Below are 288,358 nucleotides of genomic sequence, written 5' to 3' on the forward strand. Positions count from 1 at the left end.
CGGCATAGTGCCTGGATGCAGTAAGATGATAGTTCACAGATCGCTTCACACATGAGCATATCTAACTTAGACCTCTAATAGCTAGGTTAGAAATTGCTAGAACTTTCACCATGTTCTTGGGTTCAGCTGGATGGATCATGTGGTGGGAGAATGAAGGAAATCAGAAGTGAGTTTAAAAATGGTTACCTTTTAATTTTTAAACTCAATTTTAACTCAGTATGCATAAGTGGTAGCATGCTGTAATAACTAGAGCTCAGAAAATCTGCGGCTATGTCTGTGTATCCATAGGCCAGGTTTGTGGATTACGGATTGAAGGCAGGTACAAATTTGTCTCTGTGCAGGGCTCTAGTAGTAATTCACAGCAAGCAGGGTGCTCCTGGAAGCAGCTTTCAGGAAGAGAGTAAGGAGCAGCATGGCAGTGGGGGAAGGGTCAGAGCTGCTGCAGGGGGCTGCCCAGTGCAATACAGTATTTTACAGGGAATTTGGTGGAGTTGATGGGGATGAGGGGGAGGTTTGCTGGCACATCCTGGTTCCAAGCCCCCCATGAGGACAGGCTGCTTTTCTAGAAAGTCGTGCAAGTACTGGATAAAGCAGGAGGCCAAACAACGTTGTAAACGAGCTTTGCACAACTTCAAATGAGCATAGATAGGTAAGCAACTTTAATAAAACATTAACCCGGATAACATTAAGTGAGGAGTTACTGTATTAGCTTTTAGCAAACAGGACTCGATGTTTTGTCATGTAATTGGTTTCCAGTCACAGGAGGAGAAGAATAAGGTTATCGTATGTACAAAAATCTTTACCTATTGCTGAAATATAGCTGTTTGTTTTGCACCAGCACAGCAATTCAGGGCAGGAAGTGAAGAATCCTATTCTCAGTAGAACTACCATCTGTGGCTAATGTAACCAAAAATGAGATGATGGTATTTAAAATATTATTTAAATGAACTGTTGGATATGGAGTTGGATTTCAGTCTGAGTGCAGAATGGAATGCTAGTAAAGGAGTCAGTATTGCTGAAGACTTAACTTTCACTTCGGGAAGGGAATACAATTGACAGAACTGCTGCTGAATGTGTGTGTTATCTAATTTTAATATAAATCTCAGATACAGAGTTCGGCAGTAAATGAAAAGTCAGTTCTGTAATGTATTTTAACTATGTTCCTTCAAGTCTCACAGGTGTAGCTGAGTTAGTCTGTAGCTTCACAAAACAAAGCAAGCAGTCCTGTAGCACCTTAAAGACTAACAGTTATATTTACTAGGTAATGAACTTTCGTGGGTAAGACCCACTTCATCAGATCTTACCCACGGAAGCTTGTTACCTATTAAATAAAATAGTTAGTCTTTAAGGTGCTACAGGCCTGCTTGCTTTGTTTTGTGTTCTTTTAAGTGTGCTTTTTTTTTGCCCAGCCAACTTGCATTGTTTTTCTAAGCCAGTGGTTCCCAAACTATGTGCCGGAAGAACAATGGTGTTCCACAAGCTATTGCAAAGTGTTCCACAAGTGAAATTGATTGATATCAGTCTCTTCCCCATTCTCAGAGGGGAAAAATATATTGGGATGCAATTTGCTCAGTTTTACAGTTTTGCTCACCTCTGGCTTAGACCTACGATAAGCTGTGGCTCAGCCCCTTGGCCCCGGCTTGACACCTGCCCGGCTCCACGCAGTTGTGACTCAACATCCCGCCCTGCGCAGCTGCAGCTGAACTCCCTGGCCCTGGCTCAACACCCCTGAGCCCCAGCTCAAACATCCCAGCCCTTCACACCCATGGCTCAGCCTCCCCAGCTGTGACTCAGCACTCTCCAGCCTCAGCTCAAACCTCCCAATGCCCCTGGCCCTGGCTCAGCCCCCCCGCAGCACCAATTCAAACCTCTCAGCCCCACGTGTCTGCGGCTCAACCCTCACCCTCGGCTCCAGCTGAACACCTCCCAGCCCTGTGCACCCATGGCTCAACTCTGGCCCTGGCTCAATGCCTCTTGGCCTCATGTTGCTGTGGTTTAATCCCTGCCCCCAGCCCCACCTCAAACTTCCGAGCCCCGTACACACGTGGCTCAAACTCCTGGCCCTGGCTCAACACTCCCCATCCCCATGTGGTTGTAACTCAACACCCTCCAGCCCCAGCTCAAACCTACCAACCCTCCCCGACCCCAGCTCAACCCCCTGCAGTACGAGTTCAAGCCTTCCAACCCCACACGCCTGTGGCTCAACTGTCCCTGGCTTAACACCCCCAGCTCAAACCTCAGCCTTACGTGCCCGCAGCTCAGCCTCCTGGCCCTAACCCAACACTGTCCAGCCCCAGCTCAAACCTCCCAGCCCTGCACACATGCGGCTCAACTCCTTAGCTTTGGCTCAACACCCCAGCTCAGACCTTCCAGCTCTGTGTATCTGCAGTTCAGCCTCCCGGCCCTGGCCCAATATCCTCCCGGCCCCATGTGGCCATGGCCCAAGCCCTCCCAGCCCCACCTGACCCTGACTCAACTCCATCCCCTGCCCGCTCAACTCCATCCCCCTAACCCACCCCAGGCATAACCTCCCTGCCCCCTCCCATGGTTTGAACCCATGGTCAGGCCTAACTGCCCCCCCCTCCACCCCAGGGCTCACATTTGAAAAGGAGCTTCACATACTCCTGATGCTTCTTTGGCTGCAGAATGAGGGCAGTGGCTTGGGAAAGAAAAATGGTGGAATGCAGTTTGGCTGTGTTCCGTCGGGGAAAAAAGACCCCTCTCCCCTGACTTAATGCAGAATTTGCACAACTTGGGGGACTACTGCACTTAACAAAGTAAGCCCTACATTAAATGGAAATCTCAGAAGCACCTGATTCATCCATGCTAGTCTTTATCGAACAGACTGCTGATGTCATTTCCTGTAAATAAAGCCGTTAAATGTAAGCTGAAGCAGGTCATGGCAGGTTTTGCGAAAAGTCATAATTGCTGAGGTGTGTGTGAGACATGTTCACATTGAATAATTTAACAGTTTTCAACATATTAAGGCTGTTAGAATAGTTACATTAAATATTATTCACATTCAGTGGATCATTGGCTGAAAACTGGGTCACTGACGAGATCGTGGTGTTCCTATTGCTGAGTCCACAAACAACTTTCAACAAGAACATGCACATGGTGACATTAACATTGTAAGTATGGGAACAGGGTATAGAGCTGACAATTACCTATCCACAAGTATTGATGTGAGCAATAATCTGAGTGTAAGTGTTGAAAGTGAAATGCTAGTGCCCCGAGTCACCAGAAATGCTAGAGCTAGATGGTAGAAGGCGGTCTGTTAAAAGAAAGCATGACAAAAGCTTTCTCTCTGTTGGTTTTACGTGGACAGGCTCTGAGGATTGTCCTGATGCCTTTTGTGTTATATGCAAGAAAATCTTAAAAAAAACAGCTTGCTTGCATCAGCGAAAATAAAGAGACACCTTTGGAGTAAATGTGAAGATTTGGTTTGCAAAGAGGTGTCCTTCTTTGCTGCTAAGCACAACGAGCTGAAAAAAATGCAAGGATTTATGCACAAAAAAGATAAATTAAATGATAGGTTACTGGAAACATCATATCTAGTGAGCGGGCGAATAGTGATGACAGGTGAAGCTCACACCATTGCAGAAAGTCTTACAAAGCCCTGTATTTTGGATGTTGTGAGTGTAGGGTGTAGTGAAGCAGCTGCAAACAAAATCAGAAGTGTTCCTCTGTCACACAACATGGTGGAGTGCTGTATTGATAAGGCAAATGATATACAATCAGTGTTATGTTCTTGATTAAGAAGTTATGATTTCTTTTGGTTTTGGCTCAGTGAATCAACAGATGTAGCAGGGCTTGCAGTTCTCTTAGGCTGTATGTACACTACCACCTTCCTTTGAAGGAAGGATGGTAATTAGGGTGTTGGGAGTTTACTAATGAAGTGCTGCCGTGCATAGGCAGCACTTCATTAAGCAAATTTCCCCCCCGCGGCAACTCCGAAGTTTTAAACTTAGACGTCCCGGCACACATCTAGCCGCGGCGCACCTGCCGGTACTTCGAAGTTGCCCCGGCACTTCGAAGTACCGGCGGGTGCGCCGTGGCTAGACGCGTGCCGGAACTTCTGAGTTTAAAACTTCGGCATTGCTGGGGGCGGGAAATTTGCTTAATGAAGTGCTGCCTATGCACGGCAGCACTTCATTAGTAAACTCCCAACACCCTAATTAGCCAAGGAAAAGTGCTTATCAGGGTGTTGGAGATACAAAATGAATTAATGGTCTTTTTTGAGACCCACATATTTTGTTTGTTGTATCGACTGCATGACGCTATTCGGCTTCAATGACTTGCATATTTTGCATATATGTTTACTAAAAAGAATGAACTAAACTGAAGTCTTCAAGGCAAAGATGCTACTGTTTTCTCTTCTCGTGACAAAATTTCAGCTACAAAAAGAGAGCTTGAATTCTGTTGTTCATGTGTAGAAAAGGGTCAAATTATTTCTTTTCCCACTCTGGAAAACTTCCTCTCAGAATGTAATCTCAAGATTGATGATAAAGTGAAGGCAGATATAATGCTCAGCCTCTGAGGATATAAAATCACTTTTAATAAGTGTTTTTCTCCTGAAACTGACAAGTGTGACTGGATTTGCAATCCATTTAACAGCATCACACCTGACTTCAGTAGTAAAGACATGGAGTAGTATATTGATCTCACGTGTAAAGGGTATTTAAAGTTTGAATTTTCTAGTGACAAATGTGTCAAATTCTGGGTAAAAGTGCTGTGTAAGTTCCCAGATATCACTAAGCAAGCACTCCTGAAAATCTTCCTTTTCGCTACCACCTATCTTTGTGAAACCAAATTTTCAAGGTACATCGCCACAAAAACAAAACACAGAAATAAACTGTAGTTTATAGTTTTAAACAACTTTAATTTTTAAAAATGGCTCAACTGGATTTTCTCAGTGACATTTGCCAAGTAATGGAGAAGTACAAATTCAAAGTTGAGATACTAATAGAGAGAGGAGTATTACCGTTGCCCAAGATGGATAGATAGGGACAGAAATTTGGTATTATTTTGTTTCTCTTTAATTATCATTAGTGTAACTACATTCATGACATGTTTGTGTGCTCAGAACATTTGAATCATGATTTGCTAGTGAGCTACGAAATAGATTGCCGAGTGAATGAAAAGGCACAAGCCTGAATAAACAAAGGCAAAGCTTGAGGGTGCTAATTTAAGGGTTAGGGTTTCAAATTTAAGTAGAGGTAATTAATCAGAAGTCAGACTGTATCATACAGAAACTGTAGCAGTAAGAGTTATTGTATGTTAATTTTAAAGGTATATTTTTGTTGTGCAACATGGTTTACATCTGAAATACTGGCAGTGTTCCTCATAAAACAAGGTTTTCCTCTGTTTTTAAATGGTTGTTTGACATATCTCTTAAGTACTAACCCAAGTAAGCATTATAAAGGAAAATGGTAGGCTTGTGAAAATGAATGTCTGTTTATGCCTAAATATAAACTTAATGTTTAGCAGTTACACCCATAACAATTGGACTCAGAGGTCAGGACTGGCTCATAGCGTTTGAAGGCATATAGAACTGTACTATGCATCTGACCAAATTTGCTTTTTTTTTTTTTAAGGTGGCCAGCAGCCAAGTCTGAGTGAATACAGATGTTGTTCTAAGGGATTTGCTGTATGTTGCTGACAACACATGATCAGGATAATCGGGTGTTGTGGACTTTATGGAATGTGGCTGACAGTTTCAAGTAAACATAAACCAAACTTGACTGTAGAACATAAACTTTTGTGTAGCTAGATTGATGCTGAACATTTATTCTGTGAAGGTGAGAGAATGGAATTAGTCTTCTGTTATGTATAATACCATTTTCACATCAGTATCTATTCCAAAAACTTCATTTTATATCTTAGTTCTAGATCCATATCCTCTAAGCCCACATGCATCTTGTCATATTTTCACCCCATCTATATCCATTCCCATGGTCAGTTCCAGAAGTTTCCAGTCCTGTCTCGGGTCTTCACTTGTCATCTGTGTGACCCTTGTCCCACTCCCTTTATGTTAAGTCTTTATGCCCTGTGTGATGCTATGATATCCCCAAAAGCCAATCTTCATAGACGTCAGTCCCTGTGCAGTGCTTTCTCTCTAAGGGCTGTGAACAGTGTGTCACCAGCAGTTACAGGTTATCAGATGGCTCCTTCATAAGCCAGCACCCTTTTTCTTGAGATCAAAACATTACAGAGAAAATATACAAAAATCCTAATAAACAGATTTAAGCACATACTAAACATACCAGGAATCAGCTCTCAGTCTCATGAGATGCTAGTAGCCCAGTTTTTGTAACCATTCTTCAAAGGTCCTGACTATTTGCTGAACCCAAAAAGGCCCTGCGTCAATCCAAGCTCTTTCTCTTATGCCAAAAACCCTTTCTTTGTCTCCTAGTTTCTAGGTTGGAACAGTATATACAGGTTGAACCTATTTAATCTGGGGACCTGACCGGTTCCAAATGACAAAAATTTTCCAGGCTATGAGAGGTCAATATTGTCTAGCGCATTATGAACGCTTTCACTGTACTGGGTTCTTAGAAGACATTGAGAGTATATTATAGCTAAAAAACAGCACATGACACTGAGAGCCAAGACTGGCGGCTGGAAACAAGCTTTATGTGACCACGGGAGACTTGGCCACACCCATAAGTGGTCATGCAGCTAATTAAAATCATGACGGATTACAGATGCTGCCAGATGAAAGAGATGTGGATTAGAGGGGTTCAATATGTATAAGCCCCTGATGGGAGTGACATCTCACCAGAGTTTATTTCCTCCCCCCAAACAATTTTTATTTCTTGGAGGAGTTGTAACCCTCCCCCAAGTGAACAATCATACATGGACTATTTGTAGATTTAATACAATGACCCATCAAAGATCATGGCTCAGGTTGCAATATGTCTTACATATGTTTTAAGGTTATATATAGCTGTTAAATGTGAGTAATCTTCATGTCTCCTCAGAGTTCAATCTTTTTTTTAACAGAAACATTTTTTAATACTTAATAATGTCCCCTTGAAAAATTTTGTATATTTGAAAGTGCAATACTTTGAGTAAAGGCTATGTATAAATGTCATCACCTTACTTATCAAATGTGTTTTCGTGTGTATATTTAGTCACATATGCTTGCTTTAGTACCATATAAAGCATTTACACACTGCTTTTACAACTGCCAGCCATGGAGAACCAGTACAGTCCTGGGAGAATGAATTGTTTCGCACCCCTCCCCCATCTTTGATGTCATTGCACAAAGAAAAGGTTGCATTTGTCTGTAGAATGGCATTTTCTTCAAATTATGCTTGGTTATTCCACTGTAACCTCAATAAAGATGAGTTCCATCAGATATACCTGAAAGAAAACTTGTAGAAACTTTATTAGAGTCCAGAAAGGACATAGCCTAGCTTCCAGGTCCTGGGTTGAGTTTGCACGTCAGGCAATTAGAAAAATCTCACATTTAGAGGACTATCATTTATTTTAACTGAGCAATTTTGTGCAATATGTGAGGAATATTAATAATAGCTAGGATGGGGATAGCCTCAGTGTTTTGGAGAAAAACAAAACATGGAGATGACTAAATCTCCAAGCACCCTCATTATTTTGTATGTCGTATGTCCTCCATTCTGTTTCATTTGTTCTGTGTCTTCAGATGTAGGTTGAACAATGTCTTCCTCTGTGTTTACTTTGCCCCTTAAATTTTGGGCACCACTGCAACAGTACAAATTTAGCTGTCCTGGGGCATTGTATTTTAATACACTGTGGAATCTGAGAAACTATTCTGGTGCTATAGTTAAGGGCAACATTCACAATGAGACCTTGAAATCCATTTGTATATAATTTCAAATTAAATTAATTAAAACCAAAGAGAGGTAGAGGGTGTGTGTGTGTGTATAATCTTTTACAGTTAGATGGGGATTGGATGCTTGTAAGATGTGAAGGTGTTTTGCTGCTATTAAACTAATTGACTTTTAGAGCTAAATAATGTCTGCATAAATATGTTCTTTGGGGCTCTGCCACTACCTTGGGAGATGATCTCCTATGTGTAAGTTTCTTTCTTTCTGCATATAACATAGTCATCCACAGTTGTCCTTGAATGTTACAAATATTGACATTCCTCTAGCCCAGTGCTTTTCAACCTTTTCCATTTGTGGACCCTTGAAGTATTTCAGATGACAGTATAGATCCTTTTGGAAATCTTAGGCATAGCTTGCAGACCCCCATTCAAAACCATTGCTCTAGCTCAAGAAGGTAGCAAGGGAAAAAATTACAAGTTACTCTTTCACGTAAGGAGTATTTTCATACCTTTCATAGGAGTTTTGTTTTTGTTTTGTATATTTATTTGAAATCTGTTGCCAGTCCAATGACTAGGTTGTTAGCAGTTTACATTTGGATAATGGCCAAAGAGCATGTCACATACCAGTGGTATACTTCTACTAACCCTGAAACTTTAGTGGTGACTGAAGCATATCTCTTTACTGTGCAAATGCTTGTTGAGGAGGGAAGGAAGAAACTGGCCAGCAGAACGTACCTGTCTGTCAGTCAGACTTGGTGTAATCTACAAACCTGATTAATAATCTATATAATAGAGATTATCTAATATTAAAGTAGTTGTTCAGCATGAAGACTAATTCAGTGTATAAAAATATTGCACGAGGACTGTTCAGAAAGTCAAAATCCAGACAAAATTGCCATTTAATTCAGTGGCTGCTGTATGTGCTTAGTTACTCTGTAAATTTGAGCAGTTGTTTTGGTGCCTAACTTTAGAAATCTAAGAGTGAAAATTTTGGCCTTAGATCTTCAGCCTTTTCAGATTTTGCTTAACAAATGATGCATTTTGAATTCAAGATGTAATCTGAAATGGTTTCGAAAGTGCATTTTGTCAGATTACAGTCAAACTTCTCTGATTAGTAAGGCATACAAATGTGTGTAGCTGTTAATATTAGAAATAAGTGTCTTCATGTTCTCATTTTATGTACTTCGTGTGTGCATTAAAATTAACGAATTAAAGTTTCCATTCAACTGGTCAGATTTTGATAGTTTGTTTTTTTTTTTTTTTAAACAGGAATAGTGAATAACTTCTGTGATGGAGGACGGGAAGCCAGTGTGGGCTCCACACCCGACGGATGGGTTTCAAATGGGGAAGATTGTGGATATTGGCCCTGACAGCTTAACTATTGAACCATTAAATCAGAAAGGCAAGGTAAGGAATGGAATAAGAACAATGCTATCACATATAAATATGCATAGAGCACAACAGTAGGAGTCAGTTTCTAATCCCAGCTTTATCTCTGACTTGAGTAAACCACATACCATTTCCTTTGCCTCATCATCCTCAGTGCAAACAAAAAGGATCTTAATATTGAGTTCTGCCATACTGGCTCCCCCCAGCAAGAAACACACATTTTCTGATTGTTAGATTTCCTGTGTGTGTATAGAAAATAGCTGAGCGCTTATGTGTCTTTCGGTGCAGTGTTACTTTTCCCATATTGAGTCTGAGACTGCCTCAGGATCTATCTGCGATGACATCTCCATTTCTCCTCCCCACATTCTTGCTTATATAATGGTTAGAAATCTAGAATTAATTACAAATAGAAATTTTGATTGTATTGATTAATACCAGATTCTTTTCCATTTTCTCTATCTACACCGTTTCAATTGAATTAATTTTACAAGGGTAAAGATTTTTTGGACACTTTATAAACGTCTGAAAACATCATATATTACCTGAGAGAGAATTCTGAGGGATACTGAATGTGTAAGGTTTCAACTGTCAGATATGTTAAGATTAATGGGACATGAGTAGCACTTTCTTGTGTCCTTGTAGCTCAAGAAGACCAGAATGATAAAGATAGAATCAAAAACTTGTAAATTGAAAAAAAAAAAAAAAGCCCATGGAGATATGTTGAGACAAATACTGGTAATTGAAGCAACCTGAGGGAAACAGGTTTTCAGTAAGTTTCCCCTCATTACAACTTAATTTGTAAGAAAGGAGAATACTTCAATTTTTGTCATCAGTTTTGTCATGATAACAATTGCAAGGAGTTTAGTCACAGGTCAAGAGGTGACAAAGCAGATCTTCCTTTTCTGGGAGACATGGGTGTGTATCTTAAGAAGAAAGCTGAACAGGAAGCTGATCATCTTTGCTTGATGAAAAGTTAAGCAAAGTATAATGTCATCTTATGTCATTCTCTTTCATGATAAGATCCCCAAGTAGGGGCAATGGGCAATTTAGTCTACTTACACCTTAATGCCAGAACCAGAGCTTTTAGGCAAGAGTGTGCTCTGTATTGTGAAATTACTCTTAAAAAGTCTGCTTATGTCTTAGACAAATTGTATTTATGTAACCTTTCTTATGTTCTCTGAGAAGTTTTCATTGGTTTCTTGTTACTAGCTGGTATTGGCCTATTTTCCCCAGCTGACAGTGCAGGTCACTATGTCCTCAGTGCTGACCCTCATTCTCAGTGGCCGCACTGGGACACAATGCCCTAATGATCAGGTTATTGTTCCCAGCTTCTGTTACAGGTTTTCATGCCTTATCACCATCTTCCCCTCTTCTCAGCAGATGGAAGAAACAGCACTCTAGATGTGAAGGAACTGGAAGGCATTGAGAGGCCTCTTGGTCCATTGTTTTTCATTCTACCTAGCCCTTACCCAGCCTTCATTCTGTATGACCAGAAGTTTCCTCTCTCTGCACTGGTCAACATTTAACTTTATATCATTGCCAAACTGGGCATGTTTTCCACAGTGAGTCAGGGACTCAGAGATGGGTACAGAAGACCACTTGGGATGTTCCCCAGTGTACTATCATGCCACTGACACCCACCTTCTTGCTCTTTCGGGCTCTGCAGCACCCTGTCCTGCTGAGCCAGATGCTCAGGTTTCCCCCAGATGAGACACAGAGTTTGGGTTACTGCCCCACTGCAGAGCAATGCAGAAACTGATTAACCACAGCTCTGGGAGGATGCAGTTCTAGGGCAAAGCACCTGGGAAATCAACCCCCAAAAGGGATCAAAACCCCAAATAAATCCATCTCTCTGTATAAAAGATTCGCACAGGGAGGACTCGTTAGGTAAGCCCTGTTTATCAATGAAAGGAATATATACCCAGTCATTGCCCTCCCCAGCTAATAACTACTTAAACCAGGCTTGATTATAAACAAAACAGTTTTATTAAGCAAAACAGTAGCATTTAAGTGGTTAAAAGTAAAACAAGTCGATCAAAGTGAGGTATCAAAATAAATGAAATTGCATAGCTAGTTCTATTCCACTAAGAATCTAATTACATGCGAGTTCTTGACCTAAAAAGGTGTTTTTACATCCGTGAAAGCTTCAAGTCAGAAAAGATTTTATCTCCATTATCCTGTCAAGCTCTTTCTCCCTCTTGATGCCAAGCTCTCAGTTTGGGAGCAAAATTGCTGCTTATAGCATTGACCAAAGGTGCTCACTGGGCATTGTAAGGAGGGACCCTGTAGAACTGTGTGAGAATTTCAAATACAGCTTTGTCCCATTCCCAGCAACTTGATTGAACACAATATGAGTGAAGCAACCCAAAATCTACTACGGATTGGAACATTTCAGCCTGCTCCTTGTGCTATTTTTCACCTTAGGGAGAAGCCGAGCACAGCCCGATTTGAAATATGTAAATAAGTTCTGAATGGAGGCTTGTCTTAAAAACATTCCCATTTTATTATTCTCAGACAATTCCTCTGTTTTCATAGAATCATAGAAGAGTAGGACTGGAAGGGACCTCGAGAGGCCATCGAGTCCAGCCCCCTGCCCTCATGGCAGGACCAAGCACTTTCTAGACCATCCCTGAAAGCCATCTATCTAACCTCTTCTTAAATATCTCCAGTGATGGAGTTTCTACCACCTCCCTTGGCAATTCGTTCCAGTGTTTGATCACCCTGACAGTTAGGAACTTTTTCCTAATGTCCAACCTGAACCTCCCCTGCTGCAATTTAAGTCCATTGCCTCTTGTTCTATCCTCAGAGGCAAGGAAGAACAAGAGGCAATGGACTTAAATTGCAATGGACCTGTGCCTTATGACACCCTTTTAGATACCTGAAAACTGCTGTCATGTCCCCCCTCAATCTTCTCTTTTCCAAACTAAACAAGCCCAGTTCTTTCAGCCTTTCTTCATAGGTCATGTTCTCTAGACCTTTGATCATTCTCGTTGCTCTCCTCTGGACCCTCTCCAATTTCTCCACATTCTTCCTGAACTGCGGTGCCCAGAGCTGGACACAATACTCCAGCTGAGGCCTAACCAGTGCAGAGTAGAGTGGGAGAATGACTGCTCATGTCTTGTTCACAACACACCTGTTAATGCATCCTAGAATCATGTTTGCTTTTTTTGCAACAGCATCACACTGTTGACTCAAATTTAGCTTGCGGTCCACTATAACCCCTATATCCCTTTCTGCTGTACTCATTCCTAGGCAGTCCTTTCCCATTCTGTATGTGACACACTGATTGTTCCTTTCTAAGTGGAGCACTTTGCATTTGTCCTTATTAAACTTCATCCTGTTTACCTCAGCCCATTTCTCCACTTTATCCAGATCCTTTTGAATTATGACCCTATCCTCCAAAGAAGTTGCAACCCCTCCCAGCTTGGTATCATCTGCAAACTTAATAAGTGTACTTTCTGTGTCAATATCTAAATCGTTAATGAAGATATTGAACAGAACCGGTCCTAAAACAGACCCCTGCGGAACCCCACTAGTTATACTTTTCCAGCAGGATTGAAAACCATTAATAACTACTCTCTGGGTATGGTTATCCAGCCAGTTGTTCACCCACCTTACAGTAGCCCCATCTAAGTTGTATTTGCATAGTTTATTGATAAGTATATTATTGGAGACCGTGTCAAATGCTTTACTGAAGTCTAGGTATACCACATCCACTGCTTCTCCCTTATCCACAAGGCTCGTTATTCTATCAAAGAAAGTTATTAGATTGGTTTGACATGGTCTGTTTTTAACAAAACCATGCTGGCTGTTCCCTAGCACCTTACCACCTTCCAAATGCTTGCCGATGATTTCTTTAATTACCTGCTCCATTATCTTTCCTGGCACAGAAGTTAAGCTGAGTGGCCTGTAGTTTCCCGGGTTATTCTTGTTCCCCTTTTTATAAATGGGTACTATATTTGCCCTTTTCCAGTCTTCTGGAATCTCTCCCGTCTCCCACAATTTTCCAAAAATGATTGCTAAAGGCTCAGATACCTCTTCTATCAGCTCCTTGAGGATTCTAGGATGCATTTCATCAGGCCCTGGTGATTTGCGGACATCTAATTTCTCTAAGTAAATTTTAATTTGTTCTTTTCTTATTTCAACTTCTAAACCTACCCCTTTTTCACTAGCATTCTCTATGTCAGGCATTCCTTCAGATTTCTCAGTGAAGACCGAAACAAAGAAATCATTTAACATCTCTGCCATTTCCAAATTCCCTGTTACTGTTTCTCCCTCCTCACTGACCAATGGCCCTACCCTCTCCTTGGTCTTCCTCTTGTTACCAATATATTTTTAAAAAGCCTTCTTGTTTCCTTTTATGCTTGTAGCTAGTTTGAGCTCATTTTGTGCCTTAGCCTTTCTAATCTTGCTCCTGCATGTTCGTGTTGTTTGCCTATATTCGTCCTTTGTAATTTGTCCTAGTTTCCATTTTATACAATTCCTTTTTTATTTTGAGATCATGCAAGATCTCCTGGTTAAGCCAAGGCAGTCTTTTGCCATGTTTTCTATCTTTCCTACGCAGCGGGATAGCTTGCTTTTGGGCCCTTAATAACGTGCCTTGGAAAAACTGCTAACTCTCCTCAGCCGTTTTCCCCCTCAGTTTAGCTTCCCATGGGACCTTACCTACCAGCTGTCTGAGTTTACCAAAATCTGCCTTCCTGAAATCCATTATCTCTATTGTCCTGTTTTCCCTTCTACCTTTCCTTAGAATTGTGAACTCTATGATTTCATGATCACTTTCACCCAAGCATCCTTCCACTTTCAAATTCTCAATAATTTCCTCCCTATTTGTTAAAATTAAATCTAGAAGAGCTTCCCCCCGGTAGCTTTTTCAACCTTTTGGAATAAAAAGTTGTCTGCAATGCAATCCAAGAATTTATTGGACAGTCTGTCCCCTGCTGTATTAGTTTCCCAACATATACCTGGATAGTTGAAGTCTCCCATCACCACCAAATTCTGGGCCCTGGATGATTTTGTTAGCTGTTTAAAGAAAGCCTCATCCACCTCTTCCACCTGCCTAGGGGGCCTGTAGTAGACTCCTAGTAGGACCTTATCCTGGTTTTTTACTCCTCTGAGTCTAACCCAGAGACTTTCAACCCGTCTATCTCCTACATCCATCTCCACCTCTGTCCAAGTGTGTACATTTTTAATATACAAGGCAACACCTCCTCCCTTCTTTCCCTGTCTCTTTCCTAAGCAGGCTGTACCCTTCAATAGCAACATTCCAGTCATGAGTATTATCCCACCAAGTTCCGTGATGCCAACGATATCATAGTTGTATTCATTTATTAGTACTTCCAGTTCTTTTTGTTTATTTCCCATACTTCTTGCATGTGTATATAGGCATCTCAGACATTGATTTGGTCTTGCCTCCCAGTTTTACCCTGGCCCTCTTTTTACTCTCCCAGTGTAGCCCATACTCCCTCCCATTTCAAGTTCATCTCCCAGGTATCCATGCTCTCCACTTACTTGTAGGCTTTACTCCCCTGCCCCCGTCGAATCTAGTTTAAAGCCCTCCTCACTAGGTTAGCCAGCCTGTGTCCGAATATGATCTTCCCCCTCCTCGAAAGGTGAATGCCATCTCTGCCTAGCAGTCCTTCCCGGAAAAGAATCCCGTGGTCAAAGAAACCAAAGCCTTCCTGGCGACACCATCTACGCAACCAAGCATTCACCTCTAGGATTCACCTGTCTCTGCCTGGGCCCCTACCTCTGACAGGCAGGATTGAAGACAATACCACCTGTGCCCCAAACTCCCTGACCCGTGCCCCCAGAGCCCTGAAGTCACTCTTGACCTGCTCAGCATCACACCTCGCAGTATCATTAGTGCCCACATGGATGAGAAGCATGGGATAGTAGTCAGAGGGCCGGATAATCCTCGACAATGCCTGTGTAACGTCTCGGATACGGGCCCCCGGCAGGCAGCACACCTCCCGAGATGAAATGTCAGGACGACAGATGGGCGCCTCCGTCCCCCTCAGAAGTGAGTCTCCAACCACCACTACTCTACCTTTATTGTAGATGGATGACAGATGGTTTTTTTCCAAACTTCAGACGTTACCATAATATTTTACATCCACTCCCAAGGTCTCTCTCTTGTATCTTGGTAACAGTTATACTGGTTTTAGAAATGGGGGGAAAAAAATCCTTTATCTCTTCTTAGACATTTTTTTCTGATCTAGACTGTGACTGAAAAAGAAAACTAAGGCAAACATATTGATTTATGTGGTTCCTGGAGTATCTCAGATTTCAGGGAAAGTGCAAATACATGGGTCCAGGGATGCCAGTCATAGGCCTGAACTGACAATAACTACCATCAAGTAGAAGGTCTAATCTCAGAAGAATGTTAACAGAAGATGAAGGCAGCTACATTACAAAATATTTGGTGTCAAAGAGAGGCAAGCCCAATTCCTACTGAATACTGTTGGGAATTCTGATCTGTTACACAAGCATATGTCAGTGTTTTAGAGTTCATATGGTACCAGTATCTCCCAGCATGCATCTGATGAAGTGGGTGTTTGCCCACGAAAGCTTATGCTCCAATTTATGTGTTAGTTTGTAAGGTTCCACAGGGACTTTTCGTTGTTTTTGCAGTATTTCTCTGTGTCACTTCAGCACTGCTTCCTCATTAAGGGGCACATCCATACTCTCTGTTTCCTGTAGAAATGCTGTTTTTTTTGTTTTGTTTTATACATCTTCCCAATTCAGTTCAGGCTGTATGTAACGGAGATAGGACCGCATCCATTAGCTACCACACAATGATTCATTGAGGTTTCAGTACACTGCTCCTTCCGTATGTGTAGCAACAGCAGCTCTGAGACCACTGACATGCGAGAGTGAAGTCTCTGCTCTGCTGGTTCATTCCCTTCTGCTGATGATCTGGGTCCACGGGCCTTAAGAGTGGGGGCTTATTTGGGATATCATTGATAAGAGGGAATGAACCTATGACCTCAAGGGCTAAAGCCATGTGCTTCTGCCACATGAGCTAAAAGCCAGCTGGCTCTCAGCCGAGGCTGTAGAGTGCAGACTTCACTCTCCCATGTCTTTGGACTTAGTGCTTCTGGGATTACACGTGGATAGCAGACTAGTTCTGGGCCCGATGCTTGCTGTTTTGGAAAATGGACTTTATCCCTCTTGAGTCATGGAAACACCCCAGTCCCCATAGCCATGTGCTTTCCAGGCTTCTCTGCAGAGTCTATTCAGAGTCCGTCAGGAGGGGAAAACCACTCAATGTTGATTATCTTTAATGGGTCTGTTACAGCTTTCCAGATGTGGTTCCTCACAACATGTCCAGTACCTACTACAAGATGGATGCTGTAATCCACATGACTGTTACAATTTCACATAGTATTCATAAGTGGATACAGACATATTCCTCACACCATCACACTGCCCACAAATGGGGAGATGAAGGCCAAGGCTTATATGGCAAAGTCAAGGTTCGCAAAGTGACTGGTGCTGTCAGAAATATCATTCATTGTAGGTCAGTTTGGTCTTTTAAGGCTCACGCTCTTAGAAATACATCATTCATTGTTGGTTAGTGTTTTTTTTTTTTTTTTTTGCATATGAAAATAGTAAATAGTGTTCTACAGCCTCTGTCAGGGCTTGGGATGTGGGATGTTAATGACATCTAACAAACCTGATCAAGCTCCCTACTGCTTATATATGATCCTGCCTTTTCCACAGCTTCTGAGGATATTCTAAAAGATGGGATGAGGGAGCATCAGTGATACCTACTTAGACATTTCTGTGTAAGAGGCTATATCTCTGAGTCTTCGTTAACTTAGTGTTGGATCCCTGGATATTTCTATCTCATAGAGAAGATGAGCTGTTTCAAGACCAATAATCCATCAGCGATCATACTTGCTTAAATGAATATTTGAAGGAGAAATAAACATATACATCTTTCTGTACTGGCTGGTGCAAAGTCCATATTTAATTGCACATCACTGGTATGTCACTGTAACTTTGAGGTCTTGCTGGAAGACTTTGTTGTGGGTATATGATTGTCAAAGGGAAAACACTAATGCTCTATAGCCTAATGTTAAAGAAAAGTAAGTTTTGTACACATTCCAATGTTAAATGCTTGCCTCGCGCACTGCATTTATTCCAGCCCTACAAGATCATAGAGCGTAACCTTGGAACCTCATCCTGCTCCCCAGAGCACTACCCAGAATGAATCTCTGCAAGAGTGTTATTTCACACCCTGTCCATTAGAGTTGGACTCCAAATGGCTGCTATTGCCAATTGGCAAAGGATTTTTTAGTTTGAAATTGAGACCTATCTCTAATGGAAGTATTATACGTCTTATTCAGTCCTCATTCCATGAGTACGTTCAAGAAATGTTCATCTTTTGGTTAAACATCATAGTTGATTCCTTAGGAGCACTGAAAATCTCAGGGCAATGTCATCTTATCTTCAATATAGAGATCTGCTGATTCACTAGATGGCCAGCAAAATAATTCAACAAGTTCTGCATATTGGTTGTTCAGTCTTTGCCAGTGCCATTCCTCCCGCCTCCTTTTTTTTGGGGCGGGATAGGGGAGTAGGGCAGAAGTTTTATCCATGTCTTAGTACCCATGGTTTTGTAAAGGAGATACTTACATACAATTTACCTTAATTTGGTTTTCCACATTTAAAGGATGGTCCTGCTTTCCATTCTGGAGGCATGCTGCTGCAAAAGCCCCATAGTAACAGACTTTTGGAACTTATCATGAAGAAAAACAGAAAAATGTATTCATGCTTACCTGAAAACTTCTGTTCTTTTTGTAATGAGGTCCTCAGCTCTGTCCTGCCCCGGAAACAAACAAATCTCCAGGATATAGATGGAAATTAATAGTTAAGGATTGATGTGGGAGTTGGAGTTTTGATTAGGCAGCAAGAGAAATTGTTCTTTTCCTTCAATGGATGTTTATCATAATCTGTAGTTAAGAAAAGCAGATTTGGGTTTTTTTTTTGGCTTGGAAGTTCTCAATGTGGGTGGGAAATTTCAGGAGACAGCGCAGTTCTCTAGTCTCCATGACAGGACTGGTTTTGCCCCCAAGCTTCAAGCAGGCTGAAATACTTGTTTTAACTGGTCTGTGGACCACATTATTGAATAAAAATAATGAGAAGTCCTGTGGCACTTTTTAGACTAACAGTTCTTTTTTGGAACATAAGCTTTCGCAAGCAAAGACCCACTTCGCCAGATGCATATGACGAAGTGGGTCTTTGCTGACGAAAGCTTATGCTCCAAAAAATCTGTTAGTCTATAAGGTGCTACAGGACTTCTTGTTTTTGTGGATACAGACTAACACGGCTACTCCTCTGGTTATTGAACAAGGACATTTTAGGTGTGCTTCCTTCCCCATGCAACATTGTGGATCCTGCTGGAAACCAGAGGCTTTCCCTGCTACCCCAGCCCCATGCTCTGACTCCTGCATTCCCCACCGCCTGTCCTGACTCCTACACCCACTCACACCTCCATCCCCTTGCCCTGAGCCCCTCCGTAAGTACCTGAGCAATGTCAGGTAAATGTGTGTGTGCGCGCGTGCAATTGACATAATTTCTGTCACTACAGGATCTTGCTTTAAACATGTAAAAATACAATATCACGTGCAAATAGGGCTCTCAATTAATTGCAGTTAACTTAAAATCAAAAATTAATCACAATTATATTTTTAATTTAATTTTTAGCTTAAAATAGAATACTAATTGAAATTTATGAAATATAGTGGATGTTTTTCTACATTTGCAAATGTATTGATTTCAGTCACAACGCAGAATGTGCTGTGTACAGTGTTCACTTTATATTATTGTTTTCATTACAAATACGTGCACTGCAAAACTGATAAACAAAAAATTTTGTTCTGCAGTTCACCTTATATAGGTATCCCCAAAGTGTATGTTAAAAATGTACAATGTTTTTATTTTATAACCACAGTCAAAAACAAAATGATGTAAAACTCAGAAATGGTTGTTGAATCATGAAGGGGCATATGAATGTTTAGCGTATCTTGAAGGTAAATACCTTATGATGCTGGTTCAAAAGTACCATGTCAAATGCCTGTTCTCACTTTGAGGTGATACTGTAAACAAGTAGTTGTAGGTATTATCCTCTGTAAATGTAAACAAGCTTGTTTGTCTAACAGATATTTTGGAGCTTAAGCTTTCATGGGGTAAAGACCCGCTTGGTCAGATACTGCATCTGACAAAGCGGGTCTTTGCCCACAAAAGCTTATGCTCAGGAATCCCAAGCATTGGGTGCCAAGAGTGGCAGGTGAGCCAGTCTTCATCAGCACACAAGTCAGGAGCTGATCCCCCACCCCTCCTCTCCATGCAGCCAGGAGTTTGCTCAAAGCCATGTCACCCTATGGACTAACAAAAGACTGGCTAATGCTACCAACCACCATCTAAATGGTAAAGCTCTGCATCTTAATTTGTGTAAGTAGGACTATTAGTGACTTGAAAAAATATCACCAGTACTTGGAAAAATTTTAGTCAAATTTTGGTGCTCCTCTGAAAGGTTGGTGAGCCCCGCTGTAAAGTTTTATATTGTGTTTTAGAATGCAGTTATTTTTGTACATAATTCTACATTAATAAGTTAATATTTAATGATAAAGAGATGGCACTACATTACTTGCATTAAGTGAATTGAAAAATACTGTTTCCATTGTTTTTGTATTTTATATTGCAGTGGAAATCAATATATTTTAAAATGAAAAAAAAGTATTTCAATAAATGGTCTTCTGTTATTGTTTAGCAGCATGATTGTGAGTACTTTTATAGTCAATTGATAGCCTTGCTCCTAAATTCCCATTTTTAAAAAAATGGGATGAAAGGGTAAAGAGTTTCCTGGGGAAAAATATTTAATCATGTGACTAGGATAACTTGTTCATTTTTAAATACAATATATTAAATTACCCATCCATAGTAGCTGGAAACATGCAAACATGGGAATTTCATGTGATAAATATCATCTGGAAAACAATGCAGTGCTGGAATTAAGCCATATATTATTCATTCTTCTTAGACATAACTGAAACTGAGCTCATATTCTAAACAGGTGTGTAGATAAATACATGCTACTCAATGAAACTCCAGTTATCTTCAGATCACTTAATATTTTAAAAGTTTAAATTTAGATGAGATATTGTAATAAATTACTTAGCTTGGAGGGGACCTCAAGGAGAGCATCTGTCAATTTCCCTGAACTGTCATGATCCTTACAGCCCCCAAAGCGTTCCCAGTACTTCATTTCTGCTGACAATTTCAGCATGCATTCTGGCATAAGATGGAAGTGACAGCATTATCTAACTAATGAGGGATGATACACAGCATGGCTCCTTAATTTTTCATGAAAGCGTATCTACTCACATGCTTTGCCAGGCTTGAGTGTACTGGCTCTTAACGTAGAGCACTGGAGACACAGAGATACTGTTCACTCCCATATTGACTAATCTGGTGCAGCTGCTTTTAGAGCTGTAAAATATTGAAAAACAACGAGCTTGATTTTGAGAAGAGAGATTCAGTTGAGTAACTGGGTGCTATAACTCAGCCGCTTTCTGAAAACAAAGTCTGTCCTCATCACCATATGTTTACACTTAAATTACATTTCAATAGATACGAATAGCTAATGAAATTATAGAATTTTGGGGAGGTGTGTTTTTCCTTGTGTATACAGTCTTATTTTGCTTCATGTGGGATGAACAGCTCTATCTGTCTAGAGGAGGCAAAAAGGAAAAATCTTTAAGTACTGTGGAAAGCCAAAACGAAAAGCAGACAAGTAGCACTTTAAAGACTGGCAAAATAATTTATTAGGTGAGCTTTCGTGGGACAGACCCACTTCTTCAGACACTGGGTCTGTCCCACGAAAGCTCACCTAATAAATTATTTTGCCAGTCTTTAAAGTGCTACTTGACTGCTTTTTGCTTTGATAGTAAATAGACTAGCACGGCTTCCTCTCTTACTGTGGAAAGCCAGTGCAACTTTAATTAATGGGGACCTCTCTCCAATGTGCCAAACCTCTGAATAGCTGACTGCAGCATTCTCTGACATAGTAGAATCCTTAGGGCCATAGACAACTTATGCCTTCCAGTATTAGAGGTTGGGGGGTGGGCAGAGGAACCCCCCACATGCCTCCTCTGTCCAGCGAACACCCATCTTGTGCCCAGCCTTGGGTCACTGTGCTATCATCACTTCTTGTTATCTGCGAGGGTGGGGGGGTCGGGGGGAGCTCTATCCTTCTCCTGCTGTGCCTGTCCTCCAAGGCTAAGCCACTCTCCCTGGCAGCTGGGCTGGGTGGGAGGAGTGAGGTGAAACCTCTTATGGGGTTAAGGGTGGCTACTCTGGGTCGCTGATTCTGTGCAGCGCAGCAGCAGCCTGAGACAGCCTGGTTGCACAGCAGTGGGCCTCCCCCAGTCTGGGCCTGGCTTCTGGGGACAGGGGTCAAGTGAGCTGGAATCACACCAGGAGGGAGAGGGGGCTCCTGTTGACTCAACCTCTGTTCCTGGCAGTAGGGCTTACAGTGAGATGACCTGGCAACCCAGTCAGGCTCTCAGACAGCTGCGGCCCTGCACAGGGGAACAATCTAGAGCAGCCAGCATGAGAAATGGCTGGTCCTGCCCCTTCCACTTAGACCTGGCAGCCAAGGACAAATGCCATGCATGCTGGTGGGTAGGCACAGCCAGAGAAGGAGTGAGACCCTCTTCAACCCCCATCCCAGCAGAACAAATAGAAATCTGAAGGAAGCGGAGAACTGGCTCCCACTATGCATTACCTACGCTTAGGGCTCTCTGGAGGCAACGTGCTCCACTGGACACGTGTCTAGCTGGCTATGTACACTTCCTGAGGAGATCTGGCTAATGTATATTCTGACCATATCCACGACAATGTGTATAAGCCATCATTTACAATGCTCTACCACCATAGCAGCAAAAAAGGGAAGTCGGAATTAAAATATGGGAGTGTCAGGGCAAAAAGTGCATGATCCACAAAGAGCCTCCTATAACAGGGATGGAAATCATGGAAGCTTTTTTTATTGTTTTCCAACCAGCAATGGTTAGAGTGCTTTTACAGAGACTTTAATGCTTCAACTTAAGAAATCTGCCACTTGCAAATTAGTTGGAATGGAAGCTACATAGTGCTGTTGCAATTTTAGATTGTGTGGCTTATATTAAATTGTTGTACTGAAATAATCTTCTGTATCTCTCATAGATTGCCACACAAAAAATGTTTGTCATGAGGGTGTCTCACTGAGCAAAGTTTTCAATAGAACAACCTACTTAAAATGTTAAGATCATTACTTAAGATACAGAGAGATCTTGTTGCCTTTTTCTTGACATTATTGATCAGGGAGACTACTTGCACTGCTTTAATCCCCTTCACTTCATGGCATGTTTTTTTTGTGGCAGCATGTCTGCTATAACATGAGGTGATACTACACAGTTTCTGTTCACTCATGGAAAGTTACAATTCGCTGTGCAAATAACTTGTTTGCTGTGCACACTCAAATAAATGTCTGGACAAACCTGTGTAACTTTTGTGTTAAATGCAGTAGCCTATTTGTACACTGTGTACACTTTGATCTGTTCTTGCATGTTTCTCTTTCCTTTATAAAAGAATATGAATGAGAATTTCTAGAGTATTAAAGAGAAGTTTCCTTTTGTTACAGATTTGTTGTAGTGAGTGAACCCTGCCTAAGTGTTTCCTTGTGCAACTGAAGTACAGGGTTAAAGGAAGTTCTTGTAAAATTAAAAGTCATTGTTTGGGCATATACCAAGTTTTACTCTCTCTCTATATATATCATGTGCGCGCGCACACACACACAGCTAAATGTAGTCTATTTTTTATATTTATATTTATATTTATATTTATATATATATATATATGTATAATATAGATAGATAGATACACACACACACACAGACACACACAGACACAGCTAAATGTAGTATATTTTTAAAGGGGACTGTATTTAACTGGGATAGGAGTGCAATAGTAGGATTGCTAGGAATCAGGAGACCTGGCTCTTATTCCTAGAGTTGCCGTTGGCTTGCTGTATAACTCTGAGCAAGTCACATCCTTTGAGTCCATTTCCTTTTCAACAAAATGCTTATAACTGTGTTACTGTTTTCTATAATGCCGATTGCTGCTGTACCTACATATGTCAGGCTATTGCTTATCTTTAAAGCACTTAGGGACCTATGGATGAATAATGTAGTTGTAAAAGTACAATTGAGATGACCATGATTGTTTTAATGCAGCTATCTTTACCATTAGCATCCCTCCATTTGTCTAATTACAAGAATAGTAAACACTCTTGCTCGGGTTAGGGAGAGGTGTATTTTGGTACAATACCTAATATGATAAGGTCTAAATCCTTGATTAGGTTCCTTAGGAGCAACTGCAATAGAGTGTGGTAGCGATTAGGTGAACAAATTAAATTGTGCTGCAATAAAACAGTGGTAAATTTTCACTTTTTTCTTAATGCAGATAATTCACTTACATTTAAAATTTAGCAGATATCATCTTATAGCCGTTTTCCTGTCTGCAATTGAAAATCTGAAAATATGTTTTTTCTAAATCTGACAGAGTTTTTTGGCCTTTATCAACCAAGTGTTTCCTGCAGAAGACGACAGTAAAAAGGATGTGGAGGATAATTGTAAGTACTGCATTTTAAAGTATATATATAGTAGCAAGGATCCATTTGTTTTGTAACCAGATCTCTACTTTTCTCTCAGTTTGTTTGGTTGAAGTTGCATATAGTGTTTATAGCAATGACTTAGTTGACTTACCACCTTGTGCTCTTGGTGGAGCGTAGGTCATCTGCAAGTCTGGGACTTTTCAGTCTGGAAAAGAGGCGATTGAGGGGCGATATGATAGAGGTATATAAAATCATGAATGGTGTGGAGAAAGTGAATATAGAAAAATTATTTACCTTTTCCCATAATAGAAGAACTAGGGGACACCAAATGAAATTGATGGGTAGTAGGTTCAAAACTAATAAAAGGAAATTTTTCTTCACACAGCGCACAGTCAACCTGTGGAACTCCTTGCCCGAGGAGGCTGTGAAGGCCAGGACTCTATTAGGGTTTAAAAAAGAGCTTGATAAATTTTTGCAGGTTAGGTCCATAAATGGCTATTAGCCAGGGATAAAGTATGGTGCCCTAGCCTTCATAACAAGGGCAGGAGATGGATGGCAGGAGATAAATCACTTGATCATTGTCTTCTGTTCTCCTTCTCTGGGGCACCTGGCATTGGCCACCGTCGGCAGATGGGATGCTGGGCTTGATGGACCTTTGGTCTGACCCAGTATGGCCATTCTTATGTTCTTAAGTCTCCTCCATTTCACTCTGTCTCGCGACAAAGCTTCTAGCTGATCCCAGGAGTACCCTTCTTGTCTTTCAGTATCAGATCTTCTCCATGTTGTCAGAGGTCTTCCTCTTTTGTGTTTTCCTTGTGGGTTCCATTGGAGAGCTTGATGGACTATGCATGTGTTCTATGTCTCAATTAATTTTAAGAAGCAGCTGTTTACTATTCTCAAATGAGCATTCAAAAGGGGAATGTTTCAGTCCAGCATTTGACATGTGATACTTTTCTAAAACTGGAACAAAATGAATGTCAGTGTGATCTACATATGTTAAAGCCAGTATGCATCATAGTATAGTAGTGACCCAGTTCGTCAGTTTGATGGACAGTAGGGTGAATGTGCATTAGTGTAGGGCTTTATTCGATTTTTGATGTGTGGTGAAAAGCTACCTGTTCTGTCATGGCATTCTGAAGTTTGGGGGTAGTAATAGAAGAGGGAGGTTATAGACCCAAAATATGAAGAATATTGTATACTTCTGTGTTTTTATTCCTTTTTTAATCTGGTAACAATGTCTAGAATTTCATTGTTGACTCATGCAGTCAAATCTGTTTAGAGTGCCCTATTTCTCGAAAACAAATTGAAGAAGTAGCCTTTTTAAGTTTTGCTTCCTGGGGACTGTACTTGTTGGCCTGGATGTTTAAGATTACCTTTCCACATGGACTCTAAGTCAAGCTTCTGCTGCTCTTAATACAAAATACAGAAAGGGTGAGTTTTTCAAAAGCAGTACATGACTTAGGACAACAAGTCCTGTTTCAAGTAGCATCTTACTTCCTATGATTAAACAGATATGGTGCCATTCTGCACCTGGGAGAAATCAGACGAGGAAGAGATTTTTCCATCGGTTTAGAAAGCAGTGGACTATTTGTCTCTCCCTATCCAAATAAAATCTTGGAAGAGAAAAGAGCAAAGTGTTTGATTGGGTTGAACATATGGTTGAGAAATAAAAATCTCATATAAATACCTAATTGTCCAGTTCAGTAAAAAGCCCTCAGGCTGTTTTCTCAGGAGGAGAGAAATTGAGTTTGAGAAGTTGGCTGAGGTACAGTCTGAGGGATTTGTGGGCTAGAGGGAGCTTTTGCTCAGGACAAAGCCTAAGTATTTCCTTCATTCTCTCCTGATATCATCCAATGCATCCCTGCCAGTCCAAGTGTATCACATCAGTATCTCTCCATCTCCTTTTGAAGCAGCTCTAACTTTCCAGTCGCCAACAATGTTTGGATGTTCCATGTTCCAAGTGATAGTATGTGTGTTAGTTGTAATTTTCTTTTCGTAGCCAACTTATTCACCCAACCCTGAAAACTCAATTGGTGTCACGGATGTTGTTTATCCAGGTGACATCCAAGCTGACATCTTTTATCATTTGGTCATTCAAGTGTATGAACCCATGTCAGACAGTACAGAGGAAGAGATTGAGCTATTCTATAAAGATTTGACGAAGACACTGGAGGAGATGCTGAAGAGAGATGTGTTGATCATTGGAGGAGATTGGAACGTGAAGGTCGGAACAGGTAACAAAAGTTGGGAGAGAGTCACGGAAAAGTTTGGCTATGGAGAAAAAAAAGAACAAGACAAACTACTAGAGTTTGCTACACAATGGTGATCTGCATGCAATGGTGATCTGCAATATGAGATTCTGACAAAAGAACTGTAGGAAGTGGACATGGCAATTGAATGACAGGAGGTCCAAGAACATGATAGATATGATTTTGATAAGAAGGATAACATCAGTACAGTAGTGCCGAACTTTCCAACGAGCGGATGTAGACTCGGATCACAGTCTAGTGATTGCAAACATCAAGATGAAACTTGAAAGAAAGTGTAAGACACAGTTTAAGAAAAGAAGAGATGTGGCGAGGCTAGGTAAGGAAGAAATATGGAATGTGTACAGAGCAGCATTTGAAGAGATTAGGAATGTGGGCACAGAGAAGGACCTAGATAAGAGAGTCAAAGGAATAGCCACAGCGATAGAAGAGGCAATTGAGAAGACTGCTCCAAAAGAAGAGAAAATCAGTAAGAAGTGGATTTTGCAGGAGATGCTGAAACTGGTCCAAGAGAAGAGATCGTTGATGATCGGAAGGGATGTTTTCAAGAGAGCAGAACAGCAATATAGGGAGAAATGCAATGATACAAGGAAAGCAGCCAGAAAGGATAAGGTGAAATGGTTAGAGGAGCAGTGTGAAAATATAGAGAGGTATTGCAGCGAATGTAAGACCAGGGAGGTGTACAAAATGCTTAGGAATATTAGTAGGAAGAGGCAGCAGAAGCAGATGATGATAAAAGATGAGAATGAAGAGGTGCTCATGAGCAAAGAGAAGATTGAGCAGTGATGGATGAGATATTGCACCAATCTGTACAAAGCACAGTTGGGCCTGACGGAGTATCAAGAGCAAGACTGATATTTCTAAGGAGGAAATTGGAAGAGCAGTGAAATGACTAAAGAACAACAAAAGCCCTGGAAATGATAACATAAAGGGAGAAATGATTAAGTGTAGCAGAGAAAGTGTGATTCAGGAAATATACCGACTATGTAATATAGCATGCAAAGAAGGGAAGGCACTTAACGAATGGACAAGATCCATGCTAGTCACCATACACAAGAAAGGAAGTGCATTGAAGTGCAAGAGCTACAGAACGATTGCCCTAATGAATCATCTAGGCAAAGTGTTGATGATACTGATGGAGAGACTAAGATCACAGATAGAAGAACATCTAGCCGATGAACAAGGAGGGTTCAGGAAAGATAGAAGTACCATGTAGCAGATATTGGAGCTAAGATAGCAAAGAAAGCTTGATGAAAGAGCAAGAACATCTATGTTTGCTTCGTCCCATGATGAAAGATGCCCTCCCTCAGCAGATCACGTGTTCAAGGCCTATATGATGGAGTCTGACCGCGAAGTTAGTTTACTCTTGTAGCAGTTCCAAAAAGGGGAGTGCTGCTTCTTGCTTGAGCTGGACACATCAAAGGGGAGCCATGGGTGTGTTCTGCTGTTGCAAGCCAGTTTGGCACATTTAGGAGGGATGCATATTGACTGATTGCTTACTGCTGAAGAGCCTGACTGGCATTGGTAGACAGGGCTCTGTTCCTTTTGTAAGTTCTTGTTCCCCATTCTTAAAGTCTGTTGGAACTGTGGTGGCTAATGTGTGACTGGAGCATGAAGCAGAGGTTACCTGCAGCCTGCGTAGCCTCACGATCCCCAGGTGGTTTCTGTGATGTCCCTGTGTGAAGTAGCTGGGAAGGCTGACCTTCATCAATAAGCAAAAAAACAGAGGAAGCTCGAGTAACTATAAAGTTAAGGTTTGAAAGGGTCCTAATTACTAGTGGGTCTTATACCCTTAAATATTAAGTTTTTGGTTTCTGGCATCAGGATGAACAGGCACTGCAGGTCCCAGGGTAAGGTGGGGGGGGTGGCTCCACACCCTGGAAGAGGTGGGGCCAAGGGTCAAAGGGGCAGGGCTAGGGCAGTCAGCAGCACTGCCCTCCCCCACTGCATGGAATGGCAGATCAGTGCTGTCAACACTTCAAAGGGGCTGGGAGCGCCAATGACTGTGGCTGCCAAATTAGCAGTGGCTGGAGTTCTGGATCCCTTTGAAATGCCAGGCCTCAGGGTAATTGACCCTTTCCCAACCCCCCCCCCCCCCCCGCCTGTCTGCGGGCCTGGTTTCCGGTATTTGAAAAAAGGATAAATCTTTTGAGCCTCAGGAAGCTGAGGAAATTAAAACATGGGAAAAGAGCCCCTTCTAGCCCTAATGCAGAAATAGTGGTCGCCTTCTTCCATTTTTTGAGTCCTTATCTTTCAGGGTGTGCTGATCACGTGTGTGAGCAGTGCATCCTAGACTTGTTGGAGAGCTCATGAGACAGAAGTGTGATTGACCATCAAGAAGACATTGAAACTTGACTCTAAAGAAAGTAGTATCACATGTACACAGGAAGCTGAAATAATAGAGATTATTTTGTGTTGCTGATTGTTTAAAGTGTAGCAGTCTGGGGTGGTGGATGAAACAGAAGAGTGAGGATGTGTGTGTTCTGTGTTTGAAATGTGAACAGGAAACTAAAGAGACAAGTGTAGGAAGTTTCTATGTTAAGGAAGCTCTACATAAAAGATCTTCATGGAGGTGCTTTTAGGACAATGTTGTTAACATAGATGGAGCTGGTAGCGATCCCCCAGAATTAAGACTGTCTAACGCTTTCCATTATTAGCAATGTTTTCAGTTCTTGATGGTTTTGCCAAACATTTATGATTCAATCTGAGATTTTCTATGCTTTCTTTCTGCCTCAAGGTAGAATTTTTAATTTTTTCAGTAGAGTGGGTTTGCATTTTCAGCAGTGAGATTAAGGAAAAAAGTTGGTTTTGTTAATGTTATTTTTTTTCTAATAATTTTTTTGTGCACCTATAGAGTTTGGAGCAGAGATTTTAATTATCACCTAGGCGGTTGTCCTGGGATCAGTATAATGCCTTTTGTTGTTCCTATGAAAATATACCCTGACTTAATCTAGTCTGGAAAGTTTGAAAATTGCGCCTTGGATATGCTAAGAACTAGCAATTACAACTACCTGGCTTGTTAGATGACGTTTTTCTGTGTGCACAATGGCAAAGAACGATTTGAAAGAGAATAAGTTGATCATAAGAATTTTTGACAAGAAGTTTGTTGCTGGGTGTATTGGGAAATATGGAGCAAAACATAAATGTGGTTGTGGAAATAGCTGTTCAGGGAGGCTGGGCCTGGTATCACTGAAGAAAGAAGTCGGGGTTGACATGTCCATGCTCTAATGTTCTTTGCTAAATATTAGAAGAAGAAAATTTTATTTGAGCTGTGTTTTTTACTATTGTCATGTTAAAATTTTCAGGTAGACATTTTTCAGACAGAACTATGTTTCTTAAAGTTGCTAATGTCCCTTTGAAAGGTTTTGAAGAGACCAACCAGATTAAACTAGTTACAGACCAAAAAAGGAGGAGGGGAACAAAATTCTTCTTGATGTATTTCAGTTGCATGAATTTATACTAATATGGCTATTGGTCAAAATAACGGTGTGAGTTTTCAATTGCAGGTTCACTAATGTACTTAAATGAAGCTACACTCCTTCACAATATCAAAGTGCGGTATTGTAAAGATAGAATTTATGTAAGTATTACACATGGTATTAGAATGTACAATATGCTAACTAAATTATGCTGTTTATTATGTCATATTTTTGCCTGTTTGTTTCACAGCAGAAAATAAAGGTTTAAATGTCCAAGCATATTTAGTAGCATTTATGAATGTTAAAGGTTTCTATAAGGAAAGCCACCTCATTCAGATGGGTAAAAGTAGTTAATCTGATAAATTGGGTAATTTGGACTCTCTCTCTCTCTCTCTCTGTTATTTTGTAGTTCATTATTTCATTACATTGCAGCAAATTGCATCCCTTTAAGTCTGTGACTTTGCCACGAGGTCTGCTCTTACCAAAGATGGCTCTTTTTCTTCATTATTTTTGAACGAAGCAAACAGGCATCTCCTTTGACACTTTCTAGCTCATATGACCATCTTAATATTTTAGATTGCTATCAAATTGCCTAATTATACTTAATGCATTCTGGCTAAATTACATTTAGTCCTTGCCATCTGCGCTGGCAATGACAGTTGTGAAATAGAAGAGACACAAGAAGCTTGGGGGAAAAAAATTCAGTTATTGACATGTTATATAAAATTCTTTTTTTCACCTCTTAAAAAGGATAAATCAGCATTGAGCTGGAACAGCTAAAGCAACGTTTGCATTAAAATTCAGTTATAGTCAGATGGATTTATTTAAATGTAAGCTTTCCTATCTGAAACTGTATTCACTTAGTTTCATTTGCTGCTACTCTGAACGTTATACAGGTATGAATTATTTACTGATTTAAGAATACCAGTCATCTTCTTTAGAGACCATGCTAGTATTGTTGATGATTTGACTGCAGTTAAAAACAAAAAGCCCAAAACACACATCTCTAGCAGAAAGTATGAAGGTCAGAATGTGTTTCAGCTCAGGGATCTATCTTCACTATTTTAAATAAAGATACCTATGTTCTTAATCTCTATTTTTATAAAATTAGCTCAGTTTCCCTTGTAACTTCAAATACTGTAGTAAACAATTATTTTTGTACGCTGTTTTCAGAATCAATTCTATATAACTTAAGTACCTACTTGGAGGAGCGTTATATTAGTACTGGTGACTCTTGAACGACTTAACACATACACATTTCTTCAGAGAAACAGTGAGAACAAAAGTAGATAAAATAAGTGTTCTGTAAAGAGGTGTATTCCTCTCCCCACTTCAACACAGAAAGGACACGCTGGTTTAGTGACTCCTGTCCAACCCCCTTCTTTGGGTTTTCTAGTATTCTCAACTCAAAAAGAGCAAGTGAAAACAATTAGCTGGAATTACTTCATAGTCTGAAGTCTTTTTGTGCAAGAGTTTCTCTTACGTCATCCTCAGGCATCTAACTATGCCTTTATGTAACCTGGTTATCACCACTAGTTTCTGAGCACCTCAGATACATTCGAGAATTTATCCACACAACTTTTCTTTGCGATAGGGAATTTTGCTTTTAAAACGTCATTCTTCCCCACTCTGTCTCTGCTGTAACAGAATTTCTGAAGAATCACCCGATATCATGATGTGGGGAAATATGATCTGCTATCTTTGCAGTTTAACCTTTTATATTTTTCTTAAAATGTGATTTGAAATTTATCTCATCCCAAATGGTCTTCTAGCTTGATAGAAAATCTATTTTATGTACTTGGTTGTTGCATATTGCTGTTCTGTGTATCTATTGAATTTTGTTCCAGGAGGATATGTGTTTATGTTGGTGTACAATGCATCTAATATTAGTAAGATACATACAAGTAATACAGAGGCCGTCTAGATTAGCCTTCATGGGCTCAGTGATAAGTTACACACATTTGCATGGGTTAGGACTTGTTTTACAGAGGGATAAAATGTTGTCTAGAACACAGTTATACTGGGTATGAATTTGGTTTAGAAAGTGATTTGGAAATTTTTGTTTTCCTCTGAAATGTCTTTTAAAGGCCTTTAAAAAATACAGCAGCTCCAAGATCACCATTAGCCATCTAATTGCAATATGGTGTCAGCATTAATTGTATATAATCCTAATTCATTAGACTTCCCTCACAATATTTTATTATGTCCCCAGTCTAATTTAACTGTTTCATACTTTGAGGTAGGCTTCTGTGTTTTCAATAGCAATGCAGAGTAGCTTTTAACCAGTTAGTTGAATACTTGCTAGTGGTTTATTTAATATGGATTTTTTTTCTCCACAGACGTATGTAGCCAACATTCTTATTGCAGTAAACCCATATTTTGACATTCCTAAACTTTATTCTTTGGAGACTATTAAAAAGTACCAGGGTAAATCACTTGGGACATTACCACCACATGTCTATGCAATAGGTATGTATTCCACTCTTTGTCTTTCTCCTTTAAAATATACTTTTTTCACTTCTATTTTAAACTGTTTAATAAAAACAGTAAAATGATAAATCTTCTCACCTTTGACATATGGTTACTGTGTTTAATAACTTCTCTTTACCTCCAAACAAAAATTCTTGGACTGCAGATTATATTCAGTTTAATATACAATGCAATCTAAGCATCAATAAATGAGTCTAAAATATTTTAAAAGAGAAATACCGTCATTAAAACTGAGTGCTGGCCTCTGTTGTGATGGGATGCATATTTTGAAAATTTCTGTCCTTACCAGCAAGTCGTACTGAGGTTTGTTTCCTTTCTGCTTCAGCATATTGCCACTGAGGGTTGTTCCTTCTTTTACATTTTGCCTCTTGGGCATTCAAATATCTTCACATGGTTTAAAAAAACAGTTACTGTTCATATAAAAATTATATGTTTAGTATAAAAGTAATCTAGTCTGTAGAAGATTGTGGAAAAAGACATCAAATATGAGTCAACAGAATCAATGTGGTCTGCTGCTAACAGTCCATCACAGTATGAAAGCTAAACTTTTTTATTTTGATCAAACTACATTTAAACAATTTTCATTAAAGTCCTTTTTCAGGATCTCTTTCACAACAATGGAGTGTGTGTGTGGAGCGGGGGAGATGGAATACAAAACAAAACAATATGAAAACTAGTATGTCTGGATGTAATTTCTGGCAGTGTCATGTGAAGCTGAAATTTTTTTAATAAAACACCTTCCTATTTGTAACATCAGTCTTCAGCTATTTTGTAAATAAATTGACTCTAGATTTCAATTTGATTGATGTATTACCCTGCATTTTTTCACGCATGGAAAAATAAACTATGCCCCTGTGACTAGGGCATCTAGATGGGCCACAGTGAGAACACTACATTCAAGGCAGACTGCAGGAAATAGCACAAATGTTTCCCAAAATTGGTAGTTTATTCTGTCACCAGATTCACCAAACCAAACACACACAAACTTTTGCAATGTTACATCAGTTAACAAGGAGCCAAAAACAGTGCCCTGCTGCCATTCCATCTACTGGCTTCCATGGACAATCAAGTCTAATATAACGAGAGGATGTTGAAAGCCTGATTCACCATATGTGAGGTTCACCAATCCCAAAGGAACAGTTATCTGCAGGTCAATATAAATCTTTGATCTTACCCAAATATTGCATAGTCGGCCAATCCTTAATAACTAAATCTAACACTTATTAACAAAAGTAGGAAGAGTTATACATGGCTAAAAGAGACACAAATACGCTCATCATCTAACCTTGATTTCTATTACTACACATGAATGAACTAGTGATTGCTAGTCTGATATAGCTCTTGGAAATTTGCATATGAGTGAATTGGCTGCATACAAACGCCTGATATGGAGTTGCTGTGGGTGGTACATACATGGGCTTGTCTTCAGACACAGCCTCTTTGAATATACAAGATCATTAAAGGCTTAATTCTTTGAGGATGGGCCAGTGTGATGTAATGTAAGGAGGTAGCAGAAATGGACTTTCCTAGGATGTGATGCAGAAATTTAATAATAGAGAGGGGATTAAATTAGGTATCATGTACATCCTACCTTAATTCTGATTTCACAGCAGATTAGGCAGGTAACATAACTTTGTTTCCTTTTGCTGAAGCCGATAAAGCATTCCGTGATATGAAGGTTCTCAAGATGAGTCAGTCCATCATCGTTTCTGGAGAATCGGGAGCTGGCAAGACAGAAAATACAAAATTTGTTTTGAGGTTCGTATGTATGTCACCCAAAAATTATTCAAGGGGAGTCTTTATTCAGTAGGATAAAGTAGTTTATTATGTATAGAGATAAATCTTTGTCACATGCATGTTGTTAATATGTACTTAAGGCATGATCCAGCAAAACAGTTGAATACTTTCAAACCTCCGGTGACTTCAGAAATTTAGAGTTAAGATTAAATTTAAAAGGAATGCAAATGTGGTAAGACAGACTGCGACTGTGGCATGGATGTCACTGTGGTCATAGTAATCATGAGTTTCAATAAGGTCAGTAATGAGATCACCCTGCAGCAGTAGCATCTCTTGCATGGGATTTATCCTTGCCAGCTCTTTACTGTGGGCATCACAGATTGATGTACATATTTGCAGTGTCATATGAGTTCGACCTGTCCACCGTCCGTAGATGGAGATGGGGGAGGGGAGGGGCCATATGTCAGTGGTGCTGTGACCAGTTTGCAATGGGAACCATTGGTTTCCAATCTTTCTCCCACATTCCCGGCCTTGCTTTTCAACACCCCCACTAAATAACCAAGTTTTACTGTCTCTCCCAAATGGGACACTTTATAGGTGTCAGTCTTTTTTTTTTTTTTTTTTAAATTATTTTGTGGCCAAATATCATGCCAACAACTGCAGTTACCGATTAAATGATTTTGTGTGCATGCGCATGTGTGTGAAACTATTTTACACTGAAAGTGAAAAACACCTCATTTAGTGACCCTTTCTATGAATGTTTGATTCTGCACTTACGCATGAAATTTGCTAAAATTTTCAATGCAAAATTGTAGCCTGAGTGATAAAATGTGGAAACAATTTGTTTCCAAATCAGTGTCACACATCACTATAGTAACATACAATTATGTTTTAAGTATTTAATATTTGTGATCCCAATTAGATGAAGCAGAGTTTTATGCATACAACATTTTTTGTCTATTCTTTTCCTTAACGATCTCACTCTAGGGCAGAGTAACGGTTTGTATCCTAATTATGTATTTCTATACCTTACCATGCTTGTATGCCTTTTAAGTTTAATGTTAACTTAAGTTTACTGTTAACTGTGAATTTCGTGGTCTCTAATTCTTGGTCTAGGGTAAAAATAACTAACTTAAAATTACTGATGTGTGTGCTCAACTTCAGCTACAGCACAACAGGGTTTTATGGGGAATTTTTTTTGTTTTTGTTTTGGCAGAGGGTTTTTTTTAATTAAAATTTCATATAAGACCACTAAATAAGAAACTCTGAGACCATTGTGATATGGCTGATGATTTGAAGATGCACGGTCTCATATTTTATCTTATTGTAGCATTGATGATTATATTCACGTGTATTCCCTGCCTGCCTTTATTTGTGCTGTCTCAGCACAGCATGAGAATACTGCTCAATAAAGCCAACTTCAGCTCATTTGCATTGGTTTATCACTTTCTCTTTTCCTCCTGTCCTCCACATTCCCTTGTACAACCTATAAATTTGCTTTGGCTACTGTGTCCCACATTTCATGGCATGCAGATGCCCCAGTTTTCCTTTTCTTCTGGAGTCTAGAAAAGATGGCCAGTGCCCGAAATCACCTTCTCCTCTGCAGAATAGGGGGCTACTGTCTAGCCTGAAGACCTATTGGCTTGGCTCTTATAGGAAGCAGAGAGATGTGGCTGACATTTTGAAAGAGGGCATCTTAACTGCGGACTGCCTGTGACCTTGCTTTGATCGAGCCATTAAGAGATAGCAGCTGTACTGAAAGAGTTGTTTGTGGAGTTTTCTGAAACAGAATATTCTTTTGGTGAAAAATCAACCTTCTGATAAGAATAATAAGGAAATTATCATTACTCATTTAAAAACATTCTTCAAATCTAGCCAATGCATACAGAATTTGTGGGTTTTAATGTTGTGGAATGTTTTAGGGGGTGAGCATTACAGCTTGTTGCTGACGAGTATCAGAGGGCACCTCACCAAACATCCTTGGCCATCGGCTAACAGGGGGCAGCCAAGTTAGTCTGTATCTTTAAAAACAAGAAGTCGTCTTGTGGCACCGTATAGACTGACAGTTATTTTGGAGCATAAGCTTTCACAGGCAAAGACCTGCTTCACTCATGCATCTGACGAAACAGGTCTTTTCCCATGAAAGCTTATGCTCCAAAATGTCCATTAGTCTATAAGGTACCACAGGACTTCTTGTTGTTGCTGATTAGTAACAGATCGAAATAAGCTTTAACAGCAAAGGCAGAATTTCTCAAAGGATTCATTTTTAAATTTAATGTTAACTTCTAAATCTAATGGATTTACTTAATTTTTACCAAGTGTAAGTTGTGTTTATTGTAAGCAATTTTGGAGTTCACGCTGTACTTTTCATGTAAAACTAGTCATTTTAAATGCCTGCTTTAAGGGTAAAATTGAACTGTAGTCTAAAAATGGATCTGCAGTTTTCTTCTCCAGAATCCATGCACAGAATTTTGTGTGCAGGCTGCTTAGAAGTGTATCTTTGAATAATTCTGAATTCTTCATTTATGCATGAAAAGTGCTATGTGTAAACTAAACAAATATCTGCCCATGGCATGGTGATATATTGGTAAATGAGACTGAGGCAGTAAGAGAGAGTGAATGTTGTCATTTCTATTCTTCTATACAGGTATCTGACTGAATCTTATGGTACTGGTCAAGATATCGATGACAGAATAGTAGAAGGTATTGTATCTTATTAAACTGAACTGAAGTCAAATTGTTCAGATTTAAAGTTGTCAGTGACAAAATCTAGAATTGAAATGTTATCAAAACAACTTGGGCATAAAAGATCAATAGCCTGCTCCAATCCATCTAATTTGCAAAGATATTTGATTTGCCTCAGTTTTATTTAGGGTAGCTATGGAGCACATGGTGATTTTTCTTTGAGATGGGTTTTGGTCCTTAAAATGCATAAGCAAGCATGTGACATTGAATGCTTGAGGCCTTACTTAGAATGTGTGAGGGTTCTTCTGACAGCAATTAGGATAAAATGCACAAGCAATTTCTGAGAATAAGGATTCTCCAAGTAATCTTTCTTCCATGTTAATTTGTATTTGTCATAAAGCAACTCATCCTGAATACTATTTTCATGTCTTGCTTATTGGATTTAAATTTGTCATATTAATAAATTATTTAACTCCAGAAGAAACCCTTGTGATCATCTAGTCTGCATAATACAGGCCACAGGACTTGTCTGAAGTAGAGTTTCTTTTAGGAAAATATCAAATCTTGATTTAAAATTTTCTAGTGAAGGAGAATCTACAAGAAACCTTATTAAGTTTTTTTAATGGTTAATAATTCTCATTGTTAACAATATGCACCTCATTTCTTGCCTAAATTTGTTTAGCTTCAGCTTCTAAAGCTGTTAGCTCTTATTCAGAGAAGTAGAGCAGGCTGTCCTTTCTAACACAGATGCAGTATAATAAGCATGATGTTGCTTAGTTACAGCTGGGTATATAAACATCCAAGTCCACATTCTGTTGTGGGATCACAGAAAGTGACTGACAGTTGGACATAATGCCTGAAGCTGCATTCCATAATGTTAATTGGTACCTGTAGGTATTCTTTGAAAAGGCTGTGAAGTAATTGTGCTATGTGCAAAAGCATCTATTGCATGTTTGAATCAATTTTTAACAAATTTCAAACTCCTTCACAAGCATGCTCACAGCAGCTGTATTATAAGAACCTATAACTGGGCTGAAAGACCTTCTCTCACTTTTTTTTCATCAGTAATACATGTTTCTGAGACTGTAAATATTTTTAAGTTCTTCATTAAGTATTCATTATTAACATTGCAGCTTTGAAGCCCAGATTTTAAAATCTCATAAACTTGAAAGAAATCTTTGGTTTATAAGTAGACTCTTGCAAATTCATGTATATCCATCTGCTTTACATCTGCAGGTATCTGTATCTACAGATGTCAGTGTGGATCTCTGCAGCTTATTTTTGCAGATAAGGGTACAAATTCTGTATCCAGAACCCTGAAAATTTGTGGCTATCCGCTTTGTATCTGTGGATTTCCACATCCATGGATGTTAATGTGGATATCCATAGCTCATTTTTGTAGATGCAGCTGCAGATATAAATTTTTTATCTGTATTTATAAAAATTGTTGACAACAAAATTAAGACGTTTAACATTCGGGTTGTAACACTGAATAACTAACAAGAAAAAATTGAAGGCTGACACTATCGTCCTTTACTTGTCCCATCGGTGTCGGTTTCCTACCGTTCAGCACTGGATTTGTATATTATCGTTAGTAAGCTTTAAATCTGGCAAACAGTTCCTACTGAATTTCTTTAGTCTTATTGGAGTTAGATTTTAGGATGAAGCATGCACCTGCATTTTCTTTAAGTGGTCCAGCAAAGACATGCAGAATTCGAGCTCCCCTCCCATTGGTTTTTCTGAGTGGAGAGCCCTATCTTATCCTTTCTGACTGGGGAATTTCTAGGTTGCATTACATTCTGTCTTCAATGTGGTGTTCCCAACAGAGACTGACTGCTTGCTTTCACTTCAGATACTGATAACTTATCATTGTTGGCAATTGCTTTTATCACACAATTCTTTCTATGCAAGCCTATTTTATTAAGATAAAAGTGCTATAAAAACAATAGCAGAACCTTACCAAAATTCATTGCAGTCCTAACATGGCTTCTGGCAGGAGTAGTCCTTCAAATTTTCACACAGGTGGATTCTTAGTGATTATAAATTCATCACAGTTTTAGTTTAGTTCAGCACATAATCTTTGAGGGCCTAAATAGGACCAGTCCTTCCACACCTACCATAAGAAGTATGCCCTCTGTTGATCAGAAAGTCCCTGAGGCAGTTTAAAGTCATAATGCTTATCCAAAATTTTTTTCTTTGTTCTGTCCCTGGAGAACCCAGTTTGAAGCTGTATATACACACCTCTCTTAGTCTCTATAAAGGGCTGATAATTGAGGGATTACGTTAGCATCCCTTTCTTCCTAGAAAAGTACATACATGCATACAAAACCACAACAGTACCTACACAATTACATTTAAAAACTATATCTCAGAAATATCAATCCTAATTCAGTTAACTTTAACTGAATTTAGTAAACTTTATTTCAGATTCATAGATTTTGTGCAGCATATTTTCCATCTGTCTATATAGGTTGTCAGCAGTTATTTAAAAATAATTTTCTGTCATTTCTGATAGGCAAAATGCGTAAACAGTTTAGCCCAGTGTGCTGCTATTGCTTTGGCTAGATAGCAGAATTATGTTTTTCAGAAGCACCGGGCTGCACAGCTGGATACGTTTTTAAATTTGTTTATAAACTGTGCATGTTTAATATATATGCACAAAATTATTGCGGTGCATTCCGGATAAAGCTGCAATTGAAGACTCTTTGGAAGCTGTATCAACTGCAGGATGTAACTGCTTGCTTGGTTGAGTGCGAGTGATCGGAGACGTACTGCAAGACTTCTCCAAAGTCAGCACACTTCCACTATATGTCTGTGGGCGTACTGGCTGTCCATTTTGAACTAAAATGCTTGATGTGATTTGGGGTCCTTGTTACTGAAGAGATTACCTCTTTCAGTTTTCACTTTTCTAACCACTGAAGGTCCTTAAAATTTAAACGTTGTTAAGAACATGAGAAATGGCCATAATGGGTTAGCTAAAAAGTACATTTAGCCCAGTTATTTAGCCTAGTTTACTGCCTTCTGACAGTGGCTGATGCCAGGTGTCCCAGAACACTGTCTCTTGTTGGGACAGTGATTTGTGTTTTCTTGGAGGACAGATCTAGCTTCCCCAGTTATTAATGAAACCATGCATAGTGTTCATTCACTTCGTAAGTTGTTTGTCATGCTTTTGCCTGAGGAATAGGTGGGAAAATTGTTATTTTGGGGGCAATCCACTCGGAGCTCAAATTGTCCATCATATTTTATATTTTGTTTGCTGCTATTTACTTGGTTTTCATTTGGAAAATACTCTCTAAATTATTTTCATTGATAGCCAACACCTTTTTTAAAGTTCAAATTCAAGAGCTTTGCTACGGGTATAGAATATATAAAGTTTGTTTTCTGAGTTGCTTCCAGGGTACCTTCAACACAATTTATTTGAATGAATGAAATGAATAAGACTGTTTTCCTTGTTAATTTTGTTTCTAAGGAGTAAGAGTTTTTCAACTTTCAAATGCCATCTTCCGTAGTTACTTGAAATAATTAGTTGTGCTAACTGTAAACTGATGTGAACTCGAGTCGTCTATGAATCAGATTTTGAAATCTTTTATTTTTAAACAGCTAATCCACTCTTAGAAGCCTTTGGAAATGCAAAGACTGTTCGTAATAACAATAGCAGTCGTTTTGGAAAATTTGTAGAAATCCACTTCAATGAAAAGGTAGGAGGAGTACTTGGCTTGTAGTTTGTATTAAGTGGTGAGTTTTGTTTGATAGAAAGGATTTTTTTTTTTGGTGGGTGGCACCCTATCATCATGTGACTCTTATCTCTGTTTCATTCTAAGTCAGAGTGGATTCACACAGGGCAGTGTATCTCAAAATCTGGTGTGGTGGACTAGCACTGGGCCCTAAGATCTTCCTGGTGAAGGCAGCAAGTCCATCCTTTGTATTGGAAAGCTTGAGAAACACTGATAAAGGGCTAAGGATCTTCTTTCATGCCCCATTCTTCTTAGGAATGATGTACTTTTCCCTGTTAAAATGTTAACCTCCTTAACGTATTTTCAAATGGCTGCAGATATGGCATTTAACCATTACCTGGGAACAGACACACCAGGCCGGAAACAGGCTGAGCAGAAGCATCTGTTACACTGCTTAGCCGACTCGAACAGTATTATTTGTCAGTCTTTGGAAAAGAGAACTGAAGCCACTCTTTGCCATATTATTACTCGCAACTTGTTGGGCCAGGCGGGTGCAACATTATTTTAATCTACAAAAATGATACTCTCCTGCATTTGAAAATGTATGAACACATTTTAACCAAGTTTTGGCACACAATTCTTCTGATATCTCTGCAAAAGTAAATATTGTATATGCGTCTGAGGGTAGTGTTTAGTCTGTAGCTTCACAAATAACAAGCAGTCATGTAGCGCTTCAGGGACTTATATGAGCTTTTAGGGGTAAGACCCTTTTCTTCAGATAGTGGGAATAGGAAAAAAAATAGAATCCAGAGTTTATATAGCAAGGAGTGAGAGGGAAGAAAAGGAAAAATATATAGGGGTGTGTACATTTGTGGATGTACCCAGGTAATAAGGAATAATTTTTTTTTTTAACATCATTACAAAATTTGGATGCTCCTGTCTATAGCTGATATTTTGGAACCGACTGAAATCATACTCTTGCACGGGGGGATTTTTGTGCCAAAATGCTTGTAATTATACAGCTTAACAAATTATATTTTAATTGGTATTTTAAAAATAGTTTTAAATATATAATACAGGTTCAACCTCCGTGGTCTGGCACGCTTGGGACCAGAGTGGTCCCAGAGAAGGGATTCTGCTAGATGAGGGGTGGTCAGTGCTGCACCCCTTCTGGCCTTAGCCCCTGCTCCTGGGCTCCCACGTACCCGCTCCCAGCCGCAGCCACCCCTCCTCCTCCGCAGCTTCCCAGGGCCATGGCTTCCTATCTAGCCATGGCGATGAGCTGCCATCCTACCAGTCTGGGTCACTGCTCCTTGGCTGTTGCTGCTCCTGGCTCAGGCTCCCTGGCTTCTGCTAGCCCCCCATTGCAGCCAGACCAGCTGTGGCTGTCGTGCCGTGGGCTCCTGCTGGTGGTCTGGCTGGCCCCTCCTCTTCCCAGCCCCAGGACTCTGGTTCTGCTAGATCTGTGGTCCTACCAGACAAGAGAGAGTGCTGGATTTGGGCATTTTTAACCTGTAGTGTCTAAGGAAATGTTTTCATCTTTTGTTTCTCTTCCTTCTAGAATTTGGTGGTTGGTGGTTTTGTATCACATTATCTTTTGGAGAAATCTAGGATCTGTGTGCAAGGCAAAGAGGAGAGGAATTACCATATCTTTTACAGGCTTTGTGCAGGTGCTCCTGAAGATATTAGACAAAAGCTGTATTTAAGCTCTCCAGATAATTTTCGGGTGAGTTTGCTGTTGCTGTTTTAATATTTTTTAAAAACGATATCAATATGCAACTTTTCAAACATATCAACAAATCTTATTCATAACCTCTAGTGTTTACCTTTAAAAGACCAATTTGTGGTGTTGAGCTCTTACTATTATTGTGTACTCATTCATTTATGATAACCATTCATTAAAATCTACTTGATCTTGTTATAAGGCTATCTACCGTTTTTATGTTTAAAAGCTTTCTCATACTTTATTTCTTTATGCCAGTAATGTTGTGGACTTTCTGTGCTTTTACAAAAACGAGCTATTGCACATCTGGCTGCTAGTACCGATTTTTATGAGTGGCTCCAGCCTTTAACTATAACCTAATGGGATCAACTGTGGTTTCTATGGGTAACCTAACTTCAGTTGCTTTGAATATTATACTTCTTTTTCTCCCAAATCCAGGTATCGTAGGGTATTCTAGTTCCATCCATCTGCCCTCTGATCTCCCCTTTTTCACCCTGATATCCTTCCACCAAGCTAATTCTAGGTCCCACATTAGTGGCACCCTCCTCATTTCTGGTGACAGTGATCCTAACTGTGGCCCTTCCTTCACCCTCACCATCTCTACCTCCCACATCCATTCCTGTCACCATCTTTGTCCCTCTCATGCTACCCAACCTCCTTCCGATAATCGCTTCTTCCCTCCCTGCTGCCTTTTTGTCTCTTAATGGCCCACCCCGTTTCTACAAAGATTTCAGCTATCCATGACCTCTTCATATCTCACACCGTCTAGCTGCTGGCTTTCTCAGAGATTTGGATCCATTTATGTGATGCTGCCTCTACAGGTTCTGTGTCTGCCAGAAATGACTTCTCTGATGCTTCAGGTTTGGAGCAGACTGTGGTTGGGTGTTGGGTTTCTTGCCCTTCCCGTTGCTTCCACTCTCCACTCATTCTTCTCTTTTGAACGATACTGTGTTGGACTCTCCTCCCATCCATGGTGCGGTCATTTATTGACCGCCTTCTTCTCTAATTTTGACTCCTGGCTCTCTTTGCTTCTCCTTTTCTCCTGCACTCACTCACTGTAACCCCAGTTTCCGTGTTGCTGACCCATCCAACTCTTCAGCTGCACACTTCCTAACCCCCACCTTTTCTTTTGATCTGAAGCCTGGTTCAACTCTCCCATTCAGCCAAAGGTCTATTCATTTGACTTAGTCTTCACTAAGCACTGCCCTGTTTCTTATATCTCTGTTACTAAGTTCCATTATCGAACTATCACCTCTTCTCGCTTGCTTTCTTTCTCTTAATAGTCCTCTCAGTGACCTGCCACTGAGCCTTTGTGTGACCTCCAGTACACCGGTGTAGATGGCTTGTTGTCTCTTCCTAAGTGCTTTCTTCCCTGCCCTGTTGTTTGTCTTTCCTCAGAATGGTTGTTGATACTTTATAAGCTTCACTCCCCTCCACCCTTAACAAGTTTAGCCATTTCTCCCCCATTGTAAGGTTTGGCCAGCTCTCCCACACATATGCTGCTTCTGCCCTTGCATGCTGTGGAGTGTCTTGGGCAGGAATCCTGTGATCAGGCTGCCTTCTACTACAAATTAGTTCTTTCCTCCTTCAATTGTGCTATATTCTTAGTTAAACATTTTACTTCTCCAACTTGAATTCCACTCCTGCAGTCCCAGCTGCCTTTTTGCCATGTTTGACTCATTGCTCAAAACTTCTTTTCTTTGCCTTCATCCTCCTCTGCGCAGGGTCTTGCTGTTTTCTTCCATGGGTTAATTAGCAAAATATAACATATAAAATCACCTATCCTTCGTATGCCTTCTCTTTGCTTCTTCCAACTCTTTTATTAGTCTCCTGTGACTGCTTTTCTTCTCCACTTGACCCAGTGATCCCTCCCCTCATCCATCTCCTGATCTCTTTCACCCACTATCATCTACTCCTTTACTTTTCTTCTTAACATCTCACTTTCCTTTCCACATGTTTGCCTTACAGTATAAACATGCTATAGTCATACGCAAAACAAAAACACAAACAAAAAACACCTCCAACCCCATCATTTTGATCCTACTTGCCTCTATGACTACTGCCTCATCTCACTTATTAAATGTGTGTGGTAATATTGCTAAAGGGAGTTCCTTTCCTTTGATCCGACCATAGACTGTTGGCAGTCTGGCTTTTATCCCTTGTACTCAACTGAAACTTCCCTCACCAAAGTGTCTATTGATAGTTTTCCCACCTCCAGCTCAGAATCAGTACTGCACCCTCATCCTCAGTCTGTCAACTGCCTTTGACACCACTGGCCATCTTCTTTTTGAGCCTTGTTCTCCCTTTGCTTTCTGTGATTCTGTCATCTTCTGGTTCTCCTCCATCTTCCCAGAATGACACTTGAGAAGAATCCTCTTCATCCTCTCTCCAACTTTCAGAGTGGGTTGCACAAGGCTCTGTTCTGAGTTCCTTTCTGTTCCCTACCTACATCTGATCTTTGGGTAATTTGACCTGAAAACATAAATGAAGATACCACCTCTGTGTTGAAGACTCTTAGTTTACCTCTCTACCCCAGATCTTTCTCCTTCTATCCAAAGTAAAATTTTGGACTTTTTGACATCTCCTCAAGGATGCTTAGCCCTCAATTTAAGCTAAATATAACCAAAACATATTTGTTCTCCAGGACCTCCTTCCTTTCTTGTTATGGGCAACAGCATCATCCTGCTTGTCTGTCAGGCCCATAACTTTGATGTCATCTTCAATTTGGACTTTTCGCTCTCCCCACCTACAGGTTAAATATTGCCTATTCTTTCTGCATAACATCTCAAAGATACAGCCTTTCCAACGCATCCGTGCAGCTAAAGTATGTGTGCAGTCTTTCATTATCTTGTCTTATTTCCTGGGACATCTCCTTCTTTGATTTTGACCTGAGGCTCTCAAACCTCAAATTTTAATGTGTTTATTGGGACTGGCTTAGATTTGCTGGAGCTTGGGACCAAAGCCTTTGGGCTTCAACTTTGCATATACCCTTCCTGCACCAAGGGATCAGCCGGGCTCAGGCTTTGGTTCCCTCCCCTGGTGTCGGGTAGTAATTTTTTGTTATCTGCACTGGGCCTCAGTGTAATCAAGCTTGAGAACCCCTGATTTAGACAAATTCAATCTGCTCCAGTCAGCTCAGCATATTACTGTAAAGCCCAGCAGATTAACCATATCACCTCTCCACTGGCTCCCCGTTCTCCATCACATCAAACCTAAAGCAATCTTTTTCAGTTTTCAAGGCCCTTGGCAGATCATCCCAATCTACTTATTTGTTTCTCATAAATTTGCCTATATGTCTACTCTTACCTCCAGTCAGTCCAACCCTTACTCATTTGCTACATTTTCAAACATCTTGTTTTCAACCTATGCTGCCCTTCATGGTTAGGAGGAAGTCCCCCGGAATGTCTGCATACCTACCTTCATCTTTGTCATCTCCTTCTCCTCCCTCCCATCCTGCCATGATGTCTACAGACAACTTGACAAGGCTTAGGCTGCTAGTGTGCTCAGCTCAGAGCCTCTCATTCTGACCAATATTGCTGACACTCTCCTGTTGTCTTGTCTGTATTAATCATTTTTGTTTTGGTTTTAGTTTTTTAGTCTTAGATTTTAAGATGTCTGGGGCATGAGCTGTCTCTTTGTTCTGTGTTTGTACAATACCGTGACTAAACCTTCTAAGTGCTATGGTAACACTAATAATAGGGACTCTGTTCTCTCATATCTAAAGTTGACTCCTTCCTATATAATTTTCTTAGCTTATGGAATGAGATACTATTAATAAAGGGCTTGTCTACATTACCTGCCTACTTCAAAGGGAGGATGGTAAGTAGGTTGTTGGGAGTTTATTAATTAAGTGCTGCAGTACATATGCAGCACTTCATTAAGCAAATTCCCCCCCCCCCGCCCCGCAGCATCTTCAAAGTGTTAAACTTCGAAGTACTGGCGGGTGAGCTGCAGCTACACACCAGTCGGCACTTGGAAGTGCCTGGGGTACTTCAAAGTCCCTTTACTCCTCAAAAGTACCCCGGGCACTTGGAAGTACCAGTTGGTGAGTTTAACAATTCATTAAGCAAATTTCCCCCCCCCCCCACGGCGACTTCGAAGTGTTAAACTCACCCTCCGGTACTTCCAAGTGCCCGGATACTTTTGAGGAGTAAAGGGACTTGGAAGGACCCCAGGTACTTGGAAATACCGGCGGGTGAGCTGCAGCTAGACACCAGCTGGCACTTCGAAGTTTAACACTTCGAAGTTGCTCCAGGGGGGAATTTGCTTAAGAAAGTGCTGCATATGCACCACAGCACTTCCTTAATAAACTCCCAACACCTCCTACATACCATGCTCCCTTTGAAGTAGGGAGGTAGTGTAGACAAGCCCAAAGTGTTTTATCATAGTTTTCTATCATGATTACAGAGGTAGATGATGATTTGGCTATCCTCCAGATGTGTCCCATTTCCCATTCTTAGCTGCTTCCCTATTTTTCTATAAATATACTCCTATCTGCTAGGTCTGTCGGTAACAGTGGAAATTTCTGATGTCAGGTCCTTAAGTGTGTTAGTGCACAGAGGAGCATTTTTCTCTTTAAAATGTATTGTACTATTTGTTGATTGTAAATTTATATTTTGGATAAAACCTAAAAACAATGCGAATGTCACATAATATTATATTAATATTAGATCAGGTCTCTTGATCTCATCTAGTTTTCTTCTGCTTTCAGACATACTTCATGGCAACTTTCACTTGCTGTGAGAGCCAATTATAAGCCCTTTTTAAAAAGGGCAGATCTGTGCCAAAACAAGGATCCTAGCTCCTCAGTGAACTAGAGGACTCAAAACCTACTATAGTTTCTTTAAATGCTCTTTTTTTGGGATGTTACATGCTTTTTGGAGAGCTGAGCAAAATACTCATCAAAAAGTTTGTAGCTTCATTTTGCTGGACATGTTAATCAGTATTGAGGTATTTACAGAAAAGGTATGGCACATGGCCTGAAGTTTGTTTCCACCTATGTCACACTTTAATTCTTGGCTGTTGTATATTACCTTGCAAGCATTTATTGTATTATTCATTTCCGTATTTATGCCAGGTAAGTAAATATTATTATCCCAACTTCAGATACAGAGCTGAGGTAAAAGATTTAGCAAAGTGATGTTTCACCAACTCCTTATCAGAGCAGCACTCAGATATTTCATCTAATCACCCTGATATAGTCTCCAGTTTCCTTCCCAGAAAAAGCCGTACATACCAGTTCTAGCCCTCCTACTGCAGGCTCATCTGTCACATTTTGTGAAATTCCATGGCCGACAGGGACCACTGGTTGGCTTGGAGTGTGTGGGGGAAATGGACAAGAAGTCCTGTGGCACCTTACAGACTCTTGGATCTGTGAGAAACATCAACCATAAAACAGCATGAAGTGTAGTGGTAGCCAGTTTGGTCCCCAGATACTAGAGAGAGAGAATTTTCTCCTTGCTTCTTAAATTCTAGTTATAATATGCTTTCCCCCCTCTTTTGTTGTAGTATTTAAATCGTGGCTGCACTAGATACTTTGCTACCAAAGACACAGACAAGGAAATTTTGCAGAATCGCAAAAGTCCTGAGGTATGATCTATTTTCCACATTTTCAATTACTTGAACTTACTGACTTATGCTGATAATGTTAAAAATGTAGGTCTCACTTGTTTAGAATCAAATTAAATGTTCCTTTTTTGCATCTTAGTTTAGAAATTTCAGTTGAAACTGCCAAGGCTGGAATGTTTAAAGTTCTAGTTATTGAGTGCTGTTAATATTTTATCAGGTTCAGTACTAGGAGGACCTTTTAAACATCAAAAATGTATAGCCTAAAATGTAGTCCTTAATTTTTTAATCCTTTTTTAATGTTTATCATGCTGTACTTCCTAAATTTGTCTTCAGGGCTCAGTTCTTCAGTGGTGACAAAACAAATGCCTTGTACAGAATGTTATCTTAAATTATTTTTTTCTTTTCTGTCTATTCCATGCGGTGGTTTGACACCGCAGCAATCGATAAACTGGCTGTTGATTTTATCACATCTGCTGTAGATGCAATAAATTGATTGCTGAGCTCACTCCTGTCAATGCTGGTGCTTCACCAAAACAAGAAGAGTAGCCAGTGTTGACAGGAGAACAGGCCCCGTCGACGTTACTGCGCACAAGATGCTGCAGTGACTATGTCAACGTCAGCTATATTGTTTGTGTAGCTCAAATAGATCGATGGTACCAGTAAATGTAGACAAGGCCTCAGTTTACATTGACATTTGAATGTGCTGCAACTTTCTGGCTCAGGGGTATGAATAAGCACCCCCACCAAGGAAGAAAGTTACAGCTCTATAAAGCACTAGTGTAAACCAGGCTACAGTGCAGAGAGCTGTGCTCCTAGGACAGTTAGCTCTCCCCTCGTGGAGGATGTTTACCTATCATGCTGGGAGACCTCTCTCCCCAATGTTCCTGCCATGGACATATCACCATATTAAAGTTCTGCCGCAGCTGCACTTCAAAGTTTCAAAGGTAGACAAAGCCTTGGTGGTGATTTGCAGAGCATGGTTTGTTTACCACTTGCAAGTGTTTGATAGCCTTTTTTTCTTTGCTTTTGTTAATAGGTGATTATGGTCCTTTTATCCAGAGAATAATTTGGAAGTACTTTAGAATTAATTATATTCTTCTGAGTTAGATGCAGAAACAGATAAACAGAAAATGCAAGCAAAGCTTTATTCTGTCAAAAAAAAAAAAAGTTTAACCAGTTGAGATTGAATTTGCTTTTTTCATCATTTTAAAAACAGTCTCTGTTGGAGTTACGGACAGTTGTGTGTTTCATGGTAGTTAACGAGTCAGGAATGTGACTGTGAAAAGCTATGATCTCACAGTCGGATTAGGCCTTTTGAGTTGTGTCATAGCCACACACAAGTTCTTTAAGCTCAGTTATGATGTCATCACCAGGAAGAGTACATTCCCTTCACCCCACTCTCTTTTCTGAGCTGTTTTCTCTTATCCTCCTCCTAAGAACTATTTTTTCCAAGTGGAACAATGCATTTCAGAATAGAACATTAAATTTCACATCTCCTCCCACAAAAAAGAAACCTGATTATATTGTAAACTGTAATTTCAGTGTCTGGATCTGATGTTCTAATTATAGTTAAGTCCCTTCAGGTAGTTCAGTAAGACTATTCCTGAACTTCTCAGGTGGCTCAAAGTTGAATGCCTGAAAGTGCATCTCCTGCATGTATCAACAGCCTATTAATGAGCACCATGGGATGTTTGGTTGCTGTTTGGGAGCAGAATCATTCTGTCACCAATCTGTTTGGCATCCTCATGAGCATCTTACTTTCCAGATAATTAAGTCAATCAGAGCAAATATTTTAGGCAATAGTTCTGAATGCTGCTGAGCTATAGAAATCTGTCCTTTGGTGGAGGCTTTTTATACCAAAGTTCAATTTGACACAACTGTTAAATTATGAATTAAAATACACTAAAAGGAAGTGATATTAGAAAAATGGTACCACTAAGTATTTATTCCCTTGTTTTTGAAGAACTATATATTTTTGGGATTACATGGCAAACTGTTAAGTGAAGAGTAACAGAAAAAGGCAAGTTTTCATTATGCACTAGAACCTCAATTCTATGGAAGTCATTCCAGGGCTGGCCAACCAGTTCCCCACCTTGTCCCCACAACCAGCCAACCTCAGAGTCCCCACTCTAACCCAGAGCCTGGGTCTCATCGGAGCTGCTGCTGCCACAACCATGCGCTTCTCCTTCCCAGGGCTGTGGCATGTGCTCAGAGCAGCTGTGAGCAGCCTGGGCTTGTGGCTCTGAGCAAGAGCCACGTTCCATTGAGCAAAGAGCCGCATGCAGCTGGAGAGCCACAGATTGGCCACCACAAACTATTATTTTGTTCAGTTCTTTTAAGATAAGAAATGGCCTTTGCTCTGTCACTTATTAAAATTGTCCATGTTGTGTATATTTTACAGCTGAATAATGAATTAATACTTAAATTATTTTTTCTTTTCCTTATCAGGAAGATGAGGTGATCATTTTGCATACTTAGAAAATTTAGTTTAATTTTTGTGTGTTTAAAATCTGTTTGATGTGATTCTTTCAGATGCACGCAATATTTATTCTAAGATGACAATAGTAGTGTTTTCACTTATAGGTTGTGTGGACTCTTATTTCAATTAAATTAAGAATTCTTTTCAATGTAAAGCATTTTAAAATTTAATTGTAAAATTAATTGTGTACAAGTTTGATTTAACCTTTTGGCTGCATGTATTTGTTTACTGTCTGCTATCCTGGACTAATATAATTATGTAGCATTCTTGTGTATTAGAAACTACAGTAGAACCCCGAAATAAGTGCACTCAAGTTGCACGAATCTCAGGTTAACAAAACTCTGAGTGACAGGGAGCTGGTGCCTGGCTCTGGGCTGCCTGCCACTCGGGGGAGCTAGGAAACTGACCAGTGCAGCAGTGCTGGTCAGTTTCCCAGCTCCCCTGAATGACGGGCAGCCTGGAGCCTGGTGCCAGCTCCCTGCCATTCACAGGAGCAGGGAAACCGACCAGCACTGCTGTCAGGGGTGGCAGCCAAGAGTCAGGCTCCCTGTCGAGCAGGGAGGCTGCTGCCCCCGACAGGAACTGTGAAACCACTCCTGTCAAGGGTGGCAGCCTGACTCTTGCACCCCTGACAGGAGTAGGAAAACTGCTCCTGTAAGGGATGGCAAGACTCAAGCTGCCACTCCTGACAGGAGCAGTTTCCCTGCTCCTGTCAGGGGCAGCAACTACTCCTGTCGATGGTGGCAGCTGAGAATCAGATTGTGCCCCGACAGGAGATGGGAAACTGACTAGCACAACAGTGCTGATCAGTTTCCTGTCTCCTGTGAGCGGCAGGGAGCTGGAAGCCAGGCTCCAACTATTTTTAAGCATGTATACAAAGTAATATCTTTATATAGCTGTGGTTTTGCATGTTTTTGTGCTGCTTGTTCATAAGCTAAAGTATTCACTACAATTTACGTTCAATCATTTCATTAAATTGTCCGCTTTTCTTGCTCTCTGATAGTACCTAAAAGCAGGTTCACTGAAAGATCCTCTTCTTGATGACCATGGAGACTTCAATAGGATGTGCACAGCAATGAAAAAGATTGGCTTGGATGATGGAGAGAAACTTGATCTTTTCAGAGTAGTAGCTGGTGTTCTTCACCTAGGGAATATTGATTTTGAGGAAGCTGGGAGTACTTCAGGTTTGATGAAATTTTTAATTTTTATAGTTTTCTAAAAATGTGTGTTTCTTGAGTAGATGACTGACTGAGGTAAAAAGCGCACTATGTTCTGAATCAAAATCCTGTTCGATATCTTTTCCACAGCTAATCAATCAGTCCATTATCAATCGCATCTTCTTTCAAAGACCTGTTTTCTAAATTCACTAAAAATATAAAAATCACACTAACGCAGTCCTCCTAAAATAGTTCCTGGAGGGTTTTTGGTACAAGTCAGAAAAGGATTTCTGCACTGTTTAAAATTGTTTAACCCTGTGAATCAATTTTTAATTTTTAAAGATTTCTTAGATTGATTTTGTGTCCTGTAACCAGCTGGTCTTAGCTTGCAGACTCAGCTGTCTGTTACTTTGGTGCGGAGAAATACTTTCCTTTTAGTGATTTTTGGGGTGAAGGAAGGAAGTGGTGCATTAAAAGATATGAAATATTATCAACTTTATAATTCAAAAATTGGTAGGGAAGAAGGTAGCTGGGAGGTAAAAAGAGCAGGGAAAGGAAGTAAGGAACAATTGGGAAACTCATAAGCTCATTATGCTACTTCTGAGATTTTGTTAGGGTCTGTGTACCTGTTGGAATCCTTTTTGTTTCTTTAAATTTATTTATTAATGGTTGCTTTGTGTTTTGGATGAGATCTAAGAGAGTCCCAATCTTGACACACTTTGAGTTTGTCCAAGATACAAAAATTCTCTGTGTGGAACTGTGTATGTCTAAGATAGCAAGATAGGCTTTGTTTTGTTTTTTGTTTTTGTTTTGTTTTGTTTTTTAACTCACTCTTCTCTTTTCTACCTCCTCCTATCTGTGTAACCAGGTGCATATGTGTAGAAATGTGTTAGAATGAGCAAGTACAGAAAGGTTTAAAATTATTTTTGAAGTATAAGGAGTAATTTTAGAGTAAGTACCTTCTAATTCCAGGTGTGCCTTGTGTGTGGAAAATGTGAAAGATGAGAAGGCTGGGAAAGATGGGCAGTGATCTGGGGTAATAAGAAGCAGTTTGGTACTTCCCAGGGTTTGTTTAGGCATAGGTGGATGAGATGCATGATGGTGAGGGGCAAAGAAAGGACACAGCTGGGGAGGAAGAGAGAGTTACAGAGGCCAAAAGACATTGAAGTAGGGCTGTCAGGAATTGGGGAAGGTATAGAATATATCCGAGTGCAGAGGATGTAGGGGAATGCAGAGGGCCAGAGTCATTTGTTTAAACTTACAAATCACACTGCATTCTAGAATAAAATCTTTAAGGGCTCAAAGTTTTATATATGTGTAAAAACCCCACCCATTCTCCCCCTCCTATGTACATGCATAAAAGTGTGTAATAGATGTGCTGAAACTTGCAGAAAAGTAGCCCAGCTTTGATGGATAGGATACATTACACTGGAGTAAGACTCCACTCCTGAAGTGTGTTTATACCAGTCTAATTTAAAATTCTGTTGCTGCTTCAGAAAGCTGGGGAATTTCCAGACAAACACGTTTGATTTATAAAAGTTGTATTTGTAAGTGTCATCCAGTTTACTCCCAGGCATCACATTTATTCTCAAAATTATCGGGCTTTTAAAGAATTCACACGTTTTGATGCTGGCAATGAACAGTTTTGAATTGGCTACGTTCCTCAAACTTCGGTCTTGCACTTCAGAAATAACACGTAATTGCTAAATTATCAATAGTATAAAGGTGGGTATTGATGGGTCTGACAGTTGAGTTCATTTTTTTGAAAAAAATATGCAGTCACTTCTCATCTTAGCTGGCTTTTGTGTAACATATTTCTTAACTTGTTCACTAGGTGGATGTATTCTGAAGAACAAATCTAGTCAGTCTTTAGAATACTGTGCAGAATTGCTTGGTTTGGATCAGGATGATCTACGTGTCAGCTTAACCACTAGAGTCATGCTTACAACGGCAGGGGGCACCAAAGGAACAGTTATAAAGTAAGTTCAGACCACTCCGTTCTTCAGCAATAAATGCAAAGTAGGTCCATTTAAAAATAAATTGTAAAGGCGATTATAGATTCTTCTTAAAGTTATCTGTTCTACATTGTTCAGCACACATCTGCTTGTTGGGAAAGAGTTTCTAAAACATAGATTTTTTTTTTTTATGCTGGAGTTCTCAGTCTTTCTCATTGCTTTGATAAATGAGTCAACTTCCAGATACCAAAATACTTAAAACAGTAAATAAAATACCTACCACCATCCCAATTTTTATTCTCATCCCCACCTTCAGCTATAGGAATTAGATACTATCATGTAACAAAAATAGCAAGTATGGGCAAAAATCTATTTTTGTTAATGCAATTTAAGCAAGATCACTGAAATAAATAGAGAATTCAGCCTTTTGCTTATACATTTCACAAAAAGCAGAGATTTGGGCACATGCTTAACCACTTTTAAGTACAAACTGAATCAATTTTAGAAAAATAATGATTCCTTAAAAGATAAGATCAAACATTATATTCTAATTAAAAGTATGCTGCACCTTTCAAGATGTAAATGAAGATGGAAGTGAAAAATACTGTCTTGTAAGTAATGGGAATTGGGCTGATTACTTGCAGTGGTTATTATAATAGTTTGGTTTTAATTAAATGGTCTAAAATATGCCTGTTAAAAATCAGCACTTCCTTCTAAAATAAGTGTTTTTTCTTATATAGATTTTTATTAAATGTTTGTCATTTGAGATTTAAAATGTTGCTAATTACTGTTGGTGCCTTTTTCCTATTTGGTGGCACTAAATATTAGAATAATTTCAAAAGTAAAATGTGGTGTACATCTGTGCAAAATAGCAAATGATTTTGGAGCATGAACAGTAATTTGGTTTAACATTGGTGTGTCACACTATGGTATTGAATTTAAGTTAAGCACTGCAGCACATTAGTTAGTATTTATATTAGATCCTTTTAACAAGGTGAGAAGTTCATCTTAAATCATGTAACATCACTGGATTTCTCTGGTTGTACGCTACACTTCAGGGATGTAATGGAGTTACTAACATGAAAATAGGCAAGTCTGCTGTTTGAACTGCTGTAGAGATTTTTTTTTTAAGCAGGTAATACTGAGGCCTGCTTCCTGCAGAAAGGCTATTTAGAATGGTCCTTACTAATACTGATTCTGTATTTTGGGTCTCTGTTAACATGGATTCTGCACTCCACAATATGCGTGCTCTCTAGCCTGCATTTTTTCCCATTAATACATTATATGAAGTGGCTGTTTGTTTACGGCCTTTCCTCTCATGTCCAGTTAAAATAAACACTCAGAGTTTTGAGGCAGTGGTGTGAACACTTCAGGATGGCCACTGCCAGTAAAAATTAAAATGGGGCGTGGGGCGGAGGGAATCTGTGAAGGAGTGTTCTGAATCCCTTGGAGCAGACAGGACCAGCTTTCCTCAAAATGTGAATTGCCATTTTGATACAGGCCCAAGGCCCATCTATCCAATTGTTCTGTCTCCAACAGTGAGCAGTTCAGGAGCTTCAGGATGAGTGTATAAAACAATGCAAATATGGGATGATCCCTCTTTCTCCCTCTCCCAGCTTTGGCAGTCAGATGTTTAGGGTCACCCAGAGCAAGGGGATGAATTCTTGACTAATGGCCAATGATGATCTTCCATGAATTTATCTGGTTCCTTTTTTGAACCTTGTTATACTTTTGACCATCAGCACATCCATTGCACCATTTAATAGTATTCAATTTGAAAAAAATATTTCCTGTTTGTATTAAACCTGCTTCCTATTATTTACATCAGGTGACCCCTGAAGTTTAGTTACAAAGAGCAAATAACACTTTTTTTCTATTGGCTTTTTCCATACCAGTTCAGGATTTTATAAATCTCTCTCATAATTTCTTAGTCGCCTCTTTTCTACAATGAGCAGCCTTGATCTTTTTTAGCCTCTTCACATATGGAAGCTGTTCCAAATGTCACTACAATGGTTCTTCCCTGAAAAATGAGTGTTACAGTGGCTTTGCAGATAGTTTGCTCAATTTGCAGCTAAAATGATTTAAAAAAATTCTTTCAGACTTGCATATTCACCTTGGAATATGAGTCCAGCATGTTTTCATTAGCAGCTCCTGTTAACATTTGTGTCAGGGTTATTTCAAAGTGGATGCACTATTTTGCCAACAGACCTTTAACTGCTTAGTTTTCACAGTGTTTTACTTTGTGTAATAGCAGGAAGAAGTCTGCTGACTTGAAATCATTGCATTAAGCCTCATGCAGCAGCCTATTCTAAACTTGTTCAGCTGAGAAAACCATACACTAATAAACTTCTCTTTCTCTTGTGCCTTATTCAATCGACAAAGAAAGAAGATGAATGTTGACTAGACTTTTGTGAAATGCCTAGGCGTTGCCAATGAAATGGCTTCAAAAATAATTAGTTAAGCCTGTGTCTAATTCGTACCGTAATTAAAATATGTGTTCATCTAGATTTAAAGAAAGGAAAACAAAGAAGTGTTCACAGTTTCTCCCTTTCCTAATGGCGTTTTGTGTGTGAAAATTGAAGAACATGAGAATTAGTAGGTCACAATGAATAAATAGCTCAGCTGAATAGGTGTTTTCAGAGCATAACAAAGGTTATGTTCTGTTGTGCACAGTAGAACCATCAAGAAAGGTGATATTAACGGCTTTCTTTGAGGATTTATTAAATACTAATTGGAAGTGGAGATGCCAAGGGGACTTCTCAGTGACACTACATTTATCTGTCCTTGTTAGCCTCTCTGAAAGATCAGTGGCTGATGTCTTGCAATGCATAGCCATAATATCTACTGATAGAAATAACGTGTTCAGATACAAAAGTGGATATTCCTATCAAAGTTAATGCACCTTGGTATCTTTAATGACTCAGCCTTTCTCCTTCCATTCATCCTTTGCGGCAAGAACTGTACAAGGTGATCTTCTTGGAAAAGATAATGCATGGGATGAGGGGATAGCTCAGTGGTTTGAGCATTGGCCTCGCAAACCCAGGGTTGTGAGTTCAGTCCTTGAGGTGCCCATTTAGGGGTCTGAGGCACATAGGTTAAAAAAGAATTGGTCAGGGATGGTGCTTGGTCCTGCTGTGGGTGCAGGGGACTGGACTCAATGACTTCTCAAAGTCCCTTCTAGTTCTATGAGGTATGTATATCTCCATTTATCAATCAAATGTAAAATATTTATAGTGGCATCATTTTAACTTCTTATACTTAGTCATGGAGTAGTACCATATGTGCAGATTCATTTCATGATATAGTGGTAATATTTATGGGAAATACGGTATTTCTCTTCGTATTCATTCTAAAAGGACGTCATTTTTGTCAATGTTAATCCATGAGAGCACATGCAGTCAGTGTTTTATATAGTGCTTTTTGTTGAGCACGTCATATTTTAAAGAAGTATGGTACAACCAAGAGCTCACATGTAGTTGGCATTGCTATTGCAAATCTTGATCTGATTTTAGATCACAATAAAATCTCTCTATACACTGTATGATAGAGGGAGTATCTCTCAAATGACCCATGTTGTAGGAAATGTTCTTGCTGTGCAGAACCATCTCATCTGCAGGATGAGGTGGGGTGGCTGTCCCAGGCCCTGTGCTTTTGATGATCCCTCGGCAGCTGCCCCAGTCGTCCTATAGACAGGAGGAAGGAGCATTACCTGGGGCAGATCATGGTTACAGCAGCAGCAGCCGCAGTGGGTTGCCTCCCCCTGGCTCCCCCTGCACACTCAGGTTACGGCACCGGAGGCAGCTTACTCCTCTCTGCTCAGCTGTACCACACCTCCCCAGCCCACAGAGCCCCACTTCTCTGTGGTCCAGTTGGTCAGGGACGGGGTAAGAGACCAGGGTGAAGACCAGGTCGGGGACAGTCTGGACCTGTGGCGTGGAAGGGGTGGTGGTGCCCTGGGCCCTGTCTCCCCTCCGCCGCTTTGGACAGTCCTGTTGCTGTGCATGCCAGAAGGCAGAGAATAGGGAAGAGGGAATTCTTCCATTTTCTTCTAGGAGTGTGCAAAGTGAGAAGGGAAGGAGAAAGTTGAGTGAGGGGAGGAGGAAAACACTTCTTTCCTGCCAGCCAAGAAAAGGGAGGAAGAGAGATCAGGCTCACTTTCTGCTCGGCTGGATGTGAGGAAGAGGGATTGGGAGCACTCTGCTGATATTGCGTGAGTACTTTCTCTTGGAACTCTCCAGCCACATTCATCATCTCAGTGCAACGTCAGGACTGTGTCTTGTAAAACTTTTGTGGTTTCTGTGTGTGTTAAGCTGTAAAAATACATTTGTAGAACCAGATTTCTCTCTCCCCACAGGTTTCTTTTGTTTGCAGTTAGTCCTCACAGTAATTGATTTGTGCAGTCCTGGAATTAACATTGCTGTAATAGTTCAGGTGTGAGTGGTTTTGTATTTTTAATAGAGTAACCACCCGAGCAGGTTCTTAACTATATGCCTTAATGATTTAATGCCTCGGATTTTCATAACATTTTACATACTTTATAGCTAAACTAATTACATCCTTAAATAATTGTTATACAGGATTATATAAATTGACATGAATTGTTGTGAGGATTACCAAACTGATCCCCCAAACCTATCGAAAGGGAATGTAAAAGTACCTGGCCTCTATTTATAAGATAAGATTCCTGTCAGTACTTGTTACCATAAGATAAATCAGGAGTTATTTAGTGGAGGAAGAGATTGTGTGTTAAAGCTAATTGCTGCCTAATGGAATGTAGCTGCAGTTGCCCATAATTAATGAAGCCTTTGCTTTCTTAATTTTAATTTATTATAGAAGGTGATCTCATACATGAGAAGCACACTGTCTTTGAAAACATGTTTTGGGAGACAGTAGTGCTTGTGAAATGAAACCAACACTGCTATGGATATAAAGAAATAGTGCAACATGGACAACTGCACTATGTAACTGGTCTCATTCTGACCTGCCAGTTTTTCTGAGCCTTAACTAAAGGGGGCTCTGTAGGTGTGATAAGGTAGTTAATGCTTCATAAATGTAAAATCCTTGGATTCTTCCATGGATGTCTGCAGCAAATGCTTTAAGGTGACTGTGGGGTATAGGGCTGAATGGATTCTTATCCATTTGAAAAGCTTTTCATATTCAAATACCAGTGTGTTTTGGCAGGGAGTTAAAATTGCCATGCAAAATTTTGGTCTTAGTAAGGGCCTGATCCTGCACCAGTGAAGGCAGAGGGAGTTTTGCTGTTTGATTTACTGGTAGCAGGGGTGGGTCCTGAGCCATTTTTGGGTTTTTAAACCATATTAAAATCTTTTTCCATATTTTGACTTCTAGTACAGCTACAAGTTTCATTGTTTTTATTGTCGTTTCCCACACATCTAGTTGTACAATGATTTCCAGTAATAAATTTATAACTTATTGCGCATATGGGTATCTTAGTAATTGATGGTTTTCTGCAGGCTTAGCTATATTTTTAAGATGGCCAGATAATATAATACTTAGATCTTATGTACTTTTTCCACTTGTAAATCTTTCAAAAGATTTTTGAAAAGACTTCCATTTTCTGGATCTTGAATAGCAACTTCATAAAGCCATCATGGCAAATAGACATTTTAAAGTGCTTTTAAACATGGGTTTACTCAACTGGCTTTAGATTTACCTGGTTGTGTTTGGAAACCTTCTAATTATGTATTTCATAACATATGAATTCATGAACAGTTTTTTAAACAGTAGAACCAAGAAAAAATGTGAAACTAGGAAGCAGGCTTACTACAGCATATTGCAATGTAAAGACAGGGAATCAAAAGATGAAAAACCAAAGACCATGTTTTTTTCCCAGTCTATATTATAAAAGCAAACCTTCCTTTTTTGTCATACAAATTGTCATTTATATTAAGAATTGTGTCCCTGCCTTTCCTTCTCCCCACCTCTATTACTGACCAATACCTGTTTTAGTCTTTGTAAAAGCTTAATAAACTGTAATAAGTAAACACACAGCAAAAATAGAATCATGACAGCACCATGGTGGCCACTGATGTTTATTTTTGTTATGTTGAAATATATTTGCTTATTGGCTTTTCTGTGGCACTTTCCACAGTTTTGTCTGGGTTTATCTTCACAGCACTCCTGAGAGATTGGGAAGATTTAACTATGGTTTACAGCTAGTGTATTAAGACAGAGAGTGATTGAATTACCTAAGATCACACAAGAAGGCTCTGTCTGAATTGGGACTAGAACCCAGGTTTCAGTGTTCTAGTCATGTACCTAAATCAAAAGACTTTTTCTTCCATCCTTACAAGTGCATTACAGTGAAAAGATTCTGAAACTTACTGGTGTCTGGGTTTTTTCATTTTGTTTTCTAGGGTACCCTTGAAAGTAGAACAAGCAAACAACGCACGTGATGCCTTGGCTAAAACTGTATATAGTCATCTTTTTGATCATGTGGTAAACAGAGTAAACCAGTGTTTTCCATTTGAGACCTCTTCTTTCTTCATTGGTGTTCTAGATATAGCTGGTTTTGGTAAGTGCTCTTTTTTAACCAATTTCTCTTTTCTCATTTCTACCTTTCTTCTGCTATCACAGCTGCAGGGATACATACAATTATTTAGTGGTAGGAGGTTCTTGGATTCTCTTGTTCTTTTATAATTCGTGTTTATACATACACATACTGTGGGTAGTAGGTACGGTGGTGTATTAATGAGAGAGCACTACTCAAATGATTCTGAGATAATGAAGGTGCACTGGAGTTGAAAGTATAAACAGACTCTCTAAATAACAAGCGGGAGACTGGGCAAGTTTGTCTGAAGCTGGACTTCAGAACACTGGGATGTTTACATAGATACCACTTTTACGTGTGTGGAGCTCTGTGCAGTTTGAGTCCAAGAGAGTTCCCAACAAGGCTGGACAGAATTTGATTTTTAGTGCAAACTAGAGAATTTTAAAGCATTATTTTCAATTTTAATTGATTTAAAGGTTCACAGATATGGGAAGTTATCAGTAGAGGGATTATACAATAATTATTTAAAGACAGTACATGTTGAAAGTCAAATAGTATTATAAACATTAAAACAAATTGGCAACATGACGTATCAGACTACACTAAGTAAATGTCCTCAGATCATGTTCTTAAGTACATGTTGAACCGCTCTGGTCCAGAACCCTCAGGACCTGACCAGTGCCAAATGAGAGAATTTGCTGGACCACGGGAGGTCAATATTGTGTACACATTACCATCGCTTCCACTGTTGACTGGGCTTTTAGAAGACATTGAGGGGTAAATTACAGCTACATAACAGCACAGACACTGAGAGCCAGCACAGGTGGCTGGAAACAAACTTTATAGGACTGCAGGAATTTAGCCACACCCATGATGAGTGGTTCTCCAGCTAACTAAAATCATGCTGGATTACAGATGTTGCTGTTTGAGAGAGTTCTGGATTAGAGAGGTTCAACCTGTAGCATCTTTTTCTTGCTTTGACTATGTATACATTTTGATCATTATCTGTGGAAGTATTTTTTTTATATCCAGTAGTTGACCTTTAGCAGCATGTTACTGTTGAGAATTTGACTCTTTCTGGCCTTTTTTTTGGCCCTCTCTGATTTTAACAACAGCACAGACCACTCACCCTTCTGAGGGCAGCCTTCCTACTGGAGGTGTCAGTAGACAGCTGTACTGACTTCCTTAGTCCTTGAGTGAGCTCTGATTCTGGACAACCAATGAGATCAGAAGCAGTGATGAATGCACTTATGATTTCTGATACAGTCTTGGGAGTTGGGCTGCAGTACAATGACAGAGGTGCAGATAGGAGACTGAGGCCTGGCTCACAGTACACATAGCGTATGTTTCCCTAATTATGTAAGTGTACAAACTACAGCCTTTTCCCACCGATGTAAGTTCCCCAATTACACCAACATTAACAACTCCCCCTTGACAAGAAATACAGCGCTTAGGTTGGTGTAGTTAGGATAATGCAGTAGCTGCGTAGATCACACAGTACTTAATCCATCGCTCACTGTCTAGTCACTTTTACAGCCCTGTGCTGCCACCTCCAAATTGACAAGAAATCCAGGCAGCTAGAGGTCAGCTGCCCCCAGCTTCCCACTCCCAGCCGAACGGCTACCCGGAGGCTCCCCATGAAGGGAAGTGGAAGCCTGGGTGGCTGCCCCTTCCCCCCACAGCATGTAGGGAGCTGGGCCCAGCTCATCTCCCAGCTCTCCTCCTGCCACTGTCCCTCTTCAGTCGGTGGAAGCGCTGCTGGAGAGGATGTGCACAACCAACAGGAGGAGGATAGTGTGGACATCAGCCACTGAACTAATGGCCAGAGGAACTACATGTGATACGGGTCTTGGCTATGCTGTGAAGTTCCTTTAGGGTGGTAGTGTGGAGAAAAGGGTATTGTTGCCCTGCATTCTTGCTGTGGATACTAGTAGTGATAACTGGCACTGGGGAGCATGAGCTCCAGAGATAACAGTTTGCAAGTTGTTGGCTCCAGAAACATGAATTTCCAAATCCTTTTTTCATTTCTGGTTTATAATCAACTTAGTACTGCTATTATGAGATGCAGCAAAACCACTTCACTGAATGAGATTATCATCGTTCTGAACAAAAGATTTGATGTGAAGATGTTTACTCTATTATCCCCCATCCCCAAATGCTGCATCACAAGATTCTCAGAGTACTAGTTTATCATAATTCAAAGCAGTTTAATACTTTGTTTTTTCAGAATATTTTGAACACAACAGTTTTGAACAGTTTTGTATAAACTACTGTAATGAAAAGCTGCAGCAATTCTTCAATGAAAGGATTCTGAAAGAGGTAATTTATATCCCACTTCATGTCTGAGTAATCCAGTGACTTTTCTGAAAAGAAGAGTAAAATAAGGGTATGTGAAATAGCAATGCTTTCCGTCAATTTTGTTAATTTTCCTTTTAATTACAGTTAAAGAACTTTGTATGCCTGTTGTAGTAGAGGGCCAGTGTAGTTTGTTCTTGGGTTAAGCATTTTTCATTTGTTTCCCAGTCTGAGTTGGTTAATAGTTTGTTCTTTTTTGAGAATATGTATTAAGAGCAATGTGCCTCTCATATTCCTGTACTAAGCAATTATTATTCATTTGTAGCATGATAGCATCTAGAGGCCAAAGACAGAATAAACATGCAGTGGAGATGGTCCTGGATCTATAGAGTTGAAAATCTGAGTATGAGATTATAGGCAACAGATGGTGGGGGGAGGGATTGTAAAGAAACAATGGCATGATATTGGTTAGTCTAATAAAAGTACCTACCCATTGTTTAGTGTGGGCTTTGCTGCAGAGAAGGCTTATAAGGAGGGATCTGAAAGAGGACTTCAAAATAGACTACTTTTGTGGTTCTTCTTGTCATTCCCATGCAAAAGGAGAGAACTCAGAGGCCTTTATTAAACTGTAAGTGCCCCATGACTGCATAGGGTTTTAGGTGCTACTCTAGTTGCAGTTGCCCTGCTTAGTTTTCAGAATTCCATAAGCTCGCAATTAAGAAATACTTTCTTCTCAAATAGTGCTATCAAATTCAACCCATTCTCAACAGGGAGTGCCTATGAGATCACTATGCTTGAAACTAATCTGGTACTTCCAGCTAGTGAATAAACACTAAAATAACATTTCTGTGTTCAGGTGACACTTCAGTTCCGTATTGAAAGGACTTAATTGAAAACCAGTATGACTGAGTGAACTGCTGGTTAAACTCTGAGGAGGACCATTAGTACTTAGGCTGGGGCAACCTGAGAAGGGCAAGACTCAGAAAGATCTCTTTATCTTGTCAGCTTGTAATATTGAAGAGCTAGATAGGAAAGGGATAGGAGCAAGAGAAATAAAAGCAGTTAACTTTCCTTCTATATAAATATGATAATGTGTTGGGTAGTTGAAGAGGCTCCCCTAAGCACTGGATTAAGTGAGCCAAGCTTTTTAGAAACTCAGTGCAAGAAGAAATCTGGCTGCTTCAGCCTACAGTGTCATCCTCAGGAAAGAATTAACTTTAAATTTGGGACTGTGTTGACTTGTGACATGAAAACTTTTGCTATGCAAGTCACTGAAACTGAACATCGAGCTACATCATGCAATCACAAAGCTATCATCCCTAGTTTAAGAACTTCTAGGTGAACTCCCAGGCTGTGTCTATGCTACAAAATAACATAGCAGCAGAGCATCTATAATCAAAATGCACCTTCCCTTACTTCTAAGTAGGCGTGCCCCAACTTCAAAGTTAAGCAGCTACACACAAATAGCTCCTACTTCAAAGTAAGAGGCCAGGAAATGACGCATGGACAACAAGCCCTTCTGGGCTCACAGCCAGCTGACCCCCTTAAAGGGCTCCTCCCAACACCCCTGCACATGCTCAATGCTGCCAGTCTGTGGACAGAACAGAGAACATGCTGGGGAGAAGAGCTGAGCAACGTGCCTACTCCCACCCTCCACAGGACGAGGTCCTCTCCAGCCTGCTGGCCATGCTGGTCACCCTGCTCTTTGAGTGGCATGGCCAGGTCACCCGCATGGGACCCAGCCTGCAGGCCCTGGCCATGGCAATGCTGCTCTGCCCCGCCCCCCGCAATCTGGCGCCGGTGCGCCTTCACCACCACCAGCAAGTGGTGAGACCGGCTGGTGCCAGAGGACTGGAGTGACGAACAGTGGATGAGAAGCTTCAGAATGACCCACCAGACATTCAAAAATCTCTGCCACTGGCTCGCCGCAGTCCTCCACAAACGTGTCCCGGTGCAGAAGAGGGTAGTCATTGCCTTGTGGAGGCTGACCACCCTGACAGCCTCTGGTCCGTTGGCCGCCAATTCAGTGTCGGCAAGGCCACCTTTGGAGCGGTGATGATTGAGGTAAGTTTGGACCCCCCCGGGGAGAGAGCTACTGAGTGAGGGGCAGGATGTCCCTGGTGGGCAGGGGGGCAGGAGGGCCTCTCAGTCAGGCATTCATGTACGTGTCTTCCTCCCCTCTCTCCCTCCCACCCCGCAGGTTGTCCAAGCCATCAACAGGGTGCTCCTGCTATGAGTTGTGACCCTGGGGGACCTGGATGTCCCCCTCACTGGGTTTATGGATCTGGGCTTCCCCAATTGTTTCAGAGCTCTGGACAGGGTGCATTTGGCGATCTGGGAGCTGGACGACAGCGGGGATGCCTACGTTAACAGGAAGGGGTATCATTCAGTGGTACTCCAGGCCCTGGTGGATGCAAGAGGCCATTTCCTGGACATGTGTGTGGGGTGGCGGGGTAGGGCACATGACGCCCGGGTGTTCTGTAATTTGCGGCTGGGACGCTGGATGCAGGAGGGCACGTATGCCTCCCCACGGGACCTCCAGCTTGGGGACATCACAATGCCCCCATGCATCGTGGCCAACACTACATACCCAATGTCTCTGTAGCTCATGCGGCCCTATACCGGATGCACCACGATGGACCAGGACAGCTTTAACGGTGACCTCAACCCTGTCAGGGGTACAGTAGAGTGGGCATTTGGGAGGCTGAAGGGAAGGTTTTGCAGCCTTCTCACCAGGCTGGATGTCAGCCTTCCAAATGTCCCCTTGGTCATCACCTTCATCCAGGGATGCGCTGTGGACCTGGGGGGGCTGGCTATGAACAGCTTCCAATGGCCCTGTGCCACGAGGCACAGAGGAATAAGGGTGGAGTCCTGGAGGCCTTGTGCCAGGCCTTCACCTGCGAGCTGCTCTGACCCTCCCAGGCACACCCTGCACCACAGGTCCCCTCACTCCACCATCCTTCACACTCGCCCCCCATCACCACTCTCCCACCAAGCACTGGGGACACGGGGTTGGTGGGGAACATTGAACTTTTTTTTTTCCCAAAACAAAACAGAACAAAGTGTGAAACTACTTATAGTGCTTGTGAGGAGTGGCCCACAGGAGGGAGGCAGGGGGCTAGGTGTGGAGACAGAACTGGCATGGGGGCTATGTTGAGGAAGGCTCAGTCACCCAGAGGTGTGGCGGGGGGGGGGGTGGGCGGGCTGGGACCTGAGGGAGGTGGGGCTTGGTTGGGGTGCTGTGGGCTCAGCCTCTGCAGGGTGTCTGGGGGGGCATGGAGGACACTGGGGTTGGGCCAGATGTGCCCACCTTGGTCAGCAGCCACCGAGCCAGCTCCAGGTGGGTGGATAGTGACAGGTCCACCAGGAGGTGGGCTGTTTCAGGGTGGGGCCGGCTGCTAGAGGGGTCACTACATGGGGTGGGCATCTCTGGGCTAGGCTGGGCTGGTGAGGGGGTGGGCGGTTGTGCAACGTGGGTGGCCAGGGCCTGAGCCATGGTGTCCAGGCATCTGGCCAGCCACACCCACACATCTTGCTCCATTGCCAGCCAGTCCAGGAGGATCCCGGTCATCTCCTGCACAGCCGCCAAGTTGGTGGCCGTCTCCTCATCCCTCCAGTGCCGTCTGCCGAAGGCCCTGCTGTGGCTGCCGGGGGATGCAGGCTGGGGCGATGGGGTGGCCTCCTGGCTCCCTGCGGCTGTGGCCTGCTCCAGTGTGCTGTGGCACCTTCCTGATGATGGACCTTTGGAGACAGAAGGGGACAGAGGGATGGCCCATTGGTGCTGAGTCCCAACGCTGGGAGGGCTGAGGGCCCCACTCTGCTAGTCCCCATCCTGCTCCTGTGCCACCCGATGGCCCGTGAGCCCTGTGGGATCCTGGGTGCCCAGAGGTTCCCGCCTTGCAAGGGTCGGGCCATGTTCACTCCTCCGTCCCCAGGTGTGTGGGCTGCGGGGCTGTTCTGGGGGGTGGGGGCAACATCTCTCTTGTCCCTTATCCTGTGCATACTGGCTGCAACCACCCGGGGCTTGGGTGAGGAGGCAGCTCTGCTGGGTGTCCAGGAGGTCAGGGCAATGATGAGGGTCCTGTTGCTGGGGCCCTTCTTGTTGCTGGAGGAGCCCGCCTCGTCCTTGCTGTCGGGGGGCGGGGGGGAGACCGGCAGCGTCCACCTCATGCTCTTGGGTGGCCACCTCCCTCAGCCCCAGGCACCTATGCAGCTCCTGGAAGTGGGGGCAGTGAACAGGCCGTGCCCTGGCCAGCTGGCAGTATCTCAGGCCTCGATGTAGGTCTGCCTCACTTCTTTGACTTTTATCCGCGCACTTCTGCCAGTGCGGTTGGGGTGGCCCTGGGTGGCGAGGCTAAAGGGCTTGGCACTTCTGTGGCAGATGCTGGTTTGGCAAAGGACTTTCTCCTCTCCCCACAGAGCGAGGAGGTCCTTCAGCTCGGCCTTGACCCACTAGGGTTCCTTCCTGGCACAGCTCTTGCCTGGGCACTGTGAGCCCTCGGACTCCTTGTCTGGGGCTCCTGGGTGCGGTTAAGAGGGTCCTGGCATGCTGCCATGGGGTGCGGAGGTGGGCTGGTGCTTTGAGTAATGGCAGTCCTAGTGGGAGTTCGTGTTGCCCCTGCTTGTGGCACAGTTTCAGCTTCCTGCCTGGGGTTGCTGGGGAGCTGGTTCCTTTAAGGTGGCCGGCAGGGACCACTGAGCCCTGCCTGGTCTGGCCAGAGTGTCTCCATCTTCCTTTGAAGTTGCGGAAAGTGTGTGTAGATGCTCTGCATGCTACTTTGAAGTAGCAGCTTAGTTCCAAGTTAACTTGGACGTAAATTTGTAGTGTAGGAGCAGCCCCAGATAGAGCTGTTTTCAGAAATACTGCGTTGGTGATTAAATTTTTGGAAAATTGGGTTTTCATCAGTGTGATGAGAGATGATTTTCTTGTCCAAATACGTTTTTTTCCTCAGCATGGCAGGAACATTAATAAAATACTTCAGATTCCAAGGCCAATAAGTCTAAAAAGTTGTGTGCTGACTCTGATAGCAGTTAATCACCTACAAACTTGCTCAGCTTTTTGGAAGGATGTTGTTCTGATTATCTGAGTTTATGTTGAGGTAGCAGTGCTTGGAGCTAATTTTCTCATGTTTTTTTTTCTGGCTGTATTTAAATTTAATGTAACTCTTTGTTAGTCTCACTAAATTATTTATAGTAATAAGCACTTCCTTTTTAACAAAAATATCAAAGCTAACGCTAAAACTTTTTGGGGTTCAATATACTGCTATGTAAATTGGACAAACCAGATTGTCCGTATGCCACAGAATAAATGGACACAAATCAGACATTAAGAATGGAAACATACATAGGATCTGGGAATGGGTCTCTAATTACAATAAGTAATTTTCCATTTCCGTTATTCTCTTCTTCCTATCCACATCCACTCTGATTAAATTACCTCTAATGTAACCTTACTATTTGTTTCTTTCTCTTTCACTTTTTGAATCTGGCGAAGTGTATACCAACCCATTAAAGCTTATGCCATAATAAAATTATTAGTCTTTAAGGTTGCACTGAACTCCTTGTTTTTGCTGAAACAGACTAACGCAGCTCTCTGAAACCTTTTGAAGATGAGTTAAGCTTGTCTTCTCTGTGGGATGATACTTTCAGAGAACAATTGACAAATAATGAATTGTTACTACTTTATGAAAAGTGTAAAATGGAAAGGGAAGCACTTTATCTTGGAAAATAAAGCATGCTAGAAAACTAAGTAAAAGGTCAGGGTTTTAGATTTTACTGAATTGCATTTTTCTCAGCTAATGGTTACCTACTGCAGTTACATTTACGATATATCAAAGCCAAGAAGATTCTCTTACCTTTTAATTATGAAATTGTTGCTTATAGTTATTTTCTTCAAAGTTTGAGTACTAGTGGTGCTTCTTCACCTGTGCAGTTATCTTGGCCAAAGGAAAGATGATGTATTTAGCAATGTGCCTAGCAGTCCATTGCAAACACAAGTTATTATTTACATATTGCAGACACAGCAATAATAAGAAAATAAAACAAGCTGTTCTTTGCCTGTTCATGTGAGTATGTAGGAGAATACTTGATTAAAGTTACAATGCATTGAAAAACAATACTCAGCACTTCCAAGCTTTATGCAGATTAAAGTGTCATTTGAGCAGGTAATCAAATAGTTTTAATAGTTTGAACATTTGAAAGTGGGTTTCATGTAGTAACTTGTGAAATGATTTTAGACTTTGCTACTGCATTTAAATGAAAGAGAAAATTGTGGAGAGGATTATTTCTCCAAATATATCTAAAGTTTAGTTAAATTTCTCTTACAAGTCCTATCTGAATGCCTCCCTCTGGTTTTGTCAGAAGTAAATCAGTCTGGCTGAATGTCCTTGTGGACTGGTGACAGAGGAATAATGTTTTGCCACAAATTTGAGGTGTTACAGGATAAAATTTTTACATGATCAGAAGTATAAAAAAATGAATTCACAGCTCCTGGAAAGTACCTTAACTTTTTCTTCTTTTTCATATTTTTAGAACAGCTTGGCATAGAACCTCTCAAATTAATTTATTCTATTTATTCTTATTGATGCGTTTAACTAGGTGAATTTTGGAGTTATCTGAAAGGTTTACTGTGAACCTGCAGGAATTCTTACGAATATTTCAAATTCTACAGCCTAGGTGTGGAGTTTTAGATGTCTGGAGTCACTGCCTTTGAATTTTAATTTGTATACATACCGGCTGAAAATTTTGAATTAAAGGTATAAACATCCATAGGTGAGCGAATAGGCATTCTAAGTAGCTAATTATATCTTGACACCAGCTGGTTTCTGGATGAATAGTTTATACTCAGGATGTCTTGCATCTTTTAATTCTGTGAGAGAGATCTTGTATTTCCATCTCTACGTCTTCATTGACTGAGACAAGTCAGTGGATATGCAGTTCCTTTCTTAAATCAGGAGCAGACACTGGCTTTTGAATCAGAGCAGACTTTCATATGTAACACCTTCTTGGACCATCCTCTTGTGAATGGGGTCTGTAATGTGATTACCATGATAAAGGGTTGGTTCTGAGGACTGTTTGGGCTTCTGATCATCTTCCTGTTTCTTAGGATTAAAAGAGGTCCCCTTCCTTTTTGTCCTTTTCTCTGTGGATTGTACACATTGGATACTCTGGCTTGTTCATGGGAAACAGCCAGGTCAGCTGCTTCCTGTGCAGAACCTGAAGTGTAATCCCAAATGGCTTCTCTGATCTCAGAGCAAATGCTCAGTTAAGTAGTCTTATTCAAAAGGGTCGAATAACATGTCATGTTCGCCCATTTTCCCCTTTGCCCATCAATTTGCACATTTTATAGATACATTCTTCTAAATCTCACTCTGTATGCTTCAGGGATAATTTGAAACCTTTGCACTGCGTCCTTCTTAAAATTCATTGTACTTCAAACCCTGTTCAGTTTCCACTTCATTAAACTCATTTACTACTTCACCTGAGAGTTTTGAAAACACTGTAAGGATTTGCTGGACTTCTGGAATTTTATATAATGGGTACATTCTCTCAAAAGTACTAAAGTATTTTTCAGTTCAAAACTCAGGGGACACTTAATCCTAGAAGTGTGTTCCGCACAAACAGGAGGGTGATATGAAGATCCTGCTAATTATCGAAGTTCCTTATGGAGAAGGGAACACTTGAGAGCTCTGGGATCTGTCTATGCTTTTCTTTCCAGTTCAGGTTATGCTGCCTTTCCTTTTATTTTATTTATTATTTTTTGGGTGTGGGGGGAGGTGTCCAGTATTACTGTTTTATAATTCTTTGATGGGCAGCTGTCTGCTCTTCCAGGGTTCACTGACGTGCTTCTCATTGCTGGCCCTCATTTCTGCTTCCCACTTTGGGTATTCATGCACTGCTCACCCACCTCATTATTTATCTTACCATTCAGACTTCAGTCTGGCTGTTTCTAATTGTAGAGATGTTTTGCTGTTGCTCATTTTTATACTTTTGTTTCTTTCATTGTTGGAAAGAAGCAGAAAACAACAAACTGATTTTGACTGTTTCCAGCCTTTTCACATAAAAATCTGTTATCAGTGCTGCACATGTGAATCTTAGTCAACCAGTCAGCGGTAGGTAAATCTTGTCCAGCCTACCCCACTGTGATGTTCAGCTCAGGACTCTCAGAACCGTCAGCCACTTTCTTACCTCTTTTTCACATGTGTTCTCAGCCGTGTGTTTAGGGATCTGGACCATGGAGTCTACATAAAATACAAACTTGATGGGTCACTTTTCGACCTCTGTCATCTGAATGCTAAAACCAAGATGCTTGAGAGTCTCATCTCTGAAGCCCTTTTGGCTGACGACTCTGCGCTTATGGCACACAAGGAATCTGATCTCCAGCTCATCGTCAACAAGTTTTCTGATGCCGCTCGCCTCTTTGGTTTGACCATCAGCCTAGGAAAGACCCGAGGTGGTATTTGAACCTACTGCAGGATCTGCTGCTCTCCCCACTTCAATCTTTATTGAAGGAACAGAGTTAAAAACAGTAGAGGAGTTCAGGTACCTTGGCAGTGTGATAGCCAATGATGGCTCCCTTAACAAAGACATCAGTGCCAGAATCTGTCAGGCCAGCCGGGCATTAGGACATCTTAGAGCGCGAGTGTTGAATCAGCACAATATTTGACAGTCCACTAAACTGAAAGTGTACAAGGCTGTAGTTCTCACCAGTCTCCTGTATGGCTGTGAAACCTGGACCTTGTACAGAAAACATATAAAACTGCTGGAGCACTTCCGAACATGCAGCCTGAGGTCAATACTGTACATTAGATGGCAGGACAGAGTTATGAACCTGGAAGTCCTGGACAGAGCAGGAACCACAAGCATCGAATCCATGATTCTGAAAGCCCAGCTTCGCTGGACAGGGTATGTCATACGAATGGGGGAGTCAAGAATCCCTAAGCAACTCCTCTATGGTGAACTCTCGCAGGGCAAAAGGAATCAAAGTATGCTTCACAAGAGGTATAAAGACTGCGTGAATGCCAACATTGCTCATGGTAGTTTAAAACCTGATCAACTAGAGCAGCATGCAAAGGACTGAACAGGCTGGTGTGCTCTCGTATGACATGTGTATGACAACTTTGAAGAGCAGCGACATGTACGTCTCATTGATGCTCGTGAGAGGAAGAAAGCAACTGCAGCAGCTGCACCAACAGAGCCAGGGCAATTCCCTTGCCCCTACTGTGAACTCCCATGCCGTTCAATGCTTGGACTTCTCAGCCACATGCGAGTCCACAACCAATGAACCTGTGCAAGCTCAAGACATTGTCGTTGGACATGACGGACTACCTGCCTAGTGATCTTGGCCTACAGATGTAACTTTTACGCTCTGAGAGTGCTGTTCCCCATGGTCTCCAGATTATGAATAACTATTTTTTTTTTTCTCTTCTCCTAGTAACAAAGATAAATTGTCTCTTCTTCAAGAGCCAGGAAAGCTTTCTGGGTGCATATTTTGGCACCCAGGTACCTTACTAAGTTGTCTCTTTTGTCACTCATTAGGTTGATTACTTTGTTTGTCTTATATGTAAATATACTTTCCTTGTCCTCTGCCTGTAATCAAGCCAGCCAGACGTGCCAATCTGCATTCCTTTGTCTAGGTTTTGTCAGGCACTTTGTGTTCACTGCCTTCCAAACACATCTGAAGAATGTGTATTTACAGCACGCACATATAGAATCTTTTTACATAGCGTGCATCCAGTGCATTTTGAGAACAGTGTGTTATTAGTATGTTTCCTTATGATGCCTCACATGACACCATTTGTACGCTTCTTCTGAGAACTGTGTATTGAGTGTGTCAGGCCTGATATGAGTTTCAGTATGGTGGGCCCTTTGCCATTTGACACTGGTCACAGCTTATTCTCATGTAATGTTCTCTGTCTTCTACTTCAGTGTCCATTTTTTATGAAAAAGAATAGAACCACAATCCTGTTTGTGTTTTTTAGTTGCTGTTATAATGTAAATGGTAATAAAAGCACATTTGGGTGATGTTTAATATTCCCAGTTTAATTTTCAAATAGAAAAATCAGACTAAGCAGTTTATTGTCTCGGGTTGCCTGCAGTTATGTCTGGGTAACATTAAAAACCTTATTTTGAGATTGGAAAAAAAGTATATTTTTAAAGGGTAAGGTGCAGCGGGTGGAGAGATGGAAGAATAATTGTGTTTTATATCAGAACAAAGAAGCAGTCCAGTCGCACTTTAAAGACTAACAAAATAATTTATTAGTCGGTGAGCTTTCGTGGGACAGACCCACTTCTTTGGACTGAACTTTAAGAATTTAAAAATGTTTTGTGTGGTACTAGTTGTTCATTGTTCTTAGAACCATTTCACATATCATTAGGAATCACAATACAAGAGAAACTTACATGATCATCAGAGTGCTCAAATTGGCACTTAAAACTTACTGTAAAATAAAATGACCTATGTGGAAAGTATAAAGGAGAAAAGATCATAATTTTTGTCATTGGTTTGTTGTGACATTCTAAACTATGACTCAGATCTTTTAATAACATTTTATATTCATTTTAGGAATTCATCATTTTTATTGACAATATATTGTTACAATTTTTTAAAAATTTCCTATATATTTGAAAGTAATGTTATCCTGCAAAGAAACTAATAATAAATTATAGATTTTAAAGATCTGTTTTTCCTATTAATAATTTTTTTCTATTATTTGTCACAAAATACTGAACTCCAATTGATTTGAACACTTGTCAGTAATATTTTCAAGCCAAGTATTGACGTCTTAGTGAATTTATTCTTATTTTATGTGACATATATATTTGTATTATTAGTGTTAAGGAAATGGAAAACAGACTATAGTAAGTTGTATCCAAATACTTCAAGATCTCCGATTTGTTGGGTTATTCCTTGTCATTATAGAAGTTAAAATTTTCTCTTTTAGTGCACGAGAACTGTGGTAAACTGTATTTTCTCCTGAATAGTTTTATTTTGTTTTAGGAGCAAGAACTTTACCAAAAAGAAGGTCTGGGAGTCAATGAAGTGCACTATGTAGATAATCAGGATTGTATAGGTATGTACTTGAAAAAGGTAAAAATGTTTGTTTTTCATTACCTCTGTAATTGCTGCCTACTTTTACCCACTCTGTTCTAGGTGAGGGTTGGAGGCAGGTATTTCATCAGAGTCTCTTCAAGCCTTGTTTTGTTGGGAGTAAAAGGGAATGTCGAAGTGGGGCACTTGTTTGAAAGCTTCCCCCATCTACACTGTCAATCTGCAATTCGAAGTCAGCACTTTGAAATTCACATGGCCGCTGTTAAGCTACTGAGGCACTGAATATGCCCATTAGTGCCACATTAGTCTGCTTCAAATTGCCTCATTACCATGCCACCTCTGACAGGAGGGGGTGTGTGTAGAAGCAGCCATAGTCTGATACAGGTATATTACCTTGAATGTTTTCATGTCTCCAGGAGGTCCCAGTTCCTATCAAAATAATTTTTAATTATTTCAGATATTTATTTTTTCAAATGTGCCAGCAGAAAAGGGCTCTCTGTGTTACCTTAGTTAAGTGGGCCATAAAAGACAACACTGGTTTCTGTATAAATACATTTTCATATGAGGCTTTTCTTTCTTTGTTGCCCTGTTCAAAAAAATGTGTCATCCGAGACTGAGATTTGGAAGTGTTGTTTTACAATGCATCTTCCAAAATGTTTCGGCTTCCATGACATCTAATAATAGATATTCGCTAGGGCTGTGTCTACAAAAATAACTTCGAAGTTGGGAACTGCACCATTTGTGGGAATGGAGTAAGGACTTGGAAGTAAGGGAAAACGTGCGTAGACCCTCTGCTGGCTACTTCAAAGTTAACTCCTAGTGTCGATGCACCTTAGACTCTTTAATATACAGCATTGATTTGTTATGTCCTTGTTTTGGGGTCAGAAATGAACTACACTGTTCTCCATCTCAGTGAAGACGCTGCTTCTGCCAGACACACAGTCTTGGAAATAAAGAATTTGTATGCCTAAATCTCAGAAATTAAGATAGTGTCCTGTAACAGAATTAACACAGGGCAATACTTTCATGAACATCTGCAAATACTGTTTGAATAGGGTACAGAATAAAGGTAGATTATATTGATTTGGACAGTACTTTGAACTCATGATCACTTTTTTTTTTTTTCAAAGCCAGAGTTTTGTGGGACCAAACTTCAGAGCAGATTTCACTCAAACTGGTTTGAGCTGCCCTTTGAGCCTGTTGTTAAGGTGTTTCATAGTAGGCATCCTTCAGTCTGCATAGACTGTGGATCGTGCCCTTTAAAGTTTCAATTGAGGACTTCATTTACAGCGTCTATTGCGACTATGAAGACCCACACAAGAGTGACAGTCCTTGCTGCATCTCTTGCAGATGTAGTGGGTGTCTGGCAAGTCCTTATTATGCTTTCTGTGTGCTCGCTTCTCCTCTGCTAGCTGTCTGATCTTCATCTCGCCCTTCTGAAGGCCCTTGTGTAACCCCTGCCTCCATCTGCTGCAGTCGTCTGCTAGTTCTTCCCACTTGTCCAGCTCGATGTCTGCCTCTCTGAGGTCTCTCTTGCAGACATCTTTGTAGTGCAACTGAGGGCGTCCGGGAGGTCTTTTGCCAGAGGCTAGCTCACCATACAGGATGTCTTTTGGAATCCTTCCATCATTCATCCTGTGGACGTGGCCAAGCCAGCGGAGCCGACGCTGCCTGAGGTGGGTGTGCATGGTTGGGATTCCAGCTTGCTCAAGGATGGCGGTGTTGGTCACTCTGTCCTTCCATGATATTCCAAGGATGCGCCTGAGGCAGCGCAAGTGGAAGACGTTCAGCCTCTTTTCCTGGTGGGCATACAGGGTCCAAGTCTCGCTGCCATAAAGGAGGGTGCTGAGGATGCAGGCTCTGTAGACTTGCATTTTGGTGTGAGTGTACAGCTTGTTGTTATTCCACACTCTCTTGCTGAGTCTGGACAGAGTTGTGGCCGCTTTTCCGATCCTCCTATTTAGCTCAGTGTCCAACGACAGGGTGTCAGTGATGGTGGACCTGAGGTGAACAAACTCGTGGACGACCTCTAACGTATAGTTGTCAATGCTGATTGATGGGGATTCAGCAACATCCTGACAGAGTACATTTGTCTTCTTTAGGCTGATGGTAAGCCCAAAGTCCTTGCACGCTTTGGAGAACTGATCCAGCAGTTTTCGAAGCTGGTCTTCTGTGTGAGACACTACAGCAGCATCGTCTACGAACAGCATGTCTCTGATGAGGACTTCCCGCACCTTAGACTTAGCTTTCAGCCTTGCAAGGTTAAACAGTTTCCCATCAGATCTTGTGTGCAGCAAGATGCCCTCTGTTGAAGATCCAAAGGCATGCTTCAGGAGGAGTGCGAAGAAGATCCCGAACAATGTCGGAGCAAGCACGCATCCTTGTTTGACGCCGCTCCTGATTCTGAAAGCATCCGATAATGCACCGTCATATTGGATGGTTCCTCTCATCTCTTCGTGGAACGACTGGATCATCTTGAGTAACCGTGGAGGACAGCCTATCTTGTGGAGCAGTTTGAACAGACCATCCCTGCTGACCGTGTCAAAGGCCTTGGTCAGGTCGATGAAGGCTATGTAGAGCGGCTTCCTCTGCTCCCTGCACTTCTCCTGCAGCTACCTTAGAGAGAAGACCATGTCAATGGTAGACCTCTCTGCGCGGAATCCGCACTGTGATTCGGGGTACACCCTCTCGGCAATCTTCTGGAGTCTGCCAAGGATGACGCTAGCGAACAGTTTACCAGTGCCGCTTAGGAGGGAGATTCCACGGTAGTTGTTGCAGTCGCTTCTGTCTCCTTTGTTCTTATACAACGTTACAATGTTAGCGTCACGCATATCCTGTGGAACCTCACCCTCTTTCCAGCACAGGCACAGTAGCACATGTAGGGGTTCCAGGAGTGTGTCCGCGGCACATTTGATTACCTCTGGTGGTATACCATCCTGGCCAGGGGCCTTTCCTGCTGTGATGCTGTCAACGGCTCTCTTCAGTTCATCCACAGTCGGTTCTTGATCCAGTTCGTCCATTACTGGTAGGAGCTCGACAGCATCGAGGGCTGCGTCAACCACAATGTTCTCGTGTGAGTACAGCTCGGAGTAGTGCTCGACCCAGCGCTCCATCTGCTGGCTTTGTCAGCAATGACTTCACCAGATTTGGATTTCAGAGATGCCATCTTGTTGTGGGTGGGTCCTAATGCCTTCCTCATACCCTCGTACATTCTTCTGAGATTACCAAAGTCGACACAGGTCTGGATGCTGCTGCATAGCTGGAGCCAGTGGTTGTTGGCACAGCGCCTGGCTGTCTGCTGTACTGTTCTTCTGGCCTCTCTAAGTGCTTGCTTGGTACTCTGGCTCGGTGAGCGTTTGTACTCCAGGAGTGCAGCACGCTTCTTTTCAATGATTGGAATCATCTCATCGGAGTTAGCTTCGAACCAGTCATTCGTGTTTCTAGCTCTTCTTCCAAATACCGACAAGGCTGTGTTGTAAACTGTATTCCTCAGATGTTGCCATTTGGATGTCCCATTGGCGCCCCCAGGGCCGCTGTGCAGATTTTCCTGGAGGGTCTCTCTGAACTTTTCAGCTTTCTCTGAGTTTGCTGTCTTTCTGGCGTCAATGCGGGGCCTTCCAGCAGGTTTAGAGCGGTACAGCTTCTTGGGTCTCAGCTTGAGCTTGGAGCAAACTAGCGAGTGATCTGTATCACAGTCAGCACTATGATAGCTGCGTGTCAGAAGGACGTTTTTGAGGTTATTACGCCTAGTGATGACCACGTCTAGTTGATGCCAGTGCTTCTAGTGTGGGTGTCTCCACGACACTCTGTGCTGTGGCTTCGTTTGGAAGAATGTATTTGTGATGCACAGATTGTAGTACATGCACAGTTCAAGGAGACGCTGTCCATTGTCATTCATTTTTCCCACACCGAAGTGTCCTAAGCAGGAAGGCCATGAGGCCCAATCAGCTCCAACTCTTGCATTGAAGTCACCCAAGATGTACAGTTGTTCACGAGCAGGTATTTGCGCTACAGCAGTACTAAGCACGTCATAGAACTTGTCTTTTACTTCTGGTGTGGCGTATAGGGTTGGAGCATAAGCGCTGATCAGGTGGACAGGACCCGCGCAAGTTTGAAGCGTGATCCGAAGAAGTCTTTCTGATCCGCCCGTGACTAAATCCACCATTTGTAGAAGGGTGTTTCTGACAGCAAAGCCAACACCATGCTTTACACTGGGTTCTTCTTGGGCTTTACACTGCCAGAAAAGGTGTAGTCCTTTTCCTTTAGAGATCCCGAATCTGCGAGTTGCGTTTCTTGCAGTGCAGTGATATCAACTCTGAGCCTCTTCAGTTCCTCGTTGATGACAGCGGTCTTTCGGGTGTCACTGATGGCCTGAACATCTTCAGTCAAGCTGGTCAGCATGGTCCGCGCATTCCAGCAAGCAAGCTTAAATTGTTGATGTTCCTCATTTCTTGTTGATTTTCTTATTGGTTTGCCTGGTGCCCAAATTTCAGTCACTTGTCGGGTTCAGGAACCTTAAGCCTCAAGCACCCAGCGAGGCAGGTGAACTGTAGCAGGACAGTACCCTATTGGCTGGGGCTGCCCAGTTTGAGGTGAGCGGTGACTGTCCAGTGAGATGTGAGGATCTCTCCAACCGTCGAAGGCAACCCCTGGCGCTCGTTCTGTACGCCAATCGACCAAGAGCTTATAACCGGTATCTGTTGCCTCCCGTGTTGATGTAACGCTGTTCAGCGATGCCGGAGTACCTCTCCGGGCACGAGCCTGGGCACTTACTATGGAGACACTGGGCTGCCCAGACACCAGTGTCCCCCTCTCGGCTTTACTGATATAGTCCAAAGGAGAGGATAACTTCCACGTCTGGTACCAGCTCAGCTGCAGGAGTTGCCGGGACAGTGCCAGAAGTTGACACCAAACCGCCTTTGGACTCCACTCCGGATTTTCTGTCAGGGTTTACTCCCTTAGCCTTGCTCCTTCCCAGGATAACCCACAAGGCAGTGGGGTGGTATTTCATGGATGGTTTTATATACCATATTATATGGCTGTATTCTGGATGACTGTTCTTTCTCTCTCTATGCACCCTTCCCCAGAGACCCTTACATCTTACTTCCAGCACCCATGCCTCTGGCACAAGCACCTCATTTCAAATGTTTGTGGCTTTTGCTCCAGGCTCTGTTACTTCCACAACCATAAAGTAATGTGGAAAAATGAAGAGTTTTTATATATAGTTTTAGTTGTCCCAGACACTGATTTATGCATCAAAATTTTTTGTTCGGGAATGTGAACATTCTGCTGTCTGCCTGTCCATTATCATCATATCATTTGTCATATGTTACAATGGAACTCAAGGAGCATAAAGCATCTACTACTTTGGTGACTACCCTGTTGATGGCTAGTTTTGCCCATTGCTTGATTTTTAATGTTGCTACTAGTTTGTTCTTTTCTTCTTCTTTTTTTTTTTTTAAATCACCCATCTCTGGATATTGTATACAAATTAGTTGCTGCTTCTTGGTTGCGTTCGTTGTCTGTGAATATGATTACAATATTATCAGCAAAGTCAGCTGGAGGAAAATGCTCCCAGTATTCTGCAGACTCCACCAATGTTTCCAAGAGAGTTGGACAAGATGGTTTCTAAGCATAGAGAAAAATACTGGACTGAGTACCAACACCATATCATTTGCGTACTTTTCACAGAGCCTTCCTGTTAAAGAAGTTAAATACTTTCTGAAACTCAAGGAACGGGCAAAATAGGTTTGTTGAACCTACTCTTTCTGTAAGATTTGATACAAAACAAATCTCTGATCTGTGGTGGACCATTCTGATCTAAATCCAGCTCTCACTCTACTGAATACCTTGCTAGAAGTGCTCATAGGACTTATTCTTCTGTAGCTGTCAGGTCACCTTTCTTAAAGAGTGATACAATAGTTCAGCATTGCCAGTCTTCAGGGATTTCACCCTTTGTCCAAATGAGACTGAATAGTTTGTAAAGGAGGACCATCTTGCTGCTTCTGCCATGTTCTAACACTTGAGGCAGTATACCACGTATGCCCAGTGCCTTGTTGGTTTTTCAGTGGCATGATTGCAGTTTTAATTTCTGCTCCTAGTAAGCCTCTTCCTTCCTTGTTGCTTTCATAGTTGATAGCCCCAAAGACTATTCATGTTCAATAGCTGATGAAAATATTCTTTCCATCTTTTAAGCTTTTGATCTTTATCTACTGTATAGTTCCCCAGAGCTTGGTGTATCTGACTTGTTACATGTATTAGGTTTTTTGGTAGTAATCTGACTTTCTGGAAAAAATCCTCTGGCATTACTTTATTTAAGTATTGTTCAACCTCTTTGCCTTCTCTCTCAAGCTAGTCTTTCATAATGTTTTTAGAACTATTCTTTTAAATTCCTTGTTGAGCTGTCTGTATTTCTTTTTACCACCCAAGGCACTCTTCAGCTTTTAGATGTTCTTTATATATCTTCTATTTCTTCTTAATAGGTTTCTCAGTCTTTGGTGTCACCCTAGTCTTCCCTTTCCTTTTTTGGATATGACCTCATGCCTAAAACCTCCTTACTCATGTCAAGACTATGTGTTTTGCCTCTTCCTGAAATTGTTCTACTAGTTTTATCCTGTTGATCTAAGAGAAGGACAAAGCGGCCACTGATTGTGTTCTGAAAGTTCACCCAACTGCCTGTACTTTTCAGAGCTTTGGTGCAATTCATTTTCTTGTTACCATTTGCAAATTTTAAAGTGTTAAGTTGCACCTGACAACAGCAATCACTGCCCATTTGTCTCAGTTTGTATTTAGGCATCTATAAGGCCTGGAGTTTACACTTGTTTTCCAGAATGGGAACTTAGTCACCCAGAGGACTAACAGATGAAAAACGTAGGCACTAAGTGAATTTCGGTATCTACAGGGCTAGAGATCAGCCAAGAGGGCTTTTGTGGATTTCTTTGCTGCTTAAAAGTGGAACTCAAGCATTCAAAATGAATTTAGGCACCTATGTCCTTTTGAGTGTCTAGTCTTGGATTTCATACTCCTTTAGCATGAACCTAGTATCACTATATTTATTGCTATTATCTTCAGAAAATTGAATTCACATGTATTAAGTCTAAAGGTGTACAGAAACAGGCAAAACAGCATATATTGAAAAAAGCAATCATGCCCAATACTGCTGTAAGTACCCGAAGTCTGCTCAGCTTTTAAAATCTTTTGAACATCCTCTCTTCTTGTTGCTATCATGGATGTGTGACCCTTTCTCATACTGTTGATTTACCTCAGCGAGAAATCTATATGAGAAACTTACAAAATCAAAACTGCATGTAGACTTAGGCTGTGTCTACACTACAAAATAACCTTGAAGTTGCTTACTTCGAAGTAGGGTGTCTTCACACAAAATACACCCCCCCCTTACTTTGAAGTAGGCTTCCCCCTACTTTGAAGTTAGATATCTATACACAGTTGGCCTCTACTTCAAAGTAAAGGGTCAGGAAATGGTGCAGGCAGGGGTCACATGGCTGACAAGCCCTTCTAGGCTCACAGCCAGCTGACCCCTTAAAGGGCCCCTCCCAAAACCCCCACACTGCACATGCTAAAGTCTGTGAGGCCCTGGACAGTAACAGAGCACGTGCTTGGGAGGGTAGCCAAGCAACATGCCCGCTCCCACCATCCCCAAGGATGAGGTCCTCTCCAGCCTGGTCACCCTGCTCTTTAAGTGGTGTGGCCAGGTCGCCCACATGGGACCCAGCCTGCAGGCCCTGGCCACGCCACTGCTACCCCTCTCCTGGGCCTCCTTGATCCGCTTCCGGTGGGCCTTCATCACCACCAGCGAGTGGTGGGACCAGCTGGTGTTGGTGGACTGTGATGACAAGCAGTGGCTGAGGAACTTCAGAATGACCTGCCAGACATTTGAAGACCTCTGCCATTGGTTTGCCCCAGTCCTCCAGCACTGGGACACTATGATGCGGCCAGCACTCCCGGTGTGGAAAAGGATGGTTATTGCCTTGTGGCGGCTGGCCTCCCCTGACAGCCTCCGATCTGTCGGCAGCCAATTGGGGTCGGTAAGGCCTGTGTCAGAGCGGTGATGATTGAGGTAAGTCTGGCCCCCACGACCGACCACCCCTGGGGAGAGGGCTACTGGGCATGGGACAGGGGGCTCCTGATGGGGAGGGGGCAGGGGGGCCTCCTGCTCAGGTGTTCATGGATGTGTCTTCTTCCCCCCCTCCACAGGTCATTTGAGCCATAAACAGGGTGCTCCTGCGATGAGTCAGGAGTGAAGTAGTGACTTCAAAGTTAGCCTCCGTTACTTCTAAGTAAGGGAAAGTGCGTGTAGATGCTCTGCATGCTACTTTGAAGTAGCCACTTACTTCGAAGTTAACTTCAGAGTAAGTTTGTAGTGTAGACGCAGTCTTCGTGCACTTGTGTGTTTCCACTCTTTCATCATATCCCAGTTTCATAGCTGAAACTTGATAGTGAGCTACGGAATGTTGCTTAAATCAATAATTATATATGCCAAATTTCTTGGTAGTAGTTAGATTTCTCCTTAACCAAAACTAAGATGGTTGTAATTATTAAGCAGTACTGTGTTGGTCATATTTTTGATATAACATTTTTGTTCTGATTTGGAATTGTATATAGCACTTTCACAAATACATTGATTTCTGTTTTTCAAATAGATCTGATTGAAGTAAAATTAGTGGGTGTGCTGGATATTTTGGATGAAGAAAACCGTCTTCCTCAACCAAGTGACCAGCATTTTACTTCTATGGTGCATCAAAGACACAAGGAGCATTTCAGACTATCTGTAGGTTTACTTATGACCTCTTCATTACTTTATAAAAATGAGTTCCTGGAATTGATGCTAATGTAACTTGTTAGAATTAACTGAGACTGAAAAAGCCAAGTAGCTCCAGGGATGTTCATGCAGTCTGATGGCAGCACATTTCACTCCCGTTCAGAAAATCAGCTTGGGTTTGAAGGACGGCAACTATGGGGAGCACTGGGGTCTCTCTCAGTGGACCCCCAAAAGCTTCTTTTCCCAGAGTGATGGTCAAGGCTAAGGTCATTCCAGTGTAAAGTCCTCTCTTCTTATTATTGTGCATTTTTTGTAAGACATTTTAAAAACTGGCTCGGAAAGAGTTTGAAACCAGTGTTTAGGCTTTATAACGTGATGTACTAAAAAGCAGAAACTTAATTTTAAAAAGCATTATGTAGTCATCTCTTCCTTTAAAAAACAAATCGTGACTGGTATCTTAAGTAATGCTGTGAAACGTTTCTTTATGCATTTGAAAAGTATATAAAATTCCAAAATTTTTACACACTGTAAACTCAATTTAGGTTTATTGAAAGGTTCACTAAAGGTTTAACTGTTCTACTAAATGTATGCATAATTTTCATTTTAGTGGCTATCCCAGTCTTTCATGCATGTCTAGTTTTTATCTATGAAAAGGAAATTAAAGGCATTTTCTCAAGGCAGATTTGATACTATCATATAGCCCTTTTCTCCTTCTGGCTCCAAATTCCTCCAGACTTTTAGCTGTGTGTTTTGGCAAATATTTGTTTAGTTCACTTTTCTCAGATTTGCAATTAGTATTTTATGGACGAAACCATAGAGCCACCTGAGAAAAGATTTTTTTTTTTTTTTTTGAAGTGTACGGTTAGTCTTCTAACACAATACCAGATAATGTATTTACAGGCATATTGTAACACACAAAAATACAAGAAACACCATTTCAGTAATAAACACAGGCAAATTTAACAAAATTATGTTTTCCTCCAAATTAATACTTATTTCCTTAAATTAATACCTGTGCTATGAGAAGTTCTTGTCAGACTTTTGGCTACGTCTACGCTACAGAAATCTTTCGAAAGAAGCCCTTCTGGAAGATCTCTTCCGAAGGAGCTTCTTTCAAAAGGGTGCGTCCACATGCACAAAAAAGCAGACTGAAAGAGGGTGTCCACACAGCCCCTGTTCTTTTGAATGAATGGGCCAGGGATCGAAAAATCAGGGGCCAGGAGGACTACTTTTTTGAAAAAAAGGGACCAGGGAGCGTCTGCACACACTTTTTCTCAAGAAGGTTTCTAAAGAAGGCGCTGTTCCTGCAATGGGAGGGCAAGAGTGCTTTCGAGAGGAGTGCCATGTTCTTTGGATTAATTTTGAAAGAATGCTTTTTTGTGTGTAGACGCTCCGTGGCATCTTTTGAAACAGCCCCTTCTTTTGAAAGAACTCGCTAGTGTATGCAGCCTTTAGGTTTTTGCAACCAGCTACTTTTTCCACCCATTGATTCCTAGCTCTGACTCTGACAGTTAGGTCTTTCACCTTATATCCTGCTATGAGGCTCTTAATTCAGAAGTGCTACACAGTTAATGTAGAGGAGTTGTAGCTTCCCTCCTGTAACACTGCACACTTACCAAGGAAAATGTCAATGTCACTGTCTTGCTTGTAAGTAATTTCATCCAAAAGACACGTTTTAGCCACTATCTCCTATCATTCTGATAAAGCTGTGCACCAACCAACCAACCAACCATTCTGTATCATCTATGGGAATTAGTTGGACTACACACAATTGTGATACAAATTATTCATTTTGGTAATTGCAGAAGCATTTCACGATGACTTACACATTCATTCAAACCTGAAAAAGCTCACGATGAAGAAAAGGTTTTCAGGGAACTGAAATACTGGAGTTTCTCAATTCTTTAATTGTAATCCATAGGAAAGGCTGTAGCACCTGATATTTTTGGCAGAAAAATATGATTTGAAAATTTACTGTTCTGATTTTGTCTTTAAAGATTTTCTGTGTAACTTGGGTTTTTTTATTGCAGATCCCCAGGAAGTCTAAATTGGCTGTTCACAGAAATATCAGAGATGATGAAGGCTTTATTATCCGACATTTTGCTGGAGCAGTGTGTTATGAGACGGTAACTTGAATTTACAAACTCATGTTAGTTATTCCATTTATACTTCCCTGCCCTCCTTTATATTATTCATATTTTCATGCAGAAGCTTGGAAATTGAGACCATATGGCATAATCAAGCGAGTTAGATTTTTCAGGTTTAACTTTAAATTCCCCCTCCCCCCAAAAAGACATGGCTATTTCAAAATCTTCTTTATGATGATTAACACAATATGTCAGACCAATATTTAATAAATAGAAGTATAAATGCAATAGCTTGTTATTACTGTTAGTTCAGTAGTAAATGTTTTCAGAATTCAGAAATGCCCTGATAATCATTCCATTAAAGTCAAACAGCAAAATTTCCCTAGATTCCAATACCATAAAATTAGGTGCAGACTTCTCAGTTGTTAGTTTATTTTGTTGAAGGTTCATTTAAAAAGACAAGCTTTCCAAGTTAGTGACTAAAATATCGGTATTGTTTCTCATTTCATTTGCCAACGTTAATATGTACTAGTTAAGGTCTGAATAATTTCTGGATTTCTACAGCACTTTCTAAGGATGTCAAAGAGCATGAAGAGCATTAATAAAGGAAACCTCACAACACAGCTGAGTGATGAGGTAGTAAGAGCTGAAAATAAAAAACAGGGTCAAATTGTGGTTCTGTTGGTGTCAGTAGCAGAACTAAGACTCATTTCTGTACTTACTAGGCTTAGCCAATATATGAAATCTCGTTTCATGACTCCTGGTTCTGTGCTCTTTTAAACATAAGACCAGCTTTTCTCTTGCTGCTGTTAGTGTCAGGCATAGACAATAGATAGGTCATAATTACTTTGTAAATATTGTGCTCAATGTATTCTTAGTGTCTTTGCAGTAAGTCTTTTTGTTAATATTGGGACGCTTCGAATAAAGTATGTTTTCATGTAGGGCTCAGGAAAGCTATTAATACAGGTTGAACCGCTCTAATCAGGCGACATCCATAATACAGCATGATTTTACTTACCCAGATGACCTTATCATGGGTGTGGCCAAGTTTCCTGTGGCCCCATAAAATTTGTTTATAGCCACCAGTCCAGGCTCTCAGTGTTATGTGCTGTTGGTCAGGGGTAATTGACTCTTAAATGTCTTCTAAGAGCCCAGTAAATGGTATCAGAGAGGTAGCTGTGCTAGTCGGTGTCAGCAAAAACAACGAGAAGTCCTGTGGCACCTTGTAGATTAACAGATTTTTTTTGGGCCACATCAACTGCTGGAAGTGGGTCACTTCCTCCCTGACTGAATTGACTTGGTTAACTCTGTCCTTCCTTTTGATTGGTACTCCCTTCTTTTCATGTGCCTGCATGTTTATACCTGCCTCTGGAATCTGATGAAGTGGGTCTTTGCCCATGAAAGCTTATACTCTGAAAAATCTGTTAAGCTATAAGGTGCCAGAGGACTTCTCCCAGTCAACAGTAGAAGTCTTGGTAATACTTGTAGACAATACTGACCTCCTGTGTTTCGGCAAAGTCTCTCATTAAGCACCAGACAGGTCCCGAGAGTGCTGGACTAGAGAGGGTCAACCTCTCCTGTGGAGTTTATATGAAATGCTTTACTGGTTTGTTTTCTTTTCAGACCCAGTTTGTGGAGAAAAACAATGATGCTTTGCACATGTCCCTTGAATCTCTTATATGTGAATCCAAAGACAAGTTTGTCCGGGAACTCTTTGAATCTACCACTAACAACAACAGAGATCCTAAACAAAAAGCAGGAAAGCTTAGCTTCATCAGTGTGGGAAACAAATTCAAGGTATTTGAATATTAAAAATGACTAGTTTTCTTCAGTATGTTGTTTTTAAGTTGCTTGAAATGAATGGAATGAGGACTCAGATGATTTGAGTTTCATGAAAGAAAATCTTTTTAACTATTCTTTGAATAATGTCATAAAACCACATACTCAAGTTAAATGATGGTCTTCATTATGCAAAAAATAGATTGTTTGTTTGAAAGTAATCCCTGCTTTTATTTTTAAATGAAGCGTCTCATAATTCATTTTTTCTGAACCCAAATGGAATTTGCTCTTCACAAGCTTTAAGTTTTTTGTTCTAGGTCTGGAACCTGTATTTCTAAATTTGACAAAAAGTGTTCTTCCATTCTATTTGAAGTTGTAGGGGTAACAGCTTATCAGTAAGTTGCCACCTCAAAATTTAAAAGTTAGCATTAAAACTGATTTTCCTTATATAAAATGGTGTAAGACAGCAATAGTGATTTCTTTGACAAATATTTGCAGTGTGCTGAATACTTCTTTTTTCATTACTTGAGCACAGTATCTGATGCCTCTAATTTTTTCCTTTCTTCCACTTGCTGTAAAGCTGATCTTCAAACCTTGTCTTCTCTACATGTTTTTCTACTTCCTTTCCTCATTCAGCAGTTTTATTTTTAGCTGGATTATTTCAGCTCAGAATGGCTAGAGAAAACTTATAGGGAAGTTGAGAGAGGAAAATCAGGCACTTCAGGGGCTGCAGGTAAATTTATTACCTTCATGGACTCATTATTTTACAGCTGCTGCAATTTCAGCATGAATTCTTCAACGCATCAGTCTTCATAATGTTTTGTTCCTCTGTGGCATTTTGAGTGTGTATGTTCTACTTACAGTAATTCATTAGGGTTAATTTCCCAGATACAACACATGCTCTGAATGAACACTTAAAACATTGGAAATTTCAATTTCAGATACTGGTGGGAAATGTATCATTGCCACAGGAGCCTTTATTTCCTCTGTGGTTTAAGATAGGGAATTCTTCACTTGTATATCACAACATGTGAATAAATCAGTCTTGAATGTCTCTAATTGTAACAGTTACCCAAATAATGCTCTAGAGAGAAAAGTCCTTGTAAAAGACAGTGACTACATTTTAGAAAAAAGTTAATTTTGTAATGCTCAGGAGGGAAATAGACTATATAAAATATAAGCATCTAAAACATAAGGTAAATTTTACAATTAACACCAAAGAGCTCTTGAATACAGACCGTATTGACAATGTTCTCAATAATAAAATAATCAGAAAGAGGTGGCCGTGTTAGTCTATATGTTCACAAAACAAAAAAGCAGGCCAGGAGCACTTTAAAGACTAACGCAGTCATTTATTAGATGATGAGCTTTTGTGGGATAGACCTACTTCTTCAGCTCTGCTACAGGTCTACTTTTTTGTTTGGTGAAAAATAAAATAAGATTATTTGGTGGTTAATAAAGGAGTTGTCCCTGCACTTGAGAGACTTCTCACCACTGTCTCACTTCCCCTACCTCCCTGTCCCAGTATCCAATAACTAGTTCAGACAAATAAGTTGAGAAAATGATGAGCAAGTTAATCTAGAGAGGAACTGATACTTTGTGAGCAATCAAGCAGTCTATTTTATGGTAGAAAGTACAGTAGTAAGGGTGGACTGTGCTTGACCACTTGCTATCAGACTTCTGTGTAATGTTAAATTTGATAACCAAAGTCATAAATATTAGCAAGCAAACACTATAGTAGGCTGTGAGATGCCTTCTGTCAACATCTCAGGGAGCATCTAAACACGCAAAACATTCTGTTGACCGAGTCTCAACAGAACTCTCCATTTGTGTTGACAGTGTTATCCCTCTAAAATCTGAGTAATAACGCTTCTGTTGACAGAAGTGCAGTGTAGACATTTCTGTTGACAGATGGCTTCTGGTTCACGAGGCAGCTGTTTGCAGAGCTTCTGGTCAGGCGTTCTGTTGACAGAGGGCACAGCAGTCCGGCTGCTCTCCGTCAACAGAGCAGATTGCTTCTGTCCATCTGGTTTTGTGTGTAGATGCACTCTGTCAACAGCTGTTACTGTCGACAGATGCTTCTAGTGTAGACTTAAACATAGTCTGTGGAACATCAGGCTACCCCATGTCAAAAGTTTAACCATGTCTCTTGACCTGGTTCCCTGAATATATAGTCTTAACCGAACTCTAATATGTAGAAGTTGACATGCTACCTTGACGCCTGCACTTATGGTTCAGGCTTGAGACTCTCATCCTTCACCTTTTGCTGCTCACAGCTAGTTTGAGTATCAGGGCCTTTTAAATTTCCAGTTTTTTAAAACTCTCATCTAGGATAAATATAGGGTTCCTCCTCCACTCCCAATAAAGTGAACAGTTATCTGTTGGTTGTCATTCAAAGGACAGTTCAGTGCAAGATAACTCTGAGGATTTAGTTGGCCAAATATGACACATTAATCCATTAAAAAGTTAAATCAGACTTTTAGCTAGCTTTGAGTCAGTGGTGAGCACAGCTTCTCCTGTAAAGAGATTTGAAAAACTGTGTTAAGCCTTGACATGCAGATTGTGTTGAGTATGCCCTTATCCGCATAGCATTTCACATAGTGATAAATATTGTTCCTTATCTGTAGATTTTCATACTTTTAGAGTTTGATTTATCTTATTCATGTCACTGCTGTCTCATCACTTTCCTCACTAAATCTGCTATGTACATGACGTTCTACTTAGTTATTTTTCTACGGGTATATGCACTTTGAATATTTAATAGCTAACTTTTGGGTGGTAAAGAGATATACACATGCTCTTATTCTGCCAGTCATTGTAAGAGTATTCAACACAATCAGTTTTCCTTAATGTCACCAAAGTATTCTTGCATGGTGGTGTTCATTTTGGCTTATTGAATCTGAATGAGCTACTGTTCATACACACATCTAACAATAACTGGTGCATGCAAGTGTGTTGTAACTGTGTGTATGCCTAATTTATAATGATTATAAGACAGACACTTTATAGTTCTCTAATATGAAATACCAAATTTTCATTTTCTTTTACAGACTCAACTAAATTTGTTGCTTGAAAAGCTTCGCAGTACTGTAAGTATAAATATAGATACAAATCCTGTATTTTTCCTTACTGCCCACCACATATTAACCAAGAATTTTGGCTTAAATGTAACTTCCTAGAATAACAAATGATCAATTAAAATTATCCTGGTTTGTAAATTGGATGGCATTTCTAAAGTGTATTGCTACATGGGTGCTGAATATTATTAAATTCAGAGAGTGAATATTAGTTACTAACTCTTTTTCAAATGAAAAGTTGCTTTATATTTTATCATGACAGTTCTACCCTTTCTGTTAAATTGCTTAATATTGCTTAGTTTTAGGAAGTCTCCAGTTCCTTTCGTGAACATTTCCCATTCTTCTAGTTCACTTGCTTCTTCCTGATGAGTAATCAGTCAGCCTGTGTTTGATTTATTTATGTGACCAGGTTTTGTGTCACTGTTTATCTGTATCTGTAATTAACTCATGAACAGCCAGGGTTTTGAATAAGTTCTAGGAAAACGCTGAACTCTAATAATTTTATATTATATGTATTCTAGAGAGGCATTTTATTTTTCCATCCCCTTTTCACTACGCATTCACATTTTCAAGGGTAAGAAAGGAGTAATCTAGGGATGACACTTTTATATTTATTTTTAGGCAAGTGCTCCAGAACAGTCAGTAGTTGAAGCTGTAACAGAAAAAAACCTCATCCCACCATCTGCACTCTTAATCCCAATATTAAAATTTGTTGATATTCACATATTCACTCACTTCCCATTAAATCCTGTGATTTGTTTCTGCTTCTCTCACCTGCACCCCTTAAAACTTTTATCTAGTAGTGACTGTTCCTCCATAGCCTTACAGCATTGCTGGTAGATGTAGGAGTTTGCTTTAATTTCTCATATTTTGGGCCCAGGATTTTGATGAGCAGATATCCGATTTGTTTTAAATTCTGTTTTGGTTCATTTTTATGCAGATTCCCAGAGGATACCAGGCATGAGTTTCAGTAAAAGGTGCTGATTGTAACTACAAAATGGCAAATATGCTGAAATGTTGACAAGGCTTTCTGTGTTACAATGCTTCAGATATATTCTTGAGACGAATAAATTAATTTTTAAAGTGCTTCGGTTCATTAGTGAAAGACAAACGTGACTAACCAGGTTTCACAGCCCGTTTATTTCCTTAATTTAGTCGGATTTTAACTTCCTGTCAGGTGCATTTCCTTGATCCCTCTGTGTCTAGTTAAGTCACTCAGTCATCTGTGAAAAATTTGGCTAAAAAGCCACTGTAGCTTTTCTGTCTTTGATTCAGTCTTATGGAGAAGAAAACAGTTTACTCTTGCAAGCACTCCATTAATGTGTGATCCATTTCCTCTGTTGTGCTGGATACATTTTCCTTGTCTAATTGTAGGCTGAGAAATAGTCCCTATCGGAACAACTTCATCCCTGTCAGTAAAGAGCTTGCCTCACAAAATAGTATCACAGCTGATTGTTACCCTGTGCTCTGTGTTGTATATGAACTAGCAGCATCCTGCTCCATACTTATATCTCTCTCCTATGTTTGTCTTATCTTGTCAGTCTTTACATTTTTCTCTGCCTTCTTCATTTTTGAGGTGTCTTTCTTTAGTGCCAAGGGCATAGAAGTTAGTGTTTCTATACATGGCAAGGAGAATCCATTTTATATTTCATACATCTTTAATCTTGGTAATAAGTTATTTAGGTTTCAGAGAGGTAGCCATATTAGTCTGTTTCAGCAAAAACAACAAGGAGTCCGGTGACACCTTAAAGACTGACAATTGTATTATGGCATAAGCTTTTGTGAGTTGCAACTCACTTTGTCAGATGCATGAAGTGAAAGAAGCAGCTGGTAGGGATATAGAGTTGGGAGTGTTAGACAAAGCTAATTCTCTTCTCACCGTTGGAAGTAAGCCACATCTACCCGGACTGAATTAGCAGTGGTGTAACACTCTCATCTCTGTGTCCCTGCCATCTGTTGCTTTCACTTCATGTCCCTGATCAAGTGAGTTGTAATTCAAAAAGCTTATGCCATAATAAAATTTGTCTTTACTTTCTGGAAGATTACCCATTAGTACAGAGAATTTTGTTCGGGAACTAGATAGCAGAGTTACTGGTGTGTTACTTCACTCTTCACTGAGTCATAGTTGCCATACTTGTAAATATAGAACTTCACATATTCTAAAACATGATGAGCAGAGGAAGCAACCACACAGTTATATTTGAGCTTTGAGCAATCAACAGCTCTATGAATAGGAGTGGAAAAACATTATTGTAGCCAGTGCAACTTTTTAAAAAAATTAGATATACTAAATTGTCCTGCTTATTTCAATAAGAAAGTAATCGCTAAACTTTATTCTTTGATCTAATTTCTTAAAAACAAAATTAGATCATAGAGAGCCATTAAATTTTAGTCCATTTATCTTACCACTGCTTTGTAAGCTTCAGAGGGATGCAATGCCTCTCCTTATCCTCAGGATTACTGTAGCAAATGTCTTCAGGTGCTTTGATAGGATTATCAAAATTCTGCTTGTTTATATTATGGTAGTATTCAAAAATGTGCTAAGCACTTCTCAGATATATCGAAAGACAGTTCATACTTCAAACAGCTGGATACTACTCACCAAGTATGCTATGTCCAGCCCCAGATTTAAAGCTGAACTGAATGACCAGGTGAAAATTCATCTTTTCTAGAGAAATCTTAGAAACAGTGTTTGGTAAGTGTTCATCTGCCCTCTTTCAGCCATTGAAGTATTCAGGTGTGCCTGACCAGAGTGCAACTTTGTTCCAGTGGTCTTAGAGTTACCAGTAGTGGTGTCATAAAAAGGAGACACAGTTACCTTTGCCCAACCCTTTCTTTTCCTCCACTGTCCCCCAGGATTTCTGCTGAGCAGTTTTACAAATTGACTAGACCTGACATTTGCCTCCCAGAGGAAAGGGAATGAAATACATGGTACAATTATAGTGGTCACAGAGACATGGGTAGTTACAGGTTGTATTGATCCCAGTTCTACTCTAACATATAGCATGCATGGGATTTTTTTAAAGAGTCATGGAAGACACTGATATATTTGCTCTGGTGAGCAAAGGATGAATGGTTGAAGAAGGAACATTTTGAAGGATGAAGGGAATGGGGAGGAGGAGGATGTTTGGAAGCATAAGGAAAGATGTAGAGAAGTGGTATTACTTGCTCATCTTTTTGTAGGAAGATGATTATAATAGTGGAGGTATTGTACAACTAGACTGCAATAGTAATTGGATTCAGTTGATGGGAACATAAATTTGTTAAATGAAAATGGGAAGTACTAAAGGGCAGTTTGAGCTTTGAGATCAATAGCATCAAGATCTGTTGAGTGCAAAGTGGATATGAAAAGATGGAAAAGCATAAAAAGTCAGTTTTTCCTTTTAAAAATCTGTTACTCTTAATTTTGCTCTGTATTTCTTACATGATCACTTCAGAAAGTTTACGTTTATGAAGATTCTGGTTTCTTTCTGTCCTGACAATAGGGATCAAGTTTTATTCGCTGCATCAAACCTAATTTGAAGATGACAAGCCACCATTTTGAAGGGGGACAGATTCTCTCTCAGCTTCAGTGTTCAGGTAACGTATGCCTCTTTCTGATTTCTGGTTGGTTTATTTATTTATTTTGTGAACTACAGATTCGAACGAAGTTGGAATGTCTGTCATCGAAACACTTTTTTCTCACCATTTGTGAACTGAGCCTCATGTACTTTTCAGCCTCATACAGATACTGCAGCAGCCGTTTTGGACAAAACAGGAGTGGTATATTTCAGAATTGTCTGGAAGCCCAGGTCTCTTTAGTATTGCTTATAGAAGAGATGGTTTCTTCAGCAAGGCAGTCGGGGTTTCTTTCAATGGCATACTGACTCTGACATCTGTTTCTCTTCCCACACTTTCTCTGCCCCCCACCCGAAGTTGACATACCAAATAGCAACCCATTAACTTCCCTGCTGGCCTTCAGTAGCTGAGAGTGGTACATTCCTCCCTCTTTTCAGTTTTTATCCTAGATCCCCTCCCTTTTCTCCCCCAGTGCCTCTAGATCCTTAATGAGCAGCTCCTGTAGAGAAGACAAAGTGATATTTTGATATTAACTACTAGGTCAACAAAAAAACAGCAGCTCAGTCCTGATCAGTTCTACTTTATCCATAAGTTGCTGAAATAATTCCTCAGAGTGCATACAAGCAGAAGATGCATGAATCTGCAAGTATCTGTAAGGTGGAGCAGTTCCCTTATCTGCCATTTCACTGATAGTATGGCAAATACTTACAAACCTCACTTCTCCTCACATGACCATGACATAAGCACTCCAATGTTTTGAAGCTATGACTGGTTTGATTTGGTACAAGATCTCTGCCATGTGCATTTAGTGTCTTTCAGGAGACTTCAGCTAGTACAGGTAATCTGTAAAACAAGAGCATGCTGTGCTAGTGAAGTTGCAGAGCAATTTGTTTAGGTGCCACGGTATGGAGGGACAAGTACTGAAGTTCATTTGGTGTGCCATTCAATTGTTAGCTGAAGTTTCTATTGGCTAGATAGTACTCTCTTTGAGAGCGCTCTTGTTCCATTACCATCTCCAGATACATCATCAAAAAGGGCAAGGTGCCACTGTACCCTCAGACTGAAGAATGTAAATGCAAAATGCATCTCTCCCTCTCAGACGTGTCCCAACATTAAATGCACTGTATCGTCCTGTGCCATCAGTTTCAATGACTTCAGCAATAAAGCTTGTCAGCTCATCTGGGACCTCTGTAGTGCACCCAGGCTGATCCACTGAAGTTAGGACTATCCAAATCCTGCCTCATTACTCATTTGCAGAATGGGTACAAGCAATGAAATCTGTTTTTTTTTAATGATGTAGCCTGGTCATGAATTTGGAAATACAGGGTCCTTTCAAATTTCATGGTACTGCTTGCATATTTGTTCAGTCCTGTTCTTCCCTTATTATGCCAGAGTTGCTAGAATGAGTTTAAGCCTTGAAAATAATGGTGCACCGTTCTTCCTCAGCCCTTTATACATGTTTCTGTCCACATGTTTGTTTCCATTGTTTTTTTTTTTTTTTTTTTGGACTTAGTTGTTTGAGGTTAGTTTTGCTACAGAAATTCCCAGTTTAGCATATGCTGTTTTGGCAAGCACACATGTATTTGTTGTGCTGAGTTATGTTTAAGTATAAATTAGCTAATCATAGACACACAAATGCATATCAGCTTTGCTTTAATTGAGATTCCATGAGCACCATTATCAGCAGCTAGTAGAACTTGGCAGTGTTTGTGAGTCTAAACAAATTAATAGACTAAACTTTTTATTTTTCATGAGAAGCTTCTGTAAGCACATCTTTATACACTTATTAATCTGTTTGTTTTACTAAAATAACATGTATACATAAACATTAAACTTGGCGGAGTGGGGGAAAGTAAAGTTAAAGCTGGCAATGAGTTACTTATGTTTTTTTTTTTAAAAAAAGGATATTAATGGAATTAAATCAAAAGTCAAATGATGACAATAGCACAGACTTCGCCAAGGACAAATATGCAATGAGGAAGGATGACAAAAGAACAATCACAAATAAAACGTGAAATGAGATATACAGTTTCCATTTCAAGGATTATTTTAAGAGAGTGTAGAGACGTTTGTGTGTTACTTAGCTGCAGGTATAATGTTTGGAATTGTGGAAGCGAGGATCAAGGATGGCTCTTGCTTCCAAAATATAATTAGTTTTCTGAGTTTATTCACTCTGCAAATTGGGGCAATATGGTAATATTTATCTTTCATGAATATTATGTTTAAATATTTTGAGATCATTGCATGAAACTTATAGAAGAGGTGGCATGAAATTCTTGTGTCTGTGATTTGACACTCTTACAATGGAACTTAGAAGTTAAATTGGTGCATCAAGACATTAACCTCTTTAGGACAATGGTGTGGTATTCTGAAGGGTCTCCACACAAATTCTGAGATCTGGCATGATTTTGAAACTCCTTTGAACTCCAGCTCATGGCATTAATTTAGCTTTAACTTGTATACGCTCTGGCATTGCGATGTCTGCTGTAATGACTGGTTGAAGAGTCTCCGGCCTTTTACTGATTTGGGTAGCAATAAGTTGCTGCTCTGGAGATGGTGGCAGGATTTTTGGATCTCGAGAATGGATTCATTCCATTATGTCACTTTGACTGTATCAAAGATGTACAAAATGCATCTCACCAGCTTAGGAACATCCCAATGTTATATGTAAAAAGGATGTGATGGCACTGGTGCTAATGCCAGTCATCTGTACTTCTGCAGTCCTTCACACATGCACATCATTTGCATGCCAGGCTTTGCATTAATAGTCTTAGTCTCTTGAGAAACGATTGGGAGTACATAAGAGCCCTGCTTTAGGGAAGGAACAGCAAAACAGTGGATCTGCCAAAAAAGATGTAACTGAGTAGTCCATGGAAGTCTATTAGTTGCCACATATGTGGCAAGGATGCAAAATATTATTGCACACTGACTCAGCCATTCAGGAATAAATCATATACATGGGCATTTAAATGGGGAGGCTAGGGCCACTTCATGCTGAACTATGTACCACACTGGGGCCTTAGGCCAAGCATTTGAGTCCTTGCAAAGGACCTAAGCCGTTTAACTGCTCATTAATATGAAACAACTGCTATATGTAAATTGTAATAGCATACATATTTTGTGTGTATTTCTGTGAATATAGGCATGGTGTCTGTTTTGGACTTGATGCAAGGTGGCTTCCCATCACGAGCATCTTTTCATGAGCTATACAATATGTACAAGAAGTACATGCCTGAAAAACTAGCTCGACTGGACCCTAGGCTTTTCTGCAAGGTAACAACAACCTGAATGCCAAATGAATTCTTCATATTTTGTCTCCACATATACAGCAGAAAATATTTCTTTTGGTTTATTGTGTTCCTTTTAAATATGTCTCTTTTTATGCAATAGGAACCAAAATGTTGTTTTTTTTTCTTATTTTACAGGCACTGTTTAAAGCCTTGGGCTTAAATGAAAACGATTATAAATTTGGATTAACAAAAGTGTTTTTTAGACCTGGAAAGGTAAATAGCATCTCTTCTCAATTGCCATTTTTGAACATAGAGTATTGAAGACTGTGTTAACTTCCAGAAGACTATTGCCTGAGAACAAAAATATACTACATTGAACATGAAAAAAATTACATATGATGCAGAAACAAAGGTTGCCTGTTAAAATCTATCCATATTTACATTATGTTTTTCTGAATATGAGGATTACTGTTGCTGGAGCAAAGGGAGGTTGTGTCTAGGAACCAAAATGAGTAGCCTCTTCAGAAAGTCTTAGCTGTAAATCTTTATTTAGGTGCCTAAATGTGTGCCTGCATTTTAAGAAGAAAATGTCTGTCTTGGATGTAGTCATTCCTATTTTTAACAGAACCTATTGCAATGTGAAAGTAAAGTTACATTTTCACATGTTGAATTAATTGGAAGTTTAACTCAGGTTTCCATAGTTGCAAGGTTCTGTTTGCTGTACTGATCTTACCTTTGTTCTCAATATTCTGATAGGTTCTAAGGTTAACTGTCTATTTTCTATCTATTCTTTTGTTCTGTAAAACTTGTTATATATTTAGTTTGCAGAGTTTGATCAGATAATGAAGTCTGATCCAGATCATCTGGCAGAGCTGGTTAAACGAGTCAATCACTGGCTTATCTGCAGTCGCTGGAAAAAAGTTCAGTGGTGTTCTCTCTCAGTGATTAAACGTATGTATTTAATACTGTTTTTTAGTAAGCCATAATATTCTAACAGAGATTAGCATGGTAATCATTGCTTCGTAAGCAATCGGATCAGTGCTTTGTAATTGGAACAGTATTAAACAAGACCCCCCACCCTGGAAATACTTGTTTAGCTTCTGGCATGAAAATAATCCCTCTGGTGTCAGTGGGGTTTCTGAAGTGCTTCATGTTGTTTACGTGTGCAACCACTAGAGAAGCTGGGACCTACAAGAGCATCAGCCTCAAGCCCATTCTGGGGTATTTAGAATCTAGAAATTGACACAATAATAATAATAATGAGAATAATGGGACACATTGCAGCAGTTATATCTCAGTAAACAGTAGTTTGTTGGGTGGGATTTATTTGTTATAGACTTGTATTGGAAAATAAGTCTTTTACTTAATTCACAGGTCAACTAAATCTGAAATAGCAGCTAGTCATAGATGCAAGTTGGAGACTTGCCATATTACTCTGGGATATGTTTTTTAAAAATAAATAGCTTGGGGGCTCATCAAATATGTATTTGTAGGGAATGTAGGCATTCCCTTGAACTATTTGAAAAGTAAAAAGCATTCAGACTTAACTGAATTCCTTTTGTTTGGTTTTCAGTGAAAAACAAAATAAAATACCGAGCTAGTGCCTGCATTAAAATACAAAAGACTATTCGTATGTGGCTTTGCAAGAGGAAGCATAAACCACGGTAAGGAGAGAGAGATTTCATGATGTTCGAAAACTGGTTTGTTTGTTTAACCTAGGTATTTCTTATGCTTCACTAAATAGTCATAAACTGGTGGTGTCAAAATAACTTATACTAACAATATTTTAATACTATTTTTAATAAATATTTTTAATTTGGATTTTGCATTCTTGCATCCTAAAATTGAATGGATGTGTAGCATAGAAAGCAAATGGAATTATATGTGCAGTATCCTAATGAATCCATTTATGTACCTTTCTCTCTCAAATAAGGACAAGTGATACAAACAAGCTACCATGTTAGCAGTGAACTCTTACATTTTCGTATTGAGTAAGTGAAGATTACTCTGGAGGATTTTTTTTGTTATTTAAGAGATGCAGCTGAAACCCCCTCCTCACCTCTCCATGGAGAAATACTGTTATCTTTATTTTCAGCTTATGTACTCTCTCCATTTGACATCATCTGTTTTCTCTGGGCAGTATTTTTTACTTTTCATTTGGGTCTTTCACACAAGAACAAGGAAAAAAGAAAATCTTCAAAAATTGTAAAATGTGATTGTAAACCTACAAAAGAGTAAAGCTGCACGTTAACTCAATCTCATGCTATTAGTTGTCACATGTGATTAGTTCAGCCCTTTTAAAAGGGTTATGCTGACCCTGTCCTGCATGGGTTCTGAAATCCTCCTCCAGTTTTTATTAATATGCTATGACTGTCTGGCAGGGATCGCCTGCGGGTAGTTGAGTTTCTGTGATGCGTCAGGTTCCAGAACAGCTTCAGGTTACATAAATGGTAAAACTCGATCTTTAACTACTCAGATTTTTTTAATAATGGGGGTGTTCATTTTTTTGAACTTTGGGCCCAGATCCACTAGTGCTCACAAATGCATTTGGTCTCTGCTGATTGGGTTCGCTATAGTATTAGTGAAAAGCTCGATGTGCCAGTACTCATCCTCTGTGCCATGCAATCGTTTGTGCATTTATTTTGCCAGGTTACAAGGCTTGTCTACATGGCAGGCCAGTATACGCTATGGGTGTTTTGATTTCTAAAGCACACTAGTGCACTGCATATAAACTGGTCTGTTTGCACCCCACTGGTGTCCACTAAAAGTTCCCTAGTGTGGTATAACATAGTGCTGTTACAAAAAGTACTACAATAAAGCATACCCACAGGGCTTATGTGCATCACATTGGTGTGCTTTAAAAGTCACATCCCTATAGTGCATGTTATCTGATTTCAATCCGTGTACACATACCAGTATTTTAAACAGAAGATTTAAATTGAGGAAACCAGACTAGAAATTGTGACTACATTATTTACTGATACTTTTAACCATCTACTTTACAAAAACATCTTTAACCTGTTTTTTTTATATTTGCAGCATTGATGGCCTAATAAAAGTGCGTACACTGAAAAAGAGACTTGATAAATTTAATGAAGTAGTAAGCGCTTTGAAAGAGGGAAAACCAGAGATGAGCAAACAGATCCAGGACTTGGAGTTATCTATTGATGCTTTGATGGTCAAGATTAAGGTATGACAGCAATAGAACTTTTGAGAAAGTTTTTAACTTGATCTGAAATAGAAGGCCAAAGTCTTTCTTTAATCAAGACTTTTTTTAATTTAGGTGCCTTCAGTTAGGTTCCTAAATGCATGTTTAGACATCAAAATAGAGACTCAATTTTAAGACATGTCGAGGACTACCAAATCCCTTTAAATTTAGTTGAAGTAAAGCCATTTACTTGGTACTTTAATCCATATTTAGGCACTCTAACACTAAACACATAAGTTTGAAGATCTTTTTTAATTTATAATGTGATGAATATTCGTGTTTCTCTGTTCCTCCTCTGTATGTTATTTCTGTCTTTGAGACTGTTTCATATTAATTTACTTCCATAAAATGGTTCTTGATTGTTTTAATTCCCCTCTCCATCACAAAAGCAGAACAGGCAGCTTGAATGAAGGCATATTGAGATTGACTTGTTAGACTTTATTGTGAATGGTTCTGCTATCTAAGAAAATAGAATTTTAGTAATGGTGCCCTGCCAGTGAGATACCCTTTAAGATCCCAGTTAAAAAGACACTAAGGATTTTGGTACAAAGACTTTGACCTTAGTCAACTTTTCTAGTGTCCCATTAAAAATAATAGTCATAGGAAAAAGATGAATCATCTGCTATGCCCAGGCCACAAGACATCTAAGGAAAAAAATAAACCAAATAAAAATAATGTCATATAGGTTTATTGGCGTGAATCACTTTGAAAAGGGGAAAATTGTGAAAAGGGAATGAAATAAAATCGAAGCCGTTAAATGTTTTCTAAAAACTTTGAGAAAAAGTAGTATGGACCATTACTGTTGGAACAAAGTCTGGACACAGTGTATGAAGCAAACAGGAGGGTTTATTACACACAATGCTGGTGAAGTGCCACTTCGCCTATCAGGATTCAGTGGAGCACTGCCAGACAATAGATTACAATTGATTATACAGATTACTGGTGGTCGGGGGCGGGGCAGGGGGAGGAACTACGGCACGGGTGTTACCAAAGCCTGGATAGGTTCAAGCAGCAAGACAATATGAGCACAATAAGCCAATAATCTAAAAAGGTTACAGAGTATCCCCTCCCGTAGTTTATAGAACATTTTATCTCTAGTACAAGTGTTTTTCCTTAACAAGGTACTTTAAACAAAGCAGGCATGCAATAACATATTCATGTCAGATAGGCTGAATGATGCGTCTACAAGAGTAACAATGGCACCTCCACACTGGTACATCCAGAGGCTCTTATCTAGAGGATTAAGCAAAAGACATTAACAGCATAAAGCAATAACACATTTGTTTTGAGAACCAACCTGGAATAACAAATGGGATGGTGCTGTACCCTGGTTCTCATTTGCATGGCCTCTTCTTGGAATGTAGTTGCTGGGGCAACTATCCCTACCTCTAAACTCCAAGGTCCTGTCTGAGGTGGGACAACCTTCTCTGGGTCTTGGGAGTGAGATGAAGTGGGGACAAAGTGGGGATAGCCTTGCACTCATGCTAAGTGGGTTTCTGGATTATAGGGCTACTCCAGACTTTAGGATTCGAATAGGGGGTCTTTAGCAAAATACCATAACCTGCTTCAGAAATAAGAAATAAATTATTTTAGTGGGGCTTGGTCCTGTTTTGATTTGAGGTGGGTTGAATAGATGACGACCTGACGTTCTGAGATTCTATGACTATAAACCCTACTTTATTTTCTAGGCCACTGTCATGACAAGGGAACAGATACAAAAAGAATATGATGCGCTAGTTAAGAGCTCAGAACAGCTTCTCAGTGAGCTACGGAAAAAGAAACAGCAAGAGGAGGAAGCAGAGAGATTGCGACGCATCCAGGAGGAAATGGAAAGAGAAAGGAAAAGGCGGGAAGAGGAGGAGCAGCATCGCAGAATGGAAGAGGAGGAAAGGCGACTGTGAGTGTTCAATTACATGATCAGTTCTGGATTCAAAAGCAAAGGGAAGTGACAGTCTAATCTCTTTGTACTTCATAATAGAGTAGCACCAAAGAGGCTCTACTTCAGATTGCGGTCCCATAGTGCTAAGTGCTATATGATCATGGACCCTGCCCCAAAGAGCTTACAGTTAAATACAGAGGAGGTAGAAATTGAGAGAGAACTAGAATCAGAGAGAGGTGAAAGGACGCTCTGGGTACAGTTGGGAATAAGAGGTCTCCTGACTCCCAGTCCAAAGCCCTGTCTGTTGAACAGCTCTGCCTCTCAAGTGGCTTTTTAGGCTATGTCTTCACTACCTGGAAGATTGACCCTCACTGAGTCGATCTTCCAGGACGTGCAAAATCTAACTATTGGATCGACAGTCAACCCCTGTACTTCTCAATTTCCGCTCAACCTCCCTTAGTGAAGATGGCCAGGTAAGTCGATGGTACAGGTTCATCCTCTCCCGGCATACTCAGAATCTGAGCAGTCCTGGGCCAGGGATTTTGTTGGGCGACAGGTGGTCAGTTTTGCCCCCTGCTGGCCTCTGCCCCTGCTCATGGGCTCCATGCCTACGACTTTCCAACCCTCTTCCCACTCACCCATGCATCTTCTCCAGCTGCCAGTTCCCAGCCCTAGCCACTCCTCCCCGGCTGCAGCTTCCCCAGGTCGCAGCTTTCCACACAGCCCTGGCCACAGCTTCTCACCCAATGGTGATGAGCCATTGCTGCACAGCCTTGGCCACAGCTTCCCTGGGCCATGGCTTCCTGCCCAGCCCCTGCGATAAGCCACTTCTCCCTGGACTGGGTTATTAGCTTACCAGCCTGGGCCACTGCTCCCTGCTGCTGCTTCCAGCCTGGGCTTCCTGCCTGCTGCTGTCCCCCTTCCCTTGCTGCCAGATCAGCTGTTGGTGCCCTGTCCTGGGCTCCTGCTGCTGGTTTGGCTGGCCCCTCCTCCTTCAGCTCCAAGACTCTCTGGTCCTGCAAAATCCATGGTGCTGCTGGATGATGGATGCTGCCAAAAAAGAGTGTGCTGGTTTTGGGAGTTTTAACCTGTAGATAAGTCAATTCCAGCTACGCAATCACCATAGCTGGGATTGCTTATCTACAATCAACTTTAAGATATAGGGTACATAGAACTGTAGTATTATCTAGACCATCCCTCACAGGTGTTTGTGTAACCTACTCTTAAAATTCTCTGGTGATGGAGATTCCTTCTTGGGCAATTTATTTCAGTTCTTGAATGTTTCTTATTCATTTATTTTCTAAGTCACATAATTATAAATGCTTTCTCTTGCTTTTATTTCTTGTATTAGAAAAGCTGAGATTGAGGCAAAGAGAAAACAGGAAGAAGAAGAAAGGAAGAAGAGGGAAGAGGAAGAAAAACGTATACAGGTAATATTTTAACTAAGCTTTTCTGATATTTTATTTAAATTATCCTGTTACCCTCTAATAAGCATTGAGGTTCCATTCTTAAGAATATAGAGCAGTCTTGTGATTACCTTAGTTAATATAAGCATTAACAAAAACAAATAGTGGAATTATGGTTAGTTAATTTAATTACTACAGAAATGGGGAAGGAGAAATTAATAGTGATTGGTAAGGGGGGCAGAATTCCATGAAGATTACAAGTGTGTGAGAATGAGAAGCAGAGAGGAAGTTTGTCCTCAATGGCAGGGGCTGCAGCATAGAGTTTTTTAATACAAACCGTATTCAATTTGTGTAGAACAGCATAGAAGAAAGCCAGTGGCAGGTGAAATGGTCAGAGAAACTGAGGCTATTTATGTGAGCTGAGCATAAGCAAGTCCATGGAAGTTCTTAAAAACAGAAGGCAATGTTGAACAGAGTCCTCAGATTCCTGGGAACTAGTTACCACTGTTTGTAGATGTGACTAAATGCAGATGGCAAGCAAAGTCAGAAGATACAATTTAAACAGTCACTTAGTATACCCCATCTCTAGAGGAAGACCTGAAATGTGTGTGTGAGAAGAGAGAACTAGGAAACATTCACAATTCAATCTTTTAGTGTAACCCCAGAGCCACTGAGACCACATACTAGGGAGAGTGAAGTTTCTGCATTACAGCCTTGGCCGAGAGCCAGCTGGTTCTTAGCTCATGTGGCAGAGTGCAGGGTTTTAGTCTCTATGGTTGCAGGTTCAATCACTTCTGCTGACTACTCGGGTTCGTTGGCCTTACAAGAGGAAAGGTAGAGACAATGCTGCTACCAAGATATGAGGACAAGGGATATGATGGGTGGGAGTAGAACTGAGACAGAAAGGAACTGGAAATGATCTTGTAGGTAGAGCATCAGTGAGGCTGATGTAAAGTGGCTTGTGCTTCCCTCATGGTAAAGGAAAATGAGGGAGGAAGAGTTGTCACCAGAACGGTTGTTAGTTTCAGTGGTGAGAGCATTTTGCATATGACCCAAGCCAGCATCAAGACTGAAAATAAATCTCTTCTGTTATAAAAGAAGATTGAACTGATAACAGGCAGCTACAAACTCTCCCTCTTTCTCTGTCACTGCCTCACTGACTCAACACAGCAGCTTGAAAAGGGAAAAGTGTAAATTAGCTTAAATTCTATAAATTAGATTTGTCTGTATTAATCAAATGAAATCATGAAATGTTAGTAGTGTGTTATCTACCCCACAGTTGTGCTACTAAATCTTGTCTGAAAAGTGAGATTAAACTGACTTTTTTTCTTTCTTAATTAGTTCTTAATTTGCATTAGTTCCAACGTGAGAATTAGTGAAGTTCTAGTATATTTACCATGTGTGTCACAGTTCAGTTAAATATGGTCATGTAATAAAAACACTATTGCAAGCCATGATATGTAACGGGTCAACTTAAGGTTATTTTGTAAATTTTAACTCATGGTTTTAAATTTTAAAATACAATCTCAATGTGGCGTTGAGATGATTTTGTGCATTGAAGTAGCTATACACAATAATTGAAGACAAATACTTCCTTTTAGCGAAGTGTCTTTATTTGACAGCTGGGAATTAATGAGAAGTCTGTTGTTCACAGCTGAGACACAGTACTGAAATCTGACCTTAAATTACTAAAATAATAAAAATACCTTACTTTAATAGTCATATGCCATGGCTAAGGTAAGTTGCCCTACAGTTAAGTAACAACTGTAAAATATATAATATTTCTTGCTAGCCAACGATATTATTTTTATATGTCTTTCTGAATATAAGCATAGAGCTGTTAGTATAAATGAATATTTAGAGGTTTTGTAGTTTAAAAGTAGTAAAATCCTTGAACAGTAGAACAAGCTTGTAGTCCAAGAAAAAAAAAAGAAACAAACTTGCTTTTGAACGCTTGACAGAAGTGCCACTGATACTGCAATCTGAGCAACTTTCCCACCCACCTTTGCTTTCCTGCTGTTCCTAACAGACTATTAATCAAATGAAGAATATGCAATGCATGCAAATTCCTTTATTAACATTGGAGTTTTTCAGGAAGCTGTCTCTTTTACTTATACTTTCCTGAATCCCAAGAACCATTCGAATGTGTGAAATATTGGGGTCTCAACATGCACATCAGCAATAGATTACTATCCTGCTCGTACACTGAAAGCATGGGAGTTTTTCCTCACTTCTGATGGCAGGTTACAGAACTCTGCTCTCATGTTTCTTGGCTTTTTATCAGTGTCTACATATGAACATTTCTCGTAAATAGCTATAAACACTAGTTATAAATATCCAGTCCATTGTTTTAGCAGTTATTGTTAAGAAAAAGTAATGGCGAAGACTGAAAATATCTGGTCTCTCCTAGGATATCCAAGTGATGGCACTGACCTTTTCCTTTTGATAGTCTAAATGTGGGTTTGTTTGTTTTTACTTTTTTCAAATTAAAACTCAGTCCCAAAATCCATGTTTGTCTTCTGGGCTTTTGCAGTTCTATACAGAAAGGGCATCATATGTGTGCTACTAACCGCCATGCCAACAGCTACAGTCAGGCTATATCAAGTTTCTTTTATTTCTCCTCATATTTTTCTTCCTCTTTCTTATTCCAGTACATCTTTTTGAGATGGGGCACTCACATCTGCACACAATATTCAAGATGTGGGTGTACCATGGATTTAAAGAAAGTCAATATGATATTTTTTTTGTCTTGTGATCTAGCCTTTCTTAATTATTCCCAAAATTCTGTTAGCTTTTTTGCCTACACTGATATTTCTAACTTGCTCTCCTTGGGATGCCCTCCTTGTTCTTTCCTGCCCTTCATGAACCTCTCCCTGCAGTACTCTGTCCCTCCTTTGCCCCATTTACTCCTCCCTTTAACTCACCCTGGTTCATGCAGTAGTAACAAACAAGTGTCGAAATATCATGACATATCTAACAAAGAGCTAGAATTTGCTTGAAATGAAAGGAAGCTCACCATTAACTGATGCTGGGAACAGTGCCTATATGAGAATAAGAAATACTGTCTGATTACATACATTTGACATAAAAATACCAAGCCCTTTCTTCAAGATTACCCCAGATGCTCAAAGTCAAGGGATAAATGATTTCTGTCAGAGGTAATTTAAATTGTTTAAATTGTATTCAATGAGGAAGCAAGTGTCCCACTGTTAAAAGGATTTAAAAATTGGTCATCTAGCACTGTGATTGTCTCCTGTGGCCTGCATGTGTTGTATATCTGTGTCCGAAATGTGTAGGTTTGCAGAATGGCATATGTCTAACACTCCTACACAGTGGTAGTCACTGAGTTCTGGGCCTAGCACAAGTGCCCTGTTCAGGAGAATATTTCTCAGCTCTATATAAAGTTAATTATTTATTTCTCCTTCTGTTGATTGCTACTACCAGCTAATCTAAAGTAAGACTCTACAGAAGTTAGCCTCTGCGGGAGCAAGGAAGACAACTTAGCAGTTAAGGGTTTTTTTGCATGCTATTGCTGGACTTTCCTTCCATTACTCCTCCTTCAAAGTCTTATGTTTAGATTTTTGACCAGTAGAGAGGAACTGCTGGAAGCTGGGTCTTGGAATTACAATAAGTTTGGGTACCTTGCTCAGATTGTATTTGTTACCCATGAATGAACCCAGTGCTTTAAAATAGACTTGTGAGAAAAAGCAAACTGCTCCCAAGGTGTTTCTCTGCAGAAACAATATATTTGGATCCAGATCGTTAAATTGATAGAGCTTCGCCATTGACTTCAAAGGAAGCAGGATCAGGCCCTCAGAGAGTTCCAGTGATTTTCCTTATCCCTTCACGGAACCTGAGAATATTTGCATATGACTTAGTAAAAACAGTGTTTATTGCCTTATGGAATACTCCAAATAGATAAAAATACAATAATGTTACTTATAGTGCTACATAGTGTGTGAGATTTGGTTTCACAAACTCTTCTCATGCTTAAAAGAATGATGAGGAGACCTTGATGTGTTTTATGTATGACATAATTGTCTCACTTTTTGATGTATGAGGCTGTAATTCATTTGATGGGCTCAAATGGTTTGAAAAACCACATTGGAAATAAAGCTGCAACTGAAACTATTGCTCTCTAGTACATATCTCGATTTACATGTGACAGAAAAGCATTCTCATGCCTTTCCTCTTTCTACTATTGCCACTGCTCCTTTCTTGTATATTCCCTGCTTATACCTTCTCCATTCTCCATCATCTGTAACAGCAGTTTTCCCAGCTGTTTCAGTTGCTCTTTGATTATTGAAGGTGTCCTTTCTCTAGCTGAAAATATAACTTGCTCTTGAGTCACACTGGTGATGTGACAGCTTTGAGCAACCAGGGAATTTTTGCATAACATTGATGCCTTTAATTCTGCACATCATGTGTTTGTAGTTCTTTGTTTTTCAGAAATTCACCATTTTAAGATTATCACTTACTAATAGTTTTACCTTTTTAGACATTTCTCAAGGTGGGGGACAGGAAGCTATCAAGCATTTATAAAAAAATGTGGGTTTGTATAATGCAGGCTGAAATTGAGGCACAGCTAGCTAGAGAGCGTGAAGAAGAGACCCAGCAGCAGGCCGTTCTTGAGCAGGAGCGTCGTGACCGAGAACTTGCCATGAGAATTGCACAGAGTGAAGCAGAACTCATCAGTGATGAGGCTCAGTTTGATTTAGGATTGCGCAGGTAGGTAATTCGCTCCTCTTACTTTACCTTTAAATATTTTCATTTACAGGTTCTGTTGTGACACACGAGCAAACATATTAAAAATAGTGGCTGTGAATTCATATGTAAGGATTTGATTTAAGTGATATATGCAGTCAATAAGAATACTGAATGATTAAAATGGTTTTTATTTTATTAATAATACTTTTTAATTACAAAAAGCTATGCCAGCCAGCACGTTAGGTCACCTGACTGTACACCCCGCCCCCCTCAATCAAAAATTTCTCTCCTCCCTTCAGTCCTGTCTGTCTTTCACGTCGCTGGTATATGCTGCTGACATGATGGGGAGATGCTGCAATCCTGTAAATATATGCCATTAGACATGTGCTTTATTATACTAGCAACTGAGTGTCTGAATCTTGCTGATCCAGGCAGATCTAAGTCCTTTTGCAGATAAGTATTGCAGTGGTACAAGTTTAAACCATAACTACCTGTCTAACTGTAATACCGCATACTCTTTCAGTTTTCTCTTCTGCTGAGTGATCAAGAGACTGGTGCTGGCAAGCAGGTCTTCCTTTCAGATTGCTGGACAGGTGCTAACACCCTTCTGGAACTGTGTCAGCAGTTTTTAGAGGATGGACCCCATGGGTACAGAAGTCCAGAATCTGGTGTGGGCTGGCTACATGGCAAACAGGCTGCAGATGGTGGCAGGAGACAAGGCTTTTGCTTCATGTTGCTGGAAGGCAGAGGCAGGAGGAATGGATTGTCCCCTCCTAAGGTTTTTTTGGCAGGAAGAGAGGGAGAGTCAGGGTGTTGGCTGGAAATGGAAGTCCTGGAGTCAGGCCGGAGGCAGAGGCCTAGAAATGCTGTGTGGGCAGTTTGCAGGGAGACCATCGCTCTCCTTTACTCCCTAGCTGGTCTCTGCCATGTGGAGGGAGATCAAGGCTGTGTGTGTGCATAGGATTCCCCATGCCTCTGGTGGCTCTGCACTGGATCAGATAATGCTTGCTGTGCTGCCTGTCTTCTGCCTTCTATTACAGTGCTGGTGATTTGTTTTTGTCTCCCTTCCTCCCATTGACTGGGGGAGGAGGGTTTCTGGGGTGTCACACTGCCTTCCCCTTCCATTCATTTATGCATGTGAACTGGACTCAATTTCATCAATCCCAGGGGTCCCACAAGTTCTCTTAGGGCACTGCTCCCTTGCCAAAGTGGTAGAGAGAGCTACAGACAAAAATGTAGTTTTGGGCAGGACCTCAAAAGGTCACCTAGTTCATCCCCTCCTCCTGAGGGCAGGATGATGTATACTTAGAACATTATTGACAGGAAAGTTAGTCTGACCTGTTCTTGGGAAATTCTAATGAGGAGGTTCTACAACCTCTCTTAATACCTTTTTCCAGTGCGATTATTCTCATAGTTAAAAAGCCTTACCAGATACCTAACCTGAACCTCCCTTGCACATGTACATGAATATGATCAGTTCTGTAGGAAACTGCCTTGTTGAAAACAATATTTCCTCACATTTTATTATAGTATGGATGACAGCCAATTTCAATTTTGGGATTTTACAGCCCACTGAGATTAGAAACTTGTATTTTGCCAGGGTAATGCAGTGTTTGCGTTTTTGCACTTGTGATCCCAGTAGCATAATACCAATTAGTTTCTTGAAAAACAAATCTCTCTCTAGAAAGAAATGGTAGTTCTTCTGTATTTTAATTGGCAGATACAAGTTTTTTTTAATCCTGTCAAAGTTAAACATATGCATTACCAATTCTGTATCCGATAACCTTATAGGCACTCCATTAAAAGATATGAATTTGCCAAACAATGGGATGCATTAATATTGTCCAGATGCATTACTAACACTTCCACTGCTTACTGGGCTCATAGAACTCAGTTGGGGGGGCGGTAGGTGTTAAACTAAAGCTAAATAACAGCACAGAACACTGAGGGCCAGGACTGGCATCTGTAAACAAAGTTTATGGAACCATGGGAAACTTGGCACATAAGTGGACATCCATCTAACTAAAAGCATGATGGTCCACAGATGTTGCCAGGCCAGACAGTGCCAGATTAGAGAGTTTCAAGTTGTACAGTAAACTCTTTCATATCCATCATTCTGTTGTCCAGAACTCTCAAATAACTGGCATTTTAATCATAAGTAAATGTCAGTTACATTTTCCATAAGTATGGTATCGTGAAAGTAAACGCAAATACAGTATTAGTTTGCAGTGTACAATACTAGTTTTGGTAAATAAAGTACTCTGCATACATTTTCGTTTGTTTCTTAATATCTGATCTTGTCTTTCTTTAGTGTTATGCATTTCTATACCTTTCTATTATCCAGAATATATGAATATCCGACAACCTCCTGGTCTTGGGGTTGCCAGATATGAATGAGTTTACTGTGGTTACATCACAGTATTTGCTTTGTCATTGATACTGTGATTTTTATAAGGTAAGTACTACTCAGCAGCTTTGGGTATTTACTTAATAAGATAGTAATAAACTTCTCAGACAGCTAACATACATATAACTGACACATCTCTTTCTCTGGCACTGGACTCTATTCATTTGTACTTCGTTGTGTAAGCTGAATGCATTTTTCCCTAACTGATGTGACAAAAAAGAACAGCACAAGTAATCTTCTTCATAACACTTCACTAAACTAATAATGGTAATTGACTGCAAAACAAGGAGCTTTTAATGTAATGAACCATGTTTAGTTTGATATAACTCTGATGGCACCATGATTGTTGCGGAAGGAATTCTATTGACAAGAAGGTCTCTTTATGTTTCCAGTAACAAAACCATTCCAATATTGTAAGTAGTATTAAGCAAAAAAAAACAAAAAACCAAAAAAAAACTTGGAAATGCATACAATTAATGATTTTGTATGTTCAGTACTGCATCTCTATCAGTCAGAATTCTTTACTAGTGAAGAAGGGCATGACAGGAGAGTCTTACAAACCAGAAAAATAATGTACATTAAGTACAGTGACCCAAAAACTAAACATTCCAGTGGTTACTCTGTGTTTTCTGAGTAATATAAAACTATTTGAATATTCTAGTACTGCTCACTGGATATGTACAGAAATACACTGGTAAACTTGTACCATTTTTCTCCTTCTGTCAGATAGTCAACATACAAATATTACTCCTGGGGAATTTCTGTGCCAAAAAAATAAAAATTTCTGTGCACATTATTTTAAAATTCTGCACATCTTATTTGTCAGACATAATACTACATGATTTTTCCAGGTTCAGTTATTTTGGTAATTTATTTCAAAATGCCTGTCATCAAGTATATCTCTAACCATAACCACTCACGCCACCCCCAGAAGTAGAACCTTGTTCAAGAACCAAGTTCTTGTTTCTCTGCCCCTTCCCCCTGAGAGCTCAGCTGTGGGGTTCCCCCTTCAGGCCAGACACCTACACCCCATCCCTCTCCAGAGCCCAGCTGCATGCCTCACCTCCCAGTCAAACACTTGCACCCCTTCCTACCCAGGGTTCCAGAGGGAGAAACAGAGGTTGCATGGTGTTTCCTGTGCATCACCACTTCTCTTTCCTTCAGGGCATGTTGAGAACTGCAGCTGTGGGGAGCTCACGTGTTCCCTTCCTCTTCTCCTGCCCCCTTAGCAGTGTCTTCTACTTGTAAGCTGGACTCTGCATGGTCCAGCGGCCCTCAGTGGGAACGAGCAGCTCTGCACCCATTTAAGGGATGCGGGAAGATAAGGAAGCAGAATCTGCATGCACAACATTTCTTTATGCAAAATTCTGCATAATGCAGTGTCTCAGAATTTCCCCAGGAGTAAAATGTAAGTGTTTTTTTAAAAAGGACCACGCAATTTACTTGTCAAATGAAGAGCATAGAACTTTCAAAATTCACTCGGATTGAATACAGCGAGTATTTTATAGAAGGAAAGCATCTGGAAAAGTTGGCGGACAAGGCGTTTCTAAGTAACTCAATGAAAAAAAGCATGCTGTACTGTGCTTTACTACAGCACTTTATTTAAATGTGTGAAGATGACAGTTATAAATTACATGATATGATGGATAGTTTTCTGGAGTACCTGACTTGACTTGCAGAGGTTGCCACTAAAAAGTCAGCATTTACTATTGGTTACCATACAATTGTTATCTCAGACAGCATTGTTTGATATCTTTTGGTAAATGTTGATGTTTTAACAGCAACCACTGTAACTTGCAGTTTCAAATTCAAGTGTGTATACACAGGCAGAGTTGTGGAAGCTTTCATTTGCTCCATTTTCTTTAGTTTCCTAGAAAAGCTAGGCTATTTCTGTCAGTGTCCTTCAAATCAAATAGTAACTTTTCAAACCATGTGTAGGAATGCAAAATGGGTAAATTAAGGTATGCAGCTAGAATAGTAACAGAGGTAGCCAAGTTCGTCTCTATTCTAACAAAACAGAAATGTAGCACTTTAAAGACTAACAAAATGATTTATTCGATGATGAGCTTTCATGGGAAAAACCCACTTCATCAGATCAATAGCATTTTCAGTACAAACTGACACCTGTAAGTACAGAGGTCCAAAAAAAAAATGCAATATAAACTGACAAATCAAGTACACAGGACTGCAGGAGGGGGGTGAGGGTTGGGGGATGTTAAGAGTCTTGCCTGAAATAATTACAAGCATCAAAGGAAGGGAAGCAGTCCTTGTAACATGTGAGATAATTGTTAAAGTGTCACATTTGAATATGAACTCCAATTCACAAATTTCTCTATGTAATCTGTTTTTAAAGTATCTTTGTTCTCAGGGACAAAATCTCAGCTTTATTGATTTTTTTTTTGTTTGTTTTTTGTTTTTTGGACCTCTCTACTTGTAGATGTCAGTCTGTACTGGAAATGCTATTGATCTGATTAAGTGGGTCTGTCCCATGAAAGCTCACCACTGAGTAAATCATTTTGCTAGTCTTTAAACTGCTGCATTTTTGCTGTTTTGTTTTGTAAGGTATGCAGTTGTATATGATGGTGATGAGGCCAAGTTTGTGTCTGACAGTTCAGCTTGTGGTAGGTTTGAATCAATAATAGAACTTCAAGGAATAATTGCTTCTATTTCTCTAACTTACTTGTAAGGTTTCAGAGGTGGCTGTGTTAAAGTGTATTTCAGCAAAAACAATAAGGTATCCAGTGTCATCTTAAAAATGAACTATTTTATTATGGCATACGCTTTCATGAGTTGCAACTCACTTCATCAAATGCATAAAGGGAAAGCAAAATAAAGGGTAGAGAAACTGATGGGTGAGTGTGTTACATTAAAACTAATGCTATCAGTGGATGTGTATATGAAGGTGAGAATACTTAAAGTGGAGAATTACTTTGGGTAATGATTCTGATGCTGTCAAATTTGCAAATGAATTGCAGCTCAGCAGTTTCACATTACAACCTGTTTTTAAATGTTTTCTTTGCTTGAGGATGGTAATTTTCAAGTCTGTAACTGTGTGTCCAGGAAGGTTAAAAAGTTCACCCACTGATTTTTGTATATTGCCATTCTTGATGTCTGATTTGTGTCCATTTATTGTGTTGCATAGACAGGTATTGGTTTGTCCAATGTACATGGCAGAGGGACATTGGTGGCACATGATGGCATATGTCACATTAGTAGAAGTACGAGTGAACAAGCCTTTGTGGTTAGGTCCTATGGTGGTGTTAGTAGGGCGGATGTGTGGACAGAGGTGGCAACAGGATTTGTTGCAGAGATTGGTTGCTGGGTTAGCATTTCTGTTGTGGTATATGGTTGGTGGTGACTCTGTATCGGATTGGGGGCTGTCTGTCACGGAGGAGTGTTTAGGAGCTGGATGTCTTGTATGGAGTGGTCCAGGCCGAGAAGGTGGGGTGAAAATGGTTGAAAACCTAGTGGAATTTTCAATGGCCTCCTTCTCATTGGTGATGGTGTCATCAATGTGTTGCAAGTAGAGGAGGAGCACGCTGAGATGAGAGCTGGCTTTGAAGAGCTGTTTTGGGGTACCTGGGGGAGTGCTGCTGATTTGAAAGCATAAATCATCTCCACAACTGAAACAGTTGTGGTTGAGAACAGAAGTCAGAAAGTTCAGCAATCAGCTGTGCCATGAAATCATTGGGGCTCCTACTGACATTATGTTGCCACATTGAGCTGTCCAGACTCTTGCTTTCTTCCTAATGTTCTAAAAGCAGATCATTCCTTCCCCTACCACCTGAATGTATGGAGACTGAGAAGATTCTGAGGAAAGAGAAGATGAATCTGAGCACGCACTTTCTCTACTTATCCTTGTGGCTGCAGGAAAAGTGGGGAAGATCAGAGCTTGAATAAACCACTTGAAAGCAGTTACACTGCTGCGCCTTTCCCTGCTTCCATTTGGCTCATCCTTCTCTCCCTTTTGTATGTCTTACAAGGAGGAAGATTACTTGCCAGCCAGTCCCCAATTTCAGCCTGTACCCATCTTGACACTAAAGGACGAGTCTATCTACTCTCTTTCCAAACTTGAGGAGAAAAGGTTAGGGAACTAATGCTGATCCTATATCCCACTCCACATTCCTATTTAATGCTCAGATCCTTCCCTGCAACCCTAGTGTTTCTAGGAGCCTGTGGTGCAGCTCTACTTCCTCTTGGCTCTTGAAAAGCTTCACTGACCTGGCTTCTCCTCCTTTTCCTGGGAACCTTGTCTCCTGCTCTGACACCTAAAATGAGATCATCGAGCAGCGCTCCAGAGGTCCCTAAGCCACCTCAAAACAAACTTATGTATACAGACTCTCCAGTTGGGACCATAACTGAATCTAAATCTCAGTCTTCACTCTTACATTATCCATTCAAAAATATACCTCAAAAAGCCCAGGAACAAATCTCCACAAACATATCCCCAAAGGCCTGGCCACCAGGGTATTCTGTGTTTTATCCAAGGTCCATAAATCTGAAAATGCTAGACAGCCCATCGTCTCAGGCACTGACATTCTTATAGTGGGACTGTCTGGCTTTATCGATTCTCTCCTCAGGCTCTACACCACTAACTTCCAGAGGAGAGTACAACCCCATTGGCAATCTTCCAGAAAACACCATCCTGGCCACTATGGATGTAAAAGCACTCTACAACAACATTCCACACAAAGATGGACTACAAGCCATCAGGAACACACATAACACTATCTAGGCTCTCGGATCAAGTGAGTGCAAATAGGCTTTAAAAACCAGAATACTTCTGAGGAGGAAACTTTGACAATGCTACACAATTGTCCATCTTGTTTTCCAACTGGTATAAATCCTTCATTAGATTATTTCAGCTGCAAATTCAGTAAAATAAAAACAGTGTGCCTTCACGATAATGTTCTTTGGTGCACTGGCAACCAAATTAATTTCTAACTGCTTGTGTATAAACACCTAGAAAACCTGCTAGAAAAGTTGAGAAAATTTTTGTTCTGGCTAAATTGAAACTGTTCATTTTAGCAAGTATTTTGGGGGTTTTAAAAATAGTTTTCACACAAGCCCTCACAAGACATTTTGGTCATGATGAGTTCAGGAAGAGATTTGAAGTCTGAAGTGTTGCATGGAAATAGTCTGCAGGGAGAGGAAATTCCTTTGCAAGATTTGGAGAGGCAAGAACTACACATTAAGCATTGAAAAATCACTGCTGAACATTGTTGCTCAGTGGATATTTGTTAAAATTTTAGCAGAGCCTAATATTGTTGTGTCTTCTTTTGGGGCAGAAGAGCTGCAACAAGGTTAACATTGCTGTAACTTACACATTTCCTTCTCTCCTGTCCCCCATACCATGTTCAACTTTATTGTTGCATCACATACACAATATACTGAATTCTTCCAGCTCTGGATGGCATTTCAAGTTTTACTTGTGCATCATGATTGGAGGAACAGTATTTTTTCACAGAACTTTACTTCTTTTGGAGTACTTAATAGTCAGCACTAGGAGCTTTTTTTAGCCATTGGCCACAAGGTGATATGCTTTTATGTTCTATGAGCACCATTTTATTAGTTTTACACACATTGACAATCCTATCCTATGGAAAGTAATCTCTGATATTTATTTTCTGTCACTAATTATTTGAAAACGAGTAACATCTGCTCAGTCATTGCTTTCCTTCTTTTGTACCTTATTTATTCACACATTTGGATTTTATAAATTGTAATGCAAAAATAGTGACTGAGTTCTGCCAAAGCATCCCTATTGTGCTGTTCCCAAAGCAAAATAAAAGCAAGAAAACAAAAAGCCGACATCTGTAGCATATCATTCTGTCAATGACCTCAACTTTTTTTCCTTCAGTGCACACACATTCTGTGTTGGAATTTCAGATCATACTAAAAGGACAGGAGAGACACTGACATGGGTTTCATGAAGTCAGAATTTTATTAGATGTCTGGGACTACCCAGCAGATAACAGTGTACAGAGCAGGTAACCCCATACTTACTCCATAATTTCTGGGAGGGATTTTACCAGCTCCCCTTTTCTTCCATCCCTTTCCCTTCAGCAAATCCATTGCTGGGACTTTACCATACCTGTGGTGATGGGCTTTTACCCACTCCCACTCTTGTTCCATCATGGTTTCTCCAGCAAATCCATTGCTAGGTCCTTAGATTCCACATACCCCCATGTAGAAGCAGGTAAGATGGGCTATAAGAATGTGGTTTGACTCCCTGCTGTATCAATCAAAGGAGTCCCCAACTGCATCCCATTCATTCCTTTCATTAAACCTCTTTTCAAGCTCTTTTGCAAGCCATTTGTCTGCTTATTGTATACTTCCCTATGGAGTGCCTGCGCTGGGCATCTGTCCTAGGCTTAAAGAATGAATTATGACGTACGCTCTCCTGTCAGGGGATGCAACCAGGGGATATGCAGGGTATGCTGTGCATGTGGATCCACAGCCACAGGGGCATGGGGTGCAATACAGAGCTCAGCTGCTTCCAGACAGACTCTCAGAGCTCCCCTGCAAGTTGCCTTTCTAAGAAGCCGGCAGACAGGCAGGTGATGTAGGTTGGCTGGGCATGTGTGGTCCCTCCTCTCAGCTGGGGCTGCCCTGCAGCTAGACCAGCCCCCAACACGCATGTGGGGAAGGGGCTGCAGCCTTTGCCCCTGGAATGCTAGGGCTCTTTCTCAACTATCTGGAACCAAGGACAAAGTGTACAGCCTGTTCTCCTGCCTCTCACTTCCGGCTGCCTAGGGGGCGCCAGCAGCAACTCCAAGCTGTGTACTTCACCATGTTCCCTGAATGTCACAGGAAGTTCAGCAGCACTAGCAACCTGGTGTGTGCGGCTGCAGCCCCCATGTCCTCACCTTGCCCTGCCCTCTCCCCTGCCTCCCCCAGCCCCCTACCTTTATTGCCCAGCTCCCTGCCCTGAGCTGTCTGTCCTCAGCTCTTACTCCGGCCCCCTCACATCTCCACTGCCCTGAGCCCCCTGCCCTCCAAACCCTCCTGTGTGAGCCCCCACCCCACCCTAACCCACACTTACATTGCTTACAGGTACTTCATATCACGCCCCCATATCCCCATGCCCTGAGCGTTCCCCACAGGGCAGGGGGCTGGTGAGACAACAGTACCTGTAAGAAACATAATTTACTTTCTCCCCTGAGTATAGAGCAACATATTTAAAATAGAAGAGCACTGGAATGTTGTTGAGTGGGATTCTCAAAAGCACCTAAATGACTTTGGAGCTCAAGTCTGCTTGACTGTCCATAGGAAGACTTGTTGTCCTAAATCACTGAGGAGCTTTGGAAAACCCTACCTGTACTTCATCCTTTTGAAAAGGAGATGGGTGGTTTTGTGGGTATGGCACTGGCCTGGGAATGAGCAGATCTGGTTTGATTCCTGCATGGTTATGGGAAAATCACTTAAGCTCTCTGTGCCTTTATTACTAATCCATTAAATTCCCAATAATCCTTGACTTCCACAGGCTGTCTTGCCTCTCTCCATTTAGCCTAATTTCTCTCCTTGCCCTCTTTACAGTGCTGGCTTTTTGGGTTAAGGCCTGTCTCTCACTGTGTGTCCATACAGCACCTAGCACAGTTGGTCTCTGCTTTCAGCTGGGGTCTCTAAGCACTACAGTACCGATAATGATGTATATTTTGAATCCAAAAAATAATGAATTGCTGTAAGAGTTAACAGAAGCGCTGGATCTGGCCCACTATTAAGCATTATTGGCCAGAATACAAAAACAAGTACTCAGCGCGTCAGATGAGTTTCAGCCGAGTGGTATGCCTGATTTTACAGAAGTTAAATACATCCTATCACAATGCATGATAAGAGGCCCTATTGAAATTACAAATCTAAATGTCAAAGCACCTTGGAGAACAAAATAAATGACATTGTGTAAGTATCGTACATTTTAACAACATAGGTAGCAATGTGTAATGAATGGTGAGGGGTAAATATCATATACCAAGTAAACTGAATGCTAAGTTTGTGGAATTCCTTGGAAAGTAGCAATGCCATTAAAAAACAGACTCACAGCTATGGTATAAGAGGTGAAGGCCTCCCTTGCTGGACTCGGGATGTAAGGGAACAGAGAGAATCTGTGATTAGTAAAGATAAAGAGTACCTTTGGCTACAGGGTTTCATTAATAACCTTGGTACTTACTGAATTGCACTTTAGATCTAGTCGTATTACCTTACCTGGGATATCACTCAAGTACTCTGGAACCCAGATTGTCATTGGGTGTTTGAAATACTAGGCACAATTAAAACCATGCAAATTTATTTGCTCTTTAATACACTGAGATGATGGGGTAAAATAATCTTAGTTAAGCAATAATGCTCAAGAGGTGAACAGTGAGAGGAGAGGGAGGGGCCCAAAGTCATATCTTGCATGCCCCTGACAGAACCACCACTTGCACCCCTGCCTACCATACATGGTGCCATGCACGAATAAACCCCTTCCTGAAACTCTCTATGGGGAAGGCAGAAAAAACTGCACCCAGGCTGATACGGCAGTAAGAAAAAATTCCTTTCCAGACCCCCTAAAAAAGGGAGGCTGGCGTAATGCACATAGCAGGTGTTGACCAAACGTCTTAAAAAGTTTTCCGCCTAAATAAAGGGGAGGGGCTACTGCATCATCCTTGGTCCATGTGAAATGTAGGCTTCCTGCTCTGAGCTGTGTCCTTTTGAAACTGCATTCCCAACGAATGAGTCAGTGGCCCCCTGCCCCCTTTTTGGCAGCAGTTTTCATCTTTCCCTACCCGAGCTGTAAAGGCCAGTCCCCCACCCCCATTTTATCCCCTCCCACTACTCACAGTTCAGGGTGGTCATTTGTTTGACTTTTACAGCTAATCCCTTTTTTTATTATTCTCAAATTGATAAGTAAACAAAACAAATAGGGTATGTGTTATGTGAATGAAATACCTGTTTAAGTAAAATCACAGCTCTCTGAAATCATAAGATTTTTTCCTCTTTGGGCCGTAATATATTACTTTTATCAGTTTCATATTAAGTAAATGAATACATTGCCATTTTATTTTCCTATTCTATTAATATTTATTGGCTTGGCACCAAAATATCAACTGGCACCAAAATATCCACTAAGGCTTTTTTAATGTTGGTTAGTCTGTCACTTTGGCTATGTTATTTCATTGCATATTACTGGATAGAAATCTAAATGTGTGTTTTTAATATCTGTGTACGTATATAATGATGAATGCAATATGGATTACTGTTGATACTGTATGTGCATTCAGGCTATGTAGGTCTTTATTATGACATACTGTTTCAGTTCTAAGTGTCTGTTCACAGATTGGATGCTGAAATTACTCCGCCTGTTCCAGCAGTTGCTAAGTAAGAATTGTTTCATTTTTTGTAGTATACTTAATTTAACCACACATAATGGCATCAGTTGCATGTCTGACTGACTGATTTCAGAAAGATTAAATCAATTATGTAGAGATAAGTACATTTCGGTTCTTGATGTGAGAGTGTAAAACATAGCTATGATGTACTGGGAAGGCCTTCTATAATTGAAGAAGGGCTTTTCTGAATTATTTTAACGTTTTCCTTGTTACTGTGATCAATAAATTCAGCATATTAAAGAAGAAAAAATGGCTTCATAATCCTGAGGCTGGATCAAATAAAAATCATTAGATGATAAATCAAAGGAGGAGGAGGAGAGAGAAGAATTGAATTGATTGTCCTTTTGATGTTTCAGATTATTGGAAAACTAACTAGGAAATTGTCAGACTAATTTAAATATCTTCTGTTTGCAGAGTCAGTGGAACAAGGCCTCAGATGACTGCGTATGATACTTTATTTTCATTGAGTTTTGTAATTCTTTCTTATTAGAGTCATGATTCTCTTACTAGAAGAAATTTTTATTATCCTTCATTATTTATCTGTTCTCCTTTAATAGTTCCTATGTAAGCCTTGTTATACATTATGATGATGAAGTATAATACTTCATACATCATACTTTGCTTATGTCTTAGAAAATGCTTAGAATTAATTATAAATAATGTATACAGATTCAATATCTAGTAAATATCTTGTATTTTAACCAGCCTGTTTGAAAGAGACAAACATTACCAAGGAATTATTACAATGTAAATCAGAATTTGACTGAAGTTTGCTGCTCCTGCATTAGTTTTATCTGAGAACTCAATGCATGATCAGTCAACAGACTTTGTTAATATTTGAACATAGCACTTTTCTTATGTACACTTATCAATTTTCTTATAGAGAACAAATGGCCAAAGAAATGTCAGAAGTTTTGTCTAGGTGGGTGAATAGACCATCCAAAATGAATTTAATCACTCAATTAAATAAAATCATAAACTGAAATTGTCTGATTCATACATAATTATATATGATTCCATTTTTAATTGTTCAATTAAATAAATAAATCAACCTTTTCTTTTGGAGAAAATTGCTGTATTAGTACACTTCCTATTCAAAACCATTATCTGATTACTTTCTTCAATTATTTTGCCATGACATTTGCTTGATTGCATAAACATGCTCAGAAGAAAATTATCAGTACATTGCACCTGAAGGTTTCTGTTTGAATAATTTCAGCAGATGAGGAAAAGTTTCAAAGAGCGTTATTTTTTCCACTGTAGCTGAGATGATGCTGACAAGCTTCCAGGATTTCAGGGAGCATGCTTACAAGTTCAGGGTAGTGTTGCTAAGGATATAAGTGTTATGTTTATGTAATTGTAAGTAGCTTTTTAATGAAAAATTGTATCCAGACATTATTCTGTCAAACCAAATGAAAACGTGAGGCTTATTTTGTTGTTACAGTAGTAGAAATAGTACTCTCTGAGGCACTGAAACACAAAATGCCAGATGGTGTCTGTTCAGCAATCTTGGTGTAATTAAAAAGCAGTTTTACAGCCAATGCAGGAATAAATGAGCATAAAGGATAATACTCTTGAACATGCTAAGTACAATTATGTTTTACTGAGTTACTAAAAGGTGTCATTGGTAATCTCCAGGATAAAAAGCAGCTGTATGGCATTCTGTCTAAAGTTCAAATGGAATCTTTTATTCTTTTTAATTTTTTTAATCAGAAAACAAGATGATATGATGTGTGAATGTGATCTTAAGCTATAAGTATGTTTGTTATGGCATTTCTTAATTGTGGCAGTGATATGGTTGAATATAGCAGGTTCAGTGTTTTTGAATGGGGAAAAGGAAGATTAGCACACCCAATTAACATTGCTGGGGGGAAATGGGGAGGTTTAGAGTAACTATGTAAGTACTGAGCTGAGTTACTGAGTTAATATGCCCTGAGTTTCCAGGAGGTATCACAAGTATGTTGACCAAAAATTGTCAAATTCCGTCATTTAGAAACTTTTGATTCTTTGTTGATTGATGGACCCTATCTTTATTCCACATGTGTGTTATGTGGCTGCATTTGAAATTTCATATCAGCAGCATCCATTGGTCTGCACATATTTCACAGCTCTCTTTGTTCTCCCAACTGATGGCATAAATTACTGGTGCAGGCTGATGTTTCCCCAGATCCTTCTTACCACCATGTGGTGTTAATCATAATCTTTGGTGTCCTCAGCAACTTTTTACTGCTTCGCTCCTTTAAGAATTATAGATAGATAGATAGTTTTTGTAGCTTTTACAGTATAGCATTGATAATTAGATAGCCAACGTTTCTCCTAGGTGCAGCCTCTCCCATTGAGAAAACAAGGAAGCCCCAATCAGCTCTTGGTTTAGGGCTCCTCTCTCTGTCAGCTTAACAAGCAGGCAGCGGTTCACTAAACATGAACTGAGAGAAGTGCAGGACATCTTTTGCTCTCCTCCATCCAATTCACCATTTCTGTTTAATCTATCCATATTCCATAATATTACATGGGAGGTGGAGTCTATCATTCCCCCATAGATTGCATTCTGTGGACATCTGTGGTCCTTTGGATTTTTATCTGTATAGAGTAAAAGATGCTCGAAAGACACCGAAACTACTTATTCCATGGCAGAGGACTCAAGAATTCAACGTACATCAGTGTAAAGACTTGAAATGCATCTCAGGTTGCCCTTTGTGACCAGCTAGTTGGCATTCTTCTTTGTGGCCCCTCACCCACAAAGTAAATGATCATTCTAGAAGGATGTAAGCTACTTCAGCTTCATCTCTGAGAGACACACCTGCATTCAAGATATGTAGAGCAGCCACTCAGAGCACTTTTCATGTCTTCATTAGGCATTATGCCCTGGTGTAGTTACCAACTGCATAGACAGCTGTGGAGGCAGCTCTCAGGTCTGCTTCCTCAGACTCACCATTGTTGGCTTGCTGCTTATTAATCTTCTGTGTGTGGCATATGCATGGGCACCATCATTTGGAGATGAAATGGAGGTGGTTATCTGGAGCTGGAGGTTCTTTGAGATTTGTGGTCCGTATCCAATTTATACTACATACCTTCTGGTCCCTCAGTTGTGAATTAGTCACACTGTGGTCAGAATGGGAAAATTTAGCACACTGCCCATTATGCCTTCACTAGTAGCATGAGGAGAGCTACAGCATGCATGTGGACCAACAGATGTTCAGTGCGCATGTGTATATCCTATGCTGGAATACAGGTAGGGACCTAGGGATCATCCATCTTAAAGAACCTCCAGTTACAGGAAAGTGTCTGAGTCTGAACTTTAAAATAATCAGCTGTCATTCTGGTTTTGGTCCATACCCATTATTAAGATTATTGGGCACAGCAATGAAGGCCAACATTATGAAGTGAAATGTTGTTGCTTTTACTGCTTCCAGGCTATTTAAAGCCACGTAGAAAAAAAATGGCGACATCAGCACAGAGTAGTACTGTACTGGAAAGGCTAAGCCATTCAATTGGATTAACATTCTTAAAGATTACTTGTTTGACCAGAGACCTTTTGTCCTACTTCTGTTGAACTAAATTATTTAGGGGATTCTTAGGAGTGATGGATGATGTTGCTAAATAAGGGAAATCCTCAGGATTTGTCAAATTATTGGTTCAGGAAGGTTAGACGTTATGTAGTGGAAATTTCTTTAACTATAATCCTTTAATGGCATACTGCTGATATTTTCGAAGTGTATTAAAATACATTTTAAAATAAGTAGTCTTCCATTTGGTAATTTTGTTTCTCAGGTGAGATTTTGTACACAAATTTTATATTCACATCTTGTAATTTTAGAGGGAGAAATGTCTTCAAAATGTATTTCAGCTTTGTATTGCTTAGTGGATGAAGAGTATAGCTTCAGTGTGATGCTTGTCACATATATTTGTAATCAAGGACTGTTGTTACAACTCAGTAGATGCACATGAGAATGGCTATAACAGGTTTGATAGTGCTTTAAAGAGTAGGGACATGCAGAGTTAATCACTCGTGAGTTAGTTGTCTGAGTTGTTGCTAATATGAATGTTTGCATAAATTAGCTGGTTTTAGTCAATCCTCTTCATGATAATTTGTGTTTGTAGTATTCCATCTGCTCCTAGTACTATCATATGTAGGTGGCCTGTGTCATTGGAGAATTTCTGAATAGAATACACTCTCATTTTTATGAAGTTACACAAGTTGTCCAAACACCTTATAGTTAAGTAAGTTTCCATGATACATGTATTAGTTAATATAATTACATATTTACAAATGTATTAATGTATTAAACTCTAGACATATGGAGAACTTGTGTTACTTCTTAAAGAGAAAATGAGACTAGGTCTAGCTATCACTGTAAACTTTAAAGAAGAGTAATATTTCTCAGTCATACGCCTAGTTGCAGTCTAATAATGATGTACTCATGAAGAGATGTGACTACAACACAAGGATGCAGGACAAGGGCATGGTGCGTTATTTCTTTTGTTCATTTTTGAAATTGATATTTCAATATCTAGTGATGTGCTAGCCTCAACTCCTGGCCTGGAGAATGGATCCTCTTCAGGTCTGAAAGATAATTTAATCTGCTTCCTAGTTTATTCCTGAGCTTTAATAGATGCTACCAGACTCATGTATCTATCTCAAATCACTCAGCTTTTGAACACGTTCTGTCATTCATGAGAGACAGTGATGCGGCAATCCCAATGTGTGTCCTGATAGTGCAAATATATAAAATCTTGTATTATTGCTGTTCAGAATCAAATGATGATAGAGTGCTGTAGGATGTTAAATTTGTCTGCCTTGTATGTACTACAGTGAAGACTGATATATTAGAAAAGCCATCTGATTGTCAGATTGATTTATTCCATCACTTCCACAGGCCTGATGTAGTTAGTACTAACCTGGATGGATTACTATGGTGTTCTGGGTCTTTGGTTGGTTTGGTTTTGTTTTGTTTTGTTCTTCTGGGAAGGGCATGAGTCTTGTGAGCTTTCCTTTTATGTTATTTAACGCTGAATTTTTGTGAATAAGAGTGCTGTTGTTTTGAGACACTCTACATTAAAGTAGAATTAATTTTGCTTCTTCTGTTACATTGGGAGATTTAGATGAAACCATCATTAAAACAAAGGAAAGTATTTCTTCACGCAGTGGAACTACTTCCCAGAGAAAGTTGTGAAGACCAGGATTTTAATAGGGTTCGAAAAAGAACTAGATAAATTCATAGAGGATAGGTCAATACTCGTTAGCCAGAATAAGTAGGAATGGTGTTCCTAGCTGCTGTTTGTCAGAGGCTGGAAGTAGATGACAGGAGAGGAATCTCTTAATTACCTGTTCTGTCCACTCCCTTTGGGGAATCTGGTATTAGCCACTGTCGGAAGACAGGATACTGAGCTAGAGTGGGTCTTTGGTCTGACCCATTATTGCTGTTACATTCTTCTTACAATCTTATCATTTCGTTTATTCTCCATGCTTTACACAGTGTAGTCTGTTTCCCTTTCAGTTTTTGTTCATTTTACTTAGACATTTTCCCCGTCCTTGTTTTGCTAGTGGAACTGATAGTTTGTTTTGCTGTTCTTGCTTACTGTCTTTATTCCACATTACTTTTATTGATGTTCTCTGACTGTGCATAGTTCAGGGCCAGTATATGTTTATAGGGTGCTGCAAAAATTCTAGTGGCATATACACAGCCTTGTTTTCAGCAAGCCACACTTACATATTAACCTCTAGATTGTTTTAATTTCTTGGCAAATAATCAAGTCAAACATGTAGATTTTAAAGTGCATACAAAATATTTGAGGTAAGTCAGATTTTGGAGGGTTTTTATGCTAATAATGCCAGTTGGCTGCCATAAAGATGTAAGGATATATTATGCTGCTGGAAGTGGGAGTGAATTTTATCTTCTCTTTTTTTGCATTCAGCTCTTAGAACATTATAATGTTTTTCAAGGTAATGTGTACGGTGCAGAGATGATTGCACAATCTGTTTGCCCTCTTTTCTACTATTTATTCTTACTTTCCTTTCCTTTCTGTACCTTGAATATGATAAAAATAATAATTATTGTTAATAATAATTTTGTTATGACTGTAGGGGCCCCGCAGTTCAAGCCACAAAAGCTGCAGCTGGCACTAAGAAGCATGATCTTAGTAAATGGAAATATGCAGAACTTCGTGATACAATCAACACTTCCTGTGGTAAGTGTGCGTTTGTTTGAAACGGGGCGGAAGCGGGAGGGGAGGTGTTCCACGAGCCCAAAAAATAGATCTCCCTTTTCACCAGGACAGAATTTTGAACTCAATAATTTAGTCTAAGGTGAAAAAGGAAGTTCAGTGACTTTTCCCTAATGGACAGAGCAAATATGCCATTTTGCTTGGAGGAACAGATGCTGTTATGTTACCTGTTATAATGTATCTGTGTATTTTATACACTTTCACAAGAGTAATATGCTATAAATTCTTAATGATGTTGTTTAAAATTAATTTATATCCCAGTGAAATGGAACTGAATAAAAGTAATTTTACCCTGCATTTATAAGATCTATGTTTCTAACCATAATTTTTCAGTCACCTTAACTAAAAAGAACATGAGTTAAAACACAACTGGAAGTACTGATGTAGCTGTTCAAATTAATATTCCCTTAATTTTCCTAGCTAAAGCTTTTCTAATACTTACTGATTTTCAGTATCATGAAGAGATGCACCAATTTGTAATGTTCCTTTATATCAGTGGTTCTTAACCTGGGATGCACGCACCCCATGGGAGTGCGTGATGCCCATTCTGGGGGTGTGAGACATGCCAGATTTTTTTTTTTAGAACGTAAATCATCATCTTTGTTTGAATTGAGTTAGCCGCTAACTGTTAGTGTGTCTGTTACAATTTACTTCCACAGTAAAACTTCGCAACATCTCTGAGTAGTACTTGCATATTTTTGTATGCCTATGGTACTGTTGTTTGCAGTGAGTAATAAAATGAAATTATTTTACCTATATTTAATATGCATTTAAAAGTGTATGGGCCCCCCATCTCCATTTTTGATCAGGGGTGCGAGAACATATTTTGAGAACCAAAGGGGTTCGGGCCACATAAAAGATTAAGAACCACTGCTTTACATTGTATTAATATTGCTCCCCTATGTCAGTAATGAACAGTTTGTTTTTTGGAAGCAACATCTGTCTTGGGGCTAATGGATGTAGCTCTCAGATATCTTGGAGGATACGTTCTCTCAATTTGTTTTCAAACCACCGAATTAACCTCAAATTTAAGCCCTTCTTTTATAATATTTGAGACTAAGTGGCGAAGTGAGTTAATGCACTTAGCTCTTCACATCTGGTTCCAATCCTCTGAGGCAGCCAAGAGCACGAATTTGGTGACATTTCATCATTTCTTGTCTGTCTGTGCCAGATAATTTGTCAAAAATAACCATCTCTGTTTAAGGGAAAAGCCCAAACCTTGATTGGGTAGCCAGGCTGCCGAGTGTTTTCTCAGCAGGCTAGTTCCCTGAGTTGTCGTCATTATCATCATCACTAACCATGGGCTCAGTGCCCGTTGGTGTGTGGTGCCTCTCTCAGTATTCCTTTCCATCGTTTCCTGTCCAGTGCGGAGTGGCTTAGGTTCTGTAGACTAGCTCCGCTCCAATCTACTATGTCACCTATCCATTCTCTGTGGGGTCTGCCTCTCCTATTCAAACCGTCCATTATGCCGAATACCAGGGTCTTGATTTTTTGTTCATCATTCATTCTGCAAATATGCCCAAATAGTTGTAGCTTCTGTTTTATAACCTTCTGCAGCAGGTTCTCTTTCGGCTGTATCTTTCTATATAATGCCTCATTGGTGACCTTCTGCATCCATCCTATTCCCAGGATCTTTCTATAACAACTCCTTTCGAATGCCAGTATTCTTCTTTTTGAATCTTCTGTTATCACCCATGTCTCACATCCATACAACATGCTGCTAAATACACACGTTTTCAAGACGCTCAGTTTCGTTCCTAAGCTAATCACTTTGCTTTTCCAGGTCTTATCCATCACCTTCAAACTCACTCTTGCTTTCGCTATTCTTGTTGCTATTTCTTTCTTTCAGTCTAGATCATACGTTATGTTGCTCCCCAGATATGTGAACTTCTCTACATTTTCTAGTTCAGTACCATCTACACTGATCTTCCTTCCTATTTCCTTATCTCCAAATACCATTGTTTATCGGTGCTTGTAATCAGTCCGTACCACTTCCCTTCTTCGTTTAGCACCTGCACCATTTTCGCTAGCTTCTCCTCATCTTTCCCCATGATAACTATATCATCCGCAAACCTCAAGTCGTTAATTCTTTTCCCATGCACAGATATCCCTTCTACCTCTTCCTTGATCTTGTCCATTGCTCTCTCCAGATGCATGATGCAGATACTTAGCAATATTGGAGCTCCTTGTCTCATACCTCCACGTGTTTTGAACCAAGTTCCCAACTCCCCACATGTTCTCACCACTGCCTCCACATTGTCATTGATATCCTTCAACAACCATATCAATCTGCTATCCACTCCATACAACTCCAACACCACCCAAGTCACTTTCTGACCTATACTGTCAAATGCCTGTTGAAAATCGACGAAGCAGGCGTATGCATTCTTGTTCTTTTATCGAGCTTTCTCCACTATCAGTCTTAGTGCCCATGTCTGCTGTATGGTACTTTTATCTTTTCTGAACCCCACTTGCTCGTCTGCTATATGTTCTTCTGTTTGTGATCTTAGTCTCTCAGTCAGTGTCATCATCAACACCTTGCCTAGATGACGCATTAGGGCAATCGTTCTGTAGTTCTTGAACTCCAGTGTACTTCTTTTCTTGTGTATTGTCAATAGCATGGATCTTGTCCATTCCTTAGGTGCTTTCCCTTCTTTCCATGCTATATTATGTAGTCGGTGTACTTCCTGAATCCTGCTTTCTCCACCATATCTGATCATCTCTCCCATGATCTTATTTCCAGGGCTCTTGTTTTTCTTCAGTGGTCTCACTGATTTTTCTACTTCCTCTTTTGAAATATCAGTCTCACTCTCGAAGCTCAGTGGAGATAGCTCTTTCAGTTCCTCAGTCAGTCTCTCTGAGACACTCAGGTCCACCTGTGCTTTGTATAGATCGGTGCAATATATCGTCCATCACTGCACAGTCTTCTCCCTGTTCACGAACACTTCTTCATTCTCATCTTTGATGGCCATCTGCTTCGCTTGCCATTTCCTATTAATATTCCTAATTGTCTCATACATCTCCCTGGACTTACATTCGCTGTAATACCTCTCTGTGTCTTCACATTGCTCCTCTAACCATTTCTCCTGATCCTTTCTGGCTGCTTTCCTTACGTCATTGCGTTTCACCCTATATTGCTGTTCCACAATCTCAGAAATATCTCTTAGGATCTTCAATGCTCTTTTCTCTTGTACCAACTTCAGTGTCTCCTGAGTAATCCACTGTTTGTTGATCTTCTCTTCTTCTGGAACAGTCTGCTTAATTACTTCTTCTATCGCGGTGGCTATCCCTGTGACTCTCTTATCTAGGTCTTTCTCTGTGGTGATATTCTTAATTTTCTCTTTGAGCGCTGCTCTCTATTTATTCTTTGTTTCTTCCTCACCTTGCCGAGCTGCATCTCTTCTTTTCTTAAACTGTGTCTTACGTTTTCTTTTGAGTTTTATCTTGATGTTTGCGATCACTAGACTGTGGTCCGAGTCTATATCTGCTTCTTGGAAAGTTCGTCACTGCTGTACTGATGTTACCCATCTTCTTCTTATCAAAATCATATCTATCATGTTCTTTGACTTCCCATCATTTGATTGCCATGTCCACTGCCTACAGTCCTTTTGTTTGAATCTCATGTTGCAGATCACCATTTCATGCTCCGTAGCAAACTCTAGTAGTTTCTCACCTTGTTCGTTTCTTTCTCCATATCCAAACCTTCCCATGACAGTCTCCCAACCTTCATTATCTGTTCCAACCTTCACATTCCAATCTCCTCTGATGATCAGTGCATCCTTCTTTGGTATCTTCTCCACCATCTTTGTCAGGTCTTTATAGAATAGTCCAATCTCTTCCTCCGTACCGTCTGACATGGGTGCATACACCTGAATGACTAAGATGTTGAATGTTTTTGCTTGCAATGTTGCTACCATCATTCTTGCACTCTCTGGTTTGTATCCTAATAATGCTTCTCTAGCAGTTTTGCTAAGAAGGAATCTGACTCTTGCTTCATGCTTTGTTTCATTTTCTGACCAAATGACTTCGCAACCACACATCTCTCCTCAAGCTGTCCAAAGCATCTCTTCCAGGCCAAGTATATCGCATCGGTATCTTGCCATCTCCTTCCAAAGCAGCTCTAATTTTCCAGTTGCCCACAGCGTTTGAACGTTCCATGTTCCAATGGATAGCATATGCGTTAGTTGTACTTTTCTTTCGGTAGCCAACTTATCGACCCAACCTTGATCGCTTGTTTTGTGTTGCGGGCCATATTTATCCAGGCAATGTCTGAGTCAGCATCTTTTATCGTTTAGTCGTACAAGCATCAGATTTCATTCATATTGTTGTTTCATGGTCAGCACCTCGACACTCATCTGACCACCCCTCCTCCTTCGTCCATCATTGGGACTGGCATGGAGCTCATAGTGGCTTCATGGTGGAGTTAGTTCCCTGAGTGATTGGCAGGAATCATGTCGTACTGCATGAAATACTGAATAAGCAAAGAGGGCAAATCACAAATTATAATTCAGTATGACTGTTCCAAACCTGGCAGCAGAAGAACTGCTGCTAGGCCATACCTACTTCAAGGGAGAGATAAAAGAACCTTCTAGGATATCCTCTGCATTTGGCTTCCAGTAGGAGGTGATGGATCCATGGACCCTATGTTTTGGGTACTGGAGAAAAGCACTAGAAGATCCAGCTGTGAATCTGCACATTTCTCTAATTAACTCTCATCATTTCCCTGTCCCAGAATACTTCCTCTGCCAGCACTTGCAAGGGAATCCTTAGGAGTTAGTTTTACAGCTATCTTCTACCATGCCTGCACCAGGGACGCCTCCAGGCCAGAATGTGGGTTCTTCAGATTTCTTTTATGTCACGGGGCATTTTTACACATCACAAAGGGGCCAGAGCATAGGTGGTCATCTTGCCCCAGACTGTAGTAAGGAGAGTACATGAACTAGGGACAATGAAGAGGGTCTCACCAATATTCAGATCCATCTTGAACTGATAAAGGTGAAAAGCAAAGACCCTTTTACATGTTAGTGGGAGTTTGAGTCAGAGACTGACACACACAAACTTCTTACCCAATAATTTATGGGTAGCATTAAAGATGTTGCCTAGTCTGCTTGCATCTGTCAGTCCTGCTGAGTCAGGAATTCCAAAGATTGATAATGTGATGCTTATGCTTATGCACAGCTACATAATAAACCTTCATAGCACCCATCTGCCTGCTTTGCTTAGCTTAGCTTAGTTCTCACTTGTGCCTAACTTCGTTTGCTTGCACTGTAAGGCACACTGGGATGTTTTAACTTGCTCTAAAATATAAACATATTGTATGAATTGGTTGTCTTCTGATTTTTTTTTTTTTTGCGTTCTTTCTTCCTTTGCTGTTTTTGAGACAGATATTGAACTATTGGCTGCTTGCAGAGAAGAGTTTCACAGACGACTAAAAGTATATCATGCATGGAAATCCAAAAATAAGAAACGTAATACAGAAACAGAACAGCGTGCTCCAAAATCAGTCACTGACTATGGTGAGAACATTGTTATTTTTTCCGTTTTTTAATAAATAGGAAAAATTTTCAAATGAAATATTTTCTAGAATAAACAAGCAGATTATTTTTAAAAAAAAGTTTTTCTCTTATGTGGAAGAAAAGGGTTATTTTGTTTAAAAATACTTTTATATGAAAGTGGGTAAAATACATTGTTAAACAGATTTTAATTGACAAACAATTTACTATTAAAATACAGTGTTACTCATAAGATTCACTATATGTTAACTAGAAAATTTTTTTTCTGAACCACCATATCTACTTTTTCACACTTGCCACAAGTTAGAAGTAGTTTTATTTTTGGTATGTAGGGTGCTCAAAGTTTGTTACACGTTAGCCTCTGGGAAAAAGGATACTTAATCTGTAGCTGTGGAAGAGAAATCTTCAGAATACCTTCAGCTGCATCCTCTAACACACACACACAAAACTTCCTTAGATTATTTCGGAATCATGACACTGTTAGCAGAGAGCCCTCTTTCTGAATTCTGCCATCTGCTGCAGTTCTCTGTGGTAAGTATGATTGATTCTCAAAGACGGACTAGATCAAAGATTCTTAATACCCTCCTAGTCAGCCTGCAGTATCTGAACCAGCAATGTGGGGAGAAACTAATGTATTGCTTCAATAGCAGCAAAGAAGGAGACATTTTTAGCTGGTGGTTGTTCATGATATGACTTTCCTTCAGAATGTGCATGACATAAACATATTTTGAAGAAACTTTTTAACTTTTATTTATTCATCAAGTGCTTCTGTTCCCTCCTGGTTCATTTTAATCAATATCGTAACTTTTTTGAAGTTTAACCTCTATTCAGCAAACTTTAATATTAGAAATGTATGAAAATGGGATGACAGTTGAATTAGTGTGCAGCTCTCAGCCTGCTGATTTCATTAATGTTGTTCACTCTGTGCCGTTTCAAAGTCGGCATTAATAAGAGTGGGTACCTTTACCTTTTGAGGAATTGGATGCATAACAACATTCATTTTCATAGCTTGCATTAGCCCAATTTGTTGTTCTTGGGAATTATGTTGTATAAAGAGCACAAATCTATCTTTGGATAGGTGTGTGCAAATTTACGGCTGTCCAAGGGAGACCCATATTTCTGTTATATTTAGTTTGGAGCAAATAAAGCAATAACAATCCAACTTATAACCACTCTTTTTTTTCATTATTTTCCCTTCATTTTCTTAAAATATGCCATATTTCATAATGAAAGTTGGATCATTTCTGTGGGTAGAGAAATTTTGTAGTATCATAATACTGACCTATAGAGATTCATATTATTGTTGTGATAAATTTGTATTATTGCAAGTAATTCCACTAAATGAACACTTCAGTTTCATGTATTATAATTAGCCATACCTGATTTCTTGGGTGCTTGTGCTTATAACTCTTTTAGATGTCATTGAATACATGATTCAAATGGCAGATTTCCAGTTTTATTCACTCATCAATACATTGTAGTTTTATGCAAACTGTTCTGTAATTAAATGTAAGTGGGCATGACAAATGGAACAAATTAAATAAGCATTAAATAAGCACTTTTTCTCAGAAGAGATTAGAATTAGTGAATTTTACAGTGCAAAAATAAATCAAAAGTTTATTAAAGGTCCCACACGAAATAACTAACAAGTTGATCCTTGCAATCTGTGCAAAGTACCTGTATCATTTTTTTTTTTGGTTTGTTTTTTTTGTGTTTGAGATTGTGATTATAAATCACTGAAATACCAATTTTAAATTTATGTGCCATTGAGATTTGTGAGGCATAGACTTATGGTACTTAATAAAAGAAAATGTTACTCTTGTCAATAAACAGCCCCAAAATACAGGTATTTACCTCAGTACTCACATATCCATTATAAGTGGAATTTCCTTTTGTCATATGGGTTGGTGACAAATTTTATGAAATAATGAATATGTAACTTTAACTGTATCACCATTGTTCTATTTCCTTCATATGGAATATTTATTTACAGACTTTCCATCATTTTTCAACAACTCAAGTAAGTGAGGAAATTGTTGTGTATGAAAACTTTAACAAATAGGAATATTTATAAGCTCTGTACTAAATTCTGCTCAACAGTGTTTTGCTACATTTGTAGAATCAGAGTATCCATACAAAATTTATTTCACCATTTTCTACTCAATACAAAACCCACCACAAAATAATATTAATAAAATATTAATTCAGCATATGGACACTTAATGATATGTATTAAATTTACCAGAGCTCTGTAGCTTGAAAGCTTGTCTTGCTCCCCAGCCAAAGTTCAATAAGAGATTTTACTTCACCCACTTTGTTTCTCTTGTGGTTGTATATTTGTGGAATTTCTTTTCATAATGAGATCCTACATGTGGAAAAATGTACTTTTTTAATATTGATTAACCAAAGTTGTGATCTCATTTTGGGTTTCAGGCAATGCTATGCTATTGCTTTAATTCTACCATTTTTATTATATTTGTACATATTTTTGTCTATTGTAGCAAAACTCTGCAATCAACTTAATACAGCAGCTGTTCTCTTAGAACAACACTAACATTGGGGTCAGTTTCATTTTTAACATAACGTTTCTGTAGGTGTCAAAATATCTAGCATTGAAAAGTGAAGGCTATGCTAACTGCTCAGAAATTCTATCCTTGAGCTTTACCAAGGGATGTAAATATGCAAGGATAGAAAGAAGACCAACTCATTGCTGTTGTAATGCAGAGAAGTGTTTCACACTATTATGTCTTCAGTTTGGTGTTATGCACATATTTAGACAGTTCACAAAGACTCATGTATTGCTATGCAATTTAATGTAAATAAATTCAGTATTTGATCAATGCTAACTTATAAAAGTTGTATCCACAGATAACTTACATGTAATAAAGATTACTAAAAACCTGCCCTGTAGAAACAACTTTTCTTGTTTTCCTTATGTGGACATGAAGAATTCTTTGTTTTCTATATAATTTTCAGGCACTAACATTTACATTTTGCATTTTTTCAGACATTGCTTTCTGTATTAATAAACCATTATAGTTCGTACAAATAGAAAAAAATAGCAAGTGGAGCTTGCTATTCTGTTTACTAATGTTTATGAAATTGCAGAAATATGTATGTTAAATGTGTCAGACATTTTCATTTTATTACAGTTCCAGTATAGATGTGCTACTTAATAGGTGACTAATACCTATTAAGGTTGCTGTGTAGATCACATCAGTCTTGCTTTTGTAGCATCTTAAACATGAAACAAGTTAACTAAAATATGCTTGTATCTTGTAAAATTTGGTTCAACTCAATTGATTTTAATGACATACAGAGAGTACTTTCCAAGAGTCTCAGAAAGCAATATTAATTCTAAAGCTTAATACATGTTTCATAAAGCAATTTTGATGAGTGTTCTGTTAATAAGTGGACATTAATCATTGTTTCTATTAACAGGTTAGATGTCTTTGATGGTATCACATGATTTTTCAGTTGATTCTCAAAAGAGCATATTTTTAAGCTGTTAAAATATTACATTAACCTTTTATATTTAAAATTGCTTCTCTGTGCTATGACTTGACTTTGTGAAAGGCTAGACTGTAATATAGGCTAGTCATTGCTTAATACTTTATTTTTATATTTGTAAGGGTTGGATAAAAACACTAGATATGTTCAATATTGCTCTAAACCATAGTGACGTTTTAACCACCCCATTGTCTAGGTGGACTCAAGACCAGACAACACAGTGCCAAAAATTACCAAGTAACCCAAAACTAGTTCTTCCCAGGTCACTACCATTGCAGAAGTGTTAAATGTGAAAACACAGTAGTGGAAATTTGGAGTCATGGTTTTAGCTAATCTGCTTTTAGCACTGATTTAATTCAATTAATCTGAGGGACTCATTCTGGTTTTTGCGTGTGAAAAACAAGGTGATTAGGCTTTAAGGGCAGCTTTTGCTGTTTTATCTGCAGTTGTAACTGATTTTTGTTGTTGTTTTTGGTATTTTGAAAAATAGCTCAACAGAACCCAACAGCTCAGTTGCCTGCCAGGCATCAGGAGATTGAAATAAACAGACAACAGCGTTACTTCCGCATCCCCTTCATTCGTCCAGCAGACCAATATAAAGATCCTCAGAACAAGAAGAAAGGTTGGTGGTATGCACATTTTGATGGGCCTTGGATTGCTCGACAAATGGAACTTCATCCCGACAAGCCACCTATTCTCCTTGTAGCTGGTAGGTACATGCTCTTAACTTTTGGAAAGAGAAAGTCAAGTGCAGATAATTGTTCATGCAGGTATTTATACTGCAGCAATGAGAGGCTTGGTACACACGCCAATAACCTGTGGTCTAAAACAACATCAAAACCAAGGTCACAAAATGATCTAAGAAGCAGTGCATGGTCACTAGTCAATTTATTTGATTTATTGGCAGCAGTAAAAGCAACAGGGTATGAGGAGAGACTGGAGGAATATTTCATTCCATTATGAAAAATTGTTTATAATAGAAATATAATGAAAAAAGTTAGAAATTAAGGTATCAATCCATTTATTCACAATTTTGAATACTTATATATTTGACAACGTGTTTATAATTGTTTCCTGGACTTTTGGGAAACCACCTTTCCCCCAGTGTCTGCCTGAGCCTGCTGCCCTTTCATTTGCTGTTCATGTCCCAGAAACCACTTTTGTAGTCCTCTAGATTTTACAGTCAGAATGAACCCTCACGATCATGTCATCTGGTTGGGGGGGGGGAACCCACAAAACCACGGTATCTGCAAATCTGACTGGGGAGAAAATTGTTTTCCAATTCCAAATAAAGTAATCAATTAGACTCTTCCTCTGTTTAGCAACATGGAGATACACACATCTCTTAGAACTGGAAGGGATCTCAAGAGGTCATTGAGTCCAGTCCCCTGCACCCACAGCAGGACCTATTCCCTATCACCTGACAGACTCTTTTAATATAACCTGCGCCATGCCCTCGAAAGGCCCCTTGTAAACTCACAACCCTGGATTTACAAGGCCAGTGATCTAACCACTGAGCTGTCCCTCCCCCAGGAATTGTTGCTGTTGAAATATTCCTAGTTTTCTTATTGTAATGGAAAACAGATGGAAAGAAGAGGTGGGTATAAGGTAATAGGGAGAAGAGGCATAAACTTTTGGACCTTGCCTCCCTCCAAAAATCTCTGTCTTGATGTGGTCTTTTCACTTAAGAAATCTAGGAAAGAACCTTCCCCCAGCACTTATTGTGCAACATTTTATGGTCAGGGCACTTATCCAAGTAGTTAAGTTGTTTCTTGCTATGCTAATTAGAAATAATAATATTCTGAATACTAAATGATCTGGTGCTTCTTTCATGTTTAAAGTATGTGTATGCGACTAGTGGTGTTTCTTATGGGTACACTGTTTTAATGTACCTACTGGCAAAGTTAAAAAAATGGCTAGCTGCATTCTCCATGTAGTTGGATTTAATACGCATAGAGGTAAGACCCCTTGACAAACACCATTGTAACCCCTTTTCTCACCTCCCTGGGTTTCTCAGGAGCGGGCAGCACTCAGTTGTGTGTCTGTGCGCCTGATGGGTTCAATATTAAAGGAAATCCTGTGTGTCCCAGTGGTGATGTTGGATAGTTGGGAATCCCCTTTCCACCCCTGATTTCTACAGCTCTGTAAAATGGCAGTGCCTCCCTCTGTTTGGCTGCTGTACACACTTAATGGTATGCCTTAGGAAACCTCCAGGAAACTTATTTCAGTTATAATCTGTATCTGACTCCCAAACAGTATAAATAGTATAGTCTAATAGACCACAGAAGAATCAGCACACACCTTTACTTAGCAACTTAAGGAGACAGGGTTACAGACTAAATGTGAATAAAATCAATTAACAGTATACACAGAACTAAATGATACACATAACTGGCATGTACCCTGCCCTCAGTTCTCCCACCCCAGAGCGTACACCCTTTAGTTGTCAACGTTCCAGTTACTTGCTTGTGTTGGCATGCGGCTGCTGTTCACTGGATTGCAGACAGCTTGGTGAGGGTTCTGTGTGTCAGTCCAGGCAAGGCAACAAGCTGATCAGGCCTTCTGACCTGGAGCTGGCCTCCGCAGCGCTCTAGAGAACGTGACCTATGAAGAAAGGCTGAAAGAACTGGGCTTTGTTAGTTTGGAAAAGAGAAGATTGAGGGGGGGACATGATAGCGGTTTTCAAGTATCTAAAAGGGTGTCATAAGGAGGAGGGAGAAACCTTGTTCTTCTTGCCTCTGAGGATAGAACAAGAAGCAATGGGCTTAAACTGCAGCAAGGGAGGTTTATGTTGGACATTAGGAAAAAGTTCCTAACTGTCAGGGTGGTCGAACAGTGGAATAAATTGCCAAGGGAGGTTTCAGAATCTCCATTGCTGGAGATATTTAAGAACAGTTTAGATAGATGTCTATCAGGGATGGTTTAGACAGTACTTGGTCCTGCCATTGGGGCAGGGGGCTGGACTCAATGGCCTCTCGAGGTCCCTTTCAGTCCTAGTATTCTATGATTCTATGAAACGCACAGATCAAGTTCCTTTCCTGTCAGGTCTCTCACTAGCAGGCGGCAGCTCCCCAAAGCAGTTCCTGGCTGGGAGAAAACGTCCCACTTGCCTTGAAGTAGTCTGTTCCACGAGCATTCTCTCTCCAACCACAGGAGATCACCATCTTCTTTTTCCACCCTATCCCAAAAAAAACAAAAAAACAAAAAAAAAAAAAATTTCCCTTCCAAAGCCTCATGGGAGTTGAATTCTCCAGAGCCAGACTGCAGCACACAGCAACAGCCAGAAGCTCCCACATACAGAGGGGTCCTACACCATTTTAAATGTTTAGTGTGGGAGAGGGGCTGATTCAGCTTTTGGCAGTTTTACATAAAACCCTTAACTTGCCAGTCACTTGTTCAGATCTGAAGAAGTTGAATGATGACAGGCCGCTGAAATGCTATGGAATTATGTGCAACAAACTGATTAGTAATTACCTGGCTGGATGCTCACACTCCCAAACCCGTTATTGTCTGTGATCTCAGCAGAAAAGACTTGCAGGCTGAGAACTCTTGACAGGTATACTGTCCTACTCATTTTTGAAGCACATTCGCAAGTTAGTTGAAACATGCAGAATTAGCTTTTACTGCATTGTCTGTGCTATATTTATTTAATGGGTAAGACAACTTCAGTCTCTTGGGCTGTCAAACGGGGCTCATAACACTAATGTTTGTAAATGACAGTAAAACATTGTACCTATTAAAAGACTCGGACCAATTGCAGGGTCAAAAGAAGAAAGCAGATGTGTAATTTTTGTTAATGGGATTTTGAACTATGTGAATGGCTTTATAAAAGCAAGTTTTCATTAACTGTTTCAGGGAAGGATGATATGGAGATGTGTGAATTAAATCTTGAAGAGACTGGCTTAACTCGAAAGCGTGGTGCTGAAATTTTGCCGAGACAGTTTGAAGAGATTTGGGAGCGCTGTGGAGGCATCCAGTATCTTCAGAATGCAATTAAGACCAAACAAGCTCGCCCTACTTATGCAACAGCTATGTTGCAGAACCTATTAAAATAGTTACTTTTGCACATTAATATTAGAGTTTGAGAACCTTTACATTGATACAAAGGGAAGAATTCCTCTGACAAAAGAGGAGTTAAACATTCTGTAATTGTGTTGGAGATATTTAATTTAAAGTGAACAGATTTTATTAATCATGGGAGTTTTAATTTGTACTTTTGATGTTTAATTTGTGGAGTGAACTCACTAATTCTCTGAGGACCTTGCAGAAGTTTCGGTTAAATATGTTTGTTTCATTTTCTTTATATGCTGCATCCTTCTCAAAAGCTTTTGTTACAAAGCTAGCACTGTAAAATAACACTATTGGTCTTAGGGTTCATACTAGGATGAACTCCATGACAACTTCTTTTTTATAAAACCCTCTTTAGAACATGCAAAATAGTAACCTTTAAAGGGTGGTTTAAAGAAGAGGGTACAAGGTATCTTCTAACTGGAATTGTGAGGCCTTAGCTTTAACTACTTCTTCTCAAGAGAAGCTGGAGTGTACAGTACTTCTCTATGATCAGAGGCATTTTATGTCCTGATCTGAAAGCTGCTCAACATCATATGTACTGATCTTTTAGAAATGTATGGGAAATCTGTAATTTCTTACTTTGTGTCTTAGTTTAGCTGACATTATTCTCTATAGCTGCATCTACACAGCCCCTCCCTTTCAGAAGGGGCATGCAAATGAGCATGTTTGGAAATGCAAATGAGGTGTAAATTTAAATATCTTGGACCTCATTTGCATAGTCCCATGTGATCTGGAAGCCAAAGCAGCCCTGTGGATGGGGTTTCTTTGCAAGGAAACCCTCCTTTTGAAAGCACGCATCTTCCTATTTTGTTTCAAGAAAAAGGGTGCTTTCAAAAGGGAGGTTCGCTTCAAAGGAATCCTGTCCACAGGACTGGTTTGGCTTCTGGAAGAGCTATTTCTGGAAGCCAGATCACATGGGAATATGCAAATGAGGCATGAGATATTTAAATCCATGCCTCATTTGCATTTCTGATCTGGCTCATTAGCATGCCCCTTCTGAAAGGGAGGGGCCATGTAGATGCAGCTTCTATGTTTTGAGAAGGGTACATATGTACCCAAAATATTGTGTAATAATAGAGGGACTCAAAGGATATATTTTTCTTTTTCTTTTTTTAGGATTTTTTTTTTTAAGTACTGATTTCCCGCAAACACTACTTCAGTTATATTTTTCTGACAAAACTTTGTCAGGAGTCCTATAAGAGTTAAATTAAAGAAGAACTGTAATTTAAGTATATGATGCAAAAATTGTGGAAGATGTCTCTTTAGATTAAAGGAAAGCGTAAGGGAAATGTTTTTGTTGGTTTTTTCTTCCTTTCTCTTTTTTTAATAGTAGTTTAGCAGAATGGTAATACACCTATTTACTTTACTGAGTGCACACAGATTGTCACTTCTGTTAGATAGCATGAGAGGCTTTCCCAACAACACATAACTGAAGTGTCTAATTACAGTATGCTGCTTCAATGGCTAAATGTTTTGGTCTGCTGTAATAACAGACTTTTTCCTTCACTCACTTTGATCTTTTTTTTGTACTTAATCTCTGTGTAGGGTTTCTAGCTTTGTGCAATGAGTGCCCTTGATTCATGATTAAAATGCTTGTACACAGGATTTATTCATTTCACTCCATGAAAATTGCCTTTTATTTATTTATCCAGGGGTTCATAGGCTGGCCATATATCAACAGATTAAAACTTGTTGTGTGTGCCTTAGAGCTAGAAATTTGAAAAATAAAGAGAATTAGTTTGGTGCCTTCTAATTAAAATTAAATATTCAGGCATAATTTGAAAGAAAAATACTCTTCCTGTGGTGAAGCACAGAGTTTACAAATGTCAATATAATATACAGACGTACACACACTTATTTCCTTTTTGGGTTTTAAGATTGAAACCATTTTGAAAAACAAAACAAAAAAATTTCTACGTTCCCTTCATTGTGAATGTAAGAAAAGGTATAATTCTATAGTGCAGTAGGAAAAAGTGATGAGAACACTTTCAAGCTGTCAGATTAGATTGTGTTTGAGTGCCACAGTCAGTTTGTTTAGAAACTTCATGTTGTAAGTGTGAAAATCATTGAGTAAAGAAATAGCTTTTTTATTTTTGAATCTACTACACAAGCAATTGATAGCTTCTGTGCACAGAGCATGGAAAATGTAGGTGTGTGATGTCTTTTTAAGTAAGTATCACATTGCTCTTGAGTCATGTGGTGGCGTTGGTAGGAATGTCAAAATGCCTTTTCAGTTCCCACACTTAAGTATAGTTATTGACTGCAGTGTGAAGAATATGTGTATAAGATCACAGTTCATCAGTTTGTTCAAACACATGCATGTATTTAACCACGTGAGTTCATTGGTACCACTTGTGTGGTTGAAGTTAGGCAGCTGTTTCGGTATATTGCTAAATTTGGGGCAGAACCTCATAGCTTCCTGTCACTAGCTTCTTGGATATCCTAAAAATTATCTGAGAGAGGGGCACTTAACAGTATTGAGGAAGTATTGACCTGTCTTAGAGCTCAGATGCTCACCCCCTTCTTTGACTATCTGGATTTTAGTGAGTATCTAGTTTGGCATAGTCTCATGGTTTTACTGGTACATTATAAAGTGTTTTTAGAAATACAGTGTAACAATTTGTTCCCGGTATTAGTACATTTAAAAGTGCTCAATTGATGCATACTAGTAACTTCTCTCAACACTAGCTGTGGTTGTCCATCAAGGGGAAGCTAGCCTTTATTATACAGTATAGCATATTCAAGATTCTTATCTCAGAGCATGTGTAAGTCACTCAGATATCATGGCATGGGTTTGGGAGTTTAAACAAGAAATCTTTTTCTTTAATCAAAAAGGAACTGGATTGGATGTTACAACACATTTCTCACCCCTTCCTTTTACTCTCATCACTTGCTATTGTCTTAATTTGAGTCAGAGAAAAATTCTTCACTTTTAGAATTTTTCATATTTGTATGTGTGATAGCATGCGTTCCAGTAAAGGATTGTGCGGAACTTGCTGCTGCTAACTGAGCCTGTTAGCTCAGCAGAAGTCGTCATTCTGGAATCAGAATCAAGTTTGGGGCTGAAATAACAATCATCTGCTTATCAGTCCTCTGCATGAGCTAACTCCTTGATTAGACAGTTCCTTATCTCATCTTTAATAAGGTGTTAGCCTAATTGCCATGTGGAGAATACAGTGTTGCTCCTGATATCAGGCAGTAAGGGGTCATGTGAACTTGCACTTACGGGAAAATGAATAGAAAATACTGGCTTTGTTCTGCGTGTTCGAATGATTTGAAAAACCAAACTAAATCTGCTGTTGAGAGTAGCTGGGAGATTCTCATGTGGCATATTAGTAAGTAAAAAAGAAATAAACACACATACTGGGCTATATTCCTGATCACATGACCCAAGAATATGGGTCTACCTAGAGTTTTATCGAGTCATTAAATATGCCCTTTCCTTTCCATTGATGAGATTCTGTTTTTCTTTTTGCACTTGTGTCCTCTTCTTGTTTCTGTTTTTGTTTTAAAAATATTTTCAAGTAGTTTATACTGATCTCTTGATATACTGAAAATTACACAAAATAAATACGTTCCAGGTTGAAAGCTGTCTGGGCTCTCTTTCTTTTAACCCAATACTTACAGTGTAAGTGCCAAAAGTGGACCACGTTTAGAAAAGTATTTAAAAAAAGGCAGAAGGGCCTTTCTGAAGAAAGTTAGTCTCTTGCCACCACCATTGAGTGCCAGAAAATCAGTTAAAGGGTGGGCAGGTGAGTAGTACAAGCACAGTACTAGCAGAGTTGCCCAGTCCAAGCAATACAGACAGCCATATATTAAGACCACGTTTTCTTCAAGGAATGGAAGTTACTTCAGAAGAGGAAATTTTATTTTGTGGTGATGTGTCAGCCGATGGCTGGTACGGGTGCCCCAAGAGTCTGCTCCATGGAGGCAGCACAACTCAGCACCCAGCTTTACTGCACCTTACCACTGACCAGGCTGAATATAGCCAAACCAGCTAAGGTTCTTTGTTTGTGTTTGGCCAAGTTACAGCAACTAGAAGGAGTCAGGCTGAAGCTTCAACGTGGTTACTATTTATTACAAAGCAGAAATGAAAATCTTAATGGTTACAGTTGCAGGAAAAGTTAAATAAAATCTTAATGGTTACACTGTTATTGCTCTATTTGCTTAGCTACTATAGTAGGATGATGCAAATGACACGTCAATTAGAGAAAGTTACCCATTTGAGGACCAGACGCCTCAGACTAAAGAGCTCTTACTATTAAATGTGCACAGAAAAAACATTGCAGGTATAATTCTCACCCCTGCGTCCTTCGACTGGCATAGCCAAAGTCATTCACTGAATCCCTCAGGAAGAACTGTACGAGGAAGGGGGTCCCCTAGGTCCTCGGGAGACAACAACTTCACCCGACCGGCAGGCACAGGAAGTTGGAGTTCAGTTAGAGTAGGCTGCCAGCCCCTCTTTATACCCCTTGGGGCTAGTAGGTTCTTCCTTATCTCAAGGTACCAATTGTACTGGTTCGTCTTTGTGACGCCAGCACTTACAAGGCAGTTACACTTGTAAGGACAGAGATAACTAAATTTATAGAAACGGGGCAAACTTTCACACGGGCAGTAAAGTTCCCCTCCTGGGACCAAGTGTGGGTGGATCAATTATCAACACCAGCCAAGGGCAGCTTGAAGCCCTGAGGCCGTCGACAGCTAGCCTGTTAGCCCCCTAATGTGTATTCTTCAGTCCAGAGTCATGCTGACATAGCACATCTGTGTGCTCTCAAAACATTCCAGCACTGTGCTGTCTCTTCATGCTGTGCGCTCTGAGGCAGCTAAGAGGGGCAGGCAAGATGGAGTAGAGCAGGGGGATTCTGTCTGGCTACGTGATGTCAATGAGCACATAATGTTGCTGTTTCAATGGGATCCTAATTCATCAGCAAAACATCATTGGACAGGTTACATCCAGAGTGTAGCTGGGACTAGGAGCACAGTGTGTTACACTTGTCAGTGAGGCATCCAAATGCACAGTAAGGTTTGGAGGGCCAGAAGGAGAAAATAGTTTAGTTGTTTACAAGTGCTAACCTCTCCCTGTTTTTCCCTGCTTTCAGAATTATGTGAACACATCACAGGAGTCGGTGACCAGATGTATGGACACAGTGTAATTCATTTGGCTCCAAGGTGGGTAGCTGTTCCCCTGGGAAGTTCATTGGTGGGCCAAAGCTCTGCGCTGGCACAGATGGAGGGGCAGGTGACATGGAATAAGTCATGAGACTTGATATTTGGATTGGTAGGCACAAAATTACATGTTGGGATCACAAGGAGTTACTGTTTCCCTGAAGGTCTGGAGCTGGCCCTAAGTGGTGGGGAAGGCACATCTGAGTTGGTGTGGCAGGAGGGATGTGCTCTGAAACCAGCTGATGTTCACTTTACATTCTCTGGCAGTCAAGCAGCAGACTCTTGAAATGATAATAGTGGTAGGGATTTTGTAAGGGGATGATGTAACCAGGGCACAACAAGAACTAGGGTAAATTCAGAGGTTTCCTGGAGGTGGTGTTGACTGGTCTGAAATGCTGCAGCAGAAAGGTATGGTGGAAGCACTAGCCCTCTCTGGGCTGACAAAGCCAGAAGGTGCATAATTCATGAATGGAGAAGATCCATAATACCCTTACTTACCTTACAATTACAATTGTATTTGATATGTTAGTCTATGTCTAGATTGTCAAGAACAGGTGGCAAAAGATACGCACCTTGCACAATACATTCACATTTATTTTGCCGCTAGTTCTGGTGGGAAGGGCTTTTCCTACATTTGATCTATCCACATGGGACCAAATGTCAGAAAACCCTTCTGTTGAGACATCCCTTCTTCCTCATGGAACACGGTGCATAGGGATGTTGGCAGAATGCTCCCAACCGGCAGATCTCTTCTGAGAGATCTGCAATCTGGATGCGCACGCTGTCGACAAACCTTCTGTCCACAGAAGCCTGCAGACTAGATATAGGCTTAGTTCTTTAGGGACAAAGTAGTTCACCTTCCAGATCAGGGAGCAGATCTATTGACTGTTGAGGAAGAAATAGTTAACTATCTGGGAATCCAACCAAAACTGGTGTGAGACAGCCAAACAAAATGACTGGTGCTTCCTTGTAGCATGTTTCCAGCACAGACTTATTTCATGGTGGTGGGGGTAGGGTGGGAGGGAAGAGGTGGGGGGGCAGGATCTGTATGGGGAAGGAGAAGAGAAAAGCATCTCCTAAACCAGATGGCAAATGGGATTGGGGCTCCTGTTATCTGGTAAAGCAAGAAGATAACTTCTCCAGCTCTTTGGCTCTGGTATAAAGCCTTGGTGAAGAGGTCTCAGCAGTGGAGCTGGACCAGCTCTTGAAGAGTGTGGCTGACAGCAGCCCTACATCAGCTGAGAGCAATTAAGGAAGGAATTATAATCCATCTACTGTGCAAATTATCTAGGAATGCACCAAAATGAGAAGTTATTAAAGTCTTGGTCTAGTTAAATCACATTCCTTACAAATTGTCTGTCTTCCCACATAGGTGGGACAAGGATGAGTTGATAAGCCTCCCTTCAGATTTAAAATAGTTACCTTATTTCAGCTCTAGAATCTACTTACTGTGACATAATTTTATCATCCTTTTTTCTCCAAATTAATTTAAGACCCAAACTAGTCAAAATAGGATGCAGTTGTGGTGATGAGATGAAATTGTGATTCAATCTCCTGTGCAAATTTCAAGTAAATAGTTATATTTTATTGAAATACAAAAGGTTTACATCCAGCAAGTATATTTGGTCATTAATATTCAGTATTGATAAATGCAGTCACAAGGAGTCATTTCATTATTAAAATGAACATTTAAAATGACTTCTTTGTTGCCTGACTAATGAAGAGGTGGTATGAACTGAAATATACTAAAGACAAGGAAAACAATGGACTATTTTGAGCATTATGACATGATATGAACAACAGTTACAGCTAGCATTTAAGAGGTCTTTCAATACCCATTAAAAACTATTTTAAGTGAGGTTCTGCTCAGAGATGTGACTTGGTAAAATAACATCATAGATTCCCTGTTTCTTGTATTAAAGATTTCCTAGTCTAAATATCTAGTCATCCCTGAAAATTCAACCTAGTATTTAAGATGGGTTCTTCTATTTTGCACATGAACATCAGAAACACAGATTCTGCATGCCATATTATGGTTTGCACAGAGATAGCTAACTGGAACTTTGCTATCTAGTCTGTTGACACTGCACAAAATGCACAGAATAAAGCTCACTCTTTGTTCTGCTGGCTGTCCAGCACTAACAATTTAAAAACTAAACAATTTTTATCACTAAAAGGTCCTGAATACACACAAGATTCAGATCTGAATAAAGAGGTACCATGTTGCTATAGTACGCTGTACTGAGTAGAATCGCACTTTAAGCACAGTTTGTTTTGTATAATAAAGAGTAAATAGTACCGAAAAGTAACACAACATTGATGCAGCATAGGGTAAATGACGCATGTGTAGGATAAGTAACATCAATAGTTGAATCTGGATTATGAAACAACCCAGCACAGATGAGTGATGAGTATATTGAATCCTTATGGATGCCTGTTGCTTGCAGACCTGCCTTCTTCAGAAACTTAATAATAACCATTAGGAGAGCTTTGTATGTGTATTGAATATATATTTGCCTGTGTGCATGTATATAGATATAGATATGTATATACTCCGCTGCCATAATCATAAACACATCTCTTATGTACATTGTAAAATTTACAGCATGTTTCTTTGTGTCTGGAAAGCTTACATTAAAGAAAACTGCCATCATTTTGCTCCATCCGAAAGTGTGAAATCTCAGAGAGCAATCTTTTGAAAAATGTTCTGCTGGAAGATCTCTTCTGAAAAAACTTCTTTTGAAAGAGCTCATTCACTGATAGAAAGATTCATCCCCTCTTTCAACAGAGTGCATCCACACAGCCCTGCTCTTTTGAAAGAACAAGCCAGGGATCAAAAAAATCCAATGCCATGAAGGCTGTTTTTTTTCAAAAAAAAGCTTTTGAAAGAAGGCGCTCTTCCTGGTTTGGGAGTGGAAGAGAGCTTCTGGAAGAAGAGCCATGGTTTTCGATTTTTGGATTGAAGGCGCACACTTTGTGTGCAGATGCTCTGCGTGTTCTTTCAGAAAAGGGCTGTGTTTTCCAAAAAAAACTTTCTAGTGTAGACACAACCAGAGTAAAAGACCTTTTCTTGATGAATTAAACAAATATGGAAAGTTTTATGGAGGTCAGACAATTTAATGACAATAGATGTTGCAATTCGATAAGTTAATGCTTTGTAATTCTTGAAAAACAAATTTCTTTTTTGACATGCAACATTGACAAAGTAAATATACTTAAGTGCTAACTACTCAAGCAGTAGTTTGTTAGCTATCATTAAATGTTGATCATTATTGATAGAAATATTTTTGTCTGTGCTCAGTGAAGTTGACATTTACCAAAAAAATATAATCTTTCCAAGCCTATTAATAGTAGCAGGCTGAAACTGCATTACTCTTCACATGACTAGGTTCTCATACTGCAAGTCGAATGTAAGGCCAGCAAGATGTCTGTCTGCTTGTATTATTTACCTTACAAATAGCTAATTAAAATATTTATATTAACATTGTATACTTAATAAATGCATTTTAATACTGTATTGGTAGTGAAATTTTAGACTGTTGCACTGAGCAAAGTGGCTGCAGCTTTCCATTAACGAAAGTGTGACTTTCACAAGACGTGTGCTCCAGTTTCAAGCCAAATTGTAAGACTTTCTGTAATCCCCAGATTTGCCCATGTACGTAGGTTAGCCTGTCTTCCAGTCTTGAATATTGCAGGACTTGTTTCTGAATACCTGTAAAAGAAACATAAGAAATATTTTTAAAAGCTCACAGAAGTCCTTTAATAAAGCATTCTGAAATGTGAAATAAATTGAAAATATTTTATTAAACCACTGTAATCAGGAAGGCAAAGATTCACTAAAATCAGTTAAGCATTTTGCAAGTTATTTCAGATAGAATTTAGTAGTCTGCTACTTGCAGCTATTTCATTGTTTATAGAGGTTATGCTATACCAGTCATATTGTTGTTGCTGAGCTTAGCTTTATGGGGTTTTTACATAAATTTCAGTGGAATGCTTTATGAATAGCATATTCATTTGAACACTACTCCTGATAATTAAACAACGAATGAAATGAAATAGCCTGAAGAAGACTTCAGAAGTGAAATACATATGAATCCATAAATACAATAGCTCTAGCAACTGAAATAAAGCATTCACCTTCATGACATTGCTTGAACATCGTGTCAGTGTAAGAGTAGCTTACTGTGCAAATCGCAGAACAATTTCCAAACCTCAGATCTATCATTCTGGAATAAATGTATTACCCGTCTCATTCCCTCTCCAAAAAAGTTGCTTAATGGTCCCTCAGTTTTTCTTCCACCAGCCTTAGTGGTAAAGGAATCCTACCTGTGTGCTCTTGTGGCTTTATTAAATAGACCTATATTGCTGTACTTTTGAAAAATCCTATTAATATTTCAGTAGTTCAGTTACTCTTCAGCCTACTTGTCTAATATTGCAGATGTGGAGCAGAAAAGAAATTGTGGCATTCTGTCAGCTCCTCAAAATTGTCTAATTCCAGCTAGAGTAATCCCCCAAGATACACGGGGGTTGCATTCCTGCAACCCCCACAAAACTCAAATTTTTGCGCATATCTGGGGGAGCTTACAGGAGCCCAGAAACTGACCAGTGGGCTGGTCAGTTAACTGGCTCCCAGAGTGGTGGGGAGCTGGGAACCAGGGTGCAGCCTGGTTCCAGTCTCCCTGCTGCTTGCAGGACCCAGGAAAATGACCACCTCATGACTGGTCACTTTCCCAGGTCCCGCCAGCACAGGGGAGCCAGGAACCAGGCAGCTGCTTGGTTCCCAGCTCCCCACTGCTTGCGGGACCCAGGAAACTGACCAGCTTTGGGGGGTTACTGAATGTCCCTGGTGACTGGAACACTTGAGCAATGGATGCTAAGCTGTTTTTCTCTAAGGATCAGATGACAAAGGAGCTATCTATTAGGACACACGTGATGAGGGAACCCAGAGGGACCTCTTGTCCAAAACAACTCTCATGGGAAGTGTCTGTGCCCACATGAGGCAGAGCCAGCACCAAATGACATGAAATCCAAGAAATCATCTCAGATCCACTGAAGGATGATCCCATTTGCTTCAGTTCTAGTACTTACAAATTATTTGATTTGTGGTTAAAGGGTCTGTCTACTTTGAAAAGGACACTGATAGAGACTTTTTAGGATTCCTGGTGAGCATTAGCATGTTCTTAACAGCATCTTGCAAACCAATAAATGTACTCAAAAGCAAAGTCTGAAATGGGATTTTGGTCTAAAACTGTAACAACTGATTCCTTCCAGACCCTTCAAGTTGCGTAGAGATGGAACTAAGGCCAGAGAAAGGATGACCTAGCCTGACAATGTACTTCTCAGAGAGAATTTCTCAGTTCATACAAGCTTTTACCTTTTGTAGTTAATCTTGTTCCATATAATACTCCTGGGAGGAGGTGCCTAATTCATATGGCCTGCATTTTCCTGGCCCCCAAGCAGATAAATGCAAGAAATACTTGCAAGAGGACAAGCACCTTTTTCCCAGCAGCATCTTTGTTCCGGCATGTCTGGCGTAGCCTCAGAGATGGGCAAGGAGGGGTCAGGTAAGTGCACCTGTGTGATCACCGTGGGAGGGGTGGGGCTGTACAGGTGTGCCAACAAATGAGCTAGAGAAACTGTGTCCTTTTCTCTTCTCATTGCAACTCCCTATTGCTAAGGGTAGGGTTTTTTTTATTAGGCAGGAGTCAGGTCAGAGGCACAAATGAAGGAGCCTGTCTGAGTTACTTGAGCTCATTCTGTGAGGCACAACTGTAGCACCTTGACCGTGTAGTAAAGTTGTTAAAATTGCTGATGATGATTAATTGATCTCATTCTCTGAGACAGAAATGTGGCAGCATGACTAGTGTTTGTATTGTAAGTTAACTGTTCCCAGTCTCAATCAATGGCCCCCAAACACCCCCCTCCCCCAGCATAAAACCTGTGGAATTTCCAAGACCCCTACATTGCAGGAGTGATGTACAGGATTCCTATTATAAATGACAGAGAGGGAGTCTTTGCCTACGACAATCTATGTGCTTTTTCACTCCCCTCAGTCCCCCAGTACCGAAATGATGCAATAGGTTTAGACGGCAACTCAGGATTAATTTTACTTGTACATTTAAAAAAAAAAAAGACTTTGAGGACAAATAAAACATTTACCAGGCAGTCAATAAAATACAAGCAATCTGAACTAAGCACTTGCAGAACAACCCAACCTGGCCTAGGACAATGATTAGCCTCAAACTGTATGATTTCATGTGTGAAACGAGAGCACAATTTAAATGACATTGCTTTTCTGATGCGTGTTCTTGCGTATCATTGAAGAGAAAACCTGGGCTTATCATTGGAACGCTGGACATCAGTTACCAAGGGTTTGTAATTGTATTTTCATGTGTTTAGGGAATGCTGGATAGTCGTTGTGACTTTTTTGGTATTGTAGTTTAAACAAGTTACTGATGTGATTATACAGGTTGCATTTCCCTGGTTCAGCACGGTCAGGACCTGACCGGTCCCAAACAAGAAAATTTCCCATTCTAGGGCTTCAGCTGCCAAGCAGCCCTGCATTCCCTGAGCTCTTGCTGCTCCAGCCTCCCTAAGCCAGGGGGCTCAAGCTTGCCTCATGCTGCCATGGGACAGCCAAGGGACTGGGGCTCCAGCCCCTGGCTTAGTGGGGCAGATGGGGCCTCTGGCTTTGGCCCCCCACAGTGCTGGCCTAGCCCACAAACCCTTGGATGCAAGTAGTTGCAGCCCTGGTACTGTCTTGTCCTGGAACATCCATAGTCCTGCCATACCACAGATGTTGCTGGACCAGAGAGTGCCAGATTTGAGAGGTGCACCCTGTGTTGTATTCTTCTGAGAAATAAAATTTGCAGAAATTTGAATTTTTTAGTGCAAAATTCCCACAGGAATAATGTAAGCAGGAGGGAAGCTGTACTGCAAGTCACACACTTAAAAGTACAGCTATGCACAAAGTAAAATGCAGAGTAGAGTTCAAATTTAAATGTACGTGCCTTTTGTGTGAAGGTCCTGCATCTAATCTTGCCTCCTTATGCAGCACTAAGTGAAAATATCTGAATATTATTATTATTAACACAAGTTCTTCTGCTTATTACAATTTTAATATCTTTTAGAGATTATTGCATTAGAAAAGAGGCAAAAAAATGGCACAGTTCACAGAATCATAGGGCTGGAAGGGACCTCAGGAGGTCATCTAGTCCAGCCCCCTGCTTCAAGCAGGAGCAACTCCTACTAAGTCATCCCAGCCAGGACCTTGTCCAGCTGGGACTTAAAAACCTCAAGGGATAGAGAATCCACCACCTCTCTGGGCAACGCATTCCAATGCTTCACCACCTGCCTGGTAAAGTAGTTTTTCCTAATATCTAACCTACAGCTCTCCCTCTTCAACTTCAGACCATTACTCCTTGTTCTGCCATCTGACACCACTGTATACAAGCACTTAGAAAGTGGCTAACTAACTAGATCGCAAAGGAAAAGTAATTTGTTTAAAATATCTTTTCCGTTTCAAAAGGAGTGTGAAACTCGTACATAAAGGGGTTTGTTGGTCACATCTACAAATGGTAAAGTTGAGAATAAACATTAAATGGTACACTTTTCTGGAAAATGAAATCACAAACCTTCATTTCATCTGGCTGATGTTGGAACTTCAGATCTTCAGACATTAACTTGTCAGTCTTGATTTTGTAGCATCTGGTGACCTACAACATTAAAACAAGGAGATTCAGGCTTAATTCTTGTACTAATGATCAGGAGAGTCATCCGGACAGAATGGACCACTGAAGCTATGCAGAAAAGCTATAAAAAGTAATTTCTAAAGTTCTATTATGAAACCCCTGCATCAGTACCTATTATAGCTTATTAGTAAATGTAGGCATTAGTTGTTTAGCGCTGAAGAAACTAAGGCAAGAAGCAAAACAAACAAAAACCTGATTTAGTTGTGCAGTTAATGATAATAGACATGTTATTTGGGGGACATATAACCGAAGGCTCAGTGGATGAGACTGTATGTACATGCATTTTACCTTCGCACTGAGTTGTGGTTTCATATTTGTATGATATTCCTTGGTCAATGATCTCTGAAGAACTGACACAAACACTTACGCTACAAGGCATATGGCAAAAGCTAGTGATGGGTTCATCATGTTCAAAAATGGGATTAATTCGTACAGCATTTTCTGTGCCACAGTTGGGAGCAGGACCTCTATAATGCAGAACAAGTTTTTTATATCAAAAACCTGCAACTTAAGAAGCATAATTTAAAATGAATTTTAAAATGTAAAGGGAAAAATTGAGCTCCTTACTCCAAATTGGTCTGGTTTTTGCATTTTCTTCTTATCTTAATAATTAAAATGGTGACAAGAAAAACAAGGCTTAATACGCTAAGAACCACAGCTTTTAAAATTAAGGGTTGTATAGGTTCTGGAACAAACTTTGCACAGCGCTCTCCTTGGTAAAACCGGTGCCTACGTACAGGGCATCTAAACAGGAAGAGGGAAAAAGCAAACATATACATACAAATAAAACTGAGGGCAAGAAATACACAATATTTGGATTCAAAATACAGGAAAAACTGCCAACAAGTGTCAAAAGAGTTTCACATTGTAACTAATCAGAAAGGCCACATCTACACTATGGTGATCTTTTGAAAGAAGTTCTTCTGGAAGATCTCTTCCGAAAAACTTCTTTCAAAAGAGGGCGTACGCACAAGCCCCGCTCTTTTGAAAGAATGGGACAGGGATAGGAAAATCTGGTGCCAGGAGGACTGCTCTTTCAAGAAAAGGGCCAGTGGAGTGTCTATATATACTTTTTTCCGAAAGAAGCTTTCGAAAAGAGGCGCTCTTCCTGCTCTGGAGTAGAAGATGTCTTCCGCCACGTTCTTTCCATTTTGGATCCAAAGAGCGCATTTTGTGTGTGGACACACCACATGTTCTTTTGAAAAAGGACCTGATTTTTCGGAAAGAACTTGCTAGTGTAGACACGGCCAAAGATTCTTTCAATGTGAAGCAGCAGGTTTAATAATACATGGAAGGATATATCCTAAGTTCCTGGTGATTAATGTAAAGCTATTGGAGACTGATGTATTCTCTCCCCACCTCTGAATCTTGAGGATGTTTGCATATAGAACAGAGCTTGATGGGTGATTCAGAGCTCTATAATGAGGTCAAAACGAAAACCTAGCACTTGAATCCCTTGGGAATTCAGTCCATCTCTAATCATCTTTTTTATTTTAATCTTCCCTGCACATTGCTCATCAGTGATATCTAACTTGACAAATGAGGTCTGAAGTGAGGCTACTACAGTACTCTATTACAAAATACACTTCCTCCTGTCTAAAGTGGAAATAAATTTTAATTAATGCATTGTGGCAGATACTCTTTAATCGCTCTCTCTGTACTACTCCAGACAGCAAAATGCCTCTCAGTAGATCCAAGATTAGTTTATTATGGCAGAATACAGCAAGCTTGCAACCATACAGGGAATTCAGCAGTGCTTCTTCACACTGCAGTCTGAGCTTCAGGTGGCAGCTTCCAGTTCTTCTCTAAGAAGCCAACGGAGGCAAAGAAGTTAAGGTAACTCAACTATTGTACGTTTTAAATACTAATAATATACCATGTAGTTGATAATTCCTCTACAGCTATAATAATATACAGAAGCGTTCAATGTTCCAGAACGGGAGCTCTAAAGAGAAGGGTGAGAAACTGTTCTCAGTGGTGACAGATGGCAGAACAAGGAGCAATGGTCTGAAGTTACAGAGGGAGAGGTGTAGGTTAGATATTAGGAAATACTGCTTCAGCAGGAGGGTGGTGAAGCACTGGCATGTGTTGCCTAGAGAGGTGGTGGATTCTCCATCCCTAGAGGTTTTTGAGTCCCAGCTTGACAAGGTCCTGGCTGGGATGACTTAGTGGGGGTCGATCCTGCTTGAAGCAGGGGCAGGACTAGATGATCTCCTGAGGTTCCTTCCAGCCCTATGATTCTATGACTGTCCGTAGCTGATACTGAATGCTCTAATTAGCATATACTGACCCTCTTGAGGAAGAATGAGCAAGTGGGTTAATATGAGCACCTCAAATTTGTACTCGTTACCATGGCGATCAATCAACTGCTGAGTGACATGCAAGGTTCTGGGCATACTAGGTAACACCCTCATGCTGGGGAACCCCATCCTCTTTGGCCCACTGGTCACAAGGGGAAGCTCGTGTGTTTGGATTGCATGACATTCTTAGAAACTGGTCCACACTTGAATTTGCTGCCTGTGAAAGTATTTACTCTGGCTGGTCACAGTTACAAAGAGCTGCAAGAAACATTGTGCCTTCTCAACTAATCGAATCCTGGCTTCCGTCTTTTGAAAACTGTGGGCAGCAGGATGTCTGGTCATACAAAGATCTTGACAGTTTCAACATATGCCCTGCTAGGTGGCCAGCTATTACACCGATGCACAATATGCTGACACTAATATTTTAAGCATATTTCATACACCCCATCCAAAAATAAATTCATCACAGATACACCCGTTTTACCAATAGCAAAAAATGTGAACAGATGTTATTTGATTTACCAAAATTTCAGAACAGTTACATTTTGAAAATCAAGAAGAACTGGCAACTGATCACTTCAAGGTATTTGTGACCGAGGGCCATAATGTTTCAATAAATGTACTCTTTCTAATAAAGAGCTAGACTGTGATGCCCTTACTGACATTCACTAGTATTTGACTCCTCAAACAGTGCAGCTGAATTAATGAACATTAAAATTTACTTACCTGCAGACAGCTCCTTTTCCTGGAACTAACTTGCATTTTCCTCCATTAACGCAAAAATGAGGCTCCATCTCACAGAGACTCCGACATGGCAGTCCATCTTGGCTTGCATAACCAGGTTTACAAAGGCAGTCTGCCTCTTTGGTCCATTCATTGGTTATGCACTCTGAAAATTCATCACATGCCATGAATTTGCACGGGTCTGCTCGATCAGCTGTAATCAGATAGAGACATTATTGATGGATGTATTATCCCAGTGTAGCTGGCAGAATTTGTGGCAGCTAGAGAGAACAGAAGAGATTCACTAGAGCCAGGTTTCTTCTGTACCAACTGAAGGGACTATATCTCAGCCTAAAAGGAATGAGTACATTTATATTTCCTCAGATAGCACAGCAAGTTGTTAGGTTAGATTTCCTTGCACAATCTGTTTTCCTTCCCACATATTCAAAGCCATGTTTTTATGTTTGAACTACAGAGACTTTTTTGCATGTGGGTATTCTGATTCAATTATGTGTTACTCTAGGGGAGTAGTGGTACTATGTTTGCACATTATACAAGAAATGTGGTGCTTGTCACAAGTAGTTTGCAATGTGATTAAGGGCAAGGGGTTAAAAAAGACAGCATATCCCTGTGTGTTATACCCAGGGTGAGACAGCTAGCTAGAAACAGTGGCATATTCTAGGGGAGATCACCTTGGGACCATCACCATCGGCTGGTTCTGTAGGCTTGGGAGGCTGAAGGACTTTTGATGCTGGAAGCAAGGACCAAGCCAAAACTGCAACCTGGGTGCAGGTGCATAGGGTGGGGGATTCAGACAGAGGGGCAGAGAATTTGGGCCACTAGGCTGGGAGACAGAGGAGAAGCCAAGAGGCCAGGGGACTGAGCCACTAGGCCACGAGTTGGAGCAGGGGCTGGAGGGTGAGGGATTGAGCCTGCTTGAGTGGGCCGCTCTAGGCATCCGCGGCATAGGGCACAGCTCAGTCTGGGTTACAGTGGTGCCCTATGCAGCTGTGTACTCCGCATATGCCTAGAGACAGCCCTGGCCCCAGCTACTTTCCAAAAACCAGGCAGAGACTCAGCACGCATCTTCCTGGCATGGAGAAGCAGTCAGAAGAAAGCAGCGGTGAGACAGGCTGTACCCAGTGTACATGTTGTGTGGTGGGAGTATGATTTGGTAGCTAGAGGGAAGTGTGGGAGAGGGGACTGGAGATGCGACCCATGCTAATTCCTTAGCTCTGAGCATACATTCAATGAGTAGCAAACATGCCCCTCCTACTGTTCTCTGTAAGCCTCTCCCACAGAAATGGTCAATGAGGAGGAAATGTGAGCAGAGAGGTAAGCATAGACAGAGTGATGGGGCCTCAAAGGTGCACCTGAGACACCTGAATTGTTAAAGGGGGCACTGAGTCTTCCTTGGTGGCAATGAAAAGCCTCAGCCATGCTTGAGGGTGCTCACATCTGCCTATGTCTCTTTCACCTCTAACTTGTACACCCTTCCACATTTAGCTTCTCCTTCAATATAAAGAGTAGGGAGGCTCTTTTAAATCTCTCTTTACTACTCACCAGAAGAGGGTATCACTTAGGCATCCACTTTGTTACTGGAATGAATAACTTTATATTGTACTCAGTTGAACAAAAAATATATTGTATCAACAATAATAAAATAAATACAGTAAGCCCTCGACATACGTGGCTTCAAGTTGCATGCAACTTGCTTTAACACAACTTGATGTTGCTCTGTAGTCTCTTCTCTCTGCCTTTTCCCAGCCACACGGCTATCAGGCTGACAGCTGCGCGGCTGGGGGAAGGCAGGGAGAAGGGGCTTTTAGCCCACATGGTTCCCAGGTCCCCACCATGCCAGGGATTGGGAAACTGCTCCTGTCAGGGCGCAGCTGAGAGTTAGGCAGGTAAATAATAGTAAGGCAATGAAGGGTCCTGTGGCACCTTATAGACTAACAGAAAAGTTTTGAGCATGAGCTTTCGTGAGCACAGACTCACTTCTTCGGATGCTGGTCTTGGAAATCTGCAGGGCCAGGTATAAATAAGCCAGAGCAAGGGTGAGAATAACAAGGTTAGCTCAGTCAGCATGGGTGAGGCTTACTACCAGCAGTTGATCTGGAGGTATGCACACCAAGGGAGGGGAAGCTGCTTCTGCATTTAGCCAGCCATTTGCAGTCTTTGTTTAAGCCAGAGCTGAGGGCGTTGAATTTGCAGATGAATTGTAGCGCAGAAATTTCTCTTTGGAGTCTGGTCCTGAAATTTCTTTGCTGTAGGATAGCTACTTTTAAGTCTGCTACTGTGTGGCCTGGGAGATTGAAGTGCTCTCCTATGGGTTTTTGTATATTGCCATTTCTGATATCTGATTTGTGTGCATTTATTAGTAAATATGTCTTGTGGTCTGCAAGGGGCCAGCCCTGGTGAAACCAGGCTATGTATTGCCCACCCGGGTTATAAAAGACAGGTCCATTTTGGAGAGACAGTCTGGAAATACGAGAAATCTGGGGCAGGAAAAAGGGACCTGGCATGGCTTTTGTAGTAGTGGGATCTTATTTAACTGTGGATCAGCCAAGGTAAAGGAAAGTTAGCTAAGCTAGAGAGGAAAGAAGCTCCATGTTTCTGAACTGAGACATTGAGCTTCAGGAGAACGATCCAAGACTTCTGAGCCCAAAGAATGGTGAGGTAACCGAGGGAGGGAAAATGTATGCTGTTTTGTCTGGAGCTGTGTATTTCTTATGCTGCTGAGTAAAGAGCAACTTGTGTTTAGAGCCCTGGGAAAGCACACAGAGTTTGCACTCTCATGTGCCCCTGAAGAGGCAGATCAGAAGACAAATGACTTCAATGAGATTCTGAGGACTGTGCAAAAGCTACTGGGCATTCATAGAGGTATGGCTTTTATTTCAGGGCCTGACCAATTGGGCTGTCAGGAGGGGTGTCAGACTTCAAGGCCACCTGTGGAGTGTGTGCCTAGGCCAGAGATAACACCCAAACTCTGTCTAGCCCCAGCACACTAAGGATTCTAGTTGATTTGGGTGCCTTCAAAGCAGTCTTGTGAATGTTAAGCAGAGGGAACCTGACTGTACATTTAAAATATTTGTACAGTCCTGTTTTACCTACATGCTGGAATCAGAACCACTTTGTGATTTATACACAGAAACAGTGAGTACTGCAAGTGGTTCATTTCCCTCAGCTGTATCCCTTTGCAAACATTGCACAGTCAATATTTACTCTCTTATCCTGGCCTCTTCCACAACTCCTTTGAGAGATTTCCCTTTCTCATTTTATTTCCCCACATCTTCATCTCCTGGTTCCAAATGTATTTGCCGGCAGAGAGACAATCTGTGTTAGCATTCCTTTTGTAATTCCCTTTGTGAAAACTGGTTGAACCCTTTGTATTTGCCATATCCCTCTTGAATCACTTGTGCATTCATCTCAGATTATATTTTACTGTCTCCCAAGTTACCAGTTCATATTGCTTGTTCCCACAATATTAAAGGAACGCATTCTTTAAAGGGTATACGATGCCTTACGGAGACTCATGGGAGAACATCCTGTTAGAGACAATTCTGCTTTCTGAGTCAGATGCTAACCTTTTCATCTCTCGTTCTTTACCATTAAGGCTAGTCTCATGAAAGCAGGCCTCCCAAGCTCGTCTGCTCCTCATCCTTATTCCACTGCTTATTTTAACTCATTAAATGAACTTATTTTTCCTGAGGCATTAGTGGATTTTCTAACTAAAATCCTTCCATTCGGTGCCTGAGAGATCATGATAGCTCTTCACCTAATTAGTTCATGGATTAAAACTTTAATCGTAATTAATTAATTAAGACCTACATTAGTTTCATGTCCTCTTGTATTTTCCTCATCTTAACTATAAAATTCTAACTCCATTGTAAAGGATTTTCTGTTGTGGTGTCAAAGGCCAGCATCAATACCAAGAGATCTGGGTCAGGCTTGCTGCTGGGGGTGGGGGCAGCTGCACGTTAGCAGCGGGAGGGGCCTGAGCTCCAGGCCCCATTGAAATACCACGGCAATGCTGCCCCACTGCTCTGAAGAGCTGTGAGGGTGGGGGTGGGAGTAGTGCTACAGTCTGAGTGGCGCTAAGGGCTGACTGCCCTAGACTTTGCCCCTTCTAACCTTGGCCCTGCCTCTTCTGGGGGCCTCAGTGGCTTTCGGCCTTGCTGATCTGGGTTGTAGCTCTATGGCTTTATTCTTTGTGTATGTCAGAATTGTGCTTGTTAGAAATTTGAAGCCACCACTCTTCAGCTGTTAGAGTCTGGTGTGTACAGTATTTTTCTGAATTATGCTGGGTCATTTTTTCCCTGTAATACTATGCCATTTTCTTTAATATAGTTCTGGCTGGACAATATGGCCATCATAATTTGTGCAAATTTGGTTAGATTATTAAAATACTTAGATTTTTTTACCTAATGCACTTTTCCTTTTGGTATTTATTTGTTTATGACTTTGACAGGTCTTCTGGCTGCTTCTTGTGGAAAGCTCAGATTTATTTATAGGGTTCTGATTTGAGGTTTGTTTAAATCTTCAGCTGTGGTATGCCATTGTTTCCACTAGATGGCTCATTTTCACAAATGAAAAGGAATTTACTTCAAAAAGCAAACCCGTTGTAAACCTGTGGATTTTTGAGGTGCTTTCATTCTCTGTGTAGGTTTGGAAAAGTAGTTGAGAAAATAGTGGCATAGCACTCTAAAATTATAGTGCTAAATGAGTAATGAATATGTCGGGAAACAGTATCAGGAAGAGATGGTTATGAGACAGAGTGTATTCCAATTTCTGCAGATTACTTTGAGATCATGTTGGCCATGTCTACACTAGCCAAAAACTTTGAAATGGCCATGCAAATGGCCATTTCGAAGTTTACTAATGAAGCACTGACATACATATTCAGCATCTCATTAGCATGCGGGCGGCTGCGGCACTTCAAAATTGACGCGGCTCTCCACCGCGCAGCTCATCCAGATGGAGCTCCTTTTCGAAGGGACCCCCGGCTACTTCGAAGTTCCCTTATTCCGATGAGCAGATGGGAATAAGGGGACTTCGAAGTAGGTGGGGTCCTTTCGAAAAGGAGCCCCATCTGGACAAGCTGCGCGGCGGCGAGCCACGTCAATTTCGAAGTGCCGCAGCCGCTCGCATGCTAATGAGGCGCTGAATATGTATTTCAACGTTTCATTAGTAAACTTTGAAATGGCCATTTGCATGCAGTTCTGCAGCAATTTGCATGGCCATTTCAAAGTTTTTGGCTAGTGTAGACGTAGCCGTTGATAGCTTAATAAACATTGCTATGATTGGAAAAGTTTGTGTAACCCCAAGTTATTTCTGGTTGCCATAATTTCCTACTAAAATGAAACATAATGGGCAGTCTGATATACCGGAAGCCCAATATTAACGGTCTTTAAAATAGAAGGTGGTGGGGTTTTTTTAAGTTGTATTGGGTAAAACCATAAATTGTATTAATGTCATGAAAGGTCATCTGTATTTTTTTTTGTTTGTTAACACTTTTAGTAACACAACCTTACCTGGCTCAATATCAAGAGAGTAGCTGTCAATTTCCAAATTGAGGTACTGGGCTGCAGCATCACAAAAGTTTTCCAAAACACAGTGCACAGCTTCTGTGATATTGTATGGAACTGTCTTAGCAAACTTCATTTTGCTATTAACAATCACACTTCCATTTCTGAAGTTAAGTATTTCCAGTTGCTTAAATCCTGTAAGGTTGGATTGAAGATATGGAAGCAGCTGCAAAACAGAAAGTTGTTTTATTTTAAATGCCCTGTCAGTGTCTAGCTGTTATTAATTTAGTTTATATTCACTTTTCATTATCTGGTATATGAATCACCCACTTATTTCTCTGGTGCTTAACTATCAAGTTGAGTTTTCTGTTTGCCTTGATTAGTCTCTGTATTTGCATCTTAGTTGTGTACTGAGGTGAATGGACACTAGTTTCCTTGTAATGAAACATGTAGTGTTTTGAGAGTGTACAGGTCTGAATGAAGAAAAATCACCTCTCTAAAAAGCCACCTTCAATTACTTTCAAAGGCTCCATCCAAGGAAGTGAAAGCATAATATAAGAGGCCTATTACTCTTGTCCAATGCTCCAACAGCATAGTGGGGGAAAAGTTATAGCTCAACACATTCTCTTTGATAACTCATCATGTATTTTAAAAGGCTGGATAATAAATAGCATAGGATTCAATTCTTAGATATAATTAATGTTGCCATACCACTGAATCTAACTAAGGAATATCTCATTAAAATTACTTGTCGACAATGTGTGTGTGGTCTCTTGCATGATAAATACTGTTGTATCTTTTTTCAAACATATATTCTTTTTCATAAACCACTGCTGTCTGTTACACAGCCAGCAGTTGAGCCTTTAAAAATGTCACTTGTTACAGTAGTTCGAGATGTTTTATGAAATGGGAAAATAGGCCCCTATACTGTGTTCTGCTTCATACAGTTGTGTTTTCCAGCTCCTCCTCAGCTTACTTATCTAGTCAGAGTAAGTCACAATTTTCTAGATGAATGCCCCTGGTAGCCACTGTCATAGATGCTTGTCTCTTTTCATTGCTAACTGGGGAAGCAATAATACAAGCTAACAAGGAAAATCTTGTTTTCTGTGTGTGCTTGAACACTGTACATCATAGACAATGTGTTTTCACTCACCAGCTGCATGAACTGTTGCTCTAGAGCCCGGTATTCCGGAGAACTCCTGTTGAAGAGGTCGTCAGAAAAATGTATGTTGGTTACTCTCAGGCTGAAGAAAACCACTAGCTCTTTGCCTTTGGCAGCTGTTGTCATGGAGCCAGTAGTCACATACTTCAATGTGGGAGCTGGTGTAGCTTCTGCTGGCTGGCTCTCTGACACGGAAATATATCCACTGCCATATTCCACTTCATCCACTGTTGCTGGGCTCATTGGATGGACTCTATCCAGTTCTCCAGCAATATCCTGCACTCCAGTGTCAAAGCCAGTAGGGATTTTGCTCTCAGCTGCTGGCACTGGTGCACCTGTTATTTCAAGGGACTGCTCTATGATAATGGAGTGGCTGTGAGATGGACTAGTCACAGCTGGAAGTAGTGTGATTTGGTTAATGGGTAATGTGCCTATGGTGACTTCTTCAGGCAGGGAGGTGGAGTGGTCACTTGAATCAATTAAGGAAGGCAAAGTTCTGTCTCTGGGTGAAATATCATCACCTGATGATTCTGGTGGATCTATGATCTTTACAGCTGCAAAAAGTGGGAGGAAATATTTAACTTTTGAAAGATACATATACCATGACACATCTGTATAGCATTTCAAGGGAAATGTATTTAAGGAGAAAAGGCTCAGATCACTGGCACATGGAAGTCTTATTATGACTGGTTTCTGATGACTTGTAAGAAAATGGAGGAAATGTTAAGTCCACATGGCTGCATGCTGAGTTTTGTGTGCGCTTTGCTGAAATGATAATTACACTGTAGATGTATTTCCCTAACTTTTGCTAAAACGCTGTCTGGTTTTCATAATACATAATCACACTGGCCACCCATATTAACTGAAAATGTAGGCTGCAGCTTTGATTTGTCTACCCGATTTGTCTGTCATTCCTGGCCACACCTCTTTGTGAAAGATTAAAGATATTTGCCAGTGACTTCAAAATGTGGTTGTACGAAACTGTGCCATTGCCTCACGTACAAAAGATCGTCAACTTTCATGCTATTTAAAAAAACAAACTCCCCCACCCTCAGAATCACGTGCTGTATTAAAAACAAACGACTTGCCCCAGATTCTAAAATTCCTTCACTGTCTGTTGGAGCTCAGAGCCAGCCTGGGAATGTGTATTTGTAATCTAAATCTTAAACGTAACGAGTGGAACTGTCTGAATTCAGACAATCAGCTATTTACTGTAGTAGGATAAGAGAAAATGACAGACTCCATTTTAAACTCAAGAGCATAACATGAGTCATTTCCAGTGATGTGCTGGTTAGGGGACTCTAAGGGGCTCCTAGTCAAAATTGGCTGGGAAATTTAGATGATTACCAGTCTCTGATGGCATCATCTCCATCTTTTGACACTACTTTATTATCCCTGCCAGAGGTCATTATACTGGCAGTTATTAAAATACTTTTGAAGAGGAAATATTTCCCTTTAGAACAGACTGGATTGAGGGTGGGAGGAAAGAAGGATTATCCCTCATCAAGTTATCCCTGAACTGTAGTTGCTATCTCCCCTCTTTTCCAATGACACAAGTTGTGAGCCTATGCCCATCCTAACAATGTGTTGAGGAGCAACTAAGCATTTCCAGCAGAAAGAAACTTAACATAAATTAGGTATCTCATCTCTTGAGAAAGGTTATAGGAAACCTTTATATTAAATGAGAAAGTTTAAAAAAAATGCTAATCCCTCATCCCTTGTTGTTGCAGCTAAATCCTGTCAATCAGAGTTTCTCCAAGTGTAAGGGTTTTTTTTTTTCTTTTGGTGAGCCCATTGTTAAAATATTGCTGTTATTCACAGTTCTTTTAAAAACCAATGAGAATCCTTTCCTTAAAGCTTGTGTGCCTGGATGAGGAGATACAAAAATGTACACATCCTCATTCCTTTAGGGTAATCCAACATTCAAAATAGATGTCTTGTACCAAAATCTGCTCTCAGCTGTACATGCAAGGCTGTAGACTTCAGAATTAGGCCCTTGAATAAAGATTCATCTCTCTGTCATAGTTACCACCTTGTGCACAGTTGGAAAAATAATCTGATGAAGCAGGTTTTTGCCCACAGTAGCTTATGCTCCAAAATATCTATCAGTCTATAAGGTGCCACAGGGCTTCTTGTTTTTGTGGATAACATGGGCACCCCTCTGATACATTTCATTCGTTAGTTTTCCCATGGCTTTTTCCTGTGGATATACATATATACAAATTGATAATTTCCTGACTGACATTGGTAGGCATACTTTTGGGCAAAGTACTGGAAAGAGTCTGGTCTTGTGGTTAAAATAATGTGTGTGTTGGGTGAGGGGAGGCTGGAAGAGCTGGGTTCAATTCTGAAGCTTCTTATGTGATTGCGAGAAGGTCCATTAACCTCTCTGTGCTTTGGTTTCTATTCTCAGAGCTGTTGTGATTCATTAACGTCTGAGAGGCTCTCAGATCTCGTAGAGATGGGGCCACAGAAGTACTTCGATAGATATTTATTGTCCTAGAAAGAAACATTAGGACTTTTTCTCATGGTTTATAAAGTAAGCTGTTAGGAATAGCCTTGCTCAGGTGACAGCACTCTGTCTTATGGCATCATTGCATATCATTGAGCGTTTATAAACTTCTGACTTAGGTAATGGCAATATTGGTGTCAAGGGTACAAGCGGGTGCAGATGTTAAATCATTCCTCCCTATAAGCTGAGTCTTAGAATACTTCTTTTTTTTTGGCCCCAAGCACTATCCTGCCTTTGGATGGAAGTATAGATGGAGGAGCTCCCAATTGTCCAGCTTGAACAACTGATTGCCCTTTTTGGAAAAGCATAAGGGTGTATCGTTCCTTCTTGGGTAAAGCTGCCTGTTAATAGCCTTATGACAGCTGCTTCTTCCTGCACAGTCACCAACATTACCTTACTCCATTACAAACTGCCTGAATACCAATATGAAAGGCACTATATAAAACTGTATTCAGAATGCCATATTCCAATACAGGTTGAACCTCTCTACTCTGGCACCCTTGGAAACTAATTGGTGCCAAACAAGATAATTTGCTGGACCACAGGAGGTCAATATTGTCTAGCAGCATTAACAAAATTTTCACTTCTTGCTGGGCTTTTAGAAGACGTGTAGGGGTAAATTACAGCTTAAATAGCAGCTCAGAACACCGAGATCCAGGATTGGTGGATGGAAACAAACTTTACAGGACTGCAGGAAACTCGGCCATGCCCATGATAAGTGGCCATCCAGCTAACTAAAATCATGCCGGATTACACACGCTGCCAGACAAGAGTGATCCGGAGTAGAGAGGTTCAACCTGTACTATGCTAGACCATCATTGAGTAAAAGGCATGTATGTTATATTTCTGTAACTTGATGATAATTACTTTGGAAAACGCCAATAGCAGGCAAACATTTATTCGTTATTATTTCTATTATTATTTCTGTTATTATGTATTATTATTATGTATTATTTATACACTTATAGCTGAATCTGATGAAGTGCGTCTTTGCCCATGAAAGCTTATGCTCATACATTTCTTTTAGTTTATAAGGTGCCACAGGACCCCTCGTTGCTTTTAAACATTTATTAAGTACCTGAGCTTACTATGTCAGTAACAGTGTATCCCAAAGCACATCACGGTGTCCTTGCGGCTATGCAGAAAACAGTCACTCAGAAACCAACATCTGGCTTGCCATAGCAAAGGCAAATGGCAAGAGGCCATGCACATACTGTATTTTGCTCCCCTTTTGTGAATAGCAGAATCATGGAGCTGGGAATGATGCAACAACAGACACATTCAAGCACCTTCCAATGCCCTTTCTAGCTCTTACTCTGCTGAAGACAGGGATTATCGGTTATATACACTACAGTGCTGAGCCTCTACAAATAGGACACACAGAGGGTGATGGGAGGCTGCTTGTGGCTCATTCATCTCTTTCTACCCTGTTCTCAGTAACAGAGAGGCCTCTGCGTTAGTCTGTATTCTAACAACCCCCCGTCGTCACGTAGCACTGCAAAGGCTAACAAAATCTGATCTGAAGAAGTGGGTCTGCCCCACAAAAGCTCAGCACTGAACAAATAATTTTGCTAGTCTTTAAAGTGCAACATGACTGTGATTTTGTTTTACCCTGTTCTTAGCTCAGCAAACCTTCCTGACCAACTCTGCTGCCTCCTCCTGAATAAATGCAGACCCCTTCTCTTTGAGCAATTTCTTATTTTGGACAAAAAGTACCCTTAGTCCCAACAGCAGTTTTCCAGCTTAATAAGTAAACATTGATTCTGTTTGCTGCTTGCATGATTTGGGCCAGGTTCTGAGCTCATGTTTCAGAAGTGAGACCAGGGAGGACAGTGGAGCAAGCCAAGTGAGAGGAGACTGGATTTGAACTGAGCCAAAAAGCTCAGCGCAGTGATTCTAGGAAGCTGAACAGGTTGCATGGAAAGTAGCACTGACATACCCAGGAGCCATGGGATAGGTAGATGTCAAAATCAGGCCAGTTTGCTTACATTCTATCAACTGTGTTCTGACATGTCACCTCTTCCATCCCCCCAATAGCTCCATCAGAATGACACACATAAAATACACATCATGCAACGTTCAACGTTAAAAAGACGTCAGCACACTTGGGGAAAAGCAAACAGTGCTGTGAAATCCATGAGTGATGCTGTAGATTGTTGCATTCTAGAAAGTGTAAAAACACCCCTGAATGAAAGGAAGAAAGGCTCAGGGCCCATTTATTCTAAGCTACTTTACAAAGCCCTGAAAGTGCAAAGGGACTATAAAATGAGTCCATGCATTTATTCTCCCACACAGGAGTTCAGTGACACTATACAATCTGCGCTGCTGAAAATCTAATACAGGAACTCTCCTCCTATTAGGGCCAAATGAGAAATATGGTGTCACTGGATAAAACTGACATCTTACAATATTCAGTCACAGTAATGTTGTATGTGATGCCCACAGTTAATGCTGTACCACAGTATGGGGCCTTTAATACTTAAGATCCTTAAGTGCTGCCACAATAGAAAAAATAAACAACAATACAATTGCATACACCATGTGTCAGTGGAAAGATTTCCTCCTACTTCATTTAGTATTAAAACTGGGATTTGTACTGCAAATACCTTCGCATCAGAGACCGAGCACATAAATGCTCAGAAATGGTTTTTTGTTTGGTGGAGATTAGTGTGGGATGAACAATTTTTTTAAGGAAAAACACCAACCCTCTGGAGCAACCCTGTCCTAAAACGATAAATGAAAATGGAATATTTATGGGATTGAGTTTGGTGGAGTGTAAAACTGTGTGGCATTTTGACAAGAATTCCTGTGGCACCTTACAGAGTAACAGATATTTTGGAGCATAAACTTTTGTGGGCAAAGACCCGCTTCATTGGATGCATATTATGCTCCAAAATATCTGTTTGTCTATAAGGTACCACAGGACTTCTTGTTGTTTTTAAAGATACAGACTAACTCAGCTGCCTCTCAAATACTTGTGTGATATTTGTGAGCCAAGTAGTTTTAAGTGCCTCATCTGAATTTACACAGTACATTTTAGGCAGAGCCTTGAATATAATGCTGATGACCAACCCTGAGTTAGCAACAAAGCGTCTGTATTACTATAGTAATATCTCAAACACAACAATTTGTGAAGATGAATACTGTTTCCTTTGAACTATAGCAGGAGTCCAGGCAGAAGATGGTTTGGGAGAGGTGTTAAACAGAAAATTTGCAATGGAGCAAAATGAGAGAAATTAGGTTTAGGGATAATATTGCTTACCTAATAAAGTAATTATTCAGCATGAGAAGACTGTGACTCTGTCATTCACAAACATTGTCCCATGCCAGCATATTGTTGTTATGAGACTATTATTGTGGAAGGCTATAGTATTTTTAAAAGCACTTCTTGTGGCAATGTTGAGTTCATCTGCCTTCTGACTGTAACATTAACAATGCTCCCTAACAATTGGCGCTAAATGGCTAGGTTGCTATTATGACTCCTGAGTTCCATCCTGTGCAACTACTCTCCTTATTAACCCTGATGAACTAAACTGTGCTAAGTGCTGTACACACACAGAGAAATGCCCAGCTTTGGAGTACCTAAGTTCTGAAAGATTAAAAAAAAAAACAAAAACAACTGAAAGGTGAAGGGGAAATGGGGCACATCGCCAAGCAAAGCAATCAGGGTGATGGCTGACAGATGCATTGCTAGGTCTCCTCCTCCTGTTTTTTTTTCTGGGCTTTCTGGATTTACAGGATACCTGCATACCTTAAATGCCTCTTGAGTGGAAGGGCATAGGCCAAAAGTGTTGCATCTGGTTTCAAAGATGCTGAACTCCTGCTTGTCCAACTGAAATCAGTGGGAGGTGCAGGTCACCTGTACACAAGTCTGAACCATTTATTCCAATATGACAAAAATCTTTAGAAGTTCCTCTCCAGCTGAATTTACCAGCTACCTACAAACAGAAGTTGTAACCTTTGTCAGCTGTGAGACTAATCCATTTGCCTGATAAACAGAGCCCCCAGTTCTCAGTCTTTCTGTGGCTAAGAGCCTGACTAAACAGCAGTAGGGAAGCAAAGCTGGGTTTAAGACACCTTTATGCTTCCAGAGGTCTGGGAACATTTTGGGCTGGTGCACAACCACCAGCGTAGGTTAGAAGCGCTTCGGGTCTGCTCTAATGCCTATGGGCCTTGAGACATAGAGAACAGCTGTATCAGAGGGTGTTATAGACATAGAATCTTAGAACACTGGAACTGGAAGAATTGGCGACAGATCCAGTCTGCTACCCTCATGGATCAGGCAGCAACTAGCTTATCCTTGCCAGATGCCTATCCAGCCTCCTCTTAAGTGTCTCCAAAGACGGAGACTTCACAAACTCCCCAGGAAATTTAATCCAGTGTTTTAACCACCCCGACAGTTAGGAAGATTTCCCTAATTTCCAGCTTAACCTCCCTTGCTGCAATTTAAACCCGTTACTACTTGTCCTATTATCAGAGATTAAGGAGAATAATTTTTCTCCCTCCTTCTTGTAACGCCCTTCTAGGTACTTGAAAGTTTCTACCAAGCCCCCTCTCAGCCTTCTCTTTGCCAAACTAAACAAAGCAGTTCTTTCAACCTTCCCTCTTAGGACATGCTCCAAACACAGCCTTTCACACCAAAGACTCTATCGTCCTGTCTGCATTTCCTGGGAGAAAGGGGGTTCATCTCCCATTCCAAGAGCAGAGCAAAAGCACTGTCTTGTCTGTGTTTCTAACGAGAAACAAGGGGAACTTTGTTGCTGGGCACTTTGCCCCTCCTGTGAGAATACTACAAAGGGAGGGGAGGGATTCTGTCAGCTGCAGGTGGGGGCTGAGCTCTGCAGGGGGCTGGACCTGCTCACATCATGGAGCGAGGGGCTTGAGAAACCTCCAAAATTCCATCCCTTGTGATGAAATCATGAAAGTTGGCAACACCAGGAAATAAGAGATGTAAAAATGCCCCCACACTAACCCTGAGGCTGAATGACTGAAAAATAGCATATGTTCAAACACACCATCAGCCCAAAAAACCAGTTTTGACCCTCAATCACTGTTTAATCTCCTGAGACAATGTTCAGTGAGGTCTGCAAATCTTTGATCTGTGGTTATAGGGACAAAAATCAGACTGTCTGATACTGGGGATAATATTATGTCTAAAGCTGAATTGCTGCTGGCATGGCTGTCTAAACATTAAATTAAAAGAGGCCATTTCTTGGACAGTTTACAATATTATATCTCTGTAAGAGTGATTTTCTAGACACAGAGATTTATTCCTCAACAGGGAGAACAAATCATGAGGGTTTAGTGCATAAAAAGAATTTGCTGTCATCATAAGGTGTTTATTTTAGTTATAAAATAAGATTATCCTGCTGTAATTAACAACAAACAAATCAACCCCCCACAACCTTATTCTTTAGAAACAAGGAATTATTTTCTCTCCAGGGTATGAGAGTCTTTGAAAGCTCTTTCAGAGTTATACCATCTGCATTTTTTTTCCTAGGAGAAAAGTTTCAGCTGAAAAATTTTACACAGGCCCAATTTTGAATCTTAAATAATCCCAGGACTCCTGGTCTTTCCTGCTAGGATTGCCAAAATTTCAGGTTTGTATTTGCATGCTACAACCCTAACCCAGGACTTTTCAATGCTATGTAGCTGCTAGCTGTAATTTAACAAGGCCTGAATTTATTTTGGGAGGCCTCATGCACTGCAGCTGTGTGCTGGCACCGCATATGTGAAGATGCTAGTGATAGTGTTGTGCTGTCTATGCATCAAAATTTGATTTTGTACCTTAGGACAAATACAAATGGGTAGTAGTAATTATTCCAAGCTATTTCTGGGAACAACATTCTATATTGTGTGTACACACACACACACACACACACACACACACACACACAGAGTACCTAAAAATAAGGTTGTTAAACTTGTGAAGAAGGCTCAGGAGATAGAAAATGTCAGAATTAGGTTAATCTTTAATCTGGGGCTCCCCCTTTTGTAGATTCATAATGATATAGGCTAATTATACTGTAGCTGAAGGTTAAGATCTGAATGGCATTGTTCTGTAGTGATCACAGACTTGTCTTCCTTCCACTTCAACCCCTTCATCCTTGTTCTCTTCAACTTTCCCATTGCTATTCTGCTCACCTAGTCAGTCCTGGTTTTTACTCAGGATTCTCATCTTTGCCTTAGCCCATTAAATCCTAGCTTGTCTTCTCCGTTCCCAGTCTTTGTCCCCTTGCCCACACAATCCCACTGGAACTGAGAACAAATGGGGTGGAGCGAAGGAGAAATGAGGAGACAGATCTGATAAGGAGCCAGAGGGAATATGGGAGACATGGGATTGTGTGGGCAAGGAGACAGGGGATGTATGTGGGGTGTGCACAGGGGAACACATGCATTCCCCTCTGCACTCACCATGAGCACGCCATCATTGTTGCTGAGTATGGGGGCAGTCCCCTGCTCCCCTGCAGTGGTATGACCAGAAAGCATTACTTCTAGGCTGCCCTGTTCTAGAGGAAGGTGGGGCACGGATGGAGCAAGGGAGGGGGTATGGGTGGAGCAGGGGTTGGGCCAATGCACTCCCTGCAATCCTCTAGAACTTAGTGCTCAGATAAACAATGAGGAGTTCCGTGGTACCTTATAGGCTAAAAGATTTATTGGAGCATAAGCTTTCGTGGGCAAAGACCCACTCCATCTGTATGCATCTGATGAAGAGAGTCTTTGCCCACGAAGGCTTATGCTCCAATATATCTGTTCAGCTCTGAGGCTCCACAGGACTTCTCATTGTTTTTGCGGATACAGACTAACACGGCTACCCCTCTGATACCGCAGCTCTTGTGAATGCCATATTTTTTCACGGAAATAACACAAGTTAATTTCATATGATTTTCCTTCCATTGCATGCCCCGGCCCTTAACACTTCTACCTGTTGCTTCAGTGATGCCCAGTGTGCTTCCTGTGGCGCTCTTGTCCACTTGACAATTCTATTACAATTCCCTGAAGAACTTCATTCCCATGATCTTTATTCTCAATTCATTTTTCTTCAATTTGCATTCCCACGTGACTTGTCTCATCCGTCCTTATGGTCTAAAAATACTAATTCAACTTTCCGTTTTCTGTTTCATTAAGGACGTTATCGCAATTATATACTTGCTAGGCTTATTTCCCCTCCTTCAGGGCATCTGACTCTTCTGCTTAGAGACCTGCTCTTCTCATTTACAGTTCCTTGCCTGTGGACACCACTGCTGTGTTTTATGCTGAATTCTTTCAAGTGTTACTGCTAAGACTATTTTTAATGAGGTATTGGTGAAGTTCTTCAATATAAGCACAGTTCTATGGCGTAACCTGTTCCAAAATACATACAAATTTCTAAACAAAGCAGAAGGGAGGCTTCTGGGGACCACTAGTTACGATGCGATCTAAGGTCTTCCCATTTCTTTGTGCAGCATGGCTTGACTCCATTTCACAATTAAACTCGTCAATGGGAGAAGATATTGCAGTGTAGAAAAATGCTAAAGTGTTGATGCTGGGCCTGAGCCAGCATCCACTGAAATCAATGGGAATCTTCCCATTAACTTCAAAGGGCTTTGGATCAGGTTGACGGTGATGTTTCCAAAAATGCTGCATCTTAAAGGCAGGACTCCCAGACTCAGTACACGTACTCCAGCAAACTGGGGGCACCAAACAACTGGGTAAATTCTGGGAAAGAGACAGCATTAACATTCTTTCCAACTGGCTTATTAAATAATGCCATAAACTGATGTTGTCCCTGAATTTGATGAGAGTACCCAAATGGGATGAGCCTAACTAGACACCCGACATGACAAGGGATCAGTAGCGGGTCAATAAATCTACAATGCTGTCAGGTGAAAATAGGCTTAGTGAACCCTTCACTCATTTTTTTTATTCACCTATCCAAATAAAAACATCTTCATTTTCAAGTGCTGTAAAACTCAGTCTTCCAAGTAACTTTTAAATGGGTTAATAAGAAGGAATGAACTGTATGAGTTCAGAAGAATCTTGAAGGTACTGAGTCAGTAGGACTTGTACAAAGTAAACTGATTGTAAAATCACTTTGATAGCTGCGTTAGTAGGTGCTACATTCAGGGGCTTCCTAAAGCCTTAATTTTCTAATAAAATTCTACATTGAAGATAATGTGCTATTTATACTTATCAGTCTTAAATTCTGTCTCAGACAAGACACAGACTATATTAGACAAGACGGTCTGGATGTGATCAGTGTTTGAATAAATGAACACAGTAGACAAACTGAACAAATTGAGAAGCAAGGCACTTCCGTGATGAATGCAGTTTAAAAAAATGATCAATTATGAGCAATGAGAAGCTTACGCAAAACCCAGTTTGCCGCTCCAATTCCCATTGTAGACTGATATACAACCAAATCTGGAAAATGCAAATGTGTTGACATGTCAGTGTGTTTAAAAATGAGGGATGTTATCAATATGACCCAAAGTTTTACAGAACTCTACATATGTAAAGAATTGTGCACACAAAATGCTCCTGAATTGCAACTGAGGATAATATACTTTATTCTGGAGCTTTCTAAAGCCTGGCATACGGAAAGGATTGGAGTATCATTTTTGTGTGGATTAAACAGGAGCAATTTTAAACTAAATGTTGACAAGCTTCATAAACAAGGCATATACTCTAGAACTAAGGAAGTGATTTCAAATGAAACTCTAAGTTGGAGACTTAAAACCATAGAATCCTTTTCTTTTCTCTACTGAGAGTACAACATGACAAATGCTCTTGCAGATGAAGGTAAGGATCACACACAGCTCTCTGGTATCAGATTTTATTAGGCTGTGCAGTGACAAAAACAATGCAAAAGTCCCAGGAGATAAAATATGCATGGTAAGAACATGGGGGAATCATTTGCTAAAACCAAAACCAAACATAAAATTGAAGGCTTTAGGAAGGAACACTGCAAATTGGAGGTGCTGGGACCTCTCCAGTGTGTCTGGGCTTACAAGAGAAAATGGTGAAAATAAACAAGAAATAGATCCTCCGCTCAAGCAGATGCCTAGATCTGGAAGTCAATGAAAGAACAGATATTTTATATTCCTAATCTAATATGCCTTTGCAATAATGGATGCACTTATCATACTTTTCATATTTCTGACAACACTGACATGTTGTGAGAGAGAAATTGAAGGGAATGTCCAAAGATGATTGTCTTACTCTTGTGGGGAGGTAGTAGATGTTTGTGGATACAACATATTGCAATTTGACCAGCTTTCTAAAGACTATAGTCCAGATCCTGAAAAGTATTTAGGAGTCTACTGATTTCAGTGGGACTTGGGCATCTACATACCTTTGAAGATGTGGCTTAGGTGGGTAAATTATTGGTAACCTCCAAAGCATCCCAGCAAAGCAAAACAATACATATATCTTTGGTCTTATCTAGCCAGTTAAATTTGGCTTATAGATGCTTTGCATCACCACAGAAGTTTAAAATAGCTGAAGCATAACTGGGGAATGTGGCCCTAAATGTCAGGACTCAGACAGGTCAGAGACAGATACAAATGGCTACGATCAAACATGGCCCAAGTAGGCACAGTCTGAGCTTCCTCGCACTTTTGACAATTAATCCATATTCTCTTTGATCTTGAGAGCTCCACTTCTGAATATGTTCTTCTAAGTGGAATGGCTAGTCATGGAGAATTATGCCGTATTCTGAGATATGGGATAATGTACCTAGTGAAATGAGACCATTCAACTCACTTTCCTAGCAATCTAAGCCAGGTGTAGGCAAGGGCTCCAAAAATGAAAGGCTCACAAATAGGGCTTCCAAATGATTAAAAAAATAAATACACATTTTTAAAAAAGTTTGATTAATTGCAAAATTTAAAAAATAAGTGCAATCATTCATACTGATGAAGAATAATAAGTATTTGTTTAAGTATTTTGGATGCATTGCACACTTTCAAATACAGTAAAAGCTCCATTATTTGGCATCTGGATAACCAGCACATTTGGTTAACAGCATGCTGGGGGCTGGCTGACTGGCTGTGCCAGTGCCTTGGGTGGGGCTGGCTGCTGTGTGGCTGGTCACTCAGACAGAAAAGTCTTTTACGTTTGAAGGAGTAATGCTGTCCACTTCTTGTTTCCGATGTCACCTGGAGGTAAGAACAGGCGTTTGTATGGCACTGTGGTAGCTGGAATTGCAAGATATTTATGTGCCAGATGTGTTAAAGATTCATAGTCCCTTTGTGCTTCAACCACTATTCATGGAGATGATAGGTTCTGCTTCATAGCTATTCAAAATAGCATAGATTGACACATTCATTTTCATCCTCTGAGTCAGATGCCACCAAACAATTTTCTTCTTTGGTAGTTCGGATTCTGAAGTTTCTGCATTGAAGTGTTGCTTTTTAAAGACTTCTGAAAGCGTGCTTCACACCTTATCCTTTTCAGGTTTTGGACAGCACTTCTTTTTCTTAAACTTTGTGTTGAGTGCTGTAGCTATCTTTAGGAATATCATACTGGCAACATCTTTGTATTTTGTCAAATCTGCAGTGAAAGGGTTCTTAAAATGAACAATCCGTGCTAGGTCATCATCTGAGATGAAATATATGGCAGAAGGCAGATTAAAAACAGAGCAGGAGTTCAATCACAAATTTAATTTACACATTTTTTTAAAAAGGGCTTCATCGGCTTGGAAGCACGTCCTCTAGAATGGTGGCCTGAAGCAGTAAGTGGCAAATGCAAAACAGCTGTATCTGGCATACATATACCTTGCAATGCCAGCTACAAAAGAGCCATCCAAACACCTGTTCTCCCTTTCAGGTGATGTTGTAAATAAAAGACAGGCAGCATTAAACAAACTTGTTTTTTCAGAGATTGGCTGAACAAGAAGCAGGACTGAGTAGACTTGTGTTAAAGTTTTACATTATTTTGTTTTTTAGTGTAGTTGAGTAAAAAAGATCTGTGTTTGTAATTTGCCCTTTCATGATAGTGATTGCATTACAGTACTTGTCGGAGGTGAACTAGAAGATACTACTTCTTTTGTTTTTTAATTCTAGTGTGCAAATATTTATTATCAAAAACAATACTAAAGTGAGCACTGGGCACTTTGTATTCCATGTTGTAATGGAAATCAATATATTTGAAAATATAGGAAAACATCACATATTTAATACTATATTATACTGATATTATTATACTACCATATTTAATTTTGAGTGCAATTAAAATTGTGATTACTTGCAGTTGATTTTTAAAACAGCAATTTTTGTTTGACTGTGATTAATCAAGAGCCCTACTCACAAACCAAATCATGGACAGCAGTGTTTTTTGAAGCCCCGAACTGCATAAAGAGCTAGTATGAAGTCTTGGATTCAATGGTGAAATTCCTGGTGGGAATATTTTGAGTTCCTATAACTCTCCTCATTGGAAGAACAAAGTGAGAAATTGAATTCCTCCAGTCTGTTCACAAATATGAAGTAGCTTGAGTTGGTTACAGCTAGAAAATGAATTGCCAGCTGATTAATAATAGTCCTGTTTACTCAATTAATCATTCAATTTGCAGTTACAGACATGTCAACAGTCAGAAGCATCTTCTGTTTGAAACTCCTGTTGTTGCAATTTGGATGGTGACTTCTTATTACTTAGAGTATGCAGTAATGAAAGTACATATTCTTTTCTGTCACCAACTCGGTTTTTAGTCCATGACACCCATGTTCCAATTTGTAACGGATTGGCATAGCTTTAATCAGAAAAAGTCCTTCAACTGAAGAGGAAAAGTTGAAAGGAAAGTTAGATCTGTAACTGCAACTGAATGAGCAAGAGACTGATTTTTTACAATAGTTTCTTCAGAAAGGCTTCTATTCATCAAATGCTATACTGACACACAATGATGTTGTCACTTTAGGGGGCTAAAAGTTAGACTTCTACCTGTTGGAGAAAAACCCTACAGAATAATTTTTCCCTTTCTAGTACATTGGCCTATCTCTTTCTTTTACTTCACAGGCATCATTACTTGTGATAGCGCTTAATTCTTTCACAAATTTAATTGTCCATGACCTACTGGAAATTTGAACACTGAGAAGTAGTGTTAAGAATTGTATAGAAAAACCTATATTCAGACAATAGTCAGGGTCACTTTTTGCTGCAGACTCAGATGTGCAAGTACAAATGTTCATCTATGTACTCATCAAGAACTGCACATGAATATTGGATTTTTCACAAGTAGAAAAGAGCCCATACACTCTAGTATAAATACCACTGAAAATTTTGCCCTGGGTTTCTGTTCAAATTGACTAATGCTATAATATTTAAAACACTAGTATTTGTACAGTTATGCCAATCCACTCTTAAAGAAGTCTAGCTTTAGCTTAGGTTGCATCTACACAATGAGCTAAAATCAAATTTATTAATATTGATGTATTAACTCTGGGTTCTATCAATTTTTTTATCATATTCCCATGCTCCCCACAAAATCAACTTATTGCTGCCACACACAAGTAGCTTAAATTGACTGCTGCAGCAGAGTATTGTGGGAACCTATCCCACAGTTCCCTGAGCCCCATAACATTTTGGCTATTTTCACTGGTGCAGCATGGGAAAAAAATGCCCTGCAAGTGGCTGTGGGTATCTTACTACATCTTGCCACATTTCATTTCTCTCATTCCCCTGCCATGCTAACCAAACATCCCTTTTTCCAGACAGGGTCTGGTTTGCCTTTATAAAGAGAGATGCTTTTTTATAACTGAGGGGAGGGGTGGGATAGTAAAACGAGTAAGCATAGTTAGGAAAAAGTTATTGGTTTTCCCAACTGAGTTGAGTTTCCAAAATGGCATGCAAGAGCCTTGGATCTTTGCAGGTTTGGATCTGGATTTAGACCGCTTGGCAAAGAAGATCCTCAGATTAATAATTGTGTCTCAAAGGCCCAAGAGCCATTCTGGGGCACCAAGGGGTGCCCTATTACCAGTGGGCCCAGGCTTGGATGTAGGGCTCTAGACCTCCTGGCAAAGGAGACCCTAAAAAGAAGAATTTTAATCCTTGCAACCACTGCAAAACCGTTGCACCCAATCCATAATGTAGAAACCTACATATCCACCAGTGTTAAACTGAATGTCTACCTGATTAACTTTCAATGGCACTTTCTGTGCCTATGGGTAATGGGGAACCAGGGGTTAATTACAGAGAGGGAGCCTGAGAAAGGGCTGCCACATTGGAATAAGTGCAGTTGAAATTCTTTAATGATGATTCATTGGAAGGCAAATCTGGTCTAGGTTAGGGCCTGCAAAGATGTAGACCTCCTGGAAAAGAAGACCATTATAACAAGAATTTGTTTAAGTAGACACAGGCACTACACTGAAACTGCAATGAATCATTGAAACAGTTATGGCTCGGGGTAGCTAAAAACCTCTGACTACAGTCAGCCCTGAAAATCATGACCACCAAGGAGACTTCTCCCAGCCAACTAAAAGACCCCCAGCTACAGCTAGCACCTGAAAATCATGACTGCTGAGGAAAACTTCCCTGGGGTGCCAAAAAGATGCCCCGACTATAGCCAGCCCTTTGGCCTTTGGCTAAAGCCCATACAAGAGTTTCCTGTGAGAGGATAGCCATGCTAGTGACAAAGTATTTTCATCTGTTGCCCCAAAATCATGACCACCCAGGAAGACTTCCCCTGGCTGGCTACAGGAGCCTTACCATGTGCAAGCTGCCTGGCACCTTGCATAGCACATCTTTTTATTGGTTCAGGGACAAGCCTCGTGATGCAGCTGGGTGCTGGAAGTTTCCAGACAGCGTGGTGCCTCCGGAGGGAGGGAAGGAAGGAGATGTGGGGGTGTGGACAAAATGTAAGCAACTGAAAAGAAGTTTCTTGGCCAAGCACAACCCCGCCCCCACAGTGCAGCTGCCATGTGATGTGTGTGAGGGAAAGTTCCAGAATGCATGGCATCACTTAGGGAGGGAAGAGAGGAGGTGTGGGGGACAGGACAACAGGTAAACAGCTGAAAAGAAGTTTCTCATCCTGTCATTCAAGCATGACCCTCATCCACAGCCTAGCTGCCACATGGTGTGTGTGGGGTTGGGGCGGGGGGCAGGCACGGCGCAGCAGCTGGTGCCAGGCAGCGCAGCAAAAGAGGCAGCTAGCAGAGGTAGACACACAAGCACAGACATGCTACTAGCAAACCAAAAGATTTTTTTTCAGCCTCTCATGACTCTACAGCCACAATCTTCTAGGTGCCTAAGGGACATGGTCTTCCTAGTGCGTAATGCCTCTGCACCTGAGAGCAGTGGAGACGGAACAGGCCAGAGTGGAGAATTGTGGGGAACATACGAGACATGCCTGGAGGCAAATGAATTTGATTTAAAGACATGGTACTTCCTTACTATCCTTCATTTGGAATTTTAAATTCAAACTGAATGCTATATCCGGCAGGTTACTAGGATATTATGATATCACTATTATGTTGATTTTAGTGCACCATGTATCGAGCCAATGGAATTTACAGTGAGGACAGGCAATTGGTAAAACTGGGCTAAATGACTTAAAATCGGTATTGTCGCACAGCGTAGATCTTGCCTTATAAATCTAATGCCTAATGTCGAAAGGGCAATGAATCCTCTAAAAAGTGAGCTGCAGTAATTTTTAAAATCAAGATTTCACTGCCATCTGACCAAAATACAAATTCCTGGAAACTGGAATTTCTTACATAGATAACACACAGGACAGGATTTTTTACTGGAAGAGGAAAGCGTAATACCCAAAGACCCTTAAAAGTGTCCCTTTAAACCAGTAAGTAACTGTAAGGTTTATAGGCTTTTCTAAGCAATTAGTAACCAGATGCTGTGTGAGATTTAATAGCTAGACATGTACAGACTGGTGAGGGACACACTTTTATCCGTAAACCTTAATTTTTAGACTTAAAATAAATCAACCATTTCTGTCAATTTTAATTGTACTACTTGTTTCCTAACTCATTTAAAAATCTTGCATATCTGTAGGAAAACTAAGAAACATTTGCTTTTGGAATTGTTTTTTAAATGATCAGACTGTTTTTTGCATTGCCAGGTTCCATTTCGTACATTTGGGGCTTAAACATGCAGAACCACTGGTGATGTTGTTTATGGTAAGGCTGGGCTACCAGTTTTTTGTCTAGACAGGTAACTTTTCTTGTCATGTGTTTGAACACTTTTTGTGCTTCATAGAATAATACTAGGTTCACAGAATTGCCATCTAAAATATAATATTTCACCTGCTTTAATAACATTTTTGTGTTGCATATTTTTGACACACATGCACAAAAACGTGACAAATCACATGTCAAAGCAGCAAAGCTTAATTCTACATTAACATAAGCTTTAATTTGAGAGACTGGGTAATTTAAGTCTCAAATCATGAAATGTGCCTATGTAGCTCTCTATTCCACTCGCTTCTTGTGAAAAAAAGGCTCAAACACAACTGACTTTCTCAGTGTCAATTTTTAGCTTAATTCTTTAAGCATGTTTGAAGATATTCTAAAGAATATTTTTTCTGTCTTTTTTTTCTGTATAAGTCACTCTAGTTTGTCCATCATAGCTGAGCACCTGATTAAATTACAGACTGTGACCAGTATTTGGTGCAATGTAGCACATATGCTGCTGCTTAGTGGTTTGAGCAGTGGCCTGTTAAACCAAGGGGTGTGAGCTCAATCCTTGAGGAGGTTGTTTAGGGATGGGGGCAAATAGATGTGGTGCTCTGTCCTGCCAAGAGGGCAGGAGACTGGACTAGATGACCTCCTGAGGTCCCTTCCAGTTCTAGGAGATGTGTATCTCCAATTATTTATGTATTTATCTTTCTGATTTCGAATTTCCCTTTTTGATGTCTGTCATAACAAACATTACATATATTTCGCATTCCTCCCACTTTATAATAGTCCTGGGCAAGAAGTACAGGGCAGTCTGTCCTTAGTCTTTTTTGTGGAATTTCCATGGTTATATTATGGCCCTGTTGGTCACTTGACATCCACTCGCACTATCATAGACCATATCATATTATTAAAGGTAATTGTCAGACTAATAAAAGTCTTAGTGCTTGAAACAGTTACATAGCTAGACTTGCCTTTTCCCTCCCTAGAGTACTAGATGAGGTAGTGCCCTGTGGTGGGTAGCCTTAGACCTTCTAAAGCCTCCATTGATAATGAAAAACCACAAAAGGGTGCACAGAGAAGTTAATGGGAAAAAAAATTAGGAGAAGCTTGTCAGGTGCTGATCAAAGAGAATTCATGAAAACCAAAAGAGAGAGTAATGGAAAAGAAAATTTCTTACCCTTTAAAAGTGGTGATCTGGGGAAAAGAAAAAATGCCCTTGGTGTCAAATATATAACATGGACTGAATTCCAATCCCTATGAAACGTCTGGGGCAGTTCTTGTAAGAAATAAATAAGGACGTTTCCTTTGCAATTTGAGTTGAAGAGCCAGACAAGCAGAACATCGTGTTAAGGGTGACATTTTACAATAATGGACCTTCGGAGTACCGGGAGTGAACATGAGGCAGAAAGAATGCCAGAAATACTGCAACGTCTATATGCTCCTCAGCTCTTCTGGAGGTCCAGCATCTGATCGCTGTCCAATATTAGATTAAAAGGAAGAGCAGGAGATTGTATTAACTGCAGCAGGAGAGTGCTGTCCATTGAAGCCATGCTGGCTTACCTCAGGCAGGATAGGTTGGGCACCAGAGCAGGCTTGGGGTACAGAGCCAGGGGGATTAGAGTGCATAACCACAATACACTTCTGAACATGCTCAACGAATGATCCAAGGAAAACTTAGAGACGATCCTCACAGAATCTTCATCTCCCACAAGTATGAGGGTGCAGGTGGGAAGGAGGCAATCAAGGTCTATAATTCTATGAAATGGACAAGTAAAATATAACAGCAAAGCTTTAGGTCACCTCCAGTAGTCTGAGCTTTGATCATTACATACCAGAGAGCAAAAAATAATTCCCTTAAGTGCATTTGCAGTGTGTATCTGGGAATGATATCCTCAGAAATAGCTTCCTATATGACACTAGGAATTTTATAAATAAAATGCATTAATAACTTGAACTAAAACATGCCCTAATGATTTAAGCTAAGTTATTATTTCTATTTTGGGAGTAATCTTATTTTTTATTTTTTGATCAGTTTCTAAGATTTTCAGATTTTTTTTCCTCCATTTCACATAAGAAATTTGCCATTTCCTTTGCTGCATTCTTAATATTTTCTTGTATTATTCTCCATAAAGCCATAGAGTATATGATCTATGTGGTTTCCTTCCTGTACAATCATTAAGGTTTATTGTGTGGAAATAGGAGAAGATTGCAAAAGGAATAGGATAGCAAGTACCTGTAGCATTCAGAGGAAGTTTGAGTATCATAAGTTTAACCCTGGAGGGAAGTCAAAATATATAGATGCAAGATACTGAGGGTAAGATATGCGATAAACATTCAACAAAAGAGAAAATGGCAGAATTGACTTTGCACAGTTTATAGAGGAAGATTTCTTAGATTCTGAAGGAACGACACTAAAGAGATGACATTTATGATTAGAGGTCAGTCTAAATCAGTGCTTTTTTGTAAAAAAAAAAATAAATAAAAGAGAGAAGAGCCAGTACTCAGCCAGCTCCCTGCCCCTTCCCCACCCCCCCGCCAATCCCATGGCTGGGGTTGCCAAGGTGCTGGTACTCAGTACTGGTAAACATCATCACAAAAAACCACTGGCCTAAATAAAAACACGAGCTCTGAACTTTTGGCAGTTGTGGGCGGGGGTGGAGATGGGATTGAACATCTGGTTCTGAGCTGTGCGCCTGGGTTTCATTCCTCACTCGAGCTAAAAATGACACAGGATGAGAATTTGTGCTGCACCTTTAAGAGTGGCATATTACTTGCAGCAAGATGGGAGTGAGGATGCTAAGTTGCCTGTAGCCCTTCATACCTTCCTAATTTTGGGATGCTTTTGGGATTGAAGCACAGTAGTCTTCCTCTGCCCCCTCCCCACTGCCACCATCACCACCATACCAAACAATAAGACATGAGAGGAGATCCTTCAGTGGTAGCCTATGGTCTCCCTTAGAGCCAAGAGGAGCGAATTTCTAAAAGAACTAGTGCCTTTATTCCCCGTTAGCCCTTTAATCCAGTGAAAGAGGCCTGAATAGGGATGAGAATCTAACCCACAGAGTACATAAGAGAAAAGGTGATGGACAACTTTGTAGAAAGAAGGAATAAAGAGATAACAAAGAGCCAGGAGGTTTGTAAAAAAAAAAAAAAAAAAGGAAAAAATGAGTGACAAGTGTAAATATGGCAGTGAATTAGTATGGCTGCTGTAGAGCAGGCTGTGTTCCATTCACACTGTGTGGAAAAGAAAAAAGAAAAGAATCTATAACAGAAGGGGGTTTTGAACTGGATCCAACAAGGCATTTACCAGAGCTAACTTTAGATCAAAATAGGATTACTCATCTGCCAGAGTCCCTTGCTAAGCCAGAGACTGAATGTAAGTAAAGAAGTTGTGGGGTGGCTACGTAAGAGTGAGTAAATTAGAGTCACTCTATAGTAAAAGTTAAACCAGAAAAGGGGAAAGTCAGAATGTTAAATTCCTGGAGAGCCAGTTATGAGAAAATGCTGTAGTGTCAATGAGTTTGAAGCGAGGAACACCGACATTAGAATAATAGAATACTCAGGCTGGAAGGCCCTCAGAAGGTCATCAAGTCAAGTCTCCTACCCAAAGCAGGATCACCCCTAACTAAGTCATCTCCGCCAGGACTTTGTCAAGCCGGACTCTCCAGCCTAGAGATGGAGATTCCACCACCACTTTAGGTAATTCATTCTAGTGCTTCATCACCCTCCTTGCGAAATAGTTTTTTCTAATATCCAATCTATACCTCCTGCTCTGTAACTGGAGACCATTGCTCCTTGTTCTGTCACCTGTCACTACTGAGAACAGCCTCTCTCCATCCTGTTTAGAGCCTCCCTTCAGGAAGTTGAAGGCTGCTATCAAATCACCTCACTCTCCTGCATACTAAATAAGTCCAAATCCCTCAGCCTCTCCTTGTAGGTCATGTGCTCCATTCCCCTAATGATTTTTGTTGCTCTCCACTGGACCCTTTCCAGTGCATCCATATCCTTCCTATACTGGGGGCGGGGGGATGTCCAGAATTGGAAGCAGTACTCCACATGTGGCCTCATTAGTGCCAAATAAAGGGGACTAATACCTTCTCTTGATCTGCTGGAAATGCTCCTTCTAATGTACCCCAACATGCTATTAGCCTTCAAAAAGAAAGAAAGTTTTCAACTGGTTAACAGATGACACAACACCCTTATATCTAAGAACCCAAAAACAAGGTTTATCAAACTTTACCACATACATGTTGAACCATTCTAGTCCAGCAGCCTCAGGACCAAACCACGGCCAAATGAGATAATTTGCTGGACCATGAGAAATTAATATTGTCTAGCAGCATTACCAACATTTCCACTGAGCTCTTAGAAGACATTTAAGGGTAAAATACAGCTAAATAGCACAGAACACTGAGAGCCAGAACTGGTGGCTAGAAACAAACTTTGTGGAACCATGGGAAAGCTGGTTATACCTATGATAAGTGGATAGCTGGCTAACTAACATCATGCCACATGACAGATGTTGCTGGATGGGAGTGTGCCAGACTAGAGAGGATCCAAGTGTACTTCCATCACAGTAATGCGGCCACTTGCAGGGTGAAAAGCCATCAGCTTACATACCCCTCACTCAGTAATTTTATATGCCTCATAGGCCATGCCTACACTACCCAAAAACTTCGAAATGGCCATTTCGAAGTTTACTAATGAAGTGCTGAAATACATATTCAGTGCTTTATTAGCATGCGGGCGGCCACGGCACTTCAAAATTGATGCGGCTCTCCGCTGCGCGGCTCATCCAGATGGGGCTCCTTTTCGAAAGGACCCTCTCTACTTCGAAGTCCCCTTATTCCTATCTGCTCATAGGAATAAGGGGACTTCGAAGTAGGTGGGGTCCTTTCGAAAAGGAGCCCCGTCTGGATGAGCCGCGTGGCACTGAGCCGCGTCAATTTCGAAGTGCCGCGGCAGCCTGCATGCTAATGAAGTGCTGAATATGTATTTCATCGCTTCATTAGTAAACTTCGAAATGGCCATTTGTATGGCCATTTCGAAGTTTTTGGCTAGTGTAGACATAGCCATAGACTTTCTACCCCTAACAACATACTCTTTAATGATAGCCTCCACAAGATAAAATTAAATAAACTTTTAGCTTTTGAAATACAAGTAGACTCCTATAGAAAATGTGTAGGGCATGGAAAAACAATGGGAATATCACTGTCATTGGTAGCAGCTAGCAAAAAGGAGAAAGCAGTAAAATTTGTCCACTGCACCATGTCTCAGCAACCCCCGCCCACTCTCCCATGGAGAAACTTTAAAAAAATCTCAGTGCTCTATGAAGCATACTTTGTGGCATTATAATAACTGCTAATATACACAACCATGTATAACTACTAACATGGGACTGGTTTATTCCGAAAAATTAGACGGAACTAACCAAGTTGCACATGGCTAACCTTCACTGTCGATTCAGCTATGTTAATAGAAGAATTGTTCTGTTTCCCAGAGATTGCTTTTTAGGCTACATCTACATGAGAGGGGTTTGTCGACAAAACCCACAGAGTGGCTATACACCAAATGCATTTGTTGACAGACTGTCTACAGCCGACAGCATTCCACCAACAGTGTTCTGCCTCTCCTTGATGAGGAATAATGGCTTTGTAGACAGTTTCTGTTGACAAAAAAGCTGTGTTGATGCACTGGGGAGCCCTCCGTCAACAGAAAGGGCGTCTGGTTCACCGGGCAGCCCTGTTCGTCGAGCTTCTAGTTGGCAATTCTGTCGAGAGAGCAGCTGGGCAGTCTGGCTGCTCTCTGTTGACAAAACAGATCGCTCTTTTGATCTGCTTTTATGTGTGGATGTGATCTGTTGACAGAAGTTTTGCCGGAAGATCTCTTCTGACAGTAACTTCTGTCGACAGATTGCTGTAATGTAGATGTAGCCTCAGAGAGGTGGATTAAGTACATTCTTTGAAAAAGAGCTGTTGCTTCTGTACCTGCTGTAATGTATCTGGTGTCCCAGAAGCCCTGTCTGTTGACAGAGGGCCCCAGAGCAGCTTTCTGTTGACAGAACCTATTGACAGAGGCATTCTGCCTTGTGGGGGGGCGGGCAGCAGAACACTATCAAAAGAAATGCCACATTCTGTCGATTTATTGTTGACAGAATGCCTTGGAAATGTGGACACTCTGCATGACAAAACTGTCTAGTGTAGACATAGCCTTTACTTGGTGACTCTCACATCTCTGCTACGCCTACACGTGCCCCAAACTTCGAAACGGCCACGCAAATGGCCATTTTGAAGTTTACTAATGAAGCGCTGAAATTCATATTCAGCGCTTCATTAGCATGTGGGCGGCCGCCACACTTCGAAGTAGGACTTCGAATAAGGGGACTTCGAAGTAGGCGGCGTCCTTTCGAAAAGGAGCCCCGTCGGGATGAGACGCGCGGCGGCGAGGCGCGTCAATTTCTAAGTGCTGCGGCCGCTCGCATGCTAATGAAGCGCTGAATATGCATTTCAGCGCTTCATTAGTAAACTTCGAAATGGCCATTTGCGTGGCCGTTTCGACGTTTGGGGCACGTGTAGACACGGCCCTGCATGGATTCAGTAGGTACTTTAGTTCCTCAGACTGCCTCATAGATGCCTATCAGGCAAGTACGGCACTGCTAGTCCCAGACAGAGCAGCAGCTATCACAGGTGCTGAGGCAGAAGTGCCTATACACAGAAAGCCTTGTGAGTTATTTTAGTACTACACTGTAAGTGTGTTGGGGGTGGAACTATGACAAGATGCAGGTTCACAGTGAAACTCAGGACTAATCAGTGGTGCTGGAACATTTTTGGGGTGGGGTTGCTGAGCTGCATGCACCCTTACTCCCATCTGTGCCCCTCACCACTCCCTAGAACAGAGGCTGGCTGCTGGGACCTTGGATGTATGGCCAGTGGCTGGCACCACACATGGTGGTGGGGGCGGGCAGTGGCTGTGACCCTGGAGCCAGAGCCAGTAGCAGAGCCCCTGGGCAGCAGCAGGTCTGGTGGCTGGGACCTAGGCAGCAGGGGTGCAGGGCTGGTGGCTGGGACCTGGGGCAGCAGAGGGATGGGGTTTGAATGCTGGGTGCAAAACATGGGGGATGCTGTAGCATCCCCACAGTCCTACTTCCCATGCCCTTGCTGCTCACTGTGATTAAGCATTTTGTACACACTTCATGGGCTGTGATTTGAAAATGACTCAAGTGGAACAAATAAAAGCCCTCTACTGAGGTAGCCAGCAGCAAGGTAACCAACAGGGAGCTGTGTGTCTACAGTATTTTTCATTTATTCAGAAAATGCAATATTCAGCAATCATGTGGATTTGTGACCCGAAGTCAGCAAACCAGTGAGTTAGTGAATGGCAATGAGAAAAATGGAGCATCTGTGAGAGGTATAATTCTATGCCAATGCTTGTTTATTAAAGAGAAAGTATATTGTTTTTGATCAGCCCTGCAATCTGAAAGATGAGATGTGCTACCCTGCATTGATAATATGCACAATGTATTTGAAAATAAAGTTAGTAATGACAACTGTCATCAAAAATGTTACTTTCAAGTACAAATACTCAGATCAGTCATGCACAGAAGTGTTTTTTGTTCCTTAGACATTTCAAACTGCTGCACTGATAAAAAAGCACGTGTTTTTCTTTGCTTCAGTTATCCATGTGTGAAAACAAATACTGCAGCATAAGAATAAACTGTACAATATGTGAGAGTGTCTTCCAGCAGCATAATGCAATTTTGGGTATGGCAAAAAATTGCCAAATCAGCCAAAATTATTTTCACTTGCAGCTACACTTTGTACAAATATATAAACCCTCATTCTTCAGAACATAAGCCAACAGTTAATCCCCTGCATTTGGAAGGACTGTTCATTCTATTGCATGGCATAATTACTCAGTATACTACCTTACTTTGCAACTTCTGGTTTTAGTTGCAGTAAAAGGCAGGGCAGTGGATTACTTGACCCAGTCATTGTGGTCCTACTCCTCTCATAATGCTAGTCTCATCTTCTGTATGCTTCTTTACTGCATCCAAAAAGTAAACATCAGGAAAGGTCATTTTGGATAAATAATTAGCATGAGGGAAATGGTTGACACCACAAACTATGTGCGATTATCTCCTCAGACAAATCTCTGCCAACATCCCTTTTCTTCTGAAAGGTCCATAAACCTGAAATTTATTTTTTTAAGTAAAAATAACATTAACCATTCTTGTAGGTCCATGGGGCGACATATTATTTTTGTTTTAAAATGACCAAATGTGCACAAGGTGGTTTAGGTAAGAAGTCAATGTCCCTGGTCTGAAAACTTAGAGATCACATCTTATCATACTTGTCAAGGCTGGAATGTGTCTGTAGCTCATCTCAGAGAAGACTGAGTGCATAGTCAGCACTTACCAGAGACAGATAAGCTTAGAAGTAAATTTAAATTGACCGTACTTACCAGAATTACATCTATGGAGCCACCTGATAGATCTATGTGTTCTAGAATCTTTCTTCTCACAAGCGTCACTCCACGTATATGGTGACAGCCCTAACATCACTGACCAATTAGAATATAACAAAATGCAAAGATAGAATCCTAGAAGATCATCAAGAGCCCAGCCTGCCCACTCATGCACTGTGTATGATGGAGGCAGGCTAGAGATGCCTCTTCTGTTATGCTTACAGAATTTGCAAGTGCTGTGGGAAGACACTGAATTCAACTCCTGTGCAGAGAGACCAATTCACACCAACCTGAGAGGTCCCTCTAACACCCTTAGAGGTAGCCCTACCAGATTCCAGTGAGAGCTGTTTGAAACTGCACAGGAAAAAACACTTCAGAGAAAAAAAAAACTGGCAGGCCATGTTGTGTGCTGGTTCCAGATATTAAAATGGGCTACCATTTTCTTTTTTCTTTTTGCTATAGCTGCATATTTCTTCAGTTACTTGAAATTACTCCTCCTTCCTCACTGGTGGTGACTGAGAAGTTTCACCCTCAGGAACTGCCTAATTTTGGGTGATATTAACCTTTGTGGGCCCTCTGCTTTCCAAGTCTGTTGCTGCTTTTGTAAGGCTTGTAGATGGTGCTGTGGGGAAGCCAGGATGGCATTCCTGCATGGAGACAGTATTGCTCTATTTCACTGACCATTGGTGTGTGTCCTTGCCCTGCCTCCTCTGTTGCTCATGCTGACCCTGGGATCAGCCTGGAAACAGTAGATGATGGTTGGCTAAGCCAAAAAAAGCTATATTGTGGGTTCAGAAGTTGACTACTTGGCTAGCAGTGAGGGCAGGAGGCTCATTGCTCACTGGAAAATTGAGTAGGCTCTTTGGTTTAATTTGGGTGGGGGGAGAGACGGGAGAAAGTATAGTGCCATCCTTAGCTCTTATTTGTAGACATCTGTTCATAAAACATATGCAGTAGAACCTTGATTTCATGACCGCCAATCTTAGGAATGACCAATTGCACAAGTCATTTTTCCCAACCAACAAAACCCCTTATCACATAGCGAAAGAGAGGTCAGTGAAGAACAACTTGATGGCTCTTCATATTCTGTTGCCTTCAGGGCACTGGAAAGTGTTTTACAGTGGTTTGAAAGGCTAGAAGAAAGTGCTGCTCATACTGCAACTTGTGCACCAGACATACTGTAATTGTGAATTCAGTGTTATGAACTTATCGACTTTTTTCATGATTTTATCAGTCCCCAGTTAGTTAAAAAAAATAGGGGTTGCATTATATGTGGTACTCTAAAATACTGACTGGGTGTTAATTTGCTCTTTGGAATGGTGTTCATCTTTTATTTCAAACTCCATAGATGAAATCCTGGCTTGGTTAAAGTTAATAGGATTTTTGTTATTGATACGGAGGCAGAATTTCACACCATATGTATTTTTTTCTTAGCAGTTTTCTATTCCTTGTTCCTAGAGAATGTCCCTTAGAGAGCTGACAGAAGACCCTGTGCACTTCTGTGGACTCTCATGCATTAAGGTTCTGTAAATCAAATTACCAAGCAAAAAATATAGAATAGATGACCAAACAAAAAGAGTTGCTTTTGAAAACATGTTAACCCTTAATCAGATCATTAGAAAATGCAAACTCTTTCAAATGAATAGTATTTATTTGTATTGCAGTAGTGCCCAGGAGTCCTAATCATGGTCCAAGATGGTTATGCAGTTCCCATTTTGAATAAACTGTTACTATACTTATTGCAGACTTAAGCTGTGATTCCTGTAGTATAGTTGAGTAATTTAATCTCAAGTTTTGAATACTGGAGTTGTTCTTATTTATGATTGATTTGGGAGTTTATTTGGCATCTCTTTGATTTCTTTTGGTTTGTGAAATCCTACCCTACACCTTTCCCTTATCTGTGATTTTTAATTGCTTTACTAACTCAGAACTCAAAATGAAAGTCACATTTGCTCAGATTGGATGCCAAAAAAATTCTAAGGCATATTTTCATGCTTAACTGTATAGGAATATTCAGCTGCAACTCAAAAAGTAAATTTAGCCAAATGTTTAGTCTCCTTACTAAGTTGTTATATTTGTGGCATAAATGCTGGGTCTCTTATTTCCCTTCAGAGATTGAAGGTTCATAACCTACCTTGTCCAGCTAGACTTTCCTGGCTGACTTCCTTAATGGTCTCTTCTTTCTTCCTTTCAGCTTCACTCTTCTGATCACTTGGATGCAGAAAGTTAGGCGATGTCGTATATGCTGCCAGTGTGACAGCCTGCTCATCTGGGACTTCAGATTCTCTTGTGCTTAAATCATTGCTGGCTGACTCATCTGCTGGCGGAGGTATATCAGAGTCTTCTGATTTTGAAGGGCTGTCGGTGCTATCCTGAATACTGAAAGGCACTGTTGAGGTTTGGTTGTCGGTAACAATGTTCATGTCTTCGATGTCCTTTAAAGATTCCAAATCATGTTCTGCAACAGGTTTGTCTTTAGACAGTTCACTTGAGGGCTTGGAAGGAAATGCAGGATTAGACGAAATAAAATTATCAGGGGTGCTGGTATCTCCACTTTGCACAGTGGTTCCAGTGATATAGTCACTAATCAAACTGTCTCCTGTCTGCTCCACAATTGCTGGACTAGGATAACCTAGTGGGAGTTCAGCACTCAAACCATCACCCTGAAAATCAAATTTAGAGAACACTTATGGGATGTAGCTTTTATTACAGGAGAGTCTGATAAAAATGTAGCCATGCCTTGTAACTCAATTTTATAGTTATAAAATACGGACCAATGCTTGGCGTACGGTAATGTGATCCTAAATAAAATATATAACGATCCATTGTTTTAAAATCAATTGAGCAAAGGTGGCATTTTATTATGTCACAAACTTTGCTCTATCTCACACACTGAGAGTTACAGCTTATGGTTCACTATAGTAATTTGTAATCCCCTTAAATGGCAGAGGAAACCAGGCAAAGTCTTTCACATGTAAGTACTTTGATCAGTTACTTTGTGCTTTTGTAAAATAACATACTACTGGTTGCATTTATAAGAAGGAATCTACTTACTTTTAGTGTGTGTATGTATGTGTGTGTGTGTGTGTGTGTGTGTCCGGGGGATGGGAGGGAGTGTGTGTTAGAATATCTCAGTTAGTTTCTCTTTGAGAGATAAGCAGAATTAGCTTACCGAGTCAGTGTCTCCTGGAGCTAGGGTGACCACTGATTTTATATCATTGGCTGAATCACTTGGTTGTTTCATAGCTTCTGCAAAATGAAATAAAAAAGGCAAAGTATATTTTGCACTGAAGCTGCATATTGAAGATAATGGCACACTGAATCCTCATTAAAGTGCACAGCTCCTCTAATAGATATAAAAACTGATTAAAAACAAAATGATTCACATGAAAGACTTTTAGAAATGAGCATTAATGAAAATAAGTGGTAAATTTTACTTTTAAGTTACACCTGGAAGTAAAGCAGAAATTTATTTGCAGCATTCTGTGTTCCACATGATCAGTGGAAATGAGATACATCTGTAGGAAACTGAATCATCTCTGCTGACTAAAAACAGTTTACGCACAAACTATTCAATACCTCCACATAAACCATGCTGACTTGTTTAATGAACTACAGCAGTTTTGCCCTCTGTCCACACCAGTGCTTTCCTGCGTGTCTACCCCACAGCTCATGGTAGAGCTACTAGTTGAAATATTTCAAATATTTCAAAAAAGGAGATTGTTGAAAAAGGCCATAGTTAAAAATAATAAGAGATTGTGACCTTATTCAATTTTTCTGTTTTTAAGAAATTTTTCTTCACAAATTTTTGACATTTTAAACTATTTTACAATCAATAGGAACTTTTTATTTACTAAAAACTTTGTTTTTAATACCAAAATGCTGTTATTATGCAAAACAATTAGAATGGCCTTGATAAGTATTTTAATAACATTTTATAAAATATCAATTTATTGAAAAAAGCTGATCCATTTCAATACCACAAAGGGGAAATAAGGTCACAATTTAAAAGATGTGGTTAAATCAATGTCCTGGTTTTCAATGGGTTTTTAGATGTCAGAACCAGTGAAACCTGGGAAATTCTAAAATGTACCAATGAATGAACTGTGGGCAGCAATGTAAGAATTATTTGAATCTTTTGTGCTGTTAAGCGAGCCAGGAAACTGTCTTCATTGGGAACTCAAACAGTACACTGAATATTCATTTTTTTTCCTTTTATTTCTAAGAATATGCAAAAATGTGCAGCTTGTAGCAAAAGAAAAAGCAATAAAGATATGTCTTCCTTCTGCACTTGAACAGAAGCTAGACTAAAAACAACAGACAACTGTCTTGAATGATTGTCTTAATTTAGACCTGTAAACCTTTTTGAAGCCCCGAAGGGCACATTCCAGCCAGTTAATTATACCAAATAGAAATAAACTGGAAGGGAGAAGAAAAAAAATCTTATTTACATCTCATAAAATGACAATTCAGAGAGAGTCAGAACTATGCACTTAGCAGCTTCTATACTGACCATCAGTAAACTGAAGTGTTCCAAGGTCCATTATCAAGGACTGGTCTTCCTGTAGTGCCATGGCAACGAGCTGCTGAAGTTCTGGTACTGAGAATTTAATTCCTGGTATTTCCTCCCCTTCATTTGTGCTAAGAGGGCTTTTTTCATTTTCAACTTTATTGGAGCCAATAGTTGAGATGTCATCCTCAGGACCTTTTACTTCTGAGCTGTCTTTTTCAAAATTCACAACGTATCGCACTTCAGTGCTGCTTGACCTGCAGTGCAAGAATGCATTGATCACCTACCACAAAATCAGGCATATGGCCAAGGAAACATTTTCAAAAATATTCCTATCCTCTCCAATATGCCAAAATTCTTCTATGAAAGTAATGAAATTATATTTTCAGTTAGTTAGTTAGTGAAAGCCTGTTACGCCCACTGGCATGTAGGGCAGCAACAAAGATCCTCCATCTCTGTCTGTCTTTGGCCATTTTCTCCAGCGTGTCTCAGGTGTAGTTCATTCTCTTTATGTCTGTCTCAACCTGCCTCTACTTCTAACATAGAATAATAGAACAACAGAGTGGGAAGAGACCTAAAAAAGCCATCAAGTCCAGCCCCATGTCCTAAGCAGGATTAAACCCATCAGATCAGCCCAGCCAGGGCTTTGTTGAGTCGAGACTTAAACACCTCCAGTGATGGAATCTCCACTACTTCCCTGGGCAGACCATTCCAATGCTTCACCACCCTCCTAGTGAAAAGGTTTTTCCTTATGTTCAACCTGGACCTTCCCAACCACAACTTGAGCCCATCGTTCTGTGTTCTGCCATCCATGACCACTGTGAACAGCCTCTCTCCAGCCTCTTTGCAACCTCCCTTCAGTAAGTTGAAGGCTGTTATCAAGCGCCCCCTCAGTCTTCTCTTCTGCAGACTAAACAGTCCCAATTCTGTCAACCTTCCTTCATAAGTCATATGCTCCAGCCCCCTAATTATTTTGGTTGCCCTCCGCTGGACCCTCTCCAGTTTATCCACATCCTTCCTATTACTGGGGGCCCAGAACTGGACACAGTACAGTACTCCAGATGCGGCCTCACCAAAGCCGAATCAAGAAGAACAATCACTTCTCTGGATCTATTGGCAACGCTCCTCTTGATGCAACCTAATATGCCATTAGCTTTCTTGGCTACAATGGCACACTGTTGACTCGTGTCCAGCTTCTCATCCACTACAACTCCCAGGTCCTATTCTGCAGAACTACTACTGAACCAGTCGAACCCCAGCCTGTAACAATGCTTGGGATTCTTCTGGCCCGAGTGCAGGACTCTGCACTTGTCCTTATTGAACCTCATCAGATTTCTTGCAGCCCAGTCTTCCAATTTGTCTAAGTCACTCTGGACCCTATCCCTACCCTCCAGCGTTTCTACCTCTCCCCTAGCTTAGTGTCATCTGCAAACCTGTTGAGAGTGCAATCCAACTATATTTATCTACCTAATTGACATGTTATGTCCAAATGACTTTTTCCAACACATGAGATAATAATAATAAATAAATCCGTGCACAGAAACACTGGATTTATAATATAATAGGTAATAGAACATGAAGCCTTTCACTCCTAGATCACTACAGGTTGAATCTCTCTAGTTCAACATATTCTGGTCTGGCAACACTTGCGGTCCCACATGATTTTAGTTCAGTAGATGTTGACTTATCATGGATGTGGACAAATTTGCCACGGACCCATACAGTTTGTTAGCAGCTACGAGTACTGGCTCTGTGTTCTGTGATGTTATTTAGCTCTGATTTACTCCTAAATGTCTTCTATAGTTCAGTAAGCAGTAAAAGTGTTGGTAAGGGTACTAGACAATATTGACTCCCCATTATCTGGCAATTCTCTGGTTGTCACCTGTCAGGTTGCAAAAGTGCCAGACTAGAGAGGTTCAACCTGTAGTTCAAATACAAACCCATGTTAGCAGTGACCAAAAGTCAGAACGATTTATTGACTACAATGGCCTGTGTGAAATGAGTTAGTGAACTCATTTCAGCTTATAGTGGCAAGGTTGCCATGTTACTAAAACTCTCATTCAAGTAGGTAATATTGCTAGCTATTTTCGGAGATCACGTAAGGGCTTAATATGCATGGAAAGCAAAAGGGCTTTTCGCAGTTTGAGTTAGTTCTTCCAGGTCATGGTTGAATCATGTACATTAGGCCATCTTGGAGAAACTGGCAGTAATGATGCTGTAGATATTCCTGTTCAATAGCTAAACAGAAAACATGATCTGCAGGACTGTTAAACACAGTAAATACACCTTTTTTAAAAACCCCACAAACATTAATTCTAAAACCAGAAACCATGAAACAGCTTTCCACAATGATGAATAACTGAAGGGAGAAGAATTGGCCTCTTATCTGAGATGTGCTATGAATTTACACTTATACTAAGTGGCAAAAATTCACTAAAAGGAGCAGGTAATTTTTGTCATAACTCACATGGAAATAATAAATTTATTGTCCAGCAACATTTCAGGCAGGAAAAAATATTCTACAGTTATATTGCCAGGTTAATATGAGAGCCAGTTTGTCTCTTATCATAGCATTCTCAGAGATCCAGCTGGTCTTTTTGCTCAACTTCTGTCTCAGTTGCTGAAGTAGCAAATTAGATGCTACATACCGAAGAGAATGTGTATGGGGAAACAGAAACTAGCAAGCAGCTGTCATGCCCAAAATACCCCTTTCAAAATAATTTAAAGTATGACATTTTCCCATTTTCTACTTAAACCTTATGTTGGATGGAGGTATCTTTAGCTGTTCAAATCAATGTTATGTTGTTTATTGAAAAGAGTGATTTAGGTTAAAGATTTTTTCTCCCTCTCTGCAGATAGACTATTATAATTTGATTAAATGAGCCTTTCAAATGGAAGTGAAAGCCAGGCTGCTTGTTTACCACAGATGCTGTGTTTGAACAAAAGACAAATTAATTTATTTTGCCACATTAATGAAGAGTTTTCTCAAATGATTCACTACATTCATTTTTTAAAAATATAGCTGGATTACCCATCTTTATCCATATTCCGTCTTCATTTCATCATGCAAGATAGGACACGATAATGCAAGACAGAAAGAAAAAGAGAAAGAAAAATCCATGTAAACTGTTAAGCCAGGCGATCACATATCATGTTTTTTTCAGGGCATTTGTGTTTTACTTATCCCTTTTCATCTTTATTTCAATGTAAAAGTGTTAGTCTCTTGTCCATTAATACGCTCTCCTTTCCTGAGGAAGGGCAACTTTCTGCTCTGTCTGAGCAGGATGAGCAGAAATGTTACTATACTCAGTTGCGCAAAGATTTGCACTCCCAGTTCCACCACAAATCACAAATCTGTGGTACTGGTGGTCCTAATGTGCAGCTCCCAACAGGAAAGCAGTACTACAGAGAAGCTGGGATGGAGACTTTGGCTGCTGTCCAAATCCAAGCCTCAGAAGTAAACTGACTCATTTATTACCTACCATGTGCAGTTCTAGAGGACACCTTATGTTGACTATATTATCAGTAATATAATGATAGACTTAACACTCTATTGTTTTTGTTTCCCTTGATGAATCCTCTAGTCCAGTCATAATGGAGCTCTTAAGCACTCTATCTCTCTCGCACAACCTCCTCCTGATGCAGACCCCACAAAACAACTTTCTTGTCAGTCAAGGATGAATGAGGTAGTGGAACACATCAGAAATGACCTCTAGTTCTTGGAAGGTAACATGCTTATTCGGTGGTGCAATGTGTTTCCTACCTTCTCCAGACTTGTAAATCTTCTGGTTTCTCAGCACTACCAGCCCTTACTGGCAGGGAATAAGATACCAGGCCAGAAAGTGATCTCAGGTTGCCTGGAGTCATTCCTTAGAGATATGACTAAGGGCTTGTCTTCCCTATGGGCTAAATTGGTGCTGCTGTGATTGATGCAGCAGGCATCAACTTCGGGGGTCTGGTGTAGACATTGTTAATTGAGCTAAGCTATGTGACTTAAGTTACATGTCTCACATGTAACAGATCAATTTACCTTGTTGGTGTAAACCTGTGTGACAAGGTGAGGCTGGGAGGAGGTGAGAACAAGAGGGAAAGCACAGCAGGCAAACAGGCAGAGTATGAGCAGCTGGGGAGGAAGCCGCCCTGGGCCAACTGGGGCCAGCTGGTCTCACTTAAGCCTGCTTTTAAAAGAACCCTTGCCCAGTAGGCAGGGGGTAGAGCAGAGGTGAGGTGAGGTGAGGTGAGGTGAGGTGAGGTGAGGTGAGGTGAGGTTTTTCTAGAGGCACCAGAGGAGGAGAGAAGAGGAGTGCTCAGCTGCAAGGGGCTAAGGCTCCTGTCCAGGAGGCCCTGAGATTTGGTGTAAGGCCAAGCAGGCTGATCACACAGGAGGAGCCAAAACCAGGAGGGGGAACAGGCGGCGGCGGCGGCGGCTGCTGCTGCTGCTGCTGCTGCTGCTACCACTACTACTTGGAGGAGGTATGGGGGAAAAGAATCGTCTGGGGAAGTGGCCCAGGGAAGAGCTGTGCTGCTCATAATGAGGGGAGCCTTCCCCCACGACTAGCAGCCACACAGGGTCCCTGGGCTGGAACCTGGCTCGAGTGGGTGTGGCCTCGGTTACCCCCAGCCCACCATATTCCCTCCCCCCACCATCTCAAGAAGGGCAATGGTATTCTGGCTGTGGGGTTAGTGTACTAAACAGAGGCCCAGAGCCCAGGAACAAGGCTAGCCTTGCCACACCTGCCATAATGTAAGATGTTGGTGCTTAGTGCTGGTCAGCTTTAGTTTTTAAAGGCAGAGTGGAAGATTTAGGTGGCTCAGTGCAATGTTCATCCATGGGAAATGATAAACAATACATTTTAAAAAATGAGAGCACATTTTAACCCAATATTAACACATGCTCACTAGTTAGAAAGACTTTGTGTGATTTGCTGCAGAACAATTTGGGGAGGGTCTAGTTTTGTCTGTAGAGAATGGTACTTGAATGAACACAACCTCTTCTTTCCCCTAAAATGCTTTGGCTTCCTCTTTTTGGTATTCTGAATATCTTGCAGGACGAATTGGATAAGTCAAACAAGACTTGACCTATCAAAAATGGCAGAGCCCCCTACCCTTGGAAACAGTGCACATGCTCGATGTACAGCTTACAGTGACTTTGTTTGCACAGAAAAATAATCAGTATATAAATAGTGAGCAGTTTTTCAAAACTGCATGATTGAAATTAAAATGATCAGGAATCAGGCTTCATTGGTGTGTACTTGATGTAAAGCTTTGGCAATTCCGTTAACTCTTTTACTTGTGATCCTTTCTGCAGCTTCCATGCTGCCCAAGAAAAGGCTTTTGACGTCCTAGAAATGCCAAAATTCAGTGAGAATGCCAGCAAGGAATCCTGGCATGGCATCGGCAGTATATGTTGTAAAATGAAAGGACTAACTCTTTTATAGCAGTGATTTCTTAGCCTAATGACAGGAGAATTTAGTTGTCTTACACAGCAGTAATTCATATTAAATGCTGATGTTTTTTCACTAGTGACCACCATCCCTGAGGTAGTGGAGAGATGTGAAACAGTTACATTTCTTAAAGCATCTTAACTTTAATGCAAGCAGAAGCTTCAACCAGTACTCTATTTCCATAAGGATTGGAGAGAACAAAGGGCAACTCTAAAGCAGCACTGCCATTAACATAACTTGCCATCGGGGATTCTTCACCATAACTTGAATTTTGGTCTCTAGCCGCAGGAACTGTGCCCTTTTGGCATTCATTAGAAGTAGGGTGAGGTCTCAGGAGAAGTTTTCAATAGCAGGAGATTCTCTGTAACTGAGTTCACTATGACAAAATTCCGTAGTAATATAACACATCTGCTTACAAGTAGTCTCTTCTCCAGTTTAATTGATGCAGCAGCATGTTTAGTATAGAAGCATTGCAGCGATTTTTATTCCTGTTTTGTGCAAAATGGCACATTGAAAATGAACAGGAGTGTTTTTGCTTTTTTTAAAGACTACAAACAAAATCCTCTTGATCTCACTCAATTTACATGATGAAGATTGGAAAAAAAAATTATTAGCACATGTGGGTCAAAACCACATGCTTCCTGATTCTCAACAGATTCTTAAATCCTGTTGCTGCAGACCATGATTCTCACTGTAGCAACAGAACAGATTGTGAATTTGTCAGAAAAGGGTCCATTGGATCCCAGGGAGCTTTGTATTGGTTGCCGTTCCTTGCATGATAAAATAATTCCCTGGTCAAACCAAGGTGATGATGATGTACTGAATGTTTTTTTTTCTTAATGCTTCTGCAATAGCCACTGCTTATTTTCATTTTTTTGTCTATCAAAATATTTATTAATTTATTTCCCTTCTATTTTGCCTTTTCTTTTCTAGTAATTCTGTAGAAGAGAATACTAGGGAGGAGTGAGTACCTCTGCAATAGTAGGGTATGATTGAAATGCCCTTCAAGGTATTAAAAGGTGTTACCTGAAGGAAGTTAGTTTGGTGGAGGAAGAACTTACAAAAATTGCAGGATTCCAGAAATAGGTTGGGAGACCAGATTCTGGCTCTGGCATTTGGTTCCCTCAGCTGCATTATTTTGTAGTGTATGTTTTTATGATGTGAGATTCAGAATGTTGATTGTTGGACAGCTGAACTTTAAAACTACTGCAGATTCTTTTTTAATAAGTTGCAAGACAGCTTGGAGTGATAATGCACATGGAAGTTTAAAAATTCAAGACTCTTTTTAAAAAAAGACAACTTAGACTCTTTGGATAAGTTGGATTGAACCTATTGCAAAAAACCCCAGATTGTATGAATATATCAGAAAAGTAATCAATCCAATAAAGCTGCGTACAGCTACCACCCTCAATGGGTACAGAACACTCTCCAGTAACTGCCTAATTACCTTCCCTGCTGTAACATTCTGCTGCTAAGACATTTTTCTGTAATGTATAAGGAGACATGATTCATGCACAAAACAATAGTCTGAGAAGACGGGCACGCTTCCAGAATGCTTTTCTTTCCATAAGTTGTTTGAGAGCTGTTAACACAAGGCTGTTGGCAAGCAAACAAATGTCAGGTGATGTGCATCTTAATGGGCCCCCTGAAACAGAATTTCTGTTTTCCAGAGGGAACCAGGAACTTTTCCCTTCTCCATTTTTTTTAAAAATAATCTGCAGGTCATAATCTTGTTTGGAAGTATTTGTCTGTACTATTCTCTGTTCTTATTATAAAGGGTCCCAAAGAGTTAACTGATGTTTATAACCACATACTTTCTACAAGAACATTGCTTGTGATTAATCTCTTGATCAAGGGATGGACTCCTAGCAATAAATAGAATACAAGTCCTGTTTCCTTACTTACCTAAATCCTAATACATGAATTTCTTTGAATCCTGGAAGTTTCTCAAATATCTTTTGCATCTATAGAAAAGCACAAAGTCGTTACATTTATGTAAATTCTGTTTATCTACATGTGAACAACTGCTATCAACAGGCTCAGTTTGAATGCTTAAATAGAACACTTAGGATTTTACAAGATGCTTCGGAAATTGTATCATTTGTATTTTTATTTACATGTTTTATTGTTCTACTTATACATGACTTGGCTTGTCTGTACTACCTGATGATCAGAAAGCAATATAAAATTCTGCTTTTTTCAAGGAGAGTAATTATGTAAATTAGACAAGTTCATAATAGAATAAGTCAAATTTTATTTACTGAACATAATATTTGATTGATTTTGGCTACTTTTATTCATGAATCATTTGCAAATCAGCCTGGTTAACTGTAAATTTTTAATTATTCAAAAGTATTCATTTAATCTAACAGATTGTGGGTTGTTTGCAAATTGCTTGTGAACGGGTTCCTTTGACTGTTCTCTGTGTTTGCATGGTCACAGCATATACTTTCTGCTCCCTAAATGGACAACTGAACCTCTTTAATATAAGAACAGGAAATAATGAAGAGCAAATAGTGGATAAGAAGCACATATAAGATATGCATTTGTCAAGCAGTAGAGGTTTATAAGCATCTTCATGAATACCTGCTGGTCACAAACAACAATCACCATCAATCACAATGAATTGAACTAATGAATGCCTTAACCATTCTGTGTTTTCTCATCTATGGTAACATTTACATAATATATTAAATTATATAATGTATGTACATACATAATGTATATTAGGTAAACTGTTTCAAACTCACATTCTCACAGACCTATCTGAGTAAGAGCCTAGTTCTGTAAAAGACGGAAGATATCATTCAGTATGCTGAATGCCATCTAATGAAGTCCTTGGAGGGTTCAAGGAACTCAGCACAACAAAGACTGAGAACTGCACATTAAAGAATCAGGCCCTATTACATCAGCACACTATTTACAAAGCACATGTATTAGTGTAACCAGTAAGTCTTGTCACTCTTGTCTTTGTATGACTCTGCATACATTCTGCTTAAATTGCAACCTCTTTCCACTGATGGGTGGGTGAGAACTGGGCTTTGAAAAGCAAGGAATAGGCACTTCTGTGTGTTTGTGTGTGCACACGCATGTGTATTGAGGCACCCCTCCTTATTCATGACATCCCTCTTGATGGAGGAGTCTTCACCTCACCCATGGCCTTCAAAATGGTGCCATCCACTGAAGTGCAGAGGGAGGTGACCTTAGAAAACTCAGCCTGGGTACTTAGCTTCTCATTTGCTGCACAGTTGAACACCTTTCCCTTCAGTTTTTCTTGGCTACTTGCTGCGATTTGATAGTTGCTGCCAGATTTCCTGTTTGTCCCTCGGTTCTCCCAGCACCATGATGGTGTTACAAAGGAATTTTCCCCCATTGGAAAAAAGGCCCAATGCGGTGTAGGTTTCTCATCTTCCCTGGAGCACAGAGGAGATCTGGCCTAGGATTCTTTGCTAGACTTGATTAACTTTCACAACTTTTTGTGGGCATCCAGTGCGAGGTAAGGAAGATAGTATGTGAGTAGTGTGCCATCCTAGACCGAGAGCTGGCTCGAGGGCATCTGTCGAAGTCTTTCTATGTATTACTGTGTGAGTGAATGACTTCATATCTAGTGCAGTGAAGGGCACCTCCTGTCTAGAACTCATTCCTCACATGAGGAAAGAGCAACAGAAATCTAGGAACTGCCTCAATCTTGATATTAGAGAGTCTTGGAAGGTGTAACCTCAGCCTAATGATTATCAAATTGCCACGGAGGCATGGCTTAAGCACGGGACTTGCACTGCTGATTACTTCTTAATAGGAGACTCTTTGCAGTCCTCCCTAGGTTACATCTGTATTATAATAAATGAAATCACAGCACTGCTTTAAACATATGTGTGGTGTCATATTTACTGCTTCCTTCAAATTAAAGTTAATCTACATAAACATATGTGAACTTCATTTTCATCTAATTTTATACCAATCTATTAATGTTCATATTTGTGCCTCAAACATCTACAGTGACTCACATCTCTTTTGTTATATTTTCTGGTGAATTATGAGCATAAGACTGTTTTGGTTCTAACAGACCCCTCCCTAATAACAGCTGAATTAGAATTTGTGGAAGAGCTCTTAGAGTTGTTTATGTTCACACTGCTGGTTCTAAACTGGTTATCTTCACTCCCCTAATAAACCTCTAATTTTGCTGGTGAGAAGACCACCCTTTGCCTCCTCAATGGACTAGTTTTGGAGGAAGGCATGCCACCTGTCCTATGTAGTGCCAGCATGTGAACTGTTTCACTGTTCAGTACTGCATGACACAAACACAGTGTGACAGAATCCCCCATGAGTAATGGAAAAGTGGAAAGGAATATAAATATGCATAATTCAAAAACAACAAAAGTCCTGTGGCACTTTATAGACTAGCAGATATTTTGGAGCGTAAGTTTTCATGGGCAAAGACCTGCTCTGAAGCTCAAAAATTTCTGTTAATCTATTATGTGTCACAGGACTTCTTCTTGTTTTTGAAGATAGACTAATGTGGCTACCCCTTTGATGCATAACTCAAGAATTCTTTGGACAAAATACCTCTTGTAACCTATAGTTTTCAATAGTACAATCTGCAGCACCTGAAAATCGTATTTTTGTGCATGTATCATTTTTGTAGTTGAAGTTATGAGTATTGTCTCTGTATTTGTGTTTCAAATGTTCTTCTCTGTGAAGATGTCAACAGGAGGAGTGGCTACTCTATTGTGAGAGTCTGGCTTGTACAGGGGATTGCAGTAGTTTGCCAAAACTGGGCCTTCAACGGGGACTACTCCAAATCTGAAGAATTTTGCTGTCTACGTTTAGATTAACAAGCAGGTAATGTCTGATTTCACTCTTGTGACAATCTCAGTCTTGGAGTACACTCTTACACAAAGAAAACAATGGAATTTCCTCCACTGCAAAAAAGTATAAAGGGGGCCCTTGGGTTCCTCCATTTTTTGTCTCCAGACTGCCTTGGAAATTGCCTGACGCACCCTAAGAAAGAACTAGAACTTTACAGGAGACTCAAGTCAGGATTAAATCATTTCTGACCTGAAGATTTCACCTAATATAAAGCCAGTGGTTTAGGGTCAGAACTCATAAGTAACTAGATTTTTAAGGGAACAGAATTAGCTATGTGTTTTTTCTCTTTTGTTTGATTTAGGACCTCACTTTGATTTGCTTGTTCTTATCTATAACCACTTAAATCCTATGATTCTGCTTATTTAAAACTCTTTTGTTTACAATCTAGCCCAATGTAAATTGTTATTACCTGGGGAGGGCTACCCACTTTGGACATCTCCCTTTCATTGACAAAGGGGGCTTACCTAATGAGCCTGCTATGTGCAAATCTTTTGCACAGAGTCAGACAGCTTTATTTGGCATTTTGATCCTTTCTGGGATTGACTTCCCAAGTGCTGTGCCCTAGAACTGCACCTGCCCAGAGCTGTGCTTAATCAGTGTCAGCACTGGTCTGCAGGGGGGCAGTAACTCCAACTCTGTGCCTTACTGGGGGGAGACCAGAGGCACTGGCTCAGCAGGACAGGGTGATGGGGAGCCCCAGAGAGCAAGAAGGGGAGGCATCAGTGGCATGATCAGCACACCAGGGAACATCCCACAGGGTCTCTGTGGCTGCAGCCCGTCACACATAGCTTCAGACCTTCTAAAATGGCATGATGAAGTTTCACAAAAGAGAAGATATTTAATCATCAACCCCCCTCCTTCTCTTTTTCTTTCGTAAGCAAATATAGTAGAAACTCCTGAACAAAGCAACCAAAAGACACAGATTTTGGGTAGCTAATTTGTAAGTTGTCAGAACAGTATATGTATCATAAAGAAAAGTCTGCAAGCTGCTTCAATATCATAGAAGAGACAGCTATTTATTAGTTCTGTTAATACTCTGTGTGGTTTCATTGTGAGTGTCTGCAATGGATTCAGAATGACTATAGTTGAGGAGAATGCACAAAGGAACACTGGGAAACTGGCACTAACTTATGGTTAATTTTACTAAGCAAACCGGAGACATCCATATCACTACATGCTATTTAATTGCTAATTAAAGATGCAGGTAGCAATATGAATGATCCAAATACACCACTGCTGCTCTAATTTTCAATAAAATAACTAGAAGAGGCTGCATGCTCTGTCTCTTTGTTTCTTGCTCTGAAGGGTAGTTCAGACAGCAGTAGCTAAATTCTTTCAACATTCGTATTCCATTGCTCATTAGGTTTATTGTGGAAATTAAATTACTACAACGCACTGTCCATTAATTCCTGATTAGGCTAAATGACTTTTCCAATGCTGAACTGCAGCTGATGCTCCACTGATTGGTTATCTGCAGCTACACTGCCGAACAGATGCTAGAATTCTTATTGGAATGATACATAAACACATAGTTCAAGAAAGATGGCTGTGCTTGGGGGCCAGGGGAGTGCAACAGGCAAGAACAATAGGAGGTATCTATTGAAAATAAGGCAAGTTTCTGTGTATGATTTACATTGCAGTACCACCTAGAGACATCAACGACAGCAGAACCTCATTGTCATGGTTGCTGGGTGAAGCTACTGCTTGGGAAGGCAAGCTCTCCAGCCTGTGACACCACCCATACTCCATCCCTTCTCTGTTCAACCAATGCTCCCACTCTGCTCAGGTTCCGCCCCCTTGCCACTGTCTCCTCTTCCCTCCTCCTCCCTGCTCAACCCTTCTAGCCAAATCTCTGAACCCAAATGTAACAAAGGTTACTGGAAATAAAACCCACTCGTCTAAATTTCTTTCTAAAGGCAGCTAGAGTGTGAGAACTGGACATGCAGAAGGTACCTATTTAAAAGCACTAAAATTGGAAATAAAAGTGTCAGTCACAGGTTTTTTGATATAACCTGAAGTTTGTCAGAGATTTATTTGCAAAAGCTCTGTACTAAGGGCAAGTCAGATGTCCTGCTGAACACAACATTCAATATTAGGGAGAACATGATGCAGTTCTCCTCTTTTACATTTTCCTCATCAGTATTTTAAAGCTGCTTATATATTTTAAATGTACCCTTAAGTCTTCATGAAGTAACCATTCCAGATTCCTACACAGTAAACACACTGAAATAAAGATATGTTAAATTTATCAGAGTGGGTTAGCATGTTCATAATATTCATTGCTTTTAGAAAAAGAGAATTCTAATTTATTGTGTGTGAGCTTCATAACAATAAACATTTCACCATGGCTGGGTCTACACATGCCCCTTTCAAAAGAAAGGGGCATGTTGAGGAGCAGTTTCGAAATATGCTAATGAAGTGCTTCAATGAATATGCAGCACCTTATTAGCATAATGGCAGCCGTGGCAATTCAAAAGGGAGGCTTTTCAAATCGTGCACCACTCGTGGAGACAGGACCTTCCAAAAGCACGCGCCCCCCCCCCCCAGTTTTCGAAAGCCCGTCTTCCTATCTGGTGATCGGAAGAAGGGCTTTTGAAAACTGGGGGGGGGTGGTCCTTTCGGAAGGTCCCATCTGCACGGGCGGCACGTGATTCCAAAAGCTGCACTTTTGAATTGCTGTGGCCCCCATTATGCTAATGAGATGCTGCATATTCATTGAAGCACTTCATTAGCATATTTCAAACCTGCTCCTCAACATGCCCCTTTCAAAAGAAAGGGGCATGTGTAGACCCAGCCCATGGGTGTGGTACACTTGCATTCCTCTTTCGACAGAGGCATGCAAATAAGGTAAATTGAAAATGCAAATGAGGCATACATTTGAATATTCAGCACCTTATTTGCATATTCTAATTTCAAAGGAGTTCTTTTGAAAGAAGAAAGCCAGTGTAGATGCTGCTCTTTTGAAAGTAAACCCCATCTTCGAAAGAATCTTTCTTTCCATTAAATAAAGGGAAGAAGGATTCTTTCGAAGATGGGTTTAATTTCGAAAGAGCAGCATCTACACTGGCTTTCTTCTTTCAAAAGAAGCTCTTTCAAAATTAGAATATGCAAATAAGGTGCAGAATATCCAAATGTGTCTCATTTGCATTTTTGATTTACCTCATTTGCATACCTCTTTCAAAAGAGGAATGCAAGTGTAGACACACCCCCTATGTTTGTATTAAAATATTTTTTCTGAAGATTTTAGGCACAACAAAGGATTTTATACCTCAGTCAGGTACTGATTTTTGTGGAGGGTTGTCTTAAAATTAGTTCGTCTTAAAATTAGTTAAGAAGTTAAGAAAGGGAGACTCATTTGTCCAGCTATCTGGAAAAATGGTAATGTTGTCCCTATAAGGGCTCTCTTCAGCAGGGGCTCTGAAAGGAGAGCAGGGATGAATAGAAAGGACAGGAAGACTTTGGAAATAAGTTTTTGTACTACAATAATTAAAATTAACACGTTTCAGCAAAACACAAAAGCAGTCATGTAGCCTTTATAGACTAACAAAATAACTTATTAGGTGATGAGCTTTCGTGGGACAGACTGGGTCTGTCCCACAAAAGCTCATCACCCAGTATATTATTTTGTTAGTCTTAAAAGGGCTACATGACTGCTTTTTTGTTTTGCTAGAATATAGACTAACGGCTCTCTGTCACTATTCCACATAAGTTTTAGACAAGGGTGGTCTCTTCAAGAAATTATTTAAAACTCTGTGTCTGAAGCATTTAAGGCTAAAGGTGATTACTCAGACTGGGCATCTCAAAACGTACACAAGGATTTTTAGAAATGTGATTTCATCATCTGCAGCAACAAACTAATGAAATATTTAAAGTAAATTTTAAACTAAGGTTCTGTGGATACAGTAAAGCACAATTGTTTTTGTCAGTAAATAGGAGAGACACATGCCTAGTAGTAGTGAAACCAGTTAATAAAAGAGCTCTTTCACAAGTTCTATGTTATGCTAATAAGTCTGGCAAACTGGAAGGCTTCTCACTTTTAAGTTAAGCTGGTGGGTCTGGGGAAACTTACCAGGCTGCTGCAGCCTGCTTCTGGAGTCTGCCGGAAGGTCAGAATAGGGATAGGAAGAGGGGAGGGTTTGAGCACTAAGACCCAGGGACGGCATTGCCTGCCTTTGCCTCTTATACTCGCCCACCATATGCCTTGTGCTAGGGCTTGTACAAGCGGAAATGCCAGTCCTTGCATCACAGATCTATCAAAAAGCTTGGGAAATTCTTTATGCTTTGAAACAAAAGCATTCAAGGCTAAGGAGTATTTTCCTCTGAAATTAGACCTTCTTTGTGTCAGGAATTAGGAGCAGATTTTCAGTGGCCATAAATTTGCTCTTGCTCCATTGACTATGACAATCTACACACAGCTAAATACCTGTCCCCACCTGTTTACTGTATGCTTGTACATGGTTTTTGCCAGAGCTCACATGAATTACTGAATGTAAAGAATAATACCAATGTGTCATTTTACTGTAATAGTAATATGCTTGTAATGCTGGAGCATGCATGTTTGTGGCAGGAAAGTCAAACCTCCTGTGGCAGTCTTTTCTTCCACCATTCTTGTTACGCTAACTTGAGGATTGGTCTGAACTTTAGGAAGCATTTTGGATTGATTCAAAGACCATGAAGTACAGTAAAAACTATTGAATTCTTAATGCCCCTTGGCAAACTGCAGCAGTTCCATAGAAACCTATATTATAGTAAGATATTTGTTCTGTATTACAGTTACATGGCAAGAACAAATATTTTGTGAGAGGTCTTCGGTGCATGTGATGCTTTGTTTTTAACATTGTGAATATGATACAGTTGTTTCTTAGTACGAACAAATACAAGAACCGTTCTTTGGCAACCTTCTTACCTGATGTTGAATTTTTGCTGCTAGCTCCTGGTACTGTGGGGAGTTGGGATCACTCAGCTCTGGTGTGTACTCATGATTGATGAGCGTGATGCTGAACTCCACCATTTGCTCCCCTGAGAGTTCTGGAACTGTATTAGTGACCTCTGGCTCCAGCCCCTGGGACAAAGGGAGAGGAAATGAGCCTTGTGGGAGGAAAATAAGAAGGCAAAGTACTTTTCTTTAAACAATTTAGTACCTTTAATGGATACAAAGACTCTTTTACTCTTTCTACAGAAGAGGTTTCTCAAATTTAACTATAAAAGGATTTCTAAATAATATTTTTAAATTATTCATTTTGGCATAGAGTTAGACAATATGTTTCCTCCACAAAGTACTTTCAGGGAGACCAGTGAAACAAGAAAGAACAAACGTAATGACTGCATCAGAGAGAATGGTGTTTCTCCTGTGAAACATGCTCAAAATGACAGCTGCCTTGAGACTAGGGAAAAAGGTTTTACTCCATTTAAAATTAAAAAAGTTTTAGTGCTGAGCTTCATTTTCCTCCACTTATACATTTTTTTTCTTCACAGTATCTTAAAGGAGTTCTTTCTGGTTTACACCATGGCATGTTACGATAGAGTCAGGCCCTATGTTACACAGTCGTCGTCGTCATCATCAACAACCATGGGCTCAGCGCCCATTGACTTCTGATTCCTCTCTGACTATTTCCTTCCATCTTTCCCTGTCCAGTGTGGAGTGGCTTAGTTTCTGTAGACTAGCTCCGCATCACTCTACTACATCATCTACCCATTCTCTGTGGGGATCTGCCTCTTCTATTCAAACCATCCATTATGTCGAATACCAGGGTCTTGATTTTTTGTTCATCGTTCATTCTGCAAATATGCCCTAATAGGTGTAACTTGCATTGTATAACCTTCTGCAGTAGCTTCTTTTTTGGCTGTATCTTTCCATATAATTCCTTATTGGTGATCTTCTGCATCCATCCTAGTTTCAGGCTCTTTCTACCACATATTACACAGTGAATAGTGTTATAACAATCTTTCTAGAGCCCACTAAATTTTGAGTACAACATAGATCTGCATGTTTGCTTTTCCTTCTCCCATGGCTCTATTGGTAATTTATCTGACATCTACCTAAGGATCAGAGAAAGGTTTGAACCTTGCTGGGCTCACCACTTTATATCCTTCATTGCAATTAGGTTTTAAAGCACTATTGATTTTATTGCAACTCTAGCCATTTTGGGATTATTTTTTTTTTTTTACTTTTGTCACGAAAACATGGTGAAAGGCACCTACTTATGAATTTTCTCTCATTCAGAATGCCCACCATCTGTCAATGGGGCTGAAGCCAGTAAGATGGCTGCCATTTCCCTACAGGCGATCTGCAAGTAGAAGTGAGGTTATCCTTAACAAAGATGGCTGCTACCTTCCTTTGTTTTCACTAAAACTGAAAATATGTCCAGAGGTAAAATGGCTGCCACCATATGGTTCAAGGGACTAGACAGGATACAGGGCCTGTGAGGAGCAGCGGGTATATTGTGATGGATGAAAGGGAAGAGTAAGGAGCTTCCGGGTGCTGGGAGAACCAGAAGTTTACTGATTGCAGGGGAGTGGAATTAGGGGATTGTTGTCACTCAGGAGGGAGGCTGAGCAGGTTGCAGAGGACATTGAAACAGTTGGAGATGGGATGGATAGACTAGCAGCATCATGAGCCTCTGCGAAGTGAGGCATAAGGGGAGTCCCCACTGAGCAGCCAGGGGAAGTGGTGTTGCTAAGTCTCCTGTCATGATCACAGTATTTTGGAACTGTTGAAGTAACATGAGATGTTCCCCAGCCCTGCGTTTTACAGGGCTAAGTACGTGGGCAATGCTCTGTGGGTGACCTTTTAGGGTTAGGATGGAGACCTGCCCTTCTCCTGAGCCCCGGCATCACATATGGCCCTTGAACAAAGAGAGGAAGCAGAGGCAATAGGAGGCAGTGAAGAGGGAGTCAAAAAGAAGCTGTGACTAGGTCAGTGGCCCTAGACCCAGCAGCAGCAGCATTTCCCTCCTTCTACTACTTTTATATGGGATCCAGGTAGTGGAAGAGTCTTGGTAGACAGCCAGGCAGGGGAAAGTGGGAGTCAAGACAGTAACAGGAAGAGAAGGGAGTTCCACTTCTTTACTGTTGAGGCGAAGGTAAGGGAGTTTCCATCTGACCAGCCAGGAAGAAGCCTGCATTTTGTATGAATTAAAAATGGATTTTTTCAAAATGAAATTATTACATACACACACAACCACAAAGTACAGGAGGTTTAAAAAGTGAAAGACAGATGAAAAGAACCCACGATGTGTAAGGCAAATCTCAATTTCTTTTGGGATCTGGCTCAGCATTTTCACTCTCTTTAAGGAATCCAACGTGTTCTTTTTAACTCTCTTGTGGTTGGCAAAACCGCCAAGGTGCAAGTGAGAACAGATTTTGGGCTAGTGCTGTTTTTAATTTGGTTTTAGACTCTTTAATACTGTTATTCTAACTGTAACACTTCATTAACTGACTATAGTGCACACTGATTGTTGGAGTAGTTGGGAGAGGAAACTCACTTTAGGGCCTTTTAGAACAGATTTTGTTTAGCCTGTACAGTAAAATTCCTTTAATGTGGCCTCTCATGGTCTGGAAATCCTGATGGTCCAGCACCTGTAGTCCTCTGAGATATGCAAGGGTTGTGGGCAGGGTGAAGAAGCTGCAGGAGCATGGGTTGGTGAAGAAGCTGACTGAAAAGTGTTGCCCATTTTGCCCATTATCCCCATGTGCAGGCGCCGAGGCACAAAGACCGGAACAGCCTCAGGAATGCGGGCGCCAGCACCTTTCACCTGGTTACAAGCGCAGCCTTGGCTGAACCCAGTCTGTAGTGCCCAGGCCCTACCCAGGTTCTGCCCCGACTCAATGCAGCACAGACCTGCCTCCTCTGCCCCTGCTTGGCAGAGACTGACCGTGTGAGCTAGCCCCCTCTTACCGGCTCGGCCCCATGCACGTAGAGCAGGGCCTGGCTCTCAGGTGTCTGTTAGCAGTGCGGCGAAGCAGCCTGAGGAGCTGCTGTCCCCAGCACCATGGCACTGGCTCAGGGCACACTGAGCTCTGCAGGCCTTCGGGGCCGTGCTCATTGGGTGGCAGCAGTGGTGAGCGCACCTGTTTTGCTCCACCATTGGGTAAGCAAGTGGCACTGTAGAGCCTGTGGGGGTGGTAAAGAAGCTGGGGATGCATGGAGGTGATGAGCTGCAGCTGGGTGTGGGGGTGGTGAGTTGTGACGGAGGGTTGGGGGTTGAACTAGGGCATGGGGGTTATGGTGACATCCAATAATCCGGAAAATTTGGTAATCTGGCAACTGTTCAGTCCCAGACATGCTGCATTAAAGGAATTTTACTGTATTTAATGTTATCTAGTCATATATTTTTAAAGCTAGAAGGGTCCATTATCATCACCTTAGCTACGTCTACACGTGAAGCCTACATTGAAGTAGCTTATTTCGATGTAGCGACATCGAAATAGGCTATTTCGATGAATAACATCTACACGTCCTCCAGGGCTGGCAACGTCGACGTTCAACATCGACGTTGCGCAGCACCACATTGAAATAGGCACTGCGAGGGAACGTCTACACGCCAAAGTAGCACACATCGAAATAAGGGTGCCAGGCACAGCTGCAGACAGGGTCACAGGGCGGACTCAACAGCAAGCTGCTCCCTTAAAGGGCCCCTCCCTGACACAGTTGCATTAAACAACACAAGATCCACAGAGCCGACAACTGGTTGCAGACCCTGTGCATGCATCATGGATCCCTAGCTGCCGCAGCAGCAGCCAGAAGCCCTGGGCTAAGGGCTGCTGCACACGGTGACCATAGAGCCCCGCAGGGGCTGGAGAGAGCACGTCTCTCAACCCCTCAGCTGATGGCCACCATGGTGGACCCCGCTATTTCGATGTTGCGGGACGTGGATCGTCTACACGTGCCCTACTTCAACATTCAACTTCGAAGTAGGGCGCTATTCCCATCCCCTCATGGGCTTAGCGGCTTCGACGTCTCACTGCCTAACGTCGATGTTAACATCGAAATAGCGCCCAACACGTGTAGCCGTGACGGGCGCTATTTCGAAGTTAGTGCCGCTACTTTGAAGTAGCGTGCATGTGTAGACACAGCTCTTGTGGGACATGCAAAACACATGCCATAACATGTTGCCATGTAATTCCTATGTCAAGCCCACTAACTTGTGCCTGAATTGGAGACTTATATGATTTTTAAAAGTGCATCTTCAAACTCTGAAGGTTTCAAGTAATGGTGAATCCACCACCTCCCGGGGTGAACTGTTAATTTACTGCTTGATATTATAGATGTTGCTCCTGGTTACCTTTGGAAGATGGGCATCTCTAAGGTCAGTGTAGTGATTCCAACCTTCTATTTCAAATCCTCCTTCAAGCCGCCTGTGGTAATCAGTAACACCGACCCGCATCAGTACAACATTTGGTTGCCAAACCCAATTATATTTAAAAATAAATGCTGTAAAATAGTGCTGTCCTCTCTTTTTCCCACTGGGCTTGCTATTAGCTTCCTCTTAAAAAATGTAAAACTTGGAGCAAGAACCATCTTGTTGTTGTCTTTGTCTTGTACGGTATTGAACATATTGTTAACGCTTAATGCTTTTTTATACTGCTCAAGGACACTTCAGCCCTTGTATAAGCTAGCCATACATAAAGCCAGCTAAGGACCTGGGTTTTGGTAGCTGCCAGGAACGAGCAGCATAAGTGATTTACTCTATTATGATGAGGACAGAGGAGACAGAGACAAAAGGAGCACTTTACATACAATCAAGGATAATTAAAAAGTGTGTGTCTGTGCCAGCATATTTGCTGGTAGTGTCATGCAATCATTGTTCAAGATGCCTCAGTTTTAGATTAACCCATGCTGTGGGCAGTGCAAGCAAAAGTCTGTAGTTTCAGTGTCTTGTCAGAGAGGCAGATGGTTGACTCTGTGCGCTTCCACAACTAGTGTAGGACCAAAGAATCTGTATTTTTTTATCACAATTACCCCTGCTCTTGGAGGCAGTTCCAGGGACTCAGGTGAAGGGAGAATGGAGAAAGAGAGCGTACAACATGGAAAAGTTGATTTATTTTAAACTGTACTGGGGGCTCTGGATTACTAGAAACAAATGACATTTGCCTGGCTTTTTTCCCTTCCCAGAAGATAAAGAGGTGAGGCTCAGATTTTGAAGATGTTTAAGCCTCACATTTTTAACAAGGCACCTAACTATCTTTAAAAATGGGCCTTAAATGGATTTAATTTTGCCTGCTTTTCCTTTGGTGAATTAAATGTTGATAGGAAGCTGGCTCTGGTACTCTCTAACTCTCTCCTCCTCTGCTCTAATCTCCTCACCTCTCTCCAACCTCCCCTTTCACTCCCAGCCCCCATTACTGGGGAAGGACTTTTTAAAGAACCCCTGGCAGCCTCAAGAGACACCAGCTGGCCTTAACTGATTTATAGCAGCCTCTTTCCTGCTGCTCCCACTCTGCCTGTGATAACACCTGATTAGCCAGGGCCATTTCTACTTTTTAGAGCTGCCTCTCTCCCCTTATAAGCTAGCCCTCTGGCTTGACCCTCTCACAAACTTTATCAGTAGAATTAAAAATCTATGCAGATGTTTTTAAAAGCCACAGTTGGTGTTTCGCGCCCAGCCTGCCCTCCCCCGCCCGCCACCAGTGGTGTATAGGGGTATATCTGTCAGCAACAGTGAACTCTTTCCATCTATGAGCTTCTGAAACCCTGGGTTCAGTTTACTCTGAAAAAAGCTTGAGGAAGATTTCTGTGTCACACTTGATTGCTAAACCAGGAGAAATGACAGATGGCCTGGTCATACCCTTGCTTCTTCCACTGTACAGTACAGAGCTCAGAGTGTGAATTTTTTACTGCTGCTACATCAAACAGCGGGATTACAAAATTGTGTAATTAGGCCTAAGATCCTTGATTGAGAGAGAAATAGGGAGAGCTATGCTTCAAAGACATTATAATAGTCTGTATATTTTCCGCACTCATGAGCAGGAACCATTATTCATGTTTACAGTATAGAAGGGAGGCTAATAAAACTCTTAAATCTTAAACAGCAGAAACCACTAATGGCTTTGGACTGCAGAGTTCTAAAATGACATTTATTTATTTATTTATTTGCTATCTTAGTTTAAAGAAGAAAAGTGAATCAATAATGAAGAGGAAGCTAGACTGCCCTTACCTTTGCAGGAGTCTTCGTGTCATTGACAATTTCGTTGTGTAGTGTGCCATTAAGAGCTGATGCATATGGAGGCAGAGAGATGTTAGGGACACCTGCTAGGATTTAAGATAAAAAGGTAGTGAGAAAAGGACATTAATTAGCAAATGGCACAAATCAGTCACTCCTCTCTGTTGCTTAGCTATCAGCTAACAGAAGATGCATTTCCTCTGGGATAGGTGTGTGACAAGAGAAGCTTGGGCTGTTGAAAAGTAGGAATGAATTAAGGTATGGCTGAAAGTCCTTTTGTTGTATACAATACATGACCTTTCATTAATGTCATAAAAGTCAATGGGGTTGCACATGAAGAACAGTACGCAGAGTTCTGAGCTTAACTCCCCTGAGTGTCTGAACCAGAGGGCAGACGCTGAGGAGCAACGGAGAACTTGGATGTATGTATATAATGATAAATACTACACATATTCTGCTAAATGTTCTCACCACATGGTAAATCAAGGTGTATATTTGATTTTTCCCCTTGCAGTCATTGTTTTCTGGACAGTGTCACAGCGTGGCACTGATCTTTTAAGAGGGAAGAAGTCAGTGTACACGTCTGGTCAGCTGCCCCCAACCAACTTAAAAGAGGGCAATTGGGCCCAGAGATGACAGAGCAGCAAGCGAGTGCTTTCCAGGCACAAGCAGAGCGTACAAGGTCCCTGAATGAAGCAGTAGTTTGTTCCTATGCACAGGTTAATGGTAGGAGAAGAGTACAGTGATTTGCTGTGTAACCTTCCTGAGATAGGTCCAGAGAGCTGAGGAGGGCTGAAAGCCAGGAAGTGGCAGAGAGCTAAATGAGGACCAAAAAAGGGTTGAAGGCAAGGGACCATCAGAGAATTTGTCTGCTGATGTCTCTGAGTTGGAATTTGGATTTGAGAGATTAATGGAAGAGGTGGATGGTGAGGATGAACTTTGAGAAAAGAGGCTCTGACAGTTTTGCTGGGAGGAGGGGTGAGTGTGGCTGTCATTGGAAAAGAACAAGAGAGGATCCACAATGGGTTCATGTCTGGCAGAAGATGCTGGTGTGTGTGTGTGTGTGTGTGTGTGTGTGTGTGGATAGTGGACATCAATGGACAATGTATTTTATTGACTACATGCATGGGGCGGGGGTGGGTGATAAATGGACTATGTTCTGGGTCTTTTCTTATGGATTATGTTACACAAAGATTTGGAGGTGTTATTGAGGCAAGAGAGCCTGGTGAGGTGTTACTGGGGATTCTGAAGGGAAAATGAGGTTTTTACATCTGTTCTGTGGATTTCTGCTGCTAGATAATACTTCACAACAAACTAATATCTTTATTTAGGGGCTCAACTTAAAGTAACAAGAAGGCTTTGGGGAAAAACACTGAAGTTTCCCTTTGGAAGCAAATTAATTTGTAATCTTAGAAACCCCTTCATTAAAATCACTTAATATATTTCTATAACACAAAAATTAATAAAGATGAGTGCCTACTTATGGCGTTAAGTTGCTAATAGTTACAGATTTTATTTTCATTACATACCAACATTTTAACCACTCCCACATATTTCAAGGTTTACATATCACACCTGCTAACATTCTTTCTTGCCACACCTTTTAAATAAAGTCTTGAATTAATATGCTATCAATGACTTTCTAGCTTACCCCTTGAAAAGAAAAAAATGTAATCAGTATATCTTAAGTCTGCTTATTTTGGCTAACAAACTACAAGAGCTTTATCTCCAACCATTATTTTATCAGAGACATAAAATTAGCACATCTTATTTGCTGTAAATCAAACTAGAAAAGGTTACTTTTGTTGAAGTGTACTCTAGGAATGGAAAATAATGTGAGACACTAAGTTAGAGTCAAGGTACACTACACAGAAATCCTAACAAAGCTGGTATAGATCGGAGTGGCCAACGTGTGGCTGTCGACCTGCATTTGGCACTTGGAGCAATTAAATGCAGCTTTTGCTTGGGGCTGCACCCCCGGTGTGTTGCCCACCGCTCTGCATAAGTGCCCCAGAGCTTGGTGGTGCGTGGTGGTGGTGGGGGCTCCAGTAAGTTGCCAGCATCAAGTTTTAGTGGGGGACTTGGGGGGGCCTGGCTCTGGGGGAAGGCATTGAGTTAGAGTGGGAGGTGGGCTGGGGGGGCTGGCGCCGGGGGCAGGGAGAGGGAGGGAGAGCGTGTGTGTGTGTGTGGGGAGGTGGGCTGGGGGGGGCCTGGCTTTCGGGGGGCATTGGGCCATGTATTATATATTTATTTTTATCTATATATCAATGTATATATCTCAACAGATAAAAATGAATATACAAGATATAATAAATAATATATGATCCTTTTCACTCTGTGCATGTGGGTCTTTGCACTCTATCCATGGCTTTTAGTCCCTAGCTGGTGGGTCACCCTGGTATAGATAGATCATTGTGATAACACACTTGTTTCTTGGCTGTATTTACCTAACTCAACATTTTTTACTTTTGCTGCAGTCACCAAATTACAGTAATTGTTTCCAACAATTCTCTGCTAATAGGCAAGGAGTTTCAGTTTTACCTGCAGAAGGGGAAGAAATATCCTCATACTTTTTGCCACCTGTCTTCTCAGTAGAGATTTCATCTTTCCTATTAATCAAGTAGAAATTAATGACTTAATGGCCAATATGAAAGTGGTGCAATTATCATAAGGCACATAATGAAATGCTGACTTCTACATTAAATGTGCTTTTACACATTATGGCATTTACTTTTAGTGTAATGTTTTGATTTCAGCTATCTAGACATGGCAGTTGAGCAATCACTTATTTTTTCATTTGGGAACTTATAGAACGTATATTTCTGTTTTTTTTTTTTTTTAAACATAGCTTCTGTCACAAAAAAAAACAAAACAAAAAAAACAAGAAACCCTGTTAAATGATATGCTACACCATGTAGTTGTGAGAATTCCACACCTGATATGAGCTTGCTTGGGAAAATTCATTCATTCCATGACTAGAGAGAGTGAGAGGGAGGGAGAGAGAGGGAGAGAGAGAGGCTGTGTCTAAACTACGAGATAAAATCAATTTTAAGTGAGTCAGCCTGATTTTTCAAAGTGCCTGTCCTCACTGTGAATTCCATTAGCTCAATTTATGGAGCACTAAGATCGACATAATATCAGAATCCTAAAATCGGGTGTAGCATTTTGTTCAAATTTAAAATTCCTAATGAAAGGTAGTGAGGACATGCCAGGTTTTTAAATCGAGTTCATTAGCCTCCAGATATGACCTTTATGTGCCCCGTAGTGCCCTGCAGTTCTCCCCTCTGACCTGTGACATCTCCACTGCTCTCAGGTGTGGAGGAATTAGGCAACAGCAAGACCATTACAATTTGGCACCTGGAAGCCCGTGGCTGGAGGGTCATGAGAGGCTTCAGTTGCGGGTCTTTTAGCTGCCGGGAGAAGTCTTCCTCGGTGGTCATGGTTGTCAGGGGTCTTTTAGCCACCTGGGTGATATCTCCCTCGACAGACTCGATTTTAGGTCAGTGGAAGAAAATACTTTGTCACTAGAATGGCTGTCCCCTGGGACCACATTTTTTATATGGGCTTTATCAAAGGCCAAAGGGGCTGCCTTTATTCAGGGGTCTTTTAGTTGCCCCGAGCTGTAAATGTTTCGATGATTCATTCGCATTTCTGTGCAGCAACTGTGTCTATTAACCACAAGGGTCCGTTTTTGCAGGAGCCCTAAATCCAGATTCAGGGTCCAAACGTAATCAAAGGGTCTCCGTGGCCGGTCACGATTTTGGGGCTGTCAAATGTCTGCTGTCTTTTAGCCACCCCAAGCCATTACCGATGGTCCATTTGAGTTTCAGTTTAGCACCCATGTCTAGAGTCCTCTTTCCCAGGAGGCCTAAATCCACATACAGGCCCAAAATACAGCCTTGCCATACTGCTCAGAGGGGCAGGTGGTGGGTCCCCCTGGGTGATCATGGTTTTTGGGGATGTCAAACATCACAATTTTCAGGTGCTGGCTGTAGCCAGGGGTCTTTTAGCTGCCTTGAGGCATACATGCTTCAATGAAGGCAATGTAGTAGCTATACAATTACCACAGTTCTCAAAGTAAGGCTTGCAGTGGGGAATATGCTTGTTCTGAGGGTCTTTTTTGGCAGGTCCAAACCTGGTTGTGGTCTGGAGTCTTTTAGCTGCACCAAGTCGTAACTGAAGAATTCATTCGAGTTTCAGTGTACCACCTGTGTCTGCTTAAACATACTTAACGTGGCAGGGGAAAGAGGAGAATGAAATGTGGAAAGATGTCATATACCCACATCTACTTGCAGGGACAGAATGCTATGGGGCTCAGGCAACTGTGGGATAGGTTCCTGCAATACACTGCCGCAGCACTCGATTTTAGGTACTTGTGTGGGGCAGCAGGAAGTTGATTTTGTGGGGAGCACAAGGGAAGGTGAAGATGCTCAAAACTGAATGGATAAAACCCAGCATTAAGATGTCGATTTTAATAAAATCTATTTTGTGTGGTAGTGTAGATGCAGCCAGAGAGAGGAGGAGGAAAGGAAGTAACCCTGTAAAATGTGATAATAGCATTACCACTCTCATATATATATATATATATATATATATATATATATATAAAGGTAATTGTTTAGGGCCTGTTTCTTTGCTGACTTAAGTCAAAGGCAAAACATTAATTGACTTAAGTCAGAATTGAATTGGGCCTCAATTCAATGACTGTGTGAATATTCTCTAAATCTAATATTTCTCCCTGGCCAGTCACGACACAAGCATGGTCCGGGCATCTCTTTTGAATCCTCATATTTTAATTTTGGAGTGACTGGACTCTACTATACCAATCCTCTTATATTTTCCCTGGCTAATGAGGGTATGAGGGGTAAAGGGAATCAATTGTCAGACCATTGGCAGTACAATGGCTGTCAATGATCCACTTTAACCTTGTAATGTACTTAAACCAGATCCTGTGATCACAACCAGGCTGAATTATAGGAGTGTTTGGGCTCTGATCTGGATCCACATGTTGCAGGCTTGTCTACAGTGAGCCTAAAATGAGATGCCCCAGAACTATGAGACAGTTTGGATTCAAATCCAGATCTGAACTTTGCAGGGTTGACCCCATCTTTTCCTCAGACACAGGAATGGCGTGTTGATAATGCACCAGATCTGTGCGTGACCCAGGCTTAAGAACACGAGGTCCTGACTGAACTCAGCTGTGCCTCCTGGCTGCCTGAATGATCTCTATTGCTTCTTTCCAATGGCCTATCTTACATTATGGGTATTTAAAATTGTTTCTGGTAACATGGGATTTGGGTTTTTTAGCACTACCGAACTGGACATCTGAATTCAGCAGAAGTCTCTTAGCCTAAGTCTTGGATAGTTTAGGGAATGTCTACATGACCAGATAAATTCTAACTTAAGGCAGTTAGCTTGATTGTACCAAGTGACTGTCTCCACTGTAACTACTGTTAGCTTGATATAGGGAGCACTGATATAGATATAGCATCGTTGAAATCAGCTGGGTGGAGCATCAAGTTCAAATGAAAGCTGGTGTGGAAGTGCCATGTCTTTGAATTGAATTCATTAGCCTGCAGAGTCTGAGTAGTGCTGCTGCACCTGGCTCACAGCTGTGCCTGGTTCCTGGCTCTGGTGAGCCAGGAGCAGTGGCATTGGTCAGTTTCCTGGCTCCTCCACACTGCAGGGACTGGGGAACGAGGTGGCAGAGTGAGTGCTGCTGGTGGCAGGGGTGCAGCAGGGCCCCAGGGGAAGGCGCAGAATGCAGGTTGAGTGAACTGTGGGATAGGTTCCCACAATGCACTGCGGCAACAGTCGATGTTTGGCCATTCAGCATGGCAGCACTAATTCGGCTTTGTGTAGACTTTGTGGGGAAGTGAGGATACTCAAAATCAAATTTATAAAATCCACCATTACAAATGTATCTGGTAGCGTAGATGTAGCCTTAGTATACTTATCCCTGGAAAGAGGAGTAAAAGCCTCCAATAGGCTTTGAATTGGGGGCTCTCTTTCAACTAGAAGAGAAGTATGACATCCTGTGCCAGCTACATGTCCAGTCCCTGCTAGCCAGAAGGATGGAGGCTGTTGTGTCATGTGACAACACTACTGAATTGCCCAGAATGGAGGGAAAATAGATTTTATCATGGAAATGCCTGTGTGGAGTGTTCTAGTGAAAACTGATCTGAGTGAGAGAAAATATATTGCATACAGAAAGTATTTTGTTAATGATGAAAAGACTAAACTTTTGGCTTATGCAGCCGAGGCAGATTATGCTGCATGTGCCCAAACAGCTAACTTAGTTATCCCATAAAAAAATGCAGAGCAGGTGGACAATGGGCTTTTTTCCTCCTCGCTTTCTGCACATTGTGTATGGTGGGAACTGAATATAATGCTATATTTTTTCTACAACCTTAGATAATTAAATGTTTTAGCATGGAGTACTACTCTGCACTTGGTAGAGGCCATTAAATGTACAGGAAATCATTCCTCCAAACAATTCAGTAATAAAGAGTAAGTCTAATAACATGGAGCCATTGCCATCTACATGTTCAGCTAACATTATCTGGGTAAAATACCAATAAATTCAGTGTTATCTGTCTCATCCTCTGAACTGCATAGAAGGAAAGTTGTGCTGTGCATAGGCCTTGGAAATTAACTTTATAAATAGCCACTTCAGCCCTTACATACTTCATGATTGCTGACTGAAGACTCCAGTAACAGCAACGAAGGGTCCTGTGGCACCTTATAGACTAACAGAAAAGTTTTGAGCATGAGCTTTCGTGAGCACAGACTCACTTCTTCAGATGCTGGTCTTGGAAATCTGCAGGGCCAGGTATAAATAAGCCAGAGCAAGGGTGGGGATAATAAGGTTAGCTCAGTCAGCAAGGGTGAGGCTTACTACCAGCAGTTGATCTGGAGGTGTGAACACCAAGGGAGGGGAAGCTGCTTCTGTATTTAGCCAGCCATTTGTAGTCTTTGTTTAAGCCAGAGCTGAGGGCGTCGAATTTGCAGATGAATTGTAGCTCAGAAATTTCTCTTTGGAGTCTGGTCCTGAAGACTCCAGTGTTCACTGATGTGAATGAGAATTGAACCAAACCCTAAATTAATAAAATACATACCTAAGAAAGCAGAAAACTCAGAACTGTCAAGGCAAAGTCACTGATGATAGATGAGATCCTTTCGAGAATGACATTGTAGTTCATAAGAATAAATAAAAAAAATTGCTATACCTGATTATCTAGAGTTGCACAAACTATATTAATTTATATTATAGTAGTTTGACAAATAATCACATGATTAATATAGTGCCACAATACGTACATACAAGGGGGCAGAATTAAGTATGAAAATTTAATTTTGTCACTTTCAGCCTTTTGATGGTTTTCCTCTGAAGTCCTAATGTTCTCTTAACAAGGATCCTGATTTTCTATTTTGTTACACTGGTTTTATGCAACTATAAATCCATTAACTTAATGGAATTTCAGTGGATTAAAATTTAGAGATTCAGAGAACAGGATACCTAGTTTTTTCATGTGAATGAATGAATGACTAAATAAAACGTGATACTAGGGAGATGTCTAAAAGTGACACCTATATTTTACAAATTTCTAAGTTTTTCTGGAGATTTGTAAGAAAAGTTTGAGCCCTTCCTCTATTCTCTGCATGTTTTTTAGTATTTATGGGCCATACTTAATTTTCTAGGAGCTTAGCCCATTGAATTTTGGGGATGGCCTGTTGTCTATCATGCATGCACTATTGCATCGCTTAGATAGGGTGGTAAAGATCTGCCAGCTTTTTATTTTAGCTTCATGGAAAGAAACTGAAGGTGGTGGTTATCTTTTCAGAATATGACATTATGCATCTTTTTTCCCTGTGCCTTCCAGTGAAACCTGAACAATTTTTGTATCCTGGCAGAAAGCACTTCTAATCACCATAGCCTGTACAACAAGAAATTAAGTAGTTTTTGTTTAAACTAAAAACAGTCTCTGTTGAAATAACTCATCTTATTGACACATTCCATTTATTTCACACACAATAAAGGTCTCTCTACTAAAATATATACCCTTCATAAAGAGTATGCATGCCCAAAGGGTAAAATCCTGACTCTATTTCAAGGCAATGGCAAAATTCCCATTGACTTCAGAGTGACCACGATTTCTCCCAAGGAATAATTACACACATGCATGCATGCGCACGCGGTCTCTATGGCTACATTTATAAAGGAAGCAAATGAAAAAAATAATAGTGAAAATCACAAACAATTACAAAGCACAACATTCCAAGGGAATGTGAACTCAGCCACAACATACATCTTGTACGCAATATATTTTTATGACAATATATTAAGTTACACAAGAACTTGGAAAAATAGAAATGGAAAATGCTTCTGTTACATGTACCATTACAAAGATACAGTAATTTTTAAGTGATTCAAGGAGAAAAAATATTTTTCAGTTTTTCTGTTGCATTTCACTGTACATTTCATATAGTAAGTTAATTAATCATTGCCATTGTGTTGTGTATCTGCATCTTTCACATAGCAACAGGAAAAGAAAATTTTTCTAAAAATAAGAAAAAATTAAGTTGATAGATCTCCATTCCAAACGGCTAAATGTAGTTCCTTGCATGTTGAATAGTAACAGAGAGGGAGCCGTGCTAGCCTATACACTATCAAAACAAAAAGCAGTCAAGTAGCACTTTGAAGACTAGCAAAATATTAACCTAATAAACAATTTTGCTAGTCTTTAAAGTGCTACTTGACTGCTTTTTGTTTTGATAGTGTATAGGCTAGCATGGCTCCCTCTCTGTTACTATTCAACATGCAAGGCACTACATTTAGCCCCAAGAAAAAATTAAGTAACAAAAATCTTAAATATCATCTGGGGGATTTTAGTGAGTTTAGCATGGGAAAAGGTGTAAGTAAGTTTCAAAAGTAAGTATACCTTAAGTTGGTGGTGTCCCATTAGCACAGTTTTTACATTTTAATTTGTGTGTGGGGAGGGCAAGTAGTTAATTTTTTTTTTCTTAAAGAGAAAGGCAAACACTTGGATGGGATAAGTTTTTCCAGCAGCTACATTTGTGGTTTGTCCACAACTCAGAATTTACCAAAATGGCTATTCCAGAAGTGAATTAAGCTAAATCTGAAAAAGACACTGTTTCTCTGAAATAGCTATTTCAGTAAAGTTTCCCATGTGGGCAAGGCCTTAATGTCTGTATAGAGACAAATTTCTGCATGGTAAGATTTATAGGGTAGCTGAACATCAGTTAACAATATGATAATCATATCCTAATTACATAATGGGAAGTTTATTTTTTTTAAAGTAAAGCACAGGATTTGCACTTTCTTGTAGAATGGAGCAAAAGTAATTACAAGGTCTACAATCACCGAATGCCTGACTTTTCCCACACCAGCGCTTTATCCTTTTCTCCATCTTCTTTTTATTTGACCTTGTTTTTTTGAGAATTCTGTGGTACCCGTGTGTTAGACTGTCACCCTCTCCCATGACAGCTATGCCAGCAGAGACTTTAGCTATGTCTACACTATGAGATAAATTTGAATTTATTAAAATCGATTTTATAATGCTGGTTTTTCTAAATTCAATTTTGAGTATTCTCACTTCTCACAAGCTCCCAACAAATTCGACACACTGAAATCACCAAACACTGACTGTTGCAGCAGTACATTGTAGGAACCTATCCCACAGTTCCCTCAGCCCCGCATTCTGAGCCAGGAGCAGCAGCACTGTCAGTTTCCCATGTCCAGCAGCTTGGGCGACCCGGGAAACTGACAGCGCAGCAGCCCTGGTCAATTTCCCATCTCCCGCTAGTACTGTAAATCCTCCATTTACCGGACTAATAGGGCTGTCTGTTCTTCCCCATTGTCCCTTAAATGTGAGGGTTTACTCTCTCTCCCCACAGGCTCCCCATCCCCAGTTCCACCCCAACAAGCCTCCCAAATACAACTTTCCCCAAAACACTCCCACCCGTAAAAAACTGTTCTTAAAAAACCCAAACCCCTGCCACTCACCGCCTCTGATGGAAAAGCTGCTGGAGCCCACTGGCTGAAGGCAGAGTGGTCACAGGTGACCAAGGGTGCCTGCAGTGTGGGTGCCTGCCCATAGGCATTTGGTCCCACGTGTGGCTCCAGCAGCCTGGCTGTGGGGTGCCTGGCCCCTGCCACAGGAGTGCAGCAGCCTTGTCAGTTTCCCAGCTCCCGCTAGTAGGAGGGAGCCGGGACCCAGGTGCAGCATTGTGGGATAGATAGAGGACACCTGTGGAGGCTAATAAATTTGATTTTAGGGCATGGTGCTTCCACACTGGCCTTTAGTTGAACTTCTGAACTTGAGTTTGATGCTATACCAGTCAGGTAACTGTGATTTTGTAATCTCGAGATTAGTGCTCCCTAAATTAAGCTAATGGTATTTTCAGTGAAGACAGTCACCTGGTAATATTGAGCTAACTGCCTTAAATTCAAATTTATCTTGTAGTGTGGACACAACCTCTGGCTTTGTTTGAGCCTCGTGGTCACAGGCTAGGAGACTTTGTTTCAAGGTGAAAAGGTAGTAACAAAGGCCTTTTGTACAGCCTTAATTATATGGGGCCCTGTTATTGTACGTTTTCACATATACAATACACTCTGCACTCCAGGTTCCTGTACATGCATACATTCTTTCCAAGCCACAGAAATATGCACACACCTTTTTGAAAATAAGTAGTAGCCTTAACTGGCGAGTACTCCACTTTTGCTTTACTTACCTTTCCTGGAAGCTTCTGTGTTTTACTCGCTGCAATAAAGATTTAAAAGAAAGGTTTTACTAGTGAAAACATCCAGTGAAACACCAGAAGTCTATTCGTCCTGATTACTTTATTGGTAATACCACCTTTTTCCCCACCTCAGTGAATACTGATTTTCTGCACTGCACCCTTCCTTATCTATGTTATTTCTTGCCTTTATGTATGACATTTAAGAGGTGGAAACTGGGAAATCATCCCATTTGTAAAGAAAGGTAAAATTAAAAGAAAGTTAAATTAAAGTTAAACTGTTCTTACCCGTTGGATTATCTCCAGATGTTCCTGGGAGTTGCTGAAATTTTTACCAATGTCAAATATACAGAAGGTTTCCCGCTGGCAGGCAGTGACCCAGTTCTGATATTCATTTGTATCAGGAATTCGATCCAGAAAGATCCGGAAGGCTTCCCATACAGCTTCCTGGCAGACTGAAGAAGAAGAACAGAGTCAGGCATGGGTGTAATCAAGTCTTTAAGGTGCTATAGGACTGATTGCATTTAAGAAGTTTCCAGGCCATGTTTCATACACTCTTAGTCCATTTCTACACAGGCCACTTGCTTCAGGAAGAAGAGGCCTCCGGAAGAAGGACTTCCTTCCAGAAGCTCCCCTCGGGGCAGTGCTTCTACATGGTGTTTTGGAGTCCGGAAGAACAGTCTTCTGGACTCCAAATCACATGACCGTGTGCTAATGAGGCATGGGGAATTTGCATCCATGCCTCATTAGCATATTTCGGACTGTGTATTACCATCTAGTAGAAATGGCCTCAGAAAATAAGAGCTCATTTTCTGTTGTACTTAGGATTTCTTGTTTCTATTCAGTATTTTTAAATTAAAGGTTTTTTCTCCCAGTTTTCAGTTGACATTCATTTCTCTTCACACTGAAGCACTGGGCCAGTGAGTGCTAGCAAGTGCTTTTTTGCAGCTACCTGTATGCCTTGCATGAACCATGAAAGAAAACAGAAGGAAATAAAACAAAAGCAGTCCAGTAGCACTTTAAAGACTAACAAAATAATTTATCAGGTGATGAGCTTTCGTGGGACAGACTCACTTCTTCAGAGCATAGCCACCCCAGAACAGACTCAATATTTAAGGCATAGAGAACCAAAAATAGTAATCAAGGTTGACAAGTCAGAAAAATATTGTCAAGGTGAGCAAATCAGAGACAAGAGGGGCAGAAGACAGGTAGGGGAGTCAAGAAATAGATAAAGCAAAATATGTAAAAGAACCCCCATAATGAGCTAGAAAATTGCTGTCTCAGTTCAAACCATGTGTTAATGTGTCAAATTTGAATATAAAAGAGAGTTCAGCAGCCTCTCTTTCCAAAGTAGTGTGAAATTTCCTCTTCAGTAACATGCAAACTCTTAAGTCATTAACAGAATGGCCCACTCCAGTAAAATGCTGGCTGATAGATTTGTGAATCAGGAGTGTTTTTATGTCTGTTTTATGCCCATTAATCCTTTGACTAGGAGAGTTTGAAGTCTGTCCAATATACAAAGCATGCGGGCATTGTTGGAACATGATGGCATATATGATGTTAGTTGAGGAACATGGGAATGTGCCCGTGATTCTGTGAATAACCTGGTTAGGTCCAGTGATGGTATCGCCAGAATAGATATGTGGACAAAGCTGGCAATGGGCCTTGTTGCAAGGAAAAGTTCCAGGATTGGTGTTCCTGTGGTATAGACTGTAGTTGTGGGTGAGAATTTCATAAGTTTGCGATGTTGTCTGTAGGAGAGAACAGGCCTGTCATCTAGTGTTTTCTGGAGTGTGGCATCCTGATTAAGGATAGGTTGTAAGTCTTTAATAATGCCCTGCAGTGGTTTGAGTTGGAGGCTGTAGGTAATGACTAGTGGTGTTCTGTTCTTGGCTTTTTTGGGCCTATCTTGGAGTAGCTGGTCTCTGGGTATTTGTCTTGCCCTGTCAATTTGTTTTTTTTATTTCTCCTGGTGGGTAATTCAGGTTTATGAAGATTTGGTAAGTGTCAGAGGGGTAGCCGTGTTAGTCTGGATCTGTAGCAGCAACGAAGGGTCCTGTGGCACCTTATAGACTAACAGAAAAGTTTAGAGCATGAGCTTTCGTGAGTTAACTCACTTCTTCAGATGCTGGTCTCACTGAAGATTTGGTAGAGATCTTGTACTTTTTTGGTCTCTTTCAGTAGGATCAGAGCAAATGCGATTGTACTAAGGGCTTGACTGTAAACAATGTATCTAGTTGTGTATGCAGGATGGAAGCTAGAAGTGTGTAGGTAAGTATAGTGATCAGTGGGTTTCTGGTAAAGTGTGGTACTGATCAGGCCATCCTTGATTTGTACTGTAGTGTCCAGGAAATGTATCTCTTGCATGGAGTAGTTGAGGCATAAGTTGATGGTGAGGTGCAGCTTGTTAAAGTCTCTGTGGAATTCTTATAGAGTCTCTATACCAAGGGTACAAATCATAAAGATGACATCGATGTATCATAAGTAGAGGAGTGGTAATAGGGGACTAGAGCTGAGGAATCGTTGTTCCAGGTCAGCCATAAATATATTAGCATACTGTGGGGCCATGCGGGTGCCCATAGCAGTTCCACTAATCTGGAGATATAAATTGTCCCCAAATCGGAAATAATTGTGGGTGAGAACAAAGTTACAGAGGTCAGACACCAGGTTGGCTGTGGTGACATCAGGAATGGTATTCCTGATTGCTTGTAATCCATCTTCGTGTGGAATATTAGTGTACAGAGCCTCTATATCCATGGTGGCAAGGATGGTGTTGTCAGGAACTTTTCCAATGTTTTGTAATTTCCTTAGGAAGTCAGTGGTATCTGGTAGATAGCTGGGAGTGTGGGTGGCATAGGGTTTGAGAAGGGAGTCCACACAACTGGATAGTAAAACTCACAATTGTATTTGTATGTAACGTAGCGTAGATAAAGAAATGGTAAGAATGGCATTTGATATATTTTGCTGATCATGGATAGTAAAGGAGCTATGGAGGGACTGGTGATAAAAATTAGTAAGGCAATTATAAGGGGTAAAACAATATAAAATGTAATGAGCCTGTGTTTGTGTGTGTTAGAATATACATAGAATCTGATTTATTATGATGTGCCTTGTAGATATGATAAATCCCTGTACTGTTCCCAATGCATTTGAGTTTAGTCACCTCAGCTTAGTATTTCTACATGCCAATTAAAAAAAAAATCAAACAGTGAGTCCAGTTTTGGACTAAATTTCTTGGGAAGTGAATGGAAGAGGTTGTGGAGAAAAATTCTAGCACATCTCATACAGCAGTTCTTATTTGAAAACATTATAGATATTCTAAGAGAGTTTTTGAGTGAAGTAAGTTGTTTCAAAGCCTGAAAAAAAGAGAAATTGTCTCTCAATTATATGAGTAGTCAAGTCTGATATTTAAAACTGCATACATTTGCCCCTTTTGTTTCCCAAAGCACTTCCAGAAAAATTGACCAACTTAGTTTAAGGTAACATTCCCTGGGAAATAACTGTATTTTCTTCCTCTATGTATGCATACACATTCATTTCTTGCATGTTGAATAATAACTCCGTGATGATGAATCACCAAATGACATGCCAAGCAGCAGGCAGGAAAGAGAGGAGTTTCTCCACTGTGGAACAACCACTCCTGTTCTGTATCATTTGGGAAAAAAAAAGGGAGCACAAGGAAAAAACGAAACAAAACAAAAACAGAACAGAGATGGAGAGTTCAGATGAACAGCTCAGTGGGCTAAAAATCACATGCAAATCAGGAATGGCTCTGACAGCAGATCTACTTACTGGATTCTCTTAGCTGTCCCCAGTAATTAATCATATGGTGTGAACTCTCTCTCTCTCTCTTTTATCCCTCTGTTCCAACCCACAACTTGATTTTCAGTAGAGGACATGGATCTATCTATATAGATTATTTACTCTCATCTTACACAACAAAGTGTGACATTTAATTGTAATATTTTATGAACTAGTTTACATTTGGGCTGGCCCTAGACATTTTTATTTATTTTGTAGTATCCACAAGTGTGCTATGCATTTCACAAGCAACACACAGAATTGAGGTTGCCACCCCAAGGGGCATGCATATTTCAGGGTGGATGGATATTTCAGGGAGTGTAGGATCACAACTTGCACCAGGGAGAGAGGAGGAAGCAGATGTGTTATACTAATAAGACAGAATGGTTACTCAGACACGATTCACTGGTTTAACTAATTTAAGCCTGGGCATGAGTTTTTAGGCAATGCTGCAGAAGTGAGCTTTTACAGGTACTTTGAATGAACCCAGGGTGGTAGTTTAGTGAAAGTATTTTCAAGTGCCCCAAACAGAGAAACTATGGAACATACAAGTATGTGATGGAACAGGGCCTCTTTCTCTCAGCAGACACCTACAGCTTTTCATTTTAACATAAGAATGGCCATACTAGGTCAGACCAAATGTCCATCTAGCTCAGTGTCCTGTCTTCTGACCATGGCCAATGTCAGAAGCCCCAGAGGGAGTGAACAGAACAGGTAATCATGAAGATTAGTAACGGAGACAGAGCTGTGCTAGTCTATAGGCTATCAAAACAAAAAAGCAGTAAAGTAGCACTTTAAAGACTAACAAGTTTGAACTGGGTCATTATGGGGCTCTTTTGCATACTTGGCTTAATCTAATTTTTGCTTCCCCCCACTTCTGCCCCTCTATTCTCTGATTTGCTCACCTTGATCATTTTTTTTCTGATTTGTCAATCTTGATCACTATTTTTGGTTCTTTGTGCCTTTAAACATTGAGTCTGTTCTAGTATGGCTATGGTCTGAAGAAGTGGGTATGTCCCATGAAAGCTCACCTAATAAATTATTTTGTTAGTCTTTAAAGTGCTACTTGACTGCTTTTTTGTTTAGGTAATCATGAAGCGATCCTCCTTCTGTCATCCATTTCTAGCCTCTGACGAACACAGGCAGGGGACACCACTCCCTTCCAATCCTGGCTAGTAACCATTGATGTGACCTCCATGAATGTATCTAGTTCTTTTCTGAACCCTGTTAAAATCCTGGTCTTCACAACATCCTCTGACAAGGAGTTCCACAGGCCTACCATGCACTGTGTGAAGGAAAAACTTCCCCTTGCTAGTTTTAAACCTGCCACCCATTAATTTAATTTGGGGACCCCACTTTGATTGTACTCACTGTCTTGTAAGATGAAGTTGGGGACCCAAATATTCATAGAGCCACAAAAATAACCAAGTGACCCAAACGTCTATTAGTTACTGGCTCCCCAACTACATTGACAAGTACCTCAGTCCTTGCATGGATGCCAGAACCTCCCCATGCCCAGAATGCTCTTCCTGAGTAACAAAAACCAGGCAAAGTCCCCTTTTTCTGGCTTTGCAGAGTGCCATTAATCGTACAACTGATTCTGGTAAGACATACGCTGGTCTGGAAGAATCTATCTTTGTTATGTGACTGATGTGGCAATTAATATTTAAAAGATCACATGTCTCAACACTCTATATCATCTCTAATGTTGCTTGAAATACAAAATGATTCAGAGATTTATGAACACAATAGCCATTGCACTGTTATTTTTCTTTCCCTGAACTTCCTCCCTCCGTGTTTCTGGATGATTGCTTCATTCATTATTTATTGGATGAATCCACTGTTCATTACTTTCAGCGTCACTGAATCTATCTAAATGTTTGGCTTTGTGAAAAGCTGGAGCTCACGCAGAATGAGAGGTCAGACTCCTTAAAATGTATATTCAAGTCTGAGGACTTCACAGGAAAACGATCTCAAACATTTTTGAGATGTAGCATACTTTTTGCCTCGAACTTCTCACCAATTCATATACTGCAGCAGTCCCAGATCTTGTTTTGAACGTCTGATAACTGTGAGCTTGAGCTTTCGCTTTTAATATTTGATAATTACAGTGACTGCAGGTCAGAACTGCCGATGGTATCTAAAACCACAGGGTTTCTAACATGAATAGAGTCAGTGATAAAAATGGCTAGTCTCAAAGTTAGGGCAGGCATGCACTGGGCAAACATGCTTAACTGTAGTGCCAATACATCTCAATAATAAGTTGTGAAACATTTGCCCTCCTAGCACTGTCGAGAGGTGGCCATATTAACAATAATAATATAGCTGATTAATGTGTTCCTTTTTTTACGATCCATGAATCATCTTCGTGTAGGTGTCCTTTTTACTCATTTATTCCTTATTTGCAATCATTTAGAGCAACATTTTGACACATATTACTTACATTGAATAGTACCTTTCTTAATGAGCAGCACCTCCTCAGTAATGTATTACTTAATGGGCATTAGGGGTGACAGAATCTGACCTGAAGCAAGCTCTTTACAGATGAGCAGTCCATCGTTACCATTCACGCTATGTGGTTAGTCCTATAAGTCACACTTGGTAGTTCCTGTTCACCTTCACTGGAGGACTTAAATTTTTGAAAGAAGAACTTTTTTCCCTATTTGGAGATTTTTTGGAATTTCTCCCCCTCCCCCCCATGAGATGTGAATACCTGACACTCAGCCAGAAGGGGTTAATGCAACGTTGCGAGCAGGAGAAGTTGCACACTCCCACCCCTGCCCCCGGCCCTACTGGGCATGCTTGAAGTTCTGGGCCAGTGTAAATAGAAGCAATTCAGTTCAGTCTCAGACTGGATGCTGCAAAGGAAGGACTTGTGGGATTGCCAACTGAGAACCAGACGCAGACCCTATTGGTGGAAGAGGGAGACCCTAAGGACTGAAACAAGTGTCCACAGCTGATGGAGCAACTTGCGCGGAGGAACCTGGAGATCCTGAATCTTCATGGACTGCCACACCATTAAGTAAGGTAGGAAGTGACCCAAAGAGGGTGTGCAAGAGGTAGCTCCTTCCTGGGTAAACTCAGTGTGTTTGTGTGAAATTCCCTGCTGAGCCAGTGGTGGACCAATCCATCATTGCAAGAGCCCTGGGATGCAGTCTTGTGAAGTCATGTGGGCCTGGAGTGGCCCTCTTGGTACTGGTTGGTAGGCCATACTACCTGTAGCAAAGGGCTGTTACATAGACTGTTATGTATTTGCCTTAGATGCTGTGTCAGGGACCTTTGAACTGTGGGGTTTGTGAGGTCTGAGATTACCCCTCCTTTTATGTTTATTTTTATTATGTGATTCAAAGTCCATTGAATAGGATGAGAGTCTTTTCATTCACTTCAATGACCTTTGGATCAGGCTCTTAGTGTGACTGTGCCATCATGTGAACAGTCTCACCAATGAACAACTAATCTAAAACCACTAAACACAGTTTAATTTGTAATTTATAACAAAGTACATTTGAGATTAAGATTTGAACCACAGCCTTTGGTAGTGGTTATATTGTTAGCAGATGCACAGTTCTGCTCCTGCAGTAAAATAATTCTTTCAAGTCAATTGCACTGAGTGAACTCCAAAATACATAAAAGGTGGGATGGCTGTTTGTAGTGGTGAAATTGTTTTTAAGGTTGTACATTCTCCAGGAGAGGAACCATATCTAGCTCTGTGTTTGGAGTATGTCTCAAACATTTTGGACACTGTCACAATCTAATCTACCGGAACATACAGTGGAACCCCATTTATCCAATCTAATTGGGCCAGGGAACAGATATTACAATCAAAAATTCAGGTAATAAGAATTGTCAAGAAGCTTCCTATTCCTTATTTAAAGACGGTGGGGGAGGCCTGGGTGTTGCCCAGGGCCCAAGTTCTACCACTGTCAGCTCTGGGTGATTGCTGGTTTGGTTCATTCAGTGATCCAAATAATGGACTATGGAAGCTTGAATGAACAGCATTCCACTGTACATTAATTGCTTGTTTAGGGGCAAATTAGTGCTTCCAGAGCCTGTGCTGTGCTGGAGGGAGTAAGGAGGCACACATCTATGAGCAGTGATGGAAGGGGACATTAGACTTGTGGCATATACTGTGTCTTTTTTAAAGATGGCCTTTCTTCACCTTTCAGTGCAACCATTACTTTTTTTTTTAAATCATCAGTGAAACAAAAACACCTGGTAACTTCTCTGAAGATTGATAGCAATTTACCATCGTTTACTTATATCACTGAAATATACTCTGATAACTGCTCTTCTCATGTGCCCTGTACTGTGATGTACCTGTAACTTTTCATCAGTCTAAGAACAGAGTAGGTGCCAAGTTTTCTGTCCAGTACTAGAGAAAGGGGAAGATTCACAAGAAAAGAATATAGGGTTCTATCCTCATCTCACCTCTTAACCGATAATAAGCTTGGTGGCTGGCTAAAATCTGCTTCACTGATTCTTGTGGACAGACTTTCACACCAGTTGGGAAAATAGATGACCTCTTTGTTCGGTGCTTTGCCACATCAAACATCCGCCTGATGGTTGACACTCTGGACCTCTTCGTTGTTCTGTCTGTTTTATCTGACCCCGAGGCATCTGCAAGATGTTTGGCTTCATCATGATTTATTTTATTAGGGATTTCTGTAAAGGGTAAAATAACAGACATACATAAATATATGAACACATAGTTTGTGGGCTGTCCATATGTACTATAAAATAATATATTGAAAATAGATCAAAACCTAAATAGCAAACCCTGGGGTTCTCAAATACTTATGTTACAGTGAATATGTCCATGTGTAGGCTCATCTAATGGGAAGGAGGATATCCAATTTCTAATCTCCACTTTAACTAGCTCACTGTGTGACCTTAGAATCACAGAACCATAGACCACTAGAATGGGACAGGATCTCAAGAGGCCACAGGGTCCAGTCCCCACTTTCTGGACCATCCCTGATAGACATCTATACAACCTGCTCTTAAATGTCTCCAGTGATGGAGGTTCCACAACCTCCCTAGGCAATTTATTCCAGTGTTTAATCACCCTGACAGTTAGCAAGATTTTCCTAAACTGCCTTTGCTGTCATTTAAGCCCAGTGCTTATTGTCCTATCCTCAGAGACCAAGGAGAAAAATTACTTTTCTCCCTCCTTCTTGTAACCCTCTTTTAGGTACTACCACATCCCCTCTAACTCTTTTCTTTTCTAAACTAAACAGTCCCAGTTCTTTCAGTCTTTTCTCATAGCTCATGTTCTCTAGACCTTTAATCATTCTTGTTGCTCTTCTCTGGACCTTTTCTAATTTCTCCACGTCTTTCTTGAAATGTGGTGCCCAGAACTGGGTACAATATTCCAACTGAGGACTAATGAGCACTGAGTGGAGTGGAAGAATAACTTATGCTCATGACACTCCTGTTAATGCATCCCAGAATGCATTATGTTTCCTTTTTTTTTTTTTTTTTTTTTTGGAACAGTATTGCACTGTTGACTCATATATAGCTTGTGGTCCACTGTAAACCCTAGGTCCCTTTCTGCAGTACTCCTTCCTCAACAGTTGCTTCCTATTCTCTACGTATGAAGCTGATTGTTCCTTCCTAAGTGGAGTACTTTGCATTTGTCCTTATTACACTTCATCCTATATACCTCAGACATTTCTCCAGTTTGTCCAGATCATTTTGAATTTTGACCCTATCGTCCAAAGCAGTTGCAACTCCTTCTAGCTTGGTATCATCTGCAAACTTAATAAGCATATTCTCTATGCCACAGTCTAAATCATTGATGAAGATGTTGAATAGGACTGCTCCCAAAACAGACCCCTGCAGGAACCCCACTTGGTAAACCCTTCCAGCAAGATTGTGAACCATTAATAACTACTCTCTGAGAATGGCTGTCCAGCCACTTGTGCATCCACTTTACAGTAGTCCCTTCTAAACTGTATCTGCCTACTTTATTGATAAAAAGATCATGGGAGACTGTATCAAATGCCTTACTAAAATCTAGGTATACCACATCCACCACTTTTCCCTTATCCACAAGACTCACTAACCTATCAACAAAAGCCATCAGATTGATTTGACATAATTCATTCTTTACAAATCCAGGCTGGCTGTTATCTATCACCTTATTTTCTTCCAGATGTTTGCAGATTAATTTCTCAATTACTTGCTCCTTTATCTCTCGACACTGAAGTTAAACCGACTGGTCTGTAGTTTCCTGGGTTGCTCTTATTCCTCTTTTTATAGAGGAATACTATATTTGCCCTTTTCCAGTCTTCTGGACTCTCTCCTCACTTCCAGAACTTTTCAAAGATGATAGTTACAGGGTCAGATACTCCTCTATCAGCTCCTTGAGTATTCTAGAATGCATTTCATCAGGCCCTTGAGAAGAGTTAGGGAAAAATTCTCAAAAGCATCTTATGGCCCAGAGCCTCAAAGGTATTTTGAGGCCTAACTCAATGGAATTTAGGTGCCTGAATAGACTTGAGGATATAGGCCCAAGTGATTTAGCAGTCTAAGTCCCATTTCTAAAAGTGATTTAGGAACTTAGGTCCATATTTTAAGGGTACTTAGGTGCTTAAAGATTCATACTGGTGGCTAACATGAGTTTCAAAACTGCCGCAATTGATTAGGTGCCTCATTCACGTCGCTTTAAGTTCCTAGTTCTGTTGAAAATCCCAACAGGCAACTTTAGGCACCTAAATTTTGTAAAAATCTAGCCTTCAGAAACCTGACTTTCAATGAAATTCCATTTTAAAAATTTGACCCTTGCATGCCTCAATTTCCTTTGGAAAAAAATAAGGCTAGATATTGCTTGCTGGGATGTCTTAAAGGTAGCTTGTTGGGATGTCGTAACGGTTTCATAATTATTTAGATTCTTAGATGGAAGACACTATGGAGGTGTTAAGAACCTTTGTAGTAGGTTGTAGATTATAGCATAAAGTCATATATTTCCAGCTCAGTGTTATCTTATGGAGAATAATGCCTACAGTAAATTCTGTTTCAACTGGCATTCTATCATCCAGAATTCTCAAATAACCAACATTTTGACCATAAGATGCATCACATTTCATTATTACATCTACCGGCCTCAAAGCAAAGTTTATGTTACAGATAAAGTAAATTTAAGTTAAGTTTCACATAAGCAGAGTAGATGTATAGTGAAAGTTAAAATAATTACAATATACAGTATTAAGTTAAAGAGCAAGTAAATTTTACTTACATTTTCCATAAGTACAGTACAATGAAAATAAGCACAAATACGGCAAATACAGTATAAGTTTACAGTGTACAATACTACTGTTGTTGGTAAATAAAGTACCCTGCATACATTTTTGTTACTTCTTCATATCTAATCTTGTTTTTCTTTAGTGTTATGCATGGATAGGTATAACTGTTTATTATCCACATATGTGAACATTCAGCAACCTCCCAGTCCTGGAGCTGCCCGATATTAAAGAGGTTATTGTATAAGTAATGACAAAATATACTCAGATCATCCACATGTTGGCAAATATCTCTATATACATTATACCCAACAAGTATCACGTGACACAACAGTTAAAGTTTGATTTAAAATAGTTTAACAGAATCAAAATAATGTGTAAGCTGTATATGGGTATGTCTACACAGCACAATTATCTTGAAATGATTACTGTTATTTTGATATAACTTTCCTAGCATCTGCACAATGCAATCTTTATTTTGAAATAATTTTCAAATAATGGTTGGCTTATTTTGAAATTGGCAAACCTCATTGCATGTGGAATAGCATGTATTTCAAAATACCTTTTAGCTACCTTTTGGAAGGGGCATGGTAATGAGGCAGTTTGGAAGATGCTAATGATAAGTTGACCTGAATATACAGCACCTCATTAGCATAATGGCAGCCATGTGTGATTCAAAAGTGCTGCTTTCAGAATGCTCACCACCTGTGTAGATGGAGTCCTTTCAAAAGGAGCCCCCCGACTTTGAAAACCCCTTTGTCCTATCTGCCTCATTACCATGCGCCTTCTGAAAGGAGGGGGCTAGTGTAGATGCAGCCATAGCGGCCATGTCTATACTATAGAGATCTTTCAAAAGAATCTCTTCCAAAAGATCTCTTTTGAAAGAGCTTCTTTTGAAAGAGTGCATCCACACACTAAAAAAGAGGATCAAAAAGTGATCTGCTCTTTTGAAAGACAGCGTCCACACAGCCACCATTCTTTCGAAACAACAGGCCAAGAATTGAAAATGAAGACTGTTCTTTTGAAAGAAGGGCCCTGCAGAGCATCTACACGCATTTTTTTCGAAAGAAGCTTTTCGAAGGGGGTGCTCATCCTGAAATGGAAAAGGAAGTGTGATTTCAAAAGAAGCACTACATTCTTTCGATTTACTTTTGAGAGAACACTTTTTGTGTGTAGACGCTCAAAGGGCTTTTTCAAAAGAGCCCCCTTTTTTTGAAAAATCTTTTGCAAGAACTTGCTAGGCCGTTTCTACACAGGCCACTTCCTGCGGAAGTGGCATGCTAATACATGGAGTGAAAGATGCTAATGAGGTGCAGATGCAAATTTCCTGTGCCTCATTAGCACAACATCACGTGATTTGGAGTCCAGAAGACCATTTTTCCAGACTCCAAAATGCCGTGTAGAAGCGCGGCCCCCAGGGGGACCTTCTGGAAGGAAGTCCTTCTTCTGGAGGCTGCTTCTTCTCAAAAATTTTTGGGAAGAAGGGGCCTCTGGAAGGAAGAATTTCTTCCAGAAGCCCAGCCGGGGCCACGCTTCTACACGGTGTTTTGGAGTCTGGAAAAATGGTCTTCTGGACTCCAAATCACGTGATGTTATGCTAATGAGGCCCAGGAAATTTGCATCCGCACCTCATTAGCGTCTTTCACTCCATGTATTAGCATGCCACTTCCGCAGGAAGTGGCCTGTGTAGAAACAGTTCTAGTGTAGATGCAGCCAGTGTGTCCACTGGATCTATTTTGAAATAGGCACTATGTATGGGCTATGTCTACACAAGCCCCCTCCTTTTGGAGGGAGCATGTTAATGAAGCAGTTTAGAAGATGCTAATGAGGTGCTGACATGAATATACAGCATCTTACTAGCATAATGAGATGCTGCATAACCCTAACTCTATTTGGGTTAGGAAGAAGGGGTTTTGAAGTCAGGGGGTCCTTTTGAAAGGCCCCCATCTATATGGGTGGCATGCATTCCAAAAGTAGCACTTTCGAATCTTGTGTGGTTGCCATTATGCTAATGAGGTGCTACATATTCATGTCAGCACCTCATTAGCATCTTCTGAACTGCCTCATAAACATGCCCCCTCCGAAAGGAGGAGCCATGTGTAGAAACAGCAGTGTAGACACTATATTTTGAAATAACTAAGGGCTATTTCAAAATGCATTTTGTGCATAGCAGCGTTATTTCAAAATAAGCTTTTGAATAGCTTATTTTGAAATAAGGCTGTGGTGTAGACATGTCCTATGTTAGGCTGTGGCCACACTTGGCCAAAACTTCGAAATGGCCATGCAAATAGCCAAACTGAAGAATACTAATGAGGCACTGAATTGAATATTCAGTACCTCATTAGCATTCAAACACTGCTGGCCATGGCCCTTTGAAAGCGCTGCTTTCAAACCCGTGCAGCTCGGCGTGGCTACGTGGGGGTCCTCGTTGAAAGGACCCCGTACATTTCAGCTGAAGGGAATAAGGAGATTTTGAAATGTGAGGGGTCCTTTCGAAAAGGACCCCCATGTAGCCGCGCTGCGGGCACTCCAAAGCTGTGCTATCGAAGCGCCATGGCTGGAAGCGTGCTAATGCTAATGAGGTGCTGAATATTCAATTCAGTGACCCATTAGAAATCTTCAAAATGGCCATCAGCATGGTTATTTTGAAGATTTGTGCCAGTGTAGACACAGCCTTAGCGAGCTGGCTAAGTAGCATTTTGATGAAGATAATGAAAGAACCCCTGGGTGAAGCAATCAGTCTGTTTTAGATTCTGTTCTTTAATGCTCCATACATTATAATATTCATGTTAAAATGCACTTTTAAAATACTTCTGATGAGTTTTTAATAAGCCTCAGGCATACTTTACTCAGATACTCAAAAATGTAAATAGAAGAAATTGTTAGCTGAAAGAACTGATATGAAAAGGAAGGGGTGAATACGGGAGATAATTGGAAAACTTTTTGAGGCAGAAAATAAGAGGGTAACATAATGTGCATGAAGCCTGGATGCTGATGAATTGGCTGCAAACAGCATTTGCTTTTGGAAAAAATTCAAACTTTCTAAGTGGTGGAGAAAGGTGATAAACCAAGAGAACACATTTACATGAAAAAATAAGACTATTAGAAAATCAAGAGTAAATCAAAGTCCACTTTCCTGTGAATTTGGAGAAACTGCCTGAAATAAATAGAACAAAATTATGCAGGGATGCTGAAGTATGTTTTTTCAGTGGGGCACACTGATGGTGGAAACCAGGGATTTGATGTTTCTTAAGACTACTGCAAGCCAGGATGCATGGCAGCACCCTAATTCCAGCGCCACTGAAACTGTCAGGTGTTTTTTAGGTGGATAAAGAGAAAACAATAAAAAAAAAACCCCTTTGATAATTTAGAAGTCAGTAAATTATGGACTTGCAGGAAAAGGGGGCAGGAAATGGATAGGCAATAGCAGCGGTAGGGGTCCCCTGGTTTGTAGGCCTCACATAGTTCTTCAGGGTTAGCCATTAGCAAGCTGTCAGACACTTTCTATGCCTTCGCATCTGGAGGCATGGAGCCGTGTAGCTCTCAGGTGCTGCGGTTCAACATCACTGGCCAATTGGGGCTGTGGGAAGGCGTGGCCCGACCTATGTTACTTCCTTCTGCTTCCTTTGGCCAAGAATAGAGACAACTGGGAGCTGTGGGTCTCTGCCTGTAGATGCTCAAGTAAACAACCATCTGGTGGCCCACCAGCAGCTAAAACTCATGAACTGCTTGTGACTGGCATGCTGGAGCTTTCCCACCGGGGCTATTGAGTAATAGGAAAAACTGCAAGTGGCAAAAAAGGCAGGAAGGGTAGGGGTGGGGAAGTAAAGGGAAATCTGGAGATGAAAGAGACTCTCCTCATATCCATTGCTGTTGTCTGAGTTTTTAACATCTGAATCAATATCAAATTCACCATATGTGGATGTTACAGAACTTGGTTTTTACATTTTCTAGTACGATTTATTGTTAACCTGTGTGATAAGTAGTAGTCTTGTGTGTGAAGAGTTGACCACTTGGTGATGAAGAAAACCGTGCAGTGACTGCATATTTATAAATGAAGCCGGTACACAATTGTTTTTGTCTTTTTAATTACACTGCAGGAGTCATAGCAGCAATTTTTAGACTTGCCTGAGTAGAATTGCCTAATTATCTGCCAGGTATGTGAATATCAGACAGTTACAGAACATCATATAAATATTTGTTTCCCTAGGCATGTGCCAATGCAAATAATCAGAGGAGTGGATAATAATCTGAATACTGTTCTGAAGACATGAAAATGGTCAGACAGGGATAGATTAGTGTTTCTGATAGATCTTATTTCAACTGCTTCCTCTGAAAGTGTTTCCGACAGCCAGAAACAAGAATTAAAATTACTGCAAGTCGTGCAGAGGGGTAGTCGATATTTGACTCTGTAGTAGTATGCAAGGATTAAAATAGATCAACAGGTCTCTAGAACTGAATGACTAATATTAACAGCAGAAAAAAGCTACTATATGACCAGCTGAGCATAAAAGGTGCAATTGCTACTCAGAGCCGTATGCCCAAAGCATTCACAAGCCAAAGCTGGTGGTTCTGGTGGCAGTGGTGTGTGCCTCTGCCGCAGACTTTAGTGTATCCTGTTACCACGGCAGCCCCTACAGCCCACTTCCACTCAGATGGGGCTGGGGGGTGGGGGGGACAAGCAACAGGGTTGAACAAAACAAAACAGCAGAAATGTAGCACTTTAAAGACTAATAAAATGATTTATTTGGTGATGAGCTTTTGTGGGACAGAACAAGGGTGAACAAGGCCACATTAGGGCAATGCAGATTGATACGCTTAGGTCACATGTCCAAGCTTTTGCTTAAAAACATGAGGGATAAAATCTGACTTTAAAAAATTGAAGTGAGAGTCTGAAGTTATAACATCATGCCAGGAGCTGGGATCCTGGGCACAAGGCTCTAGTAGAACTGTGATTATGAGCTGTCATCTCTTGCTGATCCATAGGATGATTGGAGGTCCTTCATTATTCATTCAGGCAAAATTCCTGTCAGTGTCTGGAGAAAGTGTCTTACAGAACACAATATTCAAATGAGGCTGTATACTGCTGATGGCATTTTTCTTCCGGGAAGGAATTACTGATCCAATTTCATAATTTTTAAAGAAAAATCCTGAGTCAAGGACATGTATTAAAATAAAACTGCAGCGAAATCTGATTTATTTCCAAATATAAAATTTACAGATGACAGAGATAATTGCTTGAATAAGAAACAATTATTTGAAAAACAAGGGCTGTTTTAAAAGTGAAGACTTTAAAATTGGTAAGTAAAGGACTTGCAAGGAATAGAAAAGGGACACTTGATTATATCCCTTGTCTCCCCTCTGTCCTCCAGCCCTGCCAAACTGGATTAGTATTGCAGTAGCAGAATCCAGGAGTATTCACTAAACAGTGGACAAGCTGCATTGGAATTTCAGTTAATGGGAAGGAGTTCAGTTCCTTAACTGAATATCCCTGAGGAACTTGATCACAGGAATACCACTCGTTTTCCCAGCTTGCCCACACAGATGTCCTTGGTTTTCTGACATCCTAACCCAGATGATGAGAGGGAGATGGAAACTCAAGCACCAATCGCTGAAAACAAGACAGATCAAAACAGAATTTCTCCAAGCCTATGCTGAGGATGTATAACAGGCCAGGGGAGCCGCCTTCTCAGTCTCCACAGAAGCTGCCAAATCCAAGACTAAGAAGCGAGTCAGGGTGGAAAACTTCTTCACCAACACTGACTGCCTACAGTCTATGGCAGTGCTCACTGAGCAACAAATTCAGTGAAGAATGATCCTTCTACTTTGCAGTAAAATATCATACATGTTTGGTAAGGTTCCTCTTGCTGCATGAATCCAAGCCTAAACAATGACTTTTAGGACTCTGAAGCCACAGTGTCTAAAACATCACTGAAAGCTCTCAGATAAGGGTACCAGTCCTCAGGCAAAAGGAACTATCCCCTGCAAAAGTAAAACTTGCCTGTGCAGGAGACAGAACATTTTCTGGGGCCAGTCCATGAATCTACAATACACTTCTACAGGAGTGAAGAACCACAACAAACCTCACTGCATTTTGTTCCAAGTGGAAGTTTTTTGACATTGTCTTCACTAGCCCCTTTTAGCAGTGTTGCTGAACTTGCATTAAAGGGTTGTTGAGAAGCAAAGTTAAAATGAACAGCCTTAATGGGTCCAGCCTGCTCTCCTGAGTAGTCTGATTTAAAGGTTTTCCATTATAACTTTGAGGGTTGACTGGCTTTTGTTGCAAGATCAGACTAAATAAATAACACTTTTAGTGAAGTTACACATTCTTAATTCAGCAAAGCAAATAGAGATAATACAAAATATGTGTTTAATCTGATAGGCTACCAATGACCATGGCTGTTTTGTTGGTACCTTTTCTTTGGCCACAGTGTAGTGTTTATAGCTTAAGCATTTTTTGCCAGCATACTGATACTCCTTTTTAGAGCAACAGGCCACTAATGGAATTTTTTATGTTGCATGATATACTACCAGAGAAGGTACATTGATGTGTTTGTTGTCGACCATTGTTTTTGAGGCTACCTGCTGAATGGGTAGCTGCCAAGCAACCAAATACATTTTTGTCTGGACTGAACCCAGTTAAGGGGATGTCATTATCTAATTTTAGTTAAGGAGGAATTTTAATTAGGGTGCATTGTTACACAGCCCATATTTGAGTTGCCCTCAGTGGAGAGCAATGGCACTTTTTAATAAGAATTAGAACAAGTAGCTTTTTCTATTTTATAATGTAGAACAGTTTTAACAATACCATTTTATAACTAATTCTTGACTAAAAGTGGGGCTTTATTCAGTTTTTAATTGTGATATACATGTTTATTGTATGCCAAAATTGATACATGGGATATGGTATTTGTTATGCTTTTGGTACCCTGGAGTTACTGATGAGAGGGTAAAACATTTTCCAGGTTACTAAAGATGGTCTTCATGATTATATTTATTAGCTTATTCCAGAGGATTGCACTTTTGCTTGGTATGCCCTTTACCATAAGTCCATTTTAAATATGTATATTGTGTTTTAATACATATATAGATAGATAGCATTAGGTTAGGCAATACAATTTAATACAGTAGACCCCCGTCTTACACAGAGGTTGCCTTCTTGGTAACCTCTGTATAAGTTGAATTTGCCTGTATCTCGGAAGCCAGAAAACTGACCAGCGTTGTAGCATTGGTCAGTTTCCAGTCTCCTGGGAGCAGGGGGAGCTGGAGCCTTGCTCATGGCAATCCTCTGCTCCCAGGACACTCAGCTGCTCTCTTTGTGGATTAGTTGATCTGCAAGCCAGGATCTAGCTCCCCACCTCTCACAAGAGACAAGAAATTGACCAGTGCTGGTCAGCTTCCTGGCTCCCACCAGCAGAGGGGAGCCAGGCACGGCTTCTCCTGGGCTTCCCCCAGCTGGGGGAGCTGGGTGCGCAGACAGCTGCAGAGTGGCTTTGGGTTGTGCTTAGCTCACATTAATCCAAGTTAAGCAGAACTTGAACTTGTGCATTTTGGGGGGTTTATTTACTGTTTTGATTATTAGGCTTTCTCCAAGTTTTGTATACTGACATTTTGAGGCAAGATTACATGGCTTCAAAGAAGGCAGCAATGCACCAAAAAGTGTTCTAGCATCAGAGGGTACCCATGTTCTTCAGACCCCAGTTGGAGGTTTACAGCAAAGGTTATTTTCTTTCCTTCCTTTATGTGGTACAAACTCTCGAGTTCGTGAGTTTCTGAACAAACAGCTAGTACTGCATAAAGAAAGCAAATTTACAAACAGTCAACTAGACTTTCTTTCACTAAAGGCATATGCACCCCATCTTGTCGGGGTGATAATTTTGGTTATTTTGATACCATGTTAGTTTAGCTGGAACTTGATTTTTATATTTATATTAGTCATGATTATAAGAACCAAACAAAAAACATAAGTGTGTTATAAAATATTATAGGTATAATATAACTCAATATAATTTTGAATTCTATATTAATGTAACAGTTTTACTTACTGCATTTTTGAATTTTAATCTGGGTTCTGCTCAACAACTGGTTGCATTGCCTGACAAACTTCAAATTAAAACTATTTGTGTGTGAAAAGGTTATTTTCACATAAATTGTTTATTGAGACAAACATCTCTATTTTTCTGACTAACTTTTGCAAAGCTTGAACCCCAGGTGTCTTATAGGCACACATCAATGGTAGGTAGAGTCTACTTTTACCATTATGATAGTGTGGTACCATAAAGAAAAATGTTTTGTGATTAATAGTTTTATTATTCAGACCGATGTGCCCAAAAATATGGTTGGATTGTGGTTGCAGCAAAACTGTCCCCAAATGTGAAAAATTATAAACTAATTACATGATATAAAACAAAAATGTATTAAACAATAAATCCAACATAATGTAGACAATACAACCAATGGATTAGGCATTGTTATTTATAGCAGCTTCAGAAATCCTATGTGTTGAAATTATTAATTGTTCTGAGTTTATAGCCTTGGTTTGCCCATAAAATAAGTGTGATTGTTTAGGCAGGAGATTGCTTTCTTTTGAGTCTTTAGAGCCTAGATTAAAACAAGAAATGGGTGACAAAAAAATTAACAAATTCTTTGTTTAGGAAATATGAAGGCAAATTGCAATTAGATCATCAATGAGTAAGGAGCTATAATAAGCATCATGATTTATTTTTTGTGGATCAGCGACCACTGACTCACAGAAAAATAAATTAGGGGTCACGCACAAGTAAGAAGCCAAAAAAAAACAAACCCAAAACCAACAACCGTCCTCGCTCCGTGTGCGAGGGTGTGGGATTTGGAATGGTGTGTGTGCAGGAGTGGGATAAAGATAAAGGGTCTGGGCAGGAGCGAATTTGCAGAAGTGGGTTGGGGGTGGGGCACAGGATCTGGGAGGACGAACAGGAGTGGGGTGGGCATGTGGGGTCTAGGTGACAGGGGCTTGTGGGAGGAGGCAAGGGATTGAGGTCAGATCTGGCCCTAGCTTGCCTGAGTGGGCCCATGAGGCTGGGGACTACCCACCTACTGCAGGGAGGCAGTGCTGATGCTACAGCTATGGCATCCCCAACATGGTTGGTGTGCCAGTGCTTGCTCATGATGTTATGGGAGTGGGGGGATCCCCAAGCCTCATGAGCCAGATGTGGCCCCTGGGCTGTAGGTTCCCCACCCCAACTTACAGGCTAGGAATAGACATAGTAGGAGCACATGCAAGGTAGACATATTAGACATGTTTTCAAAAAAGATGTGAAATCTTATCTCAATGTGTAGAATATATTTAATAAAATACACATGATTAGATGGTTTTCAAATTTAGCAAAATAACATTAGAGGCATTTTTTTTGCCTACTTCCCATTTTTCTCCCAAGCAAAGAGAAAGCATGTTGTTTATTCCCAACATGTCACCTAATGGTGAAAGACTCTCAATTTTGCAGTTGAAGAGGTATCAAAGAAACAAGGAACCTTACCTATCAGAAAATACCAAAAGCTTTCTCTCCCACCCCCGGCCGTCATAAAGACCTTGTCACCGTGCACTCAGCACAGCGCATGTAATTTACCAAGCCAACAGTCTCTGTGCCTTTAACTTGTACTTTCAAAGTAATCGTCAGCTGCAAAATTGAGGGTCTTTCACCAGTAGGTGACATGTTGGGAATAAACAACATGCTTCCTCTTTGCTTGGGAGAAAAAAGGGAAGTAGGCAAAAAAATGCCTCTAACTTTAATATTATTTTGCTAAATTTGAAAACCATTTAATCATGTGTATTTTATTAAATATATTCTACACATTGAGATAAGATTTCACATCTTTTTTGAAAACATGTCTAATATTCTACCTTGCATGTGCTCCTACTATGTCTACTCCTAGCCTGTAAGTTCCAGTGGGGAACCTACAGGACAGTTGAGGGGGACTGACATTAAAGTAGCTTGAACTATATAAATTTAGAATTATTGTGGCCTTTTGGTGCCAATAAAAGTATAAAGTAATAAACTCCACTGCTATCTGAAAGTGTGGGTCACCAGACCCCTGTGCAACTGTACATATATAAGCCCCAGGGACTAGTCTATAATAACCAATGAGGTATGCAGTCGGGCTGATGTCCCACATTTCCCTGCATGCATCTTTCAGGTATGAAGGCCTGTGGGTCCCTGTTCAGGCATCAAATCTGTAGCCTTAAATAAAGATTTTCAGTTATTAGATTGAAAGTAAACATGTTTTTGTTCCAAATTTAGGAGCAGTGAGACTATTATTACAATTAGTTTCTGGTTGGAAATCTTTGTGTTCATAGGTGCAACACTTACACTTAGGCTACATCTACGCTACAGAGATCCTTCGAAAGAAGTTCTTCTGGAAGATCTCTTCTGAAAAAAAACTTATTTTGAAAGACTGTGTCAACACACAACAAAGTGGATCAGAAAATTAATCTGATCTTTCAATAGACAGGGTCCATGCAGCCCTTGCTCTTTCAAAAGAATGGGCCAGGGACTGAAAAATCTGGTACCATGAGCACTGCTCATTCAAAAAAAGGCCCCCCCACAACATCTACATGTTTTTTTTCTGAAAGATTCTTTTGGGAGAAGGTACTCTTCCTCATCTGGAAGAGGAACAGGTCTGCCAGAAAAAGTTCTGCATTCTCCCAGTTCAATATTGAAAGAACACATTTAGTGTGTAAATGTTCCATGGGATTTTTAAAGAAAGCCCTGGCTTTTTTGAAAAAACTCGCTAGTGTAAATGTAGCCAATAGGAACTTTTAATATGTTCAAATAAATAATTTATTAATACTTTTAGGCTACGGCTACATTTTGATTACTATTTCAGGATACATTTGTATCCCAGAATAGCAACCGCACGGCTAAACATGGTTCTGCTAACCCTTGTCATGAAAGGGGTAGTGGAAACTCTGAAAGAGCAGCTTATGTTGAACTTCCATGCCATTTGGATGTTACTGAGTTCAAAATAAATTAGCTCAAAATAACTAATGCAATTTTTGTCGCACAAATTGTGTAAGTTATTTTGACTTACAGCTACAGTGTAGCCGTAGTCTTAGGCTGCACATGCCCCTTCCTTTCGAAAGGGGCATGTTAATGAGCGGGTTCGAAAGATGCTCACCAGATAGTCAGAAAGGCTTTAGAAAACTAGGGAGGGCCTTTCGGAAGGTCCCATCTCCACAGGTGGTGTGCGATTCGAAAAGCTGCACTTTCGAATTGCCGCGGCTGCCGTTATGCTAATGAGGTGCTACATGTTCATTCAGTCTTTGCCATGGTGCCTTTGTAGTATTATGTTTCATTCAAAACTTTCCATAAGTTGGTGTCAGTTCATGTTCTGTGGTTGGCTAATGTTGTTATAGACAAAATTCCCCCTTACAGCCTACTGTTAGTTCCCCATAACTTATGGATCACCTAAATTTATTTATGGCAAAGTTCATTGGCCTCAAGCCTCATCCTAACTGTAAAGCCTTACAGAATATAAACTGTGACAGACTCAGACCAGGTGGCTGCAGTAGTCTGGCAGAAGGTAAATATACTGGCCACTGGATGACTAGTTTTCTGTTCCCTAGGAGTATGTCTACACCACACAGTTATTTTGGAATAACAGCTGCTATTCCAAAATAACGTTGTGAGTGTCTACACAGCAAAACAGCTATTTAGAATTCTGCATGCCTCATTCCACGAGGAACAGCGCCTATTCTGAAATAGTTATTTTGGCGTAAGGGATGTATGGACAGGGAATAGGGGCTATTTTGAAATAATCTATAGTAGTTCCAGGGGCTCTAATCTGAAATAAGCTTTATTTTGTGAGGACACTCTATTTCAGTGGTTCCCCAACTCTTTGGCATCATGCCCTCTCTTCTGATTATTTTGAGAACCCCTCAGACCCCCCCACCTCTTCTTTACTATCATTCAACCCCCCCCAATAAGAATTCAATTCATAATTTGAAATAAATACAAAAGCTTGATATAAAATATTATTTAAAATGAAAAAGAAGCACATATAATTTTTCTTGGCCCCTTGTGGTTGCCTGGTGCAGCCCCAGCTGGCCAGATGCCTGAGCTCCATGCCAGCCTCTAGAGCTGCCTGTGCCAGCCACCCACCCACCTGAGACCTGCACTGCCAGAGCCACCTGCCAGAGCCCCACACCACTAGGGCCAGCCACCTGCTTACCCGCCATCTCCTGGGACCAGCCTGCCCTCCTACCAGCTACACACCCCAGCCGTGGGCCAGCCAGCTGCCCACCTGAGCCCCTCACTGGCAGGGCCAGCCACCCACCCACCATCCCAAGCCACCTTAGCTCCACATTGCTGAGATCAGCCACCCGCCCACCAGCCTGAGCTGCCCAAGCCCCATGCTGCTGGAGCCAGCCACTCAAACCCCACTCTGCCAGGGCCAGCTGCCTGAGCCCCATGTGTTCTGCACACTGGGTGGCAGCCCAAGCCCTGCAAGCCGTCCACCCAAGCCCCTCCCCTGCCCTCCCACTAAGCCAGGCACCCCCAGGCCCCCATCTAACCCCACCCTCCCCCTACTCCCCTCCAACCCACACTCACTCCTTTACAGGCCTCTAGCTCCACGTAGGTCTTTGCTGGCTGCCTGCTTTTTATAGCAGCTGTGCCCGGTCACCCACGTAAAATGGCAGGGGCTGAGAGCTGGAAGCAAAGGCCGGATCTTTCACCAGGTGGGGGAAATGATGGGGGGCGGGGCTGGATCACCTCACGCCCCCTGGAATTTCTTCCCCCCACCCCCAGCGGGGCACACCCCTCAGTTTGGGAAACCATGCTCTATTTCAAAATAGTTCAGTGCTCTTTGATAAGCATTTTGTGTGTAGATATGCTATTTCTGAAGAGATTTTCCAAAAAATCTCTTGCAGAATAGCTTATTCTGAAATCATGCTGCTGTGTTGCCATAGCCTAAGTGACAGGGCCGGAGTGGATCCAGAGCAGCCAGGAACATATTAGTAACAGAGAGGAAGCTGTGCTAGTCTATACACTATCAAAACAAAAAGCAGTCAAGTAGCACTTTAAAGACTAGCAAAACAGTTTATTAGGTGAGCTTTCGTGGGACACTCACTTCTTCAGACCATAGCCAGACCAGAACAGACTCAATATTTAAGGCACAGAGAACCAAAAACAGTAAGCAAGGAGTTAAAATCAGAAAAAGATAATCAAGGTGAGCAAATCAGAGAGATTATCTTTTTCTGATTTTAACTCCTTGCTTACTGTTTTTGGTTCTCTGTGCCTTAAATATTGAGTCTGTTCTGGTCTGGCTATGGTCTGAAGAAATGGGTCTGTCCCACGAAAGCTCACCTAATAAACTGTTGTGTTAGTCTTTAAAGTGATACTTGACTGCTTTTTGTTTAGGAATGTATTAGTACCAGTTAAGTCAGGTGCATACCGTGAGACACTTGGAGTGAATGAGGAACTTGCAAAAATCAATCGAGACACAAGTTAATCAGAACACCTGCAGCCCATTACAGGGGTGCTGGAACAATTGTCGTGTAGATGGGGTGCTGGGAATCACTGAACCAAACGGTAAATACTATAGATAAGGGAAATCCTTTAAGTCAGGTGGGTGCTGCAACACTCCTACACCCCTAGTTCCAGCATCTAGGGCCTGTTAAGAACCTGCTGGGACTAGTTTAAAACGCTTCCCTTCAGCGAGGGTGGGAGTAAGGTGGTGAGAGGACGAGTGTGGGTAGGTACCAGGAGGAAAGTGCTATGAGGGATCATTTGGGGAAGAGGTCCAGGGATGGCCTATAGCTCTGATAGTGGAGGGAAAACTATTTTTTGCTGCTGCTACTAGAGGCCCTGGGCTGGAACCTGGGGTATAGGCCAGGCCTGGGTTCTCCCCAGCCCTCCCCACACCACTACAGGGACACTCCCTGAGAGGTGAGACTGAGACAAAGGAGGGTTCTCACACCAAACCCCTTGACTGGCCTGTGATGGAGATGTGTTAAGTAGGCTGTGACCCTTGCCTCCAGAAAGGGAAAGAGGCTATGCTGAGAATCACAATGAGTCTCTGAGGCAAACCCGAACCACCTAGAAGCACAGAACCTCTGAGTCAAAGCCAGAGCTCTGCCACAAAAACTAGAGATTCCTTGCATTACGGCTAAATATGTTAAAGCAAAATATAATGTAAACCAGCAAATATAAAAAAGGGAAGCTGGCCCACTGAGCTACACCTGGGAAGTACTGAAACCTGTCTGAACAGACTGGGTTGGACTGGGAGAGATATGGACCCTCAGGAGGATCTGGACTTGTGAGATTATAAATTGGTTCTGGTTTGTTCCTTTATTGTAAGAGGAAATCCTGTCTGCCTGTAGTGAAAGGTGAGATTTGGTGAAACCCAACCTGCAATTTGGGAGGAGCAAAGGGGGCCATTGCCTCAGGACCTGCTGATTCAAAAGGGTTTGGGATTCACAGCTGCTGCTGCCATTAGTACTGCAGTGGCAGCCTGAGCCCCAGGCCCTTTAAATTGCTGCTGGAGTCCCATGAGACATGTCCTGGACAGCACTGAGGCTGCCTGGGGGAAGCTGGCTTAGCCCGGTCCAGCTCCTTCCATACGAGGTCCCAGCCCATTAGGGGGTGAGGAGTGGCCCCTTTCCTGCCTTGTCTAGGGACACGGAGGGGCTGTCAGCACCACAGGGTGAAACTAAAGGCGTTTCACCAATTTGTTTTGTAGAAACCCTTTTTGTTGCTTTGTGGCTGTGTTCCATCTGCTTGACAAAAAAAAAAGTCCTTTATTTCAATAAGGGTATTGGTCAATATCACATGATGAATTTCTATTTGATGGATGAACTGTGGAATAATTCTGATGAGCAAATAACATTTTAATGCTTTTTTCACTTTTTTTATTTTTCCCCCTTCCTTTGGCATATATTTGTTTAACCCTTTTCTCAAGGGCAATTATAGTAATGTATCAAATACTTGCAACAGTTACAGTTGAATTGGGGCAGCTCCATGGGAAGGGATAAGTCAGAACAAATTAAAATGATTTCACAAAGCACAGAGAAAGCCTTTGTCTCCTAAAGAATGACTGTGGCTGAATGGATAATATTTGTCTACAAACAAAAACAAAACAAAAAAACTCCCACCCTTGTATTTAGCAGCCTTGAGCACTGTTATGCCATTGTGCTTACATTGTTTCTCACTGAAAGTGGGGTGCAAAAATATGTACTTCTAATACAAAATGTTAGGAGAGCCTGCTGTAGCTCAAAACTGTTGACATTTTCACCAGCGAATAAGTATTTTCAGAGCTTTATGATTCACATTGATTCTAGGTTGAAATGTAGCACACACTTTGTGTTGGCCTACATAAGGTTTTTTTTTTTTTTTTGTTAAAAATGGTTTGTACCAATTTAGTAGTAAGGTAATGAATACAATCTGAATTCAAAGTTCAGTCTTTGGATCCTCCTAGGATTAACAAGTTCTGGAGCTTTGCTGAAGCTCTGTCTATTCAGCCTATAAAGGGAAAAGGGTACCTTTTCCACTCTGCTAATACATTTAACATGTGTGGTAATACATTATCATGTGTAGTCCCCTTGGTTTTTGAAGGTCTCACAACAAAATTAGTTTCAGAATCACAGAATCGTAGAGCTGGAAGGGACCTCAGGAGGTCATCTAGTCCAGCCCCCTGCTTCAAGCAGGATCAACCCCCATAGTTTGGTAAAGAGAAAAAATAGAATACAGATTGAACAGCTCTAATTCAGCATCTTCAGGACTGGACCAGTGCCAGCGAGAATTTGCAAGACCACAGGAGGTTAATACTGTCTAGCAGCATTACCAACACTTCCACTGCTCACTGGGTTCTTAGAAGACATTTAGTGGTAAATTATAACTAAATAATAGCACAGGACACTGACAGCCAGGAGTGGTGGCTGGAAACAAATTTTTTGGGGGTCATGAGAAACTTGGCCCCACCCAGTAAAAGTGGTCTTTCAGCTAACTAAATTCATGCAGGATTATGCGTGTTGCCAGAAGAGAGCATTCTGGATTAGAGAAGCTCAACCGGTATTTCAGAAAACTAACTCCATTTTTTTTTTGTATGCCTTGAAAACAGTCATTTGAGTTTGATAGTTCTGCCAGAGAAAAAATGAGCAACAGATTAAGTCATGAATTAGTTTATGGTCTATTAGTGTTATGAATATTTTCAAGGGAAAAAAGTTAATTTTCATTTGTGCATACAAATTTCCTAAGAATGGTTAATATTTCCAAATATACCTGTACAGCTGTTGCACTTTATAGTAGACTGGAAGGGCCATGAAAATTTTGAACACATCTAGATCCTATCCACTATTCCCAAATTCTCCTTAAATTTTAATACTTATAGTGAGGTTTTAAAAGGTATTTAGGCTCCTAAAGATGCAAATAATCAAGTAGTGGGTTTTTCAAAAGCACTTAGGCACCTAACTCCCATATGTATGAGGTTCTGTGTCCTAGGAATTTCTGAGAATCCCATTGACCTTTGAAGTCAATGTGACTTATACATGTCTGTTTGAGAGCAGAATTTACTTTTGAAAGGTTTTAGTATACATGTAATAATGAACATGTATGAGAACAAAAATAACCCCAATGTGTGTGTGGACCTACTTTATAAACACTGGGGAGATTTTACCAATTATTATACCAAAAATGTATGTATACAACAAATTACTGCCAGATAAACAACAAAAGCTGGGAAATTCCTATGTTTTTTATTCCTCAGTATAGCAATATTTTCAAGCTGTTGTGTGTTGCTATTTATTTAAAACAATTAGTGACAGTAGAGAACATACTCCATTTAATCATGTAGCACTTTCCCCCTTCAAGTGCACGGCGGTCCCTGGATATTATATAACATGTCTTCCATCGATATTATTAAATGTTCAAGCAATAGAATGACAACTGCATCTCTTGCAGAAAAGTTTGGTTCTCTGTTATGAAAATTTCCCGAATATTTAGTCAACCATTTTCTTTGTAAAATGCCATCCAATTACACAGTTATCAGATGTATTGAAATATCTTGGTAAAACAAATTATGATAAGCCAGAATATTCATCTATACTTTTCATTCAATTTCTTTCAAATTTTATAATCACAATTATACATATTAGCGATACCATTATTAATAACTCAGAATGAGTTTTACCTTATAATTTTGTAAATGCATGTCTTAATTACAAAAGCAGTGAATCTTAAAAACCTTTACTTCTTCATCACATACATGGGATTCATACACTCCCTTTCACGCATCCGCCTTTAACCACAATCCCAGATCCTATGGGATTCATTGCAATTATTTATGTGCTGTCAAAAGGTAAAGCAGCACCATACGAATTAACTGCAACTGGGGTGCTAGCGCTTAGCTGACTCATTATGTTTTGCCAGGGTAAAATATCCTCAGTCCTTGGGTGCTCTAAGTGTTCTCTGTAGCTACCTAACTATGTATCAGTGAGATAAAATTTATTAAAAAACACAACAAAATCTGCAAGGAGAAAATAGGTAATAATCTTTGTGGCACAAATAAAGTTTTCTAAATGTTATGAACGGCAGGCTGAAGAATCTGGGCTCTTTCTGCCTTTTACAAATATTCAAATACAAATGGAAATACCCTGTATTGGATGCTGCCTGGTCTTTGCATTTACCTACCAGGACAATGACTGAAACAATGTAAGACGTATTAGCCGACTTGTGACTCCCTTAGGCAAAATGTGACACAATAGTGACCTGTGATTTTAATGAGATTATATATATGTCAAAGCACAGACAGAAAAGTTAGTAAGCACTCTAAAAACAGTAACAAAGTGAGGAAAAAAAACAAAAATGAAAATAAACAAGAAACCAACATTTTATAGAAATTGATAGAAATGTGATTTTTTTTCTCCCCTCTGTATATAAATGGACAAGGGGAAAAACACATCTTAAAGTTTTTCGTTTGTGTTTAACAATTAATGAGAAACTTGAACTTTTCAGTGTCTAAAGGAACAATCGTTAGTTGTTTTACTGAATACAGAACAGTTGTTCCCCATTCTGTCTTGCTTTTATTCTTCCTAAACACTTACAAATCAATGCTTACTTTTTTAGGACTGTATTCATTGAAACAGATTTTCAATTTATTTCTCATGTCAGAAAAAAGTAGTAGCATAAATTTTTTTACATTTTTATTAAATGCCTAAGTATATGTATTTTTTCATTTTTAAAAAGATTTATTTTTCTGCTTGTTCTGCTGTCCACATTTATCAGTATTGTAGTCCTTATTTATACTGGTATTTTTATGGTATTTTGTCCACTTACAATATTTTGCGTATATACCTATGAATCTTATACGTTGACCCTGACAAAGCCCAGTAAAGCCAACTGTACGCTTTGTTGCTTTTCGTGTCAGTTCAGTAACAATGAATTCTCATTAATAGGACAAATATTCTTACATGTTCACTTAGGCTATTTTGCCCCTTCTACCTCATTTGTAATTGTTCTTTCATCTAAAAACAGAAATAAGTTTAAAAAAAAAAAAACTAAAGTACATCTTTTACAGAGAGTTTAATGTTGAGCAACCTACATGATGCAAGTCAAAACAATTTTAGGGTAACCTTTGACATCACTAACCCAGACTTTAATAGCACCCAGTTCCAGGCAGTGACTTTTATAGCCAGGGAAAACAACTTGGTCTCTCCAAAGATTTTTCAACTCACACACAAAATAAATGAAATCCTTTTACATGTGAACTTACCTTTGCTTCCTTGAACTTGGAGAGCAAGACAAATGACCAGTAATATTAATCCAGTTTTCAAATGCATGGTGACAATTCAGGACTTTCAAGGAGTGCAGAAAATGTGACTAGTCTGGACTGCCTAACAGATTTCTTTTGAATGAACTGAAATCCCCAAATTATTTTTTAAGAAACTGTCCAGCAGTTTGAAATTGTTTTGAATCTCAGGCAAAGAGTGAAACAGGTGCCAGCACACAGTTACTGAAACCCCCCTCAAACAGACACTTGTATTCCAGGAGACTGAACAGGGGACCGCACTGGTAAAATCTTAAATGTGACAAGAGTGATGAAGTTTAAAAAAAAAAAAAAAAAAAAGGAGAGAGAGAACCCACAACAACCTGCTCAACAACAGGCTCTGTTTCTGGAATAATCTGTTTATCTGCTGCTCAGCCATAATCCCTCTTATGGTCCAGCTGGAAGAGCTGTCTTCATCTTATTAACCTTCTGGAGTTGCATCTGTCAGCCTCAGAAGAATTCAGTAGCACCCATGTTAAAAAACAGAAGCCTCTTCTAGCGGCCATTACCTGTAAGTGTTGGTCTTTTGGATGTTCCAGTAATATGGCATGTCAGCTGAGGCATTGTGACATGATGGCAGCTAGCTGATTGCATTATTTCTGAAATGTATTACCCTAACAAATGGTGAACTTCCTTCTAAGAAGATGACTAATTGCTTGTCTGAAACAACTGACTATACAGAGCTGTTCAGCAATGTTTGACTTGGAAGCGCTTCTGCTTTCTCACACTGAAAAGGTTGCTTTTACAATATTTCTATCAGTGTTTGATAATGGACTCTCCATTCGTTAGACCGGTAAAATGCCACGACTCAGCAGTAAATTCCTGTAGCAATCAATACGGGAACAATCTGATTCCAAAGGAAGAATTGGGATGGAGGGAGGGTGGTTAGAGAGAGGAAATTAAAAAGTGGGGAAGGATCTAGCAGTTCTTTTACAGTTATATAAATAAATATTCCAATTACATAACATGGGTAAGCCTTGTGTCATGTTTACATCCTATCTATGCTACGATATTTTAAACATTTTGTAAAGTTTTGTTAATTAGGGAAGGCTGCTGTGGGGGCATTTGCAGCTGTCTGTCCCATTTAAAATATATGTGGTAACTACTCTACAGTTGGAGGCTATTTGCTGGGAGTAAGAATCCTTCTATCTCTTGTGTACAAGTTGCTTTAAGATCAACCTTCATTTGAACCTGGTCAGTGTTCTATTTTTACTGGGGATTTAAACAGTGGCAAAAGAAAACAAAGATTACCCTCTTCTAAACACTTGGAGCAATTAGTATAGGGACATTACTGGGAGCTAAATTAGACCTGCCTTCCTTTTTCCCTTGCTCTGTTTTCAAAACCCATAGTAAGATTTTATGTTCTGTTTATAGTAAGTTTTCAGTTTTACACTAATATTACATTTGTATCTGGATTGAGATGGTTTTCAAACTATAATCAGAATTTACCCAGCACTCTTAACAGCTAGGTAACTTTTAGTAAAACCTTTTTTAAAAGATGGCTATATAAGATGTAGGGAAATATTAAATATTAAAAATATCCTGTTTTGTTTGGCTCAGTTTTTTTGTCCCAGTTTGGTAAGCAAGGGGAATTTTTCAGAGGTGCTGGGAACCATGAACTCGCATTGACTTTCAGCGAGAATTAGGCCCTTATGCACCTACTTCATTTTCAAAAATCACTTAGGCACAGATTTTTGAGGCTATTTAGGTGTAGCTGAACTCTTTGTCCCAATACTTGACTCGTTCAGGACCTTGAATCTCTTTTTCAAAGGGGAAGTAGGAATCAAGGTATCTAAATTCCATTAACAGTCAATGGGATTTAGACTCAAATCCCTTTTGAAAAAGATATTTCATTTCCTAAATCAGTTAGTCTGGGCAACTGAATGTAACAATACCTAAAGAGCTGTAAAAACTGTGCTAAGGTATCTAACTGAAGCTTATTAGAAGACACCTGTGAAAGTATAAGTCTAAGAGATCATCCCAAGAACACACTCAGTCATTAGCAGACCGGGAACCTGGAATCTCCCCCTTCCCACACACAACCATGAGACGACAAACATTTCATGAATAACAGCACAATACATGTTTGGTAACAAAATATTTTACTTTCAAGGAATTAGAGTGTACAGCCCTAATAAGAAATTGATTTTTAAAAGAAAGAAAACACTTTAATAATGCTCCTTTTAGTTGTGCTACTTTAAGAAAAAAATATTAGGCTATGCAGCTAGTTCATGACTAAAAAAATATGGTGCAGGGATTTGAGTATAGTGAGGTGATCTGTAAAGCGTGAATATTTCAAGTTGTTGTCTGTCAAGGCTAGTACCTTTTACAGATTTCCTTTTAATTAAAAAAACCTGCAACTAACCTTGATAACTGCTACAGTCCTAGCAAACAATAATGATAAACACTCATTATAGCGAGAGCAATGCTATCAAGGGACCATTCTGTCTCTAAGTACTATGTTTAATTATGGGTCTGTGTTAATTAATCTGGAAGTGCGTCTTCTAGCTGACTTGCTGTCAGCAACAATTATATATTCTTAAAGAGGCAAGATCATTTGTAGGTGGGTTGAAATTCTATAAGGCATTACAATATGCAAGGGAGATATGGAAAGGGCAGTACAGTAAGCTGAACTATCCATTCAGCCAAGATAAGTGCACATATATTGGTGAACTCAAACTATTAATGGTTACTGCCTTGAATCAGTGCATGTCTGAAAGAGTACACTAGTTATGCTGTTTGAAATAATGCTTCCAGCTGACAACATACTGTTTCTTCTTTTTTTTTCTACAGAAACTGTGTCTGAGGAAAACCTTCCATCAGACACAGGAAAAGTTCTGTTATGAGCTCAGTCCTTTAGAGGAGACCTTCAAAGGGGATTTAGGAATTTAGGAGTCTAAATTCCATTAACAGTCAATGGGATTTAGACTCAAATCCTTTTTGAAAAAGATATTTAGGTTCCTCTACATTAGGGATCAAAGTCGATCCCAGATACACAATTCTAGTCACAACTAGAATTGACATATCAGGATCCCCATAGGTCGTCTCTGTATAGCGAACACACATTTCAACTGGCATTCCTAGAGACATTTTCCACTTTTAAATTCTATGATTCTGCAAATCAATACAGCAAACACACAGTCTGTGTGTTTTTTCTCCCAAACAAGCCCTGTCCTACTTGAAATTAGAATTTTATAAGTAGTAAATACAGATTTTGCAGTACCTCTGAAAGTACTTGAGCTATATGTTTAAACATGAGGAACTACATGCTTGTAACAGTAAAGCAGCAGTACTGTTCTGTGGGAAGTAAGTTAGGTGAAAACAAACTCCTTTCTAACTGATCTAATATACCTATCTCAGAGGTCAAGTCCAGTCCCCTGCATTGCCTAACAGATTTTTTTTAATGTATTTGCTTCACATCCCTAAATGTCCCCCTCAAGGATTGAGCTCACAACCCTAGGTTTAGCAGGGCAATGCTCAAGCCACTGAGACTCTGCTGTTTGATGCTTTGATGCTGAGTTGCAAAGGAACAGGAGCAGAACCTAAATATACTGGTGCATTTCTGCTTATGATTTGTCTGACTACATTAGTTTCCTTTTTTAATGCTATATTGCTTCAGAGAGCTGTGCCACAGTTCAGGAAGCATATATAAATATTACAGTATTTATCATTAATGAGAGACCATAACCCTAATAATATTTTGTGCAGCGAGGTTCAGGAGAGGTCTAGGAAAGCTGGGTTACCCTTTATGGTGGTACCATAGGGTGTGCAAAAATGATATGAAGTCATTCAACATCAGTGTAGCAAGCATCCAACAGAGAGAGAGAGAGAGAGAAAATCTGGCAGCTCAACATTATGCAGCTTTGATCCAGAGGATGGAAGCAAAGCAAGAGAGAAGAAAGTAGTGTGCTGTAATCTTGGACTCTGACTCAGACAACATATGGACCTATGGAATTTGTAACGAGCTGCGTCACGCTTGAATTGGACTTGTCAGCCATAAGCGGATTCTTCAAGCACCTGATTAGACCTCTTACGCATATACTGTGATCCAGTTTGGATCGATGGTTGTCGACAATGCTGATGGTTTACACTGAGCATGGAGAGAAGTGAAACTAAGAATGGAAATGCAGGAGTAGCACCAGACTTCACAGCTGATCACAGGAATAAACAGTACATTAAAGGCATCTGCAGGAGCACAGAGACCAATGCCAAGTGGAAATGGACTGGCTGATTATTTTCCTCTCTCCTGGATCAATATTATCACTATTAAGTAAGATTTACATTATTTTCTTATGTACATTTAGCATCCTGCTTACTAAAGCCATGTCTTTGTCACTAATTAGTGCTGTAGCTAATTTAATGCATTCAGCATAACGATTAGCCATTGTTCTGCACTTCCTCTAGCCATTTCCATTGGATAGAACTTCCTTGTACTTTTGTCTCTATCATGCAGCCATCACATTTTCGTCTCCTTTCCACTCTAAGGAACAAACGTCATGTTTTCATAAAACGTATTCTCATAGACCAAACAAAATAAATGAAAAAAACCCTCAGTTTTATTTTTTTTAGTACTTGGATGCCTGTCTCTGTATTTTATCTTGTCTGATAGCTTATCAAAGTGATCACATGAGTGACTGACATCTTGAAACTGAGGATCGGGCCTTTCCTCCCGGAATTGCTAACAGTAACACTAAGCACTAAGTAATTTAATCACAGACACTTTTTGTTTGCCCCCTTTCTTGCTTTTAATCTTTCCTTGAAGGGTATTTCTTCCAGAAAGTCTCCTTGATTAGTTCTCCCCCAAAATCACACAATTACAATATAAGCTTTTGTGGGAAAAGACCCGCTTCATTGGCTGCATCTGCATTTGCATCTGATGTAGTAGGTTTTTGCCCATGAAAGCTTATGCTCCAAAATATCTGTTAGTCTATAAGGTGCCACAGCACTTCTTGTTGTTTTTGAAGATACAGACTAACTCAGCTACCCCTCTGATACAATTACAATACTTGTCTGCCCTGTGTCTGGCTCTTAATGGGTGCTTTATGTGATCTTTAGAATGTGGAATGTGTTCAACTTTTTATAAACTTCCAACTAAATATATGAGGATATTATATATATTTAATAAAAATGGAGATACCACCTTGTGCTTTAATTCAGACAAATCTCCCACTGAAATCAATTAGGGTTGAGATTAATAATAATTACACAATATTGAGTGATAACTCAGATTGAATTTTTCTTTTGATCTCTCTCTCCACTAAGAAAAAGACTCTTGGTGCAGTACAATTCTTCAACTAGAGAAAAATGTGAAATTCTGCATTGGCCAGAGAGTTTGAAGACAGCAGCAAAAGTCACTTCACTGCATCTCTGCATTTTCTTATATGGATAAAACATCAAAGCTTTTAATACTCCTTTATAAATCAGAATAAACAAGTAATAAAGTCACAAAAAATCTCCTGAGTAAAACTTCCTTGCTATAATGCCCTCACTAGCCATCTTGAGACTAATGTGATATTGTTACTAACATGATGTCTGCACCATTCCATTTCTTATTTGTAACAGAAGAAGGTAGCTGTGTGGATGCATTTACAATCTGCGTGAGTTATTGGTACCGCATTAACATTCCTTTCTTGACCAACCTTCTTCATTTTCAGTTAGAATTTATCTATTTAATTTCAGAAGTGGAGAAAGCTCCTGGGGCAGGCTCTTCTAGATTCATTTTAAACAAACTGGGAGGAACTGGTTGAGAATCTGTAAGTGGAAGTCAGCTTGGGTGAAAGCGATTGTGAAATGATAGCGTTCAAGAATTTAGGACAGTGGTTGGCAACCTCTGGCGTGCGTGCCAGTCATGCGTTTAAGCAGCATGCAGAGTGAGCTCTGCCCAGCCCCTCCTCCCCCATTCAGCAGGGGGAGTAGAGAGGGATGGGCAAGATCTGCCCACGCACCTGTGGAGCAGTGCTGGTAAGTTGGGGTTGGGGTAGTTCGGGGGGGGGCATATCTGCAGGATTGTCGGGGGGGATTCTGTGGGGCCACTGTGGGGTGCTTTGGCAAGCTCCACCTCTCCATTGGCTGCAGTCGCTGGCTGGCTGGAGCTTCCTGCCTTCACCACGGCTGCCAGCCAGTGGGGGCTCCTTGCCCCACCACTGCCAGCTGGCTTGTGGAGGGTTCCTTTCCCTGGCTACCCGGCTCAGGTGTGGGCCCCAGACCAGCTGCCGGTAGCTACTGGCTACCCACAGGGATCCCTGACCCGTGCCCACCTGGCTCCCTGTCATAGGGATGTCCACAGGGCACCCTGAGCCCCAGCTGGGGTCCCCACACCTGCTGAGCTACCAGAAATGCTTGATTCCCCAGCTGGCTCTGCCCAGGCTGTGGTCTGTGGGACTGCCAATAGGGCTTCCTTCTTTGGGGCTGTGGAGCTCCCTGGGCCCAATCAGTGTCCCTGTGGCTGCAGAGCTGCTGGCAGGGCTCTGTGTCACAACCAGGCTCCCTGCTGGCTGTCCACTGGGGGGCTCCCAACTCCAGGCAAGGTCCCGGTAGTGGGCCGCCTGACTGCACTCCTGCCCTGGGGCTCCCTACCACCAGCAGGGCTCCGCTGTACCCTGCATGGCTGGATCTCTTTGGTCCAGCAACATCCATTGTCCTGATGGATGAAGGATGTTGCCAGATGAGTTTCAACCTGTACTTGAACAGTGGACACTTCCCTCCTGTTTGCCGACTCAGTCCCGTTCACAATCACTGAGAAGTAAGAGAGGGGGTGGGGGCGAAGAGGAACCTGGTGATGTGGGGTGGGGGCTGGCCCAAGAGGAATCCTGGCAGGGACTGGCTCAGCAACTGTGCCTGGGACTAGGCCTGTACTGACCCCCTGCTCCTGCCATGTGCCCTCCCCGAGTCTGAGGGATGAGTGTGTCTTGTGTCTGTATGCCCCCTGCATGAACAGCTGAATGTGTCTCATGTCTGCCTCTCCCCTGGCACAGACAGGTGGGGCCAGAGATGTCTCGCATCCCCCGCTTCTTCCACAGACAATGGGGGGGAGCCTGGGGAGTTTGGGCATGTCACCTTTTTCTGCTGGATGAGGGATGTTTTTGGACCTGAGGAGCGGGGATAAGAGAGGTACAACCTGTATTAAAAATCCTGTACATTTTTAGATATTTAAAAAAACAGCCAGATGGAGTTTCAAAGACAGAAAAGGTAAAGCGCCGCATCTTTATTTATTTATTAATGAAGCTGTTATAAGGAGGACTATTAGGCTACGTCTACACGTGCAGCCAACATCGAAATAGCTTATTTCGATGTTTTGACATCGAAATAGTCTATTTCGATGAATAACGTCTACACGTCCTCCAGGGCCGGCAACGTCGATGTTCAACTTCGACGTTGCTCAGCCCAACATCGAAATAGGCGCAGCGAGGGAACGTCTACACGTCAAAGTAGCACACATCGAAATAGGGATGCCAGGCACAGCTGCAGACAGGGTCACAGGGCGGACTCAACAGCCAGCCGCTGCCTTAAAGGGCCCCTCCCAGACACAGTTGCACTAAATAAGACAAGATCCACAGAGCTGACAACTGGTTGCAGACCCTGTGCCTGCAGCATAGATCCCCAGCTGTCGCAGAAGCAGCCAGAAGCCCTGGGCTAAGGGCTGCTGCCCACGGTGACCATAGAGCCCCGCAGGGGCTGGAGAGAGAGCATCTCTCAACCCCCCAGCTGATGGCCGCCATGGAGGACCCAGCAATTTCGACGTTGCGGGACGCGGATCGTCTACACGGTCCCTACTTCGACGATGAACGTCGAAGTAGGGCGCTATTCCTATCTCCTCATGAGGTTAGCGACTTCGATGTCTCGCCGCCTAACGTCGAAGTTGGTGCCGCTACTTCGAAGTAGCGTGCACATGTAGACGCAGCTTTAGTGACTTTAAAAGTATCACTAGCAGTCAGAATGTACATAGAGGTCAAAAGGTCCACATTTTGGCACTCCACTGCAAAAAGGTTGCTGACCCCATTCTAAGAAATAGTAGAAGGGAGAACAGTAGAATAGAAACAAAGTATTTCAAGAAGGCTGACCTTAGCAAACTCAGGGAGTTGGTAGGTAAGGTCTGATGGGAAGCAGAAACAATTGAAGATGGCAGTTTTTTAAAGAAATGTTATTAAAGGTACAAGAGCAACAGATTCCTCTGTGGAGATCCTTTCTGTGAAATAATTCTGAGAAGTGAGTTCTAAGTCACAAGGACTGTCTGCTCATGGAAATGAGTTTTTGTTTTGCTAATAGGTTCCAGTCTGTTTCCTATTCATCCCGCAGTAGCTACGTCTACACGTGTATGCTACATCGAAATAGCTTATTTCAATCTAGCGACATCGAAATAAGCTATTTTGATGAATAGTGTCTACACGTCCTGCAGGGCTGGTGCCGTCAACGTTGACGTTGGGCAGCACCACATCGAAGTAGGTGCTGCAGGGGAGCGTCTACACACCAAAGTGGCCCACATCAAAATAAGGGTGCCAGGAACAGCTGCAGACAGGATCACAGGGCAGACTAGCACTTCCGGGGCGACAGCTAGCCGCTCCCTTAAAGGGCCCCTCCCAGACACACTCAGCCTGCACAGCACGCGGTCTGCAGAGCCACAGGCATGCACACCAGTTGAAGCAGTATGGACCCCCAGCAGCAGCAGCAGCAGCAGCAGCAGCAGCAGCAGCAGCCAGAGGTCCACACAGCCGCCCCTGCAGGAGCAGTGCTTGCCCCGCTCAATGCTATGCAGGAGGCAGCTGATCACCTTTTAGTCACAGAAGAAAAGGAGCTGCCCCCAGGGGAGGAGGAAGCAGCCCCAGACCCTGCTGTCCTCTGCCCCCCCTGCCGCTGCACACGCCGCCGGCTGTGGAGCTACCCCACGAGCACCGACTGGTGGGAGCGGCTGGTGCTCGGTGAGTGGGACAACGAGCGCTGGCTCCAGAACTTTCGCATGAGCTGGCAGACATTCCTGGAGCTCTGCCAGTGGCTCACCCCTGCACTGAGGCACGAGGACACCTTCATGCGGCGTGCCCTCATCGTGGAGAAATGGATCGGCATCGCTGTCTGGAAGCTGGCCACTCCAGACAGCTATCGATCCATGGGGCAGCAGTTTGGCATGGGCAAGGCCACTGTTGGGGCTGTCCTCATGGAGGTAAGAGGACCCACGGGGGAAGGGGGAGCCCTGGGGGTGGAGGGAGCCCGGGGAGTGGAGGGCCAGACACACCCCTCACTGGTGCTCTCCCATGTCCTTCCCCTGCAGGTCGTCCGCACCATCAATGCCCTGCTCCTCCACAGGCTCGTGCGGCTTGGGGACCCGGATGCCGCCATCGCGGGGTTTGCCAGCCTGGGCTTCCCAAATTGCTTTGGGGCTCTGGATGGGACCCATATCCCCATCCATGCTCCGAAGCACAGCGGAGGATGCTTCCTGAACAGGAAGGGCTACCGTTCGGTGGTCCTCCAGGCCTTGGTGGACAGCTGGGGCCGCTTCCTGGACATTTATGTTGGCTGGCCTGGCAGCACCCACGACTCCCGAGTGTTCAGGAAATTGGGCCTGTGCCGCCGGCTGGAGGTGGAGACCTATACCCCCCAGCAGGAGATCCCTGTCGGGGACACCGCCATGCCCCTCTGCGTCGTCACAGATGTGGCATACCCCCTCCGGCCCTGGCTCATGCATCCTTACACGGGCCATCTGTCAGCCAGCCAGGAGCACTTCCACACGTGCCTGAACCACGCACACCAGGTGGTTGAGCGCACTTTTGGCCACCTCAAAGGGTGCTGGAGGTGTCTCCTCACCTGCCTGGATGCAGGCCCCACCAACATCCCCCAGACTGTGGGCGTGTGCAGCACACTCCACAACCTGGTGGAGAGCAAGGGGGAGGAATTCTTTCAGGGCTGGGCTGTGGAGGCTGGCAGGGCTGACATGCAGCCACCTGCTGCCCCCAGTCGCCAGGTGGACCCCGAGGGGATCTGGGTCCAGGAGGCCCTGCAGGCCCATTTCGACCAGGCTGCGGGGTGAACACTGGCAGGCCCCCCACTGTACCCCCCCATCCTCCACAACACTCCCTGCCCCCACGCCTACCCCACAGAGCACCCAAGAGCACACCCCCCACACTTTTCTTGCAAATAAAAATAGACCTGTTGTTTTTGAAACCAAAACAAAACAGTGGTTTCTCTTATATTAAAATACTAACAATATATATATATATATATATATATATATATATATAGTGAGAACAAAAGGGGGGAACTAGTTACATGGGGGGGCAGGTACCATAAAAGAACAGGGGTCGAACACAAACTATATACACAAATATTATATGATGGGGGATATGTACAAACGGGGGGGCATGTCCTGGGCCCCGCACCCCCTGCATTCCGGCGCCCAGGTTGGCGGGTGCGACCCTCGCCTCAGCCTCAGCCTCAGCCCTGGCCAAGGCTGGCTGGGGGCTGGGTGAACCAGCAGGTATGGCCAGTGGGTGTCAGCAGGCCCCAGGTCCCCCTCAGCGGAAGGCCCTGGGGTGGCGGACGGCGGTGGGACGGCGGTCGGAGCAGCGGGTGGAGCGGTGGGCAGGGTGGGCAGAGTGGCAGGCAGCGCAGCATGGGGGGCCAGGCAGTCCGCTATGTGCTCAAAAGTGTGCATAAAGGCCCCTCATGCCTCCTGGTGCCAGGCCAGCGCCCGCTCCTGCAATTCCAGCCGCCGCTCGTCCACCCGCAGGCACCGCTGTGACACCTCCAGCTGATGTCGGAGGGTCGTGAGCAGCTGGGGGTCCGTCGCCGTCCTCGGATGGTGGTGGCTCTGCCGTTGGCCCCGCCCTGGGGCTGGTTGGTGCTCCGCCGAGGGGCTGGCCTGCTGGGATGGCCCTGGTGGGCTCTCCGGGACCACTGACACCTCGCCGGCACTCTCCGGGTGCTCCGATGGTGCAGCTGCAGAACACGGGGGGTGAAGAAGAGTGGAGACAGCCGTTAGTGTGGCCCCTGAGCCGTGGCCTTTGTTCCCCCACCCCTCTGCTGCTGGTTCCCCATCCCTGTCCCCGGGAGGAGATGCTGCTGTTGGGTGTCCCCCCCCCCCCCCGGGGGACCCTAGGTTCCACTCCCCCCATCCCCAGGGATGGGGAATGGCACTGTCCTGCTGGGGGGGCAGGAGCTGATGCACTCTTCTGAGGGACATGCCACTGCTGTCCTGGGGCCATGGTCATCTGGGCATGTGGAGGGCCCTGGTCATGTCTCTTGTCCCCGCCCCTCAACCCCGGGGATGTGCACCGGGGGCGGTACATACCTGACGGTCCACTCCCACCCACGGTCGGGGAACACCCTCTGGGCGGACGCCCTGCTGGAGCTCCGGGATGGCAGGATGATCCACAGCCCCCCGTCGCTGGAGGAGGATTCCCCCTCCTCCTTCTCCGGCATCCCAGGAGTGGGCTCCTGGGGGGGGCCCTGGGGTGCGGGGCTTGCCTCCGGGGTGGACTCTGCCTCCGGGGCCTGCTGGGGCTCGTTGGCCAAGGTGTCAAGAGTGGCCGGCAGGGAGGAGGTGTACCGGGGGCCCAGGATGGACCTGAGCTCTCTGTAAAAGGGGCAAGTGGCGGGGGCGGCCCCAGATCAGCTGGCCACATCCCGGGCCCGGGCGTAACCCTGCCGCAGCTCCTTAACCTTACTCGTGACGTGGACAGGAGTGCAGGCAGGGTGACCCTGGGCAGCCAGGCCCTCGGCCAGCCGAGCGAACGCATCTGCATTCCGCCTCTTGCTCCCCATTACCTGGAGCACCTCCTCCTCGCTCCAGAGCCCCAGCAGGTCCCGGATCTCGGCCTCCGTCCAGGAGGGGCCCTGCTGCCTCTTCCCAGGCTGGCTGACGGGCTGGGAGCCCTGGCTCCCAATGGGGGGGTTGCCCTGGGGGCGATTGGGGGGCTGGAGGGTGGCCGTCGCCGCGGGGTGGGGGGTGTCTTGGGGCTGCAGGGAGGCATGCAGGCTAGCCGCGTTAGTGCTGCTGCCTGCACGTGCTCTCAGCTTCCTGCACAGGAAGGCAGAGGGCAGGGAGCTTTAAGGGGCCGCTGCATGCAGCGACCATAGAGCTCAGGGGCTGGAGAGAGCATCTTTCAACCCCTCAACTGATGGCCGCCATGGCGGACCCCGCTCTTTCGATGTTGCAGGACGCGGATCGGCTACGTGTGCCCTACTTCGACGTTCAACGTCGAAGTAGGGCGCTATTCCCATCCCCTGATGGGGATAGTGACTTCGACGTCTCACCGCCTTACAACGATGTGAACTTCGAAATAGCGTCACCCCGTGTAGATGTGGCGGGCGCTATTTTGAAGTTGGCGCGGCTACTTCGAAGTAGCCGGCACGTGTAGACGCGGCTAGTATCATGTATGCCCTTGTGTAGATAATAACCCGTGTTTATCTGAAGGTGAACATAGGGGCTTTTTCCCCCAACATACTGCTCTTGGATGCCTCTTTGCAATGTATCGGAGGGGTAGCTGTATTAGTCTGGATCTGTAACAGCAACAAAGTGTCCTGTGGCACCTTAGAGACTAACAGAAAAGTTTTGAGCACGAGCTTTCGTGAGCACAAACTCACTTCATCAGATGCATCTGATGAAGTGAGTCTGTGCTCACGAAAGCTCATGCTCAAAACTTTTCTGTTAGTCTCTAAGGTGCCACAGGACACTTCTTTGCAATGTGACACCATTTACCTTGACATTTGTGACCACTATTAAACTGCTTTGTTTATTAAGAATCACGTTGCCATACTTCAAATAATAGCTCTGTCTCCTTTACATATAGTCCTGCTTACTACTGCTCTTCTTCCCCACCCCTGCCCAGATCCTCCAAGGATCTGTCCTGGCGTGTCTTGCAGACTTCTTTTTGGGAAATATTATTCATGTGTCTGCAACCTGATGAGAAACAGATACTGTTGTCAGTCCTTGTAGAAACTATTACAGCTCTTGTTTGTGGTACTCACTTGGCATCTCCTGTATTAAAGATCAGATATTGAGAAACTTTGAGTGAAATGCCCGTTGGGGGAATTCTTATTATCCCCAGCAGAATACTTTTTTGTTCCTTTTGGACACTTCTTTCATGAGAGATGCCTCTTGCCTATTTTCAAAATCTGTCATGTTCATATTTTAAATTTCTTTCACAGCTCAGCTGAACCAGACTGGGAAAGGTGCAATATTATTTTTGCAGCGTTGTTATGACCCAGGCTCTTCCGCAGATGTCCAGATTATTATACTTTAATTTATTATTGTTTGTATGTGTAGATTCCCAAGCTGCTTCCTGAAGCATTGGAGCTTTTCTGGACTGTTCACCAGGCAATGATATGCATTGCTTTCACAGTGAGTGAGCTGCATTGGCCGCTCACTACAGAGACAGATAGTAATTTTTCACATCAAGTTTTGTGCAGCCTCAGTCCACGCTGTTTAAGATTTCTTAGCTCAGACTCCTCAGAGAGTCTGTTCTACTCTGAGCAGCTGCTCAGTTTTTACAGAATCAAAGGTACACTGATTTTTATCTTGAGTCTGTAACCGGAGAAAAAGGAGTAGTAAGTAGAATAGGAATGTGGAACGTACAGCCCATATCCGGCTTCGCTTCAGTGCTATGAAACAAACAAGATGTAACCGAGAGTAACCTTTGAATTTGGGGGCCTGGGTCTACGGTCTAAAACGACCACCAGAGGACCCCCAGAGACCCCCGTGCCTGCGTAGTACGAGGAGATTGTATAATGGGAAGGCGGAGTGTATTACCTGTGGGGGGAGTGACTTTCACTGAACAGCTATATATATGTGCTATCACCCAGACGCTGGGTGCGCAGGCTTTGAGGAGAGATCCCCCTGTGCCTTACTTGGCATGCCAAATAAAGATTCTTCTTCTATTCTCGGTGTGATGAATTAGCTTTGCGCACTGGGCACGAACTACCCCATTGCCATCTCTGGTGGCAACAACTCCATAGTGGAAATTCAAGAAATTCTTTGGAAATACTTCATAATGCATTTCATACAATTTCTTCCTTTTCTTCTCATAGTTTATTCCATTACATCCTTGTGTATAGATTTCTGAAATGCTAACAACTATCTCAGTTTGATTAATTGATGTATCCCCACAAATTCAGGTGCAAATGCGGAGCTGAAAGTTGTAAATATCAAGGAGGGGAAAGAACTATTTAGCAAGCAGCAAGGAGTATAAATAGACATAAGACGAAATTAAATAAAGAATGGAAAAGTTAGACTGAATAAAAGGAAAAAATTCAATGTAGAACCATCTCTCCGAGAGTGCAGTGGGATCCTCACTCCTTACGAGCTTTACAATTGTGATGTTATAACGTGCTTGTTTATATTTTAAGTATTAAAGCAGTGCCTATAGGCCTCAACAGAAATCAGGAATGCACGATGCTGGGTACTCTACAGATACTTATAGTAAGAGCGAGTTCCTGCCTCAAGGAGAATATACACAGCTAGTGCAAGCCCAACGCCAGGGCTTCCCCAGTGTTTTCTGGGAGCCACCAATTAAAAGAGCAGATCATGGTCTGGTGAAATTAACTCCAATTAAATGTTTCAGTATGCAACTGCACTACATCCTTCAGCAAATATAGCAATTTCTTCGGCAGCGTAAGGAACATTTAATGTCCGAATGAACTGCGGTAAGGGACCAGGGAGGGGAGAGCAGTCTGCCACACTCACATATGGCCTCTACCTCATACAAAACTATTGTTCCACTTCCTCTCAAAAACTCATTCCTTTCCCCTGCTTCATCCCCTGCATCAACCAGCTTGTTTCACTCCCAAATCCATTTGCACGTATTCTCACAGAAATCAATGCATTTTATCCACCTCTTCACCAAGAATTTATTTACATAAACACCATTCAGTTATCCTTCAAGCTCCATGTAGCCTGTCGTCTGTTGCCCTGCGCCTGCCTCTTTCCTCTCAAACTGCTTCTTCCCAGACTCCATGCACCAGCTCTCCAGCCTTCTCTGCAGCCCCAGCTTCAGCCATTCAGGCCTGCTCCCCAACTACTCTCTGCTGCTTATAACAGTGATCTCTGTGACCTCCTGCTCCCAGCCTCAAGCGTACTTTGAATCCCATTACTGTTGTCATTAAGCCCACTGGTACTGATGCTGATGGGGAGTGGGTGGAGGGAGGGCAGGCTGGGCACGTTTCCTGGGTGTAAGGAAGGGAGGAAGTGGCAATTCCTTTTATACAGCAGCACCCTCTGCTGGGACTTTCTTCTTCCTTTCATAGTATTGCCAGCCCCAAGATTCCAAAATTCACCAGAGAAACAAAACGCTAACACAATGTCTAACTAAATAGCTAAATAACAACCCATGAGAGAGAAAGAGACAGAGAGGGAAATGAAACGAAAATTTTTTTTGGTGCCTGATGGCTACTTTCCTCACACTAAACATCCAGGTCCCACTGGTATGTGATTTTAACCTCTACAATATTGCCTTTGCCTTCTGACTCCTGAAGCCCTTCCCTATAGCTGCCCACAGATTTGCTCAAGTTCATTTGGATACAGTGCATCTCAGTTAACAGACGTTAATGGGAGGCTCCAGAGGCAGCCCCCTATCTCCAGCTGACAGGTGAAGACACTCTGCTAGATACAGAAATGCCATAGAATCAGAAGCTTGCATCAGCCATGCTCTTCTGATGGAGATGTACAAAGCTGCAACATTGAGTTGCAGGCATATTTTCACTCCTTGAATAGTGAGAGAGAGGTAGCCGTGATCGTCTGTATTCTATCAAAACAAAAAAGCAGTCATGCAGCACTTTAAAGACTAGCAAAATGGTTTATTAGGTGATGAGCTTTCGTGGGACAGACCCACTTCTTCAGAGCATGCTCTGAAGAAATGGGTCTGTCCCACAAAAGCTCATCACCTAATTCATCATTTTGTTAGCCTTTAAAGTGCTACATGACTGCTGCTGCTCTTTTTTTTTTCCTCGCTCCTTGGATTTAGCATTGTGCTCCAGTGCTCAATTTCACTTTTGCTAATCTCACACAAGTGGGAATACATGGAGTCCCTCAAAGAGGAATGAGCAGTTACACCCCAAACCTTTGCAGATTGGGAGAAGACTGCTGAAAAGGTTCACATGAGCATTCTTTTATACAGAGTAGAGCTATGACATCACCCTGGAGCAAAAATGCTATAGTCCTCCAGCAATACCACAGTACTGGGGGATACCAAATCCCACAAGTGCAAATACCCAGAGGCAACCCTCAACAAAAACAGAGTTGGGGGAGGGAGAGCTCACTAGTCTGAGCATTCCCCTGCTAAACCCAGTGTTATGAGTTCAGTCCTTGAGTGAGGCCATTTAGGGATCAGGGGAAAATAGACTTTTGGGGAAAAAATAAAGTGGGGGGGTAGTAGTGCTTGGCCCTACTAGGAGGGCAGGGGACTGGACTCAGTGACCTCCCCTGGCCCTTTCCAGCTCTCTGAGATGTGCATGAATTAGTGGTAAGTAAAGTCTCTTTGCACACACAGCCATTGGAAGGCCTCTGCACCATGAGTATAGGACATAATTTATAACGCAGAACACGTATACATGATGTATAGGCTCTCTGCACACAGGTGAGTGTCACTGTTGGCAAGAGAGCATCTGATCCAGAACTGGAGAGACTACATTAGAAAAAAAAACATTGGAATGGGTGATATGAAAATCAAATGAATAAGAGCATGAAGTGTGCCGCTGCTGTTGCAAAAAGTCAAATACTAAGCTGGGTTATACAAAAAAAGAAGTAGCGAGTGGAAGACCAAAAGGATAATTTTTCTTCCTCTGTGCGGAACTGGGGCAGCCATTTCAGAGCAGCTCCCTGCAATAGCCCATAGACTCATAGACTTTGAGGCCAGAACAGACCATGAAAACCTTCTGCACATCACAGGTCACAGAACCTGCCCCACTCACTCCTGCATATAATCTCCTGACAGTTACTAAGTCCTCAATTCTTGATTTAAAGACTTCATGTTACAGTGAAGCCACAGAAACAATAACCCTCCCAACTGGTCCCCAAGCCCCAGGATGTACCTTGCAAAAATAGCTCCAGGTGCTCCTGCTGCTTCCCCAGTTTGCAGAACATGTGTTCTGCTAGGGAAAAAAACACCCCATGACTTACACAAAATTTGAGTTATGTGAGGGTGCATGGGAACGCAACCCTCACATAATTTGAGGCACTTCTGTACCTTAAAAATCGGTGGAAGAAATTACCAGCATTGAAAGTGAGTCAAAATGGTTGGGGACTTTGTTTCTTTTTAAATTTAATTATTTTGAACGTAGCAACAACCTTCTTGTTCTCTGACACTCTGACTGTCTGATCAAATTTTCATCATTTGTAATAGCTTTATATCAGTATTCATTTTTGCTAATGCAATAACGAAGTCTTATCACATCTGTGACACAAAGATTCCCACCAACAAATGTAACAGGGAGTCAATAAAATACATTAGAATTCCCTGAACAGCATTTTTGACATTGATTTCCTGTCATGCCTAAGAACCTCTGCCTACCTAAGCAAACTCTACAGAAAAAAACCATTTGAATGACATCTCACTGTTTAATTTGCAAAAGCTATAATGAATATGTGTGTATTTGGTGACTTGTGAGGGTGGACTAGACAAAAGGAGAATGTATGAGATGAAGGCTGAGAGTGCATAACTAGTCTAGTTGCAAACTGATTACTCGGAGAAGGGAGCTGATGCTCGCGTGCAGTGCAAACTATCAACTACCACCTTTAGGTTGGCGCAGTCATTTGTTGTCAAACAAAGCTGTCTAGCTCGTTACTGAACGTTGCAAAGCATACAAGAAAGGAGGAACGGATTTTCTGTAACATATCTTCATTACACTAAAATTGGGTCTTTATTCATAATGGAGAAGAAACATGTTTTCAAGTTTCATTTGGTTTTATTGCAGGAAATCATCTAAATGCTAAATGTTGGTCTACATGCCTATATTTATTGTATTTGGTTGCATTATATTATTTTCTATGCTGCAGACTAGCTGTCACTTCATGCATTTTGTAAGAGTGACTGAAAAATCCCATATGCAATTTAAACATTTTCTTACATAGTGCCCAGCTAGGAGATCAGATCCGTCTACTGAAAGCTTGTGGGGCTTGAAAGGGTGCAGATATGACTTTTGGGCTACGTCTACATGTGCACGCTACATCGAAATAGATTATAGTCTATTTCGATGAATAACATCTACATTTCCTCCAGGGCTGGCAACGTCGACATTCAACTTCGACGTTGGGCAGCACCACATCGAAATAGGCGCTGCGAGGGAACGTCTACACGCCAAAGTAGCACACATCGAAATAAGGGTGCCAGGAACAGCTGCAGACAGGGTCACAGGGCGGATTCAACAGCAAGCCACTCCCTTAGAGGGCCCCTCGCAGACACAGTTGCACTAAACAACACAAGATCCACAGAGCCAGCAACTGGTTGCAGACCCTGTGCATGCAGCGTGGATCCCCAGCTGCCGCAGCAGCAGCCAGAAGCCGTGGGCTAAGGGCTGCTGTACACGATGACCATAGAGCCCCGCAGGGGCTGGAGAGAGAGCGTCTCTCAACCCCTCAGCTGATGGCCGCCATGGCAGACCCTGCTATTTCGATGTTGCGGGACACGGATCGTCTACACGTGCCCTACTTGAACGTCGAACGTTGAACGTCGAAGTAGGGCGCTATTCCCATTCCCTCATGGGGTTAGCGACTTCGATGTCTCGCCACCTAACGTCGATTTCAACTTCAAAATAGTGCCCAACACATGTAGCCGTGACAGGCGCTATTTCGAAGTTGGCGCCACTACTTCGAAGTAGCGTGCACATGTAGACGCGGCCTTGGTGTAGCAGAAAACAGATTATTTCACCAGAAAGTTACACGGGATAAATACCTTGTGTTTGCATTGCCAGTGCCCCTGCTTATAATCCTCCTAACAGACTGAATTTATGCTTTTTAGTGAAAGTGATTTAAATTTCAGCACATATATTAGTTTTATTCGATTCCCATAAACATGGGAAGCTAAACCAGAAATGGATTGTATATAGGTATCACAAGGGTACTCTTCTTAAAAGGCCTTTATCCTACAAACATGTACTAGATTGTATTCACATCAGTAACCCTACTGAAGCCCGTTCATCTACTCATGTGATTAAAAATTAGCATGTGCATAAATGTTGAAGTACTAGCAATTTAGTCCAGATTTGTCACAAGCTTTAAATACAAGGTGATTTGAGGGGTTCTCCACCAAACTCTTGGTTTTTCTTTAGAGATTATCAAATACAACTTGGCCAGAGAAATATTTCAGAAAGATTAATGGATGGATAGGAGGTTTAAGTACCTTAAACACAGAGACAAATGATCTAAACTTTATGTGCGGGGATTGCATAACTTTTTAAGGATTTTAGAGTCACAAAGGTATTCTAAAAAATGGATGGGCAAGGAATAAAATGCATACAGATTTATGAAAGGAGGGGACACATTTAGGATACCTGAGGATATTTCACGTTGTGCCAACACCTCTTTTAAAAAAAGCGGAAGCTGGTTCATAGCATTTCATTCAGACAGTGAAGATTATGAAAAGAGCAGAAAGTAAATTCTGTTAGAAATCTTATTACTGAAATATTTGTTCAGAGGAGGAAAAAACCTACAGTCTTATTTAATACATGAAGCAGTGTCAGAGAAATAATAGGTCTACACATCTTTGGTAAATTGCAGAGATTAAATTTCCATTAAAATGCTATCATTTCTTTCAGCCTAACAGGAAAGTAATTAGAATAGTTGCTACAGTGGTTGCTTTAGTTACTTTTACTGAGGCTTCACTGGAAAGAGAAAAATCTTTCATAGCGGTGGTTTCTGTGCCACTGAATATACTTGTTTTGCTTCATCATATAAAGAAATGAGGTAAAAGTCACATGGTAGTTGTTAAAGCTTGTTGGTGTGTGCAGATGCGGTGGAACACTAGTTCAGTTTCTTAAGAGAAAGGACATAAACAAGCACCTTTAACTGGAGCTGCTGGCATGGTTGTTTAGCCAGGCAACAGCCAGTAGGATGTTGCTGGACCTCAGCAAGGGACTCTCCAGTATGTATGTGGTGGGGCACGTTCTCCAGGTGGTGCCTGCTCCGGCTGCAGCTGCCAGTGAGTTACCCATATAGCTAGTGGCCCCAACCTAGACACATCTTGGACATCTGAGGCACTCAGAATGCTCTAACAGCCACTGGTGACACAAAGCATCCACTTCTGCAGACAGCACTTCAAGCTGCACTTGTGGAGGGGAACAGGTGGGCGGAACTGGGCCACAACCAGGGCGTGCCCCACATGGGCTTTGGCCCCCTTAGTGCCTGCGATCCCCCATGGCTTCTGTGCCATTGGACAGGGGACGGAAGGCCACTGCCCACGGGGGGATGGGGGCATGGCTCTCAGGCAGTGATGTGGGACTAACGTGCTGTCCATCTCTCCCCTTCCATCCATACAGCTGCACCATGAGAGGGCTGGGTGAGCCCTGTGCCATCCTTGATGCTGGACATCCACCAGAGGTGGAGGAGGGGGTGGGGGTAACTCCCCAACAGCACCCGACAGGCCCGTGTCTGGAGGACCCAGAGGTGCTCAGTGGATGACACCATCCACACTGCCACCATCCACTGCCAGATGAAGGTGGCAGAGCGGAGGCTCTGGGTCGAGGAGGCAGACCCCGAGCGGAACTGATGGGGAACCTGTGGAACATTATGGCCATCCTGTGGGAGCACCTGGCCTGGCTTCCCACCCTGCCATCCCTTCCACTGACCCCTGCTGTTCCTTCTCCCCCCACACTGAACCTCAGCCCACCGTAGCCTGCCCACAGCCCTACCTCACCATGCTTCCTGCCCCATCTCAGCCCCACTGGGGACCCTGAACCTAGGGTAGGAGAGGATCCTGGGGCCGACAGGGCTCATAGCCCTCCACCACCACCCTGGACTAATGCCCCACTTTCCCCAGACCCCCCAGTGTATATAGTTAGCCCCTGCAGCCCAAAGTTGCTTGTACATATTGTATTTCTCACAATGTTCTTTGTGTTAAATGGTTTATTGTTCCACCATCCCTGTGTCCCATGTTCATGCTGGGGATATGATGAGGGGTGGCTGTGAAGGGGGCTTGGAGAAGGGTCACTGGGGCTCATGAGCAAAGCCTTGCAGAGGGCCTCCCTGATGTATACCACATCCCGGTGGGCTTGGTGACTCAGGGCAGTAGCCAGCTGTTCATAGCCAGGGTTGGACTCAGGCACCTGCCTCTGGACAAATGCTTCACCCTTTGTTTCCATGACACTGTGGAGAGCACAGCAGGCACCCACCACCTGGGGGACATTCTGCAGGCCAACCTCCAGGCATGTTAGGAGGCACCTGAAACAGCTCTTCTGGTGCCCAACTGTGCACTCCACCACATTGCAGGCGTGGTGGAACTTGGTGTTAAACAGCTCCTGGGTGGAGGTCCATGTGGCTGGTGTACGGCTGCAATAACCAGGGCTGCATGAGGTAAGTGGCATCTGCCACCATGCACAGAGGCATGGTGATGTCCCTGACTGGGAGCGCCTGCAGGGTGATAAATGTCCCTGCCTCTGGCAGAGGCTGGCATTCCAGAACACACGCACAATGTGTCCAGCCCAACCAACCCATGTATATGTCTGGGAATCATCTTTTGGCATCCACCAGGCCCTGGGTCACTAATGAGTGGTGGCCTTTGTGGTTTATGTAGCATCCCTTACCGTGTTCCGGGTTGCGGCTGGTGATATGGTCCCATCCAGGGTGCCAAAGCAGTTCAGGAATCTGATCATGGTGAATCCTGTGATAACTGTGTCCAGATCCCCCATGTGGATGATCGTCTGGTGCAGCATGGCATTAATGGCCTAGAAAACCTGCATGGAGTGAAAAGTGTGTCTACTTGTGAATACGTGATGGGAGGTGCACCCAGTCCCCCATCCTCCATGCCCACTCCCATCCACTGCCTCCCATGCCCCCTCCTGGTCCCCACCCCCTCTGGGCCCTGAGGGTCACCCTTGCCTGGGAGGCCCCTCCCTGTGGCGGGTGTCTGACCCAAACATGTTTTACCTCCATGAGGACAGCTCAGTGGTTGCCTTGCGCACCCTGAACTGGTGCCCATGGAATGGTAGCTGTATGGGGTGGCCAGTTTGTAGACCATGATGGAACCTGCTTCTTGAGGGGAAGAGCGGGCCACATCCAGGTGTCCTAATGTCTGAGGGTGGGGGTGAGCCGGTTGCATAGCTCCAGGAAGGGCGTCTTCATCATCTGGAAGTTCTGAACCCAGAGGGCTTCATCTCACTCCTCCATCATGAGCTGGTTCTACTAGTGTGAGCTGCTGGGATGGCTCCAGAGGTGGTGAGAGACCAGGAGGGACCACTGGTGGGGTCCTGGGAAGTAGGACTCCATGGCTGTGGCAGGGGGGTTCACCCACTAGATAAGATGGAGGGCAGCCGTGACCACCATGGTCAGCAGGCTGCCCACAGCGTCAGCAATGCCCAGGTCGTGCAGCTGCTGGAAATTCATGTTCTTATAGGCTGGGCCTCTGGTCCCTGTACAAGGTCTGCTGGGAGAAGCAGGCCCCACAGAGAATGGGTAGATGATACAGTAGATTGGTGTGGAGTTAGCCTACAGAAACTAAGCCACTCTGCACTGGACAGGGAAAGATGGAAGGAAGTAGTGAAGGAGGCATCGGACACCAACAGGCGCTGAGGCCACGGCTGTTGATGATGACGATGATGAACATGTACGTAGGCCTTGCTTGCACATACAAAACCACAGTTGCACATGAAAAGTTAGTTTCATAGTTGGCCATTTGCATGTGCAGATGCTTAGTTTGTGTCTAGTAAGACAGTAACCGTGCATGCAGCATGGGTGAGCAATCACATATGCATTTTTCTCTTAGCCTTGGGTTTCTGAAACTTTTAATGATCACATCCTGAATTCATATTATGAATCCCTATTTTAAATGCTTTGTTTGATGCACAGCACTTTAAAGGGTGACCATGATTTTTGTCGTCATGAGACTAAAAATGCAATGTGATTTGTTCCGGACTATGGACTAATAGTTTATAGCCTCTTTTTCCTTGAACAGGAGAAGTGCTTTCTTGGTGTTTTCAGTGACAAAGGGCAGGTACATGCTACTGCTTGAGCCAGTGTAATTTATGTTGCTCAGGGATGTGAAAAAGCTTCCTCCTCCCAATGATTCAAGTTTTGCACTGTTCATCTTGGTGCTATGTGAGTGAAAGGCACAATCCCGTTGTCACACTTTATGCTTCTCCTCATGATGGAGTAATTATACCAAAGGGAGAGCCTATCATGTTGGCATAATGGATCTTCACTGGATGTGCTACAGTAGTGCAGCTGTGCATTGTAGTATTGAGCTGAGCATCTGCACAAAGCCATTTATAGCTGGTCTATTTTGCTCTCCCCAGAAGGTGACCCTACAATCAATGGGGCTTGTTGGAAAGAATTTGTGATAATACTGATACTTATTAAAACAAAAATGACAGAATGCCCATCATGGTTGGCATAACTTCAATATCTTTCCTGGGATTAATAGGACTACTTTGGTTACAAAAACTGCTCCCTGACAGATTCTCTTGTCTCGCCTGGAAATGTCATTTGACTCTGGGGATATCTTCTCACGCTTTCTGGGGCTGCCAGTTGCTTTTAAATCATTGCTGTAATGTTTTCTAATACAATTTCTCTGGAGGAGTGTTGAAACCAAAATCCTGTCTTTGAATATTCTCTCTCTGTAGCTGGATGTTCAGCTATCTTCTGCTCAGCAAGTCTCAGGGCCTAAATTGTATCTTATTTGCAGCAAAGATGGGAGGTGTAGTAGATATCTTTACATACTATAACTTTTCTCTTAGGTGCAGAGAGATTGGCTGCATTCACTAGCAGTGCTCCAACCCAGATGACTTTATCATACATCATTTCTGTCTGTCATATTCACTAGTGGAACATGTGAAATTGTGGGAGTTATGCACATTTCACAGCTTTAGATGCAGAAAGCAGGAGTGTTGTGAAAATGTTTCTCAGTCGTGGCTTAAAGTTACTTATCGGTATGTCTAAAACTTTAATGGTTAAAAGCAAAGAGTTATAGTAACCAAAAAAACCCCAAAAAAACAAAAAACCCAAAGCCAGGATGTTGTTAATGATTTGTATGCCCTGTATTTGCACCTAAAATGGCAATTATCCTTTTGCATAGAAGAAGCCAGAATGTTTGCTACAGCTATAGAGGGCACTAGAGTGGTGTACTAGTCTCCGATTTAAAAAGTTTTAAAAGACCAAATTGTTGAAAATTGGTGTAGCTCCTTTAGCCTCAGTGGAGCTAAACCATTGTAAGTCACCTCAGATCCTGGCCCAGTACAATCATATTAAAAACAAGTGTGGCAATATGAATCAATATGATTACTCAGCTGCATAGCATTTTGTGACTAGATGAATTCCCAGGAGTAATTCCACAGGGACTTTGGCAATTGAGCATCACGATAGACTCATAGACACACACATTAAGGCTGGAAGGCACTGCTATTGTATAGTCTGACATTCTCCACATCCCCAGCTAGAGAATCTCATTCATCCACTATTATAATAACCCAATGATCTCTGTCTGTGTTACTGACATCCTCAAATCATGTTGTAAACACTTGAAGTTGCACAGAAGCCACCATTTACTCTGATCAAAACCAGCAAGTGACCTGTGCTCTATGCTGCAAAGGAAGGTGAAAAAAAACTCTAGGGTCTCCACCAGTCTGACCAATGGGAAATTCCTTTCTGAGCCCTCCTCCTTCCCCCAGTGATGATCAGCACCCGGGAAAAAATTCTCTTTATTAATTTGGAGACCTCCCCATATCTGACCACTGGAAATTTTTGCCGCTAGCAGTCACAGATGGGCCTCTATAGGCAAGCTCATCATATCATTACCCCAAATAAAACTATCAAGATCAGTCTGAAAAAAGGTCAGGATTTTGGTCCCCACTGATTCCCTTTGAAGGTTATTTCAAAACTTCTCACATCTGATGGTTAGAAATCTTCTTGTAATTTCAAGCCTAAACTTATGAATTGACAGTTCATATCCATTTGTTCTTGTTTCAGCATTGGCACTTAAATAACTCCTGTTGTTTATCCCTCTGATGTATTTATAGAGAGCAATCACCTCTCAGCCTTCTTTTGGTAAGGCTAAACAAGCCAAACTTCTGAAGTCTCTTCTCGTAGGCATTTCATTCTTCTGATCATCCTAGCAATCCTTCTCTGCAACTATTCCACTTTGAATTCATCTTTCTTAAATATGGGAGAGCAAAATTATATGCTGTATTTTAGATGAGGTCTCACCAGTGCCTTGAATAATGAAAATAGCATTTTCCTAACAATACTGCAAATACCTTGCCAGATATATCCCACATTAGCCTATTTTAACAACTGCATGCATACTGGCAGCTTAATGTTATTCTGTGGCCAGGAAACAATGCTTTTTCTTGTCCTTTCTTATTTTCTTGTCTTCTAGGGTTTTCTTGTCCTCTGCCCTGTCCATCTGATACATCCCTAGCTCACACAAAAAATTATTTTTAGTCCCTAAGAACATGACTTTGCAGTTCTCATGAATAAATTTCATCCTATTTCTATTACTCCAGTTTTCAAGGTCCTCCCAATCTTGTGTGATATCCCAGTCCACCTCCATATTGAAAATACCTCCCAAATTTTGATCATCTGCAAATTTTATTAGCACAGTCCACTTTTTTGAGAACACAGATGAAATTTTTTAATAAGATTGGTCTCAGGCCCGATTCCAGAGGAATTCCACTATAAACTTCCATCCAGCCAGGGGCTGAATGAAATTCATTATTGATAAATGTAAGGCCATGAACATAAGATGCAATAATTTGAAATGTTGATAAACATTACTGGGTTCTCAGTGAGGAACGGAACTGATTCAAGAAAAAGATCAGAGTCTCTTTGTTGGTACCTCAGTGGAAAACTTTGCTCTGGATGCAGTGGTAGTCAAAACCTTTAATGGTTATGAAGTAGACAGAATCAACTAGAAAATAATTCTGAAAACATTATAATGCTTTGCTATAACTCACTGATGTGCACTCATTTGGAATACTGTGTTTAGTACGGATCACCTTATATCTGATCATTCTACCTCATCAATATTCCTGTGTGACACTGAGCAGGTCACTGAAATTTGCTGTGCTTGTTTCTGTGGCATCCTGCCCCTTCAAATATTCAGAGAACTCTTTACTGCTTCCCTTCCCCATGGCAAAGCCTTAAGCACCAGAGCAAACAGCTTCCTTTCCTTCCACTCTATCTGCATCTCCTTCTCTCCCAGCTCCAGATACAGAACACTCCCCGCATCCCCACCAGCAGCATCAGTATAACAGCTGGTTATTTCCCAGGGATGTCGGGAGATGTAATTTTTTAATATCAGTAAAATACTCTGAGGATGGCAGGAGTTGTCAAGCTGGGCATTGCTGCATAGTATTAAGTATTTAAGATGGGCAGAAGTAAACAACTTGCTCTACAATTGATTTTAATGGTACTGTGATTGGTGATTGGCTCAAAATGTGATCTACAGTTAAAATGTCACTTAAAAAATCCTTCTGATTCTAGATTGTCAGATCTGCCAAATGAAAGGAGCACCATTGATAAAAATCCTAGTTTCGCTGATGGAACACCCGCAGAAAATAAATGCAGCAAACTATTCTTTGGGCAGTTTTGTATACACTTAAGCACTCCAGTGCCATTATTTATGGTGCCTTACATATAGGGTGACCAAATTGTCTTATGGCAAATACCGGACACCAGCCTCCAGGGATGAAGGGTGGGGCTGCTGTCCTATGTCAGGGCTCCTTGGCAATGGGGGTTCCTGCTCAAGGGTGAGACACCAGGGTTGTGGGGCTTTGCAGCCTCCATTGGGGAGGCACCAGGGATGAAGGGGAGTGGAGGAAGGGAGCTCCAGAACCCTCTGGTGGAGGGGTTGTTCCAAAGCCTCCCAGATGGTGAGGCCAGGGAATGAAGAAGGAGCCACGCCCCTGAGATGTGGGAGGCCAGGGGCCAAGGCAGCTGACCTGTGGAGGGGCTCCCTAGCAGTGGGAGCTGCCTCCCTTAAATGTAGGGCACCAGGGAACAAGGCATCTGCCCTGTTGTGGAGTTAGCTGGCAGTGGAGGGTGCCAGGAAAGGGGGCAACTGCCCCACAGAAGAGCTCCCCTGCAGCAGAAGCTGCTGCCACAAGGGTGCAGAGCTCTGGGGAACAGGGTGGCTACCCAGTGGAGGAGCTCCCTGACAGGAGAGGCTGCCACCCCATGACACAGGGTGCCAGGGAACAGGAGCCCTGCAAAATATGGGACAATTTGCCTATTTGCTTAAAAAAGGTGGAATGCCTGTGAGACAGCTTGAATATGGGACTGTCCCAGAAAAAATGGGACAGATGGTCCCTGCGCTTATATAGGCGACAGTATAGAGCTCAAATGTAGGAAAACTCTATTTTTTCAGTTTTTCTTTAGCATTTTTACTTAAGTGCTGTGTCATTGTCTCATTTTCTCAAAGCTATAAATCTAAGGTCTTGGTTTAGGTTAGTGGTCAGTCTTTTAAATTTAAAGTTCATAGAATCAGAGAACACTAGAACTGGAAGGGACCTCAAGAGGTCACTGAGTCCAGTACCCTGACCTCTCAGCAGGACCAAGCACCGTCTAGACCATCCCTGAGTTGTTATACTCAACAACGGATTAACTTATACTCAGATAAGTTTACTATTTCCATCTATTCAATTAAAAAAAAACATTTTTCCCTATTATCTCTTTTGAACTAATGAAGAAAATTTGGAGCTTTCTAGTGGCAAAAATAATACTTCCAAAGTCTTATGGCTATTAAAAATTCATTTCTACTTCAAAAACTTGAGCAAAAATGCCATAGTTGAGCCCCACATGTATGATGGATCAACAGTTTTCCAGATCTATTTACAAATAAAAAGATTTTTCCCTTAATTGTCAGGCTTGGAAACTCACCTTGGGATCTGCCAGCCATACAAGTTCTTCACTTCTTATTCATTAACATCAATAATAAACATTCTGCAAGGTAAATTAAGCCCCATGTGACACTTGTGCAGGAATGCTGCCTTCTCTAAGTTTGCACAGGCAAAGATGATTGGAACTTAGTAAAAATCACAATTCCCTGTTGATCGTGTTAGCTCTGAAGGAGTGAAAACCAGTATCAACTTATTTCAGTAACTAAGACAAGTAGCTGAGAGTCTGCATGTACAGAGAGGACAGCAAAAGGAATGAAACTTCTATTTATTCGTAGTCACTTCTTAGCGTGGACATACAGCCAGTGAGATATAATTAACATATGCACACTTAGTGAAAGGTAGAATGAGGTTTTTATCAGAACAACTTCTGCCAGTGGAAGGGACAAGCTTTCGAGCTTCATGGAGGTCTTCTTCAGGTCTGCAAAAGGGAACCAGGATACAAAGGCAGATTACCTTTCTGCAGGGTCCTGAGCCAGAGCAAGTGGGCGCCCTTCCCTGCCATTTCCACCTGCAGTCTCTCCTCCTCTCCTGGCACTCCAGGCAGGGAGTGAGATTGGGCATTTTCCCCACTCTGCCCAGCTAGCAGTCCTGCTGGGAAGCAGGGGAAGCTCATGCTCCCTGGCAAGAGCACCAGATGGGCAGAGTGGGGTATGGCCTTTGGCCTCCAGCCCACTCCCTGGCATCAGTGCCAGGCTGGTGGGCGGAGCAGATCACGAAGTGGGATGTCCTTTTTTTTATGACCCCTGATTGGCCGGGGCCCCGGGCATGAGACCTGTTGACTCCATTGCTAATCCACTAGTGCCAGCACAGCTAAGAGATAATTAAGTGCAAGGATTTCACACAAACCGTGGGAGCCTGCTATGCAAAATGCCCCAATACAATACTTAAGCACATTTTCAGTTGCTTTGAAATACACATCTATGTTCATGAGAACTCTGGACACATTAAAATCGTTTCACCTGCAAAACCACAGAAACAATTATAGGTGTTGAAATGTGCCCTAAAGTGAAACTAAATCAAGTTTTGTTACACAAAGGCAGGAAACAGAGTTCCAGAGTCCCGGACCAGTCACAAAAGAATGTGCTCGATGGTGTCTAAAGGGAATTATAACAATAATTCTGGATTATGTTCTATGTGTGACGTTTCTGTTTGATTGCAGGAACAGAAAAGAACAAACAAAATAGCATGCCCATACGCACCCATGAACCAACACTCTGCTTGTAAGCTTGTCAGTCAAGAGTGTCCCTGCAGTGCGAATGAGTGGTGAACTGTATGACTTCCTCATAAAATATGTTACTAAAAGTTACATTACATACTGCATCGCTTCTATGCATGAAAGATTTCCGATGAAACAGGTAGCGCATTCTCTACAGTGCCTCAAGTAACTATGTCCTCATGGAAGCTTGTGAATGTGTATGCCGCTGCTGGATTAAGGGACTTGTTTTTAGTTGCCAGCATGTATATTAATATTGCATTTTCTAAATACATGCAGTTTTTTTATGCAAGCGTTAGAGGCACTTGCAATTATTTGTATGGTAATTATTTTCATGTAAAACAAGGGGCACCCAATGTTCAATATTCAACTAAAGTGATTCAAAATCTGAACCACTCTGGTTTTGTTAATTTCTAATTTAAAGCACACATACCACCTGTGCTATTAAAGATTTATTTTTCAGCCCTGCAACATCATACTGTTTGTGTCTATATGTTGTTTTTTTTCCTAATGAATAAGTTTATAGCAGTGGCTTCTTAGCAAGACAAAAGCAGTAATTTTCACTTACCACCACCAGTGGCTTAGTTCAGTCACACCAGAGCAGCCTAGCTTTGGTTAGATTTGTATAATGAATACAGTAGCACCATGATAGTTTAAAATACTTATTAATCCTTGCAAAAAGAGACTTCAACAATTACAAAATCTTTCATACTTTTATCTACAGTTTGCACTCCCTGTATTTTTCTAGCTTAGGGTTATTTATTTCTATTAAAGTTACCAGTTAGTTCAAAATGTGGAATAAATCCTTTGGGCTTTTTTTTAAGGCCCACATAAGCATTAACATGACCCACCGTGAATATTTTCATGACTTTGCATGTTATGTTTTTCCGCAGGAGTTGTTCCAGGCCATTATATTCACAATCTTCATTATTAAACAAAAATTCTAGCCAAAACACTAAATACCTAAAAGCCATGGTTCTACTCTCCCATGTTTGAAATACAGATTGTTTTTCTTGAAGGGCATTGAGAATCGGAGTAACTTATACCTGACCTTGTAAAAACTTGCAGGAAGTGAAAAAACTCCAGGCATGACGACACTACTGTGTGGTATTACTTAAAGGGCAGCAGTATAGTCTTCAAACTGTGAAGAACCCAAGTAGTTTTGGTCACAATCCATCAGGGTATCTGTGTTAAATGCAAGCATCTCCATGATATTCTGTGACGTGCACTATTCAGTTTCTGCTCTGCCATTGGCTCAGTCTTCCACTCTGCATTGCAGCAAGAAGGCACAAAGTAAACCAAGTTAAAGTTTCTATAAATTATATGACAGGTTGAACCGTTCTAGTCCAGCACCCTCGGGACCTGAGTGGTGCCGAACCTGAGAATTTGCCAAACCACAGGAGGCCAATATTGTCTAGCATATTACCAACACTTCTCCTGCTTACTGGGTTCTTAGAAGACATTTAGGGGTGAATTACAGCTAAATAACAGCACAGAACACTGAGAGTCAGGGCTGGTGGCTGTAAACAAACACAGGAAACATGGACACACACCCATGATAAATGGACGTCCGAATAACTGAAATCATGCTGGACCGTGGCTGCTTCTGGATCACAGCATGCCACATTAAAAAAGGTTCAGTGTGTAATGTACATCTACAGACTATAGCAGATCAGCAATTTAGGTGACTGCTTTCCAACAGAAAATGCAATTTAGACTACCTCAAAATAAGTGGGAAAGCGTGTATTTTGAAGATATTTTCAGTGGGATAAAGTCAGTGATTTATTTTGTTGTCTTTTGGTAAAGTCAAAGTGTAGGTAAAATATCTGATGTCTTACCATTTAATTTCATGTAGTTTTTGTGTCCATGAAAATGTTAGCTTTCATATTGATCTTCTGTTTACTATTTTCTATGGTTATATGCAATTACAAGAATACATATATTATGAATATCAAAACAAACTGTTTCAGTGCTTCTGAAATAAACATTTTCAGAATTTCCTTCCCCCTCCAGCTAATTCTGAAATCTCAGCTTTTGGTTTTGATTTGAATAAAAATGAATTGCAAAAAAAAATAAAAATAAAAATAAAAATAAAAATAAAAATAAAAATAAAAATAAAAATAAAAGCATTTCCTGGGGAAAGGAAATTCTATTTTCTGTTGGCATCTTCAGGGAATTGGAACTACCCAGGCTTTCTGACTGGTTCATGATGGCCGTTTGTTGCAGGAAGAGGTGCTTTTAGATCTCCTGCCTCTCACATTGTACTGAGTTCACGTGTGGTGTTGCTTTAAAGTGCTGTACAGCTGCCTGTCTGGCTGCAAAGCCCTTTAAGCACTACTTTCCCTGCTCTGGTACTCAGTCTTGCTGTGTGGGGCAGGTGTACAATATGGCTATGCCTAGATTACAATGATTTGTTGACAGAAGTTTTTGTTGGAAGATATCTTCCGACAAAACTTCTGTCAACAGATAGCAGCCAAATTGCCAAGCAGATCACAAGAACGATCCGCTCTGTTGACAGAGAGCGGTTGGACTGGCCGGCTGCTCTCTCAACAAAACTGCCAATGGGAAGCACAGCAGACAGGTGTCCACAGAGGGCCCCCTAGAATGTCCAGACCCACTTTCTAACAGATCTCTGTTGACAGAGGCATTATGCCTCATGGGGAGCCGGATAAGAAGTGGTGCGTTCTGTTGATTTACTGTTGACAGAATGCCCTGCGAATCTGGATGCTCCTGGGTTTTGTTGACAAAATGTCAGTTTTGTCGACAAAACCCTCTAGTAAAAACAATGAGAAGCCCTGCGACACCTTATAGACTAAGAGATTTAGTGGAGCAGAAGCTTTCATGGGCAAAGACCCGCTTTGTTGATGCATCTGATGAAGTGGGTCTTTGCTAAAGTGACCATCCATCCCCTATTAGGTGGGATGGTCCCATATTTGCATCCAGACTTATTTTTAAAAAGGGATGCATTGCCCCATATTTGGGCCCTCCCCGATGACCTTTTCTACCAGCTGCTGGCACGAGTCACTTCCCCAAGCCTTGGGGAAGCAGGGGGGGAGCATTGGTGGCTGCCATGGCCTTGCTGCTTCCCTGGGGCTCCTGGCAGCTGCTGCTTCCCTAGGCCTCCCAGGGAGGGCCAGTGGCTGCTGCTTCCTGGGGCTCCTGGGGTGGGCTGGCAGCTGCTGCCTCTTTCCCGCCTACATGGGGCTTGGTAGAGTTGGGAGGAACCACCCCTCCCACCCATATCTCTCTGTCCCATATTTGGGACAGGGAGATATGGTCACCCTAGTCTTTGTCCATGAAAAATCTGCTCCCAAAAGTCTTAGTTTATAAGGTGCCATATGATTCTCATTATTTTTGTGGCTACAGTCTAATATATCTACCCCTCTGATACTTCAAACCCTCTAGTGCAGACATAGCCTATGACAACTGCAGTGCAACTGGGATGTGGGCAGGAGAGGTTGCTGTAACAGCAATAGGAATAAAACCCTCATTCCATCAGGTCTTAGTGATTCTATTTGATTCCCTGTCACCTTTAACTGGTAGGTTGTGCCCCAGTGAGAGTTCCTTAAGAATATATTGAAGATGTCACACTTGCCATGTTAGAAGTCTTGTGCTATTACATCCTGTGACTGTCAGGGAGCACTCCTTTGCTGGAGACAGGTTCCTTATTCATTAGGGTGATCTTCAGTGTTCTAGCGGTAATACATGTTCTCTTGTATTTCATTCTGGTAGTTCTGTTTCTTGAAAATGTAAGGAAGAAAAAAATCAATATGTTGGATACTGCAAAATCTTGCAAAGAAATTGATAAAATCCCTCTCATTTAATTCTGAGGCTAGTAACTAAACTAGTTAAAATATCTCTACTACTTTAATTTAATTCTCTAAAATAGTCAGTTAGATACTGCTCATCTTATCTGAGAGTTATAGGCACCACAGAGATGAGTTCCATTTACATATTTTTTTACTAAATCACCCAGCATTCAACCACAGGGTTTAACTGTTCATTGTGCTTTAGTTCTTCTGATACCAGTCTTCAACCTTATTTTCTCAAAACATATCACTCCGTATCAGCGACTACGTGAAGACTTTTTGTTCTCACCATAGCTGGAGATGGAGATGCTGCAGGTTTAATGAATGAGCAGCACTGGTCTCTCACTTGAACTCCTAATATGCTGTATGCTTAGGAACTGGAAGCATGCAAGGTGGCGTCTGGTTTTATGTACACTACAGTAAAGATTCTCCTATGCACTTGTGTGGTATAAGCAGCTTGTTTGCTAGTGTAAGTCTGAAAACATGTCTGAATAGATAAAGGTCCCTGTATAAAACCTAGGTGGAGTATATCTTTCATGGATTTTGCTGGGGAAAATCCTCTCTATTAATGCCCAGCCAAGCTGTGGGAGCTAATGGCTACATCTACACTAGAGGGTTTTGGCAACAAAACTGGCATTTTGTCAACAAAACCCACAGAGTGTCTGTGGATGGTGTGTCGACAGAACTTGGCACTTTTGCCAACAGCCTGCTGCCTCTCCCACACGAGGCACAATGCCTTTCTTGATGGAATCTGTTGACAAAAAAAAAAACAGTCAGTATGTTCCAGCAGGGCCGGCTGTTGACAGAGAGGATCCAGGTTAGCTGTTCTGTTGAGCAAGTGGCCAGGCAGTCTGGCTACTCTCTGGCGACAAAGCAGATTGCTTTTTCGACCTGCTTTCGACCTGTGTTGACATGATCTGTCGACGGAAATTCTGTAAGAAGATCTCTTCCAAAAGTAAATTCTGTTGACAGATTGCTGTAGTGTAGACGTAGCCTGTGATCCCACTGATGGATCGAATTTGGAGATGACTCCTGGTAACATGCTGTGTATGTGATATGTGGATTTTATTGCTGCTGCTGCTCTTTTAAACAGAATCTCTTTTGGTCTGATAGACTTGGAGAACTTCATAGTATTAGGAGCACCTGACTTTGCCTTACATCTAGCTGGGAACACACTAGGATTTTCCTATTGCTGGTGTGAGTTGAGATTGCAGGCAAATAAGTTTCCTTGATAATATTTGGGAAATAAACAGCCAGCACTGCCTCTTCTGCTGGACACTGAAGTTATTTATATTTAGTGCAATTTTATATGTGTACATTTATTTAGGGTTCATTGGCCAACATCTGAGAGGGGTTGAGCTTCTGCAGTGTTCAGTAGCTTCATTTCAAGATCTCACAAGATTTGGTGCCTTGGTGCCACATGTTGTGTGGACTCCATCTATCCATTTAAGAAATTATTAGTTTTACACAGTTAGTATAGCTGGAGAGTGATTACAGAAAACTACGGTTTTGAAGTGTTTAGACATTGGTCTCAGTTGGGATGCTTGTTACCTGCTGGGGAAGGATTTAGGTTAAACTGCTGGTATGCTTCAGCGATAATTTGTCTTGGCAGTAATTTATGTCACTATGTTGTGGTAAATTTTTCATCTGCAAGACCTATAAAAGAAAATTGCATTTTTTTCTTGTAATTGGAGCTTTCCCATACTATGTAAGCAGATTAATGCACTAATATTGTGGCTGGAAAATTCATTATGTAAATGTCCTACTAAAAACAGATTCACTTTTAATAAGTCCCTCGCAAAAATCTTGCCTGATGGCTGTATATTTTCATATATTATGTATTTCCTGGTTGCTAAATGTAAGTGGAAGCATCTTCCTGTCTGTCTTCCTTATAAAGCTGGCAGAATGCTGGTAGTTAGGAAGAAGAAGAATATTCCTCCCTATTTTTGTGAATTCTGCATTGACAGTTTACAAGACAAGGCTTAAGTTTTTGTCTGCAAACAGCATATATGTTAAGGATTTCCTCATATGAATTGTGGAAAGTTTCCTCACATTGTGGAAAGTGAAGCTTAGGCCAGTGGAATCAGTTGATTTCACTGAGAATGTAGGTTTGTTTTAACTGAAAGAAACGAGCCACTGTAAGGAATGCAAGAGCCTGAAGGAAACTTCTGCATCAAGGAACAACTTGGAATCATACTTTTATAACCAAAGGGGAGGGTGCCATCATGACAAAACAGCTGATGCTGTACGCCTTGCAAATCACACTTCTATGAAATTTCATGTGAGTTGTCCCTGTGTCTGGACTGTAGGTGCTGACCTTAACTGCCAAAGTAAAAATAATCT

General features: G+C 41.2%; 2 protein-coding genes across 2 annotated transcripts; one reads left to right on the plus strand and one right to left on the minus strand.

The window, feature by feature from the left end:
• The first annotated feature begins 3,077 nt into the window (after positions 1–3,077).
• MYO6 (myosin VI) lies at positions 3,078–138,348 on the plus strand. Its single transcript, XM_074990990.1, has 37 exons — positions 3,078–3,131; positions 5,598–5,801; positions 9,080–9,217; positions 23,810–23,879; positions 29,635–29,708; positions 31,887–32,016; positions 33,690–33,795; positions 36,422–36,477; positions 40,060–40,157; positions 41,695–41,859; positions 47,365–47,445; positions 50,907–51,087; positions 52,895–53,039; positions 59,393–59,550; positions 61,754–61,845; positions 72,821–72,893; positions 81,532–81,659; positions 83,681–83,776; positions 85,361–85,534; positions 88,567–88,605; positions 92,079–92,172; positions 95,294–95,424; positions 95,577–95,654; positions 96,203–96,332; positions 96,955–97,045; positions 98,421–98,571; positions 100,278–100,486; positions 101,820–101,898; positions 106,442–106,602; positions 118,307–118,348; positions 118,774–118,803; positions 119,243–119,281; positions 124,445–124,548; positions 129,969–130,100; positions 132,091–132,117; positions 134,098–134,316; positions 137,463–138,348. Exons 3-37 carry the CDS (start codon positions 9,101–9,103, stop codon positions 137,660–137,662), a joined length of 3,900 nt encoding a protein of 1,299 aa, XP_074847091.1. The 5' UTR covers positions 3,078–3,131; positions 5,598–5,801; positions 9,080–9,100; the 3' UTR covers positions 137,663–138,348.
• Positions 138,349–150,530: 12,182 nt separating this feature from the next.
• On the minus strand, positions 150,531–252,983 carry IMPG1 (interphotoreceptor matrix proteoglycan 1). Its single transcript, XM_074989131.1, has 19 exons — positions 252,917–252,983; positions 241,854–241,962; positions 231,360–231,661; positions 223,419–223,585; positions 223,125–223,153; positions 214,911–214,978; positions 212,364–212,458; positions 206,114–206,269; positions 198,247–198,305; positions 193,929–193,949; positions 190,901–191,154; positions 189,560–189,636; positions 188,522–189,050; positions 160,300–160,862; positions 159,153–159,372; positions 153,622–153,832; positions 151,163–151,339; positions 150,884–151,062; positions 150,531–150,559 (listed from the first exon to the last, which is right to left on the minus strand). The coding sequence occupies exons 1-19, from the start codon at positions 252,981–252,983 to the stop codon at positions 150,531–150,533; spliced, it is 3,312 nt and encodes a 1,103-aa protein (XP_074845232.1).
• Between the last annotated feature and the right edge of the window lie 35,375 nt (positions 252,984–288,358).

This window comes from Carettochelys insculpta, chromosome 3 (genome assembly GCF_033958435.1).
Source record: "Carettochelys insculpta isolate YL-2023 chromosome 3, ASM3395843v1, whole genome shotgun sequence".
Classification (NCBI taxonomy): Eukaryota; Metazoa; Chordata; order Testudines; family Carettochelyidae; genus Carettochelys; species Carettochelys insculpta.

Coding starts and splice junctions, on each gene's coding strand:
- IMPG1 (XM_074989131.1), bottom strand. CDS start 252,983: ATGCATTTGAAAACTGGATTAATATTACTGGTCATTTGTCTTGCTCTC. Junction 231,662..241,853: donor CTGGGGTCTGAAGAACATGG/GTACCCTCTGAT, acceptor ATTATTTTATAG/TACATATGGACAGCCCACAA. Junction 189,637..190,900: donor AACACTTCAGTTTACTGATG/GTCAGTATAGAA, acceptor TTCATTTTGCAG/AAGCTATGAAACAACCAAGT.
- MYO6 (XM_074990990.1), top strand. CDS start 9,101: ATGGAGGACGGGAAGCCAGTGTGGGCTCCACACCCGACGGATGGGTTT. Junction 32,017..33,689: donor ACCACATGTCTATGCAATAG/GTATGTATTCCA, acceptor CTTTTGCTGAAG/CCGATAAAGCATTCCGTGAT. Junction 118,349..118,773: donor CCTGTTCCAGCAGTTGCTAA/GTAAGAATTGTT, acceptor TTCTGTTTGCAG/AGTCAGTGGAACAAGGCCTC.